The 227,925-nt window shown below is 45.2% G+C and overlaps 2 protein-coding genes across 3 annotated transcripts; one reads left to right on the forward strand and one right to left on the reverse strand.

The window, feature by feature from the left end:
• The first annotated feature begins 29,170 nt into the window (after positions 1-29,170).
• On the forward strand, positions 29,171-39,445 carry CISD2 (CDGSH iron sulfur domain 2). Its single transcript, XM_077278060.1, has 3 exons — positions 29,171-29,355; positions 32,742-32,956; positions 36,285-39,445. Exons 1-3 carry the CDS (start codon positions 29,253-29,255, stop codon positions 36,372-36,374), a joined length of 408 nt encoding a protein of 135 aa, XP_077134175.1. The 5' UTR covers positions 29,171-29,252; the 3' UTR covers positions 36,375-39,445.
• A 39,135-nt stretch (positions 39,446-78,580) lies between these two features.
• SLC9B2 (solute carrier family 9 member B2) lies at positions 78,581-206,504 on the reverse strand. Of its 2 annotated transcripts, XM_077278074.1 has the most exons (12): positions 206,156-206,502; positions 191,939-192,080; positions 162,657-162,834; positions 162,385-162,555; positions 155,009-155,151; positions 144,283-144,410; positions 143,383-143,558; positions 125,560-125,666; positions 109,977-110,126; positions 108,692-108,800; positions 88,692-88,828; positions 78,581-79,697 (listed from the first exon to the last, which is right to left on the reverse strand). In XM_077278074.1, exons 2-12 carry the CDS (start codon positions 192,047-192,049, stop codon positions 79,461-79,463), a joined length of 1,647 nt encoding a protein of 548 aa, XP_077134189.1. In that variant the 5' UTR covers positions 192,050-192,080; positions 206,156-206,502; the 3' UTR covers positions 78,581-79,460. The 2 variants fall into 2 exon arrangements, with proteins under 2 accessions (XP_077134189.1, XP_077134197.1); XM_077278082.1 differs by lacking the exon at positions 88,692-88,828 and having other exon boundaries at positions 79,505-79,697; positions 206,156-206,504.
• Positions 206,505-227,925: the final 21,421 nt, after the last annotated feature.

Consider the following 227,925-nt stretch of genomic DNA (forward strand, 5'->3'; position numbering starts at 1 on the left):
TATACGCTCCACGAAGATCTATCTTGGTGAACCAACTGGACCCCCTAATCCGAGCAAACAGATCGGACAACAGAGGCAAAGGATACTGAAATTTGACCGTGATGTTATTTAGAAGGCGATAATCTATACAGGGTCTCAGAGAACCATCCTTCTTGGCCACAAAAAAGAACCCCGCACCCAAAGGGGACGAGGACGGGCGAATATGCCCCTTCTCCAAAGACTCCTTGATATAACTCCGCATAGCGGCATGTTCTGGTACAGACAAATTAAAAAGTCGTCACTTAGGGAACTTACTACCAGGAATCAAATTTATGGCGCAATCACAATCCCTATGAGGGGGTAGGGCACTGGACTTGGGCTCATCAAATACATCCTGGTAGTCCGACAAAAATTCACGGACTTCAGAAGGAGTAGAAGAAGCAATTGACACCAAAGGAGCATCTCCATGAATTCCCTGGCAACCCCAACTTGACACAGACATTGCTTTCCAATCCAGGACTGGATTATGAGCCTGCAGCCATGGCAGACCTAACACGACAACATCATGCAAATTATGTCACACAAGAAAGCGAATCACCTCCTGATGTGCAGGAGTCATGCACATGGTCACTTGAGCCCAGTACTGAGGTTTATTCTTGGCCAATGGCGTGGCATCAATTCCCTTTAGTGGAATAGGGAATTGCAAAGGCTCCAAGATAAAACCACAGCGCCTGGCAAAAGACAAATCCATCAAATTCAGGGCAGCACCTGAATCCACAAAAGCTATAACTGAGTAGGATGACAGAGAGCAAATCAAAGTAACAGACAAAATGAATTTAGGCTGTACAGTACCAATGGTGACAGACTTAGCGAAGTTTTTTGTGCGCTTAGAACAATCTGAGATAACATGAGCAGAATCACCACAGTAAAAGCACAACCCATTCTGACGTCTGTGATTTTGCCGTTCAATTCTGGTCAGAATCCTGTCACATTGCATAGACTCAGGCTTCTGCTCAGAAAATACCGCCAGATGGTGCACTGGTTTGCGCTCCCGCAAATGCCGATCAATCTGAATGGCCAAAGACATTGACTCATTCAGACCCGCTGGCGTGGGGAAGTCCACCATAACATCCTTAATGGCTTCAGAAAGACCCTTTCTGAAAATCGCTGCCAGGGCACACTCATTCCATTGAGTGAGCACAGACCATTTCCTAAACTTCTGACAGTAAACCTCTGCTTCATCCAGACCCTGGGAGAGAGCCAGCAAAACCTTTTCTGCTTGGCCTACCAGATTAGGTTCCTCATAAAGCACTCCAAGCGCCAGAAAAAAACGCATCCACATTTTGCAATGCAGGATCTCCTGGCGCCAGAGAGAATGCCCAATCTTGAGGGTCACCACGCAACAAAGAAATAACAATTTTAACTTGCTGAACCGGATCACCAGAGGAACGAGGTCTCAGAGAAAGGAACAATTTGCAATTATTTTTAAAGTTCAAAAACCTAGATCTGTCTCCGGAGAACAGCTCAGGAATAGGTATCTTAGGCTCTGACATAGGACTGTGAACTACATAATCCTGAATGCCTTGTACCCTAGCAGTGAGATGATCCACACTAGAAGACAGACTCTGAAGGTCCATAGCTGCAGCTGAATTCTGAACCACCCAGAGATTAAGGGGAGGAGAGAGGCTAGACACACTGCAGAGGAAAAAAAAAATGAACTCAGGATTTCTCTTATCCCTCTTTTGCGATGCATTAACTCTTTACTGGCCTGCTGTACTGTTATGATCCGGTGGTAGGATCACAAAACTGACCTGATAGGTAAACCTGAATTGGAGGACAAGCTCCGGGAATGTGGGAACTATACCGACCGCAATCCTTATCCTATCCACACACACTAAAGGCAGCCGTGGAGCGTTACCTAAAAACCTAGACGCCTCTTCACAGCCTAAGAAACTGGCTACCCCTAGAGAGAAAGCAAAGCCTCACTTGCCTCAGAGAAATAATCCCAAAGTTTAGACAGCCCCCCACAAATAATAACGGTGAGTTAAGGGGAAAATACAAACGTAGGAATGAAAAACAGGTTTAAGCAAATGAGGCCCGCTAACACTAAATAGACAGAAGAAAGCAAGGGATCTGTGCGGTCGGTACAAAAACTATCAAAAACTATCCACGCAGAAAGTACAAGAACCCCTACACCGACTCACGATGTGAGGGGCGCACTCTGCACCCCAGAGTGTTATGACCCCAATGGCAGAGGGTCTCAGAAATAATTACTAAGTCTGCAAACACAAAAAACCAGCTCATAGGGCAGTGGTAACTGAGCTGACCATATATCTAATCCTAGCACCACAAACAGCAGCAGCCGGGGAACGTGCCTACGTTGGTTCTAGACATCTCGCGCCAGCCGGAGAACTAACTAACCCTAGAAGGGAAAAGAAAGACCTTTCTTGCCTCCAGAGAAAAGACCCCAAAAGTTGGATACAAGCCCCCAACAAATAATAACGGTGAGGTAAGAGGAAAAGACAAACGTAAGAATGAGCTAGGTATTTAGCAAAGAGAGGCCCACTAGCTAATAGCAGAATATAGTAAGATAACTTATATGGTCAGCAAAAACCCTATCAAAATATCCACGCTGGATATTCAAGAACCCCCGAACCGTCTAACGGCCCGGGGGGAGAACACCAGCCCCCTAGAGCTTCCAGCAAGATCAGGAATCACATTTAGTACAAGCTGGACAAAAATGAGAGCAAGCAAATAACCAAAAAAACAAAGAAGCAGGACTTAGCTTAATTTTGCACGAACCCGGACCAGCAGACAGGAGCAAACAGAAAGGATCTGATTACAACGATGCCAGGCACTGGACTAAGGATCCAGGAAGCTTATATAGCAACACCCCTGGACTAACGACCCAGGTGGGTGCCAAACTGAGGAAAGACAATCCCAGAGTCATATCACTAGTAAGCACAAGAGGGAGCCAAAAAGTCTAATTCACAACAGTACCCCCCCCTTAAGGAGGGGTCACCGAACCCTCACCAAGACCACCAGGGCGATCAGGATGAGCAGCGTGAAAGGCACGAACTAAATCGGCCGCATGCACATCAGAGGCAACCACCCAGGAATTATCCTCCTGACCATAGCCCTTCCACTTGACCAGATACTGAAGCCTCCGTCTGGAGAGACGAGAATCAAAGATCTTCTCCACCACGTACTCCAACTCGCCCTCAACCAACACCGGAGCAGGAGGCTCAACAGAAGGAACCACAGGTACAACGTACCGCCGCAACAAAGACCTATGGAACACGTTGTGAATGGCAAACGACACCGGAAGATCCAAGCGAAAGGACACAGGATTAAGGATTTCCAATATCTTGTAAGGACCGATGAAGCGAGGCTTAAATTTAGGAGAGGAGACCTTCATCGGAACAAATCGAGAAGACAGCCATACCAAATCCCCAACACGAAGTCGGGGACCCACACCGCGGTGGCGGTTGGCAAAACGCTGAGCCTTCTCCTGTGACAACTTTAAGTTGTCCACCACATGATTCCAGATCTGCTGCAACCTATCCACCACAGAATCTACCCCAGGACAGTCAGAAGGCTCCACATGTCCCGAGGAAAAACGAGGGTGGAAACCAGAGTTGCAGAAAAATGGCGAAACCAAAGTAGCGGAACTAGCCCGATTATTAAGGGCAAACTCAGCCAACGGCAAGAAGGTCACCCAATCATCCTGATCTGCCGAAACAAAACACCTCAAATAAGCCTCCAGAGTCTGATTAGTTCGCTCCGTTTGTCCATTAATCTGAGGATGAAAGGCAGACGAAAACGACAAATCAATGCCCATCCTAGCACAAAAGGATCGCCAGAACCTGGAAACAAACTGGGATCCTCTGTCAGACACAATATTCTCAGGAATGCCGTGTAAACGAACCACATTCTGAAAGAACACAGGAACCAGATCGGAAGAGGAAGGCAGCTTAGGCAAAGGCACCAAATGGACCATTTTAGAAAAGCGATCACATACCACCCAGATGACAGACATGCCCTGAGACACCGGGAGATCTGAAATGAAATCCATGGAAATGTGTGTCCAAGGCCTCTTCGGGACAGGCAAGGGCAAGAGCAACCCGCTGGCACGAGAACAGCAAGGCTTAGCTCGAGCACAAGTCCCACAGGACTGCACAAATGACCGCACATCCCGTGACAAGGAAGGCCACCAAAAGGACCTAGCCACCAGATCTCTGGTGCCAAAAATTCCCGGATGCCCTGCCAACACCGAGGAATGAACCTCGGAAATGACTCTGCTAGTCCACCTATCAGGAACAAACAGTCTGTCAGGTGGACAAGAGTCAGGTCTACCAGCCTGAAATCTCTGCAACACACGTCGCAAATCAGGAGAAATGGCTGACAAGATAACTCCCTCTTTAAGAATACCAACTGGTTCTGCGACTCCAGGAGAGTCAGGCACAAAGCTCCTTGAAAGAGCATCAGCCTTCACATTCTTTGAACCTGGTAAATACCAGACCACAAAGTCAAAACGGGAGAAAAACAATGACCAGCGGGCCTGTCTAGGATTCAGGCGTTTAGCAGACTCGAGATACATCAAATTTTTGTGATCAGTCAAGACCACCACACGATGCTTAGCACCCTCGAGCCAATGATGCCACTCCTCAAATGCCCACTTCATGGCCAGCAACTCCCGATTGCCAACATCATAATTCCGCTCAGCAGGCGAAAACTTCCTAGAGAATAAAGCACATGGTCTCATTACCGAGCAACCAGGGCCTCTCTGCGACAAAACGGCCCCTGCCCCAATCTCAGAAGCGTCCACTTCGACCTGAAAGGGAAGTGAGTCATCAGGCTGGCACAAAACAGGCGCCGAAGTAAACCGGCGCTTCAACTCTTGGAACGCCTCCACGGCTGCAGGAGCCCAGTTAGCAACATCAGAACCTTTCTTGGTCATATCCGTCAAAGGTTTAACAACGCTAGAGAAATTAGCGATAAAACGACGGTAGAAGTTAGCAAAACCCAAGAACTTCTGAAGACTCTTAACTGACGTGGGTTGAGTCCAATCATGAATAGCTCGGACCTTGACTGGGTCCATCTCCACAGCAGAAGGGGAAAAAATAAACCCCAAAAAGGGAACCTTCTGTACTCCAAAGAGACACTTTGAGCCCTTAACAAACAAAGCATTCTCACGCAAAACCTGAAACACCATCCTGACCTGCTCCACATGTGAGTCCCAATCCTCAGAGAAAACCAGAATATCATCCAGATAAACAATCATAAATTTATCCAGATACTTCCGGAAAATATCATGCATAAAGGACTGAAACACTGAGGGAGCATTAGAGAGCCCAAAAGGCATCACCAAGTACTCAAAATGACCTTCGGGCGTATTAAATGCAGTCTTCCATTCATCTCCTTGCTTAATGCGCACAAGGTTGTACGCACCACGAAGATCTATCTTGGTGAACCACTTGGCACCTTTAATCCGGGCAAACAAGTCCGACAACAGAGGCAAAGGATACTGAAATTTAACAGTGATTTTATTCAGAAGCCGATAGTCAATACAAGGTCTCAAAGATCCGTCCTTCTTGGCCACAAAAAAGAATCCCGCACCAAGAGGGGAAGAGGATGGACGGATATGCCCCTTCTCCAGAGACTCCTTGATATACGAACGCATTGCGGCATGCTCAGGTACAGACAGATTAAATAGTCTTCCCTTAGGAAATTTACTACCTGGAATCAAATCTATGGCGCAGTCACAGTCCCTATGAGGAGGCAGAGCACTGGACCTGGACTCGCTGAATACATCCTGATAATCAGACAAATACTCAGGAACTTCCGAAGGAGTAGAGGAAGCAATAGACACCGGCGGAGAATCAGCATGAATTCCCTGACAGCCCCAACTTGACACAGACATTGCCTTCCAATCCAAGACTGGATTGTGGGTCTGTAACCATGGCAGACCCAAAACGACCAAATCATGCATTTTATGCAGAACAAGAAAACGAATCACCTCCCGATGTTCAGGAGTCATGCACATGGTTACCTGCGTCCAAAACTGTGGTTTATTTTCCGCCAATGGCGTAGCATCAATACCTCTAAGAGGAATAGGATTTACCAACGGTTCAAGAACAAAACCACAACGCTTGGCAAATGACAGATCCATAAGACTCAGGGCAGCGCCTGAATCCACAAACGCCATAACAGGGTAAGAAGACAATGAGCAAATTAAAGTCACAGACAAAATAAATTTAGGTTGCAAATTACCAATGGCAACAGGACTAACAACCCTTGTTAGGCGTTTAGAGCATGCTGATATAACATGTGTAGAATCACCACAGTAAAAACACAACCCATTCTGACGTCTATGATTTTTCCGCTCATTTCTAGTCTGAATACTATCACATTGCATTAAATCAGGTGTTTGTTCAGACAACACCACCAGAGGATTAGCGGTTTTGCGCTCCAGCACACGCCAGTCAATTTGAATAGCCAGCGCCATGGAATCGTTCAGACTTGTAGGAATGGGGAAACCCACCATCACATTCTTAATGGCTTCAGAAAGGCCATTTCTGAAATTTGCGGCCAGAGCACACTCATTCCACTGAGTAAGCACGGACCATTTCCGAAATTTTTGGCAATACACTTCAGCTTCATCCTGGCCCTGAGAAATAGCCAGCAAGGCTTTTTCTGCCTGAACTTCAAGATTGGGTTCCTCGTAAAGCAATCCGAGCGCCAGAAAAAACGCATCAATATTTGCCAATGCCGGATCTCCTGGCGCTAGCGAGAAAGCCCAATCCTGAGGGTCGCCCCGTAAAAAAGAGATAACAATTTTAACTTGCTGAGCTGAATCTCCAGATGAACGGGGTCTCAGAGATAGAAACAATTTACAATTATTCCTGAAATTCCTAAACTTAAATCGGTCTCCAGAAAACAGTTCAGGAATAGGTATTTTAGGTTCAGACATTGGACTACTGATAACAAAATCTTGTATGCCCTGCACACGAGCAGCAAGCTGGTCTACACTTGTAATCAAGGTCTGGACAATCATGTCTGCAGCAAGCACAAGCCACTCAGAGGTAAAGGGGAGAAAGAGAGGAAAAAAAAAAAAACTCAGAATTTCCTTTCTTATTATCCCACTTCTGCAATACATTAAACATTCAATGTTGTCCTGGCATACTGTTATGACCCCAATGGCAGAGGGTCTCAGAAATAATTACTAAGTCTGCAAACACAAAAAAAACAGCTCAGGGCAGTGGTAACTGAGTTGACCATTTATCTAATCCTAGCACCACAAATAGCAGCAGCCGGGGAACGTGCCTATGTTGGTTCTAGACGTCTCGCGCCAGCCGGAGAACTAACTAACCCTAGAAGGGAAAAGAAAGACCTTTCTTGCCTCCAGAGAAAAGACCCCAAAAGTTGGATACAAGCCCCCAACAAATAATAACGGTGAGGTAAGAGGAAAAGACAAACGTAAGAATGAGCTAGGTATTTAGCAAAGAGAGGCCCACTAGCTAATAGCAGAATATAGTAAGATGACTTATATGGTCAGCAAAAACCCTATCAAAATATCCACGCTGGATATTCAAGAACCCCCGAACCGTCTAACGGCCCGGGGGGAGAACACCAGCCCCCTAGAGCTTCCAGCAAGATCAGGAATCACATTTAGTACAAGCTGGACAAAAATGAGAGCAAGCAAATAACCAAAAAAACAAAGAAGCAGGACTTAGCTTAATTTTGCACGAACCCGGACCAGCAGACAGGAGCAAACAGAAAGGATCTGATTACAACGATGCCAGGCACTGGACTAAGGATCCAGGAAGCTTATATAGCAACACCCCTGGACTAACGACCCAGGTGGGTGCCAAACTGAGGAAAGACAATCCCAGAGTCATATCACTAGTAACCACAAGAGGGAGCCAAAAAGTCTAATTCACAACACCAGAGCTACCAGCAAGCGAAAAATCACATATCAGCAAGCTGGACTGAACACATCATATACTGAGAAACATATTCAAGGAAACAATGAGCAAGAAGAACTAGCAAGACTTAGCTTCTCAGAAAGAGACAGGTCACCAGGGAGATCCAGGAGAGGTCAGAACCAGTACTGAATACAACAACAGCAGGCAACAAGTAAAGGTCCAGGTGGAGTTAAATAGGAACCAGCATAGCAGGAAATGAGGCAGCTGAGCCCAGCTCCAGACCCGCAGTATCGCTAAATGCCACCAGAGGGAGCCCAGACGGAATTCACAACACTCTACCGAGTGGGAGGATGAGCCTATAATTATTGTCCCCTTAAAGGACAATTTGGAGGCAAACGTCGCCGTGTCTAGTGTACCTCCACCTACTACCACTAGACACTGACGTTTCCTCGACCGCTGGTAACATCTGGTGGCAAGATGTCCTGACTGCTGGCAAACATGACAGACCTTGAGTGCACAAGCGGTCCGGGACTTAGATCCCTCACGTGACACTTCCATGGCCTCATGTGACTCAGGAACCAGGGTCGGAGATTCCAGAGGTTTGGCAAAGGTGGGAGCCAGCTGAAACCTCTGCCTACACTGGGCTCGCTCTAACCTCCGCTCGTTAAAACGGAGGTCAATACGAGTAGAGACGGATATTAACTCCTCCAGTGTGGCAGGAATCTCCCTAGTGGCCAGAGCGTCTTTAACGTGATCAGCCAAACCCCTCCAAAATATGGGGATAAGGGCTTTATCCGACCACTCCAGCTCAGAAGCTAAGGTACGGAAGTGGACAGCAAATTGGCTGACCAAGGACTCACCCTGAGTTAATTCCAGCAGTTGGAGCGCCGTGTCATGGGTGACTCGAGGTCCTAAAAAGACCTGTTTCAGAGTGCTCAGGAACAGCGGAGCACTCTGCACCACATGATCGCCACGCTCCCACAGCGGTGTAGCCCATTCCAACGCCCTGTCCGACAAGAGGGACACAATAAATCCCACCTTAGCTCGCTCTGTGGGAAAACGTGCAGCCAGGAGCTCGAGGTGAATAGAGCACTGACTCACGAATCCCCTACAGGATTTGCTGTCTCCAGAAAATTTCTCTGGCAGCAGAAGGCGAGATAATGTCGGAACAGGGGTGGCAGTGGACAAGGTTGCTGCAGCCACGCTAGCAGCCTGTACAGCAACTGCGGTAACATCCACAGCTGAGGTTGAGCTCTCGAGAGCCACCAATCTACCATCCAGCTGCTGGATATACCGCAGTGATTGCTGAATGTCCGCCATTTACTAGCCAGACCCTGGTGCTAGTATTATGTTAGGGCTAGCGGAACGCACCAAATGGATATAGAGACTTTATTATAATATATGCGTTCGCAGCCCGGGGTCCACCATGCAGGAGAACCTGCTGCTAGCAAATGGCGGAACTAAATGGCGGTATGAGCTACCTCTTTTACTTCACAGAGTAGCCGTGAACTCAAAGCACTGCGCCCTGTTAAACTTCATAGTGGCACAGGCTAACTACCCAAACAAGAGCAGTCAGTGGTCATGCATGCACACAAAACTCCTCGCCGGAGGTGCCAGCATGCTAGGGCCTAATTTCAGCCAGGTCCCTGAACACAATCATACGTGACCACACTGGCGCAAAGTACAACATAGAACAATACTAGTGCATGGCCGTGCGGCCATGCGAGCCTTAAATAGTTGCAGCACGTACAGGACCTTCCTAGAAGGACCAATGAGAGGCTGCCACAGAGCGTGAGCACCTACAGGACCTTCCTGAAGGACCAATGGCCTTAGCTGCAGTGTCTGATCATGTGACCCTCGATCTCCACTGAGAGATCTTACTCTGGGCATGCTCAGAACGAGAAAAGCAGGACTTAGTCCCAGAAGCGTCTGCTCGCCGCTGCCCAGCACTGACTTCAATGGCAGAAGCAGGAAAAGCAGCAGTAACTCTCTGTTCAGAGTCAGACTGAGCGAGACGCTGAGACCGACGTCTCTGCTGAGCAGGCTCCACTGCGGCAGGAGAATGGGAGACCGCAGCGGAGATGGCCCGAGAGTCTCCCTGTACAGAGGCGGGAACTCGACCCCTAACACATATGGTGAGTATTTGTTCTGTTTCAAATGAATAGTGAATAGATTTAGATTGTCTTACCTGTCTAACTGCCATGTTATAACTGCCGAGTACTTAGAAAAAAGTACTTTGAATAAATGTACCCGAATAATAGTGCACGAATGCACCCCTGCACGAATGCATCCTGTTGTGAATTTTGTTCTCGGGCTCCCTCCGGTGGTTATAAGTGGTAGCGCTGCTGTCTGTCCTTCACAGCAGTTATCAGGTGTTTCCACTCTGGACTGGGCTATTTAGTCTGGCCTCACCCTTTAGTCAGTGCCAGTTGTCCATTGTATTCTGGAGGATTCACATCCCTTCATGGTTTCTCCTGCTTCCTGGTCTTTTCACAAAGATAAGTTCTGCTTGTTTTGCAGCCCACATGTTGTGGGCCTCATTGTTTAGTGCATTTCATGTTTTTTCTTGTCCAGCTTAATCTGTGTAAGGATTTATGCAGTCAAGCTGGAATCTCTGGAGAGGCAGACATACCCTCCATATCTTTAGTTAGATGTGGAGTTTTTTGTATTTTCTGTGGTGGATATTTCCTAGTATTTTAATACTGACCGCATAGTTCTCTGTCCTATCTTTCCTATTTAGCTAGATTGGCCTCCTTTGCTTAATCCTGTTTTCAGCCTGTGTATGTTTTTTCCTCTCCTCTCACAGTCAATATTTGTGGGGGGCTGCCTATCCTTTGGGAATTATCTCTGAGGCGAGATAGTTTTCCCTTTTCTATCTATAGGGTTAATTAGTCCTCTGGCTGTGTCGAGGTGTCTAGGATCAGTAGGTACATCCCACGGCTACTTCTAGTTGCGGTGTTAAGTTCAGGGTCCGCGGTCAGTATAGATACCACCTTCTCCAGAGTACGTCCAATGCTACTCCTGGGCCACCAGATCATAACAGCATCCCCAAAGTATGTCTACATTTATAGAAGGCTAGCTCTTAGATCTCACTTTTTTTTTTTTTCCCCCTCTTGTTAGCAATCTAACTCAGTTGAGACAGCAGGACACAATAAATGTAGTGATCAGATAAACAAATGTCCAGGTCTACATGGATCATAAACCGCATTGAAACAGTTATGTGATCTCTCTGCATAAGGACAAGCAGATGTGAGTTAAATATCTATAAAACACAAACAATTGCATAATAAGATGGCTAACATATATAGATATATGCAGGATTCAATGCCGAAGATAGAATGACTCAGATACCATTCAGGCTGCTTGCTGTCAGGGAGTGGAGCAATAGACATGCAGGATATTTCAGTTCAGGGAATGAATGATAAGTTTAAGTAGTAAAAGGAATCCCCCTCATAGGCATACTCTGTAGTATAACGAAGGCCCCCATATGCCTACTCTGTAGTATATGAAAGCCCACCCATAGGCATACTCTGTAGTATAAGGAAGCCCCCCAACAGGCAAACTGTAGTATAAGGAAGCCCCCATGGGCAGACTCTGTAGTATAAGGCAGCACGCCATAGGCAGACTATGTAGTATAAGGCAGCTCCCATAAAAAAATAAATATATACTCACCTCTCTTCTTCCTGGTTCCTCCGCTGCTGAGCGTCCGCACACCTCTGGACCGCGGGTGCTGAGCAGTGATGTCATCACGACCCCTGTCAGTGATGGCATTGGTGACGTCAGACGCTGACAGAGGGATGATTGGAGAGGAAGCGTAATGCTCCTTCTCCCATCAATGCGGTCAGCTGTATCGGCATCTAGCCAATACAGCTGACCCTGGATGACAGGTGGGGGGCCCACTGCTGGCACCAGACCCCCCTGCCTGCTCAAGGGCCCGTAGCAGCCGGGCGACAGAGCAAGGAGATCGATTCTCCCTGCTCTGCCGCAGAATGTAACTGTATGTGCGCGCTGCGCACGCCGATGCAGTTACAGTAGCGTAGCTCCAGGTGGGCCCCCTCTGAGCGCAGGGCCTGGGGCGATGGCCCCCTCTGCTCCCCCTCGGTAGCTACGCTACTGGCTCTTGGGGTACAAGAATGATGGGATTCTTCAGCAGCTTGAGGAACCCGATCAGAACTGCCCGTTGAATCTAGAAGTTTGCTAACAAAAGTCTCCGCCATGTTATGTAAAATCCTAAAAGGAACCCTCAGGATCCTTCAAGCATTAAGTAGCCAGGTAGCGGAGTTGGAAGCGAATTTTTACCTTATGAAGCCTGGTGCATATCAAACTGAAAGCCCTGCGTTTTCTGGTTACCTCCATAGAATAGTCTTCAAAAAGCAAGATATTATGGCTTTGAATCGTAAGTGGTTGATTTAGCTGTCTGTAAGCTTGAATAATGTATGTTTTATCATTGAAATCCAGAAACTTCATGATGACTTGTCACGGTCTTAAAGCCTCCCGGTTATTGGAGGAAGATGGTGGAGGACCAATCCTATGAACTTACTCTACCTTTCTGCCCTCAGATAGTTTTAGAGCTTTTGGAACAGCATTTTCACATAAAGGTTTCAGGGCATCCTGTGAATATGTGTCACAATCCATTTTTGGATTTCTGGCAGCTGTGATTCCGCTATGATTTAATGCTGGAAATCTGGAATATGCTCTCTGGAAATCTGTTGTAACTGCAGAGTTGTTAGCTCTGCTGATATGGGTGGTGACCACTCCCACCATCCTTTAAATGGTTACCTGATGCATCAGCTGACTGTTGGTGATAGAGCAAGCTACAGTGACCAAGCCTGGAGTAAGGAGCTTGCTGGCTGCTGCGGTTTATCAGCTAGTTTTTGTGAGTTTGTGATCCTGGTACCTTTATTCTGCTGTGCAGTGCTTTTCAGTAGAGGAAGTTGGAAAGCTAAGTTGTGTTATTACCCCATCTGTCTCATGTTTGTCACTCTCCCGTGTTGTACTATCTGCAGTGGTGAAGCTAGCGCCCCTTGCCAGCCAGTGCACCAGCCAGGGCAGTGTGAGGTGACAACGAGGGACGAGGTCCCTGACAGCGGTGGAGGGAAGACCCACTTAGGGCATTAGGGGAGTGCAGGGTTAGGCTCAGGTTTGAGCAGGAGGTGACCATTCCTCATTTCCCTATTGGTAGGGTCTTCCTCACCCTTTTACCATCCCTTTGTGTGTTGTGCCGTCCGCCAACCGACCCCATTCCCCCGTGGGGTTGCTTTATATATCGTGACATTATCACCGACCGATACTTTTTTCCGGTTAACCGATGGCCCAAGCACAGGCTTTTGCTCAGCTGATCCAGACCCTCACTAATAAGGTTAAGGAACTGGGGTGTCAGGTGTTGCAGCAGCTTCAGCATGTGTTGGGGTTCTGGGTCTCAGCTCATGTGCAGGCTCAATCGGAACCCAAGGTATCTCTCCCTGACAGGTTTTCTGGACAGAGATACAGGCCTCCTCAGAACCCAAAAATGTAAGCTATATTTCAGGCCCCACCCTCGTTCTTCAGGGAGGAACAGCATGTGGGGATTATAGTCTCCCTTCTGAAGGGTGATCCCCAGTTCTGGGCCTCCTTCTTCTGGGCCTGCCGACTGATTCACCATCTTTGAGGTAGGGGGACAAGTTTTTTGTGGCATTGGGGCTGGTGTATGGGGATCCTGATGGCGTCTCCCTGGCTGAGTCTAGGCTCCGTGAAATCAAACAGAGGGGCCAGCCGGCTGAGGAATACTACTCAGAGTTTAGGAGATGGGCCACTGACACGCAGTGGAACAACCCTGCTCTTAGGAGCCATTTTTGTCAGGGTCTGTCACCTAGGCTATAGGATACTCTGGTGCAGTATGCTACTTCTCAGTCATGGTCCTTGCTATCCTGGTGGATAGATGCCTCAGGGAGAGACATACACCAAATCTACCCCCTGTTGTTCTTTCTAGAGAAGAGGACACACTGGTGCAGATGGACGAACCCATGCAGGTGGGTGTAGTATCTTCTCATACAGGGTTGCCTGCGGTTCACCGTGGTACGGGGGCATGTTTCTACTGTGGACTTACGGGTCATTACATCAATGTCTGCCCAGCTCGCACAAAGTATGCTCACAATCTCAAAAGCCACGTCCTCCTGGTCGTGAGGAGGGAGGTGACCAGGGTGTGTATATTTACTCCATTTTTTCATCTCAGTGTACCATTTCGGCTGAAGTGGTGGTTGGAGGGGTTACTGAGACTATACCGGTGCTTGTGGATAGTGGAGCTGGAGTCAATTTTGTGGATTATTGCTTTGTTCAGACCCGTGGTCTGATGGGTAGGACGCTAGCGAGACCGATTAGTGTTCAGGCAATTGACTCTGTTCCTCTCAGCCAGGGGAGGGTGATCCAAGTCGTAGATAATATTAACCTGCGTATAATGACTCCTCATGAAGAGTCCCTGTCATGCTACGTCTTGGAGGGCATGCCAACTCCCATTGTTTTAGGCCTCCCTTGGTTGAAAAAACACAACCGGGTCATAGATTGGCGGTCCAGGAAAGTAGTCAGCTGGGACCAGTCCCGCAAGGACTGCTTCCTGAGAGCTACTGTCTCTGCTGTCCTTATTAAACCTACCCCTTCTTCACCGTTGGTGGCAGCCAAGGAGCTACCAGGGAGTAGGAGCAGGATTCAATCCTCACCACAGGTAAACCCTGAGTCTTGATGTCCTCTCAGGAGGAGAGAAGAGGGGAGGGTGGTGGTTCCCTCTGTATGTAGCAAGGGTATGAGTTTGGTGACACAGGGGGCCGCCTCTACTGTTGGTTCCTCAAAGAGTTCACCATCCTTTGGCAAGCACATACGTGGAAATAAACATTCAGGTCCGGACCTGTATGTGAACGAGTACGTGTGGGTGTCCACCAAAAACATCAGGTGGAAGCTTTCCTCCTTTCAGGACCAGCGGGGGTTAATATCAGTTTCCCTTGCTGGAAATCTGTTGTAACTGCAGAGTTGTTAGGTCAGCTGATGTGGGTGGTGACTACTCATCATCCTTTAAATGGTCACCTGATGCATCAGCTGACTGTCTGTAATAGAGCAATCTACAGTCACCAAGCCTGGAGTAATTAGCTTGTTGGCAGCTGGTTTCGTGAGTTTGTGATCCTGGTGCCTTTATTCTGCTGTGCGGTGCTTTGCAGCAGAGGAAGTTGTAAAGCTAAATTGTGTTATTACCCCGTCTTTCTCGTGTTTGTCAATGTCTCCTGTGTTGCACTATCTGCAGTGGTGAGGCTTGCGCCCCTTGCCGGCCAGTGCACTAGTCAGGGTAGTGTGTCATGGTTCTCAACACACAGAGAACATAGTTGAGCATACAAAAAGGACTAGCTCTTGGAAGATGGGAACTCGAGCTGACCGTGAGCTAAACCTATCACAACAACTGAAAGTGGCCGGGTAGCGTGCCTACGTTTTATCCCTAGACGCCCAGCGCCAGCCGGAGAACTGACTGACCCTAGCAGAGGAAAATACAGACCTGGCTCACCTCTAGAGAAATTTTCCCCAAAAGGCGGACAGTAGCCCCCACAAATATTGTCGGTGATATTAGAGGAAATTGACATACGAAGTATGAAAATAGGTTTAGCAAAATTGAGGTCCGCTTACTAGATAGAAGGAAGACAGAAAAGGGGACTTCACGGCCAGCTGAAAACCCTATTCAAAATTCCATCCTGAAATTACTTTAGAACTCTAATATCAACTCATGACACCAGAGTGGCAATTTCAGTTCACAAGAGCTTCCAGTCTCAGAAATATTCAAACACAGAGAACTGGAACAAAAATGCAAACAAACTTAGGACAAAAATCCAACTTAGCTGAAAGTAGTCTAGGAGCAGGAACATGCAACAGAAATGCTTCTGGTAACATTGTTGGCCGGCATAGAAATGACTGAGGAGCAAGGCTAAATAGAAACTCCCACATCCTGATGGAAACATGTGAACAGAGGAGATGACAAACCCACGTTCAGTACCACCAGTGACCACCGGGGGAGCCCAGAAACCAAATCCACAACAGTACCCCCCCCTCAAGGAGGGGGCACCGAACCCTCACCAGAACCACCAGGGCGATCAGGATGAGCCCTATGAAAGGCACGGACCAAATCGGAGGCATGAACATCAGAGGCTGTCACCCAAGAATTATCCTCCTGACCGTAGCCCTTCCACTTGACCAAATACTGAAGTCTCCGTCTGGAAACACGGGAGTCCAAGATCTTCTCCACAACGTACTCCAACTCACCCTCAACCAACACCGGAGCAGGAGGCTCAACGGAAGGCACAACAGGTACCTCATACCTGCGCAACAATGACCGATGGAAGACATTATGAATAGAAAAAGATGCAGGGAGGTCCAAACGAAAGGACACAGGGTTAAGAATCTCCAATATCTTGTACGGGCCGATGAACCGAGGCTTAAACTTAGGAGAAGAAACCTTCATAGGGACAAACCGAGAAGATAACCACACCAAATCCCCAACACAAAGACGAGGACCAACACGACGACGGCGGTTGGCAAAATGCTGAGTCTTCTCCTGGGACAACTTCAAATTGTCCACCACCTGCCCCCAAATCTGATGCAACCTCTCCACCACAGCATCCACTCCAGGACAATCCGAAGGCTCCACCTGACCGGAAGAGAAACGAGGATGAAACCCCGAATTACAGAAGAAAGGAGAAACCAAAGTGGCAGAACTAGCCCGATTATTGAGGGCAAACTCCGCCAAGGGCAAGAAGGCAACCCAATCATCCTGATCCGCAGAGACAAAACACCTCAAATAAGTCTCCAAGGTCTGATTAGTTCGCTCGGTCTGGCCATTAGTCTGAGGATGGAAAGCAGACGAAAAAGACAAATCAATGCCCATCCTAGCGCAGAACGCTCGCCAAAATCTAGACACGAATTGGGTCCCCCTGTCAGAAACGATATTCTCCGGAATACCATGCAAGCGAACCACATTTTGAAAAAACAGAGGAACCAACTCGGATGAGGAAGGCAACTTAGGCAAGGGAACCAAATGGACCATCTTAGAGAAACGGTCACACACCACCCAGATGACAGACATCTTCTGAGAAACAGGGAGATCAGAAATAAAATCCATCGAGATGTGAGTCCAAGGCCTCTTCGGAATAGGCAAGGGCAACAACAATCCACTAGCCCGAGAACAACAAGGCTTGGCCCGAGCACAAACATCACAAGACTGCACAAAACCTCGCACATCTCGTGACAGGGAAGGCCACCAGAAGGACCTAGCCACTAACTCCCTGGTACCAAAGATTCCAGGATGCCCTGCCAACGCAGAAGAATGGACCTCCGAGATGACTCTACTGGTCCAATCATCAGGAACAAACATTCTACCAGGCGGGCAACGATCAGGTCTATCCGCCTGAAACTCCTGCAAGGCCCGTCGCAGGTCTGGGGAAACAGCAGATAAAATCACTCCCTCCTTAAGGATACCCGTAGGTTCAGAATTACCAGGAGAATCAGGCTCAAAACTCCTAGAAAGGGCATCCGCCTTCACATTTTTAGAACCTGGTAGGTATGAAACCACAAAATTAAACCGAGAGAAAAATAACGACCAGCGCGCCTGTCTAGGATTCAGGCGCCTGGCAGACTCAAGATAAATCAAATTCTTGTGGTCGGTCAATACCACCACCTGATGTCTAGCCCCCTCAAGCCAATGACGCCATTCCTCAAAAGCCCACTTCATAGCTAAGAGTTCACGATTACCAATATCATAATTTCGCTCCGCGGGCGAAAATTTACGAGAAAAGAACGCGCAAGGTCTCATCACGGAGCAGTCGGAACTTTTCTGCGACAAAACCGCCCCAGCTCCAATTTCTGAAGCGTCGACCTCAACCTGAAAAGGAAGAGTAACATCAGGCTGACGCAATACAGGGGCGGAAGAAAAGCGGCGCTTAAGCTCCCGAAAGGCCTCCACAGCAGCAGGGGACCAATCAGTATGAAAATAGGTTTAGCAAAATTGAGGTCCGCTTACTAGATAGAAGGAAGACAGAAAAGGGGACTTCACGGCCAGCTGAAAACCCTATTCAAAATTCCATCCTGAAATTACTTTAGAACTCTAATATCAACTCATGACACCAGAGTGGCAATTTCAGTTCACAAGAGCTTCCAGTCTCAGAAATATTCAAACACAGAGAACTGGAACAAAAATGCAAACAAACTTAGGACAAAAATCCAACTTAGCTGAAAGTAGTCTAGGAGCAGGAACATGCAACAGAAATGCTTCTGGTAACATTGTTGGCCGGCATAGAAATGACTGAGGAGCAAGGCTAAATAGAAACTCCCACATCCTGATGGAAACAGGTGAACAGAGGAGATGACAAACCCACGTTCAGTACCACCAGTGACCACCGGGGGAGCCCAGAAACCAAATCCACAACAGTAGTGTGAGGTGACAGTGAGGGACGAAGTTCCTGACAGTGGTGGTGGGGGGGAAGGACCCACTTAGGGCATTAGGGGAGTGCAGGGTCAGGCTCAGGTTTGAACAGGAGGTGACCATTCCTCATTTCCCTATTGGTAAGGCCTTCCTCACCCCTTTACCATCCCTTTGTGTGTCATGCTGTCCGCCGACTGACACCCTACCCCCCGTGGGGTCGCTTTATATATCGTGACAATATGACTCTGGTAGTCCCACTAAACGTAGATTACTTCTGCGGGAACGGTTCTCTAGGTCATCAATGCGATCTCTAAAAAACAGGTTTTCACGGGCGATAGCTACCACTTTGGCATGATCATCATTAGAAATGTCCTCAATGGATGACGTTCGCATTTCCAGTTCAGCCAGTTGTTCAGCCTGCTCATCTTGACTATCCTGTAGGCCCTTCAGGACAGAGTTAAGAGTAGATTCAATTATGGTCTTAGTTTCAGGTAATAATTTGGCAGTAACCTCAATAGCCAGATCAGAAGGGTCCATTTGAGCTTCCCCTTTTTTTGGAATAGAGGTGTGGGGCAGTTTGAGGGAATGATCCGACTTCTCCCCATTCTCCGTTTGAGGATGATGTTCATCTTGGTCAAGTATAGGAACCATTTTGGGAAGGCTGGAGACGTCAAAAAGACAGGAAGAAACAGGCTGTTTTTGTCCACTACAAAAGAGTTAGCGGTCCATACAAGCAGATATTATTGATTAAATGTCACTTTTTGCTTGGTAGCAGTTTGAAAGACCATGAGGAGGCGAAAGTCAAATGTCTAAACAATATAATCGGGGGGAGAGCATAAGCGGTAATCAGCATTCACGTGGTCGGCGCCTGAGCCGGAAGACCTGCAGTCCCATATTTCGCATCAATGACCGCCCCTTGTTCATAAAATAGAATATCGCAAAGGTAGCCCACTCAGCAGCCAGTTAAGACTTCTGCCTGTAATGATAATACGCTTAGGCACCAGATGGCAGTAGAGTCTCAGGCTAAAAGCACCAAGATAGTGAAAACAGGGACTGGAATATGCTTTAAAACATGTAATGAAGAGATATTCTCCAGGTGCCCCAATGTGCATATAAACAACAGACTGTTCCACTGGTTAAGTGAGGAAGATATTAATCTGACTGTATTAGAGAAGGCACCTCTAGGCTATAGCGCATCTGGCAGGTACTGCCTTCAGGATGTGCAGTCAGATCCACAACTCGCCTGCACACAGCCCCATTCCCAGTACCTTCTCAATAAAAAAGAAGGTGGGGAGGGAGGGCTGGCTTCCAGCAGGACTCCTCTACGCTCCCGCCGGGCAGGGACACAGACAAGGGCCAACAGGGTTTCCACACACACCGCTCCACTGGGAACAGCAGGGGGGGTAGCCCCGTCGCTCCACACTGCAGGACCTCGCAGGGACAGCGGCGCGCACTCCACTCCACGTCTCACTGCCTTTGGTCCCCTGCAGAAAGAGGTGAGTACCTCCGTTGGGAGCATCAGAGAGGGATCCGCTTCAGAGGACTCACCCTCAGCCGACCAATGCCTGCGTTCGGAGGGCCCACCAGGAGCAGATTCAGGAGCCAGAGGAGTGCTTCCGCGCAAACAAAATGGTGGCCATCACCTTCCACAGCCCCATCCTGAGCCCAAGACTCTGGTCCTCCATAGCAAGGGGTCCGGAGAGACCAGGATCGACCCTAGACGTTCTCCAGATGGGCAGCAATCAGAGGGGGCAGCCTGGGGGTAGGGACCCGATTTCTAAAGTCCAAAAGCCCGTTGGCCCTATAGCAAGCAGGAGCTCTGGAAGACACGTCCTGCTCCTTCAGCTTCCGGTAGGCAGGCCTCACCTCTGGTGGTTTTAATCACAGCAGGATCCTATCTACCAGTGCTTCTCACTAAATTAGAATATCATCAAAAAGTAAATTTATTTCAGTTCTTCAATACAAAAAGTGAAACTCATATATTATATAGTCATTACAAACAGAGTGATCTATTTCAAGCATTCATTTCTGTTACTGTTGATGATTATGGCTTACAGCCAATGAAACCCCAAAAGTCATTATCTCAGTAAATTAGAATAATTAACAAAAAACACCTGTAAAGGCTTACTAAGCGTTTAAAAAGGTCCCTTAGTCTGTTCCAGAAAGCTCCACAATCATGGGGAAGACTTCTGACTTAACAGATGTCTAGAAGGCAGTCATTGACACACTCCACAAGGAGGGTAAGCCAGAAAAGGTCATTGCTAAAGAAGCTGGCTTTCCACAAAGCATATTAACCCCTTCACACCACAGCCCTTTTTCATTTTTGCGTTTCTGTTTTTTGCTCAGTTTCTTTCCAGAGCCATAACTTTTTTTTATTTTTCTTTCAATATGGCCATGTGAGGGCTTGTTTTTTTGCAGCACGAGTTGTACTTTTGAACGACACCATTGGTTTTACCTTGTCGTGTTCTCAAATATGGGAAAAAAATTCCAAGTGCAGTGAAATTGCAAAACTGTGCAATTTATTTTATTTTTTTACCATATTCACTAAATGCTAAAACTGCCATTATGATTCTCCTGGTCATTACGAGTTTGTAGATAACAAACATGTACAGGTTGTTTTTTTATTTAAATGGTGAAAAAATCCAAAGTTTGGTAAAAAATAAATAAATAAATAAAAATTTCGTCATTTTCCTGTACCTGTAGCATTTTTCGTGATCTGGGGCTATTTGAAGGATTATCTTTTGCGTGCCATGCTGATCGCCCGTTATTGCATTTTAATGCAATGTTGCAGCAACCAAAAAAAAAAAAATTCTGGCGTTTTGACTTTTTTTCACTACGTCATTTACCGATCAAATTTATTCTTTTTATAGCTTGATAGATCAGGCAATCCTGGATGCGTCTACACCAAATATTTGTGTGTATATATATATATATATATATATATATATATATATATATATATATATACACACACACACAGTACTTCTTCAAAGAAGCCACCTTTTGCTTTGATGACTACCTCTGCACACTCTTGGCATTCTCTTGATGAGCTTTAAGAGGTAGTCACCGGAAATGGTTTTCACTTCAGAGGTGTGCCCTGTTAGGTTTAATAAGTGGGATTTCTTGCCTTATAAATGGGGTTGGGACCATCAGTTGTGTTGAGCAGAAGTCTGGTGGATACACAGCTGATAGTCCTACTGAATAGACTGTCAGAATGTGTATTATGGCAAGAAAAAAGGAGCTAAGTAAAGAAAGAAAGAAAAACAAGTGGCCATCATTACTTTAAGAATGAAGGTCAGTCAGTCTGAAAAATTGGGGAAACTTTGAAAGTGTCCCCAAGTGCAGTTGCAAAAACCATCAAGCGCTACAACGAAATTGGCTCACATGAGGACCGCCCCAGGAAAGGAAGACCAAGAGTCACCTCTGCTTCTGAGGATAAGTTTATCAGAGTCACCAGCCTCAGAAATCGCAGGTTAACAGCAGCTCAAATTAGAGACCAGGTCAATGCCACACAGAGTTCTAGCAGCAGACACATCTTTAACAACAACTGTTAAGAGGAGACTTTGTGCAGCAGACCTTCATGGTAAAATAGCTGCTAGAAAATCACTGCTCAGGACAGGCAACAAGCAGATGAGACTTGTTTGTGCTAAAGAACACAAGGAATGGACGTTAGACCAGTGGAAATCTGTGCTATGGTCTGATGAGTCTAAATTTTAGATCTTTGGTTCCAACCACCGTGTCTTTGTGCGACGCAGAAAAGGTGAACGGATGGACTCTGCATGCCTGGTTCCCACCGTGAAGCATGGAGCAGGAGGTGTGATGGTGTGAGGGTGCTTTGCTGGTGACACTGTTGGGGATTTATTCAAAATTGAAGGCATACTGAACCAGCATGGCTACCACAGCATCTTGCAGCGGCATACTATTCCATCCGGTTTGCGTTTAGTTGGACCATCATTTATTTGTCAACAGGACAATGACCCCAAACACATCTCCAGGCTGTGTAAGGGCTATTTAACCAAGAAGGAGAGTGATGGGGTGCTGCGCCAGATGACCTGGCCTCCACAGTCACCAGACCTGAACCCAACTGAGATGGTTTGAGGTGAGCTGGACCGCAGAGTGAAGGCAAAACAAGTGCTAAGCAACTCTGGGAACTCCTTCAAGATTGTTGGAAGACCATTTCCGGTGACTACCTCTTGAAGCTCATCAAGAGAATGCCAAGAGTGTGCAAAGCAGTCAGCAAAAGGTGGCTACTTTGAAGATCCTAGAATATAAGACATATTTTCAGTTGTTTCACACTTTTTTGTTAAGTATATAATTCCACATGTGTTAATTCATAGTTTTAATGCCTTCAGTGTGAATTTACAATTTTCTTAGTCATGAAAATACAGAAAAATCTTTAAATGAGAAAGTGTGTCCAAACTTTTGCGCTGTACTGTATATAGATTTTTTTAATTGTTTTATTTTGAATGAGGTGAATTGGGGGTGATTTGAACTTTTATATATTTTTTATTGTTGTAATATTTTTAAAAACTTGTTTTTTTACTTTTTGCATGCTTCAATAGTCTCCATGGGAGACTAGAAGCTGTGATAACCCAATCGCCTCTGCTACACACAGGCGATGATCAGATCGCCTGTATGTAGCAGAAATGCTCACTTGCTATCAGCGCCGACCACTGGGCGGTGCTCATAGCAATCTGGCAATAACAACCATAGAGGTCTGCTGGAGACCTCTGGTTGTCATGCCGACCCATCAGTGACCTGCGACCATGTGTCGGGGTCACCGATGGGTGGGATTAGTCACGAGCTTCCAGCGCGATAACAATAAATGCCCCTGTCAGTGACTGACAGCAGCATTTAATGGGTTAACAGCCGTGGGTGGATCGCAATTCCACCCGCGGCTGTTAGGGGCACGTCAGCTGTTTAGAACAGCTGACATGTGCTGGGAAAGATGTGGGCTCAGCGCCAGAGATCGCATCAAAGGGAGGGACACGAATTGTGCTGTACTAGTACGGCGCATGTCATGAAGGGGTTAATGGAAAGCTGAGTGGAAGGAAAAAGTGTGGCAGAAAAAGGTGCACCAGCAACAGGGATAACCCCAGGCTTGAAAGATTTGTTAAGAAAAGTCCATTCAAAAATTTGGGGGAGATTCACAAGGAGTGGACTGCTGCTGGAGTCATTTTTTCAAGAGCCACCACACACAGACATATTCAGGACATGCGCTACAAGTGTCTCATTCCTTGTGTCAAGACACTCATGACCAATAGACAACACCAGAAGTGTCTTACTTGGGCCAAGGAGAAAAAGAACTGGACTGCTGCTCAGTGGTCCAATGTATCGTTTCCAGATGAAAGTAAATTTTGCATTTCATTTGGAAATCAAGGTGTCACGAAGTGACTGTCCTGGCGTGACACGACCCGACGAAGGGGGGGGTCACAAAACAGTGAAACACACAAGGGTACACTGTGGACACTTTTACGACGGTGGGCCCTGTCGTTAAGGAACAGGGAATTGGACACCTCCTGCACTCACTTGAGGATGTGCCCTACTCTTACTATCGTCCCTATACGGGTTCTTTCACCCCGTCGCCGAGCATGATACCTAATCCCTCACTTGCGCTGCTCCTATCCCTAAGTAGGGAACTGGCAGGTGAGAGCACTGGTCCCACCGCTGCACTAATACAACACAGGGGAAAGTTACACACAACAAAGGGACAAAGCAACAATAAACACCACACTTAGCTTTCTATGCTGCAATGCACAGAACAGCAGAGTAAGGCACCAGATATCAGCTGAAGAACCACAGCACTCAGCAAGCTCCTGTCTCCAGCAAGGTTGATCTCCAAAAGGACCTGTATAACCAACAATCAGCTGATGCATCACGTGACCTTTTGAAGGAAGGTGGGAGTGGTCATCATCAACATCAGCAGACTAGGCAGCAATGTAATTACACCAGCGGCCACCGCGGAAAAACTGCATTAACCCCCGATAGCCTGAAAGGAAAAAAGTTTTAATCTGACAGGCCAGATCTGCCACAGATCCAAACATGGATCGTGACACAAGGTTTCAGAGTCTGGAGGAAGAGTGGACTGGCACACAATCCGAACTGCTTGAGGTCTAGTGTGACATTTCTACAATCAGCGATGGTTTGGGGAGCCATGTCATCTGCTGGTGTAGGTGCACTGTGTTTTATCAAGACCAAAGTCAGCGCAGCCATCTACCAGGAAATCTTAGAGCAATTCACGCTTCCCTCTGCCAACAAGCTTTTTGGAGGTGGAAATTTCATTCTCCATCAGTACTTGCCACCTGTCCACACTGCCAAAAGTACTAATATCTGGTTTAAAAACAATAGTATCACTGTGCTTGATAGGCCAGCAAACTCTCCTGAACTTAACCCCATAGAGAATCTATGGGGTATTGACAAGTGGAAGATGAGAGACACTGCTGCTATCAAAGCAACCTGGGCTTCCATAACACCTCAGCAGAGCCACAGGCTGACCGCCTCCATTCCATGCCGCATTGATGTAGTAATTGATGCAATAGGAGCCCCGACCAAGTATTGAGTGCATTTACTAAACATACATTTCAGTAGGCCAATATTTCGGATTTTAAAATCATTTTTTCAAGCTGGTGTTATAAAGTATTCTAATTTACCAAGATAATGACTTTTGTGTTTTCATTGGCTGAAAGCAGATGCTGCTTCAGGAAACTCTACTTAAAGGGCCACTGTCACCCCCTCCAGCCGTTATAAACTAAAAGAGCCACCTTGTGCAGCAGTAATGCTGCAGTCTAACAAGGTGGCTCTTTTAGTTTTTGATTCAGTTATTCCCTCAATAAAGCGTTTTAAAATTTGCCCTAAATACCTGTCCTTAGACCTGGAGGCGGTCCGAAGCCTCCTCTGTGAATCTCCCAACGGCCGTCACTCTTCTCTTCTGGGGATGTGGTCGCCGCCCCCTTCGCGCTGTTTCTTCTTAAATCCGGCGCCTGCGCTGTGCGTGCCTGCCTGGGGCAGGTGCAGTCTTCATTGTCCTTCATAGCTCAGATCCAGGGTGCCTGACTGCGCCTGTGCGGGCAGTGCGGCCACCCTGTTGCTGAATCCCCGCCCCGCACTGTGTTATTCATTATGCACAGTGCGGGGCTGGGGTTCCTGGGCATGCGCACTGCGCTGTTCAGACGCTCCCCCAGCTCCCCCGCCTTCCAGCGTTGTTATTTGCGGCTGCTTCATTCCAAACGCTGGCACGGAAACCTGTATATTACAGCAACGCTGGAAGGCGGGGGACCGGGGGAGCGTCTGAACAGCGCAGTGCGCATGCCCAGGAACCCCAGCCCCGCACTGTGCATAATGAATAACACAGTGCGGGGATTCAGCAACAGGGTGGCCGCACTGCCCGCACAGGCGCAGTCAGGCACCCTGCATCTGACCTATGACGGACACTGAAGACTGCGCCTGTCCCAGGCAGGCACGCACAGCGCAGGCGCCGGATTTAGGAAGAAACAGCGAGAAGGGGGTGGCGACCACATCCCCAGAAGAGAAGAGTGACGGCATTTGGGAGATTCGCAGAGGAGGCTTCGGACCGCCTCCAGGTCTAAGGACAGGTATTTAGGGCAAATTTTAAAACGCTTTATTGAGGGAATAACTGAATCAAAAACAAAAAGAGCCACCTTGTTAGACGGCAGCATTACTGCTGCACAAGGTGGCTCTTTTAGTTTATAACGGCTGGAGGGGGTGACAGTGGCCCTTTAAGCAGTTTTCAAAAATTTTGGAACAGTGAATTTAATTATGATCTGTTTTAACCCCTTACGACTGGGCAATTTCTTTGTTTTCTATGCTTCCATTTTTTTTTCCTCCCCTTCCTCCAAGAGCCATAACTTTTTATTTCCCTTTAATATAGACTTATGAGGATTTTTGCGGGATGAGTTGTACTTTTGAATGACACCATCCATTTTACCACACAGTGTGCTGATAAATGTGAAAAAAATCACTTGTTTTGGGGTTTCATTTTTACAACCTGGGGTAAAAGTTATCTGATAACTTGTTTATCCAGGTCAGAATGATTACAGCTTTTACATTTTTTTTGTTTTTTTTTTCATGTTATTGGTTAAAAAAATGTAGAACTTTACTAAACAAGTTGGTGTGTGTCGCCATTTTCTAACACCCCCCCCCCCCCCAACTTCTTTTTCTTTCAATGCAACTGTATGAGGGCTTGTTTTTTTGCATGTTGAGCTCAAGTTTTCATTTTCAACATTTTGGAATACATATGATTATTTTTATTTTTGGGGGGAATTGCGGCTACCAAACATGTATGGTGGCCATCGTTAAGGGATTCAAGAAATAACTTTTTTTATCACCTCAGAAAAAAAAACTGTTCCAAATATATATATGAGTTTCCCATAGATATGACTAGGAAGTTTTGTGGAACGTTATTTTTAAGACTATTTTGGAGCCAAAAAACTATGCGAACATAACGCACTGTGTGACTAAAGGTACCTTAGAAAAATATTTAGAATTGAGAGTCCTCAGTGGTTGATACCTTTTAATGGCTAGCTGAAAAGATGGTAACAAATTGCAAGCTTTCGAGACTACATACGTCTCTTCATCAGGCAAAGACTAAAACAAATTCTGAAGAATCACATATTTATGCACAACATAGTATAGGAAAAAAAGAAAAAAAAAAAACAAAGGGAGAGGGGAAAAAAAAACCATGGATAAGCCAGGTGACATGAAGAGAGTCCTCAGTGGTTGATACCTTTTAATGGCTAACTGAAATTTTTATTTCTACCTTTTAATGGCTATCTACTGGCTAACACGGTACCAAGATATATTTCTTTCCTGTATCTAAAGGTACCTTCACACTCAGCAACTTTGCAACAAGAACGACAACGATCCGTGACGTTGCAGCGTCCTGCATAGCGATCTCGTGTTTGACACGCAGCAGCGATCTGGATCCCGTTGTGATATCGCTCGTCGGAGCTAGAAGTCCAGAACTTTATTTCGTCGCTGATCACCCGCTGTCATCGCTGGATCGACGTGTGTGACGCCGATCCAGCGACGTGTTCACTTGTAACCAGGGTAAATATCGGGTTACTAAGCGCAGGGCCGCGCTTAGTAACCTGATATTTACCCTGGTTACCATTGTAAAAGTTAAAAAAAAAACAGTACATACTCACATTCTGATGTCTGTCACGTCCCCCGGTTTCCACAGGGTTAAAACTGCTTTCGGCAGGAGCGCTGCTAATGCTGCGCTGCTGCCTAGAGCTTCCTGCACTGACTGTGTCAGCGCCGGCCGTAAAGCAGAGCACAGCGGTGACGTCACCGCTGATACTGCCGGCGCTGACACATTCAGTGCAGGGAAGCTCTCGGCAGCGCGGCATTAGCAGCGCTCCTGCCGAAAGCAGTTTTAACCCTGTGGACGTCGGCGGGGGACGTGACAGACATCAGAATGTGAGTATGTACTGTTTTTTTTTTTTTTACTGCGGCCCTGCACTTAGTAACCCGATGTTTACCCTGGTTACCCGGGTGCTGCAGGGGGACTTCGGCATCATTGAAGACAGTTTCAACGATGCCGAAGTCGTTCCCCTGATCGTTGGTCGCTGGAGAGAGCTGTCTGTGTGACAGCTCCCCAGCGACCACATAACGACTTACCAATGATCACGACCAGGTCGTATCGCTGGTCGTGATCGTTGGTAAATCATTTAGTGTGAAGGTACCTTTAGGCCATGTTCACACTTTCAGTATTTGGTCAGTATTTTACCTCAGTATTTGTGAGCCAAGACTTGGATTGGGGAGAAAATGCAGAAATGGTGCCCGTGTTTCTATTATACTTTTCCTCAGATTGTTTCTCTCCTGATTTTGGCTTACAAATACTGAGGTAAAATACTGACCAAATACTAAACGTGTGAATGTGGCCTTATGGCGGCATTGTCTATTGCTACATCACAACCACCGATAGTGAGCGTGGTCGTGTTGCAGCCCACAAATGACCACGACTCATCAGTTGTCACAAGTACAAACACAGCCACATTCACCACTACATCGGGGCTAAAATGGCGACTATGGGTGCGACACCTGTCCTGCGACCAATGTTTGCTAAGTCTGAGGGACACTGAATGTACTGTCACAACGACAAGCAAATCACAACTCAAGAAGCCCAACAATGCCCAATTTTTGGTGATTTTCAATGTCTCAACAAAGTCACCTTGTAATCCCATCAGCCTAAGGTGAAATTTTTAGCAGCTAAGGCTACTTTCACACTAGCATCGGACGACGCACAACGAATTGTGTCGTTGCGACGTACCGATGCTAGCAGTGAATGCGCCGCACAACAGGGGCAGCGGATGCCGTTTTTCAACGCATCCGCTGCCCCATTGTGAGGTGCGGGGAGGCGGGGGCGGAAAAGACAGGAACGACGCACCAAAAAACATTACAAGCAATGTTTTTTGGTGGCGACGGTCCAACGCAACACGATGCAACCGTCGCATGGCGGTTGCGACGTGTGGCAATGCGTCGCACTGCATCGCTAATGCAAGTCAATGGAGAAAAAAACGCATCCTGCAAGCACTTTTGCAGGATGCGTTTTTTCTACAAAACGACGCATAGCGACGTGCAGTGCACGACGCTATTGTGAAAGTAGCCTAAGTTGTAGCCAACAATCTGTGTGTGGCCCTCGTTTTAAAGTCCCATTATAAAATTGAGGTGTACATGCCGCCCAATGCCGCAGCCTGGAGGGGGAAAGGGGTAAACACAATTAGCTGGATTTCCCTATCTATCAGTCTTCTCAGCGGGAGCTGGACAGGACGCCATGGTGCCTCTCACAGCTCTGCGCTGGGCCACTAGGGGGCGCTATGTGACGCAGGAGAAGGAGGAGCGCTGAGGCTCAGGAGCTGCTGCCAGGACGAGGCCTGTCTTCTTCAGTAGCTGCCGACATGGTGCTGGAGGTCTTAGCTCGGGTCATCAAGGTGCAGCTGCCCGCCTATCTGAAGAAGCTGCCTGTGCCGGACAGTATCGCCGGCTTCATCAGGCTGACAGGTAATATGGCGGCCTGAGTCAGGACTAGGAAGTGTCCTACGGTCTGTGAGTGGTAATGCCCCTCATGTGCTCCCCTACAGCTGGGCCTCTGCTGCCCTTCTCATTGTGCTGCTGGCTCATGGAAAATCACTGGTGGGTGGAGGTGGATTTGTATGCGGGTGTACGCTGACAATCCTCTCAAGATGTCCGAGCGTCTTCCCAGTACCTTGTATTATTGTAAGGTATGGAGTGTATTCAAAGAGAAGAACACCTGGCGTCATTAGCAGCCTGACCGAGACGTAGGAATGAATGGGAAGGTTCCTGGGATTATTGTGTCAGCTCATTTTCTTCCATATTTGTGAGTGAACCAGCTCTAAACAAAATCCCCCGGCAGCTTTAAGGCTATGTGCACACGTAGGAAAAGAGGTGCAGAATTTTCTGCACAAAATCCGCATCTCCAGGCAGAATCCGCAGCCGCGGATTTGCCGCAGTTTTTATGAGGAATTGATATGGATTTTGTGCAGTTTTTGCCACTGCAGATTTTATCATGGAGGGGTGCAGATCTGCACAAAAGAAGTGAAATGCAGTTCTTTGAAATCGGCAGCAATTCCGCACTGATTTTTCCGCACCATGTGCACAGCTTTTATTTTTTTTTCCCATTGAATAACATTGTACTGTACTTCACAGTGCGGATCTGCAGCGTTTCTGTGCGGACAAATCCGCTGAGGATCCGCAGCAAATCCGCATCGTGTGCACATAGCCTTACTGTTTATCTCTGAGATGCTGCAGCGTGCCACCACCTGGTACAGCCTGATACATGCATGTCATACATGCACGTTACCGACTCCGGCACATCTGACAAGTGGCGTCCCCCATGCCAGAAATGTTGCTGCGGACCCTGGCTGACTCCTCATGAATTAGGTGAGCTGCGGCATCACGCCCCAGCATTGCCCCTCCTACTATATAATCGACTAATTCTGTCTGTAATGGAAATCCCGCGTCGCTGATTGGTCGCGCCAGCCGCCCGCGACCAATCAGCGACAGGCGCAGTCCGGCCGTAGTTCAGTCACGTTTACTGAACACGTTCTGTCAGTCACAGAACTTGTTCAGTGAATGTTAGTGAACTACGTGGCACTGTGACTGACATAACTTGTTCAGTACACTTGAGTGAACTACGTGGCACTGTGACTGACAGAACTTTTTCAGTAAACGTGAGTGAACTACGTGGCACTGTCAGTCACAGTGCCACGTAGTTCACTCACGTTTACTGCACAAGTTCTGTCAGTCACAGTGCCACGTAGTTTACTCACGTTTATAATGCCATTGTCATGCTGATCAATATGATACCTGATGTGAACGAGTCTGCTCAGTGGTTGTTTAATTCTCCTTATGAAGTTTTCATAAAATGACGTCGTCTTGTGTGCTTCAGGATGTGCGGGCAGGGTCTTCCTCTCATTCCCTCCCTATAATCAGCCTTCTGTGCTTCTTCAGAGCCGAAATCTCGATCTGCGCATGTGCCACCTCTGGTGCCATTTTAGTAAAGTCCTGCACACAGGATGCCGGCTCCCACTGCGCAACCCCCAGGCCCTCCATGCATGTGCTGTGGCAGTGACATAGCCGTGACACATGCAGCCGCGGCGCTGATCAGCCGACGTGCTCCATGGATCCGGGTTCCTTCTTCAGCTTATTCGGTAAGTGCTATAGCTTGCTGAATAAGCGGGGACCCAAAGAAATTCGCTCAACTCTGGTCTTCACCTTTTATCGCCACCACACCGTAGGTCTTTAGCAGGTTGTGACTACAGTGTTGTGAGCCAAAAGTCACTTTTCAGTATAAGTCAATGAGAGCCTCGTTCTAGCTCTCATAGATTTATATTGAGCGCTTGTGACTGTTACCTCTGACTTTTGGTCAGTCAGAAGTTGCGCTCACAAGATGGTGCCGCGGTTCCAGAGCAGCACCGATAAAACGTTAAGACTGTGACGAGTCGGGGACCTTCAAATGGTAGCACCACTGTAGTGCTGAAGTAGAAAAAAAAGCTGGAATGGTGCTTTAACTGATTCTCCCACCAAGTATGTGAATATATGTCCTCCCTCTTGCCAGCTTTTACCGCTTGTAGTGTGTAAGTTTTCTTATACTTACATAATGAAAATAAATATTTTGTTCCTTTTTTTGTTTTTCCCCATCATTGAATCTGTGCAAATGACGAGCTTCCATCTAAACAAGGAGTTTAGTTAAAAATATAGAATTATCCATATATTATTACATATGACTGTAGAGAGATGGTCAAAGTTTGGTTGCTTTATAAATTTAAAGCACCACTCCAATTTTATTTTATTTTTTTCTAATTTTTATTTTTTTATTGCAACACTAGAGTGGTGCTTTAAATGTAATTCATCTGTCGCCGCCTCCATCCTTTTCCAGCTTCGCTCCCGTTGGTCTCTAGTAAAGTGACCTGCTATCAGCTCCTGTGTTTTATGGAACTTGGAGTTTAGTTTTTTTCGTAGTTCTGAAATTTATGTACGTTCCTATGTATTGGAGTGGGAAATACACTAATGCATATTAGCACGACCGAGGCCAGACAGACCCTATTTGGCCTCCGTTAGATGAATGGATTCTTATATTGCCCCAACACGTCTGACTATCAACCACATTCGGATCCTTCAGACGGAACCGGAAAACCCACCTCTTCAGGAAAGCCTACAGCCTGCACTGACCCTGCTGCGTCCCCATCACTACCGGAGATACCACCTCACCAACACCAGAGATCCTGCAACCCTCAACCTAATGTCTCCTTCCCCATAATCCTGTAGAATGTGAGCCCACAAGGGCAGGGTCCTCGCCCCTCTGTATCAGTCTGTCATTGTTAGTTTGTTTACTGTAAGTGATATTTGTATTTTGATGTAACCCCTTCTCATGTACAGCACCATGGAATCAACGGTGCCATATAAATAATAAAAAGTACATGTGACATGTTTGTCAGGAGCTTTTCCCCACATATACACCAAACATAGGTTTAAAACATGATGTGAATGTAGCCTTACATTTTCCTTCTCTGTAAAGAAAAAAAAAAAATCACATTTGACCACCCCTTTAACATGTACATGGATTGTGATGAGCCAATGTGAAGTCTCCTCCATAAATAAAGAGCTGGGCTCCGTCTGTGGCACGGAAAGTCTTTGACTTGACGGAGGATATTTCACTTTTTGATTTGCGTTAATCCGCCTTAGCTCAAGCACCAGTGGTCTTTATCAAACTTGGTAATAAACACAAACTATAGGACAGTGTTTTTTTTTTTTTTTTTTAATAAATGCAGTGTTTATAGAAATTGATTCAGTATGGCAGTGAAATATTCACCTTTTTAATTACTTCCAGATCACCATTGTATTCACATTCTATGTCTTCTCTTCAGTTTCAGAATGGCTGCGGTTACTGCCTTTTCTGGGTGTCCTCGCTCTCTTAGGCTACCTTGCAATTCGACCATTCCTCCCAAAGAAAAAGCAACAGAAGGATAGTTTGATCAATCTCAAAATCCAAAAGGAGAACCCAAAAGTGGTGAATGAAATTAACATCGAGGACCTGCATATTGCCAAAGCTGCCTACTGTCGATGCTGGCGCTCTAAAACGGTAAGCTTTTATCATTCCCATTAGCTGCCTGTGTAACTCCAAGTGCCTCAGCAATTGTACTAGCACATAGATCTCAGCTACTACGTTCTACTGTTAAATCCCCAGTAAAAGGGCTGTCCACTACTGAGACAACCCCTGTATTTCTGCCTTGTAAAATAACACTTAGATGTGCCCCTGGGGCTGGAATGGCATCAGAGGTGAATATAGTATTGTACAAGGTGGGAACATGGGGATTGAGAAAGGGTTGTTTGAGTAGTGGACAGCTTCTTTTAAGATCTGTAAAAAAAGTAGAATAAGTAAATTAAAAAATGTAAAAAAAAAACACAAACCCAACTTTAAAATATTTTATGAAGTCTAACAACTTTTACAAAAATGTGTACCCTCAGATTCATGAAACCTGTCTAAAGGTAGGTGAACACGAGCATATTTTGTCTCACTTCTCATTTGTGCAGTCCACATACAATCTGTTTTTTACAGCTATTTATAGCCGCTATTAATAATTTACAGGACTATTTACAGTTTTCTATTACAGAATTGCAATGTTTCTGTAAAGCCCGGATACTATATTATGGCTCCATAAGGCATACATATTTTGTTTTTACAACTAGCGTCGTTTTTATTTTTCAAGAGCAAAATAAGGTGTGGTCGATGGGTTGCTATAGACAAGACCTTTTTCTTTTAGTTCATAAATCCCCACACTACCCTGCCCAAATCTCATGTGGTCAGTTTTTTCTTTGACTCTATGTTTTAGGACTATTGGTGAATTGGAACAGCATTTCTGTGCAGAACGTCTTATTTTAAGACTTCCCGAAAAAGCAGCAGCAATCCACCATGCCAGCATAAAATTGCATTGTCATAACCACATTGCTGTTTAGCCACTTAAAGACTCGTGATGATAATGTACTAATTCCTGTAAAATGTCACACCACAGTATACACTTTCATCACGATCATGTTAGTGTGTTAGATTTTTTTATTTTGTTCCTCCAAGCTGTAGCGGTGTAGTAATACACAGTCCCACTCCTGCCACAACTCTCAGGTTCGGAAAAAAGTGTATATACAGCGGGTATAAAATGTTTACACACCCCTGAGAACGTGCCAGGTTTTTGTCATGTAAAAGAAATCATACCAAGAAGTCTCCCATAATCTGTATGAATCCACTGACAAACATAACATTATGAGGGTGAAAATAATAATAATGTCTAACACCCTGTTATAAATGGGGATGTGGTTGTGTACATAATTAGCCAGTCAGTTATACTCATGATAAATAGTAGTCAGTACACCACTTCCACCATTTACACTCATTCTGATTAACCCCATATAAAGTTTAGCTGTTTTAAGTCAAATTTTCCAGACATTTTTCTATAGTTAATCTCTCTCGTACACTTCTGCTCCATTTACACAGTGGATTTTGTCACCTTCCGGTGATTATACATTTATCACATACTAGATGGTGGCCCGATTCTAACGCATCGGGTGTTCTAGAATATGTATGCGTAGTGTATAGCACAGCCCACGTAGTATATTGCGCAGCCACGCAGTACATTGCGCAGCCCTCGCAATACATTGCGCAGCCCACGCAGTACATTGCGCAGCCCACGCAGTACATTGCGCAGCCCACGCAGTACATTGCGCAGCCCACGCAGTACATTGCGCAGCCCACGCAGTACATTGCGCAGCCCACGTAGTACATTGCGCAGCCCACGTATATAGCAATGTGGGCATGATATCCCTGTTAAAAAAAAAAAAAAAAAAAAAAAAAAGAATTAAAATAAAAAATAGTTATATACTCACCTTCCGTTGGTGCCTGGATCCAGGAAGCGGTTACCGACGCTTGGGATCCACCGAAGCTCCGCCGAGCCGCTCGCGCCAGCCGCATAGGCTGCATCAATAGTAAAAAATTGGGGGCCACACAGGGTTAATAGCAGCGGTTACGGAGTGCGATACCCACGGCATAACGCGGTCCATTACCGCCGGCATTAACCCTGTGTGAGCGGTGATCGGACGGGAGTATGCGGGCGCCGGGCAGTGAGTGTGGGGAGTAAGGAGCGGCCATTTTCTTCCGGACTGTGCGCGTCGCTGATTGGTCGTGGCAAAACGCCCACGACCAATCCGTGACTTGGATTCCACGACAGACAGAGGCCGCGACCAATGAATATTCGTGACAGACAGACAAAGACAGACAGACAGAAAGACGGAAGTACCCCTTAGACAATTATATAGTAGATCCTGTGGACTGGTGATATATGGATTTAGGTCAGAAAACCTCCGGCTCACAGGCCATGTATGGCCCTCTATCTCTTATCTGCTGGCCCCTGGGATCGCAGTGCTTGGGCTGACAGCTGTGTTTTGGGGGCTGCCATCCCATTAATCTCTTGTTGCTCGGTGAGCACGGGCTTTCACTGTTTACATGTATTCATTTACTCAGCATTCAGCAGTGATGAAAGATTACGTACTGACACCAGTGCCAGCGTCAGGACGTACTTTGTGGGTGGAGTTGGAGCCCAATTTATACAGCCCCCGAAGGACGATACAAATATCCAAATGGCCCTTGGCAGAAAAAGATTTTGCACTCCCTGATTTAGGTGGGCAGTATCTTTTAACATGTATTTACAGTGATAATTAATGAAGAAACTGTCAGCATGATTTTGTAGACATGGCTGTAAATGTACTAGACTAATTAACTGGATACCTTTTGGTAAGAAATATGCTTTGTGGTTCTTCCTTAAAGGGAACCTGTGTAATACTGCCTAGTGCAGTCGAAACGCGTCGACCATGTAAATTTTTCTTTTGCATGCACCATATTTTCTTTTGAAATAGAAAAGGAAAATCCAGTCCTGTTGAGCCGGATTCCAGTTTTTTTTTTTTTTTTTTTCCTGTTTATTGTTATGCTGTAATGTCTACTGTCTGTACACTTCCCCTCTAAAATGTAAAGTGCTGCGGAATATGTTGGCACTATAGAAATAAAATTATCAATAACTTGAACAGTTATTCCTAGGACACTAAACATGCGATTATGCTGCAGCGCAGAGAGGTGTTTTTTTTTTTTGGTTTGTTTGTTTTCTTCAGTATGGACAGATATTCATTTTGCAAACTAGGGTGCAGATCAGTGACCTGTCAGCAGTCTGCGTTGCAAAACCGGGTTGTCTTCAAGTCTTTGTCTTTCGGGTTAGTTGATGCACCTCTTCTAAGTTGCCAATTGTGTTTTGTTCCACATTGTCTATCACTCCTGCTTTTTACTACATATATACGTTGTATTTAGGTTGGTGTTATTCTTCAGTAATGCCCTGTTTCTGAATATTTTTTTTAATTTTTTTTCTCCACAGTTTCCAGTCTGTGATGGTTCCCATAACAAGCACAATGAGTTAACGGGAGACAACATCGGTCCACTCATACTCAAAAAGAAAGACGTATAATAAATGTCAGTCTGTCATTGTTTAGGAATTCGTGACCTGGTCCAATATACCAATCTAGTTTTGTAAAATAATTTTGAGACCGAGTTCTTTCTGTCCACCTTGAAATCTTGGAATGGATCCCTAGCACATTAATGATGGACTGTACGGAGAAAACCGTTTGCCTTATATAAAACTGATAGTGCCTAGCCTAAGAGCCCTGAGCCCCAATTATTGGATATGTCTGTCCTATTCCTTGCACTTGTAAAATTCTTACAACCCCAAAACTAATCAGTGATGTGTTTGTAAAGTAGGCAGTGACCAGATTCTCTTGTTTAAAGGGACTCTTGTCAGCACATAATGACTGTTCAATTCAAGTAAAGGCGCTTGGTGCTTCATGGTGGGCCAGCCATTTATATACCCCTCCCACATGCCGGCTTTCCATATCTCCTCTCTTCTTTGGCTTTTTAAAGCCAAAGTTGTCAATCAAAGGTGGGTGGGTTGGTTGGGAAGGAGTACTTAAATGTTTGGCCCTGCCATGTTGCACAGAGCATTGGGGCTTAGTTTGAACAGTCATTCTGTGCTCAAAGTTCTTTTTAAAGTACCACTATAGTGTTTGTTTTTTTTTTAAATTATTTCAGCGTTGGAGCGGTGCCATGAACATTAGGGTCCTGACCCTAGTATTATGCTTCCCAGCTGCCATCTTAAGCTACTTGTGCCGCTTTTGTCCCAAGCTGCCATCTTGTGACCACACCTTTTGATAAAACGGAAATTAGAGGTAATGGTAACAAGACAAGCTCTCAATGGAAGTCTATAAGAGTCTCTTTTTTGAATAGTGACATCCAGACCACCCAGCAAGCCAGACTGCTGGAGACCATATGGAGCGGTGCTGATAACAGAAGATGATGGTGGCTGGGGAGTATGAGACTAAAGGTACCTTCACACTAAGCGACGCTGCAGCGATACAGACAATGATGTCGATCGCTGCAGCGTCGCTGTGTGGTCGCTGGAGAGCTGTCACACAGACTGCTCTCCAGCGACCAACGATGCCGAGGTCCCTGGGTAACCAGGGTAAACATCGGGTTGCTAAGCGCAGGGCCGCGCTTAGTAACCCGATGTTTACCCTGGTTACCAGTGTAAAATGTAAAAAAACAAACAGTACATACTCACCTTCGTGTCCCCCGGCGTCCGCTTCCTGCACTGACTGAGTGCCGGCCCTAACAGCAGAGCGGTGACGTCACCGCTGTGCTGTGCTTTCAATTTACGGCCGGCGCTCAGTCAGTGCAGGAAGCGGACGGCGGGGGACGCGAAGGTGAGTTTGTACTGTTTGTTTTTTTACATTTTACACTGGTAACCAGGGTAAACATCGGGTTACTAAGCGCGGCCCTGCGCTTAGTAACCCGATGTTTACCCTGGTTACCATTGTAAAACATCGCTGGTATCGTTGCTTTTGCTGTCAAACACAACGATACACGGCGATCTGAAGACCAAATAAAGTTCTGAACTTTAACCAACGACCAGCGATATCACAGCAGGATCCTGATCGCTGCTGCCTGTCACACTCAACGATATCGCTAGCCAGGACGCTGCAACGTCACGGATCGCTAGAGATATCGTTTAGTGTGAAGGTACCTTAAGGCGAAGTTCACTTCTTTCCTAAGGGTATGTGCACACGTTGCGGATTCCATTGCAGATTTTTCCACGCTGATTCTGCAGGTAAAACGCCCTGCGTTTTACCTGCGGATTTTGTGTGGTTTTTGTGTGGATTCCGCCTGCGTTATTACACCTGCGGATTCCTGTTATGGAATAGGTGTAAAACGCTGCGGAAAGAATTGACATGCTGCGGAAAATAAACCACTGCGATTCTGCGTGGAATTTTCGGCAGCATGTGCACTGCGGATTTGGTTTTCCATAGGTTTACATGGTACTGTACAATGCATGGAAAACTGCTGCTTATCTGCAGCCAAATCCGCAACGTGTGTGCATACCCTTAGGCTCCACCTACGCATGCTCCCCGCGTACCTATCTTTAACATTGTGTACGCAGGCACATGTGTTGTATGCGGATGCGTCCATGTGCGTTGTTTTACGTGTCCGTCGAACGCAAGAAGATACAACATGTTGCATTCGGTGGCACGTCAAAGACGCACGCAGACGCATCCGCTTACAACGCATGTCACTGCGTATACAATGTTAAAGATAGGTACGCAGGGCGCATGTGGAAGTAGGCGAAGCTTAAGGAAAGAAGTCCGCAGCACCATGCTGCGGACTGAAATGCTAATGTGAACCCGGCCTTAGTGCAGGAAACTTAGATTAGTGGCACCATTCCAGCACTGCAATTAAACAAAAAAAAACATGGACTGGTGCTTTTATATTCTTTTGAAGCAGTGAACTAAAAGCTCCAATTGTCTTATTTCAAATTGAGCATATATGTATTGAAAAATAGGGAATAAATTATATCAAAGAGCCCAAAGTTGCTGAAGCCCGCTGCGCTTGCTTGTTCTGTTAGTGTTCAACACTTTCTGCTTTAAAGGGGGAAATTGACAGTTTATATCACGTTTTTGTGGTACATGTATCTTTTTTTTTTTTTTTTTTCCAATTTGTCAACTTTTTTTCATATCCAAGATAAAAAACAAAATTCCAATTTTCATGATGGCCACTGGAGCTTTTTTTGGACTCTTCCTGTCTTTTAGAAAGAGTTTACAGCAGTATCTTTATAATCAGAGCCAAAATTTCATTGACAGGTAACACCTCTATACACAGTTGATGACACAGAGAGGCTTTTGGTACTTGCAGTTTTACATTAGTAAGTATTGGTCCAGACATCAAAGCCAAACCATTCAGGCAAGAAATATAAATTATTTTGATAGGCGTTTAGTAGACTAGCTGTGTTGTTGCAGATGTCAGCACTGCCTAGTTTATTCGAACGACTGTCACAAGTACCACATCAATAAATGGGGTCACATTTTTCTAAATGTTTTCTATAATTATGGATTAATATGTAGAAGTTTGCTGTTTCTATTGTGTAAATAGAATTGTCATCTTTTTTATACTATAGACCTTCGAGTTTAAAATAAAGCAAGCTCCAAATCTGAATATGTTCAAGTTTTTACAATTTTCTATTTTGACTTGAACACATTTCTGTAGAAAATTCTTCAAAGGAAACCTGTCCCCATTTTGTTAACCTGCAGATATGGTGTGACTGGATTCAAGCTCTCTGACATGCATTGAAGTGCACACATGCGCTGGTTTTTTTGTGTCCGAATAAGATTTATTATACTTTCCCATTCCCCACCATGGAGAGAGAGGATCCACCTCAAAGATAGGAAACCCTATAGCTTTAAAAGGCAGAGCCCTCAAGAACGCTTCAGTGGTTTCCTGACTTTGAGGGAGACCTTATTGCTCTGGGGGAGTGAATATTACCTGATTCCAGCAGAGTGGTGTCCATGGGCGGGTGCACAGCTGGCATTCATCTCCCCAGGAGCATGGCCAGACCCGGCGCGGTGTGTTCCTGGGAGCTGGTGGAAGTGGACTGACATTAGTTCGAGGGGCATTGTCTAGTATGGTGCGGTGCTACCCCATAATCCTGCAGCTGACATTACATCCGGCGGCACAGTGCATCGCTGGGAGCCGGCATAGCGATATACTGCGGGAGCACAGCCCGGTATAGCATAGTGTGGCCCTGGAATGGAGCTCATCGTCTTTTGGGGCATGGCCTGAAGTGGCATAGTGCATCTCCCCAGCAACAGAATCACAGCAGCAATTGATACAGGGCTAGGATCCAATCCCTACACCTGGCCTGATCCAGGGGCAGACCTAGGAGGGGGGGTACAGTAATAAACCCCCCACACACACACCACCTTTGAACCATGCTGCAGGAGGTATTCCAGATGGAGGATGTCAACCAACCTGGAGAACCTACAGATGCAGCCCTTCCGACCTCAGTAGTCCTGAATCGGGTATGGTTTGAGTCAGGGTTGAATCCTTGGAGAAAAAAACCTTTCTAAATGCCTGTATTTTTTTTTCTGTTATCTGTGCGCTTTCTAGGCCTGTAGTATAAAAAAATCTAAAACCAAGCACAGGGAATGTGCTCTATGTAGGAATAGATTAGTGGCCACCTACACGAAAACTGTGGAAGGAGTGCATCCTGAAAACCTCGACAGAAGAATTCCCTTCCCTCATGGATAGTATGAGACATGATTAAAGGGGATTAAGGCCGGCACCTCAACTAGAGAAGCTAGAGCAAATTCCAGTTAAGAAGAGGATATAGAAGATGGAGAATTGAGGGGTTATTATACAGACACATCATCCTCCTCCTCAACTGACAGCAGCGGGAAGCCATCTTGGTTCCTGCCAGAAGACACGGGTATATTAGTGAAAGCTGTCAGAGCAACTGTGAAAGTGAAGGAAATCGGAGACACAAGATCCGTACAGGATCTGGTGTTCGGGGGGGCTGGACACCAGAAAACATAGCTGCTTTCTTGTATATAAGAGTATAGCTTAATTAATCAAAAAGGAATGAAATAAACCTGACACTGGCTTTCATCCCGAAACAGATTAAAAGGAAGTACCCTTTTGAAGCCGGGCATTTGGAAATATGGGACAAAGTACCCAAGGTTAATGTGACAGTCAGTAAAGTGTCTCGCAATACGGCACTTACATTTGACGATGTAGGGCTGCTTAAGGAACCACATGATAAGAAAGCAGTCCACTTTCTGAAAAGAGCTTTGGAATCCAGGGCTGCTGCGATCAAACCCAATGTAGCAACCACATGTACAGCAAGATCCCTAAGCGTGTGGCTTGGACAGCTCCAAGAACAAGTAAACAAATGCCCAAGGGATCAGTTAATTGCTAGTTTACCAAACATAGCGAAGGCAGCAGATTTTCTGGCTGATGCCTCGGTGGACGCTGTCTGTCTAACAGCACCGACCCGTGCTGTGAACTGGGGACTTCAACTCTAAATCCAGACTCTGCAGTATTCCGTTTAAAGGGGAATATCTCTTCGGGTCGTCACTGGACAAGATCCTGGATAAAGCCGCAGACTCTAAGAAAGGGTTTCCTCTGACTAGTGCCCCAAAATTCAAGAGACTCTTTTGGCCATAAAGGAAAGGGGCCCCTAAACAAAAAGCAAGATGGAAGGACTCTAGAAATAAAGGAAAGACCTCGCAAGGGGATTGTTTTTTTTATCTGGGTTTCCAAAAAAAAAAAAACCCCAAAAAACATGGAGACTGACGCCAGGCCCCAGGTAGGCGGAAGGCTGAGGCTAAGTTCACAGATGTGCGCAGCGTATCATCTGCATGCCAAAACGCATGCAAAAGCATGCTTACGCCTACGCATCATCTTGCGCATGACACAAACAAAAACGCTGCATGTGCATGCTTTTAAATGTGTTTTGCCGTGTGTTTGCATTTTTTATGAGCATGGTGGAGGCGGCGACATCGTTTTCTGGGCATGTGCAGTCTAAAGTACGCATGCGTATCGAACACATTTGTACGCATGTCCTTGCACACCAATGCGTTCCCATAGACTAATGCGTTTTTTTTTTACGTAATCATCCGCATGCGGAAGATTGCGCAATATTTGACGCCTCAAAAAATGCAACATGTTGCGTTTGCCGGAAACCGCTGCACACAGCGAAACGACGCATGCGAACGCATACAAAAGCATGTCCCTGCATACACCATGTTAAAGATGTGGAGGCATGCGGACCATACACTGCGCGCAAAAGCGCTAATGTGAACCTGGCCTGAATCAGTTTCTTTCTGCCCGGGAAAGGATTTCCCTGAGCCCTTGGATATTGGGCACCCTAAGGGAGGGTAAAACTAGAATTCCTCTCACCCCCCAGAAAGATAAGTGGTCACAAAAGATTCGCATTTAGGGGTAAATCAAAATGCCCTAGAGGAGGAAATAAGGTCAGTTTTAGAGAGGGGCCCCTCAGTCTCGTGCCAAGTAGTGATGAGCCAATATAACTCGTTACTCGAGATTTCCCGAGCACGCTCGGGTGTCCAAGTATTTTTTAGTGCTTGGAGATTGTTTTATTCGCCGCAGCTGAATGATTTACAGCTATTAGCCAGCTTGATTACATGTGGGGATTTCCTAGCAACCAGGCAACCCCCACATGTACTTAGCCTGGCTAATAGCTGTAAATCATTCAGCTGAGGAGATGAAAACTAAATCTCCGAGCAATAAAAAATACTCAGAGGACACCCGAGCGTGCTCGGGAAATCTCGAGTAACGAGTATATTTGCTCATCACTAGTGCCAAGGGGAGAAGGGGAAAGGGTTCCACAGCCCCATATTCTTAAGGAAAAAGCAAGACAAATCATTCAGGACAATAGTAAATTTAAAAGGCCTAAAGCAATTTCTAGTGCCCAGACCCTTCAAAATGGAGACTATAGTCAGTAGTAAAACTGTTGTTTCCTGGATGTTTTATGGCCACTATAGATCTCCACGACGCCTGCTATTATGTGCCTATTTTTCAAAGCCATCAAACACACCTCAGGGTGACAGTCAACATACAAGGACGGTTAACACCCCTACAATTCCTTGCTCTCCCCTTTGGCCTATCTATGGCCCCAAGGGTCCTCACAAAGATAGTGGCAGATATGTCAGCACATAAGAGAAAAGGACATTTTATTCATCCCGTACTTAGACAACTTCCTCATTGTTTGATGGAAGTCAGAAACTGAATGCAAACAGGTGGTGGGACATGTAAGGGAGATGCTGCACTCCATAGGATAGATAATAAACTTGAGAAAAATCAGGGGAAAACAAACAGAACAAATCAAATTCTTAGAAATTTTGTTGGCTTCAAAGAGGCAAACTTATTTTCTTCCGGAAGATAAAGTGTGCAGATTGGCTTCCAAATTGGTCAAATACCCAGTGACTGCCTTAAGAAGGGATATATCAATCCTGGGAATCTTAACATCTTCCATCCCAGCTGTAACCTGGGCAAGGTTCCACTTTAGAACCCTTCAGTGGGAACTTCTGAAAGAGGGGGAAAAAAGCAGAAGGAAATCTGGACAAAATAATTATTTCAGAAAGGTTGCAGCAATCTTTGAGGAGGTGGCATCACAAGACAAACTTGTTGGGCAGAGTTAATTGGGAAATTAAAAACGCCCAAATCACCACGGACGTAAGCCCTTTCGGCTGGGGAGCACACACAGAGGGAAGAATTATCCAAGGAGGATGGTCTCAAGAGTTGCTGGACGCATCTTCCAACAGGAATGAATTAACAGCTATCAGGCTGGCACTTATAAAAATCTTATCAGAGATAAAAGGCCAACATGTCAAAGTTTTGTCGGAACACCAAAACATCAGTTGTGTATATAAACAAGCAAGGGGGCGTGGGGTCTCATGACAGAAGCAGACAGTATAATGACTTTAGCTGAAGAAATCTTAAGTTCACTATCGGCAAGTTATCTAAAAGAGGAGTAGAACCTTTTTGGAAGTGCATTTGAACAGCAAGGTGGATTGTTGTTGAGGGGAAATAGAGAAAAAAAAAATCTGTAAATCTTCAGCACAGTGAGTGTGAACGAGCTGAGTGTGACCTGAGCGTAAGTGTGAATGGCGGTAAGGCTATGTGCACACGTCAGGATTTTGTCAGGCTTTTTCATCAGGTTTTGTAGCCAAAACCAGGAGTGGGTGATAAATGCAGAAGTGGTGCATATGTTTCTATTATACTTTTCCTCTAATTGTTCCACTCCTCGTTTTGCCTACAAATCCTGAGGAAAAAACCTGACAAAATCCTGACAAAATCCTGACGTGTGCACATAGCCTTAGTGTGACTTGTGATTCAGTGAAGAGGTATTTGGAAAGCCTTTAACAAATACCTGTGTGAATTGGTGTGAGTTGCTGAATTGGGAGTAGCTATATTCACAAGGGGTTAACTTAGGGTGGGGACTCATGGGCTCATAATTAAGGGTTTATAAGGGGCAGGTGTTTGGGGCTCAAGTCCTTTTTGGAAGTGCATTTGAACAGCAAGGTGGATTGCTGTTGAGGGGAAATAGAGAAAAAAAAATCTATAAATCTTCAGCATAGCGAGTGTGAACGAGCTGAGTGTGACCTGAGTGTAAGTGTGAACGGCGGTAAGTGTGACTTGTGATTCAGTGACTTTGGAGTCAGGGAGTTTCCAAGGGAGGAATTGCTGTCTGTTTTTTATTAATACTTTGTATTTATTTTTTATTTAACGTTTGTGTGATGCAATCCCCATTAGGAAATGTGCTCCACTATTGTTAATGCCATCCAGTGCACATCTTGCCACATGTATGCAGTCCTTGATCAGCCGGTCGAGGGTGCATACTGCTGTGCGAGATGTGAGCACGTTGAGCATTTGGAAGCCCAGATTCTGGATCTAAATGTGCAGCTGGCAACACTGAGATCCATTGACAACATGGAAAGGAGCCTTCTGCTCACTGAGCAGACGCTCAATGGGATAGATGAGGGGGGGATGGTAGGATGGAGCTGCAGGACAGTAAAGTAGCAAGCTGGGTGACAGTGAGGAAGCGGGATAGAGGGAAGAGTGCCAGGGAAGCTAGTCCTGATCTGGCACACCCCAATAAGTTTGCTAAGTTGGCAGATGAGGGGGGTGCCAGTACAGGGGTAGCACGGCTGCAGCCAGGCATGTCCTCTGAAAGCCGGAGGAGTGACTGCTCCAGTAAGGAGGGAAATAGGAGAGCAGGGCAGGCCAGACAGGTGCTGGTAGTGGGGTACTCAATTATTAGGGGAACAGGACAATCTGTCACAAAGACAGGGATCGTCGAACGGTGTGCTGCCTACCTGGCGCTCGAGTCCGACACATCGCTGATCGGGTGGACAGATTACTGGGAGGGGCTGGAGAGGACCCAGCGGTCATGGTGCACATTGGCACAAATGACAAAGTTAGAGGTAGGTGGAAGGTCCTTAAAGATGATTTCAGGGAATTAGGCTGCAAGCTGAAAGCAAAGACCTCCAATGTGGTATTTTCCTAAATACTGTCTGTACCACGTGCCACGCCAGAGAGGCAACGGGAGATTAGGGAGGTTAATAAGTGGCTCAAGAATTGGTGTAGGAAGGAGGGGTTTGGGTTCCTGCAGAACTGGGTCGACTTCTCAGTTGGCTACAGGCTCTACGCTAGGGACGGGCTGCACCTCAATGGGGAAGGTGCAGCTGTGCTGGGGGAGAAAATGGCTAGAAGGTTGGGGGAGAAAATGGCTAGAAGGTTGGAGGAGTGTTTAAACTAGGGATTTGGGAGGAAGGTATTCAGTTTATAGGAGGGGAAGATAGTGCAGATAGAGACCTGGGCACAAATAAGGAAGTTGGGGGTGGCGGTGGCATGGGGGTGGGGTTAGAACAGTTAATAATTTAAGAAAGAATAGAGGTACAGAGAGGAACATCAAGTGCATGTATACTAATGCCAGAAGCCAACAAAATGGACGAATTAGAACTAATGTTGTTGGAGCATAATTATGACATGGTGGGGATATCTGAGACGTGGCTGGATGAGAGCCATGACTGGGCTGTTAACTTGCAGGGCTATAGCCTGTTCAGAAATGACCGTACAGATAAGCGAGGGGGTGGGGTGTGTCTATATGTAAAATCGTCCTTAAAACCCATCCTGCGTGATAATATAGGTGAATTTAATGAAAATGTAGAGTCCCTGTGGGTGGAGATAAGGGGAGGGGGAAAAAATAATAAATTACTGATAGGGGTTTGTTATAAATCTCCAAAAATAATGGAAGCAATGGAGAATATCCTCGTAAAACAAATAGATGAAGCTGCAACTCAAGGAGAAGTCATTATTATGGGGTACTTCAACTACCCTGAAATAGATTGGGGAACAGAAACCTGCAGTTTCAGCAAAGGTAATCGGTTTTTGACAACTATGAGAGACAATTACCTTTCACAACTGGTTCAGGATCCAACAAGAAGGGGGGCACTGCTAGACCTAATATTAACCCACAGGCCAGACCGCATAGCAAATATAAGGGTTGGGGGTCACTTGATGTGTAATAGAGGGGTTACAAGGACACTAAACTTCAGGAGGGCAAATTTCCAACGGATGAGAGAGGATCTTGGTGCAATTAACTGGGATGATATCCTGAGACACAAAAATACACAAAGAAAATGGGAGACGTTTATTAGCATCCTGGATAGGACCTGTGCACAGTATATACCGTATGGGAATAAACATACTAGAAATAGGAGGAAACCAATATGGCTAAATAGAGCTGTAAGGGGCGCAATAAGTGACAAAAATAAAGCATTTAGAGAATTAAAGGAAGTAGGTAGTGAGGAGGCATTAAATAAATACAAAAAAATTTATATATTCTGTAAAAAGCAAATCAAGGCAGCAAAGATTGAGACAGAGAGACTCATTGCCAGAGAGAGTAAAAATAATCCCAAATTATTCTTTAACTGCATAAATAGTAAGAAACTAAAAAATGACAGTGTTGGCCCCCTTAAAAATAGTCTGGGTGAAATGGTGGATGAGGAAAAAGCCAATATGCTAAATGACTTTTTTTCATCAGTATTTACAAAAGAAAATCCCATGGCAGACAAAATGACTAGTGATAAAAATTCCCAATTAAATGTCACCTGCTTAACCCAGCAGGAAGTACGGCGGCGTCTAAAAATCACTAAAATTGACAAATCTCCGGGCCCGGATGGGATACACCCTCGCGTACTGCAGGAATTAAGTACAGTCATTGATAGACCATTATTTTTAATCTTTAAAGACTCCATAATAACAGGGTCTGTACCACAGGACTGGCGTATAGCAAATGTGGTGCCAATATTAAAAAAGGGGACAAAAACTGAACTCGGTAATTATAGGCCAGTAAGCTTAACCTCTACTGTGGGTAAAATCCTGGAGGGAATTCTAAGAGATGCTATACTGAAGTATCTGAAGAGGAATAACCTCATGACCCAGTATCAACACGGGTTTACTAGGGACCGTTCATGTCAGACTAATTTGATCAGCTTCTATGAAGAGGTAAGTTCCGGACTGGACCAAGGGAGCCCAGTGGATGTAGTGTATATCGACTTTTCAAAAGCTTTTGATACGGTGCCACACAAAAGGTTGTTACATAAAATGAGAATAATGGGGATAGGGGAAAATATGTGTAAGTGGATTGAGAGCTGGCTCAGGGATAGGAAACAAAGGGTGGTTATTAATGGAGCACACTCGGACTGGGTCGCGGTTAGCAGTGGGGTACCACAGGGGTCAGTATTGGGCCCTCTTCTTTTTAACACATTTATTAATGCCCTTGTAGGGGGCATTCAGAGTAGAATTTCAATATTTGCAGATGACACTAAACTCTGCAGGGTAATCAATACAGGGGAGGACAATTTTATATTACAGGATGATTTATGTAAACTAGAAGCTTGGGCTGATAAATGGCAAATGAGCTTTAATGGGGATAAATGTAAGGTCATGCACTTGGGTAGAAGTAATAAGATGTATAACTATATGCTTAATTCTAAAACTCTGGGCAAAACAGTCAATGAAAAAGACCTGGGTGTATGGGTGGATGACAAACTCATATTCAGTGGCCAGTGTCAGGCAGCTGCTACAAAGGCAAATAAAATAATGGGATGCATTAAAAGAGGCATAGATGCTCATGAGGAGAACATAATTTTACCTCTATACAAGTCACTAGTTCGACCACACTTAGAATACTTTGCACAGTTCTGGTCTCCGTTGTATAAGAAAGACATAGCTGAACTGGAGCGGGTACAGAGAAGAGCGACCAAGGTTATTAGAGGACTGGGGGGTCTGCAATACCAAGATAGGTTATTATACTTGGGGCTATTTAGTTTGGAAAAATGAAGACTAAGGGGTGATCTTATGTTAATGTATAAATATGAGGGGACAGTACAAAGACCTTTCTGATGATCTTTTTAATCATAGACCGGTGACAGGGACAAGGGGGCATCCTCTACGTCTGGAGGAAAGAAGGTTTAAGCATAATAATAACAGACGCGGATTCTTTACTGTAAGAGCAGTGAGACTATGGAACTCTCTGCCGTATGATGTTGTAATGAGTGATTCATTACTTAAATTTAAGAGGGGACTGGATACCTTTCTGGAAAAGTATAATGTTACAGGTTATATATACTAGATTCCTTGATAGGGCGTTGATCCAGGGAACTAGTCTGATTGCCGTATGTGGAGTCGGGAAGGAATTTTTTCCCCCAAGGTGGAGCTTACTCTTTGCCACATGGTTTTTTTTTGCCTTCCTCTGGATCAACATGTTAGGGCATGGTAGGTTAGGCTATGGGTTGAACTAGATGGACTTAGTCTTCCTTCAACCTTAACCCCTTTCTGTCATTAGACGTACTATTCCGTCCATGTGGGGTGGGCCCTACTTCCCAAGGACGGAATAGTACGTCCAGCACGATCGGCCGCGCTCACGGGGGGAGCGCGGCCGGGTGTCAGCTGACTATTGCAGCTGACATCCGGCACTATGTGCCAGGAGCGGTCACGGACCGCCCCCGGCACATTAACCCCCGGCACACCGCGATCAAACATGATCGCGGTGTACCGGCGGTATAGGGAAGCATCGCTGCGGGCTTCCCTGAGACCCCCGGAGCAACGCGATATGATCGCGTTGCTCTGAGGGTCTCCTACCTCCCTCCTCGCCGCAGGTCCCGGATCCAAGATGGCCGCGGCATCCGGGTCCTGCAGGGAGGGAGGTGGCTTACCGAGTGCCTGCTCAGTGCAGGCGCTGGTAAGCTTGCTGCACTCTAAGTGAGATCGCCGATTTGACAGAGTGCTGTGCACACTGTCAAATCACCGATCTGTAATGTCCCCCCCGGGACAAAGTAAAAAAGTTAAAAAAAAATGTCCACATGTGTAAAAAAAAAAAAAAAAAAAAATTCCTAAATAAATAAATAAAATAAAAAAATTATTCCCATAAATAAATTTCTTTATCTAAATAAAAAAAAAATCAAACAATAAAAGTACACATATTTAGTATCGCCGCGTCCGTAACGACCCCACCTATAAAATTATATCACTAGTTAACCCCTTCAATGAACACCGTAAAAAAAAAAAAAAAAAAAGAGGCAAAAAACAACGCTTTATTCTCATACCGCCAAACAAAAAGTGGAATAACACGCGATCAAAAAGACGGATATAAATAACCATGGTACCGCTGAAAACGTCATCTTGTCCCGCAAAAAACGAGCCGCCATACACCATCATCAGCGAAAAAATAAAAAAGTTATAGTCGTCAGAATAAAGCGATGCCAAAATAATTATTTTTTCTATAAATTAGCTTTTATCGTATAAAAGCGCCAAAACATAAAAAAAATTATATAAATGAGGTATCGCTGTAATCGTACTGACCCGAAGAAAAAAACTGCTTTATCAATTTTACCAAACGCGGAACGGTATAAACGCCTCCCCCAAAAGAAATTCATGAATAGCTGGTTTTTGGTCATTCTGCCTCACAAAAATCGGAATAAAAAGCGATCAAAAAAATCTCCCGTGCCCGAACATGTTACCAATAAAAACGTCAACTCGTCCCACAAAAAACAAGACCTCACATGACTCTGTGGACTCAAATATGGAAAAATTATAGCTCTCAAAATGTGGTAACGCAAAAAATATTTTTTGCAATAAAAAGCGTCTTTCAGTGTGTGACGGCTACCAATCATAAAAATCCGCTAAATAACCCGCTATAAAAGTAAATCAAACCCCCCTTCATCACCCCCTTAGTTAGGGCAAAATTAAAAAAAATTAAAAAATTTATTTATTTCCATTTTCCCATTAGGGTTAGGGCTAGGGTTGGGGCTAAAGTTAGGGTTAGGGTTTGGATTACATTTACGGTTGGGAATAGGGTTGGGATTAGTGTTAGGGGTGTGTCTGGGTTAGGGGTGTGGTTAGGGTTACCGTTGGGGTTAGGGTAAGGGGTGTGTTTGGATTAGGGTTTCAGTTATAATTGGGGGTTTCCACTGTTTAGGCACATCAGGGGCTGTCCAAATGTGACATGGCGTCCGATTTCAATTCCAGCCAATTCTGCGTTAAAAAAGTAAATCAGTGCTTCTTCCCTTCCAAGCTCTCCCGTGCGCCCAAACAGGGGTTTACCCCAACATATGGGGTATCAGCGTACTCGGAACACTTTGGAGAACAACTTTTGGGGTCCAATTTCTCCTGTTACCCTTGGGAAAATACAAAACTAGGGGCTAAAAAATAATTTTTGTGGAAAAAAATTTTTTTTTTATTTGCATGGCTCTGCGTTATAAACTGTAGTGAAACACTTGGGGGTTCAAAGCTCTCACAACACATCTAGATGAGTTCCTTAGGGGGTCTACTTTCCAAAATGGTGTCACTTGTGGGGGGTTTCTACTGTTTAGGTACATTAGGGGCTCTGCAAACGCAATGTGACGCCTGCAGACCATTCCATCTAAGTCTGCATTCCAAATGGCGCTCCTTCCCTTCCGAGCCCTCCCATGCGCCCAAACGGTGGTTCCCCCCCACATATGGGGTATCAGCGTACTCAAGACAAATTGGACAACAACTTTTGGGGTCCAATTTCTCCTGTTACCATTGGGAAAATACAAAACTGGGGGCTAAAAAATAATTTTGGGGGGAAATTTTTTATTTTTTTTATCTTCACGGCTCTGCGTTATAAACTGTAGTGAAACACTTGGGGGTTCAAAGTTCTCACAACACAACTAGATAAGTTCCTTGGGGGGTCTAGTTTCCAATATTGGGTCACTTGTGGGGGGTTTCTACTGTTTAGGTACATTAGGGGCTCTGCAAATGCAATGTGACGCCTGCAGACCAATCCATCTAAGTCTGCATTGCAAATGATGATCCTTCCCTTCTGAGCTCTGCCATGCGCTCAAACGGTGGTTCCCCCCAGATATCAGGTATCATCGTACTCAGGACAAATTGGACAACAATATATAGGGTCCAATTTCTCCTGTTAACCTTGGAAAAATACAAAACTGGGGGCTAAAAAATAATTTTTGTGGAAAAAAAATATTTTTTATTTGCACGGCTCTCCGTTATAAACTGTAGTGAAACACTTGGGGATTAAAGCTCTCACAACACATCTAGATGAGTTCCTTAGGGGGTCTACTTTCCAAAATGGTGTCACTTGTGGGGGGGTTTTACTGTTTAGGTACATTAGGGGCTCTGCAAACGCAATGTGACGCCTGCAGACCATTCCATCTAAGTCTGCATTCCAAATGGCGCTCCATCCCTTCCGAGCCCTCCCATGCGCCCAAACGGTGGTTCCCCCCCACATATGGGGTATCAGCGTACTCAGGACAAATTGGACAACAACTTTTGGGGTCCAATTTCTCCTGTTACCCTCGGGAAAATACAAAACTGGGGGCTAAAAAATAATTTTTGTGGGAAAAAATTTTTGTTTTATTTTTACGGCTCTGCATTATAAACTTCTGTGAAGCACTTGGTGGGTCAAAGTGCTCACCACACCTCTAGATAAGTTCCTTAGGGGGTCTACTTTCCAAAATGGTGTCACTTGTTAGGGGGTTTCAATGTGTAGGCACATCAGTGGCTCTCCAAACGCAACATGGCGTCCCATCTCAATTCCTGTCAATTTTGCAGTGAAAAGTCAAACGGCGCTCCTTCCCTTCCGAACTCTCCCATGCGCCCAAACAGTGGTTTACCCCCACATATGGGGTATCAGCGTACTCAGGACAAATTGTACAACAACTTTTGGGGTCCAATTTCTTCTCTTACCCTTGGGAAAATAAAAAATTGGGGGCGAAAAGATCATTTTTGTGAAAAAATATGATTTTTTATTTTTACGGTTCTGCATTATAAACTTCTGTGAAGCACTTGGTGGGTCAAAGTGCTCACCACACATCTAGATAAGTTCCTTAGGGGGTCTACTTTCCAAAATGGTGTCACTTGTGGGGGGTTTCAATGTTTAGGCACATCAGGGGCTCTCCAAACGCAACATGGCGTCCCATCTCAATTCCAGTCAATTTTGCATTGAAAAGTCAAATGGCGCTCCTTCGCTTTCGAGCTCTGTCATGCGCCCAAACAGTGGTTTACCCCTACATATGGGGTATCGGCGTACTCAGGACAAATTGTTTAACATCTTTTGGGGTCCATTTTCTCCTATTACCCTTGGTAAAATAAAACAAATTGGAGCTGAAGTAAATTTTGTGTGAAAAAAAGTTAAATGTTCATTTTTATTTAAACATTCCAAAAATTCTTGTGAAACACCTGAAGGGTTAATAAACTTTTTGAATGTGGTTTTGAGCACCTTGAGGGGTGCAGTTTTTAGAATGGTGTCACACTTGGGTATTTTCTATCATATAGACCCCTCAAAATGACTTCAAATGAGATGTGGTCCCTAAAAAAAAATGGTGTTGTAAAAATGAGAAATTGCTGGTCAACTTTTAACCCTTATAACTCCCTAACAAAAAAAAATTTTGGTTCCAAAATGGTGCTGATGTAAAGTAGACATGTGGGAAATGTTACTTATTAAGTATTTTGTGTGACATATCACTGTGATTTAATTGCATAAAAATTCAAATTTGGAAAATTGCGAAATTTTCAAAATTTTCGCCAAATTTCCATTTTTTTCACAAATAAACGCAGGTAATATCAAAGAAATTTTACCACTATCATGAAGTACAATATGTCACGAGAAAACAGTGTCAGAATCACCAGGATCCGTTGAAGCTTTCCAGAGTTATAACCTCATAAAGGGACAGTGGTCAGAATTGTAAAAATTGGCCCGGTCCATAACGTGCAAACCACCCTTGGGGGTGAAGGGGTTAATAACTATGTAACTATGAGGCAGATTACATCAGTCATCGTATGGTAGATCAAATCGTATGGTAGATCAAGATGAGTGGTCCCTAAACCCAGAGATATTTCAAAGAATAAATCAAATATTAAACTCTGACACTCAAAAGATGAACGTTTGAAGTTTTATTGAAGCAAAACAAAGAAACCCACAATTTTGGATAGTAGACACATACGAATACAGATGTGTTAAATTCATCAACGTTTTAGCGTAATTTTGCCTTTTTCAAGATAAATCTGTTGTGTAAAATAAAACAATATTGATATAAGATAAAGGGTCTCAAAATGAAAAGAAAGGATACTACTGTCCTAGTTAATGGATTAAATGGAAACTATAATATTGCGCAATTTAACTAAGTGATTTGAAGAGGCTATATACACCAAGTCCACTATATACACCAAGTTCAGGAGAAGCTGGTTAACTGTGCCCAGCCCACATGAATGTCAGTTTTATACCAGAGTAAGTGTTAAGTTGAACAATTAATAAAATGTTCACTCGAGTTGCCTACTCCTGGCCTAATGGATATTGATCAGGTGCGCACCAAAGAAATAAACATATGACAACACACAGTCAGATGTAAACTCTCCTTGATCAATCTATGGCTCAGCTCCAAGGGGCTTTATTAAGTCAGAACACAGGTTTATATAACTCCTGTAAGGGGGCTCGGTTAGCTCTAAAATGGGAGTGATCGGATGTATTCCATTGGTTAGTGGATTGGGCATAGAGCAAGTCTGTGGGTTGGTCCATGAGGTAATCAAGGTGGGCGTCACTGTGGGTGGATCCATGAGGTCATCAGGGTGGGCGTCATCTTGGATATCAGCAAATGGTATGCTGATACAGGAAATGGCAGCCATCTTTAGTGTCTCACTTTGATCTTAGAAAGCTTAAGTAAGGTTAAACGATACACGTTATGGGTCACTTCTCTGTTATGGACCTGGTGGTAAGGAGCACCCGGAATGACCTGATGAGTAAACTAGTAATCGGAACAAGCTCTGGGAAAGTGGGAACTCTGCTGACCGCAAACTCTACTATCGCATACACTAGAAATAGCCGTGGAGCGTACGTAACTCTCCCTAGACGCCTCTTCACAGCCTAAGAGCTAACTACCCCTAAAGATAGAAATAGAAGCCTAACCTTGCCTCAGAGAAATTCCCCAAAGGTAAAGGCAGCCCCCCACATATATTGACTGTGAGTTAAGAGGAAAGTCACAAACACAGGAATGAAACAGGTTTTAGCAAAGGAGGCCAGACTTCACTAAATAGCCAGAGGATAGAAAAGGGAACTATGCGGTCAGCACAAAAGACTACAAAAAACCACGCAGAGTAAGCAAAAAGACTCCCCACATCGACTCACGGTGTGGAGGTGCCACTCTGCACCCCAGAGCTTCCAGCTAGCAAGGGAATATCATGATAGCAAGCTGGACTAGAAATTAGCAGTACTAAGAAATATATTCAGGAAGCAGTAACAACAAATGAACTAGCAAAGACTTAGCTTCTGCTGGAGTAGACAGGTCCTCAGAGAAGTCCAAGAGAGATCTGAACCAATACTGAAACATTGACAGCTGGCATGAAGTAACGATCTGAGTGGAGTTAAATAGGGAAGCCAACACAGCAATAAACGAGAGCAGCTGACAAAACCAACCTCAGTGACCAGCAGTTCCGCTCAAAGCCACCAGAGGGAGTCCAAGAGCAGAACTAACCAAAGTACCATTCATGACCACAGGAGGGAGTCCGAGAACGGAATTCACAACACTTCTCTCAACCTCTTATGTCTTGAGGTTAATTAAGTATTTGATCTTATGGCTCTCCTCAACAGTCCCCCCTAAATACTTTATTAACCCTTTTTTTATCTTGATCCCACCGTGGTTCCTTAACCCACCAGTGTTAAGTGTCACTATGACATCAGAGGCTTCATGACAATTCGGATGCTATAGCCACCAGAGAATGTGTGACCAATTATGGGTAAATCAGGAGGTATATCGGAGCGCGTTACCCATTTCCTCGGGACTTTCCTACCTGCTGGATTTATTACTCTCCAATCTCCCATCTCCATGGTTTCATAAGATACACATGTCACTCACCCTGATGTACACATCCTAGATCTGACCGTCTCGCCCGGGAGGGGGGAATTGGAGTTTTCATCAGTTTGAGACAAGTTTTCCCTTGTGGAAAACCTCCCTTTGTAGCTGGACTTTGACAAGCAGGTCAGATCCTACTCTGTCCCTAACTGTCTAACAAGTTTACAATGTGAGAGATGGATCCAGGAGGCGCTCAGCAACCCTGACTGAAGTAGGAGTAGTCAGGAACACTTGGTAGGGACCCTCAAATCTCGACTCCAGGGATGTCTTTCTGATTAACTTCTTTACCAGCATGTAGTCACCAGGTTGGAAAGTATGGGTACCTTCACTGGAATCTGGACCTGGAATGGATGATAAAACTTGTACATGTGTTACTGACAGTTCTTTATTAAAGGCAATTACATAATTTACAAGAGTATCACTTCCTAAGGCTAGCTGTTGTGGAAAATATTGACCCAACCTTGGAGGCCCCCCAAAAAGAATCTTGAATGGTGTGAGTTTAGTGGGACCCCTTAGAGTGTCTCTGACTGAGTATAAGGCAATGGCCAAAATGTCTGTCCAAGTCTGACCTTCTGACTGGCTTTCAGTATTTTATTTTTCAAGGTGGCATTCAGTCTTCCTACTTTCCCACTGCTCTGTGGGTGATATGGAGTATGTAAACCCAAATCAGCTCCCACCAATGTCCATAGTTCCTTAGTCAGTGCTGCAATGAATGCGGGTACTTGGTCACTCTCAATTACCTCTGGGACCCCATATGTGCATACTACTTCAGTCATCAGTCTCTTAACAGTCACTCTGGCAGTCATGTTTGTTACTGGATAGGCTTCGGGCCATCCTGAGAACATGTTGGTCACTATCAGTACATACTCGCACTTCCCTACTTTTGTCATTTCAATGTGATCTATCTGAATTCTCTGAAAGGGAAAGAGTGGTTTAGCCAAATGTTTCTGAGTAACTTTCTGAGGCGGTGCTGGATTGCATGTTTCACACACAAGGCAGGACTTGCAATATTTTTGGGTGACATTAGAGATCCCAGGTGCCATGTAAGTCTTCCAAATCAGGTAATTCATCTGATTCTTGCTTCTGGGTGATACCGTGTGCCCATTCTGTCACCGAGCAGTACAAATTACGGGGTAGACAGAGCTTTTTGTTCACCCTCCAGACTCCATCTTCATCCTTTTTTAGCTCCTCCTTCTTGCTATGAATTCTTTTCATCATCTGATGTCTTGATGTAGATGGATAATCCTCAAGAGAGAGCATTTAGGCCCTTCTTCAGTGTCTTGTGACGCATCTCTGCTTTCTCTTTCCCAAATGGATCCGCAGCATAAGTTTTTGCTGTTTTGTCAGTAAAGAAGTTCCCCCTTGCTTCTGGAAAATCCAATCCCCCATGAGCTTTGATCTTGATCACTGCAACCTCCAAAGGTAGATCTAGAGCGGCCACAAGTTCTTGTATGATAGCAGCATGTTTTACAGGAGTTCCACTGGACGTTAGGAATCCTCTGGCTGCCCAGATACTGTCGAAGTCATGAGCAACTCCGAAAGCATATCTTGAATCCGTGTAGATGTTGACCACCTTCTCCATCGCTTCCTGACAAGCCAACGTCAAAGCCTTAAGTTCCGCTTCTTGTGCAGACGTGCGGTGGTAGGGATCCGGCTGAGATGACCTGGTCATGTGTAACCACGGCATATCCCGTATGGAACCTTCCTGTTTCATCTGCAAATCTGGAACCATCAGTGAAGAACGTCAGGTCAGCATGGGGGAATGGGTCTTCAGACACGTTTTTCTTGGAGGCTACTCCTTCCTGCATTTGTTGAAGAGAGTCATGATCCTCCTCTGAGTGTGTAGAAGCATTTTCACCGAGAGCATCAGCATCATCCACATCCCCCCCTGGAAAGAGGAAGCAGCATGCACAGTTTGAGGATGCTGCAGCAGACAAGAGTGACATTATCAGGACCAAGAGGGAACATTGGAGTCTCATGATGCTGCACCAACAGATGTTTAGGTTGCAAGAATAGCAATTATGTTGTGTGGAGCCAATAAGAGAACTGGATGTCCTCAGATGATATCAGAATTTGGGATTCCAAGAGCTGGTGCAGACTGTATGGCCTGTTTAAGAGCATAGAAAGCTTCCACTGATTTGGGACATAGTGGAAACGCTGACATCTTGAGGTCATCGTACAATGGCTGCATCAGCTTGGAGGCATCTGGAATCCATTGGCAACAATATGTGATAGGTCAGCTAACTCAAGTGCGGGTATTTCATTCTACACGGGAGATTGCCAGCTTTAGTCACCGTTATGTCCCCAACAGCTATCTGACCACGTGACTTGACAATGATTTGACTGTCAGCTTGAATAGTCGCCCCTCCTGCTTCCACTATAGCTCTAGCTACACCTCCATTGTGCTCTAACCGAGAATTGGCAGCATTAACAATAGCGTCTGTCTCCATTGTTGTTATGACACCCTTTCCCACCACTAACAAGGGTCCCTCAGGAAGTTCTTTTTCAAAAATAGGTTGCCAACATTCCCTCCCCTTTGTGCTTTCTGTGCTATTGGTATCCCCTCCCAGATTGAGCCCCCCTTGTTACAGTTGCCACCGTCCCATACAGGTGTGCGCTTGGCTGCGAGAGATCCTGTGAGGTACTGGGTATAGGGTTAGGTAGACTGCGTGAGAGTGCTGTTGTAGTGGAAGCGTTGGGAGGAGAGGCCATTGCTTGGAGTATCTCATGTGGGTGTGCGGCTAAATTGGCAGTGGAAGTGACAGTAGAAAGGGTCAGTGCCGGGGACGATCCAGGTGGGAGGATAACTAGATTCACGACAGGAGTGATAGGGGAAAGGGTCGGTGCCCCATTGGAAACCACTGAGACGGGAAACATGAGTAAAGCCTGCTCACTTCCCATTAGTGGTCATTACTGGGTAACAAGGATTTAGTGATGTAGTGTGTAGTCTTAGTCTAAGATGCTCACCACCAGGAGCAGCACCTTTGCCATCCACAAAATGGCCGCTGCCAGAATTACATTTGCCATCCACAAAATGGCCTCCATCAGAATTAACACATGGCCCATCCACAAAATGACTGCTGCCAGAGCTAGCACTTTTGCCATCCACAAAATGGCTGCTGCCAGAATTACATTTGCCAACCACAAAATGGCTGCTATTAGAATTAGCACTTTTGCCATCCATAAAATGGCTGCCATTAGAATTAACACTTTTGCCATCCACAAAATGGCTGCCGTCAGAATTGGCACATTTGCCATCCACAAAATGGCCGCTGCCAGCATTAACACATTTGCCATCCACAAATAGGCTGCTGCCATCAGAATAAGCACATGGCCCATCCACAAAATGGCTGCTGCCAGCATTAACACATTTGTCATCCACAAAATGGCTACCATTAGAATTAGCACATTTGACATCCACAAAATGGCTGCTACCAGAATTACATTTGCCATCCACAAAATGGCTGCTACCAGAATTACATGTGCCATCCACAAAATGGCTGCTGCCAGGATTACATTTTCCATCCACAAAATGGCTGCTGCCAGCATTAACACATTTGCCATCCACAAAATGGCTGCTGCCATCAGAATAAGCACATGGCCCATCCACAAAATGGCTGCTGCCAGAGCTAGCGCTTCTGCCATCCACAACATGGCTGCTGCCAGCATTAACACATTTGCCATCCACAAAATGGCTGCTGCCATCAGAATAAGCACATGGCCCATCCACAAAATGGCTGCTGCCATCAGAATAAGCACATGGCCCATCCACAAAATGGCTGCTGCCAGAGCTAGCACTTCTGCCATCCACAACATGGCTGCTGCCAGCATTAACACATTTGCCATCCACAAAATGGCTGCTGCCAGCATTAACACATTTGCCATCCACAAAATGGCTGCTGCCAGCATTAACACATTTGCCATCCACAAAATGGCTGCTGCCAGCATTAACACATTTGCCAACCACAAAATGGCTGCTGCCAGCATTAACACATTTGCCATCCACAAAATGGCTGCTGCCAGCATTAACACATTTGCCATCCACAAAATGGCTGCTGCCAGCATTAACACATTTGCCATCCACAAAATGGCTGCTGCCAGCATTAACACATTTGCCATCCACAAAGTGGCCGCTGCAAGCATTAACACAAAATGGCTGCTGCCAGCATTAACACATTTGCCATCCACAAAATGGCTGCTATTAGAATTAGCACGTGGCCCATCCACAAAATGGCTGCTACCATCAGAATAAGCACATGGCCCTGGGCCACCATTATACGGTGGTGGCTGCTCACAGGATATATTTTTGTAATACACATAACTCAAAACTCTACCCTTTTTATTCCTTTCCTCTTCTACCCAATTTTCTCTATACAAACTTTCAGAGACTCTTTCCCATGCCCTAGCAGTAGACAACAATCCATTATCTTCTAGGATACCTTTTTTTTCCTCAAGACAATCTTCCACTCCAGGGGCTGTAACCTTCTGGCATTCCACACAACTTCATAAGCTTTTTACATTGTTTAACATGACTCTTCCCTTCACAAGTCCCACTAATGTACACAGGTCTAACTTGCCATCTGAATTTGGCTTAGTGCCAATACGGCAGAACTGCATTAATTTCTCCATCTTTCTATAGATAGATATATATATATCTCTATCAAGATAACAAACACCAAACAAAAAATAAGACGGGGGCGATGACTCAAACCTGAGATTCTAAAGGGAACTGAGTCTGCAGCACACAGTTCCTATTCCTTCTTGTCACGTGGTCCCTGTCTGACTTCTGTGTTCCGTACTTTACAAACCAATTATTCCCTACTTAATCAAATTGCTCCCTAAATTACCAGGCCCCGTGCTGAGTCAATTCACTCCAAGTCACAAGGCAAAACTAAATTTAATTGGCTCGAACTGAGTCATCTCACTCGAAGTTTACGGGCCGCTACACAATTTATTAGGCGCCGAACTGAGTCATCTCACTCCAAGTTAACGGGCTCCTCCTAGGCCGAGTCAATTCACTCCAGGTCCTAGTCTCTCCTATACAGAACTGAAAATCGTATCACAGGCGACAACCATGTACTGTACCACAGACAAAAAAAAAATTATTTTTTTTTCACACTGAAAAATTTGCTTTCCTTTTTTTTTTTTTTTTAAACGCTGAAAAGTCCGCTTGCTCTCTTAACTACCAGTCATCTCCCCTCTTCACAACACGTAACAGGCAGTAGGCAACTAAAACATGTGACGGTTCTTGCAATTAAATGACCAGCAGCGGAGAGACCCTTCTGCCGTCTTACAGATACCGCGAAAACCGGACACGGTCAGGCAATCTGCACAGGATACTCCGAAGGACACAAGTAAAGACTACAGATTATGAAAAATCAGCAGACTTACCGTGTTCTGATAAGGAGGTGATCAGTCTCCAGGTTCGGGGTATTCAGCGCGTCCTGCTGTTCCACTCGCCGGTCCTCAGGGTTCAGGGCTCTTCCTCTGCTGGCCCCAGGTTGGGCAGCCAAATATGTTAAGTTGAACAATTAATAAAATGTTCACTCGAGTTGCCTACTCCAGGCCTAATGGATATTGATCAGGTGCGCACCAAAGAAATAAACAAATGACAACACACAGTCAGATGTAAACTCTCCTTGATCAATCTATGGCTCAGCTCCAAGGGGTTTTATTTAGTCAAGGGGGCTCGGTTAGCTCTAAAATGGGAGTGATCGGATGTATTCCATTGGTTAGTGGATTGGGCATAGAGCAAGTCTGTGGGTGGATCCATGAGGTCATCAAGGTGGGTTGGTCCATGAGGTCATCAAGGTGGGCGTCACTGTGGGTGGATCCATGAGGTCATCAGGGTGGGCATCATCTTGGATATCAGCAAATGGTATGCTGATACAGGAAATGGCAGCCATCTTTAGTGTCTCACTTTGATCTGAGAAAGCTTAAGTAAGGTTAAACAATACACATTATGGGTCACTTCTCTCAACCTCTTATGTCTTGAGGTTAATTAAGTATTTGATCTTATGGCTCTCCTCAACATAAGTATATGCGTGCATGCTGTTAAAGAAAATATGCATAGACCATGGAAAATCAAAGAAGGTTTCATATTTAAGGTCATGGATAATATATAGAGCCAGCATTACACGAGGTAAATAAAAGGAAGGAATCAAAGCAATAATGTACGCCCAAGAAAAATTAGAGTGACATGCTTTTAATAAAGAAAATGTGTACATATATATTACCTTACAGCTTCAGGGTCCCCAGGTGGTGGAGTGAAGAGTCCAGGTGCATTGGTGTGTGGCTCGTTACAAACGTGGGCATTTATAGCCCAAGCGGAGGTGATTGAAAATACTTCCGGTGTTCTGCCCCATTTCTTGACTTTATATTTCAAAGAATAGTCTCAGATGCTGAAGGGAACCTCAGACTTGTTCACAAGCAAATCAAACAAATAAAAAAAAATCTTGAAGGTTCTTCTCCCTGGATCCAAAAGACCCTCCTATGGAGTCGACGCCCTTCTCCACAAATGGCCAAAAGAGCTAGTTTATGCTTTTTCCCCAAATTTTTTTTATTACGATAGTTCTCAGGAAAATTCGGTTAATACCGCTTCGGCTTGGTCCAATAGCACCCCTCTGGCCCAGAAATACCTGGTTCAAATGGCTACATTGTCTGGCAGTGGGGGAACCATGGGTACTACCAGAAATCCCAGGGGACCCATATTACATCCCAATATCAGGGATCTCCATTTGACTGCATGGAGCTAGAGCGGAAGCTTCTAGCGGCTAGCGGATGCTCAGATGGGTTAATCTCTACCCTTATGAAGTCTAGGAAAAAATTACATCAGACACCTAATCTAGAATTTGGGCACAATTCCTAACCTTTTCAGGGGTAGGCCCATTAATAGCCAGGTCCCCTGGTTTCCTATTATATAATTTTTTACAGAAAGGGTGGGAGATGGTGTTGAAAAAGAGTACCCTTAAAGCCCACACTGCAGCACTGGGAGCCCTCTTCTACCAAAGAATTGCCGATCGCTCCCTGATAATAACATTTTTCAAGGCAGTCAGTCGCTCTGATATTCCCACAGCCCTGAGCCGCCTCTTGGGATCTAAACCTAGTTTTAAAAGCTTTAGTCAAACCTCTATTTGAGCCCCTATCAGATTGCTCGATTAAGATTTTGACCCAGAAAACGTCCCTTCGGGCGGCCCCTACATTAGCTAGAAGGGTGGGGGAGCTGCAGGCACTATTAGTCAACCAACCTTTTACTCGGATCTTGCCAGATAGGCTAGGTCAGGGCTTAGTATAACCCTTTCTCCCAAAGGTGGTAACAACCTTTCACAGATCTCGGGAGATAATGTTGCCATCTTTCTGTGGTAACTAGGGTTGAGCGAAACGGATCGGACAAATTCAAAAATCGCCGACTTTCGGCAAAGTCGGGTTTCATGAAACCCGACCCGATCCTAGTGTGGGATCAGCCATGAGGTCGGCGATCATCGCGCCAAAGTCGCGTTTCGTATGACGCATTCAGCGCCATTTCTCAGCCAATGAAGGAGGACGCAGAGTGTGGGCAGCGTGATGACATAGGTCTCGGTCCCCACCATCTTAGAGAAGCGCATGACAGTGATTGGCTTGCTTTCTGCGGCGTCACAGGGGCTATAAAGGGGCATGCACACCGACCGCCATCTTACTTCTGCCGATCTTAGCATAGGGAGAGGTTGCTGCAGCTTCGTCAGAAGAAGGGACATAGGGAGGGAAGATTAACCCCCAGTCCGCTTGTGCTTTAGCGATTTCCACTGTCCAACACCACCTTTTTTTTGCAGGGACAGTGGAGGCTATATCTTTGTGCATCAGCTCTGTAGCTTGTTAGGCTGCCTTATAAGGCTCCCTGATAGCTGCATTGCTGTTTGCACTGCTGCTGTGCAAACCAACTGCTTTTTTAAAAGCAAAAATCCTGTTGCTCTTTTCTGCACAGTTATCTTGTTTATTTGTCCACACTTTTGGGTGCAGCAGTCCTTTTTTATTGCTGCCATACTTGTCATGAGATCATTGTAGGGAGATTGAAATTGTACTACAGTCCTTGTATTTTTCATATATCTTCCAGCCACTTGCTGCCACTCACATTGCGTTGTAAAATATACTGGGCCTGAGTTTGGGTTCAGTCTCCCCCCAAAAAAAGTAAGATTCAAATTCTCACAAAGTGGATATACCTCAGTCCTCTTAGTTTGTCGTATATCAGCCAGCCACTTGCTGCCACTCACATTGCGTTGTAAAATACACTGGGCCTGAGTTTGGGTTCAGTCTCCCCCCAAAAAAAAGTGAGATTCAAATTTGCACGAAGTGGATATACCTCAGTCCTCTTAGTTTCTCGTGTATCAGCCAGCCACTTGCTGCCACTCACATTGCGTTGTAAAATACACTGGGCCTGAGTTTGGGTTCAGTCTCCCCCCCAAAAAAGTGAGATTCAAATTCTCACAAAGTGGATATACCTCAGTCCTCTTAGTTTGTCGTATATCAGCCAGCCACTTGCTGCCACTCACATTGCGTTGTAAAATACACTGGGCCTGAGGTGTGGTTCAGTCTCCCCAAAATAAAAAGGGAGATTTAAATTCTCAACAAGTTTATATACACCTTCTACCTTGTTTTACAGTACCATATAACGGTTGTTATTTTGGTTACATTTTCCCAAAAATTAGGAAGTCTAGTGGAAGAGGCTGTGGGCGGTCGTTGCCAGCTGGAACTGATGGTGGTGGAGCATCTGGTGGTAGTGGGAAAAGCAAAATAGCACCTAAAGGCCCCGTCTCACTAAGCGATTTACCAATGATCACGACCAGCGATACGACCTGGCCGTGATCGTTGGTAAGTCGCTGTGTGGTCGCTGGGGAGCTGTCACACAGACCGCTCTCTCCAGCGACCAACGATCAGGGGAACGACTTCGGCATCGTTGAAACTGTCTTCAACGATGCCGAAGTCCCCCTGCAGCACCCAGGTAACCAGGGTAAACATCGGGTTACTAAGCGCAGGGCCGCGCTTAGTAACCCGATGTTTACCCTGGTTACCAAAAAAAACAAACAATACATACTCGCCTTTCGGTGTCCAGGTCTCTTGCCGTCTGCTTCCTGCTCTGACTGAGATCCGGCCGTACACTGAGAGCAGAGCGCAGCGGTGACGTCACTGCTGTGCTCTCACTTCTCACTGTACGGCCGGCAGTCAGTGAGAGCAGGAAGCAGACGGCAAGGGACCTGGACACCGAAAGGCGAGTATGTATTGTTTGTTTTTTTTGGTAACCAGGGTAAACATCGGGTTACTAAGCGCGGCCCTGCGCTTAGTAACCCGATGTTTACCCTGGTTACCAGTGAAGACATCGCTGGATCGGTGTCACACACACCGATTCAGCGATGTCAGCGGGGCCTCAACAACCAAAAAAAGGTCCAGGCCATTCCGACACGACCAGCGATCTCACAGCAGGGGCCTGGTCGCTGGTACGTGTCACACATAGCGAGATCGCTATGGAGGTCGCTGTTGCGTCACAAAACTTGTGACTCAGCAGCGATCTCGCTAGCGATCTCGCTATGTGAGACGGGGCCTTTAGGCTGGAGGTGTTGAGCCAGCGTCATCGTCTGGCTACACAAGGCCTCGAAGGCTCCCTTATCTGGGAGTAGGAAAACAGCTCTTAAAGCCGGAGCAGCAGGAAAGTTTTGGCTTTCATTGCTGACTCAGCCTCGAGCTCTTTCGCCTCCTCTTCAGAAAGTTCCAAATATAAAAGCAGCGAGTCATCAGTGGATGCTCCCTGTCAGGAACAAGACGTTTCCTTGTGTCCTTCACCCAAACCAAAAGTGAAGGATGCGTCAGACGACACTACAGGTTACTCCATGGAGCTCTTTACACATACCGTGCCTGGGTTAGAAAGGGAAATTGTTAACTGCCCATTACAAGATGAATCAGATATGGAGTGCACTGATGCACAGCCACAGCTAGATTATTATGCTGTTCCATTGACTCAGATCACTACATTGCCCTCGCAGTGTACTGAGCCAGAATCTGACCCTGATGAGACTATGGTGCCCCGTCCTGAACGCTATAGCACCTTACACGGTGACACAGAGGAAGGTGCACATGACAATGAAGAGGAGGTGATAGATGACCCAGTTGTTGACCCAGATTGGCAGCCATTGGGGGAAAAGGGTGCCGCTGCCAGTAGCTCAGAAGCGGAGGAGGATGATCCGCAGCAGCCATCTACATCGCAACAGCTGTCATCTGGCAGGCCCGTATCAGGCCAAAAACGTCTGTCAAAACCAAAAACAGTTTTAGGACAGCGTGGCCATCCGGTGAAAGTAGCACAGCATGCAATGCCTGAAAAGGTATTCGATAGTAGGAAGAGTGCAGTGTGGCAATTTTTTAACCAAGATCCGAATGATCAGTACAAAGTTATCTGTAAGAAATGCTCAAAGACTTTTAGCAGAGGGAAGAATCTTCAAAATTTAAATACAACGTGCATGCGTAGACATTTAACCAGCATGCACTTACAAGCCTGGACTAACTACCAAACGTCACGTACCGTTGGTGCACCTGCTCAGAATGAGGGTAGTCAGCAACGCTACATTGCTTCCCTCACTGTAAGCCCATCGGTTAGGACACCACCAGCAGCAAATGTGGAGGTATCGTCGCAAGGCCAAAGCAGTCAGGGAATCACAAGGTTATTGGTAGGAAACACTGTATGTAGGCCAACATCAAGAATACCATCACCAACCCTCTCTCAATCCGCCATGTCCACCACCACCACAACCACCGCTAGTTCCACCATATGCAGCTCTCCAGTCCAGCTCACCCTACAAGAGACTCTCGTTAGGAAAAGAAAGTACTCATCCGCGTACACAGGGTTTAAAAGCCCACATTGCTAGACTAATCTCGTTAGAGATGATGCCCTACCGGTTGGTTGAAAGCGACGCTTTCAAAGACCTGATGGCCTACGCAGTACCACGCTATGACCTACCCAGTCGGCACTTCTTTGTGAGAAAATCCATCCCAGCTCTCCACCAGCATGTCAAAGACCGCATTGTCCATGCACTGAGGCAATCAGTCAGTGGAAAGGTGCACCTCACAACAGATGCATGGACCAGTAGGCATGGCCAGGGACGTTACGTGTCCATCACGGCGCACTGGGTTAATGTGGTGGATGCAGGGTCCACTGGGGACAGCCATAGTGGGACTGTTCTGCATAGCCCACGGTCTAGGAAACAATTGGCTGTAGGCGTTCGCCACCCCTCCTCCTCCTCCATAAGCGAAATCTCGTCCACAGAGCGCAGTCGTACAACCACTTCATCTGCAGTTGCCAGTGTTGCACACAAGGTGTCCCATTATCGAACAGCTAGTGGTAAGCGTCAGCAGGCTGTGTTGCAAATGAAGTGTTTGGGCAACAATAGACACACCGCAGAAGTACTGGCAGAGTACTTGCAGTAACTCATGGCTGGGCAGTGCACATCTTGAGTCAGGCAAGGTAGTCAGTGATAACGGAAGGAATTTTATGGCTGCCATAGCCCTTTCAGAACTGAAACACATACCTTGCCTGGCTCACACCTTGAACCTGATGGTGCAGTGCTTTCTGAAAAATTATCCGGGGTTACCAGCCCTGCTCCTGCAGGTGCGAAGACTTTGCTCGCACATCCGCCGGTCGCCCGTACACTCCAGCCGTATGTGGCTTTGCGAACAGTGGCGTGCTGTAATTTATTTGTGGGAGGATACATACACGGGCAGGCACTTGGATGGCAGACATGGAGTTGACTGGTGTGCAGTGGTCGAAGCTACAAGACCTCTGTCAAGTCCTTCAGTGTTTTGAGGAATGCACACGGCTGGTAAGTGCAGACGACGACACCATAAGCATGAGCATCCCACTAATGCGTCTGCTGATGCAAAGTTTGACGCACATTAAGGAGCAGGCGTCTGCAGCCGAAGAGGAGGGAAGCCTTGATGACAGTCAGCCATTGTCAGCTCAGGGAACTCTCCTGGACGAGGTGGCGAATGAAGAGGAGGAGGAGGATGATGGGGATGAATATTTATGGGAGGATGCTTCTCAGGGGGCAATAGAAACTGGTGGCGTTGCAAGGTCAGGTACAGGGTTTTTGTGGGACACAAGTGATGTTGATTTGCAAGAAAGTGCTTCTCAACCCAGCACAAGCAGTGAATTGACACCTGGAACATTGACCCACATGGCTGAGTATGCCTTGCGTATCCTAAAAAGGGACCCCCGCATTATCAAAATGATGACCGATGACGATTACTGGTTGGCCTGCCTCCTGGATCCACGATATAAAGGAAAATTACAAAATATCATGCCACATGAGAACCTTGAGTAAATATTGTCTACCAAACAAGCAACTCTTGTAGACCGTTTGGTTCAGGCATTCCCAGCACACAGCGGCGGTGATGGTTCTCACACGAGCCGTAGGGGGCAACATAGCAGGGGTGTTAGAGGTGCACAAATCCGAAGTGGTTTTGGACAGAGGGGTTTTATGACCAGGGTGTGGAGGGATTTCGCAACGACCGCTGACACGACAGGTACTGCTGCATCGATTCAAAGTGACAGGAGACAGTATTTGTCCAGTATGGTTACGAACTACTTTTCCGCCCTTATCGATGTTCTCCCTCACAGGTCATTCCCCTTTGATTACTGGGCATCTAAAATAGACACCTGGCCTGAATTGGCAGAATATGCATTACAGGAGCTCGCATGCCCTGCTGCTAGTGTGCTATCAGAAAGATTATTCAGTGCTGCTGGTTCAATACTGACCGAAAAAAGGACACGTCTGGCTACCCGAAATGTTGATGATCTAACCTTCATTAAAATGAACCAATCATGGATTTCAAATTATTTAGCCCCACCTTCCCCTGCTGACACGTAGCTTGCCTGAAAAATGTCTTGCTTTTGGCCTCCTCTTACTGACTTCTCCAATTCCTCCATTTGCAGCTGCTGAATGTCCACCATAGGCCATTTATATACCTCCCTAAATGGGCTGACTCCCCCAACAGGGCTGTGGTCACCACCTGGCACAAGCACCCGTGCGAGTGCCGTTTGCCTGGACAGGTGAGTGTGCCAACTCTTGGGCGACGGCACTGGCACAGGGTCCCTCATAGTACAATGAACTGTCTCTGACGGTGGTGGTGCACAACCAACGTCAGACACACCGTCGTAATATGAGGGGCCCTGTGCCAGTACCGCAGCCCATGAGAGTGTTCCCCCCAGCTCGAACAGTGCTCTACCACTTGCAATACTTACCTCTCCCTGCTCCACCACTGTGTAGTCTGTGCTGTTAAATCCTTCAATGGCACTGCCAATACAAATTTGTTGAAATGATAGATGATAGTTAAAATATACAGGGGCCCTGGCCTCCATTTAGACCAGTTAATACATTGCGCCTACTACCACTGTCTGCTACTCAGCAGAGGAGCCCACCCCTGTACCTAGCTATGCCACCTGGTTATTTCTGAAAAAAACTTTGGCAGACATTTAGCCTACTTTATTATTAGGGCCTACTCACTGTGTCAGCCACTCCTCACAATTGTCCTCCGCTGAACAAAGCAACACCGCCAGTTTAGTCCTGTTACCAATTTTGAACTGCATTTAGCCCACTTACTTATTTGGGCCTACTCAGTGTGTCAGCCACTCCTTACAATTGTCCTAAGCTGAACAAAGCAATGCCGCCTGGTTATTCCTGTTGCCAATTTTGAACTGCATTTAGCCCACTTTATTATTTGGGCCTGTATCTGTGTTTCCTTCTCATCCTGCCCATTGCCCAGCCACTGCTAGATGAGTCTGCTGGTACATTGACCCAGACCACTACATTCCCCTTGCACTCTACACAGCCAGAATCTGACCCTGCTGAAAGTCAGGTTCCCCGTCCCGCATACTTTACCACCTTACACGGGGACAAAGAGGAAGGTGCAGATGAAAGTGCAGGTTCCTTCATCAGGTGGGGGGGCATACTCGTTGGCGACGTCACTGGCACAGGGTCCCTCATAGTACGCAAAAGTGTCTCTGCCGGTGGGAGGCACCACCCACCGTCAAACACACCGCCGTACTATGAGGGGCCCTGTGCCAGTGCCAACGAGTGGTCCCCCACTGCTTGCTCAGGATCACAACACTTGCAAAGTTGAAATACTTACTTCTCCCTGCTCCACCGCCGTGACGTATTCCGCGTTTCCTGGGCCCACGAAAATCTTGAGCCAGCCCCACCCCCCACAACTTTAGCCAAATGACCCCCAGTTTTCAATGCCTAACTATTATTATAAAGTAAATTAAGATTGACAAGCTTCAGTAATAAGAATTGATGTTTTTGGCATTAAAATTGGCACTGTAGGTGTTTTCCTGTCCTCCACTCACTGCCGACTTTGATTCCCCATTGACTTGCATTGGGTTTCGTGTTTCAGTCGGCCCCCGACTTTTCGTAATAATCGGCCGATTTCACCCGACCCGACTTTTGACAAAGTCGGGTTTCGCGAAACCCGACTCGATCCGAAAAAAGTAAAAGTCGCTCAACTCTATAACCCTAAAAATGAGGGGGAGAGTTTCACAACCCTGGATTTTAGGAGATGCCGGATACAATACATAGTCAACCAGGGAATTCAGGAAATCTGTTCTCTTTCAGGGTCACAGGAGAGGCCAGGCTGTGTCCAAAGAGTCCATAGCCAGATGGGTCAGAACACAGATTGCCTTGGCTTACACTTCGTGAGGTGCTTCCCCCATCCCCAGATAATATAAAGGGCTGTCTCTACATCCTGAGCTGAGAGAGCGAATGCATCTCTGGAACAAATCTGTACAGCTGCCACATGATCTTTACCCTCCACTTTTTTCAAGCACTACAGGTTGGAATTAGGTGCTGGGGATCTTGCTTTCGGGAAGAAAGTTTTATAAGCATATACCTCCCTAGGGGACTCCTCCAAAATCTCTCTCTATGGTGCTGTCGTTGGGAATTAGAAAAATGATTACTTAACCGTTATTTTGATTTTCCAGAATCCAAGACAGCACCCTTCCTTATTCTCCCCCTTCTCACCTCTCTTTGGTGGATGGTCACTGTTGATTCACTGGGTGTTGCAGATTTTTTTTCATTTATTTTCGGATGTAGTCATGTGCAGGTTATGACTTAATACCACTGGAATAGCATGTATTACCAAACTTGTATATATACAGTATATGTTAGTCTGTTTACTAAATTGACCAAATGGAGTTCCTCATGCTATGTAAACCAATGAAGTGTACTTTAGGGCTCCACCTTTTAAAGCTATGGGGTTTCGTGTCCTTGGGGTGGAGCCTCTCTCTCCATTGTGCGGTTGTGGGTTCTGAAAAATCCGATTACCGGTAAGTAATAATCATTTTCATAAACTTCTACAGCGCTCAAATGCAAAGAAACTGCATTTTCCTGGCACAAATGAATAACCAAAGTCCTTTCAGTGGGTAGGCAAAATAGTTCAAAACTGTCTAGCCTATTCTGCTTTAAATCCACATCTCAGGCTCTGGCAGAGACTGTTCACCATTAATGGTCTTTTCCCTCTCCAACCATCACAGGCACTCTGAGGTAGCTCAGCTGCCTGTTATTAGACAAGCAAACCCTGGGCTGGAGTGTATGAGTGCGATCTTTCCCACACAGGCTCTTTTTAATCGCTCCTAACTCCTGGACCCAAAATTTGTGACCTGCTTTTGGTTTTTGGCCTCTCTGTAACCTTTTTTTTTTTTTAAATTATTCCTGGACTTACTTCACTGAGGCAAGCCACCTCAGTGACTCATACCTGCCTGCTTCTCTACAGGTGTTAATCTGCAGATTAATAGCGCTCCAAACTGTGCAGCGGCCAGACTGATAGCCCGGCTAAGGGTACCGTCACACAGTGAAATTTCCATCGCTGCGACGGCACGATTCGTGACGTCGCAGCGTCGTATGAATATCGCTCCAGCGTCGTAGACTGCGGTCACACTTTGCAATCACGGCGCTGGAGCGATGCCGAGGTCCCCGGGTAACCAGGGTAAACATCGGGTTACTAAGCGCAGGGCCGCGCTTAGTAACCCGATGTTTACCCTGGTTACCAGCGTTAACGTAAAAAAAACAAACAGTACATACTTACATTCCGGTGTCTGTCCCCGGCATTCTGCTTCTCTCCACTGTGTAAGCGCCATAGCCGGAAAGCAGAGCGGTGACGTCACCGCGTCACCGCTGTGCTCGCTTTCCGGCCGGCAGGCGCTCACACAGTGGAGAGAAGCTGAGACGCCAGGGACAGACACCGGAATGTAAGTATGTACTGTTTGTTTTTTTTACGTTTACGCTTGTAACCAGGGTAAACATCGGGTTACTAAGCGCGGCCCTGCGCTTAGTTACCCGATGTTTACCCTGGTTACAAGCGAACACATCGCTGTCACACACAACGATCCAGCGATGTCAGCGGGAGATCAAGCGACGAAAGAAAGTTCCAAACGATGTGCTACGACGTACGATTCTCAGCAGGGTCCCTGATCGCTGCTGCGTGTCAGACACTGCGATATCGTAACGATATCGCTAGAACGTCACGAATCGTACCGTCGTAGCGATGGAAATTTCACTGTGTGATGGTACCCTAACAGTGGGAAGTTAACTTTATTTGTACTGGTAGCCTCTGGTTTTCAGTCACCAATCAGTACGCAGTGAGCAGAGCAAGCTGTCAGTCAATCAGCACTGAGCTGGCTATCAGTCAATTCCAGGACATGGTTACAGTCGCCATTCAGTACACAGATCAGTAACTGAAGCAGCTCCTACAATGGATAAAGTTAATTTCCCCCCTACATCATATCTCCAGATTAATAGGTCTTTAAATAAGGTTTTTTTTTTTTAATCAATGAACAGATATCTGTCACAGATAAATGCTGCTGACCACATTGACATAGTGGGAACTACCCAGTGTAGCAACAAGGTGGTGGTCTGAGTGTCCTGCGGCAGCAATCAGGATCACAGGTCCATGTTAGGCTTCACTCGCACATCCCTGACCCCTAGTTTCTTCTCCAAGACACACAATGTCCTATTTTCATAAATTTTGTTCATCAGACTGCCATAAAAGAAACTGAACTTTGGATAGGTTTTTGAACCCCGTACTTTGCATTATGTGGCATTGAAAAGTCACTATATATTAGTCATTTATAGTAAACCTACCTAGTCCTCGCCATTTTTCTACTGTCTCTTCCTCTGAAATTGGCATTTTAATTCTGCATCCAAGGATGCCACTACTGGGAAGTGGGGATCACAATGGTAAGTCTGAATCATGCCTTTATTTTTATGTTTCTACTGTCAGAGACATGGCTCAGATTTAGCACTGTGGCAGCTGTTCCCCGTCAGTCATTGGGGTGGTCCTGTGTGCTGTTCGCTCAGGGTTTAGCAAGCAGTGACTGTGACCTCACTGTAATCACTCCTTGTTACTTTGTCTGCTTTGCACACACGTTCTGTAGAACCGGCTGTTAATGTGCCATGGATTGATAACCGTGCGCTCGCAGTATAGTGAGAGATGACTGTAACTGTTCCCTGTACCGTCCTGATTATTTGGAAGCGAGCAGAATAACTTAATTTTCTCCCTGTAGCTACACTTTCAGTAAGCTGGGTAGACATGATTTAAACACTACATCTGCAGATAAATTTATTTTTGGATATGACTGCTTCCCTTTAAATATGGCCGTTCAATAAAGTGGCTGGGCTAGAAGTAACATAGTTAGCAAGGCCGAAAAAAGACATTTGTCCATCCAGTTTAGCCTATATTCCGTCAGAACAAATCCCCAGATCTACATCCTTTTAAAGAACCTAATAACTGTAAGATACAATATTGTTATGCTCCAGGAAGACATCCAGGCCTCTCTTGAACCCCTGGACTGAGTTCGCCATCACCACCTCCTCAGGTAAGGAATTCCAGATTCTCACTGCCCTAACGGTAAAGAATCCTCTTCTATGTTTTTGGAAAAACCTTCTCTCCTCCAGACGCAGAGAATGCCCCCTTGTGACAGTCACATTCCTTGGTAACTGTATATATAGTTTATGACTCCCTTTTGTTCTGGAGCAACAACAACAAGCTGAACGCCTGGCTCCAGGTTTACATTGTCTATGTTGGCAGATAGTATCTAAAAAAAAAAAAGATACCGAGTCTCTATAGATATAACAGTAATCTTTGTTTCCTCCGAAGATCATCCACTGTGCACATTCGATATTTACCTTTTATAAGAAATGTCAGAGGAAGTAGCATTTAGATGCACATAATGAAGGGCTGCTCATGAACTGACCCAATATTCATGAGAGTACAACCTGTAAGGTCATTATCCTGAAGTCATGGTCATCACATCAGTTGACTATATTTAGGGTCTAGTGTAAAAATTAGAAACTTTGAGATCTTTATTAAAAATTGTAAGGATAAAAGTCAGATTGTTGTATAAGGCTTCCCAAACTGTTCCAGTAATTGATGAAGTTTATAGGATGCCCCTTATGTGAGCAAACACCCTTATCAAATGAAAACTGTTTAGCGGGCTTTGATCCAGTCTTGGACACAAGCTGCAGTTGTGAAGGGTAAGGGTATGTTTCCACGTGGCATATTTGCTGCGGATTGGAGGCTGCATACAGCCACAGCATCCAGATGTTACAGCATAGTGGAGGGGATTTTATGAAATCCCATATCCACTAGGAGTACAAAGACGCAGGTGGCAAACCTGCGTATGTGCACATGCGGCACGACTTTATAGACCGCAGCATGTCTATTTACCTTGCGGAGACGCACAATCTCCACAAGATAAATAGCACTGTTCTATGTATAGGATGCAGTGAGTCCGCATGTGTTCAATGAACACATGCGGAATCACAGCACATACAAAAGCCAGCAGCACTTTGGACGGGGTGGGTGTCCACTGCGTCCAAAGCGCTCAGAATACGCCACGTGGAAACATACCCTCACCGGTTATGCAATGACAAAGCATGGTGGCCATCTTGATTGCAACTTTTCTTGGATTTATATTTGTTTTTTCTTCAAATGAAAGGCAGATGTGATACTCAGACTGGAAGTTATGTTAATATGAAGCACACCATTGTTTTTCTGGTAATTCGGTTTTCTTTATCATGTTAATAGGGATTTTACACTGATGTGAGAATGAAGACAGTAAATTGGACACCGTGCATTTTGGACAGCCAGTCACGGTGGCCTGTTATGGTATGTAATCTTGCTGTGTCTTAAACAACTGTGACCGTACCACTGGAACAATAAAGAATTCTAACTGAGAATTGAGAGTAACGAGGTCCATCAATAACTGGTAGCAAATTGTGTAAAATGTCATTTATGTCTAAATTGGATTACACAAACTATTCCTTGAACCAATAGAAAATCTAAACTAGTGTTTCCAAAAGAAAGTGTTTAATATGACATTTATTAAAAAAACGCTGAATTTGGGCAAAACGGTGGCTCAGTGGTTAGCCCTCGGGTCCCAGGTTCAATTCCCAAAAGGACAACATCTGCAATGAGTCTGTATGTCTTCTCTTGGTTGGTGGGTTTCCTCCGTGTTCTCCAGTTTCCTCCAACACTCCAAAGACATACTAATAGGGAAATTGTGAGCCCCAATGGGCTCTAAAGCTTATGTGGAATTAATTGCGTTATGAAAGTGAGTAAAATAAATTTAATTTGTGTCAACCATAGGAAACTTTAATTTTGTCGTGACTGTCATAAGTAACCAAAATCCATGTGAATAAAAATACAAAAAAAAAAAAATATTGTTTTCATAGAATCTGCAGCAAGATAAAAAAAAATGTCCATACTGAAGTGAGACTCGTTAAAGGGTCGATAGTGACTTGAAGGATTGCGGTTTCCAACAGGTGGTGCTATAGAGTTCCAGTCCTCTTCCTCTCTGAAGATGCAATTTGCATACATATAGATTCTTGTGAACCATGAATATGACACAATATATAAATCATTCTTTGTTAACAGCAGATATAATGAGAGAGCGCTGGTATAAATTACCCTCCGTATAGGCAACACCTAGAAGAAGGGTTATTTCTACCTTTTAAGATTATATCTTCCTAAATATTTATTCCTTGATTGTGTTCATTAAAGTAATCGGTCAGCGGGATTGTGCACAGTAACTTACACACAGTGTCAGGTCAGCGCCGTTATACCGATTAAAATCATACCTGGGTTCAGTAAATCAGTCTTGTTGTTTAATCTTTATTTGTAGTTTACAGCTAATGAGATTCTCGTGCTTCGGAGCGGCCTGTGTGTGGGGGGGTCTTTGTGGTGCCCTGCTTCAGGGGCGGACGTACTGCATGTGCAGCCAGTGTGGCTGCATCGGGACCCGGAGGTGGAGAGCGGCCCCGGCAGGGCAGCTAACTCAGGGCAATCTGGCCTGTTTATCTGGCCCTGAGGCGCCGGGTAGGGCCCTGGCAAGATTGCCCTCATGTGCGGCGGGCAGGGAGCGATCCCTGCAGCTCCGCTGCCTACAGTAGAAAATGGCAGCGGAGCGAGCTGCAGGGATCCGTCCTGCTTCTGTCTGACAAAATGTTCTTGTGCTTCCAGGTTTTTTTTACCAGATGGCACACGGACTCAGCTTTATAGGTCAACACACATACATGTAAATCACAGATCTTTCTCTGAGGGTCAGAGAATGTTCTGTTCTGATCCGATTTTGAGGATCAGAAAAGGACATGCTCAATGCGTCTGTAAAAGCAGGCTGCACACCAACACTGCACACAGATACAGAGATGTAGCATCATGTCTAACTCAGTCCCTTAGTATATTGGGAACTCAGTTATTATTTATAACACAGTCCCTTAGTATATAGTGTACTCACTTATGTATAGCACAGTCTCTTAGAATATAGTATACTCACTTATGTATAAGCACAGTCCTTATTTACAGTTTCTTTTATTATGCATAACACCGTCCCTTATTACATTCCATCCTCTCTATTTATATATAATTCCATCCATTATTACATAACTCTGCTGTTATGTTCAGTGCTGTGTCTTGCATAGTGTATTTCTGTTATTTTTGTTATTCACAGTGCCCTCTTTTATTACATAGTCCTCTCTTATTCGATATAAAATGACTGCTGATGGAGCAATCGGCGAGTAGAAGACTAGTCCATCAGCTCCTCCATTAGAAAAAAAGCTTTCCCATGCTTCATCAGCATCATTGCATTATATATCTAACAAGACAGGACGGTATGTAATAAAGACAGGGCTCTATATATTCCGATATGTAAGTACATAACAAGAGAGGGCACTGTTTAAGAGATGGCAATATACATAATAAAGTAGACTATGTAATACATATACATGTATGTGTGGCTATATCATGTATATATTGGGCAGTTCAGTGACCTGACATAAGCTATACAGATGTATATGTAAGCAGAGCTGGGGCGGACACTGACAGCTTGGGGCCCCTGTACATTTATGGTGACAAATCTAATATATAAAGGTGTGTGTGTGTGTGTGTGTGTGTGTGTGTGTGTGTGTGTGTGTGTGTGTGTGTGTGTCTGGTATTGGCATCTGCACCGTCGCAGCTACAGCCACAAAATTTTGCACAGTCACACGTCTGGACCCCGAGAGCGCCATAAGCTGTGTTGTGAGGCAAAATTTTAACCCCGCACGTTCCAATTCACCAAACAATTTTGCCTCTATCTACATAATGGGAAAAAAGTGAAAGGAAAATTTTTCTAGGCAAATTGACAGCTGCCAGATGTGAACAAGGGGGACTTAAAGAGTGAGAGCGATGGCGCCAAAGAGTATATACCGTACAGTTGCTAAGGTGGGGCCCCGACATGGGATACTCACCACACACGGGGATATGAGCAGACACACAAAATGCACCACACACTACCACGGGCTTGAACACATATACCACCCTCAGCACACATTTCACCACACATACACCAACCTCGCCACATAAAAGTCAAAACACAAAAGTCACCGCTCAAAACTCGCCACGCGCAAAATTAGCCACATGCAAAACTAGGCTCACGCAAAACTAGCCACACGTGCAAAACTCACCTCATGGAAAACTCGCCACACGCAAAACTTGCACAAGCGGAAAAATTGTCACATGCACAAAAGTTGCAACACATGCAAAAGTTGCCTCACACAAAACTTGCACATACTCCAAACGCACCACACATAAAACTCGCCACGCTCAAAACTCGCCATGCGCAAAACTTGCTGCACACAACTTGCTACACTAACCTGTCATATGCAACTCGACACAGAAAGTTGCTACACACGTCACCACACAAAACTCATCTCACAAAAGTCGCTACATGCATGTCGACACACGCAACTCAACACACACAACTTGACACATGAAACTCACCGTAAAACACACACAAGTCTGGTATTATCCTTCAAAAATAAAAATCTGATTAATAAGCAGACAAACTACAAGAGCAACAAATGTACCATATAGGAAAAACGGCAGCTGTCAGTCACATGACCTGTCTATTATGTTTATGTGTGAGCTAATATATACTGCCAGCGGGGAGGGCTTCCTGTTGGCTGGGGATTTATCAGGCTGCCAATTTAGCTTACAAATACTGAGGTAAAAATACTGACCAAATAACATGTGAACGAGGTCTAATACAGCGGGAGATGACACACAAATCTATACTATATACAGGAGGAGATGACATACATGTACATACTATATACAGGGGAGATGACACACATGTATATACCATATACAGGAGCAGATGAGACACAGGTATATACTATATACAGGAGGAGATGACTTACAGGTATATACTATATACAGGAGGAGAGGACATACAGGTATATACTATATACAGGAGCAGATGACACAGGTATATACAATATACAGGAGGAGATGACATACAGCAGGTATATACTATTTACAGGGGAGATGACATACAGGTATATACTATATACAGGAGATGACATACAGGTGTATACTATATATAAGGGAGATGACAAACATGTATATACTGAGGGAAAAATGACAGATGTGAGGTCGAAATTACAAGTGTTAGCGGGAAATAAGAGGAGTGAGGGGGAAAATAAAAGGAGGGGGAAAATGAGAGGTGTGAGGGAGAAAATGAGAGATGTGAGGGGAAAATGAGAGGCGTGATGGGAAAATAAGAGAAGTGAGGTGCTATAACTAACCACAGATATTTACTATGCCCAGGCAACGCCGGGCTCTTCAGCTAGATATATATATACACATATATATGCATACAGTATATATATATATATATATATATATATATATATATATATATATATATATATATATATATATATATATATATATATATATATATCTATATATATCATTTGTCACCATAATTCCATAACTGTACAGGGGCCCCAAGCTGTCAGTGTCCGCCCCTGTTCTGCTTACATATACATCTGTATAGCTTATGTCAGGTCACTGAACTGCCCCCTATTTTACATACTGAATATAATATGGTTTGGGAAAAAAAAAATCACATTCAATCAGGCATGCAGCACCGCCTGCGCTGTAGCATGATATGCCTGTTATCGTGTTATTTTGACATATCATTTTTTTCAAACAAAACTCTTAATTAAGATGGCACCCCCGATGCCTGCGCAGTAGCACAGTAGCATTGTTCTGATACATGCTACTGCGCTGGCGCCATTTTGATGGAGAAAAAAAAACCCAGTCATATTATCTGTGTCCAGACTTTATACGCCTGGACACAGCGGGTGCATTCTCCCGAGGTTTGGTTTATATTCCATATTATCTACCGCATCATGCTGCAGCGCATGCGCCGCCACCTGCCTAATGAATGTGACTTTTTTCTTTTCAAACCATATTATATTCAGTATGCAAAATAAGGGGGCAGGTCAGTGAGGGATCAGTGACCTGTCATAAACCATACATATGAATATGTAAACAGAGCACCACAGAAGGTCCTCCACCACAGGCCGCCCAGGAGCACGAGAATCTCATTAACAGAAAAGTATCATTTTAATCAGTATAACGGAACCGACCTGACACTGTGTAGGTTACTGTGCACAATCCTGCTGACTGGTTCAATATAAATACTTTAGAGAAGATGGGATTCCCACTACTATGGTCCAGGCAAGGACGTTCTTACTGCCCTGGTCCAGCCACCATGGATTGGAAGCCACACCAGGGTAGTGTGAATCTTTTTACTCGTTTCTATTTAATACATTTCAGAAAAAAATATAAAATTGTTCCTACTGCTGGAACTGTACCATAAATCTTAATAAACTTTCCCATAGATTAGCAGAGTGGATTGTATGTCAGACTGGGCCAGAGATTTCCATCCTGTTGTCTGTCACCTCGGATTCTTCTGAACCTATGCATGGGTTTGATTTCTGGAGCATTTTTCGCCCTGTCATCCCAATGATTAAAGCACCTATTGGTGCAGTGATTAAAATAGCTAGGAAAGCCATAGTAAGCACATCCATGCCATATGCTTCAAACTGTTGGTTTCCTGTGGTCCTCGCCATATCCAGGGCAACAGAGCCAATGGCAGCCTGAAAGAAACACAATACAAGGTCTTTCAAAATTGTGTTAACTAGAAGGCAACCACAGAATTTAGTCTACAAAACAGCACTAATTTAACACCTTAAGAATCTGATGATTTTTCGTTGTTTTCCTCCCCTTGTTCACTTAGCCATAACTTTTACTATTTTTTTTTTATGAGCTCTTGGTTTTTTTGCAGGAAGAATTGTATTTTTGAATTACATCATCCAATTCAGCATTTTTTTTTTTAACACAGCGTTAATCTTACCATAAACCTGCAATACCAAAGATGAATAGTTTTTGTTTTATTTAAGTGGTGAAAAAAGTTAAATTTTGTAAAGAAAAAAGTTTTTGCTTGTGCCACCATTTTCCCAGAGCTGTAACGTTTACAGTTTTCAGGAGATGGAGCTGTATGAGGACTTGTTTTTGTGCCCTGAGCAGATGTTTTTATTATCACTTTCAGGTAGATATAATGATATAATTGCCTGTTTTTCCGTATTTTCTGTGTCACTGCGAGGGATGAAAAAACACAATTCTGTTCTTCTCGCTATGCCTTTAACCGATCAGATTAATTTTTTATTTTGATCAGACTTTTACAAATGTAACAATACCAAATCTGTCGTTTTTCTTCAATTTAAGTGTGGTGATTTGAATGTATCTTTTTTTTTTCAAGTTAACCTTTATTTCTTTTTACTGTATGTTAGTTCCATTAGAGCCATATGAACCTGCAAACATCTGATTGCTTGTGCAATTTTCAGCCCTGCTATGTAAAGTGAAAATAACAGTCTCCTATGAACATGGACAAAACAGAATTCATCATCTTTCTCCCATCCACCCTACTCTGGAACTCTCTACCCAAACATATCAGACTCTCGCCTACCATGGAAACCTTCAAAAGGAACCTGAAGACTCCCCTCTTCCGACAAGCCTACAACCTGCTGTAACCACTTATCCACCAAACCACTGCACGACCTGCTCTGCCCTTGCCTATTGTATCCTCATCTCACACATCCCTTGTAGATTGTGAGCCCTCGGGGGTAGGGTCCTCTATCCTCCTGTACCAGTCATGATTTGTATTGTTTAAGATTACTGTACTTGTTTTTTATTATGTATACCCCGTTTCACATGTAAAGCTCCATGGAGTAAATGGAGCTATAATAATAAATAATAATAATAATGTCAGCTAATGGCCGGGGTCGCACTAGTGTATCACACTGGATGTAATATTCTAATGACACTCAGCTCCTGGTCTGCTGCGAGTGAGAGCTGAGTATCAGTGCTCTGTGGTGGAACACGCAGCAGATCTGTGCTGGCGGAGGTATCCAGGATCCTAGTCTGGGCAGAGAATCATGAGACAGCAATCTTGGTGGTTCATATTTGGAGGGGGGTGTAGCTGGTAGAAAACTGGGTCACCAACTTTCTAAATCCACAATGTCTCGCCTCAGGTGACTGGTCACTCAACTCCGAAGTTTTCACCCAGATCTGTCAGAAGTGGGACACCCCCGACGAAGATCTGATGGCTCTTTCGATTCTTTTTCAGAAGGAGCTGGCGTCACGTCAGATCAGGACCTTCCTCAACGGGGTTGCCCACTTGGCTGCACCTTTTCAGCCTCCGGTAGATCCATGGGATCTTAACTTGGTCCTATCTGCTCTTCAAGATTGTACATTTGAGCCCATCCAGGACAGTACAAATTTGTTTCTGTCCTGGAAGGTTGCCTTCGTGGTGGCGATCACGTCTATCAGACGAGTTTCGGAATAAGTGGCGCTTTCCTGTCGCTCTCCTTTTCTGGTTATCCACCAGGATAAGGTCATTCTCAGACTGGTTCCTTTGTTTCTTCCAAAGGTAGTTTCCTCTTTCCACATTAATGAGGATTTTGTTCTGGCTTCCCTTTGACCTTCCCCAGTTCATCCCAGGGAAAGGTCTCTCCACAAGCTGGATCTGGTCAGAGCTCTTCATTACTACCTTTGTAGGGCAGCCCCCTTCCAGCGCTCTGACTCTCTATATATCATTTCGCAGTGTCGGCGTAAGGGTCTCCCAGCATCTAAATCTACTATCGTTTGCTGGATTTGCTCAGCTATCTTGGGAGGCATATCGGGTTAAGAGCAGAACTCCCCCTCAGGGGGCTTCCTGGGCCGTTTGCCACCAGGCCTCTTCATCTTAGGTCTGCAAGGCAGCTACCTGGTCTTCCCTTCATACTTTTGTGAGATTTTACAGAGTTCATACCTATGCTTTGGTGGATTCCAGTTAAAAGAAGGAAGGTTTTGCAGATAGTGGTCTGAGTTTTTGACCTGAATCCGACCTGAGTTTTCAAGATGCGCCTCCTCACCTACCCACTTTGGGACTGCTTTGGGATGTCCCATGGTTACCTGTGTCCCCCAATGAAGCGATAAAGAAAGATGTATTTTTTGGTACTCACCGTAAAATCTTTCTTGGAGCCTTCATTGGGGGACACAGCACCCTACCTGGTTTATGCCATGTTGGGCCTGTTAATAGTTTTGGACTTATGATTGCTTCTCCTACTGCTTTTTCACTAACTGACGAGCTTTGTGTCTGTTGGTGGGTGTATACTACTGAGGAGGAGCTAACTTTTTTGCCTACTGACAGCAGCACATAACCATGGTTACCTATATCCCCCAATGAAGGCTCCAAGAAAGAGATTTTATGGCGAGTACCAAAAATCCATCTTTTTAATCCATTCCTGATCCTTTTTAGATTAGTCCTCTATAAGTGAACTCCACCAGGAAAGAAAACCCAGTAGATGGAGAAAAAAAAAGAAAAAAAAGTGAGGAGCCTGTGTGGTCCCCGTATTTATAATGGGGGCCCGCTGCACACTGTAGTACATCTGTATTGTGACCATCACCATCAAGTTCTTTCTTTTTTTTTTTTCACTGAATAACTCATCTTGGCTTAAAAACAAGCATAAAAACCACTGATCAAATACTTAAGATTACCCATCACCAGAATTCTAGTTTTATAAAAAAATTTAATTATTTGTTTACTTATTTTGGATGGATACTGACTGTTTTGAAAGTAAATAAAAACCTTTGTTTTCTGGACTTATTTTGCATCTTCTCACTGATTCCTATGCACCACGCTTCCTTCTAATGCACATGCGGAGATACTGGAAACGTGCTTCTTCTGGTGACATACTGCTATTTTATAAGGGGATTTTTCCCTGCCGCTACTCAGTTTCTCAATCTATCAGTCACAATGACCGTGCTCTGATCGGTGTGAACACGCTGCAATCAGAGCATTAATGCCTAGTGAAGTTACAGGGAAAACTACTAATATACCTAGTACTGGTGAAGGTCACTGGTGTGGCGATGAGCGGTCTTCTAATTAAGTGGAGCGATGTCTCTGGAAGCAGCGGGTTACACAACTTCTGTTAGAGCTTGCAGGTTAACGAGAGATTTCTGCTTAGTGAGGACAGACACCTTGTGCTACCATACGCACAGCTCCAGGGAACATCATTTCGCTTTCTTACCGTAGAAACCCGCTCACCATCGCCCTTCACCATTTGTAAGTGTAGTCTTCGTTTACCCTGCCATTCTGCAGCTTCACTATATCAATACCACACCGGTCTTTGCTCTAATTGGAATGTGTTTACTTCAATCAGAGCACAGACCAGTTTGACAATGATGCATAGTGAAGAGCAGCAGGAAAAAATAATCTTTTAATACAGTAGCAATATTTCCCCAGGAGAAACGCGCACACTTACTCCTCATCACTGAAGATGGTAAGATAGGTCACTTCTGTGCTGTGGAGTGACATAGCACCGCTAGGCATGTCGGGAAATGGTGGCGACTTTTTTTTTATAGCTGTATTAGCATATCATTTGCATATCTTATCATGGTATTAAACAGCCATTTTTAGATTTTTTTAAAATGATATTAATGATCATTTATATATATTTTTTTTAATAAAAAAAGCAAAAGGTATTCTCCTTATAATGTGCACCGACAGTGCGCTCTCTTACAGACCCTTTACTCTCATCAGAGCCGGCGAGGGAGTGCATTGTCACTGTGCCCTAAAAAGAATAGTTCGCAGTGATAAGATCCTACTGAGCATACGTCAAAACTGACAACCAACGCGAGCGCAGTAGAGCAGGGACTAGCCCAGTCTCTGAAGCGGATGTCACTAATGACACATTGTTTCAGAAGCTGTGGCAGTGAATCCCCCTCATGACAGCTCGTTTGAGTATCCTCCTATAAGTGGCGGTGGTCACTATAAGATGCGGCCACCGCCTTTCAGAGCTTATCTACAGCATTCTATCATGCTGTATATAAGCACCCGGTCTGACCTGCAAGTGAAGAAAAACCGGTTATTACGTACTGGTAATAGGATTTTACGGAGTCTACAACAGCACCACAGCACTAAGCACTGATTGCCCAAAACTGTAAACTAGAGGTGGATGAAAGATCAAGACGGTAATGTCTATAGGTGGACGGTGATGACCACGTTGCCGCCTTACAAATCGATTCAATGGAGACATCCTCCTTTTCGGCCCATGACGCCATGGCTCTCGCTGAGTGCGCCTTCACTTCCACTGGTGGAGACTCCATTTGATTGAATACGCCAAGTTGATCACATCCTTTATCCAACAGGTGATAGTGTTCTTTGTGACACTGAACCCCTTTCTTTGACCCTACTCTGTCTCCACACCTGCGTCCTTCCCAAGTACTCTAGCACCACTCTTTTAGCATCTAGAGTGTGGAATTTTTTCTCCTCTAGTGTTGTAGGGTTATCATAGAAGGATGGTAAATAGATCTCCTGGCTCCTATGAAATTTTGAAGGTACTTTAGGTAAATACGCTGGATCAGGCTTTAAAACTATTTTATCCTGATAAATCTTCAAAAAATGAGCATCTACCGATGATGCCTGAATGGCACTGACTCACCTTGCTGAGGTTAAGGCTATTAACAAGGCAGTCTTAAGGGTCAGTACTTTAGCAGAGGCCGAAGCCAGGGGTTCAAAAGGAGGGCCCATTAAGGCACCTAGTACTAGGTTTAAGTTCCATGGAGGCAATCTAGCAATACGCATCGGGTTACTACACTCACAGGCTTTTATAAATCTAGTGATCCACCTGTTCCCCGCTATGTTATAGTTATATAATGCCCCCAATGCCGACACTTGTACCCCAAGGGTACTAACAGATAACCCCAATTCTCGGCCCTTCTGCAAGAACTCTAGGATTGCTGGTATCGGAATCTGGTCTGATAGGGGAGCTGAGTGAAACAGCAAAAATTTTTTCCAGGTTTTACAATAATTTTGTGGTTACTTTCTTTCTACTTGTTAGTAAGGTAGTTATTATGGCCTCTGAAAATCCTCTACGCCTTAGCAGCTCCCTCTCAAATTCCACGCCGTCAAGTGGAGACCTTGCATCTGTGGATGACGGAATGGCCCCTTGAGAAAGAAGCCCCGGCCCCGACGGTAACACCCATGGGTCGGTGACGGACATTTTCTTCAGCCAGGAGAACCACGGCCTCCTGGGCCAGAAGGGGGCAATTAATATCACTCTCGCCCCCTCCTCCCTGATTTTCTTGAAGACTAATGGGATCAGACACATCGGGGGAAACACGTAGGCCAGAGCATAATCCCACTGGACCTGGAGAGAGTCTAATATTTCTGGCTGGTCTGATGCAAGCGATGCAAACCTCCTGACCTGTCTGTTGTCTCTTGTGGCAAAGAGGTCTATCTGTGGGAGGTCCCATAATTGTACGATCTGCCTGTAAACCTGCTGGTCCAGGGACCATTCTCCCTGCCGCAAGGAATGTCAACTGAGATAGTCCACCTGAACGTTGTGTTCCCCTTCTGATGTGAAGTGCTGACAGAGAGAGGAGGTGATTCTCGGCCAATGTCATAATGTCATAACGCCTGCCGTGGACATCAGTAATTGTGATCTGGTCCCCCCTTGACGATTTATATAAGCTACCACGGTGGTGTTGTCGGTGTGTATCCGTACATGTAAACTCCGCATTGTTGGTAGAAATTGCAGGAGGGCGTATTTTACCGCCATGAGCTCCTTTAGGTTTGAGGAACAGTTCTCCTCTCTGGCCGTCCATCTCCCTTGGGCTAATCTGTCTCCCATGTGGGCTCCCCATCAAAAGGGGCTGGCGTTGGTCGTAATCACGCTTTCGGATACCACCCACCATGGAACCCCTTTGGATAGATATGCTGGGTCCAACGACCAGGTTAGGCTGCTGACCGTGGTGACCGACAACCTTAATCTTCCTCCAAGGTGGCCCTGCAACCTTCTCTTTGCCTTGAGTACTTCGCTCTGCAGCAATCTGGTGTGGAACTGAGCCCATTGTACAGCTGGCATGCAAGCTGTCAGAGAACCCAGCAGGGACATAGCATTTCTTAAGGATAGGTCCAGACTGCACATTATCCTTCTGACTTTGTCTTCCGGGAGAAAACAATGTTGATTTACTCAGTCTAAGAGGATGCCCAGGAACTTCCGACAGGTCGAGGGGACTAGTCTTGACTTCTTCAGATTGACCAGCCAACCCAGATCCTGCAGGGCTGATATTATATGGTTCAGCCTGGTAATACATTGGGCAGCCGACCTTCCCACTATCAGGAAATCATCTAGGTATGGTATAACTAAGGTATCACGTTCTCTTAAATGGGCCATCACTTCTGAGATCACCTTGGTAAATACCCGTGGTGCCATGGAGAGACCAAATGGCATAGCGGTAAACTGAAAATGTCCAACCTGATTGCCTTGTCGTACCGCCACTCTGAGGTATTGCTGGTGGTCTTGGTGTATTGGTATATGATAGTAGGCGTCCTTCAGGTCCAGGACCGTCATGAAACATCTGGGAAATAGAAGCTTGGTTGCAGATTTGATGGACTCCATTTTAAACGTATCACACCGCAGGAATGTATTTAGTCTCCGCAAATTGATGATGGTTCTGAAGGATCCATCTGGTTTGGTAATCAGGAAAAGATGGGAATAAAACCCCCTTTCCCTGCTGGTTTCTGGGGATCTCAACCAGGACCCGTTTTTTCCTTAACTGTCCAATTTCAATTTCCAGGGCCCGCTGCTGGTCAGGGGAGCTTCTTAAAGTCGTTAACTGGAAGAAGTCTGGGGGCATACTGCTGAACTCCAATCTCAGTTCTGATGACACTATACTGAGGACCCAGGAGCTGGATGTTATGCAGAGCCATTTATTAAAGAAATATAACAATCTACCGCCCACTGGAAGATCTGGAATAGCGATAGTAGCACCCCCCGTTTAGAGGACGGTGCTACTCCGAAATAGGCACCTTTCTGCTTCGGATCCCCCGGCTCCCAAACCCGCTGCTTGTACCTTCTCTGGAATGATGACCATTTCCTAAAAGGTGCTCCTAAAAGTAGGGGTAAATATTTTAGGGAACCCCTTCTTTCTGTCGCCTGCCTTTGTTAGGATTTCATCCAGCACGGGGCCAAACAAGTACTCACCCCGGCATGGTATAGCACATCATTTCGCTTTAGCATGGGCGTCCCCCCTCCAGCCCTTTAGCCAGAGTGCTCGGCGGGCAGCATTCGACAGGCCAGCGGATCTAGCAGCTAACCGTAAGGAATCCACTGACGTGTCTGCTAGGTAAGCCGCCCCTTCACGGATCTGAGAGAAGGAGTCCAGCAACTTGTCTCTAGGTAACCCTGCTCTAATTTGATCTTCCAGCTGGTCCAGCCAGACTAACATAGACCTGGCCGTAGAGGTACCCGCAATTGCTGGTTTAAACGCCCCCGCTGACGATTCCCAAGCTCTCTTTAGGAGCATATCCGAATTCCTATCCGACGGCTCCTTGAGATAAACTCCATCCTCTAGGGGTAGTGCTGACATTTTAGATGAGGAGGCTATGGCTGCGTCTTAGGGATTTTAACCCATTCCATAAGAACCTCATCATCAAACGGGTATCTCCGTTTTGAAGTGGATGGTAGAAATGCTCGGTTATCATGTCTATCCCATTCCCTTTTAATCAGGTCTTTCATAGAGTCATTCACTGGGAAGGACTCATGACTTTTCTGGCACAAGCCAGCAAACATTAGGTCCTGAGTGGACCTGGGATCCCTGTTGTCTGCGACCCCCATAGTGGCTTGCATCGACCTTACTAAGGAGTCCACATTCTCAATTGGGAAGCAAGGCCTTCCTTCCTCGTCCGAAGATGATGATGATGAAGGGAATTCTGAGGACTCAAACCTCTGCCTTCTTGCCGACGGACTAGAGTCTGAGCTAGACTCAATAATATTAGCTTTCCTTTTTTGAGTCTTCCCTCTAAGGGAGTTCCTAATTTCTCCTCTGATCAAAGATCTCAGATCCGCTGTACGTACAGGGCCTCTTCTTCCAGGGTCTGGCAGACACATGACTGACATAGCCTCTTAGCGTAACTGTCAAGGAGGGATACTGCGCATAAGGCACACTGCCTGTGCTTAGCTTTTGCTAACCTCTTAACCTGGGAACAGAGCACAAAAGAAGGGGGGATTCAGCTATTTAAGTGACCATATCAGCACTCAACAATGTAGCTGTCCTAGCAGGGTACCGGCTCCGGAAGCGGTGATCCAACATGCGACTTAGGGGTCCTTGATGGCTGATGCCCCCGTCCAATGCGGCTGTCAGTGGTTTTGCTCCCTCCGGAGCGACCGCTGCCGCAATTGCTTCTTTTCTGTTGCTCCGGGCCGCTTCCACCAGCGGTGGCAAGTGCTCCTCCATGGCGTCCACAGACGACATCTTTGCAGCACACTTCCAGTCTAGCAGTCACAAATCATGCAGCTGCTGAGACGAAAACTACGGTAAATCTCCTAGCTCTCACAAATACTCGGAGACCACCCGAGCGTGCTGGGGAAAACCCGAGCAACCAGTATTACTCGCTCATCACTAGATCTATTGATTAAAATGTACTTTGGAATTTGCAACTATGTTTGTCATAAAACCCCTTCATTGTGTATTCACATAGTGTATTTGAAGAAAAAAAAACAACTTATGCTGTGTTATTGTACGCAGTATAGCTAGATACTTGCCTGAACTGTAGCTTTAGGCATCCATGCCAAAGAAATAAATAATCTTTCTTTCATATTAAAACCGGCACAGGACACCATCAGGAAAGTGGAGAATATTCGTATGACCAATGCGATGCCAAGCGTAGCAATACACAATCCTTAAGTGTAAATGGAACAAATATTGTGTAAATAAATTTAAAAAAAAGTACACATTTGATGAATAAGGCAGCTTTTTTTTTTTTTTTTTCCATTGTTTCCTGGAACTCAATTTCTTGCTTTCTCTCAGAACCATCTTAGCCCCATTCCATCCGTGCCCATTTTTAGTTTTATTGCCCCCAATCTGCCAAGAGCAGAAACATTTTGGAACGGTTTTGAACATGACAAGTTGCAGTTTTGACACCAATTTACTCATAAACTGAAAAATAGGAAAATATTCCTTTCTGGGTTGGAATGGTGAAAAAATGAATGGACTATTGCAATTGGTATGGTTTCATTTATTAATTTTCTTCATATGGATAATAAGAAAATTACGATTATATATATATATATATATATATATATATATTTATTTATTTAGATTTTATCCAAACCTATTTTCATATTATAAAAGATACTCCCCCCCCCCCTCCAAATGGGGGGGGTGTCTTATAATCCGAATGTAGCTTGCCGAGGAAGGGGGGGGGGGGGGGTCGGCCACAGAGGGGTGGGGTCCCAGGAGGCAAAGTCACTGCTGCAGGAACCTGGCAGCAGGGGTGAGACGATGCTGCAGGCCTGGGCTGGGAGGAGGGGGTGTTTAACAGTATGAGGCTGCGGTGGACTCCACGCTTTCACAAAATGTCAGCAGAGTCCTGTGGTGGACTTTGGGAAAATGGCCGGAGCTTGCACAGATTGAGGCCTATCCTTCCAGCATTGCCCCACTCCTGCAGAAGTGACCCTGCCTCTCCTCGGATTCCCCGCCCCCCGGTCAGCTATTGTAAAAGTGGATTATAAGGCGCACCATCATTGAAAACATTTTTTCCGCTATTTTCCTCTCCAAAATTTGTGGTGCTTCTTATAGTTTTCAAAATACGGTGTGTATGTAATTTAGAAATAGTGCATGTATACAGTCATGGCTGAAAGTGTTGGCACCTTGAAATTGTTCCACAAAATTAAATATTTCTCCCAGAAAGTTATTGCAATTACACTTGATTAGTTACACACAAAGGAAATAAACATGCATATTGGAACAACACAAAAAAAATGCAAATGCACAATTTCACACAAAACTCTAAAAATGGTCTGGCCAAAATTGTTAGCACCTTTCTAAAAAGGTGGGTAAACAACTTTGTTTCAAGCATGTGATCCAAAATTCCAGACGAGAGGTGTAAGAAGCTTGTTGGTGGTTATAGGAAGTGATTGATTGCAGTTACAGTTGGTACGGAAAGTTTTCAGACCCCTTTAAATTTCTCACTCTTTCATTGCAGCCATTTGGTAAATTCAAAAAAGTTCATTTTTTCACATTATGTACACTCTGCACCTCATCTTGACTGGAAAAAAAACAAATGTAGAAATTTTTGCAAATGTAATAAAAAAGCAAAACTGAAATATCACATGGTCATAAGTATTCAGACCCTTTGCTCAGACACTCATATTTAAGACACATGCTGTCCATTTCCTTGTGAACCTCCATGAGATGGTTCTACTCCTTCATTGGAGTCCAGCTGTGTTTAACTAAACTGATAGGAATTGATTTGGAAAGGCACACACCTGTCTATGTAAGACCTCACAGCTCACAGTGCATGTCAGACCAAATGAGAATCATGAGGTCAAAAGAACTGGCCAAGGAGCTCAGAGACAGAATTGTGGCAAGGCACAGATCTGGCCAAGGGTACAAAACAATTTCTGCAGTACTCAAGGTTCCTAAGAGCACAGTGGCCTCCATAATCCTTAAATGGAAGAAGATTGCAGTAGGGAGATAGGAGAAAGTTCCACAAAGTCAACTATTATTGCAGCCCTCCACCAGTCAGGCCTTTATGGCAGAGTGGCCCGACGGAAGCCTCTCCTCAGTGCAAGACATATGAAGACCCGCAATGAGTTTGCTAAAAAACCACATGAAGGACTCCCAGACTATGAGAAATACAATTCTCTGGTCTGATGAAAAGAAGATAGACCTTTTTGGTGATAATTCTAAGCGGTATGTGTGGAGAAAACCAGGCAATGCTCATCAACTGCCCAATACAATCCCAACAATGAAACATGGTGGTGGTAGCATCATGCTATGGGGGTGTTTTTCAGCTTCAGGGACAGGACAACTGGTTGTCATTGAAGGAAACATGAATGCGGCCAAGTACAGAGATATCCTGGATGAAAACCTCTTCCAGAGTGCTCTGGACCTCACACTTGGCCGAAGGTTCACCTTCCAACAAGACAATGACCCCAAGCACACAGCTAAAATTTCAAATAGCATAAGGAGAGGTTTCAGAACAACTGTGACCATTCTTGACTAGTCCAGCCAGAGCCCAAAGGAGCATATCTGGAGAGACCTAAATATGGCTGTCCACCAACGTTCACCATCCAACCTGATGGAACTGGAGAGGATCTGCAAGGAAGAATGGCAGAGGATCCCCAAATCCAGGTGTGAAAAACTTGTTGCAACATTTCCAAGAAGACTCATGGCTGTACTAGATCAAAGAGTGCTTCTACTCAATACTGAGCAAAGGGTCTGAATACTTATGACCATGTGATATTTCAGTTTTTCTTTTTTAATAAATTCGCAAAAATTTTTACATTTTTTTTTTAGTCGAGAAAGTGTGCATTAATGAGAAAAAAATTAACTTTTTTTTGAATTTACCAAATGGCTGCAATGAAACAAAGAGTGAGAAATTTAACCCCTTAGTGACAGAGCCAATTTGGTACTTAATGAATGAATGAATTGACTTAATGCCAATTTTTACAATTCTGACCACTGTCACTTTATGAGGTTATAACTCTGGAACGCTTTAACGGATCCTGCAGATTCTGAGATTGTTTTTTCGTGACATATTGTACTTCATGTTAGTGGTAACATTTCTTCGATATTACTTGCGATTATTTATGAAAAAAACGGAAATATGGCGAAAATGTTTAAAATTTTGCAATTTTAAAACTTTGTATTTTTATGCCCTTAAATCAGGGAGATATGTCACAAAAAATAGTTAATAAATAACATTTCCCACATGTCTACTTTACATCAGCACAATTTTGGAAACAAAATTTTTTTTGGTTAGGGAGTTATAAGGGTTAAAATTTGACCAGCAATTTCTCATTTTTACAACACCATTTTTTTTAAGGGACACATTTGAAGTCATTTTGAGGGGTCTATATGATAGAAAATAACCATAACCAAGTGTGACACCATTCTAAAAACTGCACCCCTCAAGGTGCTCATAACCACATTCAAGAAGTTTATTAACCCTTTACGTGCTTCACAGGAACTGAAACAATGTGGAAGGAAAAAATGAACATTGAACTTTTTTTTTGCAAACATTTTACTTCAGAACCATTTTTTTTTATTTTCACAAGTGTAAAAACAGAAATTTAACCATAAATTTTGTTGCACAATTTCTCCTGAATATGCCGATACACCATATATGGGGGTAAACCACTGTTTGGGCGCATCGCAGAGCTTGGAAGAGAAGGAGCGCCGTTTTACTTTTTCAATGCAGAATTTTTATTTTCACGGCTCTACTTTATAAACTTCAGTGAAGCACTTGGGGGCTCAAAGTGCTCACCAGACATCTAGATAAGTTCCTTAAGGGGTCTAGTTTCCAAAATGGTGTCACTTGTGGAGCGTTTCCACTGTTTAGGCACATCAGGGGCTCTCTAAACGTGACATGGCATCCGATCTCAATTCCAGCCAATTCTGCATTGAAAAAGTCAAACGGCGCTCCTTCTCTTCCAAGCTCTGCGATGCGCCCAACATAACGCCCACAGACCATTCTATCAGTCTGCATTCCAAAATGGCGCTCCTTCCCTTCCGAGCTCTGCCATGCGCCCAAACAGTGGTTTACCCCCACATATGGGGCATCAGCGTACTCGGGATAAATTGGACAACAACTTTTGGGGTCCGAGTACGCTGATGCCCCAGATGCGGGGGTAAACCACTGTTTGGGTGCACGGCAGAGCTCAGAAGGGAGGGAGCACCATTTGACTTTTTGAGCGCAAAATTGGCTGTGGCGTTTAGAGACCCCCTGATGTACCTAAACAGTGGAAACCCCCCAATTCTAACTCCAACCCTAACCCCAACACACCCCTAATCCCAACCCGATCCATAATCCTAATCACAACCCTAAAGATAATCACAACCCTAACCCCAAAACAACCATAACCCTAATTAGAACCCTAAATCCAACACACCCCTAATCCTAATCTCAACCCTACTCTCAAACCTAACCCTAATCCCAATACACCCCTAACCTTAATCCCAACCCTAACCCTAATCCCAAACGTAACCCTAATGCCAACCCTAATCCAAACCCTAACCCCAACTCTAACCCTAACTTTGGCCGCAACCCTAGTCCTAAATTTAGCCCCAACCCTAGCCCTAACTTTAGCCCCAACCCTAACTTTAGCCCCAACCCTAACCCTAGTCCTAACTTTAGCCCCAACCCCAACCCTAACTTTAGCCCCAACCCTAACCCTAAATTAAGCCCCAACCCTAACCTTAAATTTAGCCCCAACCCTAACCCTAAATTTAGCCCCAACCCTAACCCAAAATTTAGACCCAACCCTAACTTTAGCCCCAACCCTAACCCTAAATTTAGCCCCAACTCCTCTAGCTGAGGGCCGGCAGATCATGGTGGGCGCACTACGCATGCGCCCGCCATTTTCTTACTGGAGGAAGAAGCCGGCGGCCAGGAGGGGACACAGGAGGACCCAGGTAAGTATAGCAGGGTCCCCGAATCCCCCTATTTCTCTGTCCTCTGATGTGCAATCACATCAGAGGACAGAGAATTACACATCGCTTTTTTTTTTTTTTTTTTCGGTCGCTGGTAAACAGTTAATTGCCGGTGATCATAAAAAAGGGGTCGGTAAAAACCGACCCCGATCATGTTCTTTGGGGTGGGGTCTCGGCTACCCCTGGCAGCCGAGACCCCAAAGATCTTCAGGGTGCCGGCCGGCGGGCGTACTCCGTCCGCCATTTTTTGGCCGGAACAAGATGGCGGTGCCCATCGGGAGCCACGAGGAGCACCGGGGGAGACAGGTAAGTATCAGGGGGCTATCGGGGATCCCATTTCTCTGTCCTCTGATGTGCGATCACATCGGAGGACAGAGAAATTAAATGGGAAATCGCGGTTTGTTTGTTTTTTGAGACCGCCGGTAAACGGTTAATTACCGGCGATCGCAACCCGGGGGTCGGTAAAAAAACCCCGAATCATGTTCTCTGGGGTCTCGGCTACCCCCGGTAACCGAGACTCCAGAGAAAATCCGACTCTGGGGGGCGCTATTCACTTTTTCCGTTAATAAACAGCGCTGTGGTTTAAGTATCCTTAACTGAAGCCGTTAAAAGGCGTATCGGCAGTCGTTAAGGGGTTAAAAGGGTCTGAATACTTTTGTATTTATTCCAAAGGGTGTGCAACCAAATATTAACCCCTCCACCACTGAGCCTGTTTTCACATTCCTAACCAGACCAATTTTTAAAATTCTGACCACTGTCACTCTATGAGGTTATAGCTTCGGAACGCTTCAACGGATCCCACTGATTCAGAGACTGCTTTCCGTGACACATTGTACACCAGTAACCTTACCGCAATACTTATAATATATATTTCATAACTCCCCACTCAGTTCAAAGACAACATCTACCCGGTTGAAAAGTTTCAGACTGCAGTTGGCGCAGCTACAGGCAGGTATCTGTTATGATCCGGTGACCTTGGAGCCGCATGAGACTTTCTCAGGAGAAGGTGGAACCTATACTGACTGCAAACCCTAAACTGACACCGCAACTAGAAGTAGCCGTGGGGTGTACCTAACAATCCTAGACACCTCGACACAGCCGGAGGACTAAATACCCCTATAGATGGAAATGGGAATCCTATCTTGCCTCAGAGCAGAACCCCAAAGGATAGGCAGCCCCCCACAAATATTGACTGTGAGTATTAGAGGAAAGACACACGCAGGCAGAAAACAGGGTTTAGCAAAAGAGGCCACTCTAGCTAAATAGGAAAGGATAGGACAGAATGCTAAGCGGTCAGTATTAAAACTCTGAAAATATCCACAGCAGATAATACAAAAATTCCACCATCTAACTAAAGACATGGAACGTATATCTGCATCTCCTGAGAATCCAACTTGACTGGAAAAATCCTGACAGTCTAAGCTGGACAAGAAAAAACAATGAATAGCACTGATCTGTAAAGCACACAGCATGTGAGCTGCAGAAACAAAAAAACAGACACTTATCTTTGCTGATTTGGTAGCAGGGCAGGAGGACCAGACTGAGATCCAAAACTTTCAAGAACAATGGACAACTGGCCAGGACTAATGAATCCTGCAACCTTAAATACCCCAGTCAGCACTGCAATCAGCAGGGACACCTGCCCATGATTGCAACCCAGGGACAACTGTATTACCACCAACAACCACCGGAGGGAACCCAAGAGCAGAATTCACAACAGGTATCGGCTGTACTTTTGCTCTATTTTAGTAAATATTTGTATCCTCAGGAAAGAACAATTTTTAAGCATCTTTTTGTAGAACTCAGCAATGTTCTGATTCTCTGATATTTCTACTTGAAATGTATTAATACTTTGACAACTGGGTGCCTTCATTCCACTTGACAATTTACTGTGGTCACTCTCCCATATCAGTCGCCATCTCGGATGCTGTAATCTTGCCCCTCTGGTCATCACTGGCTCCGTGATGTCTGCAGCACAGCGAGTCGGACGTAAGTGAGGAGGACATCAGTCATGCCCAGTGGGATGGGATTATAGCATCTGAGGACTGGTGCGAGGTCATTGGCATCTGCAGAGGATGGCAATACTTATCTGCACTATCAAGGGCATAATTGGTATGCAGGATTAGGGTTTTAAATCGTAATTGGGGCGGTTTTGGGTGTGTGTGTGGGGGAAAGGATGTGACAGGTTCCGCTTTAAAACGTTTGCATCATGGCCATTTTACTTTTTAGTTTTTTCGCATTTTCCTCTCAGTCTTCCGAGAGCCGTACCATTTATATTTTTCTATCAATATATCCATATGAGAGCGTGTTTTTTTGGGGGACCAGGTTTACATTTAAATGTCACCATTTTTTTTTTTATCATGTGAGGTACAGGAAGGAGGCGAAAAAATCCAAGTGTGATGAAATTATGAAAAAAAAAAAGAACAATTCCACAATATTTTTTTTAACCCCTTAACCCCTGGAGCTTTTTTCGGTTTTGCATTTTCGTTTTTTGCTCCCCCTCTTCCCAGAGCCATACCTTTTTTATTTTTCCATCAATATGGCCATGCGAGGGCTTATTTTTTGCGGGAGGAATTGTACATTTGAACAACACCACTGGTTTTACCATGTCATGTACCAGAAAATGGGAAAAAAGTTCCAAGTGCAGTGAAATTGCAAAAAAACCCTGAAATTCCACACTTGTTTTTTGTTTGGCTTTTTTGCTATATTCACTAAATGCTAAAACTGGCCTGCCATTATGATTCTCCAGGTCATTATGAGTTCATAGACACCAAACATGTCTAGGTTATTTTTTTTTATCTAAGTTAAAATTCCAAACTTGGCTAAAAAAAAAAAAAAAAAAAAAAAAAAAATCGAGCCATTTTCTGATACCCATAGTATCTCTATTTTTGTGATCTCGGGTCGGGTGAGGGTTTATTTTATGCATGCTGAGCTGACGTTTTTGGTGATACTATTTTGGTGCAGATACGATCTTTTGATTGCCCATTTTAATGCAATGTCACGGCGACCCAAAAAATTTAATTTTGGCTTTTTTACCTTTTTTATCACTGCCCCGCTTAGTGATCAGGTTAATCCTTTTTTTATTGATAGATCTGGAGATTCTGAATGTGGTGATACTAAATATGTGCATGTTCGATTTTACTTTTATTGTTTTATTTTGAATGGGGTGACAGGATGGTGATTAGAACATATAAATATATATATATATATATATATATATATATATATATATATATATATATATATATATATATATATACAGACATACACACACACACACATGTACTAGATGTTTCCAGCCAGCTAACGCTCGGCACGCTCACTGCTATCTAATTAAGGCTGCTGGTGATTACACTAGTAAATAATGACAACATTCAAAAGCGCTTACGCAGGTGGTAGATTAACTTAAAATGAAGTTAATAACAATAGTGAGATGATGTGTTGGTGGGATTATGTGTGGTGATGTGGTGAGGGGGGGCGAGATTGTGTGTGGTAATGGGGTGGGGGGGCGGGATTGTGTGGTAATGGGGTGGAGGGGCGGGATTATGTGTGGTGATGTGGTGGGGGGCGGGATTGTGTGTGGTAATGGGGTGGGGGGGATTATGTGTGGTGATGGGGTGGGGGGCGTAATTGTGTGTGGTGATGGGGTGGGGGCGGGATTGTGTGTGGTAATGGGGTGGGGGGGCGGGATTGTGTGTGGTAATGGGGTGGGGGGGCGGGATTGTGTGTGGTAATGGGGTGGGGGGGCGGGATTGTGTGTGTGGTAATGGGGTGGGGGGGCGGGATTGTGTGTGGTAATGGGGTGGGGGGGCGGTATTGTGTGTGGTAATGGGGTGGGGGGGCGGGATTGTGTGTGGTAATGGGGTGGGGGGGCGGGATTGTGTGTGGTAATGGGGTGGGGGGGCGGGATTGTGTGTGGTAATGGGGTGGGGGGGCGGGATTGTGTGTGGTAATGGGGTGGGGGGGCGGGATTGTGTGTGGTAATGGGGTGGGGGGGCGGGATTGTGTGTGGTAATGGAGTGGGGGGGCGGGATTGTGTGGTAATGGGGTGGAGGGGCGGGATTATGTGTGGTGATGTGGTGGGGGGCGGGATTGTGTGTGGTAATGGGGTGGGGGGGATTATGTGTGGTGATGGGGTGGGGGGCGTAATTGTGTGTGGTGATGGGGTGGGGGGCGGGATTGTGTGTGGTAATGGGGTGGGGGGGCGGGATTGTGTGTGGTAATGGGGTGGGGGGGCGGGATTGTGTGTGGTAATGGGGTGGGGGGGCGGGATTGTGTGTGGTAATGGGGTGGGGGGGCGGGATTGTGTGTGGTAATGGGGTGGGGGGGCGGGATTGTGTGTGGTAATGGGGTGGGGGGGCGGGATTGTGTGTGGTAATGGGGTGGGGGGGCGGGATTGTGTGTGGTAATGGGGTGGGGGGGCGGGATTGTGTGTGGTAATGGGGTGGGGGGGCGGGATTGTGTGTGGTAATGGGGTGGGGGGGCGGGATTGTGTGTGGTAATGGGGTGGGGGGGCGGGATTGTGTGTGGTAATGGGGTGGGGGGGCGGGATTGTGTGTGGTAATGGGGTGGGGGGGCGGGATTGTGTGTGGTAATGGGGTGGGGGGGCGGGATTGTGTGTGGTAATGGGGTGGGGGGGCGGGATTGTGTGTGGTAATGGGGTGGGGGGGCGGGATTGTGTGTGGTAATGGGGTGGGGGGGCGGGATTGTGTGTGGTAATGGGGTGGGGGGGCGGGATTGTGTGTGGTAATTTTGTGTGTGGTAATGGGGTGGGGGGGCGGGATTGTGTGTGGTAATGGAGTGGGGGGGCGGGATTGTGTGGTAATGGGGTGGAGGGGCGGGATTATGTGTGGTGATGTGGTGGGGGGAGGGATTGTGTGTGGTAATGGGGTGGGGGGGATTATGTGTGGTGATGGGGTGGGGGGCGTAATTGTGTGTGGTGATGGGGTGGGGGGCGGGATTGTGTGTGGTAATGGGGTGGGGGGGCGGGATTGTGTGTGGTAATGGGGTGGGGGGGCGGGATTGTGTGTGGTAATGGGGTGGGGGGGCGGGATTGTGTGTGGTAATGGGGTGGGGGGGGCGGGATTGTGTGTGGTAATGGGGTGGGGGGGCGGGATTGTGTGTGGTGATGGGGTGGGGGGCAGGATTGTGTGTGGTAATGTGGGGGCGCAGGATTATCTGTGGTAATATGGTGGGGGGCGGGATTATGTGTGGTAATGTGGTGGGGGGCGGGATTATGTGTGGTAATGTGGTGGGGGGCGGGATTGTGTGTGGTAATGTGGTGGGGGGCGGGATTATGTGTGGTAATGTGGTGGGGGCGGGATTATGTGTGGTAATGTGGTGGGGGGCGGGATTGTGTGTGGTAATGTGGTGGGGGGCGGGATTATGTGTGATGATCTGGTGGGGGGCGGGATTGTGTGGTAATGGGGTGGGGGCGGGATTGTGTGTGGTAATGGGGTGGGGGGGCGGGATTGTGTGTGGTAATGGGGTGGGGGGGCGGGATTGTGTGTGGTAATGGGGTGGGGGGGCGGGATTGTGTGTGGTAATGGAGTGGGGGGGCGGGATTGTGTGGTAATGGGGTGGAGGGGCGGGATTATGTGTGGTGATGTGGTGGGGGGCGGGATTGTGTGTGGTAATGGGGTGGGGGGGATTATGTGTGGTGATGGGGTGGGGGGCGTAATTGTGTGTGGTGATGGGGTGGGGGGCGGGATTGTGTGTGGTAATGGGGTGGGGGGGCGGGATTGTGTGTGGTAATGGGGTGGGGGGGCGGGATTGTGTGTGGTAATGGGGTGGGGGGGCGGGATTGTGTGTGGTAATGGGGTGGGGGGGCGGGATTGTGTGTGGTAATGGGGTGGGGGGGCGGGATTGTGTGTGGTAATGGGGTGGGGGGGCGGGATTGTGTGTGGTAATGGGGTGGGGGGGCGGGATTGTGTGTGGTAATGGGGTGGGGGGGCGGGATTGTGTGTGGTAATGGGGTGGGGGGGCGGGATTGTGTGTGGTAATGGGGTGGGGGGGCGGGATTGTGTGTGGTAATGGGGTGGGGGGGGCGGGATTGTGTGTGGTAATGGGGTGGGGGGGCGGGATTGTGTGTGGTAATGGGGTGGGGGGGCGGGATTGTGTGTGGTAATGGGGTGGGGGGGCGGGATTGTGTGTGGTAATGGGGTGGGGGGGCGGGATTGTGTGTGGTAATTTTGTGTGTGGTAATGGGGTGGGGGGGCGGGATTGTGTGTGGTAATGGAGTGGGGGGGCGGGATTGTGTGGTAATGGGGTGGAGGGGCGGGATTATGTGTGGTGATGTGGTGGGGGGCGGGATTGTGTGTGGTAATGGGGTGGGGGGGATTATGTGTGGTGATGGGGTGGGGGGCGTAATTGTGTGTGGTGATGGGGTGGGGGGCGGGATTGTGTGTGGTAATGGGGTGGGGGGGCGGGATTGTGTGTGGTAATGGGGTGGGGGGGCGGGATTGTGTGTGGTAATGGGGTGGGGGGGGCGGGATTGTGTGTGGTAATGGGGTGGGGGGGGCGGGATTGTGTGTGGTAATGGGGTGGGGGGGCGGGATTGTGTGTGGTAATGGGGTGGGGGGGCGGGATTGTGTGTGGTAATGGGGTGGGGGGGCGGGATTGTGTGTGGTAATGGGGTGGGGGGGCGGGATTGTGTGTGGTAATGGGGTGGGGGGGCGGGATTGTGTGGTAATGGGGTGGAGGGGCGGGATTGTGTGGTAATGGGGTGGAGGGGCGGGATTATGTGTGGTGATGGGGTGGGGGGCGTAATTGTGTGTGGTGATGGGGTGGGGGGCGGGATTGTGTGTGGTAATGTGGTGGGGGGCGGGATTGTGTGTGGTAATGTGGGGGGCGGGATTATGTGTGGTAATGTGGTGGGGGGCGGGATTGTGTGTGGTAATTTGGTGGGGGGCGGGATTGTGTGTGGTAATTTGGTGGGGGGCGGGATTGTGTGTGGTAATGTGGTGGGGGGCGGGATTATGTGTGGTAATGTGGTGGGGGGTCGGGATTATCTGTGGTAATGTGGTGGGCGGGATTATGTGGGGTGATGTGGGGGGGCGGGATTATGTGTGGTAATTTTTGTGTGTGGTAAAGGGGTGGGGGGCGGGATTATGTGTGGTAAAGGGGTGGGGGGCGGGATTATGTGTGGTGATGTGTTGAAGTGGCGGGATTATGTGTGGTAATGGGGTGGGGGGCGGGATTATGTGTGGTAATGTGGTGGGGGGGCGGGATTATGTGGTAATGGGGTGGGGGGGCGGGATTGTGTGGTAATGGGGTGGGGGGGCGGGATTGTGTGGTAATGGGGTGGGGGGGCGGGATTGTGTGGTAATGGGGTGGGGGGGCGGGATTGTGTGGTAATGGGGTGGGGGGGCGGGATTGTGTGGTAATGGGGTGGGGGGGCGGGATTGTGTGGTAATGGGGTGGGGGGGCGGGATTGTGTGGTAATGGGGTGGGGGGGCGGGATTGTGTGGTAATGGGGTGGGGGGGCGGGATTGTGTGGTAATGGGGTGGGGGGGCGGGATTGTGTGGTAATGGGGTGGGGGGGCGGGATTGTGTGGTAATGGGGTGGGGGGGCGGGATTGTGTGGTAATGGGGTGGGGGGGCGGGATTGTGTGGTAATGGGGTGGGGGGGCGGGATTGTGTGGTAATGGGGTGGGGGGGCGGGATTGTGTGGTAATGGGGTGGGGGGGCGGGATTGTGTGGTAATGGGGTGGGGGGGCGGGATTGTGTGGTAATGGGGTGGGGGGGCGGGATTGTGTGGTAATGGGGTGGGGGGGCGGGATTGTGTGGTAATGGGGTGGGGGGGGCGGGATTGTGTGGTAATGGGGTGGGGGGGCGGGATTGTGTGGTAATGGGGTGGGGGGGCGGGATTGTGTGGTAATGGGGTGGGGGGGCGGGATTGTGTGGTAATGGGGTGGGGGGGCGGGATTGTGTGGTAATGGGGTGGGGGGGCGGGATTGTGTGGTAATGGGGTGGGGGGGCGGGATTGTGTGGTAATGGGGTGGGGGGGCGGGATTGTGTGGTAATGGGGTGGGGGGGCGGGATTGTGTGGTAATGGGGTGGGGGGGCGGGATTGTGTGGTAATGGGGTGGGGGGGCGGGATTGTGTGGTAATGGGGTGGGGGGGCGGGATTGTGTGGTAATGGGGTGGGGGGGCGGGATTGTGTGGTAATGGGGTGGGGGGGCGGGATTGTGTGGTAATGGGGTGGGGGGGCGGGATTGTGTGGTAATGGGGTGGGGGGGCGGGATTGTGTGGTAATGGGGTGGGGGGGCGGGATTGTGTGGTAATGGGGTGGGGGGGCGGGATTGTGTGGTAATGGGGTGGGGGGGCGGGATTGTGTGGTAATGGGGTGGGGGGGCGGGATTGTGTGGTAATGGGGTGGGGGGGCGGGATTGTGTGGTGATGTGGTGGGGGGGCGGGATTGTGTGGTGATGTGGTGGGGGGCGGGATTGTGTGTGGTGATGTGGTGGGGGGCGGGATTATGTGTGGTGATGTGGTGGGGGGGCGGGATTGTGTGCGGTGATGTGGTGGGGGGCGGGATGGTGTGCGGTGATGTGGTGCGGATTGTGTGTGGTAATGTGGTGGGGGGCGGGATTGTGTGTGGTAATGTGGTGGGGGGCGGGATTGTGTGTGGTAATGTGGTGGGGGGCGGGATTGTGTGTGGTAATGTGGTGGGGGGCGGGATTGTGTGTGGTAATGTGGTGGGGGGCGGGATTGTGTGCGGTAATGTGGTGGGGGGCGGGATTGTGTGCGGTAATGTGGTGGGGGGCGGGATTGTGTGCGGTAATGTGGTGGGGGGCGGGATTGTGTGCGGTAATGTGGTGGGGGCGGGATTGTGTGCGGTAATGTGGTGGGGGGCGGGATTGTGTGCGGTAATGTGGTGGGGGGCGGGATTATGTGTGATGATCTGGTGGGGGGCGGGATTGTGTGGTAATGGGGTGGGGGCGGGATTGTGTGTGGTAATGGGGTGGGGGCGGGATTGTGTGGTAATGGGGTGGGGGGGCGGGATTGTGTGGTAATGGGGTGGGGGGGCGGGATTGTGTGGTAATGGGGTGGGGGGGCGGGATTGTGTGGTAATGGGGTGGGGGGGCGGGATTGTGTGGTAATGGGGTGGGGGGGCGGGATTGTGTGGTAATGGGGTGGGGGGCGGGATTGTGTGGTAATGGGGTGGGGGGGCGGGATTGTGTGGTAATGGGGTGGGGGGGCGGGATTGTGTGGTGATGTGTTGGGGGGGCGGGATTGTGTGTGGTGATGTGGTGGGGGGGCGGGATTGTGTGGTGATGTGGTGGGGGGCGGGATTGTGTGTGGTGATGTGGTGGGGGGCGGGATTATGTGTGGTGATGTGGTGGGGGGGCGGGATTGTGTGCGGTGATGTGGTGGGGGGGCGGGATGGTGTGCGGTGATGTGGTGCGGATTGTGTGTGGTAATGTGGTGGGGGGCGGGATTATGTGTGGTAATGTGGTGGGGGGCGGGATTATGTGTGGTAATGTGGTGGGGGGCGGGATTGTGTGTGGTAATGTGGTGGGGGGCGGGATTGTGTGTGGTAATGTGGTGGGGGGCGGGATTGTGTGCGGTAATGTGGTGGGGGGCGGGATTGTGTGCGGTAATGTGGTGGGGGGCGGGATTGTGTGTGGTAATGTGGTGGGGGCGGGATTGTGTGTGGTAATGTGGTGGGGGGCGGGATTGTGTGTGGTAATGTGGTGGGGGGCGGGATTATGTGTGATGATCTGGTGGGGGGCGGGATTGTGTGGTAATGGGGTGGGGGCGGGATTGTGTGTGGTAATGGGGTGGGGGGGCGGGATTGTGTGGTAATGGGGTGGGGGGGCGGGATTGTGTGGTAATGGGGTGGGGGGGCGGGATTGTGTGGTAATGGGGTGGGGGGGCGGGATTGTGTGGTAATGGGGTGGGGGGGCGGGATTGTGTGGTAATGGGGTGGGGGGGCGGGATTGTGTGGTAATGGGGTGGGGGGGCGGGATTGTGTGGTAATGGGGTGGGGGGGCGGGATTGTGTGGTAATGGGGTGGGGGGGCGGGATTGTGTGGTAATGGGGTGGGGGGGCGGGATTATGTGTGGTGATGTGTTGGGGGGGCGGGATTGTGTGTGGTGATGTGGTGGGGGGGCGGGATTGTGTGGTGATGTGGTGGGGGGCGGGATTGTGTGTGGTGATGTGGTGGGGGGCGGGATTGTGTGTGGTGATGTGGTGGGGGGCGGGATGGTGTGCGGTGATGTGGTGCGGATTGTGTGTGGTAATGGGGTTGGGGGCAGGATTATGTGTGGTAATGTGGTGGGGGGCGGGATTATCTGTGGTAATGTGGGGGGGGCGGAATTATGTGTGGTAATGTGGTGGGGGGGCGGGATCGTGTGGTGATCTGGTGGGGGGCGGGATCGTGTGGTAATGGGGTGGGGGGCGGGATTGTGTGTGGTGATGTGGTGGGGGGGCGGGATTGTGTGCGGTGATGTGGTGGGGGGGCGGGATGGTGTGCGGTGATGTGGTGCGGATTGTGTGTGGTAATGTGGTGGGGGGCGGGATTATGTGTGGTAATGTAGTGGGGGGCGGGATTATGTGTGGTAATGTGGTGGGGGGCGGGATTGTGTGTGGTAATGTGGTGGGGGGCGGGATTGTGTGTGGTGATGTGGTGGGGGGCGGGATGGTGTGCGGTGATGTGGTGCGGATTGTGTGTGGTAATGGGGTTGGGGGCAGGATTATGTGTGGTAATGTGGTGGGGGGCGGGATTATCTGTGGTAATGTGGGGGGGGCGGAATTATGTGTGGTAATGTGGTGGGGGGGTGGGATCGTGTGGTGATCTGGTGGGGGGCGGGATCGTGTGGTAATGGGGTGGGGGGCGGGATTGTGTGTGGTGATGTGGTGGGGGGGCGGGATTGTGTGCGGTGATGTGGTGGGGGGGCGGGATGGTGTGCGGTGATGTGGTGCGGATTGTGTGTGGTAATGTGGTGGGGGGCGGGATTATGTGTGGTAATGTAGTGGGGGGCGGGATTATGTGTGGTAATGTGGTGGGGGGCGGGATTATGTGTGGTAATGTGGTGGGGGGCGGGATTGTGTGTGGTAATGTGGTGGGGGGCGGGATTATGTGTGATGATCTGGTGGGGGGCGGGATTGTGTGGTAATGGGGTGGGGGCGGGATTGTGTGTGGTAATGGGGTGGGGGGCGGGATTGTGTGGTAATGGGGTGGGGGGGCGGGATTGTGTGGTAATGGGGTGGGGGGGCGGGATTGTGTGGTAATGGGGTGGGGGGGCGGGATTGTGTGGTAATGGGGTGGGGGGGCGGGATTGTGTGGTAATGGGGTGGGGGGGCGGGATTGTGTGGTAATGGGGTGGGGGGGCGGGATTGTGTGGTAATGGGGTGGGGGGCGGGATTGTGTGGTAATGGGGTGGGGGGGCGGGATTGTGTGGTAATGGGGTGGGGGGGCGGGATTGTGTGGTAATGGGGTGGGGGGGCGGGATTGTGTGGTAATGGGGTGGGGGGGCGGGATTGTGCGGTAATGGGGTGGGGGGGCGGGATTGTGCGGTAATGTGGTGGGGGCGGGATTGTGTGCGGTAATGTGGTGGGGGGCGGGATTGTGTGTGGTAATGTGGTGGGGGGCGGGATTATGTGTGATGATCTGGTGGGGGGCGGGATTGTGTGGTAATGGGGTGGGGGCGGGATTGTGTGTGGTAATGGGGTGGGGGGCGGGATTGTGTGGTAATGGGGTGGGGGGGCGGGATTGTGTGGTAATGGGGTGGGGGGGCGGGATTGTGTGGTAATGGGGTGGGGGGGCGGGATTGTGTGGTAATGGGGTGGGGGGGCGGGATTGTGTGGTAATGGGGTGGGGGGGCGGGATTGTGTGGTAATGGGGTGGGGGGGCGGGATTGTGTGGTAATGGGGTGGGGGGGCGGGATTGTGTGGTAATGGGGTGGGGGGGCGGGATTGTGTGGTAATGGGGTGGGGGGGCGGGATTGTGTGGTAATGGGGTGGGGGGGCGGGATTGTGTGGTAATGGGGTGGGGGGGCGGGATTGTGTGGTAATGGGGTGGGGGGGCGGGATTGTGTGGTAATGGGGTGGGGGGGCGGGATTGTGTGGTAATGGGGTGGGGGGGCGGGATTATGTGTGGTGATGTGTTGGGGGGGCGGGATTGTGTGTGGTGATGTGGTGGGGGGGCGGGATTGTGTGGTGATGTGGTGGGGGGCGGGATTGTGTGTGGTGATGTGGTGGGGGGCGGGATTGTGTGTGGTGATGTGGTGGGGGGCGGGATTGTGTGTGGTGATGTGGTGGGGGGCGGGATGGTGTGCGGTGATGTGATGCGGATTGTGTGTGGTAATGGGGTTGGGGGCAGGATTATGTGTGGTAATGTGGTGGGGGGCGGGATTATCTGTGGTAATGTGGGGGGGGCGGAATTATGTGTGGTAATGTGGTGGGGGGGCGGGATTATGTGTGGTGATCTGGTGGGGGGCGGGATCGTGTGGTGATCTGGTGGGGGGCGGGATCGTGTGGTAATGGGGTGGGGGGCGGGATTGTGTGTAGTGATGTGGTGGGGGGGCGGGATTGTGTGTGGTGATGTGGTGGGGGGGCGGGATTGTGTGTGGTGATGTGGTGGGGGGGCGGGATGGTGTGCGGTGACGTGGTGCGGATTGTGTGTGGTAATGGGGTTGGGGGCAGGATTATGTGTGGTAATGTGGTGGGGGGCGGGATTATCTGTGGTAATGTGGTGGGGGGCGGGATTATGTGTGGTAATGTGGTGGGGGGCGGGATTATGTGTGGTGATCTGGTGGGGGGCGGGATCGTGTGGTGATCTGGTGGGGGGCGGGATCGTGTGGTAATGGGGTGGGGGGCAGGATTGTGTGTGGTAATGGGGTGGGGGGGCGGGATTGTGTGTGGTAATGGGGTGGGGGGGCGGGATTGTGTGTGGTAATGGGGTGGGGGGGCGGGATTGTGTGTGGTAATGGGGTGGGGGGGCGGGATTGTGTGTGGTAATGGGGTGGGGGGGCGGGATTGTGTGTGGTAATGGGGTGGGGGGATTGTGTGTGGTAATGGGGTGGGGGGGCGGGATTGTGTGGTGATGTGGTGGGGGCGGGATTGTGTGTGGTGATGTGGTGGGGGGCGGGATTATGTGTGGTGATGTGGGGGGGCGGGATTGTGTGGTGATGTGGTGGGGGGGCGGGATTGTGTGGTGGTGGTGGGGGGGCGGGATTATGTGTGGTGATGTGGTGGGGGGGCGGGATTGTGTGGTGATGTGGTGGGGGGCGGGATTATGTGTGGTGATGTGGTGGGGGGGCGGAATTATGTGTGGTGATGTGGTGCGGATTGTGTGTGGTAATGGGGTTGGGGGCAGGATTATGTGTGGTGATGTGTTGGGGGGCGGAGCTACTGTCCAGGGGCGGGATTACCGAGTAATCACGATGCTATATATATATATATATATATATATATATATATATATATATATATATAGAGAGAGAGAGAGAGAGAGGAGAGAGAGAGAGAGAGAGAGAGAGAGAGAGAGAGAGAGAGAGAGAGAGAGAGAGAGAGAGAGAGAGAGAGAGAGAGAGAGAGAGAGAGAGAGAGAGAGAGATTTTTTTTTTTACTTTTGCCATGCTTCAATAGTCTCCATAGGAGGCTAGAAGCTGTCACAACGTCCGATGTCAGTAAGGCTACTTTCACACTCTACTACTTTCACACACTGCGATACGTCGCAAATGCGTCGTTTTGCCGAAAAAACGCATCCTGCAAAAGTGCTTGCAGGATGCGTTTTTTCAGCATTGACTAACATTAGCGACGCATTTGCGACGCATTGCCACTCGTGCGACGGTTGCGCCGTGTTGTGGCGGACCGTCGGGACCAAAAAACGTTACATGTAACGTTTTTTGCTCCCGACGGTCCGCTTTTTCCGACCGCGCATGCGCGGCCGGAACTCCGCCCCCACCTCCCCCGCACCTCACAATGGGGCAGCGGATGCGCTGGAAAAATGCATCCGCTGCACCCATTGTGCGGCGGAGACAACGCTAGCGTCGGGAACCTCGGCCCGACGCTAGTGTGAAAGAAGCCTAAGGGGTTAAGTAACGACATACAGTAAAAATGAACTTGCACTGTGATTCTCCAATTCTTGATCTGTATGATCAAATGGATACAAAACATGCAGTTTGTTTTTGTAAAGTAGTGAAAAAAAGAATTGGAATTTGTAAATTAAAAAAATTAATAAAAATAAATAACAATTTGCTTGTGTTACCATACTCAGACGCGTAAAGTTTTCAATTTTCTGGCAATGAGGCTGTGTGAGCTGACATTTTTTATTGATACCATTTAGATACATTGTTTTGACCACCTCTTCTTGAATATTTTTGGGGGTGGGGATGGCATGTCACGTCAATTTTCGAGTTTTTATATTTTTGGGGGTCATTACAGCATTTACAGATCGGGTTAATTAAAGGGAACCGCAGCGTGAAGACAAGTAGAGGACGTCATCGTAAGAAGATAGGAGGCACCGAACCACGACACCCATCGGACCGGACCGTGACCGCCCATTACAGAATGCTGTAGATAAGCCCCTGATGCTGGTGGGCTTAGCTCATCTTCGATTTTGGGGCTAACAGGTTTCCTTTAATTTCATACTTTGGACTTTTACAGGTGTAACAATACCACGTGTATTTATACCGTACTTTTTATTACTTTACTTATAAAGAGGGAGGTTAATTTTAACTTATGTTTTTATTTTTCATATTTTCATATTTAAAATTTTTTTTTTTTGCCACTGTGTTAGGTCTCATTTTTCTGTATTTTCATGGCTATGAAAATGGTACATTCACACTGAAGGCTTCAAAACTATGAATTAACACATGTGGAATTATGTACTTATCAAAAAAGTGTGAAACAACTGAAAATATGTCTTATATTCTAGGTGCTTCAAAGTAGCCACCTTTTGCTTTGATGACTGCTTTGCACACTCTTGGCATTCTCTTGATGAGCTTCAAGAGGTAGTCACCGGGAATGGTCTTCCAACAATCTTGAAACTCGTCCTAATTTTACATTAATATGTTATACGGAGCTAAGAATTATTGAGTATTCTTCTAGCAAATATAAAATGTAACTGGCTGATATTTTGTGAGATCATATTTACCTACTGTCTCTGGCCTTAATGAGGAAACTGATATTTCTGCTCCAATCAAGCTGAAGAGCAATAACTGGAAAATATCCCAGCCGACTGCAATAATGTCATCAACTACATCCTGTAAAAGAAATGTACATGGTTAGAATGGTCACACGGCAGCCTGGAGAAGGGGAATAAGGCAACTAACATAACCATATGTAAGCAATCCTACAGTAAAAGCTTCGGGCCTTGCAGCCACAAATATTGCCAGCAGGTGCACATAAATCAATAATACAATCATGAAATTTACATAGACTAACAGTGGAGGAAGAATGGGGTTTGTGAAACTGCTGTCACATGATGCCATCTGTTCAGATAGTAACAGTGTCATTTCAGGATTTCACTCTCTGTAGAAGTGTATGAGTGCACTGTAAGCAGAAACATCCAGGGGGTAACAACAGCTGTGCTGTGAAGTGCCAAGGTAGGTAAAAGACATGTTACGTCCTTTACACGCTCTAGAAGCAACATCGGAAGTTTCAGACACTGAGTTTACATGGGCAGTGGCCATACACAAGCCTCATATTAACAACCATAACATTGGAACACCAGCAGAGCAGCAAAAAGCCACATTTAGGTTAGTCAGAGGCCATTAGAATTTATATGTGACTCGAGTTTTTCTAGTTGTAGTTTTGAATTCAAGGGTCTGCATACACGTAGAGGGGTCTCCAAAAATGTGTTTAAATGGCACAGTCACATAGTTCAAATTCCAGCCCATTCTAGTCACGCATCAGGACATGTTGCAGTCGGAAGAAACACCACTCCCGAGACCTGCGTCTCAACTGTCAGAGGAGCAGTATCAAACTCACAAAAACACCATTGTGGGCTATCAGAGCAGGTCTGTGACATGAAAAGAATTAAAGCTCTTGTTGACTGAGTGTGCATGGTGAACTGAAGCTGGAGAGCTCAGTCAGCAAGATGATTTATTTCATATCAGTGCTGTGTACTGGCAGCTCACTGAGGTGTGTGTTTTGAATCCAGCTCGTCTAACAGTTCAGACAAGGGTCTCTGTAGCAGTATTTCTTCAGACTAGGATGTGCTGCCATTTTAATGTAACGAGTGCTGATTATTCTGCATGAGAAACTCTTTCAAATACTCACATGGTAACCAAGAAAATAGGAAAACTAAGAAGAGTTTTCTCCCTAATCAACTGGTTGCACTGTAAAACTGTATATTTTGTGGTCACTGCTGTTTCCTAGTCAAACTACAATGAGCTGATTTGTACTCAGTTCATTGTACAACAGAACCCTGAGCTTACCTTTTCTCCAGACCACCCAAAGCCAGCCAGAAAAGCCATCACCAATGTACACAATCCTCCAGAACCAGGAAAGCCAAAGAAAAGACTGCCAAACACTGCAAACAGGGACAGTGCCAAAATAAGATAAGACCTTTTCCACTTCAGCATCTCCTGTTAAAGAAGGGGAACAAAAAGGTGAATTCCTAACGTATTTGCAAGACTTTTTATATACCATCTATTTCCTTTAGAATAAAGGTGATTTCTTAATACAGTTACTAGAATGTAACTTTGTATATATGTTACACTCCATCCATACCATTTTTTTTTTATGTTTTATTTTGAATGGGGCCAAAAGGGGGCAATTTGAACTTGTTTAATACTTTTAAAAACTTTTTTTTTCCTTACTCTTCACTGTTCACTTGCTTCAGTTGTTCCCTTAGGAGACTTAAAGCTGTGATCTTCCGATCGTCTGTGCTACACATAGCAGAGCTTCAGCCCTCATGACAACCCATTGGCGCCCTGCAAATCACATGACAGGGGCGCCAATGGGCGTGTTTTGGGACATGCTTCCTGTTAGCATGAGATAAATGCCACTGTTAGAGATTGACAGCATTTAACATTTTAGAAGCAGCGGGTGAATCGCAATTCTACCCTCGGCTGTTAGATGCACATGACAGCTGGTCAAATCGACTGTCATCTGCACGGAAAGATGCAGACTCAGCACCAAAGCCCACATCAAAGTCAGGGGCACGATCGATGACGTATATACTAGCATGTAAAAGTTTGGACACCCCTGGTCAAAATTACTGTTATTGTGTACAGTTAGGTAAGTTGAAGATTAAATGATCTCTAAAAGACCTAAAATTAAGGATGACACTTTTTTTTTGTATTTTAGGCAAAATATACAAAAAAGGAAAATGGGCCAATGCAAAAGTTTGGGCACCCTTGGAGATTTGTGTGCTCAGATAACTTTGACCAAGTTATCAGGTCTTAATTAGCCTGTTAGGGTTATGGCTTGTTCAACATCATTGTCAGGTGATGCAAATTTCTCAGCTTTATAAAAACTCAGCCTCCTCTAACCTTGTGCCAAAAAACAGCAGCCATGGATTTTTTAAGCAGCTGCCTAGTAACTCTGAAAGTGGTGGAGGCTCACAAAGCAGGGGAACTTTATAAAGAAGATTGACAATGCTTTGCTAGTTGCCCTTTCCTCAGTTCAAAATATAATTAAGAAATATCAGTTAACAGAAACAGTGGAGGTCAAGCTAAGGTCTGGAAGACCAAGCACAATTTCAGCGAGAGCTGCTCATGGATTAGTAGAGAGGCAAATCAGAACCCCAGCTTGACTGCATAAGACTTTTAGAAAGATTTAGCAGATTCTGGAGTTGTAGTACATTATTCTACTGTTCAGAGACTGCAGCACAAATATGGCCTTCAGGGAAGACTCATCAGAAGAAAACCTCTCCTGCATCCTCACTATAAAATTCAGTGTCAGAAGTATGCAAAAGAACATCTAAACAAGTCTGATGCAGTTTGGAAACAAGTTCTGTGGAGCGATGAGGTTAAAATAGATCTCTTTAGTCACAATGATCAAAAGATATGTGTATCTCCAACCATTAATGCATGGGGGTGGATCAATCAATGTGTTGCAGCCAGTAGCATCGGGTATTTCATGGGTAGAAGGAAGAATAGATTCAATCAAATGTCAACAAATTTTTGATGCAAACATAACTCCACCTGTAAAAAAGTTGAAGTTGAACAGAGGATGTCTTCAACGAATAGATAATGATTCTAAATACACAGCAAAATCCACAATAGACTACCTCAAAAGGCACAAGCTGAAGATTTTACAATGGTCCTCACAATCCCCTGATCTGAACATCATTAAAAATCTTTAGCTAGACCTCAAAATAGCGGTGCATGCAAGATGACCCAGGAATATCACAGAACTGGAAGAATTTTCCAAGGAAGAATGCATGAAAATCCCTCAAACAAGAACTAAAATACTGTAGGCTGGCTAAAAAAAGCATTTACAAGCTGTGATACTTTCAAAAAAGGGGGTGCTACTAGGTACTAACTATGCAGGGTGCCAAACTTTTGCACCGGCTCAATTTACTTTATGTAATTTTTAAAATGTAAAAGATAAATTATATACAGTGGGGAAAATAAGTATTTGATATACTGCCGACTCTGCAAGTTTTCCCACCTACAAAGAATGGAGAGATCTAATTTTTATAGGTAGGCTGCAACTGTGAAAGATAGAATCTAAAAAAAAAAATCCTGAAAATCAGATTGTATGATTTTTACATTATTAATTAGCATTTTATTGCATGAAATGAGTATTTAACCCCTTCATGACCGGAGCTTTTTTCAGATTTGCGTTTTCGTTTCCCTTCTTTCCAGAGCCATAACTTTTTTATTTTTTCGTCAATATGGCTATGTGAGGGCTTATTTTTTGCAGGACAAGTTGTACATTTGAACTACACCATTAGTTTTATCATGTCATGTACTCCAAAGCAGGAAAAAGTTAAAAATTCCAAGTACAGTGAAATTGCAAAAAAAGTGCAATCCCACACTTGTTTTTTTTGTTTGGCTTTTTTGCTAGGTTCACTAAAAGTTAAAACTGACCAGCCATTATGATTCTCCAAGTCATTACGAGTTCATAGACGCCAAACAGGTCTAGGTTCTTTTTTTATCTAAGTGGTGAAAAAAATTCCAAAGTTTGCTAAAAAAAAAAAAAAGGATTGCGCCATTTTCCGAGACCCGTAGCGTCTCCATTTTTCGTGATACCACTTTTGTGCATATATGTTCTTTTGATCGTCCGGTATTACATTTTAATGCAATGTCGTGGCGACAAAAAAAACGTAGTTCTGGAGTTTTTAATTTTTTTCTCGCTACGCAGTTTAGCGATCAGGTTAATCCTTTTTGTACTGATAGATTGGCCGATTCTGTATGCAGCGATACCAAATATGTGTATGTTTCATTTTTTATATTTTGAATGGGGCGAAAGGGGGTGATTTGAACTTGTGTGTTTTTTTATTTTTTTAATAATTTAAAAAACATTTTTCTTTAACTTTTGGCACGCTTCAATAGCCTCCATGGGAGGCTAGTAGCTGCCATAGCTCGATCGGCTCTGCTACATAGAGGCGATGCTCAGATCGCCTCTATGTAGTAGAATTACAGATTTGCCATGAGCGCCGACCACAGGGGGGCACTCATAGAAATCCGGCATCAACAACCATAAAGGTCTCAAGCAGACCTCTAGAGGACTGTCATGCCGACGAATCGAAGACCGCCAATCACGTGATGGGGTCAGCGGTGCACGTATTTCAGGCCCAATGGCCGGAAGCGCTTATTAAATGCCGCTGACAGCGGCATTTAACTAGTTAATAGGCGTGGGTGGATAACGATTCCACCTGCGCCTGTTGCGGGAACATGTCAGCTATTCAAAACAGCTGACATGTCCCGGCTTTGATGCGGGCTCACCGCCGGAGCCCACATCAAAGCGGGGGATATGGACATCAGCGTATTAGCGTCCGATAAAAGTCACACGTTCAGGATTGTTCAAGTTTTTTTGCTATAAAAACGTCATAAATCCACGAAAAAAACACATACATTAAGCATCTTATTAGAATGCAATCCGCATTTTTTGTGCACATGTTGCGTTTTCTTCCGCGGCGGAATCGCATTCCGGAAAAAAACGCAGCATGTTTACTCTTTGTGCGGAATCGCGGGGATTCAGCACACATAGGAATGCATTGATCCGCTTACTTTCCGCATGTGGCTATGCCCACCATGTGGGAAGTAAGCGGATCATGTGCGGTTGGTACACAGGATGGAGGAGAGGAGACTCTCCTCCAGGCCCTAGGAACCATATACGTGTATAAAAAAATTTAAATAAAAAATCGTGATATTTTCACCTTGCGGCGTCACTCGCAGCCTTCCCGCTCCTCGCGATGCTCCCGTTTGTAGGGGATGCTTTGCGGCAATGACCTGTGATGACATAGCGGTCTCGCGTGATGCTACATCATCTGGGGTCATTGCCGCGAGGCATTATTGAGAACGGGAGCATCGCGAGGAGCGGGAATGCTGTGGGGGACGCCGGAAGGTGAGAATATCACAATTTTTTATTTTTTAAATTATTTTTAACATTAGATCTTTTTACTATTGATGCTGCATAGGCAATTCCGGACGTGTGCACATAGCCTAAGGGGTTAATACAATAGAAAAAAAAAACAACTTTAATATATGTTATAGAAACCTTTGTTTCCAATTACAGTAGGCAGACGTTTCCTGTAGTTCTTGACCAAGTTTGCACACACTGCAGCAGGGATTTGGCCCACTCCTCCATACATATCTTCTCCAGATCTTTCAGGTTTTGAGGCTGTCGCTGGGCAACATTGACTTTCAGCTCCCTCCAAAGATTTTCTATTGGGTTCAGGTCTGGAGACTGGCTAGGCCACTCCAGGACCTTGAAATGCTCCTTATGGCGCCACTCAGTTGCCCTGGCTGTGTGTTTCGGGTCATTGCCATGCTGGAAGATCCAGTCACAACCCACTTGCAATGCTCTTACTGAAGGAAGGAAGTTGTTGGGCAAAATCCCCAAAGTACGAGGTTTCCCCCACCATGCTTCATGGTTGGGATGGTGTTCTTGGGGTAGTACTCCTTTTTCTTCCTCCAAACACAGAGTGGAGTTGATGCCAAAAGTTCTAGTTTAGTCTCATCTGACCATATGACTCTCCCATGCCTCCTCTGGATCATCCAAATGCTCATTGGCGAACTTCAAACAGGCCTGGACATGTGCTGGCATGAGCGTGCCCTGCAGGATTTTAACTCATGACAGCATAGAGTGTTAATAAAGGAAATGTTTAAGACTATAGTCCCAGATCTCTTCAGATCATTGACCAGGTTGTAGTTCTGGGCAGATTCCGGACCTTCCCCAGAATCATCCTTACCCCATGAGGTAAGATCTTGCATGGAGTCACAGACCAAGGAATACTGACAGTCATCTTGTGTTTTTTCGATTTTCTAATAATTGTATGAACAGTTGTCTTCTCACCAAGCTGCTTCTCTATTGTTCTTTAGTCCATTCCAGTCTTGTGCAGGTCTACAATTTTTTCCCTGGTGTCCTTAGACAGCTCTTTGGTCTTGGCCTTGGTGAAGAGGTTGGATTGTGATTGATTGAGTGTCTGGACAGGTGTCTTTTATACAGGTAACGAGTTCAAACAGGTACAGTGGGTACAGAAAGTATTCAGATCTCTTTACATTTTTCACTCTTTGTTTCATTGCAGCCATTTGGCAAATTCAAAAAAGTTCAATTTTTTCATTAATGTACACTCTGCACCCCATCTTGACTGAAAAAAAAAACAAATGTAGAAAATTTATTTATAAAGAAAAACTGTAATATCACATGGTCATAAGCATTCAGACCCTTTGCTCAGTATGGAGTAGAAGCACCCTTTTGAGCTAGTACAACCATGAGTCTTCTTGGGAATGATGCAACAAGTTTTTCACACCTGGATTTGCCTCTGCCATTCTTTCTTGCAGATTTTCTACAGTTCCATCAGGTTGGATGGTGAATGTAGGTGGACAGCCATTTTCAGGTCTCTCCAGAGATGCTCAATTGGGTTTAGGTCAGAGATCTGGCTGGAGCAGTCGAGAATGGTCACAGAGTTGTTCTGAAGCCACTCCATTGTTATTTTAGCTGTGTGCGTAGGGTCATTGTCTTGTTGGAAGGTGAACCTTCGGCCAATTCTGAGGTCCAGAGCACTCTGGAAGAGGTTTTCATCCAGGATATCTCTGTACTTGGCTATATTTATGTTTCCTTCAATGACATCCAGTTGTCCTGTCCCTGCAGCTGAAAAACACCCTCAATAGCATGATGCTGCCACCACCATGTTCCACTGTTGAGATTGTATTGGGCAGGTGATGAGCAGTGCCTGGTTTTATCCACACATACCGCTTAGAATTATCACCAAAAAGGTCTATGCTCATCTCATCAGACCAGAGAATCTTATTTCTCAGACTGGGAGTCCATCATGTGGCTTTTTAGCAAACTCTATGCTTGTTTTCATATGTCTTACACTGAGGAGAGGCTTCCGTCGGGCCACTCTGCCATAATGGCCTGACTGATAGAGGGCTGCAGTGATAGTTGACTTTGTGGAACTTTCTCCCATCTCCCTACTGCCTCTCTGGAGCTCAGCCACAGTGATCTTAGGTTTCTTCTTTAGCCATCTCACCAAGGCTCTTCTCCAACGATTGCTCAGTTTGTCTGGACGGCCAGGTCTAGGAAGACTTCTGGTGGTCCCAAACTTCTTCCATTTAAGGATTATGGAGGCCACTGTGCTCTTATGACCCTTGAGTACTGCAGAAATTCTGTTGTAACCTTGGCCAGATCTGTGCCTTGCCATAATTCTGTCTTTGAGCTCCTTGGCCAGTTCCTTTGACCTCGTGATTCTCATTTGGTCTGACATACACTGTGAGCTGTGAGGTCTTATATATATAGATAGGTGTGCCTTTCCAAATCAAGTCTTATCAGTTTAATTAAACACAGCTGGGTTCCAATGAAGGAGTAGAACCATCTCAAGGAGTATCACAAGGAAATGGACAGCATGTGACAAAAATATGAGTGTCTGAGCAAAGGGTCAGAATACTTATGACCATGTGATATTTCAATTTTTCTTTTTTATTAAATTTGCAAATTTTGCGTATTAAATTTTCTCCACTATTTTTGTGCCTAAAATACACAAGAAATGCATCATCTTTCACTTTTGGCCTTTTAGGGATCATTTCATCTTCAACTTGCTTAACTGTTCACAAAAACAGGATTTTTGGTTGCTTACCATAAAAATGTTTCTTGGAGCCTTCAGTGGGGGGACACAGGAACCATGGGTATATGCTGCTGCCACTAAGAGCCACTGCAAGATCCGTCTACATAGGCTGGCGTCCGCCGAAGCATAGGTATGGATCCTATAAAACTTGTCGCACATATGAATGGAAGACCAGGTTGCCGCTTTGCAAAATTGCAGGGCGGATGCCCTATGGTGCACCAACCAGAAGGCGCACATTGCCCGGGTAGAGTGAGCCTTAATAACAGGGGGAGGCACCTTTTCTTGACCCAGTAAGCCTCCAAAATTGCCGTCCTGATCCAGCAAGTAATCGTAGCCTTGGAGGCCGGCAGGCCTCTTCGCCCACCTTCTGGAATGACGAAAAGAGTCTGTCTTCCTAAAGGGGACAGTCCTAGCCAGATAGATCCGCACTGCCCTGAACAGGTCTAACATGGTTAGTGAATGCTCCAGAGCAGGAGTCAGAGCAGAACAAAAAGAAGGGAGGACAATATCCTTGTTTAGGTTAAAGGTGACCACCACCTTGGGAAGGAAGGAAGGTAGAAGCCGCAAAACTACCTTGTCCTGGTGAAGAACACAGAAAGGAGGGCAGCTGGAAAGTGCCGCCAATTCTGAGATGTGCCTAATGGTGGTGATGGCCACAAGAAATGCCACCTTCCAAGACAGAAAAGGACAGAGACCTCTCGGAGAGGTTCAAAGGGAGAACTCCTAAGGGCCTCCAGAACCAGAGTGAGGTCCCATGGGTCCACGGGTGTCCGGTACAGAGGTGCTGCATGTGCTACCCCTTGAAGAAAAGTTCTGACCCGAGAATGTGAGGATACATTTTTCTGGAAAAGAATAGAAATTGATGAAACCTGGCCCTTTAGCAAGCTAAGAACAAGACCGGAGTCAAGTCTCGCCTGGAGAAACGCCAAAATGGAAGGAAGAGAAAAGGACATGGGGAGGGATGTGATTAGCCTCACCAGCAGAAATAGGCTTTCCAAGTCCGATAATAGACCCTGGAAGATGAGGGCTTCCTAGCCTGGGTCATGGTGTGAACCACCCAATCTGAAAACCCGGATGCTCTCAGAACTGCAGTTTCAACAACCATGCCATTAAAATGAGCGACTGAGAATTCTGGTGGCAGATCGGTCCTTGGGACAGAAGATCTGGTCTGTCTGTGAGCCTCCAGGGGGCGTCCGCGAGAAGATTGATGATCTCTGGGAACCAAGACCTCCTGGGCCAATCCGATGCAATCAGAATTGCCGGCATCCCCTCCGCCTTGATCTTTTTCAATTGCCTGGGAAGAAGGGGGAGGGGAGGAAACAGATGGGGAAGAGCAAACTCTGACCAGGGAATTGCCAGAGCGTTGGCGCCAACAGCGAGAGGATCGCGGGACCTGGAAACGAACCGTAGAACCTTGATGTTCACCCAGAATGTCATAAGGTCCACATTCGGAGTTTCCCGTCGAAGGCAAATCTGATGGAAGACTTCTTGATGTAGGGACCACCCTCCCGCCACGAGACAGTCGCGGTTGAGAAAGTCGGCAGCCCAATTGTCCATGCTGGGGATATGCACTGCAGATATTGCCGGAACCATCACCTTTGCCCAGAGGAGAATGTCGGAGACCTCGGCCAGTGCCAAGGGGCTCAGAGTCCCTGCCTGGTGATTGACATATGCCTCCGCTGTGGCATTTTCCATCTGAACGTGGATTGGCAGACCCCTGAGAAGCCTTTCCCAGTAACAGAGGGACAGAAGAATGGCTCTTAGTCAGCAGGAAGAGTTTAACCCATAATATAAAACGTAACTTTTACTAATATGGTTAAAAATAGACAAAAATGACCAATTATAAGTGCTCACGCCGAAAACTGTGCAGATTAAGAAAAAAAAAAAAAAACTGGTTCAATCTCACCGATTGTAGACGTGGGATACCCGCAAGGATGATAGGGGGTCCCAACGGAGGGGGGTCCAGTATAGCACCAAAGAATATGGGGTAGGGGACCAATTCCTTACTCCCCTGTCGTGCCCCAGCAAATGACTCCTGTCCTTACAAGGACAGGCCCGAGTAAGCCCTGCTACGGACACCCCCCACCACAAACTCTGTAGACAACGCCTCCCAACGCGTTTCTTCTCCGGTCACGGAAATTCATCAGGGGAGTTTTGGAGAAATCAATGAACGAGGTATACTCAAATGTCCATCATAGTCCAGGTATCAGCAGTGGCTGTAAACCCTTAAGACACCCTTAGGTATTTAGATGTGGCCGCTCGCCACAATAGGTGAGTAAACCGACATGGCACCCGCTGTCACTTATAGACTGTCCCGTCCCGCCCTCAGGGGGGTCATGGTTCCTCCCCGCTCCATAGGAAGAGTAGCCGCCATACCTATTTAGTGCATCTTACCGCACAGCTGGAGTGCACGCCGGCTCCACCGCGTGCATCTTCCGCCTCTAGCGCAGACCGGAAGTGCCGGCGCCATCTTGGAATCGTCACTTCCGTTTGCGCGGCTGCAGCTATGCGCTCCAGAGCTGGAACGCAAGCTAGGTCATGGCAACCGACCGGACAATTGACGTCACAGAGGTGTATGCTTTGTGCCCTGACGCTGCACCATACACTAAAGGATGGGAGCCAGCCTGGAAGAAACACAAAGCGGGCTGGCATCACAGAGAAGAGCCGTATATAATGTTCATTCCAAATAGTAAAACAAAAAGCGGCAACACAAGCACAGATCGCCGCTAACGGCATTACTCCATGTATACCAAATAAGTTAGCATACCTATGCCAATATAAGATATCACATACCCTTACCAATGCATACCATCTCTTAACGTGGTCATACATACGTGCAGTGTCTGGAAGTGTCCAGACCACCATGTTATCTACTAAGTCGAGGTAATCAGTACAGGTGATGATTATTGGAAATGTCCAAACATACTCAGATGATCATTTCCATGAAGTACCAGCCATGTCAATACTTTAAAGGTGGGACCAAGCGGAAAAGACAATGTGCACATAGAGTCGGGGCGGCATTAAGGACAAGCGGGCAACAAATTTGCTAAATCAGCAGGATAATAATCATAATTGTCAAACATAGTAAATATGTACAATAGCACCAGATAGATCCCTCACTACTGGAAAGTCACCCAATGCAGACAAACAATAAACCATCGGTACCAGTTTACTTATAGGGAGGGACACGGGGGCAGAATAATGATCCTGCTCCAATCAATTGCAAACGTTTTGTTTATTATAGTTAGTTCAAAGACGAGCAGGTTAAGACACCGCCCACATATACGCACATGTTAGGATCAACAGAATTCCCCCATAACTCTTAGGGGTGAGAAAAACGGGGGGAAACCAGAATTAACTGGGGAAAGGGCCAAAATATATACAGAAAGACGTCCAAGAAAAATGTAGAAGATTAGGGGGCCACCAGGGTCAAGGAGACCTACAGGAAGCAGCCAAAATTAAGCTGCTCATTGAGTCCTTGGGGATGGCAGGTGTCCAGCAAGAATATCCACCTTGCCTCTCTCTGTAATAGTATTTTATCAAAATCGCCTCCCCTCGGTGGCGGAGTTACCTTATCAATCCCCATAAAACTCAAGACCCGGACATCCCCACCATGGTGTGTATTCACATGTCTAGCGATGGGTGTATCCCTCTGATTGCGGATATCCCCCAGATGTTCCCCTACCCGTCTCCTGAGTTCCCGGGTAGTCTTGCCAATATAGGAAATGCCACAGGTACATAGAGCTCGATACACCACTCCTTTAGATTTACAATTGATAAATTCCTTTATAAAGTATGTCTTCTGTGTGTTGGTGTTAAAGAATTCATTACCCGTCTGCATCGATACACATGTAACACAGTTTCCGCACCTATAGCAACCCCTTGGTCTATTTGGCAACCAGGTAGAGTTCACCGGTGTGGTGAGATGACTGTGTACCAGTCGATCACCCAATGTTTTACATTTTCTATAGGTGACTTGGGGCAGTGTGCCCACTACCTCCTTGAGATCATTATCCATCGCCAGGATGCCCCAGTGTTTTTTCAGAATTGCTCTGACCCACGGGGCTCCATTGTCAAAGGCACAAACCATTCTGATAACACTAGCATCAGGGCTCTCTCTGTTGTGTGGTGTCAAGAGGTCATTCCTGGCCCGAGCAATGGCGTGCTGATACGCCTCCCTCAGCACCCGATCAGGGTAACCCCTCTCAGAAAATCTCAGCCTAAGGTCCCTGGCTTTGATTTTAAAGTCTGCCTCATCCGAGCAGTTTCTTCTGAGGCGGAGATACTGGCCTTTTGGGATACCTTTTTTGAGGGAATAAGGGTGATTACTGTCCCATCTTAATACAGAATTGGTAGAGGTAGGTTTTCTGAAAATTGTGGTATCCAGACCATCACCACAACTATTTTTGGAAATCAAAATGTCTAAAAAGGGGAGACAATTTTCCTCTATTTCAAAGGTGAATCTAAGGCCTAGATTGTTTACGTTCAGGAGACGGGTAGGGGAACATCTGGGGGATATCCGCAATCAGAGGGATACACCCATCGCTAGACATGTGAATACACACCATGGTGGGGATGTCCGGGTCTTGAGTTTTATGGGGATTGATAAGGTAACTCCGCCACCGAGGGGAGGCGATTTTGATAAAATACTATTACAGAGAGAGGCAAGGTGGATATTCTTGCTGGACACCTGCCATCCCCAAGGACTCAAATTTTGGCTGCTTCCTGTAGGTCTCCTTGACCCTGGTGGCCCCCTAATCTTCTACATTTTTCTTGGACGTCTTTCTGTATATATTTTGGCCCTTTCCCCAGTTAATTCTGGTTTCCCCCCGTTTTTCTCACCCCTAAGAGTTATGGGGGAATTCTGTTGATCCTAACATGTGCGTATATGTGGGCGGTGTCTTAACCTGCTCGTCTTTGAACTAACTATAATAAACAAAACGTTTGCAATTGATTGGAGCAGGATCATTATTCTGCCCCCGTGTCCCTCCCTATAAGTAAACTGGTACCGATGGTTTATTGTTTGTCTGCATTGGGTGACTTTCCAGTAGTGAGGGATCTATCTGGTGCTATTGTACATATTTACTATGTTTGACAATTATGATTATTATCCTGCTGATTTAGCAAATTTGTTGCCCGCTTGTCCTTAATGCCGCCCCGACTCTATGTGCACATTGTCTTTTCCGCTTGGTCCCACCTTTAAAGTATTGACATGGCTGGTACTTCATGGAAATGATCATCTGAGTATGTTTGGACATTTCCAATAATCATCACCTGTACTGATTACCTCGACTTAGTAGATAACATGGTGGTCTGGACACTTCCAGACACTGCACGTATGTATGACCACGTTAAGAGATGGTATGCATTGGTAAGGGTATGTGATATCTTATATTGGCATAGGTATGCTAACTTATTTGGTATACATGGAGTAATGCCGTTAGCGGCGATCTGTGCTTGTGTTGCCGCTTTTTGTTTTACTATTTGGAATGAACATTATATACGGCTCTTCTCTGTGATGCCAGCCCGCTTTGTGTTTCTTCCAGGCTGGCTCCCATCCTTTAGTGTATGGTGCAGCGTCAGGGCACAAAGCATACACCTCTGTGACGTCAATTGTCCGGTCGGTTGCCATGACCTAGCTTGCGTTCCAGCTCTGGAGCGCATAGCTGCAGCCGCGCAAACGGAAGTGACGATTCCAAGATGGCGCCGGCACTTCCGGTCTGCGCTAGAGGCGGAAGATGCACGCGGTGGAGCCGGCGTGCACTCCAGCTGTGCGGTAAGATGCACTAAATAGGTATGGCGGCTACTCTTCCTATGGAGCGGGGAGGAACCATGACCCCCCTGAGGGCGGGACGGGACAGTCTATAAGTGACAGCGGGTGCCATGTCGGTTTACTCACCTATTGTGGCGAGCGGCCACATCTAAATACCTAAGGGTGTCTTAAGGGTTTACAGCCACTGCTGATACCTGGACTATGATGGACATTTGAGTATACCTCGTTCATTGATTTCTCCAAAACTCCCCTGATGAATTTCCGTGACCGGAGAAGAAACGCGTTGGGAGGCGTTGTCTACAGAGTTTGTGGTGGGGGGTGTCCGTAGCAGGGCTTACTCGGGCCTGTCCTTGTAAGGACAGGAGTCATTTGCTGAGGCACGACAGGGGAGTAAGGAATTGGTCCCCTACCCCATATTCTTTGGTGCTATACTGGACCCCCCTCCGTTGGGACCCCCTATCATCCTTGCGGGTATCCCACGTCTACAATCGGTGAGATTGAACCAGTTTTTTTTAATCTGCACAGTTTTCGGCGTGAGCACTTATAATTGGTCATTTTTGTCTATTTTTAACCATATTAGTAAAAGTTACGTTTTATATTATGGGTTAAACTCTTCCTGCTGACTAAGATTTATCTACCCTAAGAGTTGTGCAACAGTCTGGATTATCCAAACTGCAGCTGCTAATCGGACAGAAGAATGGCCCTTATATCGAGGATGTTGATCGGCAGAGAAGATTCTTGTGCCGACACCCATCCCTGGACAGTCAGGTGGCAAAACACCGCACCCCAGCTGAGAAGGCTTGCATCCCTCGTCAGCACCTGCCAGTGAACAGGAAGAAAGGACCGACCCTGGCAGATGAGAGGGGATGGCAGATTTGGCTGCAGGGCTCACATGCAATAATTTATGCAAGTCCCAGCCTCGCTGTTATTGCGCTAGTATGGGAGATGAGAATACTGTATTTTTCAGATTATAAGACGCACTTTTATCCACAAAATTTGAAAGGAGGGGGAAATGGGGGGTGCGTCTTATAATGCGGATATACCTTACCGGCCGCGGTGGAGCAGGGTCCTAGGGTCACTGCTGGAGGAGGCAAGAGTGGAGCGTTGCTGCAGGCCACAGGCTTGGATGAGGGGGTGTTCGGTGATGCCGGGGCTCTTGGGATCTCATCACCCAAGATCTTGGTGCTGAGATCTCCATCTGCGCATGCGCTGCCCCCCCAGCAGCCATTTTGATAAGCAGCCCTGATAAGCAATAAGACGCATGGATTAAAAGAAGCACCACCATTTTATTAAAAAAAAGTGTTTTTTTTTAAATTTTTCTCCTCAAAATTTGGGGTGCGTCTTATAATCCGATGCATCTTATATTCTGCAAAATATGGTATGTTTTTATTTTATAACAGGCTCTACTTCATTTAAAAAGGGGTTATCCAAGTAGTAGACAAGGCCTTTATCTATAACTCTGACCACTACAGTGTCATTTGGTCTTCCATTGGTGTATTTCAGGGAGAGTTTGTTTTTTCCCCCCTTTCCTTCTGTACAGAAAAGAATAACATGGCACAGAGGTGTACCCCTATGGCAACACATGCCACTGTAAGCCTATACAGTGCATTCATTTGGGCCTTCCATCTGCTATTTAGGTCAGTAATTTTTCAGGCACTATGTGCACAAAACCCAAGCATTTTTTAATTGACTTATTCACTTCCTTACAGTGAAACTTTTAGGATTTCTCAAACTATTACTTATTTCAGTAAAGTAGAAAAGTCTATAAAGTGTATTTATTTTATTTATTTTTAATGGGGGGGGGGGAGGTGATTGTTTATTTTCTTTTTTTAAATGTACTGTATTTTGTAGTCCCTATAGGGTACTTGAAATTGGCGTCAGACAATCGCTTGTACTATAGTCAGCAACACCAAAATATGTACTGTAAAAATAACGGTATCCTATAACCGTCAGTCATGGTCTGGCCTTCATAGTATCAGTCTTCAGGAGACCCCCAGATGGCATTTTAAACCATAGGCGCTCCATGATTGTATTGCGGGGATAACCATCGAGCGTCTAGAACAATCTCAGATAGCAATATTTAACAGGTTAACAGCTGTGAGTGCAGATTTGCTCCACTCGTGGCTTTAGATGCAGATAATGTATGAATAACAACCATCATCTGCTGGGAAATAAGCGGGCTCGACACATGATGTACCAGTACTGATATGGGAGAAGTGTGTGCTTCATGCATTGGATATGTAAGTGGTATGTGTGTGCTGCCACTGTCTGATGTGAGCGGGGCGTGTGCTTGGTGTGTATGATATGTGATTGATACCACAAAAATAGATTAGGGCCTGAGCTAGGGAATAATGAGAAATGTAAAAGGATTATATTTCATTTACTTACTGATATAGCGCCATTAGTTCTACAGCGCTTTACTGATATTATCAGCACTATTGGCTCACAATCTAAATTCCCTATCAGTATGTCTTTGGAGTGTGAGATGAAACCAGAGAATCCAAAGGAAACCCACACAAACATGAGGAGACATTCAGATAATGTCTTTGGTTGGATTTGAACCCAGGACCCCAGCGCTGCAAGGCTGCAGTGCTAACCACTGAGCCACTGTGCTGCACAATATGGCCACTACATGGGTACCAATGCCATATTAGTAGAACACAAAGCAACTTACATTGTATTGCGCTCACTTAAAGTAGAAAACAGTAGTAGTAGTCCCTCAGACTTTAAAAGGTTGTGCACCCCTGATCTAGTAACAAGCTCCCTTTAAATAAGAAATAATATTGTGTATCTAAACTGTCAATTTAACTGTGACTGTACATCACCAAATTAGTCTTGTACACAGGTTTTATTAAAATTTATTTGGACTGTTCACTGCTTTGGCAACGGTGAAGCCCCGATTGTACGATTTGAGTCCACACCCAATGTATACACAGCAAGAGAGTATAGCACACAGTAGAGGAGTGAAGATTAGTTACCGTATATAAATTAAAAAGGTAGTTACTTGATCTTTGCTTGGAAAGTAGTGAAGGAAAAATCCCAAGAGAATTCCTGCTGCAATGCCAACAACAACTTCCAACACCCCTCGGATGATGTTGTTAAATGTGGAGCCTAGAAAAGAAGGCAGAATGATTGCTGTCATACAGATTATGGTATACTTGTAGGAGTACTGCTTAGAAAATAAATATTTGTTAAAATAACAAAATATGACTAAGAAAGACACAAAAATGTGTAGCTGAGCATTACAACATGTATTACAATTTAGTGGTTTTCCTTTAACCCCTTCACCCCGAAGTCTGTTTTCACCTTCCTGGCCAGGCGAAATTTTACAATTCTGACCAGTGCCACTTTATGTGGTAATAACACTGGAAAACTTTAACTGATTCTGAGCGATTTCTCCTGACATATTGTATTTCATGGTAGTGGTAAAATTTGTTCAACATGACTTGCATTTATTTGTGAAAATATCGGAAATTTGGTGAAAATTGAGCAACTTTCAAAATTAACTCTCTCTGATTCAAGGATGTAAAAATGATGTTACAAAAAATAGTTAATAAATAACATTTCCCACGACTACTTTACATCAGCACAATTTTTTAAACAATTTTTTTGTTAGGACGTTATAAGGGTTAAAATTTGACCAGCAATTTCTAATTTTTCTAATAAAATTTACAGAATCATTTTTTTTTTAGTGACCACATTACATTTGAAGTGACTTTGAGAGAAGTCTCTATGACAGAAAACACCCAAAAGTAACACCATTCTAAACCACTCCCCTCAAGGTGTTCAAAACCACATTCAAGAATTTTATTAACCCTTCAGGTTCACAGGAATTCATGGAATTTGGTAGAAAAAAAACAAACTTTTTCACAAAAAATTTAGTTTAGACAAAAATTTTTTATTTTTGCAAGGGTAATGAGAAATTGCACACCAAATTTTGGGGCTCATTTTTTCCTGAGCATGCAGATACCCCATATGTGGTGGTGGTGGGGAACTACTGTTTGGGTGCATGGCAGGTATGAGAAATGATGGAGTAACATTTTGGAAGGCAGATTTTGAAGGAATGTTCTGCAGGTGTCATGTCGCGCTTGGAGAGCACCTGATGTGCCTAAACAGTGGAAATTCCCCTCAAGTTACCCCGTTTTGGAAACTAGACCCCTCAAGGAATTGATCTAGATGTGTGGTGAGCACCTTAAATCCCCAGGTGCGTCACAGCAATTAATAATGTGCATTGAAAATTAAAAACAAACAAACAAAAAAACTTTTTCCCACAAAAATGTTCTTTTAGCCCCAATTTTTTTCACAAGGTTAACAGGGAAAAATTAGTTGTGCAATTTCTCTTGAGTACGCCAATACACCATACAGTTGTGGCCAAAAGTATTGACACCCCTGCAATTCTGTCAGATAATACTCAGTTTCTTCCTGAAAATGATTGGCATCACAAATTCTTTGGTATTATTATCTTCATTTAATTTGTCTTAAATGAAAAAACACAAAAAGATTTGTCCTAAAGCCAAATTGGATATAATTCCACACCAAACATAAAAAAAGGGGGTGGACAAAAGTATTGGCACTGTTCGAAAAATCATGTGATGCTTCTCCAATTTGTGTAATTAACAGCACCTGTAACTTACCTGTGGCACCTAACAGGTGTTGGCAATAACTAAATCACACTTGCAGCCAGTTGACATGGATTAAAGTTGACTCAACCTCTGTCCTGTGTCCTTGTGTGTACCACATTGAGCATGGAGAAAAGAAAGAAGACCAAAGAACTGTTTATGGACTTGAGAAACCAAATTGTGAGGAAGCATGAGCAATCTCAAGGCTACAAGTCCATCTCCAAAGACCTGAATGTTCCTGTGTCTACCGTGCGCAGTGTCATCAAGAAGTTTAAAGCCCATGGCACTGTGGCTAACCTCCCTAGATGTGGACGGAAAAGAAAAATTGACAAGAGATTTCAACGCAAGATTGTGCGGATGTTGGATAAAGAACCTCGACTAACATCCAAACAAGTTCAAGCTGCCCTGCAGTCCGAGGGTACAACAGTGTCAACCCGTACTATCAGTCGGCGTCTGAATGAAAAGGGACTGTATGGTAGGAGACCCAGGAAGACCCCACTTCTTACCCAGAGACATAAAAAAGCCAGGCTAGAGTTTGCCAAAACTTACCTGAAAAAGCCTAAAACGTTTTGGAAGAATGTTCTCTGGTCAGATGAGAAAAAAGTAGAGCTTTTCGGGCAAAGGCATCAACATAGAGTTTACAGGAGAAAAAAAAGAGGCATTCAAAGAAAAGAACACGGTCCCTACAGTCAAACATGGCGGAGGTTCCCTGATGTTTTGGGGTTGCTTTGCTGCCTCTGGCACTGGACTGCTTGACCGTGTGCATGGCATTATGAAGTCTGAAGACTACCAACAAATTTTGCAGCATAATGTAGGGCCCAGTGTGAGAAAGCTGGGTCTCCCTCAGAGGTCATGGGTCTTCCAGCAGGACAATGACAAAACACAGTTCAAAAAGCACTAGAAAATGGTTTGAGAGAAAGCACTGGAGACTTCTAAGGTGGCCAGCAATGAGTCCAGACCTGAATCCCATAGAACACCTGTGGAGAGATCTAAAAATGGCAGTTTGTAGAAGGCACCCTTCAAATATCAGGGACCTGGAGCAGTTTGCCAAAGAAGAATGGTCTAAAATTCCAGCAGAGCATTGTAAGAAACTCATTGATGGTTACCGGAAGCGGTTGGTCGCAGTTATTTTGGCTAAAGGTTGTGCAACCAAGTATTAGGCTGAGGGTGCCAATACTTTTGTCTGGCCCATTTTTGGAGTTGTGTGTGAAATGATCAATGTTTTGCTTTTTGATTCATTCTCTTTTGTGTTTTTTCATTTAAGACAAATTAAAAGAATACAATAATACCAAAGAATTTGTGATGGCAATCATTTTCAGGAAGAAACTGAGTATTAGCTGACAGAATTGCAGGGGTGTCAATACTTTTGGCCACAACTGTATGTGTCCGAAAACTACTTTTAGGGTATGTGCACACGTTGCAGATTTGCCTGCAGAATTTTCTGCACAGAATCTGCATCTCTTGCCAGAAAATGCAAGTAAAAATCAGCGCGGATTTTGATGCATTTTTGAAAGCTAAATAAAGATCTATTATTGAACAACAAAAAAATTGTGATGTCATTTCTTGCCCAACCTCTTCATTTACATACTCCGTTGAAGAATACTGTTTACACACACAGATATAGATAAATACCAAGCCCGATGTTTAGTAATAACAATAATAAAATGGTACATAAAGAGTTAAATAAAGACACACACAAAATCTGCGTTAGGCCGGGATCACACTTGCGAGAAACTCACACGAGTCTCACACCTTAACACCCGGCACTGGAGCATTCAGCTGCATAGAAATACATGCAGCCGCACGCTCCGGTCCAGAGTGCCAAAGGAAGGGCCGGGTATTGATGCAAGAGACTCGTGCGAGTTTTTTGCAAGTGTGACCCCGGCCTTACACGCAATATCTGTTTAAGTTCTAAAAAAATAAAAAAATGAAGAGGGCTCCCGCGCAATTTTCTGCGCCAGGGATGGAAAGCCAGCGACTAGGGGCTGATGTTTGTAGCTTAGGAAGGGGTTAATACCCATATAATTAGCATTTACTGGCTATTAACCCCTTTCCGACCTGTGACAGCGTATGCGTCATGAAAGTCTGTGCCAATCCGACCTGTGACGCATATGCTGTGTCACAGAATGATCACGCTCCTACAGGTCGGGTGAAAGGGTTAACTCAAATTTCACCTGACCTGAAATTTCAAGGACAGGGGGAGTGGTACTTTAGCCCAGGAAGGGGTGGCTTCGCCCCCACCGTAGCTACGATCGCTCTGATTGGCTGTTGAAAGTGACATTTCACTTTCACTTTCAATCAGAGCAATCATAATATTTCACCAATAAAAATTGGTGAAATATTACAATCCAGCCATGGCCGATGCTGCAATATCATCGGCCATGGCTGGAGACCGTGATCTGCCCCCGCCACCGATCTCCTCCCCTCCGTCCTGTTCTCTGCTGTCCTCTGCTCCCCTCTGTCCTCCTGTCCGCTCCCCCCGTGGTCCGATCCCATCCCCGCATACTTACCGAGCTCCGGTGTCCCTCTCGGTGTCAGTCTGTCTTCTCCATGGGTGCCGCCATCTTCCAAAATGGCGGGCGCATGCGCAGTGCGCCCGCCGAATCTGCCCGTCGGCAGATTAATTCCAGGTACATTTTGATCACTGTGATAGGTTCTATCAAAATAAAAAATAGTAAATAAACCCCCCCTTTATCACCCGCATAGGTAGGGAACATAATAAAAAAGAAAATAGATTTACTTTTATTTTTCCACTAGGCTTAGAACTAGGGTTAGGGTTGCAATTAGGGTTAGAATTAGGATTAGGGTTGCAATTAGGGTTAGGGTTGCAATTAGGGTCAGGGTTGCAATTAGGGTTAGAATTTGGGTTAGGGTTGCAATTAGGGTTAGGATTGCAATTAGGGTTAGGGTGGCAATTAGGGTTAGGGTTGCAATTAGGGTTAGAATTAGGCTATGTGCACACGGTGCGGATCACGTTTACAGTACCATTTAACCTATGGAAAACCAAATCTGCTGTGCCCATGGTGCGGAAAATACCGCGCGGAAAGGCTGCGTTGTATTTTCTGCAGCATGTCAATTCTTTGTGCAGATTCCGCAGCGTTTTACACCTGTTCCTCAATAGGAATCCGCAGGTGAAATCTGCAAATAAAACACTGGAAATCCGCGGTAAATCCGCAGGAAAAACGCAGTGCGGGTTAAGGGTGTGTTGGGGTTAGTGTTGGAGTTAGAACTGAGGGGTTTCCACTGTTTAGGCACATCAGGGGTCTCCAAACCCGACATGGCGCCACCATTGATTCCAGCCAATCTTGCGTTCAAAAAGTCAAATGGTGCTCCCTCCCTTCCGAGCCCTGACGTGACCCCAAATAGTGGTATACCCAAACATATGGGGCATAACCGTACTCAGAAAAAATTGCACAACAACTTTGGGGGTCTAATTTCTCCTGTTACCCTTGGGAAAATAAAAAAATGGGGGCTAAAAACTTATTTTTGTGGGAAAAAAATGATTTTTCTATTTTCACGGCTCTGCGTTATAAATTTCTGTGAAGCACTTGGGGGTTCAAAGTGCTCACCACACATCTACACATCTAGATAAGTTCCTTGTGGGGTTTAGTTTTCAAAATGGGGTCACTTGTGGGGGGTTTCTACTGTTTAGGCACATCAGGGGCTCTGCAAACGCAACGTGACGCCCACAGACCATTACATCAAAGTCTGCATTTCAAAACGTCACTACTTCCCTTCCGAGCCCCGACGTGTGCCCAAACAGTGGTTTACCCCCACATATGGGGTATCAGCGTACTCAGGACAAACTGGACAGCAACTATTCCTGTTACCCTTGTGAAAATAAAATATTGCTTGCTAAAAAATAATTTTTGAGGAAAAAAAAATTATTTTTTTATTTGCACGGCTTTGCGTTATAAACTTCTGTGAAGCACTTGGGGGTTCAAAGTGCTCACCACACATCTAGATAAGTTCCTCAGTTCCTCGGGAGGTCTAGCTTCCAAAATCAGGTCACTTGTGGAGGAGCTCCAATATTTAGGCACACATGGGCTCTCCAAACGCGACATGGTGTCCGCTAACGATTGGAGCTAATTTTTCATTCAAATGTCAAATGGTGGTCCTTCTCTTCCGAGCCTTGCCGTGTGCCCAAACAGTGGTTTACTCCCACATGTGAGGTATCGTTGTACTCAGGAGAAATTGGCCAACAAATTTTAGGATCTATTAAATCCTGTTGCCCATGTGAAAATGAAAAAATTGAGGCTAAAAGACATTTTTTGTAAAAAAAAAGTACTTTTTCATGTTTACGGATCAATTTGTGAAGCACCTGGGGGTTCAAAGTGCTCACTATGCATCTAGGTAAGTTCCTTGGGGAGTCTAATTTCCAAAATGGGGTCATTTGTGGGAGATCTCCAATATTTAGGCACATAGGGGCTCTCCAACGGCGACATGGTGTCCGCTAAAGATTGGAGCCAATTTTTCATTCAAAAAGTCAACTGGCGCTCCTTCCCTTCCGAGCCCTTTCGTGCGCCCAAACAGTGGTTCCCCCCCACATATGGGGTATCGGCATACTCAGGACAAATTGTACATTAACTTTCGGGGACCAGTTTCTCCTTTTACCCTTGAGAAAATAAAAAAAAATGTTGCTAAAAGATCAAGACCACTTCTTGAATTTGGTTTTGAGCACCTTGAGGGGTGCAGTATTTAGAATGGTGTCACTTTTGGGTATTTTCAGCCATTTAGACCCTTTAAACGGACTTCAAATGTGAGGTGGTCCCTAAAAAAAGGTTTTATAAATTTTGTAGTACAATTGAGAAATCGCTGGTCAAATTTTAACCCTTATAACTTCCTAGCAAAAAAAAATTTGTTTCCAAAATTGTGCTGATGTAAAGTAGACATGTGGGTAATGTTATTTATCAACTATTTTGTGTCACATAACTTTCTGGTTTAACAGAATAAAAATTCAAAATGTGAAAAAACGCACAAAATTATCGACCTAAATTTACCACTAACATGAAGCCCAATATGTCTTGAAAAAATAATCTCAGAACCGCTAGAATCCGTTGAAGCGTTCCTGAGTTATTACCTCATAAAGGGACACTGGTCAGAATTGCAAACAATGGCCAGGTCAATAAGGTCAAAATAGGCTGGGTCATGAAGGGGTTAAAATAGGGGACCCCCCCCCACACACAAAAAAAACGAAGTAGGGTCTCCCTATAATTAATAGCCAGAAAAGGCTATGCAGACAGCTGATATTCATAGCCTAGGAAGGGACCATGGATGTTGCCCCCCACCCCCCGGCTACAAACACCAGCCCACAGCCGCCCCAGAAATGGTAAAGTGCCCCAATTCCGGCACTCAGCCTCTCTTCCCACTGCCCTGTAGCGGTGGCATATGGGGTGATAGGGGGTTAATGTCACCTTTGAATTGTAAGGTGACATCAAGCTGGCTTAGTAATGGAGAGGCGTCAATAAGATACCTATCCATTACTAATCCTACAGTTGATAATGGGTTAAATAAACACACACATGCAGAATAAAGTATTTTAATGAAATAAAACACCACACAGTTTTGCCATCTTTATTTTTCTGCCAATCCATGCGACGCCCTCGATCTCCTGGAAAAAAATAATAAACCAACACAAATACTCCCTGGTACGACGCAGTCCATTTAATAACGAGTGTCCCACAACGATCTCCCCTATAGACCTGTCACATCAGGAGATGTGATAGCTCTATAGGCCTCCAGTGACACACTGACAGAAGACAATGGCTCCGCAGTGTTATCACCGAGGGATCAATGGCCTCTCACTTTACGGCACTGCTGCGTGAGAATTTTCCTTCCCACGCAGTGGTGCCGCAAGTGACAGTATGAACTATACTGTACCCACAGCGGCGGAGGGATAGAGTGAAGAAGGATACCTTCCGTCATTGTATCCCAGAGCCCCTGGAGAGCGGTCGCATCTGCCAATGTGACAGCTCTCCACGGGAGATCGTCGTGGGACACTAGTTATTAAATGGATTACATCGGATCAGGGGGGTATACTGTTGGATTATTATTTAATTTTTTTTTTTTTTTTTTTACAGGTAATCGAAGGCTTCAGGGATTAGCTGTATGGTATGTACTGTATGTCTATATGTGTTGTTTTGTTTTCACACTTGAACATAGTAGCCGGACGATGGGACTACTGTCCCATCATCCGACTACCTGTCACTGTAGCCGGATGGAACTAGTAGTCCCATCGGACGATGCCTGCCTACGCACAGCCGAGCACACACACACACAGCCCCGCACACCCACACAGATACACACAAACACCTGCACACAGACACGCACATCTTCTCCGCACACACAGTCTCCGCCCACACACTCTTCCCCCTCCCGATCTGCAGCGTTTCTCCCAGGCACATCCGAAGCAAATCCGCAGATCTTTTTTAAACCTACGGATTGGCCTGACACAATGGAAGTCAATGGGTGCAGAAACACTGCAATTCCGCAGGTTTTTTTTCCGCAGCATGTGCACACCAAATGTTAATTTCACATAGACTAACATTGCTTGTGCACTACACTGCGGATTTGATGCAATTCTGCGTGTCCAAAAACGCTGCGGATCTGCATCAAAATCCGCAACGTGTGCACATAGCCTTAAGGCATAGTGCAAAGCCGAGAAGGGAAGAAGTGCAATATAGAATCATAGAATTATAGAGTTGGAAGGGTCCTCCTCGGTCATCTGGTCCAACCTCCTGCTCAAAGCAGGATTCACTAAATCATCCCAGACAGATGTCTGTCCAGCCTCTGTTTGAAAACTCCCATGGAAGGAGAACTCACCACCTCTCGTGGCAGCCTGTTCTACTCATCGATCATCCTAACTGTCAAAAAGTTTTATTTCTAATATCTAATCTGTGTCTCCTCCCATTCAGTTTCATCCCATTGTTTCTAGTCTTTCCTTGTGAAAATGAGAATAAAGAAGATCCTTCTACAATGTGACAGCCCTTGAGATATTTGAGACAGCTATTAAGTCTCCACTCAGTCTTCTTTTTTGCAAGCTAAACATTCCCAAATCCTGTAACCGTTCCTCATAGGACATGGTTTGCAGACCGGTCACCATTCTGGTCGCTCTTCTCTGAACTTGCTCCAGTTTGTTGATGTCTTTTTTAAAATGTGGTGCCCAAAACTGGACACAGTATTCCAGATGAGGTCTGACCAAAGAGGAATAGAGGGCAATAATGACTTCACGTGATTTAGACTGTATGCTTCTGTTAATACATCCCAGAATTGCATTTGCCTTTTTTGCTGCTGCATCACACTGTTGACTCATGTTCAGTCTGTGATCTATTAGTATACCCAAGTCTTTTTCACATGTGCTGTTGCTTAGCCCTATTCCTCCCATTCTGTATATGCTTTTTTCATTTTTATTGCCCAGATGAAGTACTTTGCATTTTTCCTTGTTAAAAACCATTCTGTTAGTTGCTGCCCACTGCTCCAGTTTATTTATATCTTTTTGAATCCTCTCTCTCTCTTCTCAAGCATTAGCTATCCCTCCTAGCTTTGTGTCATCAGCAAACTTAATTAGTGTACCCTCAATTCCTTCATCTAAATCATTGATAAAGATGTTGAACAATACAGGGCCCAGGACAGAACCCTGTGGTAGCCCACTTGAGACATTCTTCCAACTGGATGTGCAGCTATTATTGGACTTCAGATTTTGCTGGAATGCTTTGAGGGTGCCATGTTAAATTGGTAGAGCCTCTGAGGTGCCAGAACAGCAGAACCCCCTCATAAGTGACCCCATTTTACAAATTACACCTTTAAAAATTATTAACCTAGGGGTGCAATGATCATATTGACACCACAGGTATGTCAGAAAATGTTATAGTATTGGGCAGTGATGAAAAAATAATTACATTTCTACCACCAAAATTTTGTTTTAGACACAGATTTTACATTTTCACACTTGGAAATTTGTAAAATTGGCACCAAAATTTCTGCTGAATGAGGAAATACCCCATATGTGACTGTACAGTACTGATTAGCCATACGGCCAGTCTCAGGCGGGACGGACTTGCCTTAAATTTTCCTAGAATATTTTGCAAACTCCATATGCAGAGCCCCTAAGTGCTAGAAGAGCAGAATCCTCCCTCTTAATGATCCCATTTTGGAAATTATATCCATGCATATGTGGACCCTAAAGGTATGCACACTGGTGTTCAGAAGGGAGGGGGCATTTGGATTTGGGAGCACAGAATTTACTCAATTTCTTTTGGGGTACAAGGAGCCATTTTGCTTTTGCAGAGTCTTTGTACTGCCAGTAACGTGGAAGCCCCCTATACTTACGTCAACAGATAACGGACCCGAGTGGGAACTTGCTTTTTTTGTGGACTGAGCTGAAGCTTTTATTGGGAACATTTAACATTACTTATGGGATTACATTTATCCGATGTGCTACGCTGAGCACTTTAGGCTTTTCATCTAAATCTCCGAGTGACGTGATTCAGATGAATCCCCCAAAGGATCCATTCACTACAATGAGGCAGCAGAGTTAATCTGGACTCTGTCTGGCCTCTGCTCAAAGTGTCTTTTTCAAAAGGGCACAAAACTGTGGCGGACCACATTTTTATGCATACCTAAAAAGAGACACCGCTGGATCTCAGGTCAGACTCCGGTGTAAGCGCTCAGCGCAGAGCACACGAAAAATGTGAGGCGAGCCTTACTACAATCTTCGGGAGGCAGAATAAACAAAACAGCAGCTGAAGAATTGGTTTTATTTATTTTACACGCCGTTTCTCATGCGGTATAAGTCACTATGCGACTTTATTCTTCGGGTCGGTGCGATTACATTGATACCAGATTTATATTGAATATTTTTTGTTTGTCTGCTGTCACACACTTAAAGGCTCTATTTAAAAACTTAAATAAAAACTTAGTTTCCGCATCGCCATATTTTGAGAGCTATAATTTTTCCATATTTCGCCTGACAAAGTCATGTGGCGGCTTGTTTCTTGTGGGATGAGTTGACGTTTTTATTGTTACTATTTTCGGACCCAATTTTTTTGTTTTATCGCTTTCTATTCCGATTTTTGTGCTTTATTCTTTGGGTCAGTACGATTACAGCGATACCTCATTTATATTTTTTAATGTTTTGGCCCTTTTACACAAATTTTTTTTTAGAAAAAATAATTCTTTTTGCATTGCTTTACTCTAAGAGTTAGAACTTTTTTATTTTTCCACTGATGGAGCAGTATGATGCCTTGTTTTTTGAAGGACAATATGATGTTTTCAGCTGTACCATTTTTATTTACATTCGTCTTTTTGATCACGTTTTATTGTACTTATTTCCAGCAATATGATGATAAAGCATAGTTTACCACTTTTTGTGGAATTTTTTTTTTTATGGCGTTCACTGACGGGGTTAATTAGAGTGACACTATTATAGAATGGAGTGTTCCGAATGCTGTGATACCAAACATGTACTTTTTTTGTTTACCTCCTGATGAAACTACACACGAAACGTGTGTTGGGTACTGGGCAGTGTGGTTCCAATCACCATGGCACATGGTCTGTATAACTAATGGTTCTAAATGCATATAAAATCTAATTAAATGTGCATAGGGGAGGGGGGGGGGGGGAATATGGTTTGAGGTCAGTCAATAGAAATGTTTGTACTGCAGCACAATTCTGGCTTCTCTTTAATTATGTGGGCTCATTCCCACTTGCGATGAAATTGGATGGATACAATCTTACTAGAAAAAAAACAAAAACGGATTGCATCCAGACCAATGTTATTCTACCATAGTGTGATCATCTGTATTTTTTTTCCAGCTCGGATCACATTCGGACAGGAAAAAAGTCGCAGAATGCTTTGATTGTAATCGGAAATTGGATTGCATCCCGCAATAGAAGTCAATGGTTGCGAGAAAAAAAAAAAAAAACTCGCACAGCACTTGGACCATGCAAGTGCTGTCCAATTTTTACACACCGATCGCATTTGAAACGCCAGCAATTCATCAGCCGCGTACAGCTATATCACAGCGCAACAGGTTACAATAGAATAGATAAATACACATAAAATAGGTAAATATATAGAGGTCAGTGACACACAATAGATAGATAGATAGATAGATAGATAGATGTAATGTCGCGATGGGGGCAGGTTTTGCAGCATTGAGAACTTCTCTCCCCCCCCCCATTGTGCTCACTCACCTATCCACTCTCTCTTTCCCCATGTGCTGACTTCATCCATCTGTGCTCTCTTCTTTGACCTGTCTATCCCATGTGTTCTCTTCCCCCAGGCTCTCTCCTTCCTGTGCGGAGTTCTCCCCTCAAAGACAATACTGACATTACAGCAGGAGATCACAGAGGATACATTTTGTGAGGTAAAATATTTTTTAAAAACAGTCAAATATTTTACCTCACAAAAAGAATCCACTGTGATCCCCTCCTGTAATGTCAGTATTGTCTTTTGCTTCCTCCCCTGCCCAGGAGATGTGGTATGTTCTAAACGCGGTCAGACACAGACAATGTTTAAACTGAACTTTCATTCATGGGAAAACCCCTTTAATGTGACCGGCTTCCTCTGCCTGTAGATACGTCGTGCATCTGCTGCCGGGATCAGCCGAATGATTCTCTGCACCTGCTCGTAATTCGCGCAGGAGCAGTAAATCAGACCGCCGTCATCTTTGTGCAGACAGATAGCGGCGGTCACATTAAAACTGCGCATGCGCTCCTTCTGTACAAAGATGGCGGCGGTCAGTGAATCATTCTGCTGATCCGCAGGCGGCGTGTTCCGCTGGTGGTGCCACGCAAGAGGCTGCATACGGCATATACATGTGTGTGTGTGAGAGTGTGTGTGTGTGAGAGTGTGAATGTGAGAGTGTGTGTGAGTGAGTGTGTGTGGTGTGTACGGCGTATAGAGGGTGTGTGTCTGTGTGTGTGCGTGTGGAGCGACAGTGTTCTGCTGGTGATACCTCGTAATATGTTGGTACCAGCAGCAGTTTCCATATTGAGACACCCATCACTTGGGTGTCCCAATATGGCGGTCGGTGAACTTCCTCCACTTGGAATTCTGGGACACGGTGACATCTGGACAGAACAGGAATTGAAAACATTACAAGGCAATTATATAAATAGATATATAGATATAGATATACAGTTGTGCTCAAAAGCTTACATATCCCAGCAGAATATGAATAATAGCACCAAAACTTTTTCTCCACTCATGGTTAGTGGTTGGGTGAAGCCATTTATTGTCAAACTACTGTGTTTTCTCTTCTTAAATCATAAGTGACAACCCAAAACATCCAAGTGACCCTGATCAAAAGTTCACATGCCGATTTCTTATTACCATGTATTGCCCCCTCTAACATCAATGACAGCTTAAAGTCTTTTGTGGTAGTTGTGGATGAGGTTCTTTATTTTCTCAGATGGTAAAGTTGCCCACTCTTCTTGGCAAAAAGCCTCCAGTTCCAGTAAATTCCTGGGCTGTGTAGCATAAACTGCGTGCTTGAGTTTTCCCCAGAGTGGCTCAATGATAGTGAGGTCAGGAGACTGCAATGGCCACTCCAGAACCTTCACTTTGTTCTGCTGTAGCCAATGACAGGTCGACTTGGCCTTGTGTTTTGGATCACTGTCACGTTAGAACGTGTACGTCCCATGCGCAGCTGCCGGGCTGATGAGTTCAAATTTGCCTCTAGTACTTGCTGATAACGTGCTTCATCTTTACTTCAACTTTGACCAAGTTTCCTGTGCATTTGTAGCTCACATATCGCCAAAACATCAGCGATCCACCTCCGTGCTTTACAGTAGGAATGGTGTTTCTTTCATCATAGGCCTGGTTGACTGCTCTCCAACGTTTATGTTTGTGGCCAAAAAGTTCAATTTTGGTCTCATCACTCCAAATTACCTTGCTCCAGAAGTTTTGAGGCTTGTCTCTGTGCTGTTTTGCATATTGTTGGCAAGATACTTTGTGGCATTTACGCAGTAATGGCTTTCTTCTGGCAACTCGACCATGCAGCCCATTTTTCTTCAAGTGCCTCCTTATTGTGCATCTTGAAACAGCCACACAGCTAGTTTTCAGAGAGTCCTGTATTTCAGCTGGGTTTTTCTTTGCATCCCGAACAATTTTCCTGGCAGTTGTTGATGCCATTTTTGTTGGTCTACCAGACAGTGGTTTTGTTTTTACAGAACCACTGATTTTCCATTTGTTAATCACAATTTGAATGCTGCTGACTGGCATTATCAATACCTTGGATATCTTTTTGTATCCATTTCCTGTTTTATCAGTTCAACTACCTTTTCCCGTAGATCCGTTGACAATTCTTTTGCTTTCACCATGACTCACAATCCAGAAACGTTAGTGGCTGGATGAAAGATGCAAGAGTTCCAGAAACTCACTCCGCTTGTAATCAGTGTGTGTGCGTAAAAGCTAACAGATCACAGGTGAGGATGTTACATTAAGTAGCCATTCAAACCCATTTGAGTCAACTTCTGTGCATGTTATCAGGCCAAAATCACCAGGTTATGTGAACTTTTGATCAGGGTCATTGGATGTTTTTGAGTTGTCATTATGATTTAAAAAGAGAAAACACAGTAGTTTGACAATAAATGGATTCACCCAACCACTAACCGTGAGTGGAGAAAAAGTTTTGGTGTTATCATTCATATTCTGTGAAAAAAGGCCAAGAAAGCAAAAATTCTGCTGGGTATGTAAACTTTTGAGCATGAGCACAGTTGTATATATGTATATATATATATATATATATATATTATATAGCTAGATAGTTAGAAGAAAAGCCGGCAATTCTGCCGTGTACTGTAAAATCACTGCAGGAGCTGACAGCATAGAAGAGATGGATTACACATAGTACCGTATATACACAAAGACTAGATAGATATACAAATAGTACAGTGTGTATGCAGTTTACTGTACATGTATTCAATTATTAAAAGATTATTTTTCTGACAAAAATGGCGTGGGCTCCAGTGTAATTTTCTTAACCAGAAGAGGGAAAGCCAAAAGCTGGGGGGGGGGGGGGGGGGGGGGGCATGTTTATAGCCTGGGAAGAGGGTAATATCCATGGAGCTTCCCACGCTATTAATATCAGCTCACAGCTGTATATTTAGCCTTTACTGGCTTTTAAAATGGGGGACCCCACAAAAAAAAATGACGTAAGGTCTCCCTAGAATTAATAACCAGCAAAGGCTATGCAGACAACTGCGGGCTGATATTAATAGCCTAGGAAGGGTCAATGGATACTGCCCCCCCCCCAAGCTAAAAACATCAGCTCTCAGCTACCCCAGAAAAGGTTCATCTCTAAGATGCGCCAATTCTGGCACTTAGCCTCGCTCTTCCTACTTGCCCTGTAGTGGTGGCAAGTGGGGTGATAATTGGGGAAGTTGATATTACCTTTGTATTTTCAGGTGACATCAAGCCCCGAGGTTAGTAATGGAGAGGCGTCAATAAGACGCCCCCATTACTAACCCCATAGTCACATTGTATGAAAACACAGACATCCAGAATAAAGTCCTCAAAGAATGACAGACTCCTTTAATAAATCTTAACTAAACCATACTTATAACCTCACCCATTGCATTACCGCTTGTCATCTGCAAAAAAGTTAAAACACAAAAATATTCCTCACCTTTCCACAGAGATGCTTCTAATCTATCTGTCCCACGAAGGGTCTACCTCTGCTACATCAAGATGGCAGGCAGCATGACGTGAAGCGGTCCCCAGAGCGCCCCACCCACCGCAGACACAGAACACGCGACCGCTCACACATTGTTAATGTGACCCCTGAGCCCCGACAGATCTAGACGCCATCGGAGCCTCCGGACACGTCATCCAGGCCTGTCCCGGCCACGTCACTAGGGCGCTCCCCGGCTACGTCATCAGGGAGCTCCCCGACCGCATCAACAGGGACGGACAAGCTGCGTGGCACCGTCCCGGACATGCCCCTGGGAGTCACCGGACACATCACATGGACCCGCCAGCACGTCATCAGGGCCGGACGTCCCAGAGCTTGCCACGCAGGTGACACCGCCAGCAAGCTCCAGGGGTACACTCACCAGCCTTCAGGCGCCGACCATAGATAGGAAACATGGCACGGCTGTTGTCAGTCATCTGTCCACTATTATTTGGGGGCTTATAGGCAAGTCTCACAGTTAAGAAAAAATATGCATATTCTTCCACTATTAGTCCTGACGTTGAAAATGTATGTCCCATCAATATCGGATCTATACAAACCCCAATGCTCAATAACTTTCCACTGATGCCCAAATGTCCACTTTCCTCTGAAGAGAACAATAGTTACCGCTAAAGGCGTTACATTTTTGTTTCCCTTCCTCTTGAAACTACAAATCTCAGTCTTTATGACTTCTTCGCACAATAGATATCCTTTCCACTGCAGGGAGTCTGGGCTTCAAAAGGAGTTTTAATCAGTTGTGTCACTTCTTAGCTACCACCAATTTCCCTTACCCTATGTCAACTGTGTTAGGGTACTGTCACACAGTGGCACTTTGGTCGCTACGACGGTACGATCCGTGACGTTCCAGCGATATCCATACGATATCGCTGTGTTTGACACGCAGCAGCGATCAGGGACCCTGCTGAGAATCGTACGTCGTAGCAGATCGTTTGGAACTTTCTTTCGTCGCTGGATCTCCCGCTGTCATCGTTGGATCGGTGTGCGTGACACCGATCCAACGATGCGTTTGCTTGTAACCAGGGTAAACATCGGGTTACTAAGCGCAGGGCCGCGCTTAGTAACCCGATGTTTACCCTGGTTACCATCGTAAAAGTAAACAAAAACAAACCGTACATACTCACATTTCGGTGTCCGTCAGGTCCCTTGCCGTCTGCTTCCCGCTCTGACTGACTCCCGGCCGTAAGGCAGTACAGAGCACAGCGGTGACGTCACCGCTGTGATCTGCTTTCACTTTACGGCGGCACTCAGTCAGAGCGGGAAGCAGACGGCAAGGGACCTGACGGACACCGGAATGTGAGTATGTACTGTTTGTTTTTTTTTACTTTTACGATGGTAACCAGGGTAAACATCGGGTTACCTGCGGCCCTGCGCTTAGTAACCCGATGTTTACCCTGGTTACCCGGGACCTCGGCATCGTTGGTCGCTGGAGAGCGGTCTGTGTGACAGCTCTCCAGCGACCACACAACGACTTTCCAACGATCACGGCCAGGTCGTATCGCTGGTCGTGATCGTTGGAAAGTTGCAGAGTGTGACAGTACCCTTATTCTACTTCAATGTGGGTTTTAGATTGTAAGCCCTTTCTCTTTCTGGAGGTGACTTATGGATTTTAATGTTTTCTGTGACACCTGTCTAAAAAGAAAAGTCTGTAATCAGGTTAAGTGATTTCAGACTGTTGAATCATGATTGCGTGTGCTGCGCACGAAGGCACAATTCACCTGTAAGCATCATGAAGGTGGGTGGTCATTTGTCCACATACTTGTGACCTCCATACTTGCAGTCACATGTCAACTAGACTTTCCTGCACTAGAACTTTGAGAAGTGAAGGAAAGCCTAGTTGGTATGTGACCGCCGGTATGCAAATTGCATGCATGTGGTCATGTGACCAACAACCCTTACAGGGAATTCAGCAGTCACAGAGTGAGAACAGATTTTTCTTCTTATAATGAACATACCCTTTGAACTTCCCTTAAAAAGGAGTTGGTCGGAGCAGATTTACAGTATGTTATGAATGGCATTGTGGGTTAAAGATAATTTAGTGATAAATATTTATAATTGATAGAGAAAGGTAGAGCTTAAAAGTACTTAGTTCTTTTTTTTCAAGCTATGTAACCAAGCACATCTCCAGGGAGGGCATATTAATTTTAGTTCCAAAATATGTATGGGGCTTTTCCTTTTGAAATAATCACATTTCATGATATTAACACATCAGCAGGGCAGTTTTCCCAAGCTGTTTTTTTTGCCATTCCTACTCACTTGGTAGAAGTGTCAAACATTTTTCACTCCCATTTCCACATAGCCTAGTACGGGCATTTGACGGACCCCAAACCATAGACTTTCTCATATATGGAACAGATTATTATTGTAAGGTGTGTAAGAAAATATAAATGATATACCTTTCAGATTTGACTATAACTAAATTTTGTTAAATCCATGTAGTTCTTATAACATTTGGGTATTCTTGAATTTATATGATGAAAATAGAACAATACAGAAGATTATGTTTATTTTTACCTGATGAAAAGGCCATCCCGAAACATGTATTGAAACCAGTTATAGCAAGGACGTCATCAAAACTTCCAGCCGCCATAAGCAATGTTGGGATCCCCTTATCTACCCCGTACCCTTCTTTCTGCAGAAGTAGCATAGCAGGTACAACAACAGCAGGGGAAACGGCACCTAAAACAAAACTAGTCAAATCCAACATAAGGATTCATGTTATATCTGGGTTGCATTTACATTATGTTAGAAAAAAATGCTTAATTTTTATTCATTGGGGTAATGATACAAGAAAAAAAAAATATTATTTAGGACTATTTTACAAATCTAAAAGAGAAAGTATCGTATATATTTTTCATCTTAGTTTATAACCTGCTTTTTTTATTCCATTTTCTGTCCATGATTAGGCCATCTTGCCTGAGCTGTTAAGTTTGCTTTAAAGCAAACACATGGACAAAAGAAGCCACTAGACTGTAGCTGTTTATTGACATTTAGGGAGAGTATTCTAGTATTCTAAGCATGTTCTGTGGTCTGTGCAGAAGTCCTTGTGCAGAGAGAGGAGCAGTGACCATGCATTATTTGCCACACCACCGTCCGGCACTAGCTCCGTCCATTAGAGAGAGGACTAAAACTGGCATAAAAATGTTAAAAATTGAAAAGTTATTGCGCAACACAATCACTTTGAGATTTTTTCAAAATGTTTTACACCAGAAAATGGAGGTACACACTTTGACGTATTGGCCCATTTGTGCAACTATACAAAAATATGCAACCAGCTCGTCTGCTATCAACGTCGAAGGCATAAGTTCTAACTTTGCAAGGCTAATCTTATTGGGGGTAAATCATTGAAGTCATCCTTACACAAGCCATAAACTATTGAATAGATAGATGTACATTAAACAAAAGAAGCATTACCCCAACATAAATCCCCATGTCAGTGGCAGTCCTATCAGAAGATAAGAGAAGAGAGCAGCTGAACAAGTCTCAATGACGCAGGGAGCAAATGAAAGTCGTAAGCACACAGCCTTCAATTTTCTTAGGGCCTAAAAAAAAACAAAAAAACAAAACAACAAAAAAAAAACACAGAATAATGTAATAAAAGGTGATTATGTTTGGTTATAAAAAAAAAAATATTCTACATTCATGGGCGTCGTGTTAGTCAGAATATAGATTTACTATTACTCAATTACAGATCCATGTAACATGCTATATATTCTATTGATTTTGACAGATAGATATAGATATATATACATACAGTCATGGCCAAAAGTATTCACACCCCTGCAATTCTGTCAGATAATACTCAGTTTCTTCCTGAAAATGATTGCAAACACAAATTCTTTGATATTACTATCTTCATTTAATTTGTCTTAAATGAAAAAACACAAAAAGAATTGTTCTAAAGCCAAATTGGATATAATTCTACACCAAACATAAAAAAGGGGGTGGACAAAAGCATTGGCACTGTTCGAAAAATCATGTGATGCTTCTCTAATTTGTGTAATTAACAGCACCTGTAACTTACCTGTGGCACCTAACAGGTGTTGGCAATAACTAAATCACACTTGCAGCCAGTTGACATGGATTAAAGTTGACTCAACCTCTGTCCTGTGTCCTTGTGTGTACCACATTGAGCATGGAGAAAAGAAAGAAGACCAAAGAACTGTCTGATGACTTAAGAAACCAAATTGTGAGGAAGCATGAGCAATCTCAAGGCTACAAGTCCATCTCCAAAGACCTGAATGTTCCTGTGTCTACCGTGCGCAGTGTTATCAAGAAGTTTAAAGCCCATGGCACTGTGGCTAATCTCCCTAGATGTGGACGGAAAATAAAAATTGACAAGAGATTTCAACACCAGATTGTGCGGATGTTGGATAAAGAACCTCGACTAACATCCAAACAAGTTCAAGCTGCCCTGCAGTCCGAGGGTACAACAGTGTCAACCCTTACTACCCGTCGGCGTCTGAATGAAAAGGGACTGTATAGTAGGAAACCCAGGAAGACCCCACTTCTTACCCCGAGACATAAAAAAGCCAGGCTGGAGTTTGCCAAAACTTACCTGAAAAAGCCTAAAACGTTTTGGAAGAATGTTCTCTGGTCAGATGAGACAAAAGTAGAGCTTTTTGGGCAAAGGCATCAACATAGAGTTTACAGGAGAAAAAAAGAGGCATTCAAAGAAAAGAACACGGTCCCTACAGTCAAACATGGCGGAGGTTCCCTGATGTTTTGGGGTTGCTTTGCTGCCTCTGGCACTGGACTGCTTGACCGTGTGCATGGCATTATGAAGTCTGAAGACTACCAACAAATTTTGCAGCATAATGTAGGGCCCAGTGTGAGAAAGCTGGGTCTCCCTCAGAGGTCATGGGTCTTCCAGCAGGACAATGACCCAAAACACACTTCAAAAAGCACTAGAAAATGATTTGAGAGAAAGCACTGGAGACTTCTAAGGTGGCCGGCAATGAGTCCAGACCTGAATCTCATAGAACACCTGTGGAGAGATCTAAAAATGGCAGTTTGGAGAAGGCACCCTTCAAATATCAGGGACCTGGAGCAGTTTGCCAAAGAAGAATGGTCTAAAATTCCAGCAGAGCATTGTAAGAAACTCATTGATGGTTACCGGAAGCGGTTGGTCGCAGTTATTTTGGCTAAAGGTTGTGCAACCAAGTATCAGGCTGAGGGTGCCAATACTTTTGTCTGGCCCATTTTTGGAGTTTTGTGTGAAATGATCAATGTTTTGCTTTTTGCTTCATTCTCTTTTGTGTTTTTTCATTTAAGACAAATTAAATGAAGATAATAAAACCAAAGAATTTGTGTTTGCAATAATTTTCAGGAGTATTATCTGACAGAATTACAGGGGTGTGAATACTTTTGGCCATGAATAAATAAATAAATATATATATATATATATATATATATATATATATATATATATATATATATATATATATATATATATATACACACACACACACACACACACACACAGTGCCTACAAGTAGTATTCAACCCCCTGCAGATTTAGCAGGTTTACACATTTGGAATTAACTTGGCATTGTGACATTTGGACTGTAGATCAGCCTGGAAGTGTGAAATGCACTGCAGCAAAAAAGAGTGTTATTTCTTTGTTTATTTTTTTTTTAAATTGTGAAAAGTTTTTTCAGAGGGTCATTTATTATTCAACCCCTCAACCCACCAGAATTCTGTTTGGTTCCCCTAAAGTATTAAGAAGTAGTTCAGGCACAAAGAACAATGAGCTTCACATGTTTGGATTAATTATCTCTTTTTCCAGCCTTTTCTGACTATTTAAGACCCTCCCCAAACTTGTGAACAGCACTCATACATGGTCAACATGGGAAAGACAAAGGAGCATTCCAAGGCCATCAGAGACAAGATCGTGGATGGTCACAAGGCTGGCAAGGGGTACAAAACCCTTTCCAAGGAGTTGGGCCTACCTGTCTCCACTGTTGGGAGCATCATCCGGAAGTGGAAGGCTTATGGAACTACTGTTAGCCTTCCACGGCCTGGACAGCCTTTGAAAGTTTCCTCCCGTGCCGAGGCCAGGCTTGTTCGAAGAGTCAAGGCTAACCCAAGGACAACAAGGAAGGAGCTCCGGGAAGATCTCATGGCAGTGGGGACATTGGTTTCAGTCAATACCATAAGTAACGTACTCCACCGCAATGGTCTCCGTTCCAGACGAGCCTGTAAGGTACCTTTACTTTCAAAGCGTCATGTCAAGGCTTGTCTACAGTTTGCTCATGATCACTTGGAGGACTCTGAGACTGACTGGTTCAAGGTTCTCTGGTCTGATGAGACCAAGATCGAGATCTTTGGTGCCAACCACACACGTGACGTTTGGAGACTGGATGGCACTGCATACGACCCCAAGAATACCATCCCCACAGTCAAGCATGGTGGTGGCAGCATCATGCTGTGGGGCTGTTTCTCAGCCAAGGGGCCTGGCCATCTGGTCCGCATCCATGGGAAGATGGATAGCACGGCCTACCTGGAGATTTTGGCCAAGAACCTCCGCTCCTCCATCAAGGATCTTAAGATGGGTCGTCATTTCATCTTCCAACAAGACAACGACCCAAAGCACACAGCCAAGAAAACCAAGGCCTGGTTCAAGAGGCAAAAAATCAAGGTGTTGCAGTGGCCTAGTCAGTCTCCTGACCTTAACCCAATTGAAAACTTGTGGAAGGAGCTCAAGATTAAAGTCCACATGAGACACCCAAAGAACCTAGATAACTTGGAGAAGATCTGCATGGAGGAGTGGGCCAAGATAACTCCAGAGACCTGTGCCGGCCTGATCAGGTCTTATAAAAGACGATTATTAGCTGTAATTGCAAACAAAGGTTATTCCACAAAATATTAAACCTAGGGGTTGAATAATAATTGACCCACACTTTTATGTTTAAAATTTATAAAAATTTAACTGAGCAACAAAACTTTTTGGTTTGTAAGATTTATGCATCTGTTAATAAATCCTGCTCTTGTTTGAAGGCTCTAACTTATTTGCATCTTATTAAACCTGCTAAATCTGCAGGGGGTTGAATACTACTTGTAGGCACTGTATATATATATATATATATATATATATATATATATATATATATATATATATATATATATAATATATATATGTCGTATATACTCGAGCATAAGCAAGACCAGAGTATAAGCAGTGACTCCTAATTTTGCCACAAAAACTGGGAAAACTTATTAACTCGAGTATAAGCCTAGGGTAGGAAATGCAGCAGCTACTGGTAAATTTCAAAAATAAAAATAGATACCAATAAAAGTAAAATTAATTGAGACATCAGTAGGTTAAATGTTTTTGAATATCCATATTGAATCAGGAACCCCATATAATGCTTCATACAGTTCATGATGGGCCCCATAAGATGCTCCATATTAAAATATGCCCCATATAATGCTGAATAAAAGGTTAATGATGGCCCCATAAGATGCTCCATAGAATATTATGCCCCATATAATGATGCACAAAGGTTGATGTCCCCATAAGATGCTCCATAGAATAATATGCCCCGTATGCTGTTGCTGCAATTTAAAAAAAAAAAAAAAATGACATACTCGCCTCTCGTCGCTGGGAGCCAGGTGCCGGTGTCGCCGCTGGCTCAGGCCCCGGCACTTGCGAAATTCACCTGTCCCCGTTCCACCGCCGCGCGCCGCTGTGTCTTCCGGGTCTCTGCAGTGACTGTTCAGGCAGAGGGCACGCACTAACCACGTCATCGCACCTTCTGACGTGAACGTCACAGCCAGAGAAAGCAGAAGACAGAACTGGGGGTGGAACGGGGACAGGTGAATATCGCATGGCTCCCCCCCCTCCCCCCCCCCCCTCCCCCGTCATACTCTCCCTCCTGGTGTGGTCCCTGCTTCTCCGATGGTCTCTGGAGCCGGCAGCTTTTTCTTGTGTTCAACGGTCACATGGTACGCCTATGGGAGTGGAGTTGTGTCCATATTCATTACTTTAATGAGCGGTACCACGTGACCGCTGAACACAGGAAGAGCTGCGGGCGCCGGAGACCATCGGAGAAGCAGGGAAGTGCAGAGACTGCGACGGGAGCAGGTGAGTATGATGTGACAGCCGCCACTCTTGTCGCTCCCCTCCCCCGCCAACTGTTGTGAATTAGACTTTTTGGCTCCGTCTTGTGGTTACTTGTGATATGACTCTGGGATTGTCTTTCCTCAGTTTGGCAACCACCTGGGTCGTTAGTCCAGGGGTGTTGCTATATAAGCTTCCTGGATCCTTAGTCCAGTGCCTGGCATCGTTGTAATCAGATCCTTTCTGTTTGCTCCTGTCTGCTGGTCTTGGGTCGTGCTAAATTAAGCTAAGTCCTGCTTCTTTGTTTTTTGGTTATTTGCTTTGCTCTTATTTTTGTCCAGCTTGTACTAAATGTGATTCCTGACTTTGCTGGAAGCTCTAGGGGGCTGGTGTTCTCCCCCCGGGCCGTTAGACGGTTCGGGGGTTCTTGAATATCCAGCGTGGATATTTTGATAGGGTTTTTGCTGACCATATAAGTCATCTTACTTATTCTGCTATTAGCTAGTGGGCCTCTCTTTGCTAAATACCTAGTTCATTCTTACGTTTGTCTTTTCCTCTTACCTCACCGTTATTATTTGTTGGGGGCTTGTATCCAACTTTTGGGGTCTTTTCTCTGGAGGCAAGAAAAGTCTTTCTTTTCCCTTCTAGGGTTAGTTAGTTCTCCGGCTGGCGCGAGACGTCTAGAACCAACGTAGGCACGTTCCCCGGCTGCTGCTATTTGTGGTGCTAGGATTAGATATATGGTCAGCTCAGTTACCACTGCCCTATGAGCTGGTTTTTTGTGTTTGCAGACTTAGTAATTATTTCTGAGACCCTCTGCCATTGGGGTCATAACAGTATGCCAGGCCCAACATTGAATGTTTAATGCATTGCAGAAGTGGGATTATAAGAAAGGAAATTCTGAGGTTTTTTTTTTTTTTTTTTCCTCTCTTCCTCCCCTTTATCTCTGAGTGGCTTGTGCTTGCTGCAGACATGAATGTCCAGACCTTGATTACAAGTGTAGGCCAGCTTGCTGCTCGTGTGCAGGGCATACAAGATTTTGTTACCAGTAGTCCAATGTCTGAACCTAAAATACCTATTCCTGAACTGTTTTCTGGAGACCGATTTAAGTTTAGGAATTTTAGGAATAATTGTAAATTGTTTCTATCTCTGAGACCCCGTTCATCTGGAGATTCAGCTCAGCAAGTTAAAATTGTTATCTCTTTTTTACGGGGCGACCCTCAGTATTGGGCTTTCTCGCTAGCGCCAGGAGATCCGGCATTGGCAAATATTGATGCGTTTTTTCTGGCGCTCGGATTGCTTTACGAGGAACCCAATCTTGAAGTTCAGGCAGAAAAAACCTTGCTGGCTATTTCTCAGGGCCAGGATGAAGCTGAAGTGTATTGCCAAAAATTTCAGAAATGGTCTGTGCTTACTCAGTGGAATGAGTGTGCTCTGGCCGCAAATTTCAGAAATGGCCTTTCGGAAGCCATTAAGAATGTGATGGTGGGTTTCCCCATTCCTACAAGTCTGAATGATTCCATGGCGCTGGCTATTCAAATTGACCGGCGTTTGCGGGAGCGCAAAACCGCTAATCCTCTGGTGGTGTTGTCTGAACAAACACCTGATTTAATGCAATGTGATAGAATTCAGACTAGAAATGAGCGGAAAAATCATAGACGTCAGAATGGGTTGTGTTTTTACTGTGGTGATTCTACACATGTTATATCAGCATGCTCTAAACGCCTAACAAGGGTTGTTAGTCCTTTCGCCATTGGTAATTTGCAACCTAAATTTATTTTGTCTGTGACTTTAATTTGCTCATTGTCTTCTTACCCTGTTATGGCGTTTGTGGATTCAGGTGCTGCCCTGAGTCTTATGGATCTGTCATTTGCCAAGCGCTGTGGTTTTGTTCTTGAACCGTTGGTAAATCCTATTCCTCTTAGAGGTATTGATTCTACGCCATTGGCGGAAAATAAACCGCAGTTTAGGACGCAGGTAACCATGTGCATGACTCCTGAACATCGGGAGGTGATTCGTTTTCTTGTTCTGCATAAAATGCATGATTTGGTCGTTTTGGGTCTGCCATGGTTACAGACCCACAATCCAGTCTTGGATTGGAAGGCAATGTCTGTGTCAAGTTGGGGCTGTCAGGGAATTCATGCTGATTCCCCGCCGGTGTCTATTGCTTCCTCTACTCCTTCGGAAGTTCCTGAGTATTTGTCTGATTATCAGGATGTATTCAGCGAGTCCAGGTCCAGTGCTCTGCCTCCTCATAGGGACTGTGACTGCGCCATAGATTTGATTCCAGGTAGTAAATTTCCTAAGGGAAGACTGTTTAATCTGTCTGTACCTGAGCATGCCGCAATGCGTTCGTATATCAAGGAGTCTCTGGAGAAGGGGCATATCCGTCCATCCTCTTCCCCTCTTGGTGCGGGATTCTTTTTTGTGGCCAAGAAGGACGGATCTTTGAGACCTTGTATTGACTATCGGCTTCTGAATAAAATCACTGTTAAATTTCAGTATCCTTTGCCTCTGTTGTCGGACTTGTTTGCCCGGATTAAAGGTGCCAAGTGGTTCACCAAGATAGATCTTCGTGGTGCGTACAACCTTGTGCGCATTAAGCAAGGAGATGAATGGAAGACAGCATTTAATACGCCCGAAGGTCATTTTGAGTACTTGGTGATGCCTTTTGGGCTCTCTAATGCTCCCTCAGTGTTTCAGTCCTTTATGCATGATATTTTCCGGAAGTATCTGGATAAATTTATGATTGTTTATCTGGATGATATTCTGGTTTTCTCTGAAGATTGGGACTCACATGTGGAGCAGGTCAGGATGGTGTTTCAGGTTTTGCGTGAGAATGCTTTGTTTGTTAAGGGCTCAAAGTGTCTCTTTGGAGTACAGAAGGTTCCCTTTTTGGGGTTTATTTTTTCCCCTTCTGCTGTGGAGATGGACCCAGTCAAGGTCCGAGCTATTCATGATTGGACTCAACCCACGTCAGTTAAGAGTCTTCAGAAGTTCTTGGGTTTTGCTAACTTCTACCGTCGTTTTATCGCTAATTTTTCTAGCGTTGTTAAACCTTTGACGGATATGACCAAGAAAGGTTCTGATGTTGCTAACTGGGCTCCTGCAGCCGTGGAGGCGTTCCAAGAGTTGAAGCGCCGGTTTACTTCGGCGCCTGTTTTGTGCCAGCCTGATGTCTCACTTCCCTTTCAGGTCGAAGTGGATGCTTCTGAGATTGGGGCAGGGGCCGTTTTGTCGCAGAGAGGCCCTGGTTGCTCGGTAATGAGACCATGTGCTTTCTTCTCTAGGAAGTTTTCGCCTGCTGAGCGGAATTATGATATTGGCAATCGGGAGTTGCTGGCCATGAAGTGGGCATTTGAGGAGTGGCGTCATTGGCTCGAGGGTGCTAAGCATCGTGTGGTGGTCTTGACTGATCACAAAAATTTGATGTATCTCGAGTCTGCTAAACGCCTGAATCCTAGACAGGCCCGCTGGTCATTGTTTTTCTCCCGTTTTGACTTTGTGGTCTCGTATTTACCAGGTTCAAAGAATGTGAAGGCTGATGCTCTTTCAAGCAGCTTTGTGCCTGACTCTCCTGGAGTCGCAGAACCAGTTGGTATTCTTAAAGAGGGAGTTATCTTGTCGGCCATTTCTCCTGATTTGCGACGTGTTTTGCAGAGATTTCAGGCTGGTAGACCTGACTCTTGTCCACCTGACAGACTGTTTGTTCCTGATAAGTGGACCAGCAGAGTCATTTCCGAGGTTCATTCCTCGGTGTTGGCAGGGCATCCGGGAATTTTTGGCACCAGAGATCTGGTGGCTAGGTCCTTTTGGTGGCCTTCCTTGTCACGGGATGTGCGGTAATTTGTGCAGTCCTGTGGGACTTGTGCTCGAGCTAAGCCTTGCTGTTCTCGTGCCAGCGGGTTGCTCTTGCCCTTGCCTGTCCCGAAGAGGCCTTGGACACACATTTCCATGGATTTCATTTCAGATCTCCCGGTGTCTCAGGGCATGTCTGTCATCTGGGTGGTATGTGATCGCTTTTCTAAAATGGTCCATTTGGTGCCTTTGTCTAAGCTGCCTTCCTCTTCCGATCTGGTTCCTGTGTTCTTTCAGAATGTGGTTCGTTTACACGGCATTCCTGAGAATATTGTGTCTGACAGAGGATCCCAGTTTGTTTCCAGGTTCTGGCGATCCTTTTGTGCTAGGATGGGCATTGATTTGTCGTTTTCGTCTGCCTTTCATCCTCAGACTAATGGACAAACGGAGCGAACTAATCAGACTCTGGAGGCTTATTTGAGGTGTTTTGTTTCGGCAGATCAGGATGATTGGGTGACCTTCTTGCCGTTGGCTGAGTTTGCCCTTAATAATCAGGCTAGTTCCGCTACTTTGGTTTCGCCATTTTTCTGCAACTCTGGTTTCCATCCTCGTTTTTCCTCGGGACATGTGGAGCCTTCTGACTGTCCTGGGGTAGATTCTGTGGTGGATAGGTTGCAGCAGATCTGGAATCATGTGGTGGACAACTTAAAGTTGTCACAGGAGAAGGCTCAGCGTTTTGCCAACCGCCGCCGCGGTGTGGGTCCCCGACTTCGTGTTGGGGATTTGGTATGGCTGTCTTCTCGATTTGTTCCTATGAAGGTCTCCTCTCCTAAATTTAAGCCTCGCTTCATTGGTCCTTACAAGATATTGGAAATCCTTAATCCTGTGTCCTTTCGCTTGGATCTTCCGGTGTCGTTTGCCATTCACAACGTGTTCCATAGGTCTTTGTTGCGGCGGTACGTTGTACCTGTGGTTCCTTCTGTTGAGCCTCCTGCTCCGGTGTTGGTTGAGGGCGAGTTGGAGTACGTGGTGGAGAAGATCTTGGATTCTCGTCTCTCCAGACGGAGGCTTCAGTATCTGGTCAAGTGGAAGGGCTATGGTCAGGAGGATAATTCCTGGGTGGTTGCTTCTGATGTGCATGCGGCCGATTTAGTTCGTGCCTTTCACGCTACGCTGCTCATCCTGATCGCCTTGGTGGTCTTGGTGAGGGTTCGGTGACCCCTCCTTAAGGGGGGGGGTACTGTTGTGAATTAGACTTTTTGGCTCCCTCTTGTGGTTACTTGTGATATGACTCTGGGATTGTCTTTCCTCAGTTTGGCAACCACCTGGGTCGTTAGTCCAGGGGTGTTGCTATATAAGCTTCCTGGATCCTTAGTCCAGTGCCTGGCATCGTTGTAATCAGATCCTTTCTGTTTGCTCCTGTCTGCTGGTCTTGGGTCGTGCTAAATTAAGCTAAGTCCTGCTTCTTTGTTTTTTGGTTATTTGCTTTGCTCTTATTTTTGTCCAGCTTGTACTAAATGTGATTCCTGACTTTGCTGGAAGCTCTAGGGGGCTGGTGTTCTCCCCCCGGGCCGTTAGACGGTTCGGGGGTTCTTGAATATCCAGCGTGGATATTTTGATAGGGTTTTTGCTGACCATATAAGTCATCTTACTTATTCTGCTATTAGCTAGTGGGCCTCTCTTTGCTAAATACCTAGTTCATTCTTACGTTTGTCTTTTCCTCTTACCTCACCGTTATTATTTGTTGGGGGCTTGTATCCAACTTTTGGGGTCTTTTCTCTGGAGGCAAGAAAGGTCTTTCTTTTCCCTTCTAGGGTTAGTTAGTTCTCCGGCTGGCGCGAGACATCTAGAACCAACGTAGGCACGTTCCCCGGCTGCTGCTATTTGTGGTGCTAGGATTAGATATATGGTCAGCTCAGTTACCACTGCCCTATGAGCTGTTTTTTTGTGTTTGCAGACTTAGTAATTATTTCTGAGACCCTCTGCCATTGGGGTCATAACAGCCAACCCCCTGGGACAATGACTCGAGTATAAGCCGGGAAGGGGCACTTTTAGCCTAAAAAAATGGGCTGAAAATCTCAGCTTATACTCGACTATATATGGTATATATCTATCACCTCTGTAGTGGAGCAGAATACAAGTAAATCACTTCTGATAAAACAATATGAATATTAGTTCATTATGTAGATATGGGGTATATGTCTGAAGAAATGAAAAAATAAAAAAACGTCTGAAGAAATGAGTAGTATTTTGTACACAGGATGGTGCTGTAACGCTTACCTTTGGGTCCAGTCCAAGCCCACCACGTGTCAATATGATCGCTAAAGCAATATTTCTCAAAGAAGCAGACCACTTATAACTGATTTGCACTTGGTCTGTGATGAATGGAATATTTCGTATCAGGAAGCCAGCAAGTAACATACCTATGAAGGAAAACAACCTGTATTACAACATTGCATTTAAAGCCCAGGCGATTCTTAATTTTCCCACCTTCATTTTTTTTCCTCCCTTTCTTCCAAGAGTAATTACTTACGATATTTACTTTTATGACATAATAGCTGTATGGGACTTGTTGTTTGCAGGATTAGTTACAGTTTTGAAAGACACTATCCATTTTACCATAGAATGTGCTAAAAAATGAAAAAGGATGGAGGTTAGGGAATGGGATTCCAAATGTGATAAAATGGTGAAATAAAAATGCAATTGTGCCCCACGGACTTTTGTGTTTTGCTTTTAAGGTGTTCATTGCACTACAAAATGACCTGGAAGTAAGATTCTCCAGGTAAGTTAAATTACAACAGTACCAAACACCTGGCTCTTGAGGAGGAAACAGATTTATAAAAAAAAAAAAAAAAAAGATCCTCATAGAGGTCCCAGGACAAGTGGAAGAAGAGGTGTTTTACTTTCCCTTATTTTTGTTAGGAAAGTTGTTGCGACCTTCAAGAACCATAATAAATCTGAAGAAACTGAACAGATTCTTAACAATCAGATCATTTAGGATGGAGACCAAAAGATCATCCATAAAACTTATATTTCCGGATTGCTATATGGCAGTCCTGGATTCAAAGGATGCATATTATCATGTTCTAATTCATGTAGAACACGAGAGATTCCCAAGGGTAGCTCTCAGCACAAAGGGACAGATCAAGGATTTTCAGTTTTGGGCCTTTTTCTTCTGGTTGTCGACGGCCCTATGGATTTTTGCTAAGATTGTAGCCGAGATGACAGTTCACCTTCGGGAGAAAGATTCACTGGTGATACCTTACCTCGACAATTTTTTTTAATTTTTTTATTGTTGTCAGATCGGTCGAGCACTGCAGGATTCAGATTTAAAAAAATCAGAGATACCTTGACACGTTTAGGGTTGGCTAGTCAATCAAGAAATCAAGGTTAGAGCCCAAGAGAGCATAGGTTTTTGTTGGTCTTCTACTAGACTCAGTAAGAGTTGTTATCTCACAGAGGTGAAGGAGGTTTGGGTGTCTTGCCAGGTGTTGAAATTGCTAAGCAATCCAATCACAACTCTGAGGAAGGCAATGTCTTTGTTAAAAACACACTCATATTTTAAAATGGAATATCCTGTTAAACAAGTATTCTTTGAAAGGGCAGTTAGATGTAAAACTACGGTAACTATTTTTTTCAACAACCGTCTCAGTCTCTCTTCTAGTAGCTAGTCAGAAAACCTGTCTAGAGGATTTTCCTTCACAAATCAGGTTTCTTAGGTCATTACAACAGATACAAGCCCTCAAGTAAGAGGTGCACATCTGGGGATCTCCTGGTCCAGGGTCAATGGACGACGGAAGAAAAATCCGACTTCTCCAACCTAAACGAACTCTTAGCAGTAACAGTCATTAAGAGAGTTACTTCCGTCCATACAAGGTCAACATGTGAGAATCCTATAAGACAACAGAGTAACTGTGACCTACATAAACTATCAAGGGGCAACAAAGTCCAGATCCCTAATGACAGTATCTAATCAGATCTATGGGATGGTGGAGTCCCACCTCTTATCTCTAACATCTCTTCACATAAAGGGGGAATAAAATTGCAGGGTGGACTTTCAAAGTCGCATCCATCTTAAGCAGGAGAAATGGACTTTGAATCAGTGTTTGGTCAGATTGTGGCCCTTTGGGAGCTCTCAGGCATAGATCATTTTGCAGACAGGCAGAACAGAAAGGTAAGAAGATCCTGTTCACTGGATCCCAAGGAAGGCCCACAAGCTGTGGATGCAGTCTAGCCTATGCTTTTCCCCCATATCGTATTGATCCCAGCAGTTCTGAAAAAGATCAGCGAAGATCGAACAAGGGTAATCCTCATAGCGATATTTTGGCTCAACAGGCCTTGGTTTTCATGGATGAGGATGGTGTACATTGCCGAGACACGAGTAATGCCGGATATTCCAGACCTGCTGTCTCAGGGTCCAATTCTACATCCTCAAGTGTCCAACTGGCATTTGACAGCATGGAATATTAAAAGGAAGCTACTAGAAGATAGAGAGTATTTGTCAAATCTGATCTTGACATTACTGCAGAATAGGAAAGAAGTAACAACAAGAATCTATAACAGGACTGGTCGTAAATTTCTGGTTTACTCATGGGAACACCAGTCAAAGCCATTTTGGAATTCCTCCAGAATGGATTAGAACCAGGTCTGTTTACAAATACTGTTAAGGTCAGGTATCGGCTCTGGGTGCCCTATACAACTATGATCTGGCAAGTGATCGGTGTCTTGGGATCGGAATCTGGTACTTCCGGCTATAACCAAACCTCAATGGAATCAACATCTATTAAGGTTCTTATACTTAAAACCATCATTCTGGTGGCTATGACTTCAGGCATTGTCTGCTAATCCTCAGTTTACAAGGGTCTAAAAAGATAGGGTAGTTTTAAAACTGGATCTGGCTTGCCTTTCCAAGGTGGCCTCCAAGTTGCATAGAAGTCAGGAAATTGTGCTCCCTTCTTTTTGTGCTAATCCTGTAACTCTAAAAAGAAAGAACAATATCATTCTTTGAGTGTCAGGAAAAGCCTGGTAAAATATATTTCGGCCACAGAAACGTAGAGGAGAGGTCAGTCACTTTTCGTATCCTTACAGGGGCCTAGAAAGAGATTTAAAACCTTGAGAAACACACTAGCTAGATGGATTAAAGAGGTTATCGAGTTGGCTAAGTCTGCAAGTAACAGGGCAGTTCCAGGAGACTTAAAGCCTCATTCAATTAGAGCAATTCAACCTACTGGGCAGAGAAAACAGATGCCTCCATCACGCAAATATGTAAGGCAGCGACGGGATCTTCATCTTGTACCTTCTATAAGTGCTTATAGGTTGGACTTTGGTTCTTCTGCTGATCTTTCGTGAGTGCTGTCGTGGGTTCTGGAAAATCCTATCACTGGTAAGTGATTCCACATTTTTCTTTGAAATAAGTGGCCAGACCATCAGAGGTGAAATATATAAACTTCAACGGTGACCCCAAAGATAATGTGCTCACTCTCCTACCTGAAAATACCTTGATAAAAAATTACAGATCAATCCATTGAATATGAAGCTATAAAAAGAATGGCTTTTAGTCTCACCCAGTTTTACTTACCTCTTTATGTAGATTTATTGTATATGCGAACAGTAAAATGTAAAATTGCCCATGAATTTGAACGTACGTGTATTATTCAGTTTTTTCACTAATACAACACATACCCATTATAGGTCATATGGCTGTTCACAAATTAGTGTTTCTCACAAATTATACATGTGATTCTCACAAAATAAGAATATCATCAAAAAGAACATTTATTTCAGTTAAATACAAAAAGTGAAACCCATTATTTAGAGTCATTACAAATAGAGTGATCTATTTCAAGTTTTTATTTTTGTTAATGTTGATGATTATGGCTTACAGTCAATGAAAACCAAAAATTCATTATTTCAGTAAATTAAAATACATTAGAACACCAGCTTGAAAAAGGATTTTAAAATCCGAAATGTTGTCCTACTGAAATGTATCTTCAGCAAATGCACTTAATACTTGGTTGGGGCTCCTTTTGCATCAATTACTGCATCAATGCGGAGTGGCATGGAGGCGATCAGTCTGTGGCACTGCTGAGGTGTTATGGAAGCCCAGGTTGCTTTGATAACAGCCTTCAGCTCGTCTGCATTGCTGGGTATCGTATCTCATCTTCCTCCTGACAATACCCCAAAGATTCTCTATGGGGTTAAGGTCAGGTGAGTTTGCTGGCCAATTAAGCACAGTGATACTGTTGTTTTTAACCCCCTTTCTGCCATTGGACGGAATAGTACGTCCGATGGCAGAACCCCTGCATTCATGCGGGCTCCGGCGGTGAGCCTGCATCAAAGCCGGGACATGTCAGCTGTTTTGAAGAGCTGACATGTGTGTGCTGTAGGCGCGAGCGGAATGGTGATCCGCCCGCGCCTATTAACTAGTTAAATGCCGCTGTCAAGCTCTGACAGCGGGAATTTAACAAGCACTGCCGGCCATCTGGCCGGAAATGCGCGCACCGCTGACCCTCGTCAGGTGATTGGGGGTCATCGGTGCGTCGGCATAACAACCAGAAGTCTCCTGCAGACCTCTATGGTTGTTGATGCCAGATTGCTGTGAGCGCCACCCTGTGGTCAGCGCACATAGCAATGTAGTAATTTAGCTTCATAGGGGTGAGCTGAGCATCGCCCCTATGTAGCAGTCTATCAGGCTATGCCAGCTTATAGCTACCCATGGAGGCTATTGAAGCATGGCAAAAGTAAAAAAAAAAAAATGCTCTTAAAAATACAAAAAAATAAAAAAATATATATAAAAGTTCATATTCACCCCCCTTTCGCCCCATTCAAAATAAAAGTATATATAAAAAAAAAAAAAATCAAACATACACATATTTGGTATTGCCACGTTCACAATCGCCCTATTAACTAAAAAAATGGATTAACCTGATCACTAAACGGCGTAGCAAGAAAAAAAATGAAAAACGCCAGAATTACTTTCTTTTGGTCACCACAACATTGCATTAAAATGCAATAATGGGCGATCAAAAGAACGTATCTGCACCGAAATGGTATCAATAAAAAAAGGCAGCTCGGCATGCAAAAAATAAGCCCTCACCCAACCCGAGATCACGAAAAATGGAGACGCTACGGGTATCGGAAAATTGCGCATTTTTTTCTTTTTTTAGCAAAGTTTGGAATTTTTTTTCACCACTTAGATAAAAAATAATCTAGACGTGTTTGGTGTCTATGAACTCGTAATAAAAATACGACATACAGCTCTACCGGATCCTACTACCACCACCGCACATTAAAAGCAGAGACCAGATAATACCACATGGGACACTCTGGATAGAGCCCCAAGGTTACTGACATTATTCTAGTAGGCACCACATTGGACATTTTCCTATCTAACACTACTATACCACTAATTATCAGCCGGCATAGTCAATGTTCCTTACATTCATGCAGCCAGTACAATGAAGAAGGTCAGTGATTGAACGAAAAGTTTGTTGTACTGCTTATGAACGTACATTAAAGTCATTCCCTTTTCTACCTTTATCCAAAGTTGAGTGCCAAGTTTATTTTTATTACTGTACTGGTTGGGTACCTTCTTGTGCACCACTTTCAACGGTTGTGCCATGGTTACTTCTGATATGAACTTGTAATGACCTGGAGAATCATAATGGCAAGTCAGTTTTAGCATTTAGTGAACCTAGCAAAAATGCCAAAACAAAAAACAAGTGTGAAAATTGCACATTTTTTGCAATTTCACCGCACTTGGAATTTTTTTCCCGTTTTCTAGTACACGACATGGTAAAAGCAATGGTGTCATTCTAAAGTACAGCTCGTCCCACAAAAATTAAGCGCTCATATGGCCATATTGATGGAAAAATAAAAAGTTATGGCTCTGGGAAGGAGGGGAGCGAAAAAACGCAAAACTGAAAAAACCTCCGGGGGTTAAACCAAATATTGGTACTTTTGGCAGTGTGGACAGGTGCCAAGTCCTGCTGGAGAATGCAATTTCCATCTCCAAAAAGCTTGTTGGCAAAGGGAAGCATGAAGTGCTCTAAAATTTCCTGGTAGACAGCTTCGATGACTTTAGTCTTGATAAAACACAGTGGACCTACACCAGCAGATGACATGTATCCCCAAACCATCACCAATTGTGGAAACTTCACACTAGATCTCAAGCATCTGGGATTGTGTGCCTCTCCACTCTTTTTCCAGACTCTGGGACCTTGATTTCCAAATGAAATGCAAAATTTACTTTTATCTGAAAACAACACCTTGGAACAATGAACAATCCAGTTCTTTTTCTCCTTGGCCCAGGTAAGACGCTTCTGGCGTTGTCTATTGGTCATGAGTGGCTTGACACAAGGAATGCGACACTTGTAGCCCATGTCCTGGATACGTCTGTGTGAGGTGGCTCTTGAAGCAATGACTCCAGAAGCAGTGAATTTCCCCAAAATTTCTGAATGGCCTTTTCTTAACAATCCTTTCAAGGCTGCGGTTATCCCAGTTGCTTGAACACCTTTTTCTACCACACTTTTTCCTTCCACTCAACTTTCCAATAATATGCTTCCATACAGCACTCTGAACAGACAGCTTCTTTAACAATGACCTTTTGTGGCTTACCCTCCCTGTGGAGTGTGTCAATGACTGCCTTCTGGACATCTGTCAAGTCAGGAGTCTTCCCCATGATTGTGGAGCCTACTGAAACAGACTAAGGGAACTTTTTAAACGCTTAGGAAGCCTTTGCAGGTGTTTTTGTTAATTATTCTAATTTATTGAGATAATGACTTTTGGGTTTTCATTGGCTGTAAGCCATAATCATTAACATTACCAGAAATAAACACTTGAACTAGATCACTCTGTTTGTAATGACTATGTAATATGAGTTCCACTTTTTTGTATTGAAGAACTGAAATAAATTAAGTTTTTGATGATATTCTAATTTTGTGAGAAGCACCTGTATGTCTGCTCAAAGCTCAGAGACATGTCCAATTTTTTCCAGGAAATGTGCCAATACAAGTCTATTGCTTTGTGAAATACACGTACAGTACACTGATGACATCAGCGTGCTGTTCATATCTAACACTGCAAAGGATCGGGGAAGCTTTGCAATTAATTTATTCTTCTGTGACAAAACAGATGACACACTAATAGTACAAATGGACAGATGAACTATGCACTGATGACCATTTTTATCATGGAAGTGTGAATGAGGCCTTAAATAGATTCTTAAGTTTTAGGAATGTGTGCTTAGTTGAAGTGTAACTGCATTTTCATAAACTTTTGACAATGAGACAGTCAGAAGTTTTGATTAGCGGGGATCCAAGTGCCAAGTTCCCTACCATTAGCTAAAGTAGAGAGTGCACCCAGCCGAACGTTGCACACCTCAAAGACAAAAGAAAGAGAAGGTCAACAGAAAGTCTGTGAGCCTGTCTTCAGTTGGGAGTAGAGCAACACTTGGCTGAACACTTTTGCTCTTTTACTTCAGTAGTCAGTGGGGGTCTCAGCACTCAGACTTCCATCAATTAAACCTTCTGACATGTCTTCTCACCAGTCAACAATGGTTGTTCATTTACACATGTATATCCATACACATTGGCAAATCATTAAAAAATATACTGTTTATATTATAGAAGGAGAAGAAGTGGCCAACTTGTACATACCAAGCAGTGGAGGCAATGGAGGTAGATTTCTTATCCTAACAAGACCGACAAGTTTGCCCCCAATGAAAGCAGCAAGAAGTAGAGCTAGAATTCCAAACAGATTTCCACCAGGTAAACACTCTGGACCAGTTATTGACCATACGACAGCCCAGACTAGTACGATCATGGTTACTGCAAACAGAAAATATAAGTACAGTCTTATTAATTGCCAGTCACAATAGTAGAAAATGTACAATAAGATAGAATATTGAATGTTACTTATATCTGTGTACCATTGGTAACTATAATGGGAAGAAGCCCTTGAGGAGGACAAGCAAAAAACTTCTTTATTCTCAGACATGCTTTGGCTGTAGAATCCTGAGGGGGGGAATGGCTTTCACTGTTTAGCAGTGTACTTTGTTCATTAGGAGGTGCCCCATCAGTCGTCTTTGCTGCATCCAGCTTCTCACCCTAGAGAGGAACAGAAACCACATTATATAACGTAGGAACCATCTCTGAACTAGGAGTTTATGCTCCACCATCACCAACATGACCATTTAGTCTATATGTAAAAAGCAATTCTGACCTCCATTGGCTACCATATTAATAGTAATGACAGAGACAGATTTGATGAGGGAACTGTGCTAAGAGTTTAAACAATTTTTTATTAAAGATAACCAATATAAATTAAAGGCAAGAGATGAGAGATTAATCTGAGGTTTTCCACCTCTGTCAGCATGTCTAGTATGCAGCATTTCTTATCATAGGGCTCTTCTTCCCGAGCAGCAGAAAGCGCCATTACTGCTTCACCTCAGCGTGGAACAAGAAGCAGTCTTAACCCTCATGATGCCAGACAGCTCAAGTCTGTTAAGTACTGCACCTACTTCTCTCTCCACAAGTCTCACTGTACTCTCACAGAAGTCCATATACTCAGCAGCGCTTGCTTTACAGGGGATTCTGATATGGGGAATGCGATCATTGATTTGAAACATCATATGGAGTTAACCCCTACTAAACAAGACATGGAGCAATATATACACAGAGGCTGGAGACTGCATACAAAACGGAATACATTTCCTCACTTCTAGCCTGTCACAGAACAGATTAGAGGAGGATGTCATACAAGTTGTGGGACATCATAACGCTCAAGCAAACACTGGATCTTTACAGCCAGCAAATAAACAGTCCGTTTAATATATGATTGATGACCAAGAAAAATCGCAATTGCCGCAATAATATATGCATAAGGGGTATACCTGAAAGCATCAGCGCACCAGCGATTATGCCAACACTGCGGACATTTTTCAATAATATCCTTGTGATCCTATTGATAAGGAGCTGGTGATGGACAGGGCGCACCGTACACTAGGCCCTCCTGGCCCTGATCCTCAGCCTTCAAGGGACATTATCTGTTGCATACATTTTTTACAATGTAAAAGAGGCCATTATGAGGAAAGCAATGTAGTTGGGTTCTGTTAATTGCAATGGAAAAAGCATACAATTGCTCACAAATCTATGCCGAATGACACTTGCTAAAAAGGGTATTGAAACCACAACTTCTACTCTGTGAACATGGCCTGATGTACTCCTGGGGTGACCTATTACAGCTGCAGGTCCGGAAAAATGGGGTATCGGGATGCTCAAGAAAAATTAATAAATTCTGGGGTCTATTTTTTCCTGTTAATAAAACAGAATTGGGTCTAAAGTAAAATTTTGTTGAAAAAAAAAAACGTTAAATGTTTTTTTTCCCACAGTCCAAAAATTCCTATGGAGCACCTGAAGGGTTAATTATCTTCTTGAATGTGGTTTTGAGCACCTTGAGGGGTGCAGTTTTTAGAATGGTGTCACTTTTGGGTATTTTCTGTCATATAGACCCCTCAAATTCACTTCAAATATGAGGTGGTCCCTAAAGAAATGGTTTTGTAAATTTTGATGGAAAAAATTTGAAATTGCTGGTCAACTTTTACCCTTCGGCTAAGTTCACAATGGGCGTTTTTGCTGCATTTTTTTTTCTGCAGTAAAACCTGTGGCAAAAACGCAGGTTTTGGTGCATTTTTTTTTTGTCATGCATTTTTTCATTCAATTCAATGGATGAAAAAATGGTGAAAAAACGCTGAATGAAGTGACATGCTCTATGTCCAAAAAACCAAACAAAGCACAAAATACTGATGACAAAAAAACCAAGCTGTGGGCATCAGATTTCTGAAATCTCAAAGACATAGCTGGTACTGTCAAATGCAGCTGAAAGTTAGCATAAAAAATGCAGCAAAGACGCCTAGTGTGAACTTAGCCTTATAACTTCCTAACAGAAAAATTTTTTTCCAAAATTTTGCTCATGTAAAGTAGACATGTGAGAAATGTTATTTATTAACTATTTTGTGTGACACCACTCTCTGATTTAAGGGCATAAGAATAGGTGTGGAGAGAGGTGAACATTCATTACCTTAATGAGCAGGGACACGTGATCGTCCGGCCGCAGGAGCTGCAGGCATTGGAACGAGATGCTGCAAGGGCGTGCAGGGGAGGCAAGTAGGATGTTTATTTTCTTATTTTTTTATGCTTTTCTCATGGGGGCCATACATACAAGGATGAGAATAAGGAGCCATGCATACAAGGATGGGGATAAGGAGCCCATGCATACAAGGATGGGGATAAGGATGGAGATAAGGAGCCATGCATGCAAGGACGGGGATGAGGAGCCATGCATACAAGGACGGGGATGAGGAGCTATGCATGCAAGGATGGGAATAAGGAGCCATGCATACAAGGACGGGGATGAGGAGCTATGTAGACAAGGATGGGGGATGAGGAACCATGCATACCAGAATAGGGAATAGGGGACAATGCATACCCGGTGTATACTTGAGTCAGTAAGTTTTCCCAGTTTTTCGAGGCAAAATTAGGTGCTTCGGCTTATACTCAGGTCTACTTATACATGAGTATATTCGATAAGTTGAGTACATATTATATAAATATTAGGTTGGATTACCTTACTCGCGATATATTCCATGGTTCCCCGTAAAAGAAACCCCAGGTCTGAAAGTTTAAAGTTACGTCTCTAAAGACAACCCCCAATTACGGACTTGCATTGGGATCTGCTAGTTTCAAAGTTTCCTAGTGTTCAATTTATTCATAATCTATACCTTTTTAGATTAGACACTGAGAGGTAGACATTACTATCCAAAGTCTACACTTATGTCTTGTTCTTTCTATCCTTTTCTCCCCCCCACCACCCTTTTTTTTCCCCTTCATATAATATGGCAGAACTCAAAACTTGCTCATTGAATGTCAGAGAACTTAATGTTACAGAGAAAACATCAAGTGTTTCATCACATGCATAAGGCTTCTTTCACACTTCCGTCGGTACGGGGCCGTAAAAAAGCGTCGGCGCAACGTACCGACGGACAGTGGTGATTTTCTGCACAACGTGGGCAGCGGACGCAGTGTTTCAACGCATCCGCTGCCCATAGTAAACTCCCAGGGAGGAGGGGGTGGAGTTACGGCCGGGCATGCGCAGTTTAAAATGCAGGACACGACGTACAAAAAAACATTCCCTTGAACGTTTTTTCGCTGCGACGGTCCGCCAAATACCAACGCATCCAGTGCATGACGGACGCGACGTGTGGCCATACGTCGCGATCCGTTGGCAATACAAGTCTATGGGAAAAAAATGCATCCTGCGGGCACATTTGCAGGACGCAATTTTTTTCCCAAAACGACGCATTGTGACGGATCTAAAAAGACGGAAGTGTGAAAGTAGCCTAAACAACATGCATAAGTCTCTTTCTTCAGGAAACCCATTTTAGAAGTGACCATATATTTCAGATATTATTCATCTTGGCACCACAGTACAAATGCGGTTTCTAAGTCTGATGAGTGTAGGCATACATAAATCACTATCCTATACTATTTTGCAAACACTTAGGGTACTGTCACACTCTGCAACTTTCCAACGATCACAACCAGCGATACGACCTGGCCGTGATCGTTGGAAAGTCGTTGTGTGGTCGCTGGAGAGCCGTCACACAGACCGCTCTCCAGCGACCAACGATGCCGAAGGCCCCGGGTAACCAGGGTAAACATCGGGTTACTAAGCGCAGGGCCGCGCTTAGTAACCCGATGTTTACCCTGGTTACCATCGTAAAAGTAAAAAAAACCAAACAGTACATACTCACATTCCGGTGTCCGTCAGGGTCCCTTGCCTGCTCTGACTGAGTGCCGCCGGAAAGTAAGCAGAGCACAGCGGTGACGTCACCGCTGTGATCTGCTTTCACTTTACGGCGGCACTGTCAGAGCGGGAAGCAGACTGCGAGGGACCCAGACGGACACCGGAATGTGAGTATGTACTGTTTGGTTTTTTTTACTTTTACGATGGTAACCAGGGTAAACATCGGGTTACTAAGCGCGGCCCTGCGCTTAGTAACCCGATGTTTACCCTGGTTACAAGCGAACGCATCGTTGGATCGGTGTCACACACACCGATCCAACGATGACAGCGGGAGATCCAGCGACGAAAGAAAGTTCCAAACGATCTGCTACGACGTACGATTCTCAGCAGGGTCCCTGATCGCAGTAGCGTGTCAGACACAGCGATATCGTATGGATATCGCTGGAACGTCACGGATCGTACCGTCGTAGCGACAAAAGTGCCACTGTGTGACAGTACCCTTACACTGAGGGAAGGTATGTGTTTGTTAAGATTCAAATCTACTCCAAAATTTAGATTTTGGCAAACTTCTATCTCCCCAATTGTGACCAATTAAGACATGCAGTCAATACTTAAACTAAAAGTTTTGCAGAGGGCCTTATCATTGGAACCGACTTTAATTTGGTCTTGGATCCTTCTTTAGGCACGTCTCTGGGCAGGACTCCCCAATCTAAATCACAAACAAAAGCTTTGCTAAACGTGCTCCGGTCTCTCCAACTGGTTGATGTATGGAGGACACTACATCCAGACGTAAAGGATTATAAGAATTATTCCCCTTTACACAATACGCATAGCCGTTTTCTTAATTGCCCATCACTTGCTTACATGGCAACCTACATTTCAGATAGGAACTTCTATATGGTCACATTATGGTCCTGTATATTGTAATCTGACTATACCCAACTCTCAAGAAAACAAAAAAACAGGCAAAGTTGCTTACCTGTCTTACTCGGGCCCGCTACACCATGATAGTGCATTTGATTTGAGGCCTAGACAGGTAAGCACATTTGCCTGGTTTTTTTTTCTTGGTGTTTTCTCTAGAATAGTGGAGGTTTGTTCCTCTTTCTTTTCCTTCTCCTTTTGTGGTTTTGCTGTTAGACTAGGACTGACAAGTGTGATGACCCGTGACGTGGATTGCCAGCTTACGTATTGTGGCCATAATGTTAACTAATACCTTACATATTTTGATATGTTCTTATGCGCTTTATTTTTACTTTTTGAGGTGCAGTTGAGCCCAGATGGCTTTGTAAAGTGTGACCTATGTTCACATGGGACACAGTACAGTTGGCACTGGGCAGCCCGCCACAGGGCGTTACTAATTGGCTATGATCCAGATGCTGTGCATACTCTGTGTGAACACTGCTGCAGATTATTTATTTGCATTGGTGTGCGAAGTGGCCAATCCCTGATTGTAGGCTGGCTGTCTCATTTGCTAGTATCGCACCTGTGTAGTCGCCATCTTTACTCGGGCCCGCTGCACTATGATAGTGCATTTGATTCAAGGCCTAGACAGGTAAGCACCTTTGCCTGTTTTTTTTCTTGGTGTTTTCTCTAGAATAGTGGAGGTTTTTTCCTTTTTTTTTCTTCCTACTTTTGTGGTTTATACCCGACTCCCAACAAGGTTTCAGATGTTGGAACTTAAAGGGGTTGTCCACCACTTTCAATTAACCCCCCAATGTACCCCCCCCGGGCCCCTAATGAATTGTGCCATTACCTTCTGTTGACGTTTTCGCCTGTGAGCGGCGCTATTCCTCCTGCTGAGTCCGGGTCACATGACCCCCAGACTGCAGCCGCTGCTCATTTCCGCCGACGTCACGTCAATTTCCAGGCTCTGAAAATTGACGTGACGTCAGCAGCAGGCGTGACCAGCCCCCACAGTCAGCAGTCAATCAGCAAGAGTAACTGGGCTGTGGGCGGTGCTGGGGGCTGCCTGCAGGGCTGTGCTGGGGGCGGGCAGGGCTGTGTGTGCTCACTGCTCAGTGCTGGGATCATGATGTGTGGCTGGGCTGTGCTTCGGTCGCCGGGGGTCTGCCTGTGCTTGTGCCCGCCGGCGTCGGTGTTTCTGCCCGCCGGTGCATGTGCCCGCCGGTGCTTCTGCCGGCGCTGTGCGTGTGTGTGCCGGCGCTGTGTGTGCCGGCGCTGTGTGTGTGTGTGTGCCGGCGCTGTGTGTGTGTGTGTGCCGGCGCTGTGTGTGCCGGCGCTGTGCGTGTGTGCCGGCGCTGTGTGTGTGTGTGCCGATGCTGTGCGTGTGTGCCGGCGCTGTGCGTGTGTGCCGGCGCTGTGTGTGTGTGTGCCGACGCTGTGCGTGTGTGCCGACGCTGTGCGTGTGTGTGCCGACGCTGTGCGTGTGTGCCGGCGCTGTGTGCCGGCGCTGTGCGTGTGTGTGCCGGCGCTGTGCGTGTGTGTGCCGGCGCTGTGCGTGTGTGTGCCGGCGCTGTGCGTGTGCCGGCGCTGTGCGTGTGTGTGCCGGCGCTGTGCGTGTGTGTGCCGGCGCTGTGCGTGTGTGTGCTTTGTGCGTGTGTGCATGCCGACGCTGTGCGTGTGTGTGCAGGCATCGTCCGATGGGACTACAAGTCCCATCGGGCTCTGCCTGCTACACTGACAGTGAGTGACACATTAGTCAATGATGGGACAGTAGTAGTCCCATCATCCGGCTAATGTGTTGAATGTAAAAAAAAAAACCAGTACATACATACATACAACACATCATGCGACGACATGCACCATGCGGCGACATGCACCATGCGACGACATGCACCATACGACGACATGCGACAACATGCACCATGCGGCACCATGCGACGACATGCACCATGCGACGACATGCGACAACATGCACCATGAGGCAACATGCACCATGCGCCGACATGCACCATGCGACGACATGAAACAACATGCACCATGCTGCGACATGCGACATGCACCATGCGACGACATGCACCATACGACGACATGCAACAACATGCACCATGAGGCAACATGCACCATGCGACGACATGCAACGACATGCACCATGCGACGACATGCGACGACATGCACCATGCGACGACATGCAACAACATGCACCATGCGACGACATGCACCATACGACGACATGCGACAACATGCACCATGCGGCACCATGCGACGACATGCACCATGCGACGACATGCGACAACATGCACCATGAGGCAACATGCACCATGCGCCGACATGCACCATGCGACGACATGAAACAACATGCACCATGCTGCGACATGCGACATGCACCATGCGACGACATGCACCATACGACGACATGCAACAACATGCACCATGAGGCAACATGCACCATGCGCCGACATGCACCATGCGACGACATGCAACGACATGCACCATGCGACGACATGCGACGACATGCACCATGCGACGACATGCAACAACATGCACCATGCGACGACATGCACCATACGACGACATGCAACAACATGCACCATGCGACGACATGCACCATACGACGACATGCAACAACATGCACCATGCGGCACCATGCGCCGACATGCACCATTCGACGACATGCACCATGCGACGACATGCGACAACATGCACCATGAGGCAACATGCACCATGCGCCGACATGCACCGACATGCAACAACATGCACCATGCTGCGACATGCACCATGCAACGACATGCACCATACGACGACATGCAACAACATGCACCATGCGCCGACATGCACCATGCGACGACATGCAACAACATGCACCATGCGGCGACATGCACCATGCGATGGCATACGACATGCGACGACATGCGCCATGCGACTGCATGCGCCATGTGACGGCATGCGACGACATACGCCATGTGACGGCATGCGACGACATGCGCCATGCGACGACATGCGCCATGCGACGACATGCGCATACAGTACATACATACATACAGACATACAGTACATACATACAGTACATATAACATAGATTACATACTCACCATCACTTGTCACTTTGATCCCCGAAGCCAGTGTCATAAAAAATATTAAAATAATAAACAACCAATATACTCCCTGATCCGCAGAAATCCAATTAAAACGAGTGTCCCACGACGATCTCCCGTGGAGAACAGGAGCATCTGCTGATGCAACCACTCTCCAGGGGCTCCAGGAAGACAATGAGGGGAGGAAGGTATCCTTCCACAATGTATTCCCCACAATGTATTCCTACGCCCCTGTGAGAAAATAGTCCCTAGTCTCACTTTATGGTATGCTGTATGAGAAAGTTCCCACGCAGCTTTTTGCCATAAAGTGAGACCAGTGAACTATAGTAACCTCAGTGATGCACTGCAGGAGCCATTGTCTCCTGTCAGTGTGTCACTGAGGGTCCTATAGAGCAGTGACATCACCCGATATCACTGTTCTATAGGGGAGGTCGTCGTGGGACACTCATTATTATTTGGACTACGGCGGACAGGTAGTATACGGTTTATTATTTTACGTTTTTTGCAGGGGCTGAAGTATGGTAAGTATGGTTAAATGAAGAATATTAAAATACTTTTTCCTAATGTGTGTGTGTTTTATTAACCCTTTATTAATATTGGATTAATAATGGATAGGCGTCTTATTGACGCCTCTCCGTTATTAACCCGGCTTAATGTCACCTTACAATAGCAAGGTGACATTAACCCCTTATTACCCCATATCCCACCGCTACACGGGAGTGGGAAGAGAGGGGCTTAGGCTGGTTTCACACTTGCGTTTTTATCTGCATGCGTTTTTTAAAAAACCGCATGTGTGAAAAAACGCATGTAAACGTGGTAAAACGCTGCGTTTTTTAGACGCATGCGTTTTTGCATGTAGAAAAAAAACGCAGCGTTTTGCCGTGTTTACATGCGTTTTTTCATGCGTTTGCGTTTTTAAAACGCATGCGAAGTGTGTGACAGCTGCCAATCATCAAAATCCACAAGAAAACCCACTATAAATAGAAATAGCTAGGGGTAGGGTTAGGGCCTAACCCTAAACGTGACAGAAATACGTGGCACTGAAATACGTGGCACGTGGCACTTACATACGTGGCACTTAAATACGTGGCACTGAAATACGTGGCACTTACATAGGTGGCACTTAAATCCGTGGCACTGAAATGCGTGGCACTTAAATCCGTGGCACTGAAATACGTGTCATGTGGCACTTAAATACGTGGCACTTAAATACGTGACACTTACATACATGGCACTTACATACGTGGCACTTACATATGTGGCACTTAAATACGTGGCACTTAAATACGTGGCACGTGGCACTTACATACGTGGCACTTATATACGTGGCACTTGCATACGTGGCACGTGGCACTTACATATGTGGCACTTACATACGTGGCACTTAAATACGTGGCACATGGCACTTACATACGTGGCACTTATATACGTGGCACTTACATACGTGACACTTACATACGTGGCACTTACGTGGCACTTACATACATGGCACGTGGCACTTACATATGTGGCACTTACATACGTGGCACTTAAATACGTGGCACGTGGCACTTACATACGTGGCACTTATATACGTGGCACTTACATACGTGACACTTACATACATGGCACTTACGTGGCACGTGGCACTTACATACGTGGCACTGAAATATTGTGGCACTATGTCATAAAATGTTCATTAAACGGTTAGGGGTGAGGTTAGGGGTAGGGTTAGGGTTTGGATCCCTTTATCACCCTGATGGTGGTGGGTGGTTTTTCAGTGTTTTTTGTTTTTTTTCTATAAAAACGCATGCGTTTTTAACGCAAACGCGCGCGTTCAAAAACGCATGCGTTGCTGAAAACGCGTCAAAACGCATGCGAAAACACGCATGCGTTTTTATTGTTAAGTATAGGAAAAAAACACATGCGTTTTTTAGCGCTAAAACGCAGCGTCCAAAAATGCAAGTGTGAAACCAGCCTCAGTGCCGGAATTGGCGCATCTAAGGCTACGTTCACATTTGCGTTGTGCGCCGCAGCGTCTCCGACGCTGCGGCGCACAACGCAAACAAAAACGCAACAAAACGCACGCTAAAACGCTGCGTTTTGCGACGCATGCGTCCTTTTTGGCCGAAAGTTGGACGCAAAAAAAATGCAACTTGCTGCGCCCAACGCTTGCGGCCAAAAAAACCCTTGCGTCGCAAAACGCAGCACAATGCATGTCCATGCGCCCCCATGTTAAATATAGGGGCGCATGACGCATGCGGCGACGCTGCGGCGCCGAACGCTAATGTGAACGTAGACTTACAGATGTGCCATTTCCGGGGCGGCTGCGGACTGGTATTTGTAGCCGGGGGGGGGGGGGGGGGGGGACCAATATCCATGGCCCCTCTCTAGGCTATTAATATCAGCCCGCAGCTGTCTGCGTAGCCTTTCTGGCTATAAAATATAGGGGGACCCCACGTCATTTTTTTTGGGGGGTCCCTCTATTTTAATAGCCAGTAAAGGCTACGCAGACAGCTGCGGGCTGATATTTATAGCAGGCTACAAATATTGGCCTCGGCCGTCGGCTTTCCCCCTCTGGCGCAGAAAATTGCGCGGGAGCCCACGCCGTTTTTTTCAGTTTTTTATTAAATTAAACGCTCATTAAGCCCTGTTTCACACTTGCGTCGGCACAGGTCCATCGCTATGCGTTGGGCCGACGTACCGACGCACGTTGTGAAATTTGTGCACGTCGTGGGCAGCGGATGCAGTTTTTCAACGCATCCGCTGCCCATTCTGAAGTCCGGGGAGGAGGGGGCGGAGTTTTGGCTGCGCATGCGCGGTAGAAAATGGCAGACGTGACGGATGTGCCAACGGTCCGCCAAAACACGACGCATCCGTTGCACGATGGACGCGACGTGTGGCCATCCGTCGCGATCCTTCACTAATACACGTCTATGGGTAAAAAACGCATCCTGCGAGCACATTTGCAGGATCCGTTTTTTTCCCAAAAAGACGGATTGCGAAAAACGCAAGTGTGAAAGTAGCCTTATAGAAACATCGGCCTTTCTATTATATATCTATGGATATATCTATCTATAGATATATTTATCTATAGATATATCTATAGATACATAGATGTATCTATCCATATATTTGGCTGCTTTCACACATCAGGTTTTTGCCGTGAGGCACAATCCGGCGAGTTTTGAAAAAAACGGATCCATTTTTTTCCGACGGATCCGTCTTTTTCTCATAGAGTTTCATCCGTTTTTTGCCGGATCCGTCAAAAAAGCTGTTTCCGCCGGATGGAAAACACATACAGAGGAACGTTTTTTCTGTCTGGCGAAAAAACGCACAGCGACGGATCCGGCAAAAAAAGTATGAAACTGAGCTGTGAAATGATGAATCCGGCCTTGGAATCCGTTTTTTCATGCATGTTTCCATTCAAGTCATGCACATTTTCCGTTTATTTACTTATTTCCAAAAACGGCATTAAAACCGCGCATAAACCGCACCAAAAAAAGCATAAAAACTGCACCAAAAACTGCATCAAAACTGCACCAAAAACTGCATCAAAACCTGGTGCACTTTCGCAGTTTTGGTGCGGTTTTGATACAGTTTTTGGTGCGGTTTTGATGCAGTTCTTGGTGCGGTTTCGGTGCGGCTTTTTCCGCAGCATGTGCATAACAAGTCTGCGGCTCCCATAGACTTACATTGGTTGTACACTACACTGCGGATTTGATGCAATTCAGTGCAGCAAAAAACCCTGCGGATCTGCAATCAGATCCGCAACGTGTGCACACAGCTTTAGCATTTAGTGAACCTAGCCAAAAAGCCAAGCAAAAAACAAGCGTGGGATTGCACTTTTTTGCCATTTCATTGCACTTTGAATTTTTTTCACATTTTCTGCTACACGACATGCTAAAACCAATGGTGTCGTTCAAAAGTAGAACTTGTCACGCAAAAGATCACATGGCCATATTGACGGAAAAATTATGGCTCTGGAAAGAAGGGGAGCGATAAACGAAAACAAAAAAGCTCCAGGGGGTGAAGGGGTTTAGAAACATGGATATGGACATATCTATGGAAATAGACATAGATATATAGATATATCTGTATGTATTCATCTATCCATCCCATATCTATCTATCTATATATCTATCTATCCCTCTATCTGTGTGTAATGGAGTGTGGGTTGGACAAATGTAAAAGAGGAGGTTGGACAGAAATGACATCACAAATCTTTTTGAAGCTAGAGGAGGGAGAGGAGGGAGGGGTTGGGGCGTGTTTTGGAGTGGGTGTGCTAGGTTCAGGCTTAGTAGCAGTGCAATGCATCATGGAACTTGTAGTATTAGAGCACAATGACTCAGGAGAAAGGAAGTTGTCGATTAACCCCATGAGAGCTGAATCCAGCACTAAAATGTGCTGCTACAGCATGATAAAAGGTAATATTGCTAAAATAAACACAGTAGATGTTTTCAGTGGCCCATAATAGCAAGATTTATGAAAAAAAAAAAAAAAGGTTATAGTAGTGGACAACTTCTTTAAATGATAATCTGCTTAAACACTCACTCTGTATCGCATACCTTCTTGAGACTATAGACTCCTTCAAACATATTCATGGGCATTAAACTGAATGAAACTTACTTATTTCAATGGGAAGCACTCAAATGCATCATGAGAGGGATACTAATAAAACATGGATCCAGGCTTAAAAAGAGAGCAGCTAAAGTCTCCCATTTGCTTGAGCAGATTGATCTCCTAAACGTTCTGCTTCACTCCCAAGTACATGCAGGCCTGCTTAATGCTAGAAAGGAGCTTAGGCTACTTTCACACTAGCGTTGTTTGCTGTCCGTCACAATGCGTCGTTTTGGAGATAAAATGCATCCTGCAAAGTTGCCCGCAGGATGCATTTTCTCTCCATAGACTTGCATTAGCGACGCATTGCAACCGATTGCCACATGTCGCATCCGTCGTGCGACGGATGCGTCGTGTTTTGGCGGACGTCGGCACAAAAAAAGTTCCATGTAACGTTTTTTTGTGAGTCGTGTCCGCCATTTTTGACCGCGCATGCGAGGCCGGAACTCCGCCCCCTCCTCCCCGGAACTCACAATGGGGCAGCGGATGCGTTGTAAAACTGCATCCGCTGCCCACGTTGTGCTACATTAACACACTGTCCATCGGTACGTCTGGCCGACGGTTTGCGACGGCCCGTACGGACGGACTAGTGTGAAAGTAGCCTAAGGTACTCATACGAATTAGCAAATAAACGTGGTCGCTCATTAGCAAGGTTACATTCACCCATGCAAAGGACATAAGTATCCAAAGTAAAAGGGGCCCCAAGGACATAGTTGAGGCATTTGTTGCCTATATAATGAACAAAAATTATCAAATAAGTTATGGACACCGCATTTCCTTCCTTACAGATGCCGGAGCATGAGGTATTAGAGAAAGCTTTCAGTGAACAAGAGATGGAAGAGGCCATTAAATCATTCCCTATTGGAAAGAGCCCTGGGCCTGATGGATTCAATAATAGATTTTATAAAATGTTTGCATCCCAGTTATTACCATTTTTAGGAAAAGTGTTCAATAATATCTCTGAAGACTCTCCCTTTGCCCCCAATCAATTAAGGCTCACATAACTGTTTTTTCAAAGCCTGGAAAAGAAACAAATGCCTGCCCTAATATTCGCCCAATACCATTAATGTAGATGTCAAAATATTCTCTAAAATAATTGGAGCACGGCTCTCCTGTCCTCAATTGTTAGCAGCAATCAGGTTGGCTTCGTTAAGGGTAGAGAAGCTTTTGATAATAAAAAATAAAACATTTTTTGAATGTGAAATTAATAAACGGGATCCCAATGTACCTTGTTTCTGTCAACACTTTAAAAAAAAGTGTTTGACAGTTGTGAGACAGTGACCGGCATTGTTGTGAATGGCCGGTATGTGTTGCAGAGGAGGAGGTCCTCTGCGCTGTAAGCCTGGAATGTTTCTCTGAGACTTGTAGTTTCACGAGCCTTGCTTAGTGGATAAGGGGCTGGGCTTGCAGGGTTAGTGGGAGAGCTGGGCCGGTCTGGCTAACCACACACCTCCCATCAATGGGTGTCTCATACGTTAATATAAGACTGTGGTTTGGTCACATGGTCTTTGTGTTGGAAGGTCCTGAAAGTGTACAGGTTTCCTGGAAGGCACATGGAGGAGGCATGTGCCTGTAGAGTCCGTGACGGCTATCTGTGTTGAGGAAGCTACGGTCCTTCTGTGGGTCTGGAACTGACGGAGTGAGCTTGTCGAGCAAGACATAGTACGGGTCAGTGATCCCAGTAAGGCAGCGCCCCTGGAAGTGTATGTGCCTGCAGAGTCCAGGACTTCTAACTGTGTTGGCAGGAAGCTACTGTCCTTCTGTGGGTCTGGAACTGACGAATGTGAGCTTGGCAAGCAAGTCATAATGCGGGTCAGTGATCCCAGTAAGGCAGCTTCCCTGGAAGTCGGGACCCATGTGATGCCAGCCTGTGAAGCCTGCAACACTGCTATGCAGGTAACCCAGAGCATGGGAGACTGTGTGCACCGACGAGGGTCAGTTAATGAACTGTGTGGACATAACCACAGTGGAGAGTGGACTGTAAAGTGGAATGTAAACATGGCCTACAGTGGTTTATGATGGCATAATAAACCGCATTGACTGGTTAAGTGGAAAAATCGTTCCTGTGTGCCTTAATCCCGACGTCAAGTGAGTGTCCCCCCAATACATTCAGTGAGCGCTGCACTACACAGTGTATTGGACTTTCTTGAACAAAATCCTACGACAAATTGGGTTGAGCCCTTTCTTGCTATCTAAAATTCTATCCTTATACACTGACCCTAAAGTGACAGTTAGGAATGGATAAACAGCCTTCTGTCTGACACATATTCTATTAGAAACGGAACGAGGCAAAGGTGTCCCTTATCACCTCTCCTATACACATGGATGATGGAACATTTAGTGGTAGCATTATGGAAAAATACAGATATTAGTGGAGCTACTATAGGCTCATATCACTATAAACTAGATCTACTGTATATGCAGATGACATGTCGCGTAGAGGAATTTGGAGAATTCGGCCATGTAAGCAATTTTAAAGTCAACTACTCTAAAACAGGAGCCTGAACATAACTTGATGCTGAACTGACACAATAACTAACTTTCCATTTAAGTGGCACACAGACGCAATAAAGTACCTGGATACACAAATTCCAGGGAACTTGGATGATCTGTATAGTTTAAATTATATCCCCATCCTTGAACTCTTCAAGATGTAATGAGTTATAACTTGAATTGGTTTGTGGGTTGTTTTCACACTCTGCAGTGGTCTCACTGGTGGCATAGTCGCTCTCTCCCCCCCAAATAGGCCTGCTTTCTATTGCTCCATATTCAGTCTCTTTGCGCACTTTTTAACAGTCAATTGTTCCACATTACTGGATATCCACGAAAACTCCAACTTTGAGTGAATGGGTGGCGGAGGTTGGTAATGTTGTGAAGATAGAAGACATGATTTCAAATGGCGACTGTTGCCTCGAGGTTTTTCATCACCAATGGAAATATTAGATGTTGTTCAGTGAGAGGAATGACCTGGCAACCTGATTGTGAGGAAAAAATGATTAAACGGAATGTCGTGGTAGATGTAGTCTTTCCTGAAGTGATGGTTTCAATAAGTCTTGTTTTTTTTCCCCCCTCACCTCCTTTTCGGTCCCATTATTTTTCTTTCTGCCCTCTTTTCTTCTTTGCATTCCTCTAGCACACACATAGTTGTTTGGTTCATGTGCGACCTTATATTGTTGCCTCATCAGGCTGGTTGTGCTTATATTTTAGGGCCACATTCACACATTCAGTATTTGGTAAGTTTTTACCTCAGTATGTGTAAGCCAAAACCAGGAGTGGAACAATCAGAGGAAAAGTATAATAGAAACATATGCACCACTTCTGTATTTATCACCCACTCTTGGTTTTAGCTTACAAATAATGGAGGTGAAAAACTGACCAATTACTCACGTGTGAATGTGTGTGGAGAAGAAAGGGAAGAACCAAAAAGCAAACTATACCTACATGCAAGTACATTAATGTGTGCAAACAATATTCTTTACAAACGTTTATAATGTCAATTAACCCATTTTCTGCCCATATAGGCGCATGAGGGAAAATGGAATTCTGACAATCTTTTGCGAATTGTTCACATTGTATGATAAAAAAAAACAAAACTTGGCAATAGGATTCTCCTAATCATTACAATTACAGAGATACCAAACTCATCCAGTAAGTTTTTATTATTATTTTAGTGGTGAAAAAAAAGAAAAAACAAACATTATATTATGTGTCACCATTTTACGAGTCTAGTAAACGTTTTCATTTTTCAGTCGATATAGCTGTGTGAAGACATTCTTAAATTAACGTATAAACTAGAGCAATAAGCAGAGTTTTTCAGCACATTTTTTTTGTGCTGAAAACGCCCCCTCCCCCCCATTTATACTTGAGTCATTGTCCCAGAAGACAGAGAGGGGAAGTGGCAGAGCAGCGGGTCACAGGAAGCAGGAACCGGCTGCTGTGGCTAACTCCTGTGCGCAGTGCTAAAGAGATGAATATTCACTGCACTGGCAGTGATCGCATGTCCCCGCTACTTAAAGGAAATGAATATTCACCTCTCTCCACTCTCATAGGCATGGAGAGAGATGAATATTCGTTACCTTAATGAGCGATGACACGTGATCGCCCAGCCGTAGGAGCTACTGGCACCGGAATAAGATGTTGCGAGGGCGCGCTGGGTTGGTAAGTAGGATGCTTTTTTTTTTTCCTTAGGCTTTTCTCATGGAGGTCATGCCTACAAGAATATGGAAGCCTATACTCCTTTGATTATCCTCCTCCTCCGCTTCAGTGTCACACCTTCGGTGCCCTTATCTAACTTTTTTACTTTTCCTGCCTTTCCTGTTGGTGGTATGTTGGCCCATTCCTCCATGGAGATCTCCTCTAGAGCAGTGATGTTTTTGGCCTGTCACTGGGAAAAACAGACTTTCAACTCACTCCAAAGGTTTTCTATGGGGTTGAGATCTGGAGACTGGCTAGTCCACTCCAGGACCTTCATATGCTTCTTACGAAGCCACTCCGTTGCCCTGGCGGTGTGCTTGGGATCATTATCATGTTGAAAGACCCATGCACGTTTCATCTTCAATGCCCTTGCTGATGGAAGGAGGTTTGCACTCAAAATCTCACAGCTCCATTCATTCTTTCATGTACATGGCTCAGTCATCCTGATCCCTTTGCAGAGAAACAGGCCCAAAGCATGATGTGGTCACCCCCACGCTTCACAGTAGGTATGGTGTTCTTTGGATGCAACTCGGCATTCTGTCTCCTCTAAACATGACGAGTTTTGTTTCTACCAAACAGTTCTACTTTGGTTTCATCAGACCATATGACATTCTCCCAATACTCTTCTGGATAATCCAAATGCTCTCTAGCAAACTTCAGAGGGGCCTGGACATGTACTGGCTTAAGAAGGGGTACACGTCTGGCACTGCAGGATCTGTGTCCCTGGGGATGTAGTGTGTTACTGATGGTAGCCTTTGTTAGGGTGGTCCCAGCTCTATGCAGGTCATTCACTAGGTGCCCCCCATGTGATTCTGGGATTTTTGCTCACTGTTCTTGTGTTCATTTTGACCCCACGGGGTGAGATCTTGCGTGGAGCCCCAGATCGAGGGAGATTATCAGTGGTCTTGTAGGTTTTCCATTTTCTTATTAGTGATCTCCACAGTTGATTTCATCATACCAAGCTGCCTGCCTATTGCAGATTCAGTCTTCCCAGCCTGGTGAAGGGCTACAGATTTGTCTCTGGTGTCCTTCGACAGCTCTTTGGTCTTCACCATAGTAGAGTTTAGAGTGTGACTGTTTGAGGTTGACAGGTGTTTTTTATACTGATAAGTTCAAACAGGTGCTATTACTATAGGTAATGAGTGGAGGACAGAGGAGCTTCTTAAAGAAGAAGTTTCAGGTTTGTGAGAGCCAGAAATCTTGCATGTTTTTAGGTGACCAAATACTTATTTTACACCATATTTTGCAAAATAAATCTTACCAAATCACACAAGATGATTTTCTGGATTTTTTTTCTTATTTTGACTCATAGCAGTGGTCTACCTATTATTTATTATTATTATTATTATTATTATTATTATTAATTGTTATAGCGCCATTTATTCCATGGCACTTTACATGTGAGGAGGGGTATACATAATAAAAACAAGTACAATATTCTTAAGCAATACAAGTCATAACTGGTACAGGAGGAGAGAGGACCCTGCCCGCGAAGGCTCACAATCTACAAGGGATGGGTGAGAATACAGTAGGTGAGGATAGAGCTGGTCATGCAGCGGTTTGGTTGATCGGTGGTTACTGCAGGTTGTAGGCTTGTCGGAAGAGATGTGTCTTCAGGCTCTTTTTGAAGGTTTCGATGGTAGGAGAGAGTCTGATGTGTTGTGGTAGAGGGTTCCAGAGTAGGGGTGATACGCGAGACAAATCTTGTATACGATTGTGGGAAGATGTCAATTACAGGCCTCTCTCATCTTTTTAAGTCTGAGAACTTGCACAATTATTGGCTGACTATATACTTTTTTTTTCCCCCACTGTACCCGCGGCAGAATTTTTGCTTTGTTTGCAATTTTTCAGAGAATATGAATGATAACACCAAAACGTTTTCTCCACTCAAGGTTAGTGGTTGGGTGAAGCCATTTATTGTCAAACTATTGCGTTTTCTCTTTTTAAATCATAATGACAACCAAAAACATTCAAATGACCGTGATCAAAAATTTACATACCCTGGTGATTTTGGCCTGATAACATGCACAGAAGTTGACACAAATAAGTTTGAATGACTACTAAAGTTAACATCCTCACCTGTGACCTGTGACAAATGCCAGGAAAATTGTCGGGATGCAAAGAAAACCCTACAAATAACATCAGCTGAAATACTGGACTCTCTGAAAACTAGTGGTGTGCCTGATACAAGATGCACAATAAGGGGGCACTTGGAAGAAAAATGGGCTGCATTGTCGAGTCGGCAGAAGAAAGCCAAATGACCCTGATCAAAAGTTCATATACCCCATTTCTTAATACCGTGTATTGCCCCCTCGAATATCAATGACAGCTTAAAGCAGCTTAGCTTGTGTGCCTCTCCACTCTTCCTCCAGACTCTGAGACCTTGATTTCCAAATGAAATGCAAAATTTACTTTCACCTGAAAACAATACCTTGGACCACTGTGCAACACTCCAGTTCTTTTTCATCTTGGCCCAGGTAAGACGCTTGTGGCGTTGTCTATTGGTCATGAGTGGCTTGACACAAGGAATGCGACACTTGTAGCCCATGTCCTGGATACATCTGTTTGTGGTGGCTCTTGAAGCAATGACTCCAGCAGCAGTCCACGCCTTGAGAATCTCCACCAAATTTTTGAATGGTCTTTACTTAATCCTTTCAAGGCTGCGGTTATCCCGGTTGCTTGTGCATCTTTTTCAATCACACTTTTTCTTTCCACTCAACTTTCCATTAATATGCTTGGATACAGCACTCTGTGAACAGCCAGCTTCTTTAGCAATGATCTTTTGTGGCTTACCCTCCTGTGGAGTGCGTCAATGACTGCCTTCTGGACATCTGTCAAGTCAGCAGTCTTCCCCATGACTGTGGAGCCTACTGAAACAGACTAAGGGACCTTTTTAAATACTTAGGAAGCCTTTGCAGGTGTTTTTTGTTAAATATTCTAATTTACAGTGATAAAGACTTTTAGGTTTTCATTGGCTGTAAGCCATAATCATCAACATTAACAGAAATAAACACTTGAAATAGGTCAGTCTGTTTAATAACTATATATAAGAGTCTGTAAAAAAGAAATGGAAAAGGACGGCACTAGAGAGTATATTCAAGTGGAAAAAATGTAGCAAGGACCAGGACTCTTTTTTGTAAACCAACTTTTCATACAGATTACACGAAAAAATAATAGGGTATATGGTGCACAGCACTAAAAACTTGCAGTGAGATATTCCAGAGGATAGAAGAAACGTGCGGCACTCACCCTTAATTTGCTGTGAATTTCGTGTACTTTATTTGGAAAGCGACATCAAATACATCCGTCAGGACATCAGGTCATATGAGAGGGTGCGGGAGCAAAGAGAGGACTACGGCCGTTTCGCACAGTGTGTGCTTCAATGGGTCCCGTTGAAGCACACACTGTGCGAAACGGCCGTAGTCCTCTCTTTGCTCCCGCACCCTCTCATATGACCTGATGTTCTGACGGATGTATTTGATGTCGCTTTCCAAATAAAGTACACGAAATTCACAGCAAATTAAGGGTGAGTGCCGCACGTTTCTTCTATCCTCTGCTATATATAAGAGTTCCACTTTTTGTATTGAAGAGCTGAAAGTAATTTTTTGATGATATTCTAATATAGTGAGAAGTACTTGTACTTAGGCTGGTTTCACATTTGCGGTTGTGTCCGCAGCATTTGTACCGCATATATCCGCATGCATTTTGTATTCCTATATTTAACATTAGGGACGCATGCGTTTTTGCGTTTTGCTGCGTTTGACGACGCATGTGTCATTTCGTTGTTTGCGGCTTGGCGCGGAAATGTAACATGTAGTAATTTTTAGAGGCGTCAATTTGCTGCCTGGACACGCATGCGGTCGATTGCGACAAAAAAACGCATTGCTGTCTATATGAACGCATGCGTTTACAAGCACATGCGTTTGGTTGCGTTCATGAAAGCATGCGTTCCACAAGAGAAAAACATGTCTAGACACTGATAAGCCACCCCCCACATACAAGGTGATAAAGGGAAGGTCTGGACAGTTGCAGGTCACTTCTCAGCAGACAGCCAAGCAGAGCAGACAGACCACAGCACCTTGGAGAAAACAAGCCTCTGAACAATGTGAGTATATGCCTTAATTTTCTATTTTCTTTCTCTACATGTCCTAATTTCTGCCATTTCTTTCTTTCTACATGCATCAGAATGTCTTCTGCTTTTTCTTCTGATGAGGAGTTTCGTCCTGGGCAGTCGGAAGTCGAGCATGTCAGTGAGGTGAGTACTTGCCTCGTCAGATTGGTAAGTATTCACTGTCACATCTACACATGTGACAATTTGAATTTTTCATTTTTTTAGAGCTCTTCTTCAACTGCGGCACAAACTGGGCAGGAGCAGTGGACTCAAGGTCGGGTGGAAAGACGGCAGCGGGTACGTATACAAGGCTGACTGTTTACTGTATCCTCAGTCTAATATTCTTAAATCTTCTTTTCTTTCCATTCCTATTTCTTAACTTTTTTCTTCTGGAATCCTTTTGTATGTTGACTTTCCTATTCATGCCATTTCTCAGCATCTTTTTTCTTTCTTTTCCTTATGTTAATTGAGCAAACTTTAATGACTTTATTTAATTTTTAGGTTTCACAACGGGAGGATGATCTTATTGAGAATGACCTCCTCATCTCGCTGGTCCAGGAGCGAGTCCCGTTGTGGGACACCTGGGATCCACTGCACTCAAACAACGTCACAATCCGGCGCTTATGGAATGAGGTGGCCAAAGAGATGTGGGATGGCTGGGACAACGCCCCGACACGGGTCCGGAATGCATTTGGTAAGTATTGCACTGCAGTGTGAAGCAGCAGAGACCTTGGCCGTGCTCACTCGACTGTGTGTGATGAAAGAAACTCTCAGGAGTTTCTGTCATCACACACAGTTGTGTGAGCACGGCCAAAAGTCCTTTTTCTGACCACAATTTTTTTTTAGCAGTGGCCAAAGTCAAAACACGTTGGCGTTCGATGAAGGACCGCTTCAACAAGGACCTGCGTCAAGAGAGCCGTGTTCCCAGTGGTTCAGGAGCAAGGATCAGACGATACAAATACCATCAAGTTCTGGCATTTTTAAGACCGGTCCTTGCCCAGAGAACGTAAGTATCACGTGCATTAGGTTGTATTGTATTGCCATAATCTGTATTTTTATATTCCACAGGATTTTGCGTCTGGTTAATATTTGGTATTAATTTTCTTTTTCCTTTTTTCACAGCACATACAGCACTACTGTTGGCCCAGGTTCTGGAGCGGTCCTTCATCCGACAGCCACGGACCCGTCCCAGCCATCCAGCAGCGCAGCAGCAAGTGGGCCTTCCACACTAACTGGAGACCAGGGAGCTGGTCCATCAGGTCTTCCCCTTTCGCAGTCCTCTTCCACTGCCCCTTTTTTTTTGGGCTCCTCCCGGCAGTGGCAGAGGGCTTCGGACAGGTCACTCATGCCTGAGTTTTTGCACTTGAGCTCGGTTTTACACGACGCAATTAAGGCTTTGGGTGACCGAATGGATGTTTCACATAGCCTCTTGAATGCACGTATCCAGGAGGTCAGCAAAAGCCTTGACCAAGTGAAAGCCGACCTCCAGAGGCCAGCACATTTTTTTTTAATCAAATTGAGCAGGGCATGTCAGAACACCTTACTCCTGATCTCCAGCTGAGTGTCATGCAGGCCTGCAATGCTGCTTGCGTGCAGGCTATGCAGCAGAGTCGGTATTTCCAGCAGACAGTGTCGGCATATCCACCTGTGCCTTCACTGTCACGATTGACCTCAATGCCGACCTCTTCTGCATACCACTGCACGGCCACCTCAATTCCTTCCACAGCCGGACACCACTACAGCACCACCACCATGCTGAGTGCAGTTGGACATCCCACCGCCACCACCATGACAACCGCTGCTCCTGCTTGGACCTCCTCCACTGACACCACGATGCAGCAGGACCCTGGCATGGCCTTCCGTACCGCCACCACCATGATGCAGCAGGACCCTGGCATGGCCTTCCGCTGTACAAGCGCTATGGACTCTGGCATGGCTGCACGCTCTACGAGCGCTATGGACTCTGGCATGGCTGCACGCTCTACGAGCGCTATGGACTCTGGCATGGCTGCACGCTCTACGAGCGCTATGGACTCTGGCATGGCTGCACGCTCTACGAGCGCTATGGACTCTGGCATGGCTGCACGCTCTACGAGCGCTATGGACTCTGGCATGGCTGCACGCTCTACGAGCGCTATGGACTCTGGCATGGCTGCACGCTCTACGAGCGCTATGGACTCTGGCATGGCTGCACGCTCTACGAGCGCTATGGACTCTGGCATGGCTGCACGCTCTACGAGCGCTATGGACTCTGGCATGGCTGCACGCTTTACGAGCGCTATGGACTCTGGCATGGCTGCACGCTCTACGAGCGCTATGGTCTCTGGCATGGCTGCACGCTCTACGAGCGCTATGGACTCTGGCATGGCTGCACGATCTACGAGCACAATGGACTCTGACACAGTGCAGCCGGACCCTGAAAGGTCACCCACCACCACGCCACGCCATATGAGCCCACCAAGACCTCCCACAACCAGGCAAACCCCCCAAAAAAAAACCACACAAAAAAAAAAAAAAAAAAAGAGGACTCTTAGCATTCCTCCCCCTTCACCTCCCAATGTGTCTGTAATGTTAGGTTTGTCTCACCCTTCCAGTACGTCTCAAGCCTCTCATGTGTCAAGCCCCATCCCCGAACTACCAGACCCCAGTAGTTTCATTGCCCCTTCTCCTGCCACCTCTTCGTCGTCCACGGTTAGCCAGGCCTCAGTGCTTCACACTCCACGTTTACATCACTCTACCCCAAGCCGGCACAGTTAAATAAAGTTTTTTGGTTGTAAAAAAATAAATACAATTTGATTTGCCCAAATTAGGTTTGGTTTATTGTGTCTATCGCCGCCGGCAACACACACCGTGCACCAACTAAGAAACTTCGCCACACACTTACTTTTTGGGCCACATCATATCTCCAGTAGTTCTAAAAAAAAAAAAGACTGCAGCTTTGTGTGTCTTTAGTATACAGATATGAGGTGGGCCCAAAAATATTAGATGTATCATCTCCATAATCTCTTCTTTCTGCTTAGTCTGTGACTAGTGTGGCAGTCTGAAGAGAAAATGGTGGAAATACAGTGCGGACCTCTACTGAACAGGTCAGGTGTCAAAAAACTCATTAGTTGGGACACCTGACCTGGTGAGTAGAGAACTGCCTTGTATAACCACCATTTTCTCTTCTTTGTACATAATCTATTACACACAAATTGAATGGACGATGGTGGTCACACACTGCATATCTATGCTCACCTGCACAGGTGTCAGAAATAGTGAATTCATGAGGCTGTTATATGTGCATCATGAATTCATTATTTCTGACACCTGACTTGATGAGTATAGATAGTGTGACAGTGATTGTCTCTTCAGTCTGTGTCCAATGGATACAGCAGAACAGAATCATGACGCAATGACGTCAACAAGCTTACCAATAAAGCAACATGGCTGCCATAACACTAGCACTATGTGGCCAGTGTTTTATATTTGTAAGCCAAAACAATGAGTGGAACAATTAGAAGTAAATTCTGATATTAATATAATAACTATCACCTCTGCCTCTATCACCCACTCCTGGTTTTGGATTACAAATACTGACATTAAATACAGATCAAATACTGCCAGTTTTAGGACAGCCTTGGTTTGTATAGGAAATGCATAGGAGACACGGTCAACACAACCAAAAATAAAGTTTATTAATGAGAAATATTATTATCATTGCCGAAAATTACTAGTACAGATCTAATTACAACAGGACATTTACACAACATTGTCCTGCCATGACACACGTCCAATATCTGAATCAAAAAAGGCAGCAAATTGGTCCCGCATGTGACCAACTGCTGCAGTTGACTGCAGTGGGTGATGCTGGAAATCGGGCAGTGGGTGTGCAACTGGTTCATCCAGTTCAATGTTGGGTTGCTCCTTAGCCATTATATAATTGTGCAGAACCACGCAGGCTTTGACCACCTCGTCGACTGTTTCCACTTTTAGATTTATGGCTGATGCAAGAATGCGCCATTTAGAGACCAGAATGCCAAAGGTACACTCTACTGTTCTTCGAGCCCTGGTCAGTCTGTAGTTAAAGATCCTTCTAGTGTGGTTCAAGTCCTGACTGGAATAGGGCTTCAGTAGGTTTTCACACATCTGAAAGGCCTCATCCCCAACCATAACAAATGGCATCGGTGGACCTTGAGTGTTGGGGAGAGGTTGTGGCGGTGGAAAATTGAAATTTTTGCCATACACACGGCGGCCCATATCCGAGTTCTTGAAAGTCTGGGAATCGTTGCCACGGCCAAAAGCTCCAATGTCCACGGCGATGAAGCGACAGTTCGCATCGGCTATTGCCATGAGCACAACAGAAAAATATTTTTTGTAGTTGAAATACTCCGATCCTGTTCTGGCAGGTTTGATAATGCGGATGTGCTTTCCATCCACCGCTCCTAAACAGTTGGGGAAATCACACACACTCCAGAATTTTTCCGCAATTTCAAGCCACATGTCGACGGTGAGTAGGGGTATAAACTTATCCCGGAGTACATTCCACAAAGCCCGGCAGGTGTCCGCAACTATTCCGGACAGGGTGGATATTCCAAGCCGGTATTGGAAGTGGAGGGATGATAAACTCTCTCCGGTTGCAAGAAATCTGTAAGAAAAACAAACCAAAAAAAAAATTACAATCTATTCTATTTATGGTGTGGTTACGCTAAAGACAGAAAGGAAAATACCCCAAAAATACATGTCAGAAAACGCAAAATTTGGACTGTCATTGGTTTAGATTTGGAACGTACCTTAATGTAACCAGCAGACATTCCTCGGGTGGAATCGCTCTACGGAGCTGGGTGTCCTGTGTCCGTATGGCTCCTTGGACACGAGCAAGCAAATCCCGGAATGAGTCTTGCGACATCCTTGTATATTCATGGAATTTCTCCGGGTTGGCATTAAGCTCGGCATACAGCGTGTGATAGGCTCCACGGCTCTCACGTAGTTCGATAATGGGGTGCCTCCAAAAACGCCTACGTTGTCTCCTTCTCCATCTTTCGCGATTTCTGTCTTGCTCCCAAGCAAACGCACAGGCAAGAAACAGCTTGATGCTTAAATCCAGGTTGAAATAAAAGCTCTCCATGCGAAGATCCATTATGACACTGCATACAGGAGCAAAATCTGAACATTTCAGCTGTTCAAGGGTCTATATATAGAAATTCCATAATACACGCCCTCTGTAGTCCCATTGGCGGTGTCTGGTTGTCTAGATTTTTCTCTTGTGAAATTTCACATCATGCGCACCAATAACGCAAACGCAGGGAAAAACTCATATAAACGTGGCGTTTTTTTAACCACATGCGATACCGCATGCGTCTAAAAAACGCCGCGTTTGTACGCGTTTTTTCCACCACTTGCGGATGCGTTTTAAACGCTGCGGATTTAAACGCAAATGTGAAACTAGCCTTACAGAGCCATTCCTTAGTTGTCCTGGCTGTGTGCTCCGGCTTATTGTCATGCTGGAACACTCAGCTACAACCCATCTACAATGCTCTTAATGAGGAAAGGAGGTTGTTGGCCAATATCTCGTTACATAGCCCCATCCATTCTCCCTTCAATACAGTGCAGCAGTCCTGTCCCCTTTGCAGAAAAGCATTCCAAAAATATGATGCTTCCCCCACTATGATTCCTGGTTGGGACGGTGTTCTTGTGGTTGTACTAATTCTTTTTCTTCCTCCAAACATGGCAAATGGAATTGATACCAAAATGTTTAATTTTGATCTCATATGACCACATGACCTTTTCCCATGCCTCCTCTGGATGATCCAGATGGCCATTAGTGAACTTCAAACGGGCCTGGACCTGTGCTTGCGTGAGCAGGGAGACATACATGACAGAGTAGTGTGTTACTAACACTAATGTTTGAGACTGTGGTCCCAGCTCTCTTCAGGTCAATGACCAGGGCCTTCCGTGAAGTTCTGGGCCGATTCCTGTCGTTTCTCATAATCATCCAAACCCCACGAGGCGAGATCTTGCATGGAGCCCCAGTATGAGGAGGATTGACAATTATCTTGTGTTTCTTCCATTTTCTAATAATTGTGCCAACAGTTGTTGTCTTCTCACCAAGCTTCTTGCCTATTGTCCTGTAGCCCATCTCAGCCTTGAGCAGGTCTACAATTTTGTCCCTGGTGTCCTTAGACCGCTCTTTAGTCTTGGCCATGGTGGAGAGGTTGGAGTGTGATTGAGTGTGTGTACAGGTGTCTTTTATACAGATTATTAATTCTACAGGTGTAATTAAAACAGGTAATGAGTGCAGAGTAGGAGGGCTTCTTAAAGAAAAACTAACAGGTCTGTGAGAGCCAGAATTCTTGGTGGTTGGTAGGTGATAAAATACTTATTTCATGCAATAAAATGCAATTTAATTATTTAAAAATCATACAATGTGATTTTCTGATTTCTATTTTCAGATTCTGTGTCTCACAGTTGAAGTGTACCTATGATAAGTATTACAGACCTCTCCATTCTTTGAAGGTGGGAAAACTTGCAAAATCAGCAGCGTATCCAATACTTATTTTCCCCACTGTATACGGTTTGTAGGCCCACCAGACTCAATAGCTTATATCTTATTTTTTCTATTGCACAAGATTTATTTATTTATTTATTTTTTTAACATAAATAAAATTAGTTTTTAAAGGGTTTACATGTTCACATTATGCAAATCTCACTCCCTTTACCTATCAGATACATTATACAAACTATGAGCGTATAAAAAAAAGGAACAAAAAAAATAAAAAGACATCAGTTGCATTCAGAAAAGTGGAATGATTTTTTTTTCTCACTTGTCATCCATGTGCAGTCCGTATGCAATACATTTTTTTTTATAGCAGCAGCAATTAACAGTTCCCTATAAAACAGAATTACACTTTAAGTCCCACTAGCAAATCACATCTGATGTGAGGAGCTTCGGATGCGATAAGCTAATGATACTCATCTCCTGCTCTGCTACGAGCAGGAGCCGAGTGTTAGGCTATGTGGCCACTTTGCAGAAATGCTGCGGAATTCGAATGCGTTTTCCCACAAAACACAAGCGATTTGCAAGCGTTTTTAGTTTGCAGAATGCTTGCGTTCTCCAAGCGATTTGAAGCATTGCTTAGAAAAGTTATTGACATCTTGGTCACACTTGTCAAGCATAGTGCTTGACAAGTGTGACCAACTTCTTTCTAATAGTAAAAGATAGAAGGTTAAAAATAATAATAAAAGAAAATATGGTTACTTTCACCTTCCGACAGCCCCCGATCTCCTCAGCGGCGCTCCCGGTACATTCCTTTCCCAGTGATGCTTTGCGCGAAGGACCATTGTGATGTCAAGGTCGCGTGACCGCGGCATCATCTCAGGTGATTCACGCAATGCATCCCTGGGAACGGAAGCCGCCGCGTGCACCGCTGAGAGGCAGGAGGACTCCGGGGGCCATAGGAAGGTAAGTCTATCCCTATTTTTTATTTTAATTCTTTTTTTTTTTTTTTTTTTACAAGAATATGGATCCCAGGGCCTGAAGGAGAGTCTCCTCTCCTCCAGATCATGGGTACCATCTATCTGCACATGAAGAGCTCACTTTACGCATGGTGGGCATAGCCACATGAGTAAAGCGAGCATTTCAATGCTATCCTACGGCTGCGGAATCGCCGCGATTCCACAGAAATAATGAACATGCTGAGGATTTTACCGCAATGCGATTCTGCAGCGGGAAAATCCGCAGCATGGGCACAGCAACTGCAAAATCCCATAGGATTGCATGGGAATGCGTTTTTTAAGCATTTCCGCTGAGGCAAAAAACGCGACAGAAACGCATAAAAAAACGCACCGTGGGCACACAGTCTAAGTGCTCTGTGCTCCGAACCTCACGCATGAGGAAATCGCAGCACAGCTGTAAAGGAGACAGAGAAATTAATTTTTCCATCTCCTCAGCTACCGGGCGTTGGTGGGAATCGCACTGCACTAGGGTGATATCCGAGTGCAATGCCATGTTTCACACTCAGGCAGCATCAATAGTAAAAAGTTGGTCACACAGGGTTAATAGCAGCGTTAACGGAGGGCGTTACACCGCGGCATAACGCGGTCCGTTACCGCTGCCATTAACCCTGTGTGAGGGGTGACTGGACGGGAGTATGGAGCGGGCACTGACTGCGGGGAGTAAGGAGCGGCCATTTTGCCGCCGGACTGTGCTCGTCGCTGATTGGTCGTGGCTGTTTTGCCGCGACCAATCAGCGACTTGGGATTTCCGTGACAGACAGACAGAAAGACGGAAGTGACCCTTGGACAATTATATAGTAGATGGTAAAATGAATACAATCATTCAAAGCTACAACTCATGCTGCACAAAAAGAGCCATTATGTACCTAAAAAAGAAAAAAAAAAAAAAAAAAGGCTACTTGAAGAACAGGAGGAAAAAAACAAAAGAGGAAACACGTAAGATGGCTGCGTCCTGAAGTGCTTCAAGAATAAATCCACCAGAGGCTAAAAGTAAGATATTTGCCCCATTGGTACCTTAATATTGTGCTCATTTGCGTCATCAGATTCAGTGTTTGCGCATGGCCCAATCTCAGATTCAATGTCGTTGCCTTCACTTGTCTCATTTTCATTGTGATGTTCACCCATCTTCAGGACCGAGGCGAGAAATATATAAATTCTGGAACAATGATAAAAACAGTGTGTGAAAAAATTATTTCAGAAAGAAAAAGGGCGTACAGACGGTTAACAGCACTTCCTCCTGCAGCAGACTGGGCTTCAGCCGTATAATGGCCGGCAAATGTTTCCATGAAAGGCAGGGCCCAAATAAATCCAAGCTCCCGCCAATGCTGATGACAGCACTGAGGAAATATATACACTTTATGAGGGTGTGCTACGGACAATCTTAGCTGTGGGTGATATATCATTAGAACATTCATAAAATGACACAGTGGGCACCTTTCATCTACATTTTGGTCATTTAGAGCTGTGGTCTCCGACCTTTCTTATATTGAGAGCCACATTCTGCTCTGAGAGTTGGTCACGAGCCACGTAGAGTGCGCCCGCACCCTCTCCAACCCAGCATTAACCCCTAGAGTCATCCATTAACAGTATGATGACAAACTCCCCACAAGAAGCACAAAGAGACCTTGTACTCTCTTCCCTCCCTCTTTATAGACAATATACTTACATCTGAGGGTTCTCACTTTACCTACATTCAGTATTCTCGCATCAAGCGCCCCTAGCACACTACGGCATCCAGCTTCAAGCACCTCTCTAACTGGCAGTATCCTCCTATTACCAGCTTACGCCCCTTTCACACATCAGTTTTTTGCCATCAGTCACAATCAGTCGAATTTTGAAAAAAACGGATCCGTCGCAGATTATGAAAAACTGATTAGACTGATTCGCTTTTTTGCCCGATCCCATTAGCTGATCGGAGTAATTGGATCCTAAAAAAAAAAAAAAAAGAAAGTCTGAGCATGCTTAGATAAAAAAACAGAATCTGTCGCCAGATTCCGGCTCCAGCACCATAGACTTCCATTCTAGCAAACATCGGGCGGATCCGTCACTGTCCGTTTTTTCGACGGACACAAAAAAACTTTACTATGTCCATTGTCTCCGGCCGCTGGACAAACAATTTGACAGATCCGGCGAACGACGGATGAAACGTGAGGCCATCCGTCGCAATCCATCGCTAAGACAAGTCTATGAGAAAAAACAGATCCGGCGGCATCAGTCGCCGGATCCGTTTTTTTCAAAATTGGACGGATTATGACTGATGTGTGAAAGGCGCCTTACCATATTTATCTTCCCATCTTCTTACCCCCCACCCCTTCAGTATATGTTCACCCTGGGCCGACGAGCCACAGTTTGGGGTCCCCTCAGTTGGAATTATATACAGAGGGTACGGAAAGTATTCAGACCCCTTTACGTTTTTCACTCTTTGTTTCATTGCAGCCATTTGGTAAATTGAAAAAAGTTCATTTTTTTCACATTAATAATGTACACTCTGAAATTACAGAGCTACCAGCGGTGTGCTTCTCCGATATTCACATATTACACAAAGTGAATAGAACAATTTCTAGTCCTGCGTCTACAATATCTAGTGCAACCAGAATCAACTATACAAATCTACCACCCAACCCTCTTAGATCACATGCATCACAGATTAACCATTACTGGCACAGGACTCCAACATACCAGGTAAGCTCATATTCAAAAGTCAAAAGAACAGCGCTCCAGCCGGGTGTTATAATCCAATAGAGCAAATCTTTATTCCAGCCATGATACAGCAGCAACGTTTCGACCGTAAATCGGTCTTTATCAAAGTCGATACGTTGCTGCTGTATCATGGCTGGAATAAAGATTTGCTCTATTGGATTATAACACCCGGCTGGAGCGCTGTTCTTTTGACTTTTGAATATACGTACTACCCAGGAGGGTTCCCTGGATTTGGAACGAGCGCCCTAAAAAGTGAGTGCTGGCAGTCACCTCTATGTTGTATATCCAACATACCAGGTAAGCGTCACCTTTGACTAAAACATGGGTTACTTCTCTGCTTGACTATGTCCAGAAAATTTAAAACGGGTGCGTTGTAAAACTAATACAAACATGAGCAGAGGGGCCTCATTATTATTGTGGGGACCATATGGGTCCTGTACTGTGGTCAGTTGTTAGAAGGGAAGAAGCGCAGCACACAAAACTTTTCCTCCCGTTCTAAAAGCTGATGAATAAGGGTATGTGCACACGTTGCTGAGTTTGCTGAGGATCCGTAACTGTTTTGAAGAAACGCAGCGTTGTTTATTCTGCAGCAAGTTCATTCTTTGTGCGGATTCCGCAGCGGTTTACACCTGCTCCATAATAGGAATCCGCAGGTGTAAAACCGCATGTGAAATCCGCACAAAAAAACACAAAAAAAAGGCAGTAAATCTGCGGTAATTCCGCAGTGCGGTTTACCTGCGGATTTACCAAAATCAGTCTGGAAAAATCCGCACCACTTTCCGCAACGTGTGCAAGTAGCCTAAGAGAACCCAGGCAGACTCTATAATTATCAAGAGGGACCATCTGCTTCCATTTTGCATCAGTTTCGATGCGTCCATTTTTTAACTCCTCTAAATGGAGCAAACGGAATGTGCAATCGGAAGTGTGAGCGCCCTACCGTTATTTACAGGTATTTGCATAAGAAACTTAATAAAAAAAAAAAAAAATCTGTTTCATTTGAAACAAACATGCAATCAATGACTGCACCACAAAACGCAGCCGGAGGTCTCATTCAGACATCCCGATATTCAGGTACGAGAGATAGCCATGGTTTTTTTAACAGATAGCAATCATACCTGCGATAGTCTATGGAGCCTCTCACATTATCCTGATTTTTTGGAGACCAAGAGTTCCGAGGAAAATTGGGGAGACATGTCCGATTTTGATCAGAGGTTCGGATCAAAACCGGCAATAGAAGTCAATGGATCCATAAAAAAAAAAAATATATCAGACCACAGTGCAGTGGTTACAGACTGACAGATGGAGAAATTTGTTTTTTCAATTTCTCGACATACAAGAAAAAATGGATAACACTAGGATTACATTCCATATATCCAAATTGTATCCATATCAATTCAGAGGGATTTTTTGTAGCGAAATGGTTCTTTATAGGACATACACTTGGGTACTGCCCTTTTAAGGATGGGAGCTACACTGTGCACAACAGGGACAGTAGAAAACACCAGGGTTACTTACCGGTAGACATTCTGCTTTGAGAAAAGCAGAAAGCATGACAGCACAACTAAGAGAGGGATCCGCCCGGCCAGGAAAGGAAACCTACTGAAATAAAAATGGTGGTACCTGTCCAATGCTTCAGTTGGGTTACAGAGCATTAGAGGACCTCCGGGTTAATTTAGACAAATAACCAACACCACATTATAAAACACCCCAAACTATAGTGCACGCCAATAAGGTGAGAATGGGGGAAGGGGGAAATGGGTGCTGTCATAGGTTCTGGAAAAAACAGCTACCGGTAAGTAACCTTGGCGTTTTCCCTTGACCCATGAGAGCATACCTGAGAGATTTCTGGAGAACTGAAACACCTTAGAGAAGGACCACCGCTTGCAGCACTCTTCTACCAAAGGTTAAGTCAGAAGAGGAGGACAGATTCAGTCTGTAGTGCTTAAGGAAGGTAGATGGTGAGGACCAGGTAGCAGCCTTACAGATCGGATCAATTGATACTTCCGGTTTTTCTGCCCAGGAGGCTGCCATGGCTCTGGTAGAGCTTTGATGTCTTCAGGAACCATAGCACCACTTGTAATTTAAGATAAACTAATGGCCTCCCTGATCCATCTGGCAATGATACCTTTCGAAAATCCATACCCCTTCCTGCTACCCTGAAAGGCTACAAATATGGACTGGTTCTTCCTCCACTGACTGGTCATGAACATATACTCCAACAGGGACCTCCTCACATAAAAGGTATGGAATCTTTCCTCTCCTTGATAATTAGAGTTGCAACAAAGGGAGGGCAAAATAATCCCTTGGCTACTACGGAACTTAAGAGCCACTTTGGGAAGATAGGCCAGGTCAGGTCTTAGTACAATCCCATCCTGATACACCTGCATATAGGGGGGACATGTGAACAAGGCCTGTATATTGCTCACCCTGCGGGTCGATGTCAGAGCCACTAGTAAAATGTTCTTACGTGTGAGGAACTTGCCAGATAAATTCTGTAAGGGCTCGAACGGGTCTTTAGTTAGCGCCTCTAGTACTAGGTTCAGATCCCATGGTGGAATTTTCGGGACTATAACCGTTCTGGACCTACCACAGGATTTGGTAAATCGTGACACCCATCTATTTGCCACCAGATTACAAAATATATAAAGCACTCAAGGCCCAGACCTGTTCCTTTAGAGTGTTAGTTGCTAACCCCAGCTCCAGTCCTGATTGCAGGAACTCTAGCATAGACCTCACTGGAGCCTTATCCCCTAGAGGCTGTCCTGAAAATTCCAAAAATCTCTTCCATGTCCTGCCGTAAATCCTTGACCTGGAAGTGCTGTTTGGAAGATGTAGAGGACCCGTCGACCATAATCCCGGACTCCTTTCTGCCCTTGAACTCTCATTTCCCCTTTTCCCCCGGAAGACATCCCCTATTAAACTTTCTCCTCCCAAAGGAAGGATTCCTAGCCTCAGTAAGGAATCCAGGAAAGCCCTTCTTTTCGACTGCAGATCCCCAGGACATCCCTTAAGCCATAAGGCCCATCTGGTTGCATTTGATAGGCCTGCCGACCTAGCAGCTTATCTCACAGAGTCTGCAGAAGTGTCCGCAAGAAAAGCCGCTGCTCCTTGTAATAGAGACATATTGGCCAGGATTTTATCTCTTGGGGTCTTGTCTTTAAGATGCTCCTCAATTTGTTGCAGCCAGATCATAAGGGAGCGGGCAAGTACAGGTTCCAGCTATTCCCAGCTTCAGACCCCCCCCGACGATGCCTCCCAGGTGTGCTTAAGAAACCCATCCGCTTTTTTTATCCAGCGGATCCCTAGGACCACCGGAATCCTCAAAGGGCAGAGCCGATCTCTTTGAAGATTTAGCCACTGCTCCGTCAATTTTAGGGACTTTATCCCAGATCTCAGAGTCCTTTTCCTCAAAGGGGGTATCTCCTCTTCGAGGATGAGGGCAAGGTACCAGACTTTTCTGGCTTTTTCCACTCCTTATTTATGTGCGCTTGTATCTTGCTATTAACTGGAACGGTGCGCTTTTTTCTTTCCTCCAACCCTCCGAACATTATTTCCTCCACGGACTTAGATGTTCTCTCCTCCTTCAGGCTCATTTTTGACCTAACAGCTCTGACAAGCCTATCCGTATCCTCAGCAGAAAAGCATGGTCTGCCCCCTATATCACTGTATGAGGAGGAGGAGAATGGGGATTCACAGATATTCTCCCTCTGAGCTTGGAGAAACATCAGACTCCGTAGTGACCTCATGAGCCCTTTTCCTCCCCTCAACAGGGTGTTTAGGGAACCTTCAATCTCAGCCTTGATCACGGACCTAAGGCTTGCAACGAAGTCAGATAGTTTTCTGGATGCAGTCCAAGCAGAGACTCTTCTGCCAGTGGGGTTTTACCTAGGGCACACTATTTTTCTTCTTGGTGCTAGCCTTCCTAGGTTCCTAGTAATTTAAGCAAGAAAATGGCCCCTATAAAAAAAAAGAAAAAAAAGGTGTTATTCATGTTGATTACTCACCGCCCACTGTCACATCAAGGATACCGGATTCGGAGGCTGATCTGAGGTACATACGACATCCCTTCTGGACATCGAGGAGTCCTGTGACCTTCCACTCCTGTGACTGAAGCGGCTGCCACTCTTGAAACTTCAGCAGCTACTACCCTTAGTATGTTCATGCTGAGAACATAGCATAAGCAGGAATTAAAACATAACTTTTAATGTATAACCAAATAAAGGAATATATTAAATAAACTGTCACCCCCAAAAAAGTGTATCAACAAAAAAGTACTATTGGGTATACCCTGTCAGGGGATGTGCCATACAAAATTTAGTAGTTATTAAGGATTTTTGTGCATACGCTGGCAGTGGTCCAGTGTTCTATCACTCAACCCAAGGTACCTGATTAAATGGAGATAATGCCTATAGAGGGAGCATTTATCAAATGCCAATACAGATAAACAGATAACCTTGGTTGCATTAGTATTAGCAGTTATCACAAAATAAAGGGAGGGGTTAAGATCAATTGGAAAAGATATGTACACAAATGTAATATTGGAACAATCTCACCAGTTGCTGAGGATAGGTAAGGCGGAGCCCCAATTCGCTTAGGTGGAGAAATCCTTCAAGCCACAACATCAGGAGACAATTCCCTGTCAGTCCCTGGGGGGCTATCAATAAATCTCAATCCCCGAGCTCCTGCCCTTACAAGGACAGTCCACATCTACCCCTAAGGTGCAACATGCCCTGCACTCTCCCTATTTCCAGGTCCCAACGCGTTTCTTTGCAAGCAGGATCATCAGGGGACTAGCTTGCATGGGAGATAAGGTGCTTCAGTGATACAAATAGAGTTACCACCCTCTATACTAAACTGCAGAGAGCTTGCTGGTCAACGAACACTGGTAGTGATGAACGCTGCTGCTGCTGCTGTCTTCCTAAGTCCTCAGTGTGCCTTGCCTGTGAAGCCAGCAGAGTGCGCCCCCAGAAGCCTGACACACCACGGATTGTAGTAGGGTAAATACATACAAACGTTTCGGTCACACAGACCTTCCTCAGTGTACCAACTGCAATATGGGGTGTTATAAGGAGGTACTGCTCCCAATATAAACTACCCACAAAGGCTATAAAGCAAATAGCATAGCCTGTGTATGAAAAACGGGATTGAAAGGTTACTACTACCTTGTCCTGCTATGATGTATAGTTCGGTGCGACGCGGTATCCACCGCTGGTCATATCTCACTCCAGCATTTGGTATGTACAAAGTTTACTTTACTAGTCAAGCACGGCTTGGGAGCTTACCTTTGCACCACCGTACAGTCGTGCTTACGCTTTTGTACCCATTGACACACCACAGAGTCTGCCGTAAGATGGTGGAGGGAGACCGGCACGGTGGATCCAGACATGCATAGCATAACGTCTGTGCTGTCCGCATGTACACTAAGACCCCACCTGGACCCGTGGAAAGCGCTTCCATCATCTGAAGCGGCATACCACCTGATCTTCCAGTACCGGGCACAGGAGTGGATAAGTCCAAAAATGAAACTCTTCAACCCGCCCGGGTTTCAGCACGTGGGTTCCCGTTCAGGAGAGGAAACCAACTGAAGCGGGGGGAGAGGTATTGCCCTTTTATTTCAGTAGGTTTCCTTTCCTGGCTGGGTGGATCCATCTCAGGTGTGCTGTCATGAGTGAAGGGAAAAGAACCCTTTTTGTAAGCTGCTAACACGGTCTTTCGATCCAGCAGGAACTAAGTGAATACAGAAAGAATTTAGGTCAGATTGAACCATTCTTCTTGAGCACTGGTAGTATTGAGCACTATATCAATGTACTGCATGCATTTTGGAGATTTACTATGTTTGGAGCTCTGATTTTGCATTTAATTTTTGCAAGCTGCTGGAAATACTGATAACCGTGAGCACCTTATCTACCTAGGTATTTTTGTAGTTTGAGTAAGTGATTGTCTGTTCTGAGCTCAGCTCTCTGTGATAATTATTTGGAATATTTGATTAAAAGTTAATTTTTAATAAGGCAATGAGATCCTTCGGCTGTAGATTTTACTCTTGGATGAAAATAATCGTTCTGTTTTTCTCAGACATGGAAAACCTGGATGTGTGAATGAGCCCTAATGGTAAATTCACATGTGGTAGATTAATGGTAGACCGCTTTGTGCCTGATAATCTCTTCCATACATGTGGATGGGATCATTTCTGCATCATGTGTATGGATTTCTGCAGTTAATAGCAGATTCCCATCTTCATAGGTGGATATTGTCTGATGTTGTAAATACAAACATTTTTGCAATTTACTGCTCGAGATATAAAAACTTGCCTTTTGTTTACATCTCATTGCCTAAGAGACCCACCACCACTGCTATGTAGCTTCTAAGCGCTACAGTGAAGATAGCTGGTAACAGCACGCTCCAACAGTCCTGGTTAACTGCAAAACAGTGCTTTACAAGCTCAATAAGAAACAAAAGGGTTTGTAAGCACTGCACAAGTTGTGCTGTCTAGTGAAGGTGGTCGTCTCCTAGGCAACAAGCTGTAAACAAAAGAAAAACGTCAAAGGAGTTGTCCAGAACTATTTACTTTTTTTTTTACTATGGGTCTAAAAACTAACAAGCAGGTAGTTGCTAACAGATACACCTACGTGCCTGTTCTACCTGGCACAGGCTCAGAGCAGTCACCCATCACTCCTGCTGGTGATCCAGCAACTCCACATCAACAGAGCAGCTCCTCTACCGGGCTGCTCTGCAGCAATTCAGCAGCTTCCACTGACGTCACATTGACAGAGCAGTGGCTTCTCTTCAGAAGGGAAAAAAAAAAGTACAAAAAGTGGAAATGAGCCTCATCGTGTAATACATGGGTGGTTGCTCTTCACTGATATAGCTGAGATTCAAGCCCATTGGCCACTGGAAAAAAAAAAAATAGGTGTTTAGTAGTATACAAAAAGACTGCAATATAAATGTACATATACAAAGAGCGCACAGAGGATATCCGCCGGCATCGTAGCCCGAAATCTCAATGTGCATAGCTTGAAATGATCCAACACGGGCAGGACACTATGGCTCCACAGCTGAAAATCAAGAAAGCTTTCCACGAGGTCAGTGTTAACGATATTTTAACATATGATGCAGCCTAGGTATTTAATTAAGGATGTGAATAAAAATAAATAATGATTGTATCCAGTGCAGTCTAATAAGTATTTATATATTGACTTTAAATTATTAGGGAGCTTATAAAATGTTAATGAAAAATAAAATTGAAACCTTTATGACATTTACTGCAGCAAGGGATAAGATCATTGCTGCCGATATTGAGACGTAACTACACAATTATACCCATGTTGAATTTCTAGGGCACAAAAAACTGAATCAGATAGGACTACAGTATAAAGTGCCAATAAAACTTTGATTTTATTTAAACATGATTAGAGTAACATTATAGTATGGAAGGTGACTGCATTCCAAGCAGGGAAAGCCACTACACAAGGTCCCATCCAAAACCTGCTTGCACAATGTAATGTACTTAGAGCCACTTGTAAATCAATTACATAACAAAGGGATATGTCATTCCCTGTAAAAGCAGGCAGGTAGAACAGTGATAGATAGCAGCACTTACATGAGTAGAGGGTCTGTGTGTGACGTCCCCAGCGTCCCAACGCACGTTTCGCTTCTTTGTCATTTTCTACCCTCTTTTCCTTGATTTTTTTTAACACTGATATATGCCAATTGTACTCTGATGTCACAAGGGGTTAAACCTATAAATATTACTTCCACTCTTAACACTGCTACATTCTACGACTAAGGCAGGGTTCACATTGCGTTAGTGCAGTCCACTCTACGCATACGCTAAACGGACAGCGCCACACAAGTGCCTTTTAAAGATTTCGTTATGCGATCGCGCTAGTGCAGATGCTCCATCTGCACTAGCAGTGACGGACCCCGAAACGCTGCAGCCGCGTCCGAGGGTCCGTCACAGAATGATGGCACATTGCTTACCCATGCCGATTATGATATGCATTAGTGATGCGCTGCATAGTGGCAGTCAATGGGTGCGCTAACGCATCCGTTACATAGCATTAGTGCCGCTATGTAACGGATGCCGTTGGCGCATTGCCATTAACGCAATGTGAACCAGCGTACGTTCTACAGCCAGAAACACATCAGAATGAGTATTTCTTTTTGATCTATCTGGACAATCCGTTTTTCTTTTTTTAATTATATGAAATAAAAACCAAATGTTATCAGCGTCTTCTCTTCCACTCCGCTGACGAGCCTGTGACCCTTCTTTGCCGGCCTAGATTGAGGCAGGGCAGAACAGGCAGGTAGACAGATAGATAGATAGTAACAACCTGCCTGTAGGTTCTTAGAGCCACAGTAAAAAAATGGTCCTGAATAACCCCTTTGTTTTAAGAACAAATGAAAACCTTATAAAACTGGAAATTTTACAATTGCTTGTATTTATCAGCTATTTGACAAGACCCATTTATGAAAATGGGAAAAATCCTTTAAGTGGTTTCCAAAGCAACAAATCTTCCCTGTTTCCTTTAGGAACACGTGCGCTCCTATCCAGGCTTTAAAAAGGTTGAAGTTCAACAGAGTATAGAAATAATACCGCCGCTCCTATGTGCAAAGTCTACAGGGACAATGTGTGATCATATACATACAGTCATGGCCAAAAGTATTCACACCCCTGCAATTCTGTCAGACAATACTCAGTTTCTTCCTGAAAATGATTGCAAACACAAATTCTTTGGTATTATTATCTTCATTTAATTTGTCTTAATTGAAAAAAAAACACAAAAAGATTTGTTCTAAAGCCAAATTGGATATAATTCCACACCAAACATAAAAAAGGGGGTGGACAAAAGTATTGGCACTGTTCGAAAAATCATGTGATGCTTCTCTAATTAGTGTAATTAACAGCACCTGTAACTTACCTGTGGCACCTAACAGGTGTTGGCAATAACTAAATCACACTTGCAGCCAGTTGACAAGGATTAAAGTTGACTCAACCTCTGTCCTGTGTCCTTGTGTGTACCACATTGAGCATGGAGAAAAGAAAGAAGACCAAAGAACTGTCTGAGGACTTGAGAAACCAAATTGTGAGGAAGCATGAGCAATCTCAAGGCTACAAGTCCATCTCCAAAGACCTGAATGTTCCTGTGTCTACCGAGCGCAGTGTCATTAAGAAGTTTAAAGCCCATGGCACTGTGGCTAACCTCCCTAGATGTGAATGGAAAGGAAAAATTGACAAGAGATTTCAACGCAAGATTGTGCGGATGTTGGATAAAGAACCTCGACTAACATCCAAACAAGTTCAAGCTGCCCTGCAGTCCGAGGGTACAACAGTGTCAACCCGTACTATCCGTCGGCGTCTGAATGAAAAGGGACTGTATGGTAGGAGACCCAGGAAGACCCCACTTCTTACCCCGAGACATAAAAAAGCCAGGCTGGAGTTTGCCAAAGCTTACCTGAAAAAGCTTTTTGGGCAAAGGCATCAACATAGAGTCTACAGGAGAAAAAAAGAGGCATTCAAAGAAAAGAACACTGTCCCTACAGTCAAACATGGCGGAGGTTCCCTGATGTTTTGGGGTTGCTTTTCTGCCTCTGGCACTGGACTGCTTGACCGTGTGCATGGCTTTATGAAGTCTGAAAACTACCAACAAATTTTGCAGCATAAGGCCGGTTTCACACATCAGTGGCTCCGGTACGTGAGGTGACAGTTTCCTCACGTACCAGAGCCACTGACACACGTAGACACATTGAAATCAATGCATCTGTGCAGATGTCATTGATTTTTTGCGGACATGTCAGTGTTCGTGGGAGCGCATGGATTACACGGACCCATTAAAGTCAATGGGTCCGTGTAAAACACGTACCGCACACGGACGTTGTCCGTGTGCAGTGCAGGAGACAGCGCTACAGTAAGCGCTGTCCCCCCCACATGGTGCTAAAGCCGCCATTCATATCTTCTCTGCAGCAGCGTTTGCTGTAGAGAAAATATGAATAATCCTTTTTTTTTTGTTTCTCGTGTTTAACGTAAAGATCCATGTCCCCACCCCCCTCCTGTGCGCCCGCCCGCTGTTATTAAAATACTCACCCGCCTCCCTCGCAGTGTCCTGTCCTGGCCGCAGCTTCAACTGTATGCGGTCACGTGGGGCCGCCCATTACAGAAATGAATATGCGGCTCCACCCCTATGGGAGGTGGAGCCGCATATTCATGACTGTAATTGGCGGCCCCACGTGACCGCTCATACAGTAGAAGGTGCGGCCAGGACAGGAAGCAGCGCCAGCGAGGGAGCCGGGTGAGTATTTTAATAACAGCGGGCGGGCGCACAGGGGGTGGGGACATGGATCTTTATGTTAAACACGAGAAACCAAAAAAAAAAGGATTATTCATATTTTCTCTACAGCAAACGCTGCTGCAGAGAAGATATGAATGGCGGCTTCAGCACCACGTGGGGGGGGACAGCGCTTATCTCTAGCACTGTCTCCTGCACGGTGCGTGTGGTACCCAGTCGGCATACGGGCGGCATACGTGTGCCACACTGATGTGCCACAGAAACACACGGGCACACGGACACGGATAATTCCGGTACCGGAATTATCTGGACGTGTGAGACTGGCCTAATGTAGTGCCCAGTGTGAGAAAGCTGGGTCTCCCTCAGAGGTCATGGGTCTTCCAGCAGGACCATGACACAAAACACAGTTCAAAAAGCACTAGAAAATGGTTTGAGAGAAAGTACGGGAGACTTCTAAGGTGGCCAGCAATGAGTCCAGACCTGAATCCCATAGAACACCTGTGGAGAGATCTAAAAATGGCAGTTTGGAGAAGGCACCCTTCAAATATCAGGGACCTGGAGCAGTTTGCCAATGAAGAATGGTCTAAAATTCCAGCAGAGCATTGTAAGAAACTCATTGATGGTTACCGGAAGCGGTTGGTCGCAGTTATTTTGGCTAAAGGTTGTGCAACCAAGTATTAGGCTGAGGGTGCCAATACTTTTGTCTGGCCCATTTTTGGAGTTTTGTGTGAAATGATCAATGTTTTGCTTTTTGCTTCATTCTCTTTTGTGTTTTTTCATTTAAGGGCTTGTTTCCATTTGCGAGAAACACGTCCGTGTCTCACATGTGGAAACCAAGGTCTGGAGCCGGCACTCCTGAGCAGAGCGTGCAGCTCCATGTGTTCCTATGCAGCCGCACGCTCCGCTCCCAAGTGCCGGCACCAGAGCTTGGTTTCCACATGCGAGACACGGACATGTTTCTCGCAAATAGAAAGGGGCCCTAAGACAAATTAAATGAAGATAATAATACCAAAGAATTTGTGTTTGCAATCATTTTCAGGAAGAAACTGAGTATTATCTGACAGAATTGCAGGGGTGTCAATACTTTTGGCCATGACTGTATGTAGTACTGGTATGGATTACTAGTGCTAATGTGACATGGGCTCCTGTACCTGCAACACAGCACATGGGGGGCTCTGGTACCGCCTTGTATCACCGCACATGGGGAGCTCCGGTACTGTCCTGTAACACCGCACATGGGGGGCTCTGGTACCGCCTTGTATCACCACACATGGGGGGCTCCGGTACCGTCCTGTAACAGCACATGTGGGGCTCCTGTACTGCCCTGTAACACCGCACATGGGGGGCTCCGATACCACCTTGTATCACCGCACATGGGGAGCTCCGGTACTGTCCTGTAACACCGCACATGGGGGGCTCCTGTACCGCCCTGTAACACCGTACATGGGGGGCTCCTGTACCGTCCTGTAACACCGCACATGGGGGGCTCCGGTACCGCCCCGTAACACAGCACATGGGGGGCTCTGGTACCGCCCAGTAACACCGCACATGGGGGGCTCCTGTACTGCCCTGTAACACCGCACATGGGGGCTCCGATACCACCTTGTATCACCGCACATGGGGGGCTCCTGTACCGCCCTGTAACACCGCACATGGGGGGCTCCGGTACCGCCCTGTAACACCGCACATGGGGGGCTCTGCTACCGCCCTGTAACACAGCACATGGGGGGCTCTGCCTCCTGTAACACAGCACATGGGGGGCTCCTGTACCGCCCTGTAACACCGCACATGGGGGGCTCCTGTACCGCCCTGTAACACCGTACATGGGGGGCTCCTGTACCGCTCTGTAACACCGTACATGGGGGGCTCCTGTACCGTCCTGTAACACCGCACATGGGGGGCTCCGATACCACCTTGTATCACCGCACATGGGGGGCTCCTGTACCGCCCTGTAACACCGCACATGGGGGGCTCTGCTACCGCCCTGTAACACAGCACATGGGGGGCTCTGCCTCCTGTAACACAGCACATGGGGGGCTCCTGTAACACCAAACACACGGGGGGCACTTGCTATGCCAGTCTGGTAATCCAGGTAATGGAGTATGGGATGACATTAGGAGAGATCGCACCTCCATTCTCAGCCCTCAGTATAGGGAATTACTGTATGTTGCCCGGAGCCTGGCATTGGGAGCCTTGGGAACTAACCCTGAATACAAAGCTTCCAGCGCACACGGGCAGCGGCACTCACCATGCACCGGGCACGCACCGTCACCGCAGGGCATCAGGTCTCCTCCCGCTGTCACCACCGCTCTTCGTCAGGATGACGAGGAGGATGGAGGGGGAGGGGCTGCGCTCCGGCTACATTACACCGTGCTCTGCCGGCCTCATCCACCCACCGCCATGTGAGAGGGTCTCGTCCATGTGTGGGGGGAGGAGGAGCCAGGGAGTCGAGGGAGAAGCTCGGGACTGGGAGTAATGGAGGTTCCCCCATCAGTGGTAGAGCTCGGTGTGTACCGGCTACTGTCCGCTCCTCCCCCAGTGTGACAGTGCTGCCGGAGGCCCGGCACCGGACAGGTCGGACACCACAGCGGCGGAGCACGAGGGCGGCTGTACGCGCTGCTGCCTGGTAACGGCACGCACACAGGACGCGGAGGGGAGGGGGCGGCCGCTGTGCTGAGTGTGCTCAGCCTCCTCTGTGGTCGGGGGGCCCGCGGTGAGGAAGGACTTATAGCGGTGGGTGCAGGATAGGAATAACAATGGCGCGATGTGCTCTCTGCTTTTAGCCCATTTTATGTGAGCGGCAAAAAGGTTTCAGGGTAAAAAAAAAAACCTAAAGGTCCAAGAGCCGAGACATGAGGCCTCACCCCGCGGAGTTTACGTAAAAATAGGAAGGTTGTGTCTGCAGAATGTGGAAAGGCGAAAACAAATACTTTAGGACGTGAAAACAACCGAATTCCAAAATCCGCGTCAGTAGAAGGATCGGATTACGGCCTGCGGCCTTTCCACGGTGTTATCACAGCCGGAGGCCCAGAGACGTAGGCCGGGGGGCAGCAGTGCGACCCCACTCACCTGGCTGCGCTGTGGTAGCGGGATAGCTCTGTATTTCGAGTCACCGTGTATCCCCGCCATAGTTGTTGGTAACAGATGCACTGCTGGTGGTTACATCTGTGGTTATCCTCATCTGTGCGGAATGTGTATACATGCGAGTAATGTACGTGCGTAGTGTGATGTGAGTAATGTGTGTGTGTACACGTGTGCGTAGTGTGTGTGCACGTGTGAGTAATGTGTGTGAGTAATGTGTGTGAGTAATGTGTGTGTACACGTGTGCGTAGTGTGAGTAATGTGTGCGTAGTGTGAGTAATGTGTGTGTGTGTGTACACATGTGAGTAATGTGTGTGTGTGTGTACACGTGTGAGTAATGTGTGTGCGTAGTGTGAGTAATATGTGTACACATGTGAGTAATGTGTGTGTGTACACGTGTGAGTAATTGTGTGTGTGTGTGTGTACACGTGTGCGTAGTGTGAGTAATGTGTGTGTACACGTGTGAGTAATGTGTGTGTGTGTGTACACGTGTGCGTAGTGTGAGTAATATGTGTGTACACGTGTGCGTAGTGTGAGTAATGTGTGTGCGTAGTGTGAGTAATATGTGTGTACACATGTGAGTAATGTGTGTGTACACGTGTGAGTAATGTGTGTGTGTGTACACGTGTGCGTAGTGTGAGTAATATGTGTGTACACGTGTGCGTAGTGTGAGTAATGTGTGTGCGTAGTGTGAGTAATATGTGTGTACACATGTGAGTAATGTGTGTGTGTGTGTACACGTGTGAGTAATGTGTGTGTGTGTGTGTACACGTGTGCGTAGTGTGAGTAATATGTGTGTACACGTGTGCGTAGTGTGAGTAATATGTGTGTACACGTGTGCGTAGTGTGAGTAATATGTGTGTACACGTGTGAGTAAAGTGTACATGTGCGTATTGCTTGTTTTGTTTTTTTTTTCTCCAAAAATTATCCGTGTGTTATCCGTATGGCATCTGTATGGCGAGATTTTCTCGCCGGCTTGCAAAATGGACATAGAATGGATCCATGGCCTCAAATATTCGTAAAAACATATATAGTGTCTATATTTATATGTCTGTCAGTGAGACAAATATATATATATATATATACATATATTTATATTTCATATAGCGCTAGATAGCAGAAAAGCCGGTAATTCAATTGCTGGCTTTTGCTATCTCCTTCCCAAACCCGACAGGATATGAGACGTGGTTTACATACAGTAAACCATTTCATATCCCTTATTTTTTTTTTACATATTCCTCACTACTAATGTTAGAAGTGTCTGTGTGCAAAATTTGGAGTCTCTAGCTGTTAAAATAAAGGGTTAAATCACGGAAAAAACTGTTGTGGGCTCCCGCGCATTTTTCACCGCCAGAGTGGGAAAGCCAGTGACTGAGGGCAGATATTGATGGCCTAGAGAGGGACCATGGTTATAGGACCCCCCGGCTAAAAACACCTGCCCCCAGCCACCCCAGAAAAGGCACATCTGTAAGATGTGCCTATTCTGGCACTTAGCCTCTCTTCCCACTCCCGAGTAGCGGTGGGATATGGGGTAATAAAGGGTTAATGTCACCTTGCTATTGTAAGGTGACATTAAGCCAGGTTAATAATGGAGAGGTGTCAATAAGACACCTATCCATTATTAATCCTATATTAATAAAGGGTTAAAAAAACACATTAGGAAAAAATTATTTTAATGAAATAAAGACATAGGGTGTTGTAATAGTTTATTAGACGCTCAATCCAATTGAAGACCCTTGACATCTGAAACAAAGTTAAAATAAAAAAACAATATCCCATACCTCTCCGGCGTTACAATCAAGTCCCACGATGTAAATACATAAGAAGGGGTTAAATAATTTTTACAAGCAGCTCTGCTAATGCAGCTTATTGACACCTATCCGTTATTATAATAGCAAGGTGACATTAACCCTTTATTACCCCATATCGCACCGCTACTGGGGAGTGGGAAGAGAGGGGCTAAGTGCCAGAATAGGCGCATCTTACAGATGTGCCTTTTCTGGGGTGGCTGGGGGGCAGATGTTTTTAGCCAGGGGGGTCCTATATCTATGGTCCCTCTCTAGGCTATTAATATCTGCCCTCAGTCACTGGCTTTACCACTCTGGCAGAGAAAATTGAGCGGGAGCCCACGCCAGTTTTTTCCACGATTTAGCCTTTTATTTTAGCAGCTAGAGCCCCCAAATTTTGCACACAAACACTTCTAACAGTAGTAGTGAGGAATATGTAAAAAAATAAGGGATATGAAATGGTTTACTGTATGTAAACCATGTCTCATATCCTGTTGGGTTTGGGAAGGAGGTAGCTTTTCTGCTATCTAGAGCTGTATGAAATATAAATATATATACGGTGTGTGACTCACTGATATATATATATATATATATATATATACATACTAGATGGTGGCTCGATTCTAACTCATTGGGTTGTTATGATCCTTAGTGGCTTAGGATCACAAATCTGACCAGCTAAGTAAATGAACATAGAACGAGCTCTGGGGATGTGGTAACTGGACTGACCGCAATCCTGATCCTATCCAACACAACTAAAGGTAGCCGTGGAACGTTCCTAGAAAAATCCTAGACGTCTTTTCACAGCTTGAGAAACTAGCTAACCCTAAAGAGAAAGCAAAGACCTCACTTGCCTCAGAGAAATAACCCCAAAGATATAGAAAGCCCCCCACAAATAATAACGGTGAGTTAAGGGGAAAATACAAACGTAGAAATGAAACAGGTTTAGCAAAATGAGGCCCGCTAACACTAGATAGAAGAAGATAGCGAGGAAGCTGTGCGGTCAGTAAAAAACCCTATACAAAAATATCCACGCAGAGAATGCAAGAACCCCCACACCAACTAACGATGCGAGGGGAGAAACTCCGCACCCCAGAGCCACCAGCAAGCGAGGAAATCACATATTAGCAAGCTGGACAGAACATATAATATACTAAGAAACATATTGAACACTGATGAGCAAAAAATGAACAAACAGAAACTTAGCTTCTCCTGGAGAGACTGATAACGAATGTAGTCAGGAGAGATCAGAACAGCACTGAATACATCGACAGCAGGCAACAAATGAAGGTCCAGGTGAGTTAAATAGGAAACCTAACTAGCAGGGGACGAGGCAGCTGATCCCAGCCACAGACCCCCAGAATGACAAAAGAGCCACCAGAGGGAGCCCAAATATACAAATCACACAGTACCACTTGTGACCACAAGAGGGAGCCCGAGAACAGAGTTCACAACATTGGGTATTCTAGAATATGTATGCGTAGTGTATAGCACAGCCCACGTAGTATATTGCGCAGCCCACGCAGTACATTGCGCAGCCCACGCAGTACATTGCGCAGCCTTCGTAGTACATTGCGCAGCCCTCGTAGTACATTGCGCAGCCCTCGTAGTACATTGCGCAGCCCACGTAGTACATTGCGCAGCCCACGTAGTACATTGCGCAGCCCACGTAGTACATTGCGCAGCCCACGTTGTATATTGCGCAGCCCACGTAGTATATTGCGCCGCCCACGTAGTATATTGCGCAGTCCACGTAGTATATTGTGCCGCCCACATTCTATAGTCACATAGTATATTGCCCAGCCACGTAGTATATAGCACAGCCCATGTAGTATATTGCCCAGCCATGTAGTATATAGCACAGCCCATGTAGTATATTGCCCAGCCACGTAGTATATAGCACAGCCCATGTAGTATATTGCCCAGCCACGTAGTATATAACACAGCCCATGTAGTATATTGCCCAGCGATGTAGTATATAGCACAGCCCATGTAGTATATTGCCCAGCCACGTAGTATATTGCCCAGCCCATGTAGTATATTGCACAGCCCAGGTATTATATTGCCCAGCCCACGTAGTATATAGCAATGTGGGCATCATATCCCTGTTAAAAAAAAAAGAAATAAAAAATAGTTAGATACTCACCTTCCGGAGACCCCGGATGCTGGCGAAGCGGTTACCGATGCTGCTCGTGCGCTCCGGTCTCAAGAGTGCATTGCGGTCTCACGAGATGATGACGTAGTGGCCTCGCGAGACCGCTACATCATCATCTCGCGAGATCGCAGCATGGACCGGTTACCGGAGCGTCGCAAGCGGGAAAGGCCTGTTGTCGATCTGGGGGCCGACGGACAGTGAGTATATAACGATTTTTTATTGTTTTTAACATTAGATCGTTTTACTATCCATGCTGCATAGGCAGCATGAATAGTAAAAAGTTGGTCACACAGGGTTAATAGCGGTAACGGAGTGCATTAAACCGTGGCATAACGCGGTCCGTTACCGCTGCCATTAACCCTGTGTGAGGGCAGACTGGAGGGGAGTACGGAGCGGCCATTTTTCTGCCGGATTGTGCCCGTTGCTGATTGGTCGTGGCTGTTTTGCCATGACCAATCGGCGACTTGGATTCCATGACAGACAGAGGCCGCGACCAATGAATATCCGTGACACAGACAGAAGGACAGACGGAAGTGACCCTTAGACAAATATATAGTAGATGGATATATATATATATTTTGTCTTTTCTATTCTAACCTGCCAGTGTGATTTTACTGTACACCGCGCTGAATTGCCGGCTTTTCTTTCTCGCAAGTCACACTGATGGTCCGTGTATAATCCGTTTTTCTCGCATCCATAGACTTGCATTGGCGATTCTCGGTCGAGATACGCTGACAATCGCAGCTTGCTGTGATTTCACTCGGATCCTGAATACGGCCGAGAAAACAACGGATAATAGGAGCTGCCCCATAGATTAACATTGGGCCGAGTGCTATGCGATTTTTTTTATCGCATTGCACTCGTCCGTATTACGGTCTAGTGTGACTCCGGCCTAAGACTGCTTATCCACCATCCAGACTGTTCTGCTTTGCAACCTTTCATCAATTTTTCTCTGCTGCCCACATCCAGCTACAGTGTAATGGGCTGTAAACATCTTGATTATGTTGTGTACTGTAGACAAAGGAACGTCAAGATCTCTGGAGATGGATTTATAACCTTGAGATAGTTGATATTGTTCAACAATTTCAGTTCTTAAGTAATTAAACAGTTCTCTTCTCCTCTTTCGTTTCTCCATGCATAGTGTGGCAGACACAGACACACAATGCAAAGATTGAGCCAACTTCTCCCCTTTTTATCTGGATTCAGGTGTGATTTTCATATTGCCCACACCTCTTACTTGCCACAGTGAGTTTGAACGAGCATCACATGCTTGAAACAAAATTGTTTACCCATAATTTTGTAAAGGTGCTAACAATTTTGTCCAGACCATTTTGGGGTTTTGTGAGAAATTATGTCCAATTTGCCTTTTTGTTGTTGCAATACACAAAAAAAAGAAATAAAGCTTTTATAACTACATGTGTAATTGCAATAATTCTCTGGGAAAAATACTTCATTTTCTGGAACAATTTAAAAGGGGCCGACGCTTTCAACCATGACTGCGTGTGAGAGTAATGTGTATATGTATACATATAATGTGAAGCCCTACCTCTTCTGACAATCCTACAGCCTGCAGTAACCATCAAACCGCTACACAACCAGCTCTATCCTCACCTACTGTATCCTCACCCATCCCTTGTAGATTGTGAGCCCTCGCGGGCAGGGTCCTCTCTCCTCCTGTACCAGTTATGACTTGTATTGTTTAAGAATATTGTACTTGTTTATTATTTTGTATACTCCTCCTCACATGTAAAGCACCATGGAATAAATGGCGCTATAATAAAAATAATACGTGTGCATAATGTTTGTTCAGGTGTATACATGTTCGTAATATACAGTACAGACCAAAAGTTTGGACACACCTCATTTAAATATTTTTCTGTATTTTCATGACTATGAAAATTGTACATTCACACTGAAGGCATCAAAACTATGAATTAACACATGTGGAATTATATACTTTACAAAAAAGTGTGAAACAACTGAAATTATGTCTTATATTCTAGGTTCTTCAAAGTAGCCACCTTTTGCTTTGATGACTGCTTTGCACGCCCTTGGCATTCTCTTGATGAGCTTCAAGAGGTAGTCACCGGGAATGGTTTTCACTTCACAGGTGTGCCCTGTCAGGTTTAATAAGTGGGATTTCTTGCCTTATAAGGGTATGTGTCCACGTTCAGGAAACGCTGCGTTTTCGACGCAGCGCTGAGCCGCAGCATCAAAAACGCAGCGTCCAGATGTTACAGCATAGTGGAGGGGATTTAATGAAATCCCGTCTCCACTGTGCAGTAAAAAACGCATGCGTTTTTCCCGCGAAAACGCACATGCGGTGCGTTTTTACAGAACGCAGCATGTTGCTACAATGAGCAAAACACGCAGGAACACCGCAGGTGACCTGCCAGTGACCTCAGGTGCATTTTTGGTCAGGATTTTACCTGCATAAAATCCTGACCAAAGCCTGAAGCAAACCTGAACGTGGACACATACCCTAAATGGGATTGGGACCATCAGTTGTGTTGTGCAGAAGTCTGGTGGATACACAGCTGATAGTCCTACTGAATAGACTGTTAGAATTTGTATTATGGCAAGAAACAAGCAGCTAAGTAAAGAAAAACGCGTGGCAATCATTACTTTAAGAAATGAAGGTCAGTCAGTCTGAAAAATTGGGAAACTTTGAAAGTGGCCCCAAGTGCAGTGGCAAAAACCATCAAGTTCTACAAAGAAACTGGCTCATATGAGGACCGCCCCAGGAAAGGAAGACCAAGAGTCACCTCTGCTTCTGAGGATGTTTATCCGAATCACCAGGATCAGAAATTGCAGGTTAACAGCAGCTCAGATTAGAGACCAGGTCAATGCCACACAGAGTTCTAGCAGCAGACACATCTCTATAACAACTGTTAAGAGGAGACTTTGTGCAGCAGGCCTTCATGGTAAAATAGCTGCTAGGAAACCACTGCTAAGGACAGGCAACAAGCAGAAGAGACTTGTTTGGGCTAAAGAACACAAGGAATGGAAATTAGACCAGTGGAAATCTGTGCTTTGGTCTGATGAGTCCAAATTTGAGATCTTTGGTTCCACCCACCGTGTCTTTGTGCAACGCAGAAAAGGTGAACGGATGGGCTCTACATGCCTGATTTCCACCGTGAAGCATGGAGGAGGAGGTGTGATGGTGTGGGGGTGCTTTGCTGGTGACACTGTTGGGGATTTATTCAAAATTGAAGGCATACTGAACCAGCATGGCTACCACAGCATCTTGCAGCGGCATGCTATTCCATCCGGTTTGCGTTTAGTTGGACCATCCTTTATTTTTCAACAGGACAATGACCCCAAACACACCTCCAGGCTGTGTAAGGGCTATTTGACCAAGAAGGAGAGTGATGGGGTGCTACGCCATATGACCTGGCCTCCACAGTCACCAGACCTGAACCCAATCGAGATGGTTTGGGGTGAGCTGGACCGCAGAGAGAAGCCAAAAGGGCCAACAAGTGCTAAACATCTCTGGGAACTCCTTCAAGATTGTTGGAAGACCATTTCCGGTGACTACCTCTTGAAGCTCATCAAGAGAATGCCAAGAGTGTGCAAAGCAGTCATCAAAGCAAAAGGTGGCTACTTTGAAGAACCTAGAATATAAGACATATTTTCAGTTGTTTAACACTTTTTTGTTAAGTATATAATTCCACATGTGTTAATTCATAGTTTTGATGCCTTCAGTGTGAATGTACAATTTTCAACATGAAAATACAGAAAAATCTTTAAATGAGGTGTGTCCAAACTTTTGGTCTGTACTGTATTTACATGTGCGTGATGTGTGCATAATGTGCATTCGTTTGTGTAATCTTGTGATGTGTGAGCAATGTATTATGTATACATATGCTTAATGTGTATACGTTGGCGTAATGTGTGTTCAGCTACAGCAGTATATTGGAGAAGAACAGAAGTGGGTTATGTTATATGCACAAGGGACAGAGGTGGCTTCACATGTATTCAGGTGGCACAGTGGTAGCTAATAAATATAGTCATAGGGCACAGTGGTTAATTATTTGGCGTGTATTCGAGGATGCACAGTGGCTAATCTCATGGCTGGGGTACAATGTAGCAAACTTTTTGGGGTGTATTTGAGCTCAAAACGGCACAGTGATGATTTTATGTTTAGAGGCGAATTGCTGGTCAAGTTTTTTTTTTACTATAGTGATACATTGAGGGACATATTGAAAAGCGTCTGGGGTTGCCAACCAGAATTTCTCTTTCTTTCTGGACACCTTATCTAAAAAACAAAGACATCCACCATTTTTTAACAAAAAATTTAGAAAGCCAGAATGAAGCCTAAAGATTACAAGAGAAAGATGCACAAAGCTCAATATGTTGATATAAACTCATTACATTAATTTACTTGTGAGCTGTATAAGTACAATTTATCTAAGAAAAAATCATGGAGGCATCTTGTTTTTATTTTTTTTACGAATGCTGTAAAAATGTTCTCTATTTTTACAGACTGTCCTAGAATTTCGGGATAGCCCCGTCAGCCTTGGAAGTGAAAGTAGGGCATGCGTATAGTACACGATCACATTCATTAAATAGTAATGTTGATCGTTCTGTGAACATAGACTATTGTTCTCGGCAGTACATTACCCTGCTTACACAGGACGATGTGCTGCCGATAACAATGATTTTAAACAAGCTTAACCCCTTGACCACCCAGCCTGTTTTCACCTTCTTGACCAGGCCAAATTTTACAATTCTGACCAGTGTCACTTTTTGAGGTAACAACTCTGGAACACTTCAACGGATCCCACTGATTCTGAGTTGTTGTTTTTTTTTCTTGACATATTGTACTTCAATTTAGACTGATATTTTTTTGTGTTAATTTGTGAAAATATCAGAATTAGGGTGAAAATTTTGAAAGTTTCTCAGTTTTCATCCTTTTAATTTTTATGCCCTTAACCGCCGGGCCATTTTCCGTTTTTGCATTTTCGTTTTTTGCTCCCCTTCTTCCCAGAGCCATAACTTTTTTATTTTTATGTCAAAATGGCCAAGTGAGGGCTTGTTTTTTTGCGGGAAAAGTTGTACTTTTGAAAGACATGATTGGTTTTAACATATGTACTGGAAAAATGGTAAAAACATTCCAAGTGTGGTGAAATTGCAACAAAAGCGCAATTCCACACTTTTTTTTTTTTACCAAGTTCAATAAATGCTAAAACTGCCCTGCCATTATGATTCTCCAGGTGATTACGAGTTCATAGACACCAAACATGTCTAGGTTCTTTTTTATCTAAGGCAGCGTTTCTCAACTCCAGTCCTTAAGACCCCACAACAGGTCATGTTTTCAGGATTTCTTTGGTATTGCACAGGTGATAATTTCATCACCTGCTCAAGCATTAATACCATCACCTATGCAATACTAAGGAAATTCTGAAAACATGACCTGTTGTGGGGTCTTGAGGACCGGAGTTGAGAAACACTGATCTAAGTGGTGAAAAAATAATTCAAAACTTTGGTAAAAAAAATGGTGTACTTTTCCGACACCCATAGCATCTCCCTTTTCATCGTGATTTGGGGCTGAGTGAAGGCTTATTTTTTGCACACCGAGCTGACGTTTGTATTGATACCATCTAGGTGTTTATACAATCTTTTGATTGCCCGTTATTGCATTTTATTGCAGTGTGGCATTTTTTCTTGTTACGCCATTTAACAGCGATACCAAATACATGTATGTTTGATTTTTTTTATTGTTTTATTTTGAATGAGATGAAAGGGGGGCGATGTGAACTTTTAGATTTAATATTTTTAAAAACTTTTTTTTAACTTTTTGCATGTGTTCATAATCTCCATGGGAGACTAGAAACTTCAGTTGTCCAATCGGCTCTGTTACATACAGTCGATGATCAGATCGCCTGTGTGTAGCAGAAATGCTCACTTGCTATGAGCGCCGACCACCGGGCGGCGCTCATAGCTATCTGGTTATGACAACCATAGAGGTCTGCTGGAGACCTCTGCTTGTAATGCCATATCATCGGTGACCCGCTATAACGTGACGGGGTCACCAACAGGTGGGATTTACAGGGCGCTTGCCGGAAGCGCAAGTTAAATGCCGCTGTTAGAGATTGACAGCAGCATTTAACGGGTTAATAGCCGCAGGTGGATCGCGATTCCACCCGCCGCTGTTAGAGGCATATGTCAGCTGTTCAAAACAGCTGACATGTGCCCGGAAAGATGTGGGCTCAGCGTTGGAGCCCACATGAAAGGGAGGGATTCCAAAGTGAGTGTACTATTACGCCCAACATTGGAAAGGGGTTAAACATATCTACTTTACATCAGCACAATTTTTGAAACATAATTTTATATTGTTTTGGAAGTTAGAAGGGTTAAAAGTTGAACAGCAATTTCTTGAGGAATTCATTTAGGGGTGTAGTGAGCAGCTTTAACTATTAGGCAATTCACAGAGTTGTTTAACATTAGGCTGAGTAAGTGGGAAACTACCATTTTTTTCCACTAAAATGTTGCTTTGGCCCCAAAGTTTTTTATTTTCAAAAGGGATAATAGTAGAAAAAGAACGATAACATTTGTTATCCAATTAATACATAGTATGCCAATACCCCATATGTAGTCGAAAACTACTTTTGAGGCACAGAGGAGTATGGGGGCGGGGAAACCATTCTCTATGATGCTGTACCCCGGGAGGGTGTAGTGCTGCAGGTTCAGCCTGTGCCTGACAGCCCACAAATGAGACGTGTGTATAACATTGTACTTCTCTGTATGTAATGTGTGCAGGAGGAGATGCGTGTACAGGGGACACCATTACTCTTCAGGTAATAGGAGAATATATGCAGTTGGTAGTGTGGGGGAGCTGCTTGTGCTCATAATATAAATTGGGAGAGAGGGGCATCTTATTTTAAAGGGGTGCGTATGATTATGTCCCTGGAGTTGGTGGTGGCATCTTTATTTTACTTATTTTACTGGTTTTGTGGGTATGAGTGACATACATAGAAGCCACATAGCAGTGTAATCACATATACCCATTTTTGCAAAATTACACCCCCGTTAATAAAATTATTAAATTAACCCCTTTTAATATAGTAATAAAATAATGCCACCTTCCCAGATTACAATCAGAAAACATTGCCCCCACCGAAGAGTAAAATAAAATAACACCCTCAAAATGTAATAATAAAATAACACCCCCACCCCGAGAGTATAAATAATAATAACAAAACAACGCCCCACCCCTGGAGTTTAATAATAAAATAATGCCCCCACCTTTACTGTATAATAATAAAATAATATCCCCACTTCTGGAATATAATAATAAAATAATATCCCCACTTCTGGAATATAATAATAAAATAACCCCCCCACCTCTTAAGTATAATAATAAAATAATGCCCCCACTCCTAAAGATTAATAACAAAACACCCGTCCCACACCCTTCCTTTCAGAGAATAACGTGGAGTATAATCATAAAATAAAGTCCCTCCCACCCCTGGAGTATAATAGTAAAATAACACCACCACCCCTGTAGTGCAATAATAATAACTCCCCCGCCCCTAGAGATTAATAATAAAATAACCTCCCACCTCTGCAGTATAATAATAAAATAACAAACCCAACCATGGAGCTTAATAATAAAATAACACCCCCACCCCTGGAGTATAATAATAAAATAATACGGAGCAGGAGAGATGTGTGGGAGCTGCTGACGTGTTGAACGAATCCAGCCAAATGAGGTTGAGTCGAATCAACAAACCACAGGTGGGTGCCAATACCACTGTGGAGCACAGCAATAATAAGAAAAAACAGGGATTGAAAGAGGCACTCCGGACCTGGTGATAAAATATCAAAAAGCTTTATTTAAGGCATGTCAGCCATGTTTAAAAACGTGAAGGAACACCTGTCGCATTTCAGGCACGTTAATTGCGCGCTTAGTCATAGGACGTGTGCAATAAAATGAATCAAAACCTCGAATACAAATCAAGACCAATCAGAGAAATACAAATGATTACATGGATATGCGACCGGTGTTACAAATGCAAAATATCAGAAACGACGAAAAAGACATCTGAAAGATCAAACGCTATAAACCTGAAAGACAAAAAATATATTAGTAAGTATAAAATAAATCATTCCTAGAATTCATGCCATTTGGACACCTCGTGTCTAATTTTAATATCCAAAATGCCTCCTGTGTTAACAAAAGCTTCTGTCTGTTACCTATATAGGATTATATACCGTATTTTTCGGATTATAAAACGCTCCGGGTTATAAGACGCACCCCAAATTTTGAGGAGAAAAATAGGAAAAAACTTTTTTATATATAAATTGGTGGTGCTTCTTATAATCTATGCGTCTTATTGCTTGCCGGGGGTGGTGGCTGTGGTTAAACGGGGTCCCAGGGTTGCTGCCGGAGGAGGCAGGAGTGGGGTGATGCTGCATGCCACAGGCTGGGATGAGGGGTTGTTCCGATATGCGGCGCGCCGCTGCGGGGGAGTCTGGTGGTGCTGCGGGTGTCTCCAGTGCTACGGGGGTGTCCGGCGGTGCTGCTGCGAGTATCTCCGGTCCGTTGCTGCTGCAGGGCTCTGCCGACATTTTGTGAAAGGCCAGAGCCCCTGCAGTCCCATGGTTTCCTATGTGGTGGACTCCAGGAAAATGGCCGCCGGGGGGGCGGTGCACGCAGATGGAGAGCCCCCCCCCGCAGATGCACCAGACCGGAGACACCCGCAGCAGCATCTTGCAGTACCGCTGGACACCCCCGTAGCACCGCCGGGCACCCCCTCATCCCAGCCTGCTGCCTGCAGCAACGGTACCGGTAAGGTATATACGCATTATAAGACGCACCCCCATTTTCACCTCAAATTTTTTTGGGGAAAAAGTGCATTTTATAATCCAAAAAATATGGTACTTTTTCAAAACAAAAAAAAAAGAGAAACATCTCCCTTCTGTACATTAACAAATTGTTTGGATGCTCCAGAGTATGATGCATTTTTATTATAGATAGTTGATAAATGTTCAGCTATTCTTTTTGTAAGTTTCGAATCGTACACCCAATATATTGAATTTTACAAGATGTGCAGTAAACGACATATTGAGTATCACAGTTAATAAATGAAGTGATATGAGCTGACAGACGATTGAATAATTTTATCTTATCTAAAGCATATTTACAGATATTACATCTACTTCCTGCACACTTCTAAAAACCAGACATAGACAACCATGACTGAGTTGTACGTGGCTGTTGAATGAGACTAGGAGCAAGGGAGTTAGCTAAACTGAGACCTTCTAGCAACATACCTGCAGCCGCCACAATATATTATCCTGATTGACCACGGGAAGGTATTTCTTAATGATGGCTTTGATCTGATTAAATTGTGGACCGTAGGGCGTTGAGAAAGTGATTAAAGATTATTGACTGTCAGAAGGAGATAAGGAACATGAGGATAAATTCCTGGGTTGATTTAAAGCCTTGTTGAATGCACGTTGAATATAGGTGTTTTATAACCTCTCTCCCACAAGTGGTTTTTAATGGTAGTGCTTTCACAAAGAAAGGTTTCTCTGTCAGAGCACAGATGTCTAGCCCTATTAAATGGCTCTTAATGTATGGAGAGGATGTGCAGACGATGATAGAAGTAACCAGTTACCTGAATGAATGGAATCACCTGTCAAGAAAATGTCTAGAAAAGTTTTGTTGTCCAGTTTACTAACAGTAAAAGAGAGATTGAGCTCATTGAAATTCAGATAAGAATGGAATTTTTTAAGATAAGAAGAGGTGACTTGCCAAACAAACAATAAATCGTCCACGTATCTACCGAACCAAAATATGTCATTAAAAAAAAGGATTATTATCAGAAAAAAAGATATTGTTCCTCCCACCAAGCCATGTATAAAATAGTGAGAGAAGGGGAAAATTTAGAACCCATTTTAGCACCAAAGATTTGCAAAAAAAATTGAGAATCAAACATAAAAAAATTATTGTTCAGCAGACACCTGAGCGATACAATAATAAATTGTTTCAAGGCATCTGAGTAATTACTATAACAGTTCAAATGATGAGAAATTGCTCAAATAGCCAAATGATGAGGAATAGAAGAATTTAATAACATAAAATGTGACAAAACCAAAATTACCGTACTTTCCCAATAAAAAATGTTCAAAAGCTTGTAGAATTGATAATGTGTCCTTTAAATATATCGGAATTCTGGAGATGAGTGGAGACAGGTTTTCATCAAACCAAGAACTTAGGTTTCCATTTAAGGACCCAATGCTAGGAATAATGGGACGTAATGGAGGAGGAACTGTATCCTTATGGATTTTTGGAAGACCGTAAAATATGAATGATGGGGTAATCAGGCAACAACCAATATAGAATTTTGGTATTGATAACACCTGAATTCAAACCCATCTCCAGAATCTCAATTAATTTTATTTTGCATGATGAGGTAGGATCAGAACTGAGAGAAGCATATGTTGAATGATCATTTAAGATGTTGTACACTAAATCCATGTATAAGGTGGTATTCAATAAAACCATGCAGCCGCACATATCCGATTGTCAGAGTTCTCACGTAACTCCTGAATAGCCTTATGTTGATTTTAGTCAAATTGTTCTTGAGTTTTTGAGATTTGTCAATCTAGTTTGAACATCCAGCAGTTTTAAATCCATCTCCACCAAAGATTGAAAGGTATCAAAAGAAGGAACCCTAGAGTGAAGGGAATAATACAAAGAATTGTTAGGAATAATTCTGACATCATCGTCTTGGCACATGAATTGTATCTGCGGTCTTGCAACATGGAAAGTGTGGCAATAGCATGTTGTTCCTTTTTTCTGTTTGTTTTTTGTTTTGAAAAAGTATATAATCCTATATAGGTAACAGACAAGCTTTTGACAACACGGGAGGCATTTTGGATATTAAAATTAGACACGAGATATCCGAATGGCATGAATTCTAGGAATGACTTATTTTATATTTATTAATATATGTTTGTCTTTCAGGATTATAGCGTTTGATCTTTGATGTCTTTTTTGTCGTTTCTGATATTTTGCATTTGTAACATCGGTCACATATCCATGTAATCATTTGTATTTCTCTGATTGGCCATCATTTGTATTTCTCTTATTGGTCTTCATTTGTATTTAAGGTTTTGATTCATTTTATTGCACACGTCCTATGACTAAGGGTGCAGTTAACGTGCCTGAAATGTGTCAGGTGTTCCTTCACGTTTTTAAACATGGCTGACATGCAGTGGCGTCACTACAAAGTTATGGGCTTCGGTGCGAATTTTCAAATGTGCCCTCCCCACCATGCCAAAATATTTTCCACCCAAATTCACATTTTCCCTATTCAGTTCTCACACTATAGCTTTATTGCAAAGTTGTATAGTGTGACCTCAGTGGCATAACTATCCGGTGCCCCATCCTCGTATATATTTGTCCCCCGTACTGCCGTTGTTATGTAATGTATAAAAGAAAATAAACCATTATACTCATCAGGAGCTTATATAGAAGGCATGGGGATCCATATAAGAAGCATAATGCACCCCCATAGTCCTCCTTATAATATAATGCACCCCCATAGTCCTCTATATAATATACTGCACAGTTCATAGTCATCCATATAGTATAATACACTCCCCATAGTCCTCCATATAGTATAATACACTCCCCATAGTCCTCCATATAGTATAATACACTCCCCATAGTCCTCCATATAGTATACATTCCTCAGTCCTCCATATAGTATAATACAATCCTCATAGTCCTCCATATATTAAAATACACTCCTCATAGTACTCCATATAGTATAATACACTGCTCAGTCCTCCATATAGTATAATACACTCCTCAGTCCTCCATATAGTATAATACACTCCTCAGTCCTCCATATAGTATAATACACTCCTCAGTCCTCCATGTAGTATAATACATGCCTCAGCTCTCCATATAGTATAATGCACCGCTCATAGTCCTCCATATATTAAAATACACTGCTCAGTCCTCCATATAGTATAATACACTCCTCATAGTGCTCCATATACAGTGCCTTGCGAAAGTATTCGGCCCCCTGGAACTTTTCAACCTTTTCCCACATATCATGCTTCAAACATAAAGATACCAAATGTAAATTTTTGGTGAAGAATCAACAACAAGTGGAACAAAATTGTGATTCTTTGGGGCAACGGTGCGGTCCGGTTCTGGTGCCAGCGTGCGGGTAAGGATTCGGGGTGGGTATTTATGGCTTAACTATAGAGATACGAGTCAGTGTACAGGGCTCATGATACTGGTTTATACCGTTCCTTATGCCCCCCGGATTTATACCTCTGCTACACTCTGCACTATGCAGGTGATTTTTATGTAAATTGCACCAGTCTGAGTGCTGCACCGGTTTGTGTCTGTGCTACCTTCCATCTTTGACTATCCTGATTTTTATCTAATTGTATTGTTATATGTTGTTGGTAATTTATTGGCATCTTTTGTAAAATTAATAAAATATGATGTAACTATTTTGGACATGAACTCCGTTTCTCCTTGTTGTATGATATGTGGGAAAAGGTTGAAAAGTTCCAGGGGGCCGAATACTTTCGCAAGGCACTGTAGTATAATGCATCACTTCTCATAGTATAATGCACCCCATAGTTCTTCATATAGTATAATGTATTCCCCATAGTCCTCGATACAGTATAATGCAGCCCACATATAGTATGCAGCCACCCCACAGAGTATAATGCAGCCCCGCCTTACAATATAATATAACCCCCATAGAATATTATGCAGCCCCCCTCATAGTATAATGCAGCCACTCCATACAGTGGCCATGAGAAAAACACAGGCAAACAGTGACTGGGGGCACGGGAGGACACAGGGGGGCTAGGAGGCAGGGGAGAAGGGCACAAGGAGACTTTTGGGCAAGGGAGACTGACACAAGGGGACAAGGGAGATTGACACACAGGGACTAGTGGGCCAGGGAGACTGACACACGGGGACTAGTGGGCAAGGGAGACTGACACAAGGGGGCTAGTGGGCAAGGGAGAATGACATAAGGGACACACGGGGACAAGCACAAGTGAGACAGGCACAAGGGGACACACGGGGGCTAAAAGGCAGGGGAGAAGGCCACAAGGACTAGTGGGCAAGGGAGACTGACACAAGGAAGATGGACACACGGGGACTAGTGGGCCATGGAGACTGACAAGGGGACACACGGGCTAGTGGGCAAGGGAGACTGACACAAGGGGACACACGGGGACTAGTGAGCAAGGGAGACTGACACAAGGGGACAAGGGAGACTGACCCACGGCGACTAGTGGGCAAGGGAGACTGACAAGGGACACAAGCACAAGGGGACAAGGGAGACAGGCAAAGGGGACACATAGGGAATAGTGGGCAAGGGAGACTGACAAGGGGACACAAGTACAAGGGAGACAGGCACAAGGGGACACACAGGGACTAGTGGGCAAGGGAGACTGACACAAGGGGACAAGGGCGACAGGCACAAGGAGACTCTTGGTGACTAGGAGGAAGGGGAGAAGGGTGGACTAGGGGGCAAGGGAGACAGGCAGAAGAGGACACAAGGGGACTCAGGGCAGAGTAGATAGGGACGCATGGGGTGACGGGGCTGCAAGGGGACAGGGGAAGATGGGGAAGACTTGGGAGCAGAGAAGGGGCACAGGGATTACGAGGACAGGGTAGATGGCGAACACACGGGGGGGACAGGGGAGACTTGAGAGCAGGGCAGATGGGTCACATGGGGACAAGGGGCAGGGAATGCAAGGGGGATGCAGGAGGACTCAAGGCATGGGAGATAGAGTATTGGGGGACCAGGGGAGGAGGGACAAGGCGCATACGGGGGCACGGAGGAGCACAATGACCTGAACCTGGGGACCTACGAGGACATGGGGCACAGGAGAGCAGGGAGGAAACGGGGCTGGTGTCACAGGGGGGCGGGGACGATGGAGGCCAAGGACAGCGACACACCCAGCAGCAGACACACCTCACTGCCGCCGGTCCCGTACACCTCCATGTTCATCCCCGGATCCTCCAGATGGCTGAGCCGCTGCCGCATCCCCCTCCTGGGCAGCTCAGTCCATGCGCCCCCCGCCAGCTCTGGAGCCACCTGTGCCCGGTCCCAGCAGCCGCCACAGGCTCCACCAATATGGCAGCTGCCATTACCTGTGCACATGCTGCACTGCCTGGGCCCTGCACACAGCGGGTGTGCAATGAAGTGACGTCATCGTGCACCCGCAGAGGCAGAGGGGAATGATGGGAGAGGGAGTGTCAGCTGACGCTCTCTTCTCCATCATTGTTTTGAACCAGAGACTTAGCTAGGGTTTTGGTTCGGCGGGGCGAAGCTTCTGAGTGAGCCCCTAACCAGGTAACCTTGATTACAACTGGGTGACACACCCTAATAGTGGAGGAGAACCTCAGATGACCGCACTGTTGCTGAAAATCTCTATATAAAGATCAATATTGAGATTACTGCCATATGGTCAGCGGTAGATACCAGTCCTACAGAACATATAAGAGATCAAAGTACAGTTGCAGATGAGGACTTACCGCTGACATTCTCTCTCTGATCGAATCATTCATTTTCCACGTCTTTTCCATCTGGCCCAGACCGACATGACAACTTCTTCCAGCCGGGACTCGGCTACAGAAAATACAACAAAGACACATTTCACGTCTCATATTTTCAGCCCCATCACCATCTATTCCCAACATGCACAAACTCCTCATCCTGTTGATACCCCAATGCTGAGCCGCTGCTGCCATAAGTCCCTATTACTGCACCTGCTGTGTGGTACTGTCTGCCCTCTAAATTCTAAAGCTACTATATAATATAAAAATGCCGGGTGCAAGTGCCCTAGAAAACAGTGCCCATATTTTGTCCCCTAAAAAGTAATATTGACCTGTGTGCCCCCTTGATAGTCACAGTAACCTGAGTTCTCCTATAACAATCAGTGCCCACTTTACATTTAATAATGTCCCGAGTCTCCCCCATTTAAAGCTCCCCTTTACACAATATGATGCTCTCTTATAGTCTAATGCCCCCTTATTATCTCCCAAACTGTTTGATAGCTCTAACACTAATCTCCACATTGTATGATGGCCCCCTAGACAGCTTCCATGTCGTATAACGCACCAGACAATCCTCAATATAGTATAATGCACTCCCCATAGGCCTCCATATAGTATAATGCACTCCCCATAGGCAGACTATAGTATAATGCACTCCTCCATAGGCAGACTCTATAATATAATGCACTTCCAATAGGCAGACTCTATAGTACAATTCAGCCCCTACTATAATGCACCCTCATAGGCAGCCTCTATAGTATAATGTAGCCCCTAATATAATGCACCACCATTGGAAGCCTCTATAGTATAATGTAGCCCTTAATATAATGCACCCCCATAGGCAGCCTCTATAGTGTAATGCACCCCCTTAGAAAGCCTGTATAGTATAATGCACCCCCATAGGAAGCCTGTATAGTATAATGCATCCCCATAGGCAGCCTGTATAGTATACTGCACCCCCATAGGCAGCCTTAATAGTATATTGAACCCCCATAGGTAGCCTGTATAGTATATTGCACCCCCATAGGTAGCCTGTATAGTAGAATGCACCCCCATATGCAGCCTGTATAGTATATTGCACCCCATATGCAGCCTGTATACATAATATAATGCACCCCCACTAGGCAGCCTCTATAGCATAATGCACCCTCATATGCAGCCTGTATAGTATATTGCACCCCATATGCAGCCTGTATACATAATATAATGCACCCCCATTAGGCAGCCTCTATAGCATAATGCACCCTCATATGCAACCTGTATAGTATATTGCACCCCATATGCAGCCTGTATACATAGTATAATGCACCCTCAAAAGTAGCCTGCAAAGTATAATGCACCCCCACAGGCAGCCTGTATAGTATATTGCACCCCCATAGGCAGCCTGTATAGTATAATGCACCCCCATAGGCAGCCTGTATAGTATAATGCATCCCGATAGGCAGCCTGTATAGTATATTGCACCCCATTTTATTATTATTACTATTATTATGAAACTGCAGGGGTGGGAGGTTATTTTATTATTAATCTCCAGGGGCGAGGGAGTTATTTTATTATTATTACACTACAGGGGTGGTGTTATTATTATACTCCAGAGCTGGGAGGGACTTTATTTTATGATTATACTCCAGGAGCAGGTGCGTTATTCTCTGAAAGGAAAGGTGTGGGTGTTTTATTATTAATCTTTAGGAGCGTGGGCTTTATTTTATTATTATACTTAAGAGGTGGGGGGTTATTTTAATATTATTTTCCAGAAGTGGGGACATTATTTTATTATTATACACAAAAGGTCAGGGCATTATTTTATTAGGGTGAGGGTGTTATTTTATTACTATACTCCAGGGGTCAGGGTGTTATTGTATTATTATACTCCAGGGGTAGGGGTGTTATTTTTTTAAATTAATCTCCAGAGGTGAGGATGTTATTTTATTATTATTATACTCTAAGGGCGGGGGCGTTATTTTATTATTACACTACGGGGTGGTGGTGTTATTTTATTATTATACTCCAGGGGTGGAAGGACGTTATTCTCTGAAAGGAAGGGTGTGGATGTTTTATCATTAATCTTTAGGGCTGTTGGTGTTATTTTAATATTATACTTAAGAGGTGGGGGGTTATTTTATAATTATACTCCAGAAGTGGGGACATTATTTTATTATTATACACTAATGGTGGGGGCATTATTTTATTATTAAACTCCAGGGGTGAGGGGCGTTATTTCATTATTAAACTCCAAGGGTGGGGGCATTCTTTTGTTATTACATTTTGAGGGTGTTATTTTCTTATTTTACTCTGGGGTGGGGGCAATATTTTCTCATTGTAGTCTGGGCAGGTGGCATTATTTTATTACTATATTAAAAGGAGTTAATTTAATAATTTCATTAAAGGGGGTGTCATTTTACAAAAATGGGTATATGCGATTATACAGCTATGTGGCT

The sequence above is a fragment of the Ranitomeya variabilis genome, chromosome 1 (assembly GCF_051348905.1).
Source record: "Ranitomeya variabilis isolate aRanVar5 chromosome 1, aRanVar5.hap1, whole genome shotgun sequence".
NCBI lineage: Eukaryota > Metazoa > Chordata > Amphibia > Anura > Dendrobatidae > Ranitomeya > Ranitomeya variabilis.

What these genes read in the sequence shown, in the direction of transcription:
- CISD2 (XM_077278060.1), top strand. Translation starts at nt 29,253, where the DNA reads ATGGTGCTGGAGGTCTTAGCTCGGGTCATCAAGGTGCAGCTGCCCGCC. An exon ending in CGGCTTCATCAGGCTGACAG is followed by an intron (nt 29,356 to 32,741) that starts GTAATATGGCGG and finishes TCTTCTCTTCAG; the next exon opens with TTTCAGAATGGCTGCGGTTA. An exon ending in GATGCTGGCGCTCTAAAACG is followed by an intron (nt 32,957 to 36,284) that starts GTAAGCTTTTAT and finishes TTTTCTCCACAG; the next exon opens with TTTCCAGTCTGTGATGGTTC.
- SLC9B2 (XM_077278074.1), bottom strand. Translation starts at nt 192,049, where the DNA reads ATGGGTGAACATCACAATGAAAATGAGACAAGTGAAGGCAACGACATT. An exon ending in TCCATTGCCTCCACTGCTTG is followed by an intron (nt 155,152 to 162,384) that starts GTATGTACAAGT and finishes TTTCCTTCATAG; the next exon opens with GTATGTTACTTGCTGGCTTC. An exon ending in ACTTTCCAAGCAAAGATCAA is followed by an intron (nt 110,127 to 125,559) that starts GTAACTACCTTT and finishes CTTCTTTAACAG; the next exon opens with GAGATGCTGAAGTGGAAAAG.